The sequence below is a fragment of the Watersipora subatra genome, chromosome 3 (assembly GCF_963576615.1).
Source record: "Watersipora subatra chromosome 3, tzWatSuba1.1, whole genome shotgun sequence".
Classification (NCBI taxonomy): domain Eukaryota; kingdom Metazoa; phylum Bryozoa; class Gymnolaemata; order Cheilostomatida; family Watersiporidae; genus Watersipora; species Watersipora subatra.
Window position 1 is genome coordinate 62,893,618 of NC_088710.1, and position 285,659 is coordinate 63,179,276.

Sequence of the window (285,659 nt, forward strand, 5' to 3'; positions counted from 1 at the left end):
TGACATGCTGTTAGTCTATTCCAACCTACACTTGACGCTAAAAATTTCATTTGATGTTTCATTCATTTTTAGCCCAATTATCTTTTCATTTATATTTCACTCAATTAATTCTGCTATGTTTTTACCATCATAATTGAGTACCACTAAAGCTATACTTATGCATCGCCACATAATTATGTTTAGTCATTCCATTAAGTCATTCCATGTTTAGTCATTCCATTCCATTATGTTTCAATAAAATATTCTTTATTGTTAATTGTAGTGGTTTCTAATGACAAGTGTTCAAATTGAACGTCTGTGTAAGATGTTTGTTTTGTAGATGTCATAAATCTGATCCTGAAATGTTATGAAACCCTTGTGGCTTTTTATAGGCAGCTATTTGAAAGCATCACTTGAACAAAAAAATAATAAAAGCAAGCTTTGAGCGTAATATCTCTATTATGACGGTATAGTCGCTTTATGGGACCTAATATTGACATATAATGTAGCTTATGAGATACAACAAAACATGCCACCATACACATTAGCCAATCGTTTACTGTTTATTTTCTAGGTGCGATAGAGGCTAGTTAATGTTGTTCAGTGAAATTTATAGAAACTAAATGCATTTCCTTGAATTTCATTTCATCACACTTTCAAGTTGTTCTGGCTGCACAGTCATCAAAGCTGTCTTGTTGGGGGCGCTTGTAAAAACAATTTCAGCCGACAAATAACACCACCTTTTCTCATCGAATGTTTTATGAAATACTGTAATGTGTGCTTCTATTTATAGAATCTTGATATTTTAGCCTCTTGTTTTAGAAGCGTTGTTGATCAACATTGCTTTGCATTTTTCCAGGTCGCGGTTTCGCTGCAGAAGAGATGCAAGGATTGTTATTTTTTCAGAAAAGGTGGAAGATTATACATGGACTGCCGGACGCATGGCAGACACAAAACAATGCAAAAGATTGGTAAAAAGAAATATCAATTATATTTTAGCGATAAACCTTTTTGGTCCTGAATGATGATGCTGTACCACATGTATGCATAAGTGATCGTATAAAAATAATAGATTACATAAATTTATGGTGGGCACAAAAATGTGATGTCACTGGTCAGCTTTAAGTTTCTTGTTTTTTGGGTTGGGAGTTTGATGAGATTTCCGCTTTTTCTGTTTTTCAGAAGGCTCACAGTTGGTAACGCCATCTGCAACTACTTTGTGTATATCCATACTGCCAGCTATACTTTTCCTTAGCTCTGCAATATAATGTATTGGACAGCAATTATGGCGTTAAAGCAGGACAATAGGGCAGTGAAATATGATTCAAGTTATACTAAATTCATCGTCTTTAGTCTCTTCCTCACGACAACATCAAAAGATTATTAGCTGGATACTAGTAAGGTCTTGTTGCTCACAGTAGCATTTCAATGAGACAGAGGACAAACTTGATGTAGTGGAAATTAATATGAAACCTTGTGCCTACATTCTTTTTCACGACGAGAAGCGGAATACTAAAGTAATACATTTTGACCTTGAATATTTAATATTTAGGCTGGTTTGTACAGAACCTAGAAATATACCTCAGCATTTGGAGTTGATCCGTTTCGACATTTGCTTCATATGCTGAAACTTACGTGATGCAGCAAATATTTCAATAAGAATACATAGTATATTTATTAATTGATTGCTTAAAAAGCACTAAGAATTAGATCTAAAAACTAAATCATACATAGAAATCAAATCAATTGAGAAACAGTCAGGAAAAGCTGTTTTTATGGTTACTTAACCTTATAGAAATGTGAACAGAGGTGTAGGAATAGCAATGCCTAAGGTAGATGCGTAGGTAGATGCATAGGTGATAAAAATACAGTACATGGCATCGGATACTCTAACTTACAATAGATGAAGTCTATCTTGACTTACTTTATATACTCTTTATTATTGTAATTTCTACCAGCTTTTATTTTTACTTACAAAACTGTAACTGTTTAAGAAATTTCATACGTTGTATGTTGAAAATACTCCTATTGAGACAAATTTTTGATCAAATTTTACTGATGTAGAGGTGATCGTACGTCATGTTCAAGTTTAAAAACACCAAAAAGTTACATTCAGTATGCAAATATATGACCAATTTCAAATGTACTGCTAGCCTAAAGCTAAGAAAGTTATCTAGCAATCATACACTATGTTTCCATGATGCGCAGTGCTTTGGAGTTGCGCCATCTCCGAATCATGGAAACGGCGTCTTCGCACTGAAATCACTGCGCACTGATCAGTGTGAAGCCAGTGCTAATTCGCAGCAAGGAAACAGCGACTGCGCAGTGGCTGCGCATAGCTCTCATGCCGTGGAGACGGATTCTTCGAGGGCCATAAACTAGTACAAAGGTTGTCCTGCTAATCTTGTTTTCTATTCCGATCTTCTTTCACCTAAATTTAATTATGGTCTGCATTCACGAGGATGATGAGGTGATTACTTTCCTGGACTTTGTTATCGATGCCAACACTTTTTGAAAAATAGGTGGCAAGTCCTAAATTAATGTTTAAATAATATATTACTTAAAAATACTTATTAAAAATATATTACTTTGTAAAAAGTGTGTTAAGGTTTGTAAAACCTTGTGAATGTGTTTTGTAAATAAAAGTATAATGACGACAGAATCATAAAAAGACCGTTTATGATGTTCGGTATCCGCGATCGATTCTATTTCTCCATCAGGCGATTCGATTTATACAATTTCTCTTCTCTGGCTAATTTGCTGAAAACCACTGCGCAGCATAGAAACATACAATCCCCTCGACTTCGGAGGGGGCTGCTTCGCAGTACTGCGCACCATGGAAACATAGTGATAGAGTGATCTTTCATCACGCATTGGGATGGGTTAACTATCGATTTAGGAACATTTCAGCAGATTGTTGCACGATTTTACGCTTTGTGACCATGGTGACTTGAAATTCAAATAAAAAAATCTTACGTTATACTTAGAGAATATAATGGAGAGATGACACTTTGCTTAGGATGAAAATTATTGTTTATAATTCGCTGTTAATGAATTTCCATGGCACTTGATCCATTAATATGACGAGCTGAGATCTTTCATTGTGCCAGTTTTTCTTTTTTTATTTGAAATATGCAGCGATCAGGTGCTACTATGGTAAATTTTATATTAAAAATTTAAAATGTCGAACAAACAAATGTTATTTGCAAAAAATTATATTGCATTCCTACCAACAACAGCCATATCAACTACTTTGTGGCACCTATTATGAAAGAACCCGAGAACATCTCAAAGTGAAGACAAACTTAATACATTTTGAACAAATCATTTTTTAGGTTTGTACAAAAAATCTGTGTAAGCTGGAACAAATCTAGTTAATAGAATGCAAGGTGAGTTGCGATAAAAGACAAACTCTTAAAACTCACCAGAATGCTTAAGAGCATCGAGGCAGTTCTTGCTCACAGTTAGCTTTGCCATCCCTATAGGTAGTCCAAAGAGCACAGCTCTGTATGGTGGCCATTAAGGAGTGTACACGCAGTGTTTACATAAAACGAGCAGTTCTTTACCTCAAATATTGACCAAAGGATACAACCATCAGGCCGATTACATGCTGTATTGGAGGCACAATTCTACATCACAAGTATTTGCTTGCAGTTAAATCAGGTCAAAGGATACAAGTTGGCAACATCATATGGTCCTCTATTGAATTGCACCTGCAACCATACAATAATTCAGAGGCCTTTGCAATCCTGCCATGTGTGCATAAAGTACATGTGCGCAACATAAACATGAAGACAAGCATTGGACTTGGCACTACAATATGTTATACTAAAATTATCCAGCGTGCAAAGGATAAAGGCGTAATGACATTTTACTGAAGCTGTTGAGGTATGCTAGACGCCATTCAAATTACGTTGCTGACTATTTATCTCTTCGGGAATTTATGTTCACATACCAGCATGCAGGGCTTTCCCTTCTGCTTAGTCTTAGCACGCATCTTTAATGTATTGTAAAACCTCTATTTGACCGCCGTCGTGCTCTGTTTTTAACCCTTCCCCTGTAGAGATGTTTTATTAGAGGTGACGCTCAAATAGAGGTTAGCGTTGTATTTTCTAGACAATTCGTCAGATTTGTGGGAAGGTAAATTTAACCCTATTACGGGCGAAGCGAATGTCGCCTATATTTTGCCCTCTTTTTCGGGTGGAGCGATATTCACCTTTATGGATGCAAGAAATCTGATAACCCAACTCTAATTTCTCATGGATCTCTAAATAATTATGCTTTGGGACGCTGAGAAATATCTCTATCGGTTGATATCTATTGCTTGCAATTAACCTACGATAATCATATCACCTGTGGTGCAATTTGTTGGAGCTTCCATTTTTTTTATTTCATTATTTTAAACTTGAGGTGAAATTTATTTTATAACTATATTTAACAGTGTTGCATAAAAGCTCACTGCACTCATTGGTAATTTTGCTACAGTTTGCAGCCAAAACTGGCTTTTTATATGCAATAGAACAGATATTATGAGTGTCGATCCATTATAAGCCGAGTGATGCCACAATGATGCTAAAAAATAATATGTGATAAATCTGCAAATTTATAAGTTATATAATCGTAATCTATCAAAGCTACAAATGTATACATATTTGAAAAAGTGACATAAACAAACCATATTTATAATACATGCAAAAACAAAAAGTAACATTTTTGAAAAAATATATTTGCATCATTTGATCAGCCAGTTGCAGTCTGATTGTTGCTTTCGTTTGGAACCATTCCATCTTTTTCTGGCTGTTCAAAACCTTCCAGTGTCTTACAACTTACATAAAACTCTTCTGCACTGCTGAACTAGTCAATATTACTGTCCAAACAATTTTTTAGCAGAGCATGACTTTTATGCATTGCTATTTGGAAAACTTCTCGTGAAAATAATGACAAACTTTTAGTCGCATGAGCGCTAAGCACAACTTTTAGTCTGGAAGTAGAAATACAGGTTCCATGGTAAGTGTAAACCGCTTCTCACATACGCCGAAGTATCAAGACCGCGTTAAACAAGGAACTATTGTTAGCATGATACAGTTATTAATTATAGTTAGGGTTGAACAAGGAACTATTGTTAGCATGATACAGTTATTAATTATAGTTAGGGTTGAATGCTTCCCAAGTTTCCTAAATTAAAAAATAACAAAACAAGCTTTGGAGTTAGAAAACTGACTTTGATGCGAACAGCAATAACAAAAAAATAAATGGTTAATGATGTAACCGAGTCATTATTAGCACCATTTTGTGGACACTTCTACTGATCACTTTTTATTATGGAAGACCAATGAATGTCAAAGTGGCGGTCAAATAGAGGTGATGTTCAAATAAAAGTGCCATTTAAATATAGGTTTTACGGTATCTCCCAATATGTACATGTATTAAAAAAGATAAGACAGAATGAGTTCTTAATGTGTATAAGAGAAGGTAAAATAGCATGAGTTCCTAATGTGTATAAGAGAAGATACGATAGCATGAGTTCCTAATGTGTATAAGAGAAGATAAGATAGCATGAGTTCCTAATGTGTATAAGAGAAGATAAGACAGAATGAGTTCTTAATGTGTATAAGAGAAGGTAGGATAGCATGAGTTCCCAATGTGTATAAGAGAAGATAAGATAGCATGAGTTCCTAATGTGTATAAGAGAAGATAAGACAGAATGAGTTCTTAATGTGTATAAGAGAAGGTAAGATAGCATGAGTTCCTAATGTGTATAAGAGAAGGTAAGATAGCAGGAGTTCCTAATGTGTATTAGGGAAGGAAGGATAATGCGAGAACTTACGGAGTTGTGGCCGCTGGAGAGAATCACATTCTGCAACAAAAGGTACATGATAAGTAGGATAGGAAACCAGAAAATGATACAAGCAGCGAATGAATAGTTGTACAGTGTACAGTACTTCACAGCAAACGATACAAGCAACGAATAAATAGTTGTACAGTGTACGGTACTTCACAGCAAATGATACAAGCAACGAATGAATAGTTGTACAGTGTACGGTACTTCACAGCCAATGATACAAGCAACAAATGAATAGTTGTACAGTGTACGGTACTTCACAGCAAATTATACAAGCAACGAATGAATAGTTGTACAGTACTTCACAGCAAACGATACAAGCAACGAATAAATAGTTGTACAGTTTACGGTACTTCACAGCAAACGATACAAGCAACGAATAAATAGTTGTACAGTGTACGGTACTTCACAGCTAACGATACAAGCAACAAATGAATAGTTGTACAGTGTACGATACTTCACAGCCAATGATACAAGCAACAAATGAATAGTTGTACAGTGTACAGTACTTCACAGCAAACGATACAAGCAACGAATAAATAGTTGTACAGTGTTCGGTACTTCACAGCAAATGATACAAGCAACAAATGAATAGTTGTACAGTGTTCGGTACTTCACAGCAAATGATACAAGCAACAAATGAATAGTTGTACAGTGTACGATACTTCACAGCCAATGATACAAGCAACAAATGAATAGTTGTACAGTGTACGGTACTTCACAGCCAATGATACAAGCAACAAATGAATAGTTGTACAGTGTACGATACTTCATAGCCAATGATACAAGCAACAAATGAATAGTTGTACAATGTACGGTACTTCACAGCAAATGATACAAGCAACAAATGAATAGTTGTACAGTGTAGGGTACTTCACAGGTAAAACCTATTAAAGACTGAAGGCTCACCTTCCCTTTAGAAAAGATGAGCAATTCCTGTGCAAGTTCAATAGTATGCTGCCTAGCAGTGGAGTCAGCAACACAGGGGCCATAGTTCAACTCAAACACAATCCCTCTTCGTATTGCCTGAAGTGAATAGACATCCATATGTAGTTGATTTCATTATTCGCCAAAAGAAGTACAAAATATCACAAAAATCAACAAACACTTACCATTTTCACAAGCTCCTTTTTGAAATAATAGCTTTTTCTATAGTCAGCATCTAATGTGATGATATCAACATCTTCCTCAACCAATCGCTGTAATAGAGATGGCCCGGTACACATACAATTATGAACTAACCAGTCGCTTTGCCTGGTGCAATGGACTGATAACCATTAATATATTGAACGTTACAACTAAAACTAATCTTTGTAGTCAAGTAACGAGAGCTGTGTTCGTACGTGCGTTCGAAGCCAAGGTTAGAGGTTGGGATAAAAAGTGTTTTGTACTGGACTTGTACTCTTGATATACATCTTAGTGGACCACCGTGATAACACCTGCCCTAATCGATCACCTATCAGCATTCCAGACTAATTGCGCAGATATTCTCTGTGCTTTATATATCTCTATCTATATACCGCATCTTATATCTATATATTTCTCAAAGTTGGTCGTCGTATGTGGTATGTGTATTCGTAGGTTTGATTGTCCGGCTATAGATCTTATAATCTTGAAATAAAGATTCCGTACCGAAGAAGATTAGATCTGATCTCGGACCCTGCCGTTCACCAGTCTGATGCCCTACCCACTAGACTACCGAAATTGAATTGCTAGATTGCCAATATAAGTCATTATATGAGCAAATACCTAACTGTTTGCGTACGACGCGAGTCAAAGCATAACATCACGAGAAGCTGTTCGCTCACATTAAACGTACTGGTTAATAGCCGCAGGCTAATAGTTAATAGGCTAATAACTCTCACTACTTCTCATTGTTTATAAGACAAAACACTTTTCTCATGATATGTAGTTTGATAGTTAGAATGGCAAATGTTGTTATATGTTAAATACAAATCGATTTTCTGTCCAAAGACATTTCTATTACCCGGGCAATGCCGGGTGGCACAGCTAGTATAATATAATAGATGAAGTTGGAACAAAACATTTCTTCATAACTTTTTACGGCACACCTGACAATCTCTAAATGACACACTAAACTGCTTGAGTCCTAGTCATTATAATGGCATGCTGATATGCTACAATACTTCACAGTGAGCTAAATTGCATGTTTACAAATTGTTACTATATCTGGATTGCCTTTTAATTAAGAAAATGAATTATAAATTGAAAATCAACAAACTGAAAGTTTGACATGTATATGATTCTTGACTCTAAAAAAAGCCCAACATACCGTAATTGTCTAAGTTAACAGATAATATCCTTCGAATAATATCAACTACGGATACCTCCTACGGATAATATCAACTACAGATACCTTCTACAGATAATATCGACTACAGATATCTTCTACAGATAATATCAACTACGGATACCTCCTACGAATAATATCAACTACGGATACATCCTATAGATAATATCAACTACAACACCCCCTTATAGTCTGAAGCCAGTTTGCTGTATCAACCAGTCCCTATATCTGCTTATATGCTGAACGTATCTATCTGCTTATATGCTGTATATGCTGCCTCAGTAGGTTCCGGTTGATACAGCAAACTGGTTTCAGACTATAAGGGAGTGTTGTAGTTGATATCTGTATGAGGCATGTTTCACCTAGCTAAACATGTATTATATATATATATATATATTTATATGAGCTAGGTGAAACACACTAGTTTTTAACTATAACAGACAAAGGGCATAGAGGTTAGATTGTGTACCTACCTCCAATGCTAGGCCATCTAATGGTTTTCCTGCTATCAAGTCAAACTGTTCCAGCTGAGGCTTCATCTACATAGCAAGCCACAAGACTATATATTTAAAAAGGACATTGTTCAGACTATGCATAGACAAAAGAGGTGTTAGAGTATGTAACATCATTATATAATTATGCATATTAACATTGTCATGCAGCATTTGATAGTCAAAGATGTATGTATGGATGCACAGGTAAATCAATATATATTCATCTTACTACATTTACATGCGTATGTAAACATGTAAACGCTGGTGCAAAGAATTTACAGTAGATAAAAGATGTTACGATGGTCAACTAGCATGAATATAAGTTCTTGTAACTTACTGTTCTAGAGATGTTACTTTTGCCAGTACATTCCACAGTGATACGAGAGAGAATCTTGATTTTATCACCATCATTTACCTGACATCACAATGAAATGAATTTTATGACAAAAGAGTAGACAACTCCCAAAACAATCAAGCCGCCGATTTAAGGATCTAATAAGACAGACTTGAGGATGAGTCGAAGCAAATACCCATGGGTGATCTGATAGACAGACACAATGGCAAACTAAAAGACAGGTTCAGGAGTCACTCAAAGGCTGTACAACCAATACAACCTGTAGGTTATCCTGACAACCATTCTCGGTGCTCAGAAAAAAAGAGTTAAAGTTGGAGGCAACTATGGGAAATTCAGAGAGCGGCAAAAACTGCTCCTGCTTGATAATCTACTCCACTAATAGCAAGACACTTTATAGAGAAGTGGAGAGTGAACGCAGCTATGATAGGATGACTGACATTTCAATGCTAGGGGAGAAATGGTACCAGATATTGATGCTATCCTCTAAATAGCTTCTCAGGCAACCGAGCAGTTGACAAATGCAGCATTTTCAATTGTATTATAACTAACAGTGTAAGCTGCATGAAAAATCATTAATTATATAAGGAACAATTTGAAAGAGAACTCAACTATTCGTAGCTAACTAATATCATTGACAGTTGCGTAAAGTGTGAGTCCTACTACGGCAGTGGGTGTCTTAACAACTAGTGGCTATAAAGTAAATAAGAGAGAAAGAATTTAAACTAAACATGAACAAACTTCCATAATTTCATAGGACTACGACACGGGTGCATGAGATACAGACCTGTTGACAACTTGCGAGTCGTGTCAAAAAAGTCGACCACTTTGTATCAACTTATATCGTTATATTTAGTCTTAATTCTTTAAAAATTTTGCGCAAATTTTTTACACTTTCTATCTGTTCTAGCGTGCCATTGATTATTTCCAGAACATCACCTTAGTATAGTTCAATCTCCTTTCCGTGTTGCTGATGTGTGGTGTTCAATATGGATAGGCCTACCAGTTCGTACTTACATAATTTTCTCTGATGAGTATGCTTGTCTTTTCAGGTGTCCAAAACTAACAGTAATAAATTGATTCTAATAGTAATATTAAGTAATGTAAGTTTATTTTATAATTTTATTCAAGTCAGAAGTTTGAAGTAAGGCATTATACTTACATACACATATAATTACCTACGAGATAATTAAGTATGTAATGCTAATAAAGAGTTTACATACATACATATATATATATATACATAATAAATATTAAATAATTCAAAAAGAGTGGACTCTAAGTTGATTGAACAAGTAGATCACTGACTCAATTGCACTCATGTGTTGGCGATAAAAACAGTCACATAGCAATCATTAAACACCAATATGTCCACCAGGGCATATCTACTACCAAAACGAATTTCTATTAACCAAAATGTTCATAATGTAGTGTTTTGAACAGGAACATGTGATGGCTTGTTACATTTAATGCTTCAGAGACTGACAGAGAGGTTAGCCTTGCTATAGCGAGACACGAACAGTGGCTGTGCGAGAAGCTAGTTGAAAAACATTTCACCCTATCTTACATCTTAAAGTTGTATCTTCTTTGTATTACAATAGAATATAATTAATCGGGAGAGGAAACATGAAAAGCTCTAGAAAAAAAAACACAAAACACTAAATGATAGTTTTAATTGTTTTAACATACATGTATATATCAGGAGTATAGAGAATTCCTACGCAAAATCTATCAGCAACCAGTGAAACAAAACAAGTATATTCTCCTATACGTACACAAAAAAGACCATAAAAAACGGTAGTTGTCTTATAGGCTATTTAGCAGAGATAAATTGTGGTTTGAACAATCAATGCTATTAAAACTACTTGAGAACACGATTGATGTTAAAATAATGCCAACCTTCTGTAACTTGCTCTGAAATGATTCCGGGCATGTGACCTTTTTGATAGAATATTTGACTTTTTGCTTGGTATCAGGCTCATTGATTACGCTCTGGTCCACCGCGAAGGTTCTGTATCCGACTGAGAAAAAAAGTGGTATTCACTCTTATAGTATTATCTAACAAGAAAAAGTCTCAATAATGATAGTAAAACTGCACAATAATATTCGCAATAGTTTAACACCTACGCTGTACAGCCTGCAAAATGTATTTTTCTGGGAAGTTTTGCAACGAATCGGTGGCAATGTGTAGATCACAGGGCGCGGACATCTTGATTAATAGCTATCTGCAGCAAGTTTTCTGGGATAGGCATGCTACTCAAATCGATCGTAACACGTGGACAAGAGTTATCGGTCTGTGGCGCGTAACATTGACACGAGAAGACAACCTTTTTTTTATCGAGTATTGATTTACGTTTACATACAAATGGTCTTGTTGCTAACCATCGGGCTAACCGTGCCATGTTGTAAAAGTTGTCTGTAAAGTAGCAGTGAAATAAGCTCAATTATAGCATTGCATTCAGAACTCAATGTTCAACCATGGATGCTCTTTGATGCTAATGCATTACAACCATGTGTTTATTAGGCCGAAATTTATTGCAGTTACTAAACTGGTAGGGGCTTTGTAGTAGGTTATAGGCTATCAGCGCATCAATCCTAAAAGTATACATATTAATCATTGTCTACTCAGTCATATGAGTGCTAAGGCAGGTATATCTTTTTTGTACAAAGTACTCACTATTATTATTCACTATTCCATTACTATTATGCAAGTATTATTAGCACTGCCTACCATTACGATATGATCGAGACTAAGTAGTCATATTTGCACTACTCTGTAGAACAGACACCAAGACAGTAAAATAATGATTTGTTTGTCACTATGCGACACTCCTTGATAGGGTCTTGGTCCCAAATAATTCCATGCTAAATAACTAGAATAAAAATATCTTTATTTCTCCCTCTCAGTCTAGGAACTGAAATACTCTAACTTGCAAGTCCTTGCATACATAAAAACATGGCAACAGCTAATGGAGGCTGTGAACTACTGAATCATCAGCATCTCTGGTCAATCACCACCGATAATAATTTTTGCTGAGCTCTGAGCTACGCGAATATTTCAAATACACCTGCAATCGAATTCAAACTTGTGAGAGCATAACATTTATATGATCAGTAGAAAGCATATCTACGCATCAAAAAATAAAAACCCAAATTCTGACTAAAATACAATATTAGGGCTAGGCAACAGAAGACCTCACGTTTAGTTTAACTTGGCCAGGTATTGGCTTGTTTAACTCCACGAAGTTAATCATAATGATAAACAAACAGGAGTTTCTGATATCAAGTCCAAAATATTAAAGGCACAACTAATTGTAATGACGCGTTCAATTGTAAACTCAATCGTTTGGAACAGGAAAAACAATCGTAGCCATAGCACAAGCACAAATATGAAACAGTTGAATTATTTTACATAGAAACTCGACAACATTGAGACGCCAGCATTCCTATCACACTTAACTGAATGAATGAATATGAAAATAGTAAACAAGATGCTCAAACGGAAAAGTGCAGGTTGTCATTTATTCTTATAACGTCATTGGAACAGGATTGGATGTATGCATAAAGCATATGGCAACAGATTTTACCAAACTCATAGTAGAAGAATTGCTATGCGGTGTTCTTTCTTGCTGTTAGAAATCACTTTCTCCAAATTATATAAAAATATGGAAATGACATATATTCATCATATAATCAATGTGATAACATGATATATAAAATATCAACTTGATCATGTTTCAGTCTCTACCGAATGTTTTAATGGAGGCCACATACTGGAGACAGTGCTGTGCTCTGAACTGGGCAGCCATTGCATTACTTCTTCTAGTAAAACTAAAATAAACAAATCACCTTGACAGAGCAAGAGAGGAGGAACATGAGACAGACCGGCAATACATCTATGACACAACTTTTTTGAACACATTAGGCAAGCTATTCTGCAAAACTATTGGTAACTAGCTTTTCCTGAGGTGAATGATATAGTTAAGAATATTTGTAGTCTCCGAACTTGGCGAGGAATAATATAACATAAGCAGATGGAAAATATTCATCGTTGATTTGTACGATTAAAAACAAACAACAACCTCAACCCTCAGGTATATAAACTATGTTGTTTTAAAAGGATAAACTAAACTAAAAGGCTCACAAACTATAAATACGACACCTTGAAATCTGTTTAGGAAAACATTAGTGACTACTGGTAGATGATAGCAAGTATGCTACACGATGCAGTTCCAAAAGACAACTCCAGTCGTAGTCAATAAGGAGTGTTGAACACTGAAGTTATTTTAAATGGTCATCATTGATACTCACAAGATGGGTCTGCAGCCCACTGAGCTTTCAAGGAATCACGAGTGCAAATCTTTTTTCCATACAATGCCTGTAGGATAGCCTCTGTTCTGGGTTGAAGCCTGTCAATCATGAAGTTCACAGGCTTCACATGCTGTAAACTATAATCCTAGTATGACCTTCACTGATGAGTCATATTAATATCATCTTCATTATTTCAAATATGGTTGGTCAATACAGTTTATTAAAAACTTTCAACATCATTTAGAAAATATTCAATGCAATTTTATTAGTCAAGCATTGGACTTTTTAGCAGCTTTGAAAACTTGATCTCTCGAAGAAAACCATTTATTCCTTCAATAATACCTCCTTTAAAAGAGGTTTTGATGAATGAAAAAGGTAATATTAAAAGGATTAGATGGCTATAAGCGATATCACATAATGTAACTTATATCACCGCCATCCATATTATTTGGTATAATAAAAATGGTAAATATTAAAAATAAAATTAATTATCATAAGAATTTTAGACATAAATAGCTTTAAGGACGAGTAGCTAACAATGTAAATCAATAGTTACAAACAACCAGAACAGATTAGCAATAAATTATCAACAGATTAGCAACAGATTAGCAGTAGATTAACAACCATAATTGCACTCAGTTGTTCGTGAATCACTTTATTGGAATAATTTTCTAGAGCTTTATGAAATTTGGTTACATATAATTTTGTTTGACTGCAAGGAAACCCATTTGTAATTATATCTTTGAACAAACAATGACTGCTGTATAGCATATAATCAAAACACGAGAACTCAGCAACAGCCACACACATAAACAGTGTATAGGATGCAAGTGACAGACAAGACTCTGCAGGTACTTGTACAAACCTTGCCCAAGACTTGAGCATTATAGAAGGAGATGCAAGATACTTGGCAACGAGTGGCTTCATTTTTTTCATAACGAGACCTTCTAGAATGGCCTTGGCAAACCACCGATACTTCTCTATCTTATTTGGGTATGGCATCTCAACCTTGGGCAGCATCCATGAGTGCGGGCCTGAGCAGTGAGCACACAACTTTATATAACGTGGCGTATAATGTTAGAGGTAAATAGCAAATCAGTTAGACGAATCAGATCATAAAGGACGAAAAACTTACCAAATGTCGAGGAAAGATGGCAGACTACTATCCCAGACGAGCCATCAAACCGAGGCTCTGGAGATTCAAGAGGCTCAGAGAATGTACATCTCGAGTCGGCGTACTTTGGTATCCACTCAGGTTCAATCGCAGTCACACCTGTTGAGTGGTAAGAAGATGGATAATAGGAAATAAAATGGATAATAGGAAATAAAATGTATCATAGACAAATCTATTAGACCCTATAATTGTAGAGGGTGAGAGGCTGTGTGATTATAGGAATAATCATGTAAGAAGGTTTAGAATGCTCAAGTATGAAATGATCTGAAAAAAGGAAAGAGGGTAGAGGCAAGAGTGGACACGCCATAATATTGTCCACACGTACTGATTGAGTTAATCATAAGTTAGGCATGCTGCCAATATGGAACAATAGAGTTAACCATGAAATTATTGTTCAAATATTATTATATCATAGTTTAGATAATGTTGGATTATGTTTTAGAGTTGTCTGCTCGTCTTTATTATTATTCAACTTATATTTTACCCACAATTCTATTTCTTCTTCCCTTGCTTGATTGTATCCTGATAATGGTGGCTGTATAATAAAAAGGACTTAACTATAAATCCCTTATAATCACGTATAAAACATTAGGTTATGGGCCCAGGAAGACTCTAATATCAAGCAAGCACCATGGATGATAAACTGTCTGTGGATAAACTTACTACGTCCAACTATTCTACCTGGAGATTCAAACTAAAACATTTGCTCATTGCAAAGGAACTTTATGAACATTGTGATGGTAGTATTGCAGAGCCAACGGAAGGTGCAGATGCTAAGAAAGCTTATATAAAACAATCACAGAGAGCTCTTAGTCATATTGTATTGGCGATCAGTGATGAATTCATATATTTGATCACCGAGTGTGAGACACCGAAAGCAGCGTGGGAGAAGCTACAGTCTCACTTCGAAAGAAACACACTAGCAAATCGGATATATCTAAAGAAACAATATTTCAGAGCTATCATGCGTGATGGTACACCTATAGAAAATCATCTAAAATATATGAAGGATATTGTAAACAAGCTCACGGCTATCAAAGCTCCGGTGAGTGAGAAAGATCAGGTAGTAACACTGTTGGGCAGTATGCCGAGTAGCTATGCAACTGTCGTCACAGCCTTAAAAGCGCAAAAGCCTGAAACCCTAACATTAGAATTTGTTCAAAACGCGTTACTCAATGAAGAGCAGAAACATGGCGTAAAAGCTGTCGAAATGATTTCTGGGGAAAGCGGCAAGTATGGAAAAACGACTTCAAATTCTGACACTGCCTTATATACCGTCGGAGATAACACGTATGAGAGAAAATGCTATAACTGCAATTCACCATATCACATGGTCAGAGATTGCACAGCGCAACAGAATAGTCGAGGTAACTACAATCGTGCTAATTACAATCGTGGAAACTATAGTCGCGGAAATTACAGTCGTAGTCAGGGCCGTAGTCGTGGTCAGGGCCGTGGTCAGGCGAATCAGCATGGAGCTAAATTTGTGACTGAATCCCAAGCAACTGAAATTCAAAGTGAGGAGAGTGCTTTTCTAGTAGGAGAAAATATAGCGGCAGCGAAAAAATGGCTCATTGACAGCGGGGCAACTCGTCACATGACTCCTGAAAACGGTGGTTTCAGTACATACACAAAGTTTGACCAGCCTGAGAAAGTTGCTATAGCGGACGGCAGAGTATTGGATGCCATAGGCTCAGGTAACATTATGATATCAGTGTCCGTTAGCCGGAAAGTGAAAAGAAAAGCCACTCTCCACGATGTACTTCATGTACCAGATTTAAAACAAAATCTATTCTCTGTACAGTCGGCCGCTAGTAAGGGTATGATAGTACAATTTGGCCACAGTAGATGTTGGGTTAAGAACAAACTCCACCAAATACATGCTATGGGAACGCTCGTTGGGAAACTTTACTATTTAGATCTGGAGTCGTCTGATCATAAAGCTAATCTAGCGTCGTCGTGTAACGATATATGGCATAAGAGACTCGCTCATATCAATCCTACCAGCATCGGACTTATGAACCGTAAACAGCTTGTTACAGGTGCCGATCTGTCTAACGTAAGTGTAGGTACCATATGTGACCCTTGTGTGAAAGGCAAAATGGCTCGAAAACCGTTTATAGCTAGAGATGGTATTAAATCTACTAGAGTGCTAGAACTAGTTCATAGCGATGTATGTGGTCCAATGCAGAATAAATCAATTGGTGGCAGTAGATATTTTGTGAGTTTTATTGATGATTTTAGTAGATTTTCGTATGTGTATTTTATCAATGAGAAATTGGATGTATTTTCAGTATTTAAAGAGTTTGAAGCCTTAGTGACCAACCAAACCGGCCAGCCAATCAGAACCCTTCGAACTGACGGTGGAGGGGAATACGTATCAAGCGAATTTGAAGAATACCTGCGCTCTCAAGGTATTCAGCATCAACTAGCCGTTAGATATTCACAACAGCAAAACGGTGTAGCAGAACGGTATAATCGCACTGTATGTGAATTAGCCCGCGCGTTAGTAATCAACGCCGCATTACCGAAACATTTCTGGGCTGAGGCCATTTCAACAGCTGTTTATGTTAGGAATCGTGCCCCCACTACTGCTCACCATGAGCCCACAACTCCATACCAGCAATGGTACAACTGTAAACCAGATATTAGTAATCTAAGGGTGTTTGGTTCTTTAGCCTATGCTCATGTACCAAGTGAGCTCCGTCAGAAACTGGATGATAAAGCAGAGACAATGATGTTTGTTGGCTATAGCCTTAGATCGAAAGGCTATCGTTTATATAATCCTTCTACTAAGAAAGTCGTAGTACGCCGAGATGTCGTGATAGATGAAAATAGGTTAGGGTTACCAGAGTCCGAGACTAACCAATGTGAGGATGAAGACAACTCCGAAAAGCTGACAGTTGAATTACCAGAACCTGAAAATCACTCAGCAGTTACACGAAAATCACAGCGAAACCCCAATCCTATTGTAAGATTCGGGGTTGATGAGTATGTCAATCATGTAGCTTGCCTCACCAGCAATATAACCGAACCGCTAACAAAGTCAGAGGCTATGTCTAGTCCCCAATCGAAGCAACGGATGAACGCTGCCTCCGAAGAATACACCGCATTAATCGATAATCAAACCTGGACATTAGTAAATCTACCGGCTGGTCGTAAAGCCATTGGTAGTAAGTGGGTGTTCAAAACCAAGTGCAAACCCGATGGAAGCGTGGACAGATTCAAAGCTAGATTAGTAGCCAAAGGGTATAGTCAAAAACAAGGAATAGATTACGATGAAACATTTGCACCAGTAGTGCATCGGTCATCACTTCGAGCGCTTCTATCATATGGCACGGATAGAGGCATGTTGATACATCAAATGGACGTAGTAACAGCTTTTCTCAATGGTAAAGTTTCCGAGGAATTATTTATGACACAACCTGATGGATTTGTATCGCCTGGAAATGAAGAGTTGGTATGCAAATTGAATCGCTCTCTATATGGCCTAAAGCAATCATCACGATGTTGGAATCTAGTCCTCGATGAGTATCTGCGGCAGCTTGGCTTCTCTCCTTCGAGCGTTGAACAATGTGTCTATGTACGTAACGACCATGGCGATCAAACGATATTAGCGGTCTATGTAGATGATATCGTAATCGTAAGTGACACTGATCAATCAATGAAAATAATCAAAGAATCGTTAGGTTCAAAGTTTCAGATGAAAGACCTAGGGCAACTGCAATTTTGTCTAGGTATAAACGCGGAATTCACAGACACCTCAGTGAAGCTGCACCAGAAACATTATATTCAGCAGATTCTTGAGAAGTATGATATGTCCGACTGCAAAAGTGTAGCAACCCCGTTCGCTACAGATATACAACTAGTGAAGGATGACGGCAGTAAATCTGTAGATCACACTCTATATCAATCGATTGTAGGCAGCCTTCTCTACGCATCTACAGCTACACGACCAGACATCGCACATTCTGTGGGAGTGTTGTCGAAATTCAATTCCATGCCGACCCAAACGCACCTCACTGCCGCAAAGCGCGTTCTCAGATAGTTAAAAGGCACCATGGACTATGGGATTACATTCAACAAAACTGACACACAACCCGTTGGTTATTCAGATGCTAACTGGGCTGAGAACGACGAATCTAGACACTCGATATCCGGAAATGTTTTTATGTCTAGCAGTGGGCCAATCAGCTGGTTCAGTAAACGCCAATCGACAATCTCTCTGTCTTCAACAGAAGCCGAGTATATCGCAGCTTTCGAAGCTGCAAAAGAGGCAGCCTGGCTACGGCAATTATTCGTTGACATTACTCGAGAGACATTACCACCAATAGTACTCTGCATAGACAACCAATCGGCCATCAGCATAGCAAACAACACTAACGTTAGTAAGCGCAGCAAGCATATGGATATAAAATATCATTATATTCGACAAGAAGTCCAAAACCACAATATAGTCACAGAATATTGTCCAACTGATGATATGATAGCTGATATCTTCACCAAACCCCTACCTAAAATTCGTTTCGAGAAACTTCGTGTTATGTTAAATGTGGGATAGACGCCTGGCTGGCCGGTAACTAGGAACATTATTATTACAGGGTGTACGCTTCGTATTTGCATACATTATTTTGTTGTGAAATTATCAAAACTATGTGGGAGTGTTCAAATATTATTATATCATAGTAGTTTAGATAATGGTGGATTATGTTTTAGAGTTGTCTGCTCGTCTTTATTATTATTCAACTTATATTTTACCCACAATTCTATTTCTTCTTCCCTTGCTTGATTGTATCCTGATAATGGTGGCTGTATAATAAAAAGGACTTAACTATAAATCCCTTATAATCACGTATAAAACATTAATTATCCCAAGCAATGAATTGGTACTGTTACATTGCAGTGCAGTAACACCATATTGGTTGGTAATTATTTCAGCTTCACTAGCAGTTAGCAGTCATTTGAGCACTTTATCAAAAAGTAATAAAATGATATAATCAGAATTGAAAAAGACTAGATATTATTGAATACATTAATAACTCGTAATACAAGTCAATAATTTCTACTATATCTATTATTGAATTTTTATATCTATTAAATGTGTATTAGTCTTATTAAAATGATTGACTCCTAATGAATATCTTATTACGAATTCCACTGACCTCTAAGATAGATTTTGTTGTTAGCATCCACTATGTCCTGGTAGATGATGTATTCACAGTGTTTCTTATTTAGTACAGAGTTTGGATGGATGTAGCAGTAGTCATCAATAAGAGTGCACTGCAACACACAGAATGTCCTCAACGACTGCTAGCACTGCTCGGCTCTTGTCACAGAACATCAAACCGAAGCCTCCAAGTGCGCATATCTCAACATAAGCAACCTAAGTTTCCATTGAGTAGCCACACGACTACTAACTGAACTACATTCTCAACATATCAACAATATGGGTGTGACACATGAGTAAAAGTTGCAACTACTAATCTGCCCTGTGCTGACATAACCCTATATCTCCGGAATGTTAAATTGTTCTGCAGAGACGATTTAAGAGCGCTTGTTGTCTAGCCTTACCATATGAATATGATAAAAAAAAATTTCTTTCACAATGTTTGTATGGTTATCTCAAATATAATTATCAATTGAAATTTTGATTCGAGTTAAACAATGAGATGAACAATGGGATAATTGGTTTAGTGAGCTAATATTGTCATTTGTTGACTAAAATTATGCAGACAAAACCCTTTACCTAGAGATATAGGGCTTGGTCTGCATTTTATCACCTGCAATAATCCACATATTAGCATGTACGTTTGAACAAATATGTATTGAATTATTGATATATGGTTTGGAATAGAGAAACATTGCATAACACATATGGAGATCAGTCAAATATAATCATTATACCACACCAATTATAAAACCTCGGTAACGCTATATAATAATTGAAGGATCACTTGCTTAACATATAGTTATATGGGTCTACTCAAAGTCTGTGACCAAGACTACAGCATTGCTGACTACCAAATTATTCCAAAATCGGTGACGGCTCGGTGGCATATGTTTCTCAACCAGGTTCTTGACCAGTCCCTGTTTCTTCTGCTTGCTTACTCCCCAATGTGCTGACTGCATCAGTCCTCGGTCAGCCGAAGGTTTATACCGTGACTTTAGAAAGTCGAACTCCAGCCATGGAGTGTCATTTTCATGATTAAGTTTGTAAGAGAAGTTTCTGCTTCCTCTTACAAACTTTATCACATTAACTTCACTGAGCATTGGACGGCCAGCTGTTTGCAGCTTAGTTTGCGATTGGTGGCTCTTGTAGTTAACAAACTGAGTAACCTCAGGCACTGTAACCTTAACTGAGACTGCTGCCACACACTTTGTGAAGTCATCAAAGTCGTAAACATTTACAGCCTTCTTCAATATCATGCTGCCTCTTTGCCTCATCTGTCCTCCTACACTTTGGTGAGGTGCTAATATCATTTTGGTTTCCTAAAACGTAAACCATAAATTAATTATTGTCACTGGAATATACTAAAATATGACAAGATAAATATGCTATATCATATTAATATAGGAACAAGTTTATTGCACAAAATTTACTCCTGGTGGATGGATCGCAATGATGAAATAGGCATACCTGCTGCTGCTGGAGCTCCGATATCAAGTGGTCCGGCTTCTCCATCCATTTGGATATGAGGAAATATAAATTAAAAGTAGTACTTAGCTGTAAAGTTGAATATATCTGTGAGTTGTAAAGTTGAATATATCTGTGAACTCTTGCTGTTGAATGACTAGCGCTCATTGGTGAAATTAGTCTGCCAGCAAAACTTATATCACGCAACTTCAGACAGTGTGATAGGATTCCATGAACTCAGAATATATTACCATTCTGCAAATCCTATATATGAAGCCTCACAGTCTAGTCATTAACAACAAGGCAAACTTTTAGCGACAAAAATTGCAAAAAATTGATGGCATAATGTTGTTGATTGTCTTTGTCTGCAGGTTGGACATCAATTGAATAGCATATTATGCAGACAAAACCCTGTATTAGCTGATATAGGGTTATGTCCGCAGTTTATATTTTATTAGTGGGAGATATAGGGTTTATGAAGTGTAAAAAATGGCTTTCCCGTGGAAATTTTTGAGAAATTTTTTTTCCAGCTTACATTGAGCAAGGAAAATGAGTTTGAGACTAAAAAATCAATTTTGAAAAATTGAAGAGATATAGGGTTATGTCAACATAGGGCAGTAATAGTAAATTATATAATCAGCCTCACTGAAAACTGACTCTATTTGTGAAGAGTAACAATGTTCCTAGTATTTCTACTAAACTTCCTTTGAGCAAATAAATAATATGATTTTTAACTGCAATGAAAACAACTAATATGACAATTTTATTCGCTAAAATTACATGGTCAAATCAACTTTGAATTTTATCGATGTCAGTCAGGACCGTGTAGAACACGACCCCACCCGCTTGATTTTTAAACCTTACAGCTCTGAAAGCATTGATCTATTGTTGGGAAGGATAAATAAACACTAGAGCTTTTTATGACTCAACTAGAAGCGTAGACCTACCTGGTAAGAGTTTCTCATACGTTTCTTAACATCTGGCTCTGCATCATTCGCTACTACATTTAATCTGTAAATATACGTATTAAAGGATACTATATGAAAAGACAATCATCTATATAATATACACCTGCTAGACTGATTAGATGTAGCCCTGAATACTCAGGGCTACAGTCACTTCTATCTGATCGATCAGTTTAGAACAAAACAATATATATTTGGTATTTCCTAAGCGTGGTGAGTGTCTCATTTTGGTTTTGTATACAGCCAACAGATTGCTTCAACTTTCAAATTTTCAACATAAAACGTGAAATTTGAGCAAATTTTTGTCTCAGTGTAAAAAGTAATTTCCAGCATACAACGACCACAGTTGTAGACCAATACACACATGTACGTATGCAGTTCTCAGTTAGAAAGTTTGGCTCTACGGTGCTCGAATAATATTAAACCGTGCTTCACACCTTTAGTAGTTTAATGTTTCACATTGACAGATCCCAACAACGCTAGCGCAAGTGATAATAGTGGTGAAAAAAGGAAGAAGTAGTGAGAAAACAAGCTTGCCTTAAAATTACAACAAGAAACTGTGTTAGAAGTATGTTTTAAAAACTTTACTAAGCCATCTGATAGTGAAAATGTGAAGGAGAATGAAAATGACACAAATATAACAAAGCCTGAAATGAGTAACAGTGTAGAAACTGAATGTAACAATTACAACAAGGAAATATGCAAAATATTATTAAAGAGCCTCTAGCTAAGTTCATAACATCTGAGTTTAACTAACTACGCATATCTACTGCCAATTCCATTTCCTGAATCATAAAGTTCCACCTTAATTGAACTGTCTCTAATGTCAGATACCGAGTTGTTTCACTTTGCAGAGACTCTAAGAAAGGTCTCTGCAAACAACCGATACTTTGCTAGCTTGTTAAAACAAAAACATTCTTTGACAACAACAAAATTTTGTTATTGTTTATAGTACATTATTTATTTAGCTTCTTATATAAAATATTTCTTCTACATAGTCCTATATAATACATTTATGTTAATGCTACCCATATTTACCTGACGCATTAACAGTTAATTTTTTTGGGGGCTATGGAACAAAAAGAATGATAAAGAATATATTCTTATAACAATGGGCACTCCGCAGATAGCGTAACAAATTCAACTCATATATGACACGTCTTCACCAGTACATCTTGCAACAAAAGGGTATGTTAAATGTTATTGTATATAAAGCTCTCTGATATCAAGTAAAGACTCTATCATGGTTCTTTCTCATTACTCAACTAATCTAAAGTGCAAGCGTGTTTACATAGGAGAAGTTATCACCCCTCTCCGCAGGATACAGTTGTCTTTTAATAAATTGAGATGAAGTTGAATGACTCACCTAGCGATATGGTCACTGAGACCCACCAGCATCATCTGCCTGATAAGTTTCACCTGCTTCTCAGTTGGTGGTTTCATTTTGGGATCTACCGAGACTCTAGCGCTAGGTATGACCGAATTCACTAAAACCGTACACAACTCTCCTTTATCTAGATCACGGAAGAATGACAAGGATTTTTGCAGCAGGGGAGAAGCGAACAGCAGTCAAATAAACATACCTATATTTGTTAGCTGCACTCTCAATTTTCGAATTTCTAAGATAGCTTTGTATCTAATGCCGAGCTGGTCACAGTAGGAAGGGCTGCAGCCTGCATACTCAACCGTACCAACAGCCTTCAGCAAAACCATTAGGTCCCCTAGTAACAGCGACTCTCCCTAGCAACACGAAAACAATACTGGTCAGATTGGATGGCAACCTTGGATGCGAATAGGAACAAATTTCAAGGAGAAGCGTGTAAGCTAGGAGCGGTCATGCCTCCCCTCGCCTCACGCGCAATATCATCATATAGTTAGCTACTCACTTTTCCTGCCCATTGCAGCTTCTGTTTTTGAAGTTGCTGAGCGAAACCAGGAGTGTTTTCACTCTACAATCAGAGACAGAGAGTAAAACTTTGACAATATATCAACATACTGTGTCAAACTCCATCACTGGCAGCATTCATCAAATTGATGAAGATAATAAACATGATTGACAGTCTACTAGGCGTCACAGAGAAAGAAACCAGAAAGCAAAATAAAATTTGTCCAGCAAGGGGTCACGTGATTGACAGGTTAATAACAAGTGCCAAACAAGAAACCATCAGCAGGTGGCACCCATGTTAGTCACAACCCACCAAGTCCGCTACGATTAATAATTAGTTCGCCCATCTTGCAACTATTTTTTATATGCAGAGTTGCACAGTTTCCAGATAATCTATTAGCCGTTACCCTAACAATATAGGAGAAAGGTACTGCAGACATGATGCCTCTAAAAGCTGTTAATACACTTGACCTGTACATATGCAGGTGTGTTGTTAATACATTTCACCTGTACATATGCAGGTTTGTTATTAATACACTTCACCTGTACATATGCAGGCGTGTTGTTGATACATTTCACATTTACATATGCAGGTGTGTTATTAATGTACTTCACCTATACATATGCAGGTATGCTGTTAATACACTTCACCTGTACATATGCAGGCATGCAGTTAATACACTTCAAATGTACCTATGCAGACATGCAGTTAATACACTTCACCTGTATATATGCAGACGTGCAGTTAATACACTTCACCTGTACATATACAGACGTGCAGTTAATACACTTCACATGTATATATACAGATTTTATTGGTAATCTACTGTGTAAAAAGTGAAACTTGCCTCGCTTAGACTGCCTTCCATGAAAAGTTCTTGAACTGAGCAAGCAGCCACTAAAGCTATGACATACTTTAGTAAGCCCTTTTGGTGAGCCATTGAAAGAATTCTGGCATATCTCGGGGCTACAGGAAATAAGGACATAACCTTTCCAAGTGAGGTGATACGAGTAGCTGGATGTTGACCTGTCAACAATAAATATGTAAGCATGAGAGTTGTCTCTTCTTCCTAAGTTATATCTACATGTATAAAGAGCTCTCATGAGAACACAACAACTGACAGCGAATATTTGTACTAACCTTTTATTTTCTTAGTAGTCTCTACAGCACCGAGCTTAATGAGGAGATTATGTGCAGACTGTAAAAGACAACAGGTAATCACTGGTTAGAGCTCATGCCTGAAAATATCAGCTGAATGTGACACAAAGTCAGCAATGACACCTAGAGTCAGCAATGACAACAAGAGTAATACATATTGTTTAATAAAATGGTTGATCACCAGTAAGCTCTCGTGAGATGGGGGTGTAGGAAATGGAAAGTTGACAACCCTTTCTATACCCATGGCATTCATCAAGAGCACGAGGTCATCAACTGGCCTGCTCACTATCTCTGGCTCTGAGAACTTGTCAAACTCGTTGTTGAACACGCTGGACGAGTAGAGCCTGTCAGCAATAAAGGGGAAACAACTGCCAGTAACGTCAACAAGATAACCTTAAAGGTTTACTCGCAACAAAATTCACATTAGTTATTTGATATCAAAAGCTTCACCATGTCTTACTCTGCTGTGTAGTAGGTGCATAATATGTGGAAGTGTGATTACAAGCTCTTAAAAGCTCAAAAACGAACAGTTAATCGCAGCCATCACGAAAATGCCGTAATTTGGAATCTCTTTATTTCGATGACGTTCTCAAATATTTTGGTAATTGTTTTGACGCGCGATGTTATCACATGAATTAAAAGGCAAATAAAAGGCTCAATATAAAACGTCTCGTAGCACTAGTTTATGAGAAACACTTCGGGTTTTACCGAAAAGCCTGTATCAAATATACGTGTAGATGCTCACTACTTTACAGTTTCATTTCGGCTTGGTCTAATCGTCTAGTTGTAATCTGATCATGTGACCCACACTTCCTGCCATACAGTGCTGATAATTTCTGCAGCAATTTTCGACTATCACAGGTGATCAACAGGCTCATCATGTTTATCAGAGGATGATATGCACTCCTCTGAGCTAAGGTTAAAAAATTAAACAAATTTTTACGGTAGGTTTTGAGATATCAGTGCTCAAAGTGACAGCATTACGATGATGATGAAATAGACACGTAACGATAATAGACATGGTTTTATTGAATGCGTGAAGTATATTTGTAAAAACATTTCGACAAATGAGGTTGCATGAAAGGGTAAACAGAAGCCATCGTGTTCATCTACGTCCCATTTGAGCCATTTTGAAAAGGTATCTACGGCGTTTTCGTGATGGCTGCGGTGAACTGTTCCTTTTTGAGCTTTTAAGAGCTTGTAATCACATTTTCACATATTTTACACCTACAACACAGCAGGGTAAGACACGGTGAATCTTTTGGTACTAAATAACTGTTATGTGAATTTTGTTGCAAGTAAACCTTTAAAGCCACTGGAGTATTCTCTATTTTTTTTCACATTATCATCCAATAAATATTTAATTATGCTAAAACTCTTTTGAAATAGATAATATATCTACAGTATATATAAATCTCAGTTTTTATTTATCTTTTGTTTTCATCCCTGTGTCCAGTTGTATCGATTAAAATTTAGCAATGAAAAACGCATATCGCGCTAGATTTAACCTCACAACAATTACAATTGTAAGTTTGCAAGCATGAGCACCTAACCACAAGGCTAAGCCGTTCTTATTAGTCTTAACTATTTTATCTACGGTATCCTTAGCGCGATTGCAGGTTACAAGCTATAGGGGCCCTTTTTATATATATGCCCTTTTTATTGTTAATTAACATTACCTTTCGCATTTGTATTTCTTTTTATTTCCAAATTCGCTACCTATTTGTGCAATTTCCAAATGTGATGTTTCAATTTTAAATGTCGCATTACCAGCTTCATGTTCTGGTTCTCCCTTATGGCTATCGCTATAAAAAATAAAATTTAAACCCTTGCACGAAAGTTGTATTGTCTCAAGTAGGAATTGCATCTAAATTCTCTATTCGTTCGGTCAGACAAAGTATCAGACAAAAAACAGTCCGATATCTCATTTTTGAGATACCCAGTATCGAGGGGTACCAGTATCGGCATATTCAATGTTTTGATGGATAGATTCTGTTACAACGATAACCTGTTTATACACACACTTCTATGTGCATTACATTAATTCAACATCTTCATGATTTTTAATTTATTTTCTCAGTTCATAATAACTATACTAATATCAAATCATTTTTCATTGTAAACATTGTATTAAAACAGACTATCTTATCATTACTCATTATTTATTTCACGTTTAAACACTTTTACAGTTGTTTTGCTTTTCTCTTCATTTTTTTGAACTGCACAAAACCTTTTCTCATGATATAAAGTTTAAAAGTTAGAATGGCAAATGTTGTATTTGTTAAATAAAAATCAATTTTCTGTCCAAAGGTTTTTTTATTACCCGATCATTCTTCTAGTATATATATACTAGCTGTGCTCCCGGCGTTGCCAGGGTATTAAAAATCAGCTTATACACAATGAGAGGTAATGAGAGTTGCCTGCCATTTGCTATTAACCTGGCACATTTCCGATGGATAATTTGAGTAAGCTTACTAATAAGAGCTACCAGGTTCTCGTGATGTTATGCCATCACCCTGCATAGTAATGGAAAGCCGTTGCGTACTTGCTCCTAAGAAGTTATACCACCTAAGAAGTTATCAAGCTTGTGTGGCCAAATTAGTAAGGCGGTGGACTGGTGAACGGGATGGTCCGAGATCAAATCTTCAGCAAAGCAGATTCTTTATTCCAAGATTTTGATAGCTATACCTGAACACGCATACGTGCATACACACAAACTTTTAAAAATATAAATACAGTCAAACATGGATAACTCGAACTTCAGGGACCGAGCAAAACTGTTCGAGTTATCAGAGTGTTCAAGTTATCAGAGCACTGTCACAAGTCCATGTATTTATTTATTTATTAGTAGATACATGTACATATACAAACTATAATATAAATCAAAAGCATAAATGGCTTGTTTCAAATTAAATGCTTTTAATGTAAAGTTTAAAACTCTTTTATCAAAAAGTATAGAGACTTTTCTATCACTTGAGATTGGTTTGTTGTTTGAGGTGATGTTATTGCCAGGACGTTTTTTAGATTAAAATTGGCAAAACTCGATCGTTGCTGAAATGCTCAGAAAAAAATACATCTTTTTCTTTTGAGCGTTTTAACCAAGATCAATTTTGCCGATTTTTCTTGAAGTTTATGCGAAGTTACCTCACTTTTCCTCGCTTTCGAAGGGTCATCGCTAAGCGGATGTTTGGTCAAATCAAATTTCACCAAACCTTTAGAAAAGTCGTTGACAAAAATATTTTGCCGATGGTAGTAATAACGACGCCTATGAATCATGAAAAGTTGAGGTTTTCCTCTATGGCTTGGGATAAAGTGATTTTCTAAAGCGATAACAACCGTCTCGGTAGCCGTTGGGCAAAAAACTGTTCGAGTTAACAGAGTTGAGGTCGAGTTATTTAAAGCAATTTATCATTGCGTGGGAACGGACCGGAAAAACCGTTCGAGTTAACCATGTGTTCGAGCTATCCGAGGACGAGTTATCCATGTTTGACTGTATATTGAAACAATACTGCTGAAGTTCAGCCAATGACTCTAAGTAATGTTGCAAGAGTTAGATAAATCTCAGACAAACCTGTAACAATGACCAGGGCCGGTACGGCCAGCCCTTCCAGCTCTCTGATTGGCTGAAGCTTGTGATGTAAAGGTTACCCTAAATGTTGATACGCCTGTCACTTTATCATAGAACTTGTTCTTTGTCTATAAAACAGAACAACTGAGCTATGCAGAGCAATCTATTTGCGACTAAATTTGTAAAGATAGAGAACATGAAAGACACACTTTGGAAATAAAGGCAGCCGGAACAGAACCATATTCGTGGCAAAGTATACGAGTGCCAGACTTACCCTGCCACAGTCAATGACATATTTAATGTTGGGAATGGTGAGAGATGTCTCAGCTACATTTGTTGATATCACACAAAGTCTACAACCTTCAGGCGGCGCTTCAAATACCTGAGCCTGCTTTTTAGGATTGAGTAGAGAATAGAGAGGAAGTACGTGAAGGGGCAGTAGAGAGTCCGCTCTCTTTTGCTCATAGTCAAAGACCTACAACCAAGAGGAAACAACTCACCGATATACATAATGTTTTAACACTTTCAAGTCTAATCTTGTATACACAAGCAGGTACCCTGATTCTAGACAGTATTGACAACTTTCAATCTACTGTGAATGTACTTAGAATAGCACATGTTGACTGAATTTCATATTGAAGCTCCAAGCTTGTAAAACTCAACAGAAAGAAACAGAAATAGAATATAGCAAATGACTTTTTTATACTCTTTTCAGAGATGTGAGGCTTTAGAAGTAACTGAAGAAACAGAATAGTTGACGTAAAGCAAGCCTAATAGAGTGTGTATATTTTTATGATTAGAAAAAAGAACTAGTCTTAGCGTAAAGATCTTGTTACTGAAGAGAAAAAGGTTTTTAGTTTGCTTTCAGCTAGTTTGCCTATTTTTCATCGTCATTACTAAGAATTTCGACCGGTATATCCTTAAAAACTAATGTTCTGTCAGTAGCCATTTATCATTTCTTTTCGGTTAGAAGTGCCTGCGGTATTTTTCCAATTTCTCCACAACTAATCGGCCAAACAATTTAAAACTTCTGAATTATGCTGACAGTAGATGACCCATAAAGCGATAAATGTTTGGTAATGTTATGTAAACTGGAAGTACAAAAAAAAAACTAATGTTCCAACGGCAGCCATTTTTCCTTTCTCGGTCTGATGAAAGTGTTCGCCTTATTTTGGCAATATCTCAAGAAATAGTAATTCAATCGACTTGAAACTTTAGAATTACCCTGAAAACAAACAGCACAAAGTTATTAAAGTTTGGTAATTTTACGTAAGCCAAAAGTCTCGAATCAGAACTTGTGTTCCGTCGCCAGCCATTTTTAATTTATCGCTCAGATAAAGATGTTGTCAGCCTTTTTGCTATATCTGACAAACTAATAAACTTGAAACTTGGAAATTATACTAAAATTTATACCACACAAAACTCTCAAAATCTCATAATTTTTGGTAAACCGAAAGTATGTTAAAACAAAGTGAAACTACGAATCCGAGTTTATTGGGTCTAGGATCAAACAAAAACATATTCCCGAGTTATCTCGGGCCTAGACTTGTAAGTCTTAAAACAAAAAGCAACCTTGAAAAGCACCCTTTAACCTCCTTTTAGACAGGAACAAAATGTCCATCCTTAAATTATATGCCTATAACAAAACTTCACATAAAACAGCCTACAGTAGGCCTTGCAGGAGCTATCCAATCTTCATATTAATAAAATTCCTGTGGCCACGACTAAACCAAAACACATGCCTACATACATAATCACATGCCTACATACATACACACATATTCACATGCCTACATACATAATAAAATGCCTACATACACAATCCTATGCTTACGCACATAATCACATGCCTACATACATACATAATCATATACCCACATACATAATCATATGCCTACATACATAATCATATGCCTACATACATAATCACATGCCTACATACAAACCCCTGCAAGATCATGATACGGCTAGCTTGCTGCTATATAAAAAGGAACTGGAAAAATTCATCTGATCATCTGGTAACAATAACTAGTGTGAGAAGTCTTATACTATTCTTGACACTTTATATATATTTAAAACATTATATTATTGAACGTGAATATTTAAAACATTACATTATTGAACGTGAATATTTAAAACATTATGTTATTGAGCACGAATATAAGTTACATAAATTTTCACAAAGACCAGGATAAGAAAAGCAAAAGTACCACAAACAGCTATAGAGTCAACATGTGGAAAGAGTAATGTGAGTCTCGAAGGAATATCTACATGTACATGTAGCTGATCCTGAACCAGTAAGAACAGCATTACTTGACTACCTTATCTGCGGGGAGAGTCTCCTCTTCCTCCTCCTCATCTTCAGATCCTGAGTCCATATCTGAATCCTCAGGTTCAAGCTCTGCTTGTTCATCCATGGGAAGCGCTGAATAACTGTAGTATTATATATAACACTAGTATATCTGTGCAACAGTATACAGTCTGTAATACAGAGCTGAATAGCTGTAGTATTATATAACACTAGTATATCTGTACAACAGTATACAGTCTGTAAGACAGCGCTGAATAGCTGTAGTATTATATATAATACTAGTATATCTGTACAACAGTATACAGTCCGAATGTCTATTACAATATTACTAACAGCACGATGCATGGGATAGACATGTATGTACAAAATATATGTTAACCACATCCCAAACTGCTAATACTAAACTATAAACAAAATTCAACCTAGATTTGATCTTTCACCTATGACCTTTGAACCTTGTTTATGTGTTGATTAAAAATTAATGCTTAGTTAGATGGCTCATTTTCACAGAAAAAATGTTTTTATAAACCTAATAATTATTTCAAGCGATACCTTATATCACTTGAATCTTACATCACTTGATATTTTAAATGCTAAATACTGTACCTATCACAAGCCTCATTTGCATTCTTTTTATCCTAAAATTATTATGTTCTCTCAATTCCATGGATATTACCATACAATAGCAGTATGCGAGTCTGAGAAGTGTTGTATATGCAGGCCTGTCTTGTGCGCCTGACTATGTTACAGGAACTTGGGCTAAGAAAGACAGATAGGCTTTGGTAGGCAGAGCCTCTCACACAGGCTTGCAGGATTATGTACGTGTAGCTTTCTCAGCTTATTGATAAAGCTAAGGAATAGCTAAATAGAAATGGAGACGGGTGTATAAGGGAGTATTCTTCTTCATGCTATGAGAGAGTAGAGTAGTGGTGAGTGAATATCCAACAAGAGTCTCCTCATCAGACAACCCTTTTACAAATGCCAAACAGACAAAGGCTATGTAAGCTTTATGATAGATATTGTTGCCCTTGTCCTAAAGCACCAAGGCTATGCTATTCCTGTAATTAATAACCCTTGTCTACATTGCTAATACCTGTCCAACTTTATATTTGGGAGTTGTTCATCCAATGCTGCCAAGTTGAGAGGCTGATCAGTGACCTGCTCCTCCTTTTTCTCAGCAGCAGTAGTTGCTTCTTTTGTCTCGGAGTGAGTAGAAGGCACACTTTCAGCAGCCATTTCAGGCTTTTCTTCAGAAACACCTGCAGATTGTCCTTCCCTAACAGAGGTCGTACAACCTAAAATAACACAGCATTGCATCAATAAAGCTATCAAAAAATATAATATCAATAAAAATATTAACCTATTATTTAAGATAAAACTCAATAAGCAGAAAAGACGCAAAAATGACTAAAATTACTTACTGGATGGTTTTGATCGAGAAGGGAAGGTTCTCTGCAACCTTCTGCAGAGGGTGTGAATCTCTTGTTTCCCTGTTACAAATACTAAAATTCCACCCGGAGGTAGTTGTCGGTGGATTTTACAGATTTTCCTAAAGGTCTCCGTTAGATAATCGTCCTCAGTTCGTTTGTTGAAGTGTATAGTAACAGGGTACTGCCTCGAATCAACCTGCAGCCCATGTGAAAAGACACTCTTTAGAGTCTGACTGGATAATATATGTATTAAACACTGTAGAATATAAACAAGAAAAAAGAAAGTCAGGAAGTAACAGGCACATTACCTTCAGTACAGGAGGAGGAACAGGGAACAATGCTTTGTTCTCTCTGAAGTCCTCCACTCGCAATGTGGCAGACATGATAATCATCTTCAAAGGCTTGCCTCTCTGAAGTCATAGCAACAACAATTTCAAACTTGTGTAAAAAATATACTGTCATTGTGTGATACTGCGGAGCAAAGTAGACAGGCCACAAAGTAATTACTTACCTTGTGACGAAGTGAAACGATGCGCGTGAGTAGGCCGATTAGAACATCGGTGTAAACACTTCGCTCATGAGCCTCATCTATAATGATGGCCCTGTACTTGTCTAACATGAAATTCTAAAAAACAAAGCGGATATGAAACAACAGCAAAATGCAATCGGGGCAGTTCTACCAAAAAATCGTTGAAGAGGACAACTCTTAAATACTTATAACTCATAAAATAAGCTTCATTTTAAAAGCATGCAACAAATATATTGCAGAGTCATTAACTGGCCTCCAAAAGGAATCTCATTAAATAAGCCAGCCGTGTTAAAGTTAGTAGATAGTACAGATCGCGTTCCATTGGCTAATCACTGACAAATGGTACGAGTAATTCCAGTTTTGCAAAGATTAAATGTACCAGGAAATACAGCTACGATATATTTTGGGGGATTGCATAAGACACGTCTACACACATCTAAAAATACGAGTGACATGCTCAGTATGTCTTACATTCTGTATCTCCTTCAACAACACTCCATCAGTCATAAACTTGATGCAGGTGTCTGGAGTCACATTGCCTTCATAGCGGATTTGATATGACACTTGGCCTTCTGTCAAGTTCAACTCCCTTGCAACTCTTTTAGACATAGATATGGCAGCAACCCTCCGTGGCTCAGTGATACCAATCATATATCCATCTCTAAATTATCCCAAATAAGAAGGAGATGAGTCTTAAACCTTACATGTAAATGCCTAAGGTTTAAAATTATGAAGACATGTGCGAAAATATTTTTAAATTTTTATTATTTATGATTAACAATTGTATTATTGATCAACAATCGTATTGCCAAATTTTTAAATATTGCATCAACAGAAATGAAATATTGCCTATTTGCTGAAAGAAAATCAAAACTCAATGTCAGGTATAATAACAGATTTAGTGTGAGGAAGCTAATCCATCAGTGTTCAACAAGAGATCACGTCAATATACAATTGCTAGTAAATATTTACGCAGTTTCTGTTTAACACTGCTATCATTAACTGGCTGTGCTAGTAAATATTTACGCAGTTTCTGTTTAACACTACTATCATTAACTGGCTGTACTAGTAAATATTTACGCAAAAGTTTCTGTTTAACACTACTATCATTAAATGGCTGTGCTAGTAAATATTCACGCAGTACTTTCTGTTTAACACTACTATCATTAAATGGCTGTGCTAGTAAATATTCACGCAGTACTTTCTGTTTAACACTACTATCATTAAATGGCTGTGCTAGTAAATATTCACGCAGTACTTTCTGTTTAACACTACTATGATTAAATGGCTGTGCTAGTAAATATTCACGCAGTAGTTTCTGTTTAACACTACTATGATTAAATGGCTGTGCTAGTAAATATTCACGCAGTAGTTTCTGTTTAACACTACTATGATTAAATGGCTGTGCTAGTAAATATTCACGCAGTAGTTTCTGTTTAACACTACTATGATTAAATGGCTGTGCTAGTAAATATTCACGCAGTAGTTTCTGTTTAACACTACTATGATTAAATGGCTGTGCTAGTAAATATTCACGCAGTAGTTTCTGTTTAACACTACTATGATTAAATGGCTGTGCTAGTAAATATTCACGCAGTAGTTTCTGTTTAACACTACTATGATTAACTGGCTGTGCTAGTAAATATTCACGCAGTAGTTTCTGTTTAACACTACTATGATTAAATGGCTGTGCTAGTAAATATTCACGCAGTAGTTTCTGTTTAACACTACTATGATTAAATGGCTGTGCTAGTAAATATTCACGCAGTAGTTTCTGTTTAACACTACTATGATTAAATGGCTGTGCTAGTAAATATTCACGCAGTAGTTTCTGTTTAACACTACTATGATTAACTGGCTGTGCTAGTAAATATTCACGCAGTAGTTTCTGTTTAACACTACTATGATTAAATGGCTGTGCTAGTAAATATTCACGCAGTAGTTTCTGTTTAACACTACTATGATTAAATGGCTGTGCTAGTAAATACTTATGCAGTTTCTGTTTAACACTACTATCAGTAGCTGTGCTGTTTCTGTCATTTCTCTGTTGACTCAGCTTGCACTTCAAGTTAGACACTGAGAGTCAGATTTCCAACCAATAGAACATCGATACCTCACCGTCTACACACAGAGGAGGGCTCCTTCAAAGGGCCCCCTAACAAGTTGATTGAACCACACTAAGTGTTTATGCGAGCCTCAAGCTCTGGTTAAATATGAACAAGTTGTCTAAGAGGTTAGCAAAATATTGAAAAGGGACAACAGATGAATCTTGTAACAAGCACGAGCCTCCGCGGAGTGAAAGAGTGGCAAGATACAGATGATACAAACACATCTCTTCATATAATGTTGCTAGAACTTTGATTTGGAGAACACAAGATAAAACAGTAGCTTCAAATCAAAGAAGTCAGTCAAAAAAAGGACTAAACATCCCAATGACTAACATAGTGCTACATGCAGCAGAACTTTGTTTTGCAGTGAGAGTTTGGTTTTAATTTACAATTTGAAAGCAGTGATTATGTTTAAAGAAATGGAGTTAAGCGATTGGTTGTTGAAGTGTAGCAAATGTGCTAAGATACGACGTTGTATAGAGTCAGCTGTAACCTTTTGCCTCCAATAAGGCGCGCTAAGGGGAATTATTTACCCTATAGTGACAATTAGTATGCTGATGATCCATGATGCTCTTTGTCATCTGTCTAAACTACCAAGGGGTAAACTTATTGATAATACTCAAGAATAAACAGAGACCATGTAGACCTCTAGACACCATTTGACCTCTAAAAAACATGTGACGTCCAGAAACCACGTGACTTCTAAAAATCATGTTAACTCTTAAAAACACGTGACCTCTAGAAACCACGTGACCTCTAGAAACCATGTGACCTCTAGTAGAAATCATATCAACATAGAGTGTAATGTAATCACAAACACTAATATTTTGCAATTGGTAAAAATGATTTAACAGCTGGTCAGTTGATTGCAAGGTAAAGTCTTGCTCAAGAGATATACCAAAGTACTAAAGTTGACCAACAGACTTTATGGGCCTGTCAGCGATTTTATAGCAGAAGTTATGACGTTGTGGCCAAATCTGATCAATCTGAGTGCTGTGTGTTATATAAAGGGACACACAACAGACTATAAACCAGGCTTTTTGTCAAATCTGCTCTTCATAAAACGCTGCTTTTCCATCTGATGCTCCCAGCTGTTGCCTCAGGGCAGTTACTTATAATCAGCTAAGGTTCATCAGGTTATTCAAGTTAAATCAGACTCTACTAGTGAATAACTAAACGCATCATAAAACAGTCCACGATGTTTAAGGTTCGGGGCACCTACCCGGTGTACCCTGCCTCATATAAAAACTGAGGCACTTGTGTTGTCTTGCCGGAACCAGTCTCCCCGCAGATGATAGTCACCTGATTTTCAGAGATTGTTTCTATTATCTGCTGCTCTTCACCAAGGATCGGCAACTTCATTCGAGAGATCTAAAGGAATGGTTAACTACGAGTGAGGTAAATTAACCAATCGTGTCATGACACATAAACTAGAAACTAGTTGCAGCATTTGGTAATATTCTTTATCTCTTTAGAAAGGAGCCTTGTTTTCCAAGTAAAACCCAAATTCATCGTTATGAAGTACAGTAGTGTTTTATACAACGCACTAAAGTGATGAACATAAACGAAATTGCTAAGCTACGATATAAGGTGTTGCCTAGAAACTGATGAATGACTAACAAACAATACAAAGTGTAAGGTGAACATGCATGAATGCAGATTCAAGGTAAAGCCTGTGTACCTGAATATCTTGATCTCGTTGCACTGCTACACCACCCTTGAGCTGAGAAAGTAGAGATGGATGTGTTGAATGTCCAAGATCAGCTGCAACAGATGAGTGATCTGTGCAGAAAATTTGTAAGTGAGGGAGACGACTTTACTCAGTAAGAAATTATCAAGTCTCTCCCTATTCAATGCGCATTTATTATGTTCTAAAAGAGTGAGACAAGCTAGAGGAACCATCTTTTTATAAAAGAAAGAAATTACATAGTGGCAAAACCAGTTTTAAAATTGAAAGTGTGACATTTTCTAGTTTCTGGTGTATTCAATGTCCCACGATTCACATCAGCAATTTGGTATAACGCTTAACTCACTTCAACCTTTCAGTTATACTTCCAGTAGTAAGATACCAGCTTTTCAGTTATACTTCTAGTAGTAAGATACCACACACAACTTAACTCCCTTAATCCTTTCACTTATACTTCTAGTAGCAAAATACCAGCCTTTTAGTTATACTTCTAGTAGTAAGATACCACACACAACAGCTTTGCGAAATCACTGTGATAAGTTAACGACAGCATTAGGATAAAATTACCAGCAAGTCAAAATTATCAGTTGGTTCATTGTGATGCCACAGTACAGAAGTTTCATAAAAGACATGATAGGGGAATTCAATATGTGATCCTATGTTTATACTACGGTGCACCACTAAATTAGGACTTGTCTCCCTTGGATCGCAGGTTTAACTGCTGATGACACTAATACAGCCACTAAAGCCATTCATTCAATGTCAAAAACTGCAATGTGAAAAACTGTGATTAAAGAATCTTTTCAGATTTATAACGTAAGGATTTTTCATTTGTATGGCATTTAAATATATTACATAAAGAAATATGAAGATCTGTTAACCTCTAAGGTGAGAATTGGTATCCGTCTGTGGACTATTGTCAGTTAATGTAAACAGTGCAAAAACTGTCCGGCTGTTAGTGTGCATGTCTTCAAATTAACAAAAAAAATCTACTGGTAGATTACACTGAAGTGGAGCAAAGTTTCCCGAATGGGATGGGTTTTAAAAAAAATGATATGGCTTCTTCGTTTCAGCAAGTCAAATGTAAATAAACTCAACTCATATTGAGTTAGTGTTTGTAAATCAAATCAACTCATATTGAGTTAGTGTTTGTGTATAAACTACCAAACATACACTTTGATTCTTTAGAGACAACACTGTCACTGCACTCTATGCTCTTGTTTGCACATTCTGGTGGAGCAGAGCTGTCACTCGTCACAACACATTCTTGATCATTACAAGTCGCCTCTGAAATGTCTTCTTGCTCTGCTACTTGCTCTCCATCCTCCTCTTCCGCCTCTTCCTCTTCTGATGTGATGTCACAATCGCTGCTTTCGCTATCCTGTTCTACAACCTGTGCAGATACAAGGTAGTACAGCATGCCAAGACCATAAAAAGGTGAGTTTTCAGACCTAGCATGTATATTCATGGTAGTTTGTCATCTTTAAAAAATGTGTCTTTAACCAAAGATCAAGAGACTTACACACATTCATCAGCAGATAAAATTAACGAGTAATATAGGAAGAGATGGTTTCTGCCTCAAAGAAAATCACTAAATAATGCAATAGTGCTTCAGCCTGGATCTGACTGCCTCAAATTAATAGCACAATAGACGCTCATCACGTAAACTACATTTCACGTAAATTCCACTTAATGTAAAGAACTCATGTAAGGGTTTTGCATCATATAGCGTAAGAAAATCCCCATAGCATAAAGCGTGGAGTCGCTGAAAGTTTTCAAATTCGATTTAAAGAACAAGTCCCATAGTTAGCCTTAACCCTTTGGCTGGGAAAACGACAAAAATTTCGTTTATCGGTTGCGTGGGAAAACGACTTTTATGTCGCTTGCAGTAGACGTTTATAAAGCTGTCGCCTAGTAACGTTAAACAAAGGATATGAACACTAGTGAAATTTAAATATCATCAAGATATTAGTCGATAAATTACAATTTGAAACGATTATCTGAGAGGCGTTGCCATGTGCTAAAAGCTAAATCAATCTCGCCTCCTTGGAAAAAATAGAAGTTGGAAAAACCAGTCAACATTGGCTCGACATTCAAAACGGTAAAATTAAAATTTATTTGATCCTGCTATCTTTGGTGATTTTTTGTCTGATCACTATAAAAATAATTCAGATGCTAGAAGTGATATAAACTTTCAGAACTTTTGAATCTCCAGAGAAAAGTTCGATTATGGTAGCTCGCACGGCTACGATGTAGCGTTGGACTCTACCGAAAGGAATGCTTTCAGGCATTTCATACAGGGACAACTGTACATAGTTGAAGCATTTTTGTAGTAGTTTATATGTAAATGACTGTTTATGTAAAAATATTTTTTTAATAAAAATAAATTTCAGTTTGAACTATGCATGTTCATAAAATACCGATTTTATTGAATTTTCCCAGCCAAAGGGTTAAAAAGATGGTTTTTTTCTCTCTTGCCGCGTTTAGGAGAAAAACCGACATTTTGATATACACTAGTAAACTGACAGTCTAGCGTGCATGAGAGATTGTCATGTGTGCCGATAAAACACAGAGAATAAGTAGCTGCCCAATTATTCCCAATCCCAATACTCGCCCAATACCTAAAGGCAGTAAATCGGTAGAGGTGTTAGAGGGTCTACAAAGCTGAATATCGAGAATTGGAGTCTCATGGAAAGCCACCTTTCATCCTAACCTCTGACCCTGACAACGGACAGACAGACACTGCACATATTATAGTAAAGCTTTATTTTTGCTTGACTTTGATTTAGACATATAAAATATATTTTATTATTTTTTCTTTGCAGCATGGACCTTGTTGTTTAAAGAAAAAGTAAAAAATCGATTAAATTAATATTAAACGTGTGCGCTTCCCTAACTTGACGTAAAATTACCGTAATCATGGACCCAAACCAAGTAAAAAAAGAAGTTGCAGATACAGTCATTCAATTAGTAAATTCAGTTCTTTCCTCTTTGAAGAACCAAAGGGGTGAGTTTGAGATGATCTTAGAACGGATATGGCAATTCACATGTATTATACTGTTCGCATACCATAAAATCGCTATAACGTACACATTCCCGTAACAGTTTATTCATGTTGTAAGAGTGCCTACTGTAGGTAAACCGGTCAGAAAGACTACCTCCTATTAAGTAGGTACCTGGAATCCTCTGGATATTCTGTTTGATCCCTTGATAGAATTTGGAACAGCTTCGTATATTGGAGTATCCGAAGCAACTTTGGCCTTCTTAGCCTGTGATCTATACAAGGGATAGAAAAAGAGTCACTGACATAACACTGTAATATCTATACAATAATAGCTGGTTGATTCAAATGATATAGATATCTGTAGCTTAATAACTATGAGTCTATTATAGAGCAGTCACCAACTTCTTAGACTTTCTGTGATGCATGTCCTGGGTGCTTGACATAAACTTCAGCTCCGACGCTGGAATCTGTACCTTTTTCAGTGCTTCTAATAGTTCAGACCTCTGAAGCATATGAATAAACATGTAGAATAGTTTCTTACAAAGCAGCATATAAGTCAATATACCCTAAAAGGAAAGCGTGTCAGAGTTGGGATGACTTGAAGTCTTCAGCCGTTCACACAAATCTGAGTCAAAGCAAAGTTTTAGTAAAAAGGACAAGTTTAGATTGAGCGTTGTTTTGGTTACCTTTTCCTTTTTCTTCTTTCTGTCAACTATGGATTCCAGCTTTCGCCTCTCCTTCTTTGAAAGTACTTTCCTTACTGGACCAGGCTCCTTTAATTTGGTAGTTTTTCTCTTTTTTGAGGGAAGAATTAGGGGGGTATCATCACTACAGACATTCTCCTGTATTATGCTCTCATCTACCTTTAACTAAAGTGATCAGATACAATCACATTTGGTTAGCAAAATAGCAAAGATCAAAATATAAAAGTGAACATTCAGCAACCAGATATTTTGCTCGTTATAAAAACATACCTGAGATAATGAACTGTTGTCTATGGTAACTTGGCTGTTCACTCTCGCAGCTGAATTAAATCCACGTTTTCGCTTCCCCATCATAAAATCTCCGAAGTGGACCAATCAAGAATATCAAATGATGATCGCAAAACCATAGAGCTATCTCTATAAAATTCCAACTATAAATTTTGGTGTTTGGACTTAAAAAGACAACAAACCACTAAAAAAAACTATTCAAGTGCTGGGTAAACAACGCTATGGATGTACTAGTGCTGTAGTTGGTTTGCTAATTTAAATCTTCCATCTGTGATTTTATATTAAAAATTATAATCTTACTTGTGTGTCTTGGCAATGAAAAATGTATATGTAAATAAATTTGATTACATGTCAGATTTGAGTAGCATGGCCATTTTATAATCTACATTCAATTGTTGAGTGTACTTGTGATGTACTGTTCCAGAAAGCCTTTGGCACACATAACACGCTTATGGAATCTGCTAATATGCTTAAATTTCAAGCTACGGGTTTCAACTAATTGCATTGTTTATTGATAGAAATTTCATGCAGTAGCCTTCCATCCATACAGACGCCGATAATTACCATGTACAGTTGTAAGTTTAAGTCGCAATTCATGTTCATAAACCATAATTAGTATCTAACTCGTTGATTGGCCACAATGAGTCGCCGGTTAGTCTACTTCAAATGTGTCCGAGTAAATGTTTTATGCAAGTCTAGACAACTCTCTGTCACTAGTCACAATTATGAACACGGTAAAGATTTAGTTAACAGACTTGTGTATTGATGAGGTAGTTTCGGGTCTGCATGTCTCATTGATTCAATATATTTTATCGGGGAGTCAAAACGTGTCAAGGAAAAATGAACCCATTCTGATATTCCCATCATATTAAAGCGGTCAGATATTGGAGCAAATATTTAAAAAAATATTAAAGTTTATTTAATAACTTAACGCAAGTATATAGATGTATAATGGTAAAACAAATATATTATATAAGATTATGTAAACACTAAAGGGTAAAATTCAAATTACATTTATATGTAAAAACTAAATTTGTAAGGTAATAATCAGCAAAAGGAAGTTTTCATTGTTACTTTACTTAGGAGATATGTGAATGATAGTGCAGGCATAACAATGTCGGTTTGGTGGTAGAGTAAGAAATAAATATTTGCAGTGCAACTTACTCTAATCTACAACAGATATAGTTTAAATTAACTCAACTTATGGGTTTTGAAGTCATTTAAAAAGTGGAAATGCAAAATTTTGTAACATATGCTGCAAGTCCTACAAAAAGAGCAGTAGTGATTCTGATGAAATATTATGACTAAAACTCATAAACAATGTAAATCATAGTCCTGATGAAGGGCAACAACAAAATTATTTACTTGCATTCCTGCACCTACAGCTTCGAGTTGTAGCATTGCTAGAGGTTGTAAATGTAGTTCACGTATGAGAGATAAAATATATAAGAAAATCTAGTCATGCCAAACCAAGTTGAGTGGCTATTTCCCATCTGCCTGTCTACACTTCCCATCTGCCTGTCCCATTACTAACCAGCTTTCTCAAATCAGTTAGATACATCTACAGTCTCACCTTCTTGTAGGATGCATCTCTGAAGCCGTAATATAATTGGCTCGCTGTAACTCCGGCTTGACCGAAAGTGAAGAAAAGCGCGAGACCATTAGAGATCTTATGTTCGCTCTCTTAGGGCTTGAAGCTCGGTAAGTAAAGACGTGTTTGTTTTGTCTCCTGCTAAGTAACGACTTGTTAAAGGACCAACTGAACTGAAGGCTCTTTAGTTCACATGGTAGCACGAGTGTTTACTTACAGGAGAAGTGTAATACGTTTGTGTAGAGCTAACTTTGTACGATAGTGTAGTGTTAAAAGAGGTGAGTATAGTGAATTGCGTTGGACAATTGTGGGGTGTGCAGAGACACTTGGCGAGGTGCATTGCGGTGTAGTGACTACCAATAGATACACGAACGGATTTCAATTGACCAATGCGTTAATATTTCTGTGCAGTGAATTCTATAATTTTTTCGAATTAATATAGAATAATGGCAAGAAGAGGAAGAATACTTACATTTTTGCTAGCTTACCTGTGCTAAATATTTTAGCTACTGATGCATTTGGTAGTTGGAAAAGGTTTAGTGAAAAGTTTTTACTCTGTATAGAGATGAAAGAGCTCGAGATTGGTCAGCAGGAGGTGACAGTGGACGATGAGCCCGTCATGATCCGCACTTCCACACCTAGGGCTCAATTGCTAGCACTCTTAAAATCCATAGGCAAGGAGGGTAAGGAAACCCTAAGATCATTGGGATTTGAGTTTAATAACCCAGACTCAACTTTCAACCAGGCTTGGAACCTGCTGAGAGGGCATTACGAAAGAGAGGAAAACATCTACATCAAACCAAAAAGTTTGTTTCCGCGAACAACTTGCGGGAGAGGACGATAGTGATTTCCTCCTTAGAGTAAAGCGGCTTAGTAGGCAGCTTGATTTTGGCACAAATGATGATTCGCAGAAGAGGTTTGCTCTGGTCATTGCCTTGAATGAACTACTTGACACGAAATTGAGTAGAGATTTAATGGCCCAAGATGATCTGGATTGGGAGAGGTTAACAAACTTTCTCCTAACCAGAAATGTAGTGCAAGAGGCCTCAAATATGCTCGCGACGGAGCCTAGTTTTACTCGACCATGCTACTGCTTAACATAGTGCGACACCAAAAGCTGCGATGCCGACCCCAGAGGCTAGTACCTTTTCAGAGGTTACAAGCGGGGGGCTACTGCACAGCAGCGTTTAAAACAGGAGGTTGGCGAAGTACAAAGGGCCGAAACTGTTCGCGAAAAATAAGGGATAGTTGTAGTGACAGCTACAAGGCTCGAGGAAATCATGGGCAATACGATGGCTACGGACGCGGTTACAGCAGCCGTGAGGGTAGTCAGGAACGCGATGGGCGTTATAGTGGCTACAAAGGCGGTTCTAGCAGCCGTGAAGGTAGTCACGAAGGACGTTATCGCTATCACCATTAGTATGAACAGCAGTTCAGACGGTTCCGAGGACCGTACAGGCAGGAATAGTTATCGGCGGAGGCGTCGTGACTCTCTGTACCAGAGAAGTGATGACAGCTGCTATGAGTGTGGCGCAATGGACCACTTTGTGAAAAATTGCCCCCAAGTTAGATGCAATAATTGCAAAAATTTTGGGCACATGGCAGGTGCATGCGACAGGTCAAGCCGATGCCGTACATATGATGGCAAATATCACGCCGAGAGCAAGTATCCCTTTAAATCAGGGATAGACCGCAGTAGTGGTAGGAAGGTTCGGATAGTGTCCAACTGAGATTCTAGTTGACTAGCTGATGATTCCAGACTCACTCTCTCGGTCCATGGCCAAGATGTTCCTTTCTGTCTAGACACTGGGGCAGATGTCACTGTGTTGACGGAAGGAACTCAAGTATTTGGACTTACCACTTTCTCCTAGTTCCACAATTTTTGTTGGTGCAGGTGGAAAGAGGTTGAGTGTAGCAGGAGTTGCTGATGTCAAGATCAAAAGCAAGCGAAAGTTCACTAACTGCAAAGCACATGTGGTGCTAGGTGCTAATAGAAATCTATTGGGAGCACAAGAAATTATAGACTTAGGTCTTTTAGCGATTGTCAATGCTATAAACCTGGATGCATTTGATCCGGTAAAGGAGTTTCCTAGACTCTTTCAAGGGCTAGGAACGATGCCAGGCCTTTTTAGCCTTGAACTAAAGGAAAACACTGAACTTTATCATCTTTTCTTTCCGAGGTCTATAGCTGCCGGTCTTTATGACAAGGCAAAAGCTGAAATAGAGATGTTAGTGCTGGGAGTTATTGAGTCAGTAGAACAACCAACTGATTGGTGTTCAGGACTGACCAAAGCTCCAAAGTTCAATGACGCCATAAGGATGTGTGTAGACCTTACCCACTTCAATAAAGGGATAAAAAGAGAGACATATCCACTCCCAAGGGTCAGTGACATGTTGTCAAGACTGGCTGAGGGTCATATCTTTTCCAAGGTCAATGCAAATTCAGGATTTTGGCAAGTTAGGCTCGATCCTAAGAGTAAGTTACTGACGACCTTCATCTCTCCATGGGAGAGGTATTGCTTTAAACGAATGTCTTTCAGCATCTCGTCGGCTCCTGAGTATTATCAGAGAGGCATGAAAAAGATATTGGGCCAGATATATGGAGTTATCTGTCTAATGGATGATGTCTTAATCTTCGGTAAGGATGAGACCACTTACTGAAAACGGTTGAGGATGGTCCTATCTAAGATCGAAGCTGCTGGAGTGACACTTCGTGGAGACAAGTGTGAGTTTGGCTGTACTTTGGTCAAATTCCTTGGATATCTTGTCAGCGCTGAAAGTGTAAGGCCAGACCCAAACAAAGTAAAAGCAATTTGTCAGTTAAATCCCCAAAAAGATAAGAAACCTGCTAGGCGCTTCATTGGCATGGTTAACTATCTCAGCAAGTTTTCCAGGAATTAATCTGACTTATCTATGCCCATTAATGCCGTGATGGTAGTGCGCAGTAGGTTGCCGTGGGGCAGTAGTCAACAGTTGGCTTTTGAACAGATCAAACAAGAACTGTGAAAGGCCCCTGCGCTATGTGCATTTGACTTGAATAAGCTGCATCGCATGTCAGCCGATTCAAGCCAGTATGCTCTCGGTGCTGTGCTATTACAGCAGACCGAGCCAAATACTTGGCAACCAGTTAAATATGCTTCGCGCAAACTGCGGTCAAAAATATAATCGGCTCACTGTAACTCCGGCTTGACCGGAAGTGAATAAATGTGCGAGACCGTTGGAGGACGTCTTATGTTCACTCTTTTACGACTTGAAGCTCGGCAAGTGAAGACACGTTTGTTTTGTCTCCTGCTAAGTAACGACTTGTTAGAGGATCCACTGAAGTGCAGGCTCTTTAGTTCACAGGAAGCAGGATAACATTTGACACCAAATGCCTGGAGCATCGTGGTCTTCAGTTTCGCGTAATCATTCTTAATCTCATTTCCCAGCTGCTTATAAACAGCAAATACTGGCCCTTTCAGAAACAAAGGCCAGAAACAATGTTGCTAGATTGTCGATTTTCAGTATCTTTGCTACCAGCTATATTTTCTCTAGCCAGTCAGCAAAATCTCCACTTGTTTGTGAATCCTCATATCTTGAAATTAACATTCGATAACTTGAGTGTCGCCATTATCATTGCCGAAATAGCTTGTGATTAAATTATCGTCACTTTAGTATGCATAAACGATCAGCTTATATATCGTCATTCCTTTATTACACTCACTCAGAAATCCAACTAACTAAATACTAGCCAGAAACGTGTACAATACAAAACGACCCCGATAGAACATGACCAATTTTTCTCTCTTTTTTTCTCTTCTTCTATCGGACACACTAGAGCAGGAACAAGTGGTGCGCCTCATAAATTAAAGTCATTAGCCAGCATTTATCAGTAGTGTCTTACTATGTCACGACTATATGTTATAGCAGCATATTAAAAGCATCGGTATGTTACGAGAGCAGTTAGCAAGCAATCTTTGATTTCAGTCCTCTGACAGTTTGTGGTAAGAAGCTGTTATGGTACACTGATTTGTTGGCAAATATTGTAGGAGGTTCTCCGCTTGCCGCAGCCCTAGTTGTCGCCATTTCAGTAGGGTGGTCTTGTTTAAGTTCATCATATGAGCTTGACAAAGCATTATGGTTTTTTTCATTAGACAAAATGTGGTATAAGAGAGTAGGCCTATGTCTTATTTTCATACGCCTATCTGCAAGTGTGTCAATCTCGAGCTTTTCTCGAGCAGCAGTAATTCCTTCTCTTCCCTTGATGTTGGCAATATATCATATGGCTTTGTTCTGCGCCATCTCAATATCTTCCACTAACTTGTTGATGGACGTGTCCCAAACAGAGCTGGCATATTCAACATGGGGTCTACAAAGGCTTGTATACGCTAGAAGTCTGGCTTTCTCTGGAGCATGGTGGAGCGCACGTTTGATCATGCCAAGTTGACTATTTGCTTTGGATATTTTATCCTGTATATGCGGGTTAAATTTCAAGTCTGATTGTAGTACCACGCCAAGATATTTAGTTTCAGCAACAATCTCAAGAGGATTGTTGTCCAGGTGGTAGTCTGCCGGAGGAGATGCCGCAGTAGGGTTAAATGCCATTATCGAGCATTTGCTTACATTAAATGACATACACCATTTGGATGACCAGGCTTGTAAGGCGTCTATGTTGCGTTGGAACTTTGTTTTATCGCTGGCAGTATTGACTGACTGGTATATTAGAGTATCGTTAGCAAACAGACTGGTATTACAGTTGACCACATCTGGTAGGTCGTTTATTTATATGAGAAACAAAACTAGGCCAAGCACAGACCCTTGGGGTACTCCTAATGTGACAGGTAGTTCATCAGATTGTTGCCCAATGCGCATGTATGAACATATCAAGGTTAGCAGCACAGTATCGTGACAACCTTACGCACAGTTATAAAACGACAGCTTTCACCACGGACTAAATGCAAGACGAGGAGCTGCTCAATTAACAACTGAACATAATTAGCAGCACTTGTGAACTCCAGACTAAATATATTATGCCACACCGGTGCAATACTTTCACTACACCAACGATGACAAAGAGTGTTTTACATCATTCGAGGTTTACCTGACACCCAATAACACAAATTCATGTATTCATGTAATTCATGTCAAGCACTAAGTGCTTCACAGATTTTAGCAAATTTTTCTTGAACTTTTATGAGTATTTACCTCTTTTATTACTCTCTTCTCCTTTCTGATTTATATTTTATACTAACATAACACATTAATATTGTTTTGAGATCAGAGGGAGGGTAGTTTGGCCGCCTCAGGCACTACCAGGTATATGACGCTGAGTGGGATCTTTTTAATTTTTGAGTCCCTACTTTTTAATTTTTAATTACTAGACTCAGTGGTCATCATGGCAGGTGGGAAACAAAAAGCAAAGAAAAAAGCAATGTCAACATCAGGTGCTGGCAGAGCAGAGCCATGTGAAAAATGTAAGAAGGACATAGATGAAAGTATGGAATCCTCTATTGAGTGTGAGGTTTGTCATCTTTGGTTTCACAACTCCTGTGTTGATGTTCCTGAGAGTCTTTTAGATCTCTTGGGTACTAAAGGGTTGCACTGGTTCTGTTCAAAGTGTGATGGTCAGGCTTCTGGGCTACAGCAAAATGTAATGTGTGAAAAACTCTCTGAACTTACGTTAGAATTGCAAAAAACTGTTGACAAAGCAAAAGCTCAATTTAGTGAAGTGTGTAGAAACCAAGATGTTTTTAAGACGACTCTTGCTGAGGTTACTGAGACATTAGAAACAAACAGAAATAAATTCAATGAGATGAATAACCAACATCAGACTCTTGAAAAGTCGTATGCAGATGTTGCAAAAGCTTTGGAGCAAAATAGTCTTAAGGTTCAAGAGAGTTTTGCAAGGCAGGCTGGTTCCTTGGTAGCCCAGTTGGAGGATAAAGAAAAGCAAGACAGAGACTCTGAATTTAGAGCCAAGAACCTGATCCTTTTTGGAATAGAAGAGAGTGACAATAGAGAGGAATGGGCACAGCAAGTAGACAAAATCATTAAAGATTGCCATATTGACATGAAAGTAGAAAAGAATAACAGCTATAGGTTAGGTAGGTACGATGCTTCAAAGCACAAAGAGCGACCTCGCCCTCTTAGAATATCCACCAGGTCTGAAAATCAAATGTTTGAGTTGTTGAGCAGGATTAATGGCATGAAGCTGTCAGGTATTTTTGCTAGAAAAGATCTTTCTAAGAAAGAACAAGAAGAGGATTTTCGGCTTCGAAAGGAGTTGAGAGAAACGAGGGAGGCAGACCCAGATTCTGCGTACAAAATCAAAAAAGGGAAAATAATAAAAGTGAACAAGTAATAACATCGATTAAAATCTTGCTGCTCAATGCTAGATCTGTTAGAGGCAAACTGAATGACATCCAAGTTCTGTCTTCGGAATATGATATATTGTGCATAACCGAAACCCATCTTGATCCATCATTTAATAATGAAATGATTCTGAGCTCTTCTCAAAAAATTATATACAGACATGATCGAGATTGTCATGGTGGCGGTGTTTTGTTAGCTTTGACAGCCAGTTTGCCTCAAGAACAAGTCTTTTTCAAAAGATCTTTCTTACCCGTTGAGGCTGTTTGTGTGAAAGTTGGATGTCCTAGAGATGAAAATGAATTTTTTGTTCTTTGTTGTTATGTTCCGCCTGGGCTGGCGAGAGAGGCAGTTGCACCACTTGAGGAATTGCTGGATTTTATGACCTCTGAATTTCCAGGGTCTAATGTGCTAGTTGTGGGGGATTTCAATTTTCCAGATATAGATTGGTGCAACCTACAAATTCGATCAAACTCAAACCAAAAACAATTGCATAGATCTTTTTTGAACTGCATCTTGTCTCATGATATGCGTCAGATTATAATGGAACAAACACATCAGCTAGGAAACACTTTAGATCTAGTTATGACAAATAAGTCTAGTTTTGTTTATGACTACAGGATAATCAACCCCGGTATCAGCGATCATTTTTTAGTTGAACTCTGTGTAGCAGCAAACTTTAAGACATCTCATGAACAGCCTTCTTTTATCAAATTATACCACAAGGCTGATTCTACTGCTATTAAGGAGCTATTGACTGATTCTCTGACAGATATAGTACAGGCAATTGAAAGTAAAACGAGTATCAACTCCGTCTGGCAGATTTTTGAGACGTCCATGAATCTAGCTGTCAATAGATTTGTTCCTAAATGTATCCCTAAGAAAAATGATAACAGGGAGCCAATATGGTTTAATAACTCAGCCAGGCGTGCAGTGAAACAACAGCGAAAACTTTATGACAGAAGTAAGCACACTGGGTTAGAAGTAGATTTCTCCAAGTATAAACAAACTAGGCGTACCAACAGAAAGAGTTTTCGTAAGATGGAGCAGGAATATTACCACCGAGTGCTGTTTGAACCCTTGGAAAGGGGTGATAGCAAACCATTTTACTCTTTTTATAGGCGGAAAACTGGAAAAAACTCACAAGGCACTGCGGTTTTCAAAAATAAATCAGCCTTAGAATCATCTGAGATTTTTAACGAATTTTTTCAGGGTGTTTTTTCAAATAGTGACTGTTTTTCCACAACTCAAACTGAACTTTCTGCAGATAAATGCCCTATACAAGTAACAAGTGATGGAGTTCTCAAACTTCTAAATACTCTTAAGCGCGGGAAAGCCCCGGGCCCAGATAAGTTTAGAAAAGAAGATCTTTGCCTAGCCCCTGAAATTGTTAGTAAGATATTGGCGAGCATATTCCAGTACTCGTTGAACATTGGAAAACTTCCAGATATCTGGAAAGTGGCCAATGTAGTTCCGGTACATAAAAAAGGCAGTCGGGAAGATCCGGGAAATTTTAGGCCCATATCTCTGACATGCATTGCTTGCAAATTGTTAGAACATATTGTGCTTAGTAACATCAATAAAGATCTGGTAAATGTCATATATTCTAACCAACACGGTTTCAGAAAAGGCCTATCTTGCTCCACCCAGCTAGTCTCTACTGTGAATGAAATAATGAAATTAGTAGATAACAATAATATAGTACATGCAGCGGTACTGGATTTTTCTAAGGCATTTGACAAGGTGTCTCACGGCTTGTTGATCGACAAATTGATAAAATCAAACATAAACCCGTACATGGTAAATTGGATTAGGGACTTTCTGTCAAACAGACTCCAAAGAGTAGTGATAGAGGGTGCTGCATCTTCTGACCTGCTGGTTTCATCGGGCGTTCCACAGGGGTCTGTCCTCGGGCCCACCCTATTTTTGGTGTACATAAATGATATCTCCGATAATCTAAATTTTTCTACTATCAAGCTTTTTGCAGACGACGCTTTACTTTTTTCTCAGGTAAACACCCTTCAGGATTCAGTGAATTTCCAGGAGGATTTAAACATATTAGACCAGTGGGCCTATAACTGGAAAATGAATTTTAACACTGATAAATGCCAAATCGTTCGTTTTGCAAGGCAGAGTGGCGGAAACCCAGATGTGGTGTATTACCTGAGTGGCAGACCTTTATCTGTAGTAGACAGTTTTAAATACCTCGGAGTTTTTATATCAAATGATTTTAATTGGGATTTACATATAGACTCAATCATATCTAAGGCAAGTCAGCGATTGGGAATGATGAAGCATGTTTTGTTTGATGCGCCGATGAGGGTTAGAAGGGTTGCATATCTCACTCTGTGTAGACCAATATTGGAATACGCGAGTGAAGTATGGGACCCTCACTTGATGCGACAGGTAGCATCATTGGAGGCAGTTCAAAGAAGGGCGGTTAGGTTTATATCTGGTTTGAAAGGTAGGCAGAGTGTTACAGAGGCAAGAAATTTTATAGATCTAGAACTTTTAGAACTAAGACGCAAACATGCAAGAATGTCTCTCATGCTAAAGATTTTATCTGACGACTGCCATGAATCTCTTATCGAAAGTTTTAACCAAATACAAAATGTTCTTCACAGTCATGAAACAAGACTGGTTACGGGGGGTGCTCCTTCAGCTGTATGTGCAAACACCGGGTTTTATATGAATAGTTTTTTACCTAGAACATCGCGCAACTTGCGCGGCTTACCATGATTTTATGTTTTATTGACTATTTTTAAATAAAGTTCTCAACGGCCTTCTTTTGCCCGATTTCGGGATTTACGGGTTCTTAAAACACCTAGACCTAGATGTATACAAAAATGTTCTTGCTATTACCTTCATGGCTCACAACAGTTAAATTTGAGTTGAACCCGTTTTAATTCTTAAAGTGTCTACTTACCATTTGATGAGGTTCAAGTGTCAATTTTAAGCGGTCATTTTAGGATTGCAGTATATTCACTAAGCGGCATGACTGAAGAAAAATAAAAGCAGGAATCGCTTTGGACGAGTAGCAAAGATACCGACCGGATTAGATTGATTGGTTGTAGCGCATATATAGATGTGTGTTATTGGCTTTGACGTTGAACAAATAGTCATTGTTGCTCACATTTATGGGTGCCATAAACTTATACAACTGGTATCTATTTCTATGGATTATGTACTAGATTGAACAGGAAAAACGGGCTCTGAAAGATTAGCCATATATCTCAATTATTACCTACCCGTACTAGAAATAGTCACGTGTATGTACTACGTTTGCGTGAGTCTCTGCAAAAGTAATTATATTTGCGTCATTCGTCGGCGTGACCCGAACCTGTTCACTGATGATAATTTGTTGGTCATTGGCGGTGAGTGGACATGTCTTTCTAGCGCTCCTTTAGTAATAATGTTCTTTACTCAACTAATTTGGTAGTAGTCTCGACCTAGATATTAATAAACCAAAGTGCAGATTTTGTTTTGATTAAAATTTCATGTGGTAAGTCAACCCCGTGTGTGTATATATATATATATGCTATATCAATTCTATGGGGGAATAAAGTCTATTATCTATTATTAGTTCTATAAACACGATAAACATTGGTTATTCTGCTGAAGTATAAAAAATAGAGCTCTAAAATGAGTAAAATCACTGTTAAATACTTTGATATTTTATTTTGACGTCGTTTGACTCTTTTTCTTTCGGACACACTAAAGCATGAACAAGTGGTGCGCCTCATAAAATAAAGTCATTAGTCAGCGTTTAACAGTATGTGTCTCATAGCGATTAGGCTTTGTAGCAGTGTGTTAGAAGTGTTGAGTTAGAAGTTGTGTTAGAAATGTTGTTTTAGAAAAAGTTGTGGTAGAAGTGTTATGCAGTTAGTGCGCAATCTTTGACTTGAGTTATCTGACAGTTTGTGGAAGGAAGCTGTTATGGTACACTGCTTTTGTTGGCGTATATTGTTGAATGTTCTCCTCTTGTTATGGCTCGAGCAGAGACCGTATCTATAGGCCGGGTTTGTATAAGTGCATTGTAAGAACTGGACAGTGTAGTGTGGTTCTCTTCATGAGATAGAATGCGATGTAAGAGTGCATGTCTTATTATTGTGCGTTTATTAGCAAGTGTGTCAATCTCAAGTTTTTCATGCGCAGCAGTAATACTGTTTCCTCCTTTTACGTTGGATATAGGCCTATATATCTTATAGCTCTATTTTGTACCAGCTCAATGTCTTGAACCAGTTTTTGATCGGTGTGTCCCATACTGAGCCTGCATATTCAACATGCCACCTGCACAGACTTGTATATGCTAAAAGTTGATCCTTCTCTGGAGCGTGATTGAGTGCTCGTTTGACCATGCCAAGTTGGCGATTGGCTTTTGATATTTTATGTTGTATATGCAAGTGGAACTTCGAGTCTGATTGCAATATCGCACCAAGGTATTTGGTCTCTACGACTATGCTCAGGGGAAAGTTGCCTAGACCATAGTCTGGCAACGGAGACAATGTATTACCATTGAACACCATAATCGCATTTGCTTACATTAAATGACATACACCACTTAGATGACCAGGCCTGCAAGGCATCTATGTAACGTTGGAAGTCAATTTTTTCTTGAATTGTATTGACTGCTTGATTTATTAATGTATCGTCAGCAAATAGGCTAGTATTGCACCTGACAGCATCCGGAAGATCATTTATATATACAATGTATATGCTAGGAACAAGATCGGCCCGAACACAAAACCTCGGGGCACTCCCGAGGTGTCTGAAAGTTTATTGGATTGCTTTCCTTTTATCATGACTTTTACGGCTCATCAGAAAGTCATGGATCCACATAATTGTTTGCTCACTAATGTCAGATATCTTTGCTAGTTTGTGCATCAACAGTTCATGTGGTACTTTACCAAAAGCTTTAGCACAATCTAAAACTAGTGCATGGACAGTACTTCCTTCGTCTACTATCTTAGCTATCTCATGGAAAGATCTGCACAGTTGTGTTTTACAGGACAGTCCCTTCCGGAAACCGTGTTGCTGATTGTGTAGTACTTTATCTAGAACAATGTTTAAGTGATGAAGTACAATGTGTACGAGGAGTAGTTTACAGGGTATACTAGTGAAAGAAATAGGCCTGTAATTATTGGATTGATCCGATGGTCCACGTTTGTGTAGAGGAGTGACATGAGCTAGTTTCTCGTCAGATGGAAGCTTAGAAGTTGATAGTGATTTTTTAAGTGTGACGGTTTGGAACTTAGCAGTCATGCTCGGGTCGTTACCAAGGTCTTCTTTACGGATATCATCGGGCCAGGACTTTTCCCATTTTTATTGACTGGAGAAGTTTGATAACCCCTTCAGTGCATATCTCTATTTGACTTGCTGAGCAAGCGGTATAATTTTTGTTTTCTTGTCAAGTATGTTGCTTGCAAAATTAATTACTGAAGAAGTTATTGAGAATATTGGCACATTCACCGGGGTCTTTATTGTGAGAGTTATGTGCAGTGAGCAATGTGATAGACAGCTTTGTCACTCTTTGGGATCTTTTCAGATGGCGATATAAAGGTTTACTGTTACCAGTTTCCAGTGGCTTGCATACTTTATCACCTACATAATCTCGCTCAATGGTTTAAAGTTCAGTTTCATGATGTCGTCTTTCCTGTTTATACTTGATAAGATAGAAGAGATCAGTGGTGCGTTTATATTTGTTCTACGTTTTTCGAGGTTTTACAACCAATTTGATGGCATGTTTATTAAACCAGTACGGTTGGTTGGGAAGTGTCCGTTTTGAGGTGAGCATTGTGACAGCCCTTTCATCTGCTTTCCTCAGTTTGGTTGAGAAGAGATTCCACATTTCATTGACACCGGTCGTCTCATGCAGTTTGATTTGAGTAGACCATAGTGTGTCTTGGAACAGGTCAATATCAACTTTACGGTACATTTTTTGAGGATATGACGGGAAGTTTTATTTTTAATGACAATATCTAATGCCACGGAGATTTTGTATATAATCAAGGGAGCCAAAGGGGCTTTTCAATGTATTTTTGTATTCTTTTCGCATCAAGTAAAACTATATTAATAGCTTTAAAAGCAAAAATGAGCAGTTGTCATAGCTAAGAATTACGTCTCTAATTCAAAGCTGATCTAATCAGATTAGGCTAATCATTTTTGTTTTTGTATATAATGTATACAATATCCATGACGCATTTAGGTTACGTAGTTACTTATTGAGGTAAGGAAATATCCTTAATAATCGTATATTGGGCCACATATTGTCATATTCACTATTTGAGGTTCATGAAGATTCACAAAAAATTTGGTTAAATCTGGCTTTTATTTTTCTTTTATTTTTGGGTAAGTAATCATAATCCAATCATACCCACGAGCAGTTTGAATTTATGACATTTATGACCAAATTTCTAAAATAGAGGTTAAATGGGATAGAATATACATACAATTTCATACTTGTAGATTAGTAGTCAGATTGATGTGAATGCTAACTATTATGTTGTGGTTGACTCCCATATTTCGATACCAATATTGACAGTTTTCTGTCCAGTCCAACAGAACCAGTTGGAGCATAAGCTACTCCGGTCAATGGAGGTTTTGTCAAAAAGACGATGGTTGAAACCGTTGTTGCCAACAAGCTATTGGTCAAATTCATAGACTATTAGTCGAAATCATTGAAAATACTTTTCTTGTAACACTATCATTTTGCTATAAATCTTAAACAGTACTCGTCTTGCCATAACATCACAAAATTTTATGCCATCTCAAAAGGTTTCACTATATGCAGCCCATGAAACTAACAAACATGCGTGTCGGGGAAGTTGTGGTAGCTTTTAACTAACCAAATTTTGCATAGCAACTTGGACCTTGAATCAACAGAGCAAACCATATGCTATGCATGTATATATTATTAAACCCATATGCTGCAGAACTTTATATAAAAAATAAGTTGCATGCGTCTCAAAATTGTGCGTGAAGTATTTTTATGGTAGGCCTACAGCAATTATATCATAGCATATGTTTAGCTGTTAGAGCTAGTGCAAATTGCAAAACTAAACGAACACTAATGTGAATATAAATATAGGTAGCAGGTAAAAACTTACTATTAATATTATAATGAGTAATATCTTGTCCAATGTTATTATTTTCAACTAAATTACGTAAGTTGTAGACTAATATCCTAAATTTTTGACAAAGATTCCACGCTTTGGCGACAGGCTTTAATTTCGACAAATGGCCTTTTGACATATGTGTTTTCGGCCAATAGAATTTTGGCAAAATCACCGTAAACATCCGTTCTCCTTTATTTAAATAAAACTATGACATTGAACTTATGACATAACTGGCATTGTATATTATATATATATATATATATATATATATATATATGTAGTGAAGTACTCAGTTTTACATGTTCATAGTACTACTAAATTTTGCTTTTGGATACCCTAGTTTCAAAAAACAAATTTGTCGTTAGCAAATCTAGAGCCACTCACATCTAGTATGCATTTGTTTTATATTTGAATGATGCACACTGTTTTTATCTTGCATTACTTGGGCAATATACCACCCCAATTGATGGAAGTAGTAATAGTGATGTAGTTATGCTAAACGTCTTCCAGCGCTGGCTGTATTCTCATTAAGCTGCTTACTGTTTCAGACTAAAGTCAGTTCAGAGTGAATTATCTGTTTGGAAACAAGATGGACAAACCACCAACTGATCCCGCAGGTAGGTATTGTTGTGGCAAGTTCAGTCTGCATATGTTCTTATTCTTTAGAAGAGTCAAGCGCATTGTCCGGCTTTGCATAGTATTAAAAATCAGCTTATAAACAGTGACAGGTAATGTAGTTGCCTGCCACTTGCCATTAGCCTGACACATTACCAATGTCTAATTTGAGTAAGCTAGTTATCTACAGCATTTATCAGTAAGAGCTGTTAGAGCAAGCATAAAATTATGTTGCGCCGTAAGAGAGAGCGATAGCATATTTTCACCCACATTTTCACCCATATATCGCCTAATGAATCCATCAAAAAAGCGCACCTTAATTGGTAAGATATTTGTCTGGCGAATGGGAGGTTCCGAGATCAAATCCAGCATGAAACGGATATTTCATTCCTAAATGTTAATAGCTATAGTTGGACAAACTGAAACACACACACAAACTTTGAGATTCATATATATATATATATATTATATACATGTATATATAGATGTAGTAGTCATTAGCCATGCCTATTTATCCTTCTATTATTTCACCTCATCTGCTTTCACGGGTGCATTTCTAGTCGTTCAGCTTTAATATGATTTCCCTTTAATAAAAGTTTCAGCACTTTTCAGCACTGATAGAAACAATTAGCAAAAGAATAACAATTCCTATCTTGAGCGATGTCTACAGTTGCATGGAATACTTACAACTGCTGGCTTTCACAAGTCTAGCAACTATTTTCCGTTGATATCTACTGGGGAAACTATGCTGTCTCCAATAGATAAACACAAATCAATATTTTACACGTTTCTTGTATTGCCAGTAGTTTATGAGACTACAAAGATTCTCAACAAGTTAGCTAACAAGGCTACTTGCCAGTAACGGGTTGCTATATGAAAAGCTTTTTTAGATTATTTTGTGAGGGGGATCAAAAGTATAGTTTTGCGTGTTTAAGCGTAGTATTCCTGAGCTATCGGTGAGCATTACATACTATTTGCAGCTCCACCCGCATATAATGCGACTGTAGCTGGTCCAACTGGTCATCCATACCCGGCACAGGGACAGCAGCAGCCTTATCCACCTCAAGCGCAGCCGCAGCCTTATCCACCAGCAGGACACGCGTACCCACAGCAAGCGTACCCCGGCCAGCCAGGTAAGTTTGCCCCAGCTTGTTCTCTGAGCTGTCCTCTGTTAGAAACTACAGCCTCAAGTACCTCCTAACTCTGCATTGCAGTGATTGTTACTCAAGCTCCGGCCGCTGGCACAGTGTATGTTCAACAAGCCGTACAGACACTTGGAGAGCACCCAACTACTATGGTCTGCCCGCATTGCCAGGCACAAATGGTGACAAGGCTTGACTATGAAGTCGGACTACTTACTTGGTTGATAGTGGGAGTCCTGTTCATTGTTCTGTGAGTTCCAATAATTGCTAACGCTAGATTTACACATACAGTGGTGTGCATAAACTTGGAATCACCAATTAAATCTTCAAATATGTATGTTTATATGCTGTTGTCTAAGAAATTATTTGGAGTTAAGTGCCTCAACCCCATCAATATATATATCATTTGAAAGGGAAAATTTTGAAGAACAAGATGATGCCAAATATTCGAAAATATTCTCAGATTTTTATCGCTGGGGTGGATCTACCGAAAGGCAGACTTATTGCAGGCTATGAATGTTGTTAGTGAAAATTGATAAAATAGGATACAAACAAACTCTTTTATACAAATTGGTGGCCCTGAAAAGGGCCGTTGGGTTATTGTTGGTCTTCAGAAGGACTGGTAAGGTGTCTTGAGCTGAGCATTAGTATTTTATTGGCCAGCCCTTGTTCTTGATCACCATCTGACACCGTCGAGGCATGCTGTTTACCAACTTTCTGAGCTCTTCAGGAGTGATGATGTTGATGATCATTTCACTCAGAAATGATTGTGTTAAATCAATCAATGCATTGTTTGAAAGCACATCTTCTGCTGATCAGATTGATATATAATATCTGGCATGGCATCATAATTGGCGGGGAAAATAGAAAGCAAATGGAAGATCCATTCGATATAGAGTGCACAAAACAATGTGATTCCAAGTTTATGCACACCACTGTAGCTGTGGTCATTAATTGATATGAGCTCAGTACGGGCATGCTTGTCATGGCCCGACTAGGGACTACATAAGCATACAATGAGTCATCCTGTAGGCTTACGGTTTGAGTTTTATTTAAGCGTTCTTGAGTTTGGCTTGTAACAAATAGTTAGAGATAGTTAGAGATACAAAAATGGTAATGCTGTCGGTCTTTAAAAGGTGTTCTCCATAGAATGTAATCACCCAGTTAGGTTCTACGAGATTAGTTTATTGTGAATACTTTGCAGCCTGTGGCCATGTTGTCTCATACCATTCTGCGTGCCTGCCTGCAAGGATGTCATTCACTACTGCTCCAACTGCAACCGTCAGGTTGGCCGGAGGAATCGCCTCACCTAAGTACAGAACTGTGCTGATCACTGAATGAGAGAAGCGTATTAACTTTACTAGCTGACTGTGATTGCTCGCATGATTCATGTATTTCTTTGACACTTTTATACTTTGTATCCACTCAACTCATATTTCTAGTGTAATATTCCTTTTATAAAATACCTACTTTTCTTATCATGACTGCACTAACTACAAAACTCTCTGCTAATCATATATGTTGTGACCAAAATTCTTATAGTTGTTTCTAAAACAGGGTGCCAGATTATTTTTGTTATAAAATGTAGTGGGAAGGTACTCTCAAGCTTACAACTCTCAAACTCAACAAACCCCCTTCCCTAAGGGATTGAAGTTTTATTGTCACTAGTCTCGTCTGCAGCGCTACCTAAAGCTTTATGTTCACTGTCAGCATTACCTTGAAGCTGTCTGCTGGCAGTGCAGTGAATGGCTGAGTTAGTACTTTGTAGTAAACTCATTTGATGAAAACAACAGATACTTCACCATATTTTGTACCTCATGCTCAGGTTCTCCGGTGTTCCTGATATCAGTGTCTGTTCATTGATTTCACTTCAAGATGTATTTGCTTTATGACCTGAAGTAGATAGACTGATATGCCCGATTACTGCCTGTCATATGGAAAATCATAAGAGTTTTATGGCATATCATAGATTTGATGATTCTTTAGCATTGAACTCTCGACTATGGCCCAAATCATATGATGTTCATTTCGGAAGGGGGCGATAGTGCTTGTTGTGTTTCCTTATTGCGGGTGAGCTGAGGTCATTAATTGTGCCTTGAGGTGTCAGCCAACTCCTATGCTCATATTACATGGTGCTAAGCAGCTTGACCGCTTCTTCATAGCGTGTTTGCTGAGTTCACAGGCTGAGAGCTGATTACTTCTCGTATCTAATTACAGCAATGCTCAGCCGTAGGGTTGTAGGACTGTAACAATGGCTTCCATTGCTTCAACAGCTTCCATGCTCATTGATTTGCACAAGTATGATATTATATGACAAGCTACAGAGGTAACATTTAGAGCCCTCAGCGGTATTCGATCAGCTGTACTTGTTGCAGTTAGCTATCTCTCACAATCATGCTCATCCTTTGGTACTGCCATAAACTAGATTAGCCCAAACTAGTTGCTCCTTTCATATATGATCAAGAGTGAATCAGGCTAGTCGGCAATATGCATTAACAAATCAAGATTATTGATTGCGGCATGCCTTCGTAATCAATGACATTTCCTTGAGATCATTGCGCAATGAGACGTAAACAAGTCTTCAATAGGGAAGCAATAAATTTTTTATTTTAGTTGATTTGTGGTTTTGCTAAAGATGTAAATTACCTTCTGTGTAACGAGCTGGGTGACGAACATCACATTCGGTATGAATATTACTCTACAGAGTGCAGATTAACTAGTAAAAGTTTATAGCGCAGAACACTGCTTATCTAATGATAATGCACAAATATACATCTACAAAGTAGTCAGATGGCTGTCTAGTAGGTAACTGCAACAGTTTCGACAGGTGTCTGTGTAATAGATAGTATACAATGTAACTAAGCGATTATGATTATAAAGTGGTAACAACATATGCCTTTGTATAGTGTGATAGCGAAAAGGTAGATTCCAATTTACACTATCATACTAATTTATAATATTGCATTCGCGGCCCAGAAGACCTTTGAAATAGTTTATTGTAGCTGTAAACCGAGTAAAACAGTATCTATGTATGAATAGTTTCACTTCGATTGTTGGTGTTCAATAACTCGATAAGTTGACGCTAAGGACCGTGTTGTAAAAAACTTAAATGGAGTATTTGTGGTATTTAAGCTTTGGTCACACATTGAGACCTCGAGTATTGTACAGTTTATAAGTTCTACACAGTGCTGATCACCTGTCTGCTGTTGCATTCTATCAAGTATAGCCATACATTTAATGGCTTCGTCTTTTTACAAATTCATCAATGGCCCAACTTGTCTTGAAATCATGCATTGAAATTCAAGCATTTTACAAACAGACAGTGGTAGCTTGTTACCCATGCTAGCTAAAAGGTTTTCTCAGGAATTTGCTTTAGGAATTTGATGTGTGGTAACAGGATTTACATTTATTGTAGTGCTGGCTAAGAATAAAGACCTCTGCAAGAGCAGGTTGCTATAGAAAGTAAACAAGTGGTAGAGGTAGACAATATCATTGTTAACAAAGCTCTTCTTAATGAGTAGTGTTTAATGAGTAGCAGTTTCTGCAAAGATTAAACAAGCAGAGCTGAGATTCGGCTTTTTGCTATCGGTTCCATTCTGGAGAATGGAACCGATAGCACAAAAGGCAAAAAATTCAGATAATTCTGAAAGCAAAAACAGCTTACATATTGAAGAAATAAACAGGAATGAAGTAGGCTAAAGATCGCGAGGGCTTAACTCGTGATAGATCAATAGAAGGGAATTCTTAATCATAATAAGAATGAATCTCCATTTAGAATCTATCAACAACAATTTACGTCAACTAAATGCTACGCGCTCTCTAGAATCAACCTTCAAGTGTACTAGTTGAGTAATCATTGAGTATATGATTCAAACAGAGGAGACTCTTTTAAAATGCAACGCTCCTGATTGTCTGGCTTTTTTCCCAATAAGGATATCTTGCTCCTGGGGTAGATTAGTGGGAGATGAAGGAGTAAAAAGATGTAGTCCCTAGCACTCAATATGATTGAATAATGTTGGCAAACAATGATGTGATCTTGACAGAACCCATGCCCGCTAGCAAAAACTGTCAATTTGGTAAGGTGATTAAAGTATGGGCCCACTCGGTAAGACCACAAGAGTTCTTGAACAATACCAGGCTGTCAGACGAAATAGGACCATGAAGCATGAAAAACATTTCCCTCATAAAGGTAAATAAACTATAGAGTAGATAGACTAGACCATAGATAGACTATTATAGAGTAGCAGTCTATCTACACTATAACAGTATATCTACACTATAACAGTATATCTACACTATAACAGTCTATCTACACTATAACAGTATATCTACACTATAACAGTATATCTACACTATAACAGTATATCTACACTATAGCAGTATATCTACACTATAACAGTATATCTACACTATAACAGTATATCTACACTATAACAGTATATCTACACTATAACAGTATATCTACACTATAACAGTATATCTACACTATAACAGTCTATCTACACTATAACAGTATATCTACACTATAATAGTATATCTACACTATAACAGTATATCTACTCACTATAACAGTATATCTACACTATAACAGTTTATCTACACTATAACAGTCTATTTACACTATAACAGTATATCTACACTATAACAGTATATCTACACTATAACAGTCTATCTACACTATAACAGTATATCTACACTATAATAGTATATCTACACTATAACAGTATATCTACTCACTATAACAGTATATCTACACTATAACAGTTTATCTACACTATAACAGTCTATCTACACTATAACAGTATATCTACACTATAACAGTATATCTACACTATAACAGTATACCTACACTATAACAGTATACCTACACTATAACAGTCTATCTACACTATATCAGTATATCTACACTATATCAGTATATCTACACTATAACAGTATATCTACACTATATCAGCATATCTACACTATAACAGTATATCTACTCACTATAACAGTATATCTACACGGCTGTTAGCAGTTGAGCTGTGCACAAGTGTTTTTGAGAGCTCCTGAGGATTAAGCATTTGCCAGCAAAGAGCTTATATTTCTATATGCGCAACACATAATACACATACTCAACCGCTGATATATACACTAACAAGGCGTGTATAGAATACAGTATTTACCAACTACAGAACACAAAAGAAAGAATTCAAGCACAGGACTGCAATAGGGGGGCGTAATTGGTGTTAACCGTGAAACCCCCCTGAAATTGGTAAGGCTTCTGTTGCATTTCTGATCAATATGGGACCAAAACGTAAAGAATATGCTTCAGACTCTGGAGACCATATTACTCTTGTTTCTATTGATCTAAAACTAACTCAGCTGATATCTGATGTATATGGCGCCTTACAGTGCCTCGCGTTGCGTGTTCGCAACTCGAGTTGTACAACTCGAGTTGCTATTCAAAGAACTCGGCGTGGGTTTTTGATGAACTCGAGTTGTGTTACGCAAAACTAACACTGGTTTGTAAAAAAGCAAATTGAGTTTTTGGGATGTCTCATTTACAGAACTGCATTTGCGCATATTATATAAAATTTAATAATTAATTAATAATATAATATTTTAAATATATATTTAAATTATATGTATTGGCGATACTTGCGCATATTTATTTATATAAATATAAACAGACAAAAACAATTGTAGAATGTAAAAAGCAAACTAAAACAATCTATGTGGGAGCCGGGCCACTTCTTTTTCAAATGAAAAAAGAACCTTTCTAGAACCTGACAAGAAACTGAATTAACACTGATAATGATCAAACATAGAAATTATGTCAACGACATTTAATTATGGACCAAAAAAGTACTTCACGTTCCATGTTCTCAAGCCGAGTTGTTGTTGAAAGAACTCGGTTTGGGTTTTGAAGAACTCGAGTTGTGCAACTCGAGTTGTACAACTCGAGTTACACAACTCGAGTTATACAACTCGAGTTGTGTAAATATAACTCGAGTTGTACAACTCGAGTTGCAAACTCGGAACACTATAATTCGCCATTAGCTCTAGTTCTACAGTACATACATACGTAGTTTAATTTCTATTAGCTAACGGGTGCCTATTGATGTACCATTGTTAATATAACCAGATCTACGGTTATGCTACCATAATACCAATATATTGCACCTTACTTTTACAAACTCGCGTTGCGTGTTCACAACTTGAGTTCATCAAAACCTAAGCCGAGTTCTTTGAACAGCAACTCGAGTTGTATAACTCGAGTTGCGAACACGCAACGCAAGGCACTGTACGGCGCCATAGATGTCGCCAAAATAAACAGGCGTTTAGACTTGATTGAGAACAAGCAAGCTGATTATGAATTGTCACCAAAAAATTTTCAAGAAGAGATCAACGATGTCAAATCTAAAGTTAGTAAGCTTGAATCAGCTAAAACAGTAACGCAACAATCAACTACACATAATAATTTGTTAATGCGTGTTGAAGCTAATGAACATCTCAACAGAGCTATAGAGCTGAACGGAATTTCATTTAAAAGTGGCGAGAACTCGATGGAAGGTTTTTCAAAACTTTTGGAAGTAACAAAACTTAATGACATCAACCCTACTCGAGATATTGACAATATTTATAGGATTAGACAGACTCCCAGAATTCTTGGTAAATTCATACAGACAACTAAACGAGACAATTTTTTCAATCATACAGAAAAAACATTGTTGATACTGCACTCTTAGGATTTTAAGAGAGAAACAGAATCTACATCAACGAATTTTTAAGTAGAAAACAAAACAAACTATTCTGGAAAGCTCGAAAACTAAAAACAGACAAAAACTTCCACTTTATTTGAACTTTCAATCAAAGAATTTACCTACGTAAAACTCCTGATTCAGATGTTGTTCAGATAAGAACTCAAAGTGACTTGGATCATTTGGAAGCTTAGCAGTAATTATGATTTGTTTCGCTTACTGGTGCTTATATGTATTTATGGCAGAGTTTTGTGTAGACTATGTACCACAATCTGTATTTTCTTTCAACCAGCTTCGATTACCAACTAATAGTTTTCATGGCTTGAACTTTAATTGCCAGAGTTTAAGGAATAAATTTACAGATTTTGTGTATTTTCTTTCAACAATTGACACTAGTTGTGATGTGATATGTGTTACTGAAACTTGGTTCTACAAAAATGAAGCTTCAAATTTTACATTGCAAAATTACTTTTTCTCAGGTACACAGCGACACTCCAGAGGCGGTGGTGCTGGGGCTTATGTGCGGTGTGGCATGGCTGTTGAGACGGTGGATATCACAGTGAGAGGGGCAGACATACACACTTTCAGACTAGTTGGTGGCGCTTCAGTTCATTCCCTCACGGTAATTATAATTTATCGTAGGCATAGTTCCGACCTTGATTTATTTCTAAATGACATTGACCAGTTTCTCGCAACTACCTCAGATTCTAAGAACCTCATTTTAGGTGATATCAATATTGATTATCTAGATAACAAAGCAAGTGAAAACTATAAAAACATAATTTCCTTATATAATTTTGAAAACAATATGACAATTCCAACAAGACTATCAAAACAAAAGCATTCCTGTTTAGATCATATTTTAATAAACACAATGGAAAACAACATATTTTCAGGAACTATTAAATGTGATTTAAGTGATCATCTACTTACTTTTTACATATGTCCAAAAAACTCTAATTTTAACAATCAAATCAGTAACTTTTCAACCACAAATAAACAATATATTCATTACAATAGATTAGCACAATATATAACAAATACAAATTGGGATAATATCTTCATTTCTGAATGTCTCAACACATATTACGCTCTTTTTATTAAAACACTTCAAAATCTGATAGCAAAATGCACCCTTGAGAGGTCTGGGTCCTTCGGAAACAAGAGATTCAAATATACCAAACCTTGGCTGACCAATGCTTTGCTGAATAAAATTAACAGAAATACAATCTTTACCGCCAGTTATCTAAATCTCCTCTTAACACAAAATTAAAATTTAAATACATCAAATTCAAGAATCAATTGTCAACTGAATTGAAGCATGCAAAATTTTCTTATTTCAAGGACAGTTTTAACAATTGCTCCAATGCTTCAGAAACTTGGAAAGTAATTAACACACAAGTATTGAACAAATCAACAACAAAAATTTGCAGAGTGCCAACCCAACTTGAAACTATTTCCATCACTTCCAATTTAATATGTTCAGATATAGAAATAGCTAATGAATTAAATACATATTTTACTAATGTTGGACCCTCGCTAGCAAAAAAGCTTCCAACTGAAATTTTGAGCTACAGACTATCCGGTTACAATCCAAGCTTTGAATTACATCCAGTTACCAGCCAAGAGATTATAGACACAATAAATTCTTTAAGCGAAAAGAAAGCCGCTGGCTTAGATGGTATTACAAGCAAAGTTATTAAACGCAATGCTACTTCTTTAAGCTGTATACTCACCCGCATCATAAACCAAAGCATAACTACACAAATGATTCCAGATGATATGAAAATTGCAAGAATTAGCCCTCTGTATAAAAAAGGAAACATAAATAAATGTGAAAATTATAGGCCTATCTCAATTCTTCCGATATTTAGCAAAATATCGGAAGAATTGAGATCCAAATCAAAATTTCCAAATCAGTGACTATCTTGAACGTAATAACATTCTAGTGTCTAATCAATTTAGTTTTAGAAAAGGTATCGGAACAAGAAATGCAATTATTTCCTTTACAAACAAAACATTCCATGCTTTTAACAAGGGAAATTGTGTTCTTGGTATATTTATAGACTTCAGCAAAGCGTTTGATACCATTGATCATGATATATTGTTATTAAAATCAAAGTCTATTGGTGTCAAATCAACATCTATTAAATGGATAGAAAACTATTTAAAAGATCGAAGTCAAAGAACAAAAATAAATACTACCCTGTCAGCACCACAAACTATAAAATGTGGTGTTCCTCAAGGATCTGTATTGGGTTCAACTTTGTTTTTAATATATATTAATGACTTAGCATGTCAATTAGAAGTACTTTCACCAATATTATATGCAGACAATACTAATCGTTTTTTTAATCCAAAGACCTTCACAAGCAAATACATTTGATAAATAAAGTTATAAAGACCTAAAGATCCTTCAGAGTTGGTGCAACCAAAATAAACTAACAATTAATTTCAACAAAACTTGCTACATTTTATTAAAAACCCACAGAGCTCGTACCACTTTAATGAACAATCACTACTATTTAATGGTCATCCAAGAAATAAAACTGACAATATAAGATTTTTAGGAGTACTTATTGACTCCCAGTTGAATTGAAGCAATCATATATCCAAACTTTTAAAAGACTTTAGACCTTATGCTGGGTTGTTTTTTCGATTGTCCCAGTACCTTTCTCAGGATGTTTTGCTAATTCTGTACATTTCCTTCATCAATTCCAAACTCTCGTATTGTGTTGAGGCATGGGGAAATGCTCCAGACTGCTACTTAAACAAAATTAAAGTTTTTTAAAACCATTTACTCAGAATAATTAACAAGAAAGCTTATGATTTTTTTGCTAATCCGCTATTCAACCTAAATAGAATTTTAACTATTAAAAAGTTATACAAATACAAAGTATTGATAAAAGCACACAACACATTTTATGAAACAAACCAAAACAGGACAATAACACATTTAACTACTCGTCAAACACACATAAACCTAAAAATACCATCGTTTAAGTCAAAAGCTGGTCAATAGTGTTTGGATTATCAGGAGTCATTGCTATGGAATCTACTATCGGTTACACTGCGTGAAATTGTAAATGCCAATTCTTTCAAAAATGAACTGAAGCGCTACCTCAGACAACCAGACTAGACTAAACTAACTAGACACACTTCTGCTGACTCTACTTTCAGGTTTCGCGCCTTGATTAGCCTTGCTTTTGCGCACAGGGACCTCATCAACTTTCCTGGAGTGACATTTTTTTTCTATTTTTTCTGTTCTTGTATACTGTAAGAAACACTCTTCATATTACTTTTTGTAGTTATATTATAGATGAAAATAAACAAACAAACACTATAAAAGTTTGTCTACACGATAACAGTTCATCTATACTATAACTGTCTATCTACACTATAACAGCATATCTACACTATAACAGTCTATCTACACTATAACTGTCTATCTACACTATAACAGTATATTTACACGATAACAGTCCATCTATACTATAACTGTCTATCTAGATATACATGTAGCTCATGGGAGTGCCTCATGTTGTAGCGAACCACAAACTAATGTATATAAAAGAAATCTCTTGTGAAAGCTTCCTGAGCAAGCTGATGGCTAGGTCACCTTCACGCAGAGTGCCCCAAGGACCCAAAGGAAAAGTGTGGCATCCTGCTGCAGTTTTATTTTTATTAAAGTACAGCACATAAGGTACAATGTATATAATCGATTCATTCATACCACAGCCATCAAATATATATGTGCTAGTCATAACTTGACTATGTTCAGTGTTAAGTATTGGTACATCAATGTAAATGCTGCTTGCGCAGAAAAGTCTTTCAAATCTTCCAACACTTGCACGGACAACACAACACACCCTGACTTTCTATCGTCTCTTCTATGCTAATCAAAGATCAACGAAGAGTTCGTCCAGGCAGCCTTAATAATGGAAAACACCACCGTAAAAGCATCTTTATTATTATTTGTCTTCTGTATTGGTGTACAAATAACATAAAAGAAACAACAAATGGTCAAATCAAACCCCACAAAGTTTTTCAAATTGAAGATTGTCAAAAAAAGATGTTGTATTTTTCAAATGTTCTTAATTGAGTAGTTGATTGTTGATGAGCAGATTAACGTCTACAGAAGTGTATGCGCAATGATTTTGTACCGATTTATTCCAAATTAAATTTGAGGGTACAACTGTCAAAATGCTAGACCATCAAATTGTTTAATGTTTAGTTTAAACTTGCAAAAAATTCTTATTTCTGGAAGACCCGTGTTCAACAAAACGTTTCAACAGTCTGGACAGTCAGTGCATCAGTTTAGTTGAGCTGCAGATTCAAAGAGAAAATTGTAAAGATAGCACTTCAAGAACGCTCAATCAGGTGAGAGAAAGAAGTGTTAGAAGTGTGAGAAATGGACGCACTAGGGAAAATAATGTTCAACGAAAATAACGAATTGCTCATGTAATATCTATCTAATGATGGAAAATTCCAGATTTAAGTTTAATCGACAACAGATCCATTTTTTAATTTTTTATCCAAGCGCAGATGATAAACAATTCTCCAACCAGAGGTCAATAATCTTAGTCATGTGGCAATAACAAGAGGATAACTCCAACATATAAGTATATCCATGTACATAAACTTGATTAAGGTCACCTATTTTGCTAAACAACATTTTCTCTCTCTTAAAGACTTTCACTGTGTAACATAATCTGAACGATAAGCAGATAGTTAACAATCCCTGCGATTTTGATGATTAGAGGAGGATCTATAGACTTGTAAAAACCTTAACACTGATTTATTTCCGATCCAGTCCTTCATGGACGGTGTCTTGAATGTTTGTTTTAATGTCCTGTTAAACCACTCTACCTCACTATTAGCACAAGGGTAATAAGGAGTACTTCTTACATGTTGTTTGATTCCGCACGAAGCTACGTAGATAATCATCAAACACTCTTGACGGCGAAGTCATGTCATTATTACTAACAAGTTCTTCTGGATAGACTTCTCTAGCAAATATTCTATCAAGAAACTGTATTATACTCTTTGATGTGACACACTACCCATGTAAACTATTTTAGTCACTTACTGTGATAATCTGCCAGTGTTACAGCAAATTTATCATCACGACCACCAATTACAAATGGGCCTATACAGTCTATACTGACTTTCTGCCAAACCTGCTGTGATTATTTCACAGGAGTTAGAGAAGCATCACTAATCATACATGATCTATCTTTTTGTTTATATGTTGTACAACCATGAGCTGCGCTCTCACATCTAAATTACCCATAAATTTGAACCAGTAAAATAATCGAATGTAGCTCTTATATTTTAGGATACCCTGATGCCCATCCTGCCCTACACTACTAACTTGATTTTGGCGTAAATTCAGGGACTACAATAAGCTTATCTCTTTTTGCTATGCAAAGAGAAATAATTTTTCAGTTTGTAATAAAAAGAATTTAGTATATCTAGCTGAATCCTCCAATTAAATCTGATAACTCGAATCAGCTCTGATTGACAAGCTGTCCTGAACTAATCGACATCCAAAGCAGCATTTACCATAGCCACTACTTCTAGCCCTATTCTTTACCGCCAGTTTAGACATAGCGCTTGCTATTACATCATCAACACCTTTGGCATGTTTTATTTCAAAGCTATACACTTTGAGTCAAGAGCGCCACCTGGCTACTCGGTGTCTAGCACGTTTAGACGGTTTGGCACCATATAGAGAAGTAAGTGGGTTGTGATCAGTCCTAAATAATAATTGTCTCTTCCAGAGGTACTACTTGTACTATTACCTCTGGAGTATTACGAGTAGCACCTTGTACTACTCCAGAGGTAAATAGGTCTCTAAAGTTTGCTTCCTCCAATGGCAAGTATATAAGATCCCATTTGGTTGGCTAGGATTGTTCAACAGCCCAAACACATGAAAAGGCTTTTGACTCGAGAGTACTCTAGCTTGACCTGGCATCTGAAAGAGATTTCAATCCTGACCAATCCTGAGAATCCAATGCCACTACTAGCTCTATTTTTTGTACTTGCCTCGAATACGCACCTAATCCTACACCACTAGCATCAGTAGTTACGATTGTCTCAAGACGGCCATCAAATGCTGCAAGCAGCTCTACACAAAACATTAGCAGTATCAAACTCAGTTAAAGTTTTATCATTCCATGAAAGCAACTCACTATCCAGGTACATGATGTAATCATTTTTCTTAGATCACCTGTCATTGATGACAACCTGGAACAAACCTAGCGTAATACTGAATTATTCTCACAAAATAGTAAAACTAGTAGAGATTTTTTAAAGTCTCTACTAGTTTTACACTCCATTGACATCATCCCAGCTATTTTGTCATGTAGGGACATAATACTTCACTACTGGTATGACATCTAAGAACTTCAATGCTAGATTGTCTGAGTCTACACTAATCTTACAGTAGTTTAGGAAGAGACTGACCCTGTCTAACCATTCAATGACAGACTTGAGATTAGTGTCATGAGATTTTTTGTCACTTCTTGTGACTTCTTACTCACTACCGCCAAAGGCGAGACCTACTTTGTTGAGTCAATGGGCTCAATAATACACTTAGACTGCAGTAGATCCAACTCAAATTGTACCTTATCACGAACAGAATAGGGAGGTACTCGATACTTCTGCTTCAAGCGGTTAGAATCAGGCTTCAACTTTATCCCAAGAGCATAATAAGTAACCTTAAAATTTTAGACTCAGTTTTGTCAATAACCTTAAATGCAGATTCACACAGTTTAAATCTAAGGGGTGCATAACATCTGTACCTGTAAGTGGCACAACCCCTCTTGGAGATATAGAAGCATGCCTAAAGTGGTGCTTCAACCATCTTGACAAAGAAATCTTTAGAGACATACATATCATATGGCAGTTGGATATACTTGAACCACCGTCTACTTGAAACATGACATGAAAAAATCTGTTGAGTTGTCTTTTACTCATTATTTTACAATGAGTCATTATTTGATTGCCCGTTCTGCTGCCTACAGATAACGCATTGATAAACTGTACACCATCAGACGCCTCGAGTGTTTTAGGCTTCGATTTACTCCTGCAGATTCACTTCCAATGAAGTGACCGACGGTTTTACATGCGTTACGGCTTTTGTACTGGTTTTTGTCTTGGTCTACCAGTGTACCTAATGGCGACCCGATAGGTCGGCTTACATTAGCTTGCCGTGCCTATAACTGTATGTGATTATAGAAGACCACGTCAACCCTAAGGTCCGTCGTCTGATCAGCTTAGGTCGACCTCTCTGCTCTAATTAGGTCGACCCAGTCAGGGCACCTTTAGCTGCTGACCCCGTAGTCAACTAGCTGATCGATGATGCCTATACTGGTCGTCTATCCGGCATTAATTCTTCTGCTGACCTCTCAAGAAAGAAATGAGGAGAGAGTGTAGGTGTGTATAATTGTATTGACTATATTACAAACAACTGCCCCCACTGCAGGCTGTGCATGCCTTTATATAGGTTGTGATGTCAAGCGTGCAGCTCGCCCATGTAAGGGCATAATGACTATATATGGTAATAATGACCATATAAGGATTAATGACGCGTGGGTTGACTAAGAATATGAGTAAGCATGCACTGTAACCGAACTGTATAATATGGGTAGTAACAAATCTGCCACATACGCCGCCCCTATAGACGGCTATCCGTCTATATAGACATATATAAAAATAATACTAAAAATAAAAAAAGAATAGTAATGAGGTGATAAAATAGAGAAGGAAATGAGTCTAAACCGCTTGTTACTGTCACAGTTACGGGCTGGCCTCTTGCTGGTCGGCCAGCTTTTCTAAGTATGCGGCCGTCCTACGCAATTGCTGAGCCTCTAACCTCAACCGGTCAGCGGCTGACATTGACTCCCTTGGGATCGAGATTTCCAACCTCTCTGGACGTACACTCACAGTCCGAACGGAAATCTGAGGCTGGTGTTGACTGAATGATTGGGGCATGGCAGCACATTTTAAACTAGCCGCTGCCGATGACGTAATCGCTCCCGAATTGTTTAATTGGATACTGTTCAACTCATACTCCCGCAGGTGCGGAGGCAGATTCCTACTCCTCTGAGGCCTGCTAACATTGTCTGGCTGTCGGTGGACAGCTGACTCTCCTGCCTCCGCACTTGCTGGAGTGCAGTTTTCTGTATCTCGGCTTTGCTCATTGGACGGCTGGCCCTCTGGGTTATCAAAAGCTTCCTTAGGAGTTTTCCCATCGTCACCTTCGGAGTTGTCTTTCCTACTTGCCTTTTCTGCATTTTCAGCTTCTAAGACGGGCTCTGCCTGAGTTTTTCTGTTGTTTTTCTTTACTCCACGCATGTTAGGCCTTCTACTAGGTTCAAGCAAAACTGGGGCTTTTCCATGATAATTACTGCAGGGTTTGTAAGCTCTCAACCGGTGTTCAGACTGTACAGAACGCTGTCCCCGGCGTTCGATTGTGTACGTATGATTTGGAAAGCTTTGGATTACCCGGTAAGGCCCAACTCTCTTGGCCGACAACTTGGAGTTCTCCCCCTTCCGTCGACGTCTGCGGGTCATTCAGACCAGGTCGCCAGCCTTGAACAGTGGTGGTTCAGTGGTGTCTTCAGCCACGATTTCTAACTGCCTGTGCCTGAGAATCTCATGGGCTTGTAAGAGCCGATCTTGGATTGCAATAGCGTACTCATTCGTACTCTGAAAAGATTCCACCGAACTCCCATGTTGGAGTTGGTCAGGGAGGCGCAACTCCCAACCGAGCATCATGTAATTTGGAGTTTCTTTGGTGGCTGAATGGGGAATCCCCCTCAGTGTTCTCATTAAATGTGGTAACACGAGATCCCACTCCTCCTGTCCTCTTCCAGTAAGGAGGGCTCGCAGGGAGTCTCTGAGTATTCTGTTATTCCGTTCAACTATACCGTTACCTTCAGGCCGGTATGGAGTCGTCCTTGACTTCTCGACTCCCCAAAGTCGACACAGCTCCTGGAATAGGTCGGATTCGAACTGGGCCCCCTGATCAGTATGGATTATTTCTGGCAATCCGAAATAACTGAAAACCCTTTCCTCCAGCGTACTGGCCACGGTAGGCGCGGTGGCATCTGGGATTGCGATAGCGTCCGACCACCTAGTGAAGTGGTCGGTCATCACAAGAGCCCACATGTTTCCTCGGGTGGTTAAGGGTAGAGGGCCGACCAGGTCTACAGCCAATCTCTGCCACGGTCGACCAGCGTAGAGCCTCTGTCTATTGGAGGTTGTTGCACCAGTGCCATGTTTGGCCTGTTGGCACACTTCACAGGACATTACCGTCCGACGTACGTCACTGGTCATTCCTGGCCAATACCAGTCCAACTGAATCCTTTTTAGTGTCCGATCTATGCCACTGTGGGCCTGTCTATGTGTCTCCCAGATTAGGTCTTGCCGCACAGGTAAAGGGCAGACGGTGACTGCTTTGCTTCTACCATTTCCTGGGATTGTCGCTGTCAAGACCCCGTCGGGATCAATCCGTAGCTGCAAAAACATGTTGGCTAGCCTCTTCAACTCTGGGTCACCAAGTTGTAAAACTTGGGCATCTATGGGTCTACCAGTCAACACTGCCTGGTAAATTTTCCCGATTGCCGTCTCTGCTCTCTTTTGTAGTGCAACAATTTCGCCAGCTTTCGTCTGTGCGGAGGGCCGTTTTTCTATAATAGGGGGGTGCTGACCTAAGCCTTGGTCGACCTTCTTATTTACACTAGGGTCGCCCTCCTGGATTGGCCTGGAGCCGGCCTCCTTGTCTTTCCGAGGTCCGCTGTTGGGTCCGACATGGTCGATTTCCACATCTGCCGGGACGCCCACTGCTTGGTTCCTCCATCTCTGGGGTTGTTGGGGCAGAAGTGGCCACTCAATCTCATCCAGATTTCCCGTGGGTACTCGACTTGATGGAATCGTCCCCTTCTGTAATTCTTTACAGATCTCCGAGCGGGGAGGCCCACCATCTCGTCTATCTATTGAGGCACATTGCTTGCAGTCTTCACACTGTTGCCTACTCAAGCCATCAGCATTTCCATGCTTCTCTCCCTTTCGGTGCACAATCTTGTATCTGTGTTCCGACAAGCTTTCCAACCACCGGGCTATCTGACAAGAAGGTTCCTTCCTCCGGTGCAGCCAGACTAAAGAAGCATGGTCGGTCCTGATGACAAACTCTCGACCGTACAAATAGGGCCGGAAATGTTTCACGGCTAACACCACCGCCAGGAGTTCTCGCCTCGTGACACAGTAGTTCCTCTCCGCAGGGGAGAGCGTCTTGCTGTGATAGGCGATAACTCGCTCCTGTCCTTGTTGGACCTGGGACAATACGGCCCCAGTTCCAACGTTGCTGGCATCTGTGTCAAGTATGTACTCTAAGGTCGGATCTGGGTAGCCTAGTATGGGGGCATGCGTCAAGAGCCACTTGAGGTGACTGAAAGCTTCTTGCTCAGGTTGACCCCACTTCCAGGTGGACCCTTCTGCCATGAGTAGTGTCAAGGGCTTGGCAACCGAAGCGTAGTTGGGCACGTATCGGTGGTAGTAACCGGTAGTGCCGAGAAAAGCCCTCAGCTGAGTTACATCGGTTGGCTCCGACCACCTGTGGATCGCTTCCACTTTTTCCGGATCCGTGGCTACACCAGTTGAACTCACTACATGTCCGAGGTACTTCACTTTTGTCTGCATGGGGGTACATTTAGATGGTTTTAGTTTCAAGCCGGCTTGTCGAAGCCTGTCTAGTACTTCTGACAGCCTAGACAGGTGACTCTGGAGGTCGGCTGACATGACTATGATGTCGTCCAGATACAGCAAGAGCGTCTTCCAGTGGAGCCCTTGCAGCACTCGCTCCATAAGCCTCTGAAACGTGGCAGGGGCCGACGTCAGCCCGAAAGGCAGCACTTTCCATCTCCAAAGCCCACTTCTCGTGATGAAGGCTGATTTCTCCTGCGCTCCCGGTGACAGGGGTACCTGCCAATAGCCGCTCATCAAATCGAGAGTGCTGAACAACTTGCTGCCTGACAGAGCATCCAGACTGTCATCGATCCGAGGAAGTGGATATGCGTCCTGTTTAGTGACCGCATTCAACCTCCGATAATCAATGCACAGTCTCCAGGTTCCATCCTTTTTCCTGACCAGGACCACAGGAGAGCTCCAAGCTCCATATGCCTGCTCTATCATTCCTTGTTTGGCCAGCTCAGAGACCTGCCGATCTATTTCCGCTTCCTTCTCAGGGCCAACCCTGTATGGGGTCTGCCGAATGGGTTGAGCATCCGTTATCGTGGGTATCTCATGTTGGACCAAGGTAGTCCGACCCACATCTCCATCCCCTTTACTGAAGACATTGGCATACTGATCAAGGAGCCTAACTACTTGTTGTCTGTCGTAGTCACCCCTACAGTGCACTATAGCTTGGCTATACAGCTCTTTCACGTGAGGAGCCACCTTTGGGTCAGGCCGGGTATCCTGGCTTGGTCTCGCTCCCTTTGGCCCCCCTCTGTCCAGGGCTGGCCGATTTCAGTTTCATCAACTCCTGTGTAGCTGCCAATCACAGTTCCTGACGCTACCTGTACAGGGGAATCTGTCGGCTCAAACAACGCAGGGCGACTCTTCCCTTCTCATCAGGTAGGTGGAGGCTGGCAGCCACCATGTACCGATCTCCTGATTCCTCTACCATTCCTAAGGGTTGGTATGTGTGGGTCGTGAGGCGGCATGTAACCACCATCTCCGACCGAGGTTGAAGTGTCATGGTACGAACAACCTGCACCTTGCTCACCAAGGGTCGTCCGTCCCGATCTGTGCAGATCAGCTTCTGACCATTCACTACCAATGTGGACTCTTGGAAATTCATCTCACAGCATTGGTCTGTCAAGAATGGCATCCCGATGATGGCATCTTCTTTTAGGGAGCATACAAGAAGTGATACAGTCACTTGTACACTTCTGACTTGGATGGGTACGGTCAACATGCCATGAAAGTTTAGGCGAGACCCGTCAGCCATCGTGCCATAGTCTGTTCTCTCTACCAACTGAGCCTTCAACCCCGCGGGAAGCCGGTCAAAGACATGACGGCTGAGTAGGTTGGAGGTGCATCCACTGTCTATCAGGAAATGAGCAGGTCGGCCCATAATCTTCCCAGGTAAGAAATAGCTACTACTGTACGGTTTCCAAAGGGTGTCCGCAGCCACTCTCTCAGGACCGACCTGCTGAGTCGTCCGACCGGTGTGCTGCCACCTCTTACGCCGTCTCCTTGTCTGGAGCTTTTCTGTAACCCCTGGGTTTGGGATTTGGATTTCCTCTGTTTGCTGCTCAGTTAGTGAGTCAAAGGAGTTTTGTAGTAGGACTGAGGTCGACTCATGGGGGGTCTGAGGTCGACCTGTCCGACGTGGGGTTTGCCAAGGTGGCTTTCTCTGGTTTGAGGGTCCACAGTCAGTATGTCCCCCTACTGCTGTGGACGATGCCCGTTTCCCTGCTGCTGGTTTCTTGCTGGCTGGGTAGCTGCCATCCGAGGACACTGTCGTCTGACATGTCCGACTATTCCACATTCCCAACAGCTGGTCGCCCTTCTGATCTGCTGCGGCTCTGGAGTAGTCTGACCTTGGCTTCTGGGTCAGCTACCATTGACCGCCAGTCCTGTCGTCAATGTGGTCAGCTCCTTTAGGGCTACAAGGACATCTTCCAACGTAGCCGATTTTGTAGCTTGTGGGAGGTCGACCTGGGCTGCCTTGGGGTCATCCTCTTCCTCCCCTTCCATAGCCATGATGGTCGACCTTTGGGTCAACCGAGGATTAAATGGCTGAATTTGCAGAAAGTCATTTCCAGCCTGCACTGCCTCTACCAAAGTCCGTGCTCCCACTGCTAACAGATGCCTCTGTAGATAGGTGTTGCCCAATGTCAAGGAGAAAGCATCTAATGCCATATTTGCACGATGGTGCTCAGGCAGATCAGCATAAGCTATATTGGCTAGTCTTTCTATTTCCGCAGCATGATCTTGCAAGCTAACCTTGACTTCCTTCTTGAGGTTTAATCGACTCCTGGCCTCTCTAACTGTCAGACCAAATTTAGTTCTCAAGGCCGCAAAGATGGCATCCGTAGTTTCTCACCTGCCACAGCTTTTAGCACTGTCCTTCAACACCTCTCTGAGGTGTAGACGTGCTGACCCTGTAAACCATTGATTAGCTTCAGCTACTTCCTGAAACTGACTGATGAACAGTTCAACATCATCACTGCCATCAAGCTTAGGGGGCTTGAAGTCCCTCTCTGGTCGAGATTGCCATAAAGCCTCAGTTATGGCGTCAGCCATCCGCCCATACTGATCAGCTTGATGGAGGTCAGCCTCAGCTGCCTCTCTCCTAGTTGACCGCCTTCCAGGCATGGTCAGACGATCCCACCGCTGCCACCAGTGTACTGGTTTTTGTCTTGGTCTACCAGTGTACCTAATGGCGACCCGATAGGTCGGCTTACATTAGCTTGCCGTGCCTATAACTGTATGTGATTATAGAAGACCACGTCAACCCTAAGGTCCGTCGTCTGATCAGCTTAGGTCGACTTCTCTGCTCTAATTAGGTCGACCCAGTCAGGGCACCTTTAGCTGCTGACCCCGTAGTCAACTAGCTGATCGATGATGCCTATACTGGTCGTCTATCCGGCATTAATTCTTCTGCTGACCTCTCAAGCAAGAAATGAGGAGAGAGTGTAGGTGTGTATAATTGTATTGACTATATTACAAACAACTGCCCCCACTGCAGGCTGTGCATGCCTTTATATAGGTTGTGATGTCAAGCGTGCAGCTCGCCCATGTAAGGGCATAATGACTATATATGGTAATAATGACCATATAAGGATTAATGACGCGTGGGTTGACTAAGAATATGAGTAAGCATGCACTGTAACCGAACTGTATAATATGGGTAGTAACAAATCTGCCACACTTTGACTCAGCTCGACATGCTTGATCACTCACCAAATGGACGACTTGAAAACAAGCATAACATTTTGCTACTTTCTTGGGAGGTTAAATAAGATTGGACCAGTTTTGTGCAGAATTTACTTTGTTTACTCCAATTGTACTGAAGTTATTTTCTTGCTGCAACAATCTTGCCTAGAGTTTTACTGATTCAGTGGGCGCGGCCTGTTTGTTTGTAACCTAGCTCGAAACTTCATATACCTCAAGCTTCTGTTGGTCGCGCAACTTTCTCATACACGGCACTGAGGGAGAGGCGCCCATAAAACTTGCGAAAACGTCTGTCGTTGAAAATGTCGCGTACCCATATTGTTGCTTTGTGCATAATTTCCCCACTGCCTACAGTTTGATTTTATCAGTTATTAGTTATAAAACTGTGCATGTTAACAAAACAATTATATGAAGTCACAAACAGTGGTACTAATGTGAAATTTGCACGTAAAACAACATTAATACAAATAGCTTAAACGATACGAACAATTTGGACTGGAGAGCAGTAACGAAGAACTGCCGCGATCAACTTGGTATGTAAACATCGATCCGCGATGGACCGATTTATGACTACTATTCATTTTTAATTGAGCATAACATGCAAATATGAATGGGTAATGTGAAAAGTAAAAACATTATATACATTTGCAATATAAACTAGTAAGTTGATTGTACATGACATACCCGTAAATAATAATCGCCTCTGTATCGAAAAGTTACTTGTAAGCCTAATATTTGGAATAGGGTAGATGAAATATAAAAAAAATTGATGAGGAATATTTATTGACGCTATACACTACGCAATCAATTAGCATAGTTAGCAACCAATATATGAGCCAACATAGTTGGCTCAAAATCTTTGTCGAATGGCATTTGTTAAAAAAACTGGCAGTCTGAGCAACATACACGTATATTAAATCGGTAAAATTGACAAATAAGATAAGAAAAGTTGCTTCCGCACGTAAGTTATTTATACAGTATAAGAAGGTTAGGAGCCCAGAACTTTCCAAGATCTGGTATAAATAAATCAATTGTTATGCTGAATAGTTATGAGCTGATAACCTTCTAGGACGTTGTAAAATACTCTGTACCTGGTGACAGTTAATTTAAAAATGTACTAAGACAAAATAATTTTTAGCTAAACTGTCGGTGTTTCTTGGCTTTTGCTAAGTATCTGTCATGTGCTCCTAAGTTTTAGCCTCATTGTAAGCATCGATTCTTTAGATACCATGTTTTGCTTTTATAATGTATAGCTAATATTTTAGCAAGTAGATAGTGTAGCAGGAACAAAATAATAGCTGCATTCTTAAATTTATAACAAAAAAACTTTGAACCACTTATTAGAGTTTCTCACACAGCTTTGCCAACCACTGCTGCTCACTTAGTTTTGCTAACTAACAAGTACAATTCATATGATACTTCAAGATAGAGACTGACAAAATTACATGTGTACAATTTCAACGCAGTCAGCCTAGTGTTTATGCATTCATTTTTGCATTTTATTAGAACACAGCTCTCATCCCGGCTAACATCTCGATCGTAACATAGTGTTGAAGTAAATTCTACTCGACAAGGATAGACAACTCCCAACTCAAGAGCGAGTTCACACAAACTTGATGAGTCGATAAACAGACTTGCGGGTGAGCCGATAAACAGACTCGAGAGTGAGCCGATAAGCAGACTCGAGAGTGAGCCGATAAACAGACTCGAGAGTGAGCCGATAAACAGACTCAAGAGTGAGCCGATAAACAGACTCGATGGTGAGCCGATAAGCAGACTCGAGAGTGAGCCGATAAACAAACTCGTGGGTGAGCCGATAAACAGACTCGCGGGTGAGCCGATAAACAGACTCGCGGGTGAGCCGATAAACAGACTCGAGAGGGAGCCGATAAACAGACTCGATGGTGAGCCGATAAACAGACTCGATGGTGAGCTGATAAACAGACTCGATGGTGAGCCGATAAACAGACTCGATGGTGAGCCGATAAACAGACACGCGGGTGAGCCGATAAACAGACTCGAGAGGGAGCCGATAAACAGACTCGATGGTGAGCCGATAAACAGACTCGATGGTGAGCCGATAAACAGACTCGATGGTGAGCCGATAAACAGACTCGATGGTGAGCCGATAAACAGACTCGATGGTGAGCCGATAAACAGACTCGATGGTGAGCCGATAAACAGACTCGAGAGTGAGCCGATAAACAGACTCGTGGGTGAGCCGATAAGCAGACTCGTGGGTGAGCTGATGAACAGACTCGATGGTGTCTTTTCTCAACTATTAGGCCTACACCCTAGCAAGCCAAGCGCAATAATTCTTGATGTTCGGTCAATAGCACTTATAGTGAATGCAGCTATGATACGCTGGCTAATATCACAATGCTAAAGTCAGAAACAGTGACAAGAATGTTATACCTATTTGCTTTTCAAACTCAAGCAGAGCTTATTTGTAAAGAATGCAGTATCTTTATTGGTGTTATATCTCTCAGTACCAAGCAGTAACACACCAACAATGATCAAACCGGCAGGTTATATAGCAATCCCAAGAAAAATCCACAATTGATTGGCTGCACAGTAATCAGGTCAACCAATTCCACAATAACATATTTCGAATACAAAAATGATAACATTTGTCACTAACTAATCACGCAATACGAGTATTAATAATTTTTTTAGTGTTTGTATAGTAACATGCAAATCTTAGAACAATATGGTAATAAATGGTTAACATAAAAAAATTGCTAGTATCACACATACATATACTCTACATTGGACAAGTGTTAAGCGTGCGCCTTATAAATGACTATTCAAATTTGTCTGAATTGCGATGAACGTAATATAGATCCGTTGAGTTAGCAATTTGAAGCTGCCGGATTATAGGCTTAGAAAAGACGTCATCAACTCTTACGCATTCTGACGTCTACAAATACGGGTACACACTGATTGACAGCTCATTCGCTTTTACAAGCATGAAGTGGGGTCCAAGACCATTCGCCCATCGGTAGATCCTATCGGGGACGACAGTGACCCTCTCGGGCTACTGGACTCACCAGTCAAAATCGATTTTTGAGTGCCAGTAGTCTCACCAACCACCTCAGCCCTTTTCAGGGCTATTATTTTCGTTTTAAGGGTTTTGTTCTGCGACGACAATGGTGGAAACTTGGTGTCGTACTTGTCGTCCACTTTTTTTATTACACTGTTCACTTTACACAAAAGCGAAGAATATCTCTTTTTGTAGACCTATGCTTGCTCATTCTATTATCACAACAGTTAATTATAACTAAATAATTAAATTAATATAGGGAACGAAATCTATATTACACTCAATACGTTTTTCTTACTACATGTACATAAGTTATTTTCCCTACGAAAAGTTCTAATTTTTTTTGCTTAGCTGGCAATACTATTTGAAATTCTCATCAATATTACAAAAAATTCTTGCTAATGTTAGTTTGTGATAACACTCATAAGTTATTGATACAAATCGTGTGCAACACCTTTGATTTGGTTAGCAGAAATGGGATGTACAGTCAAACCTTGGTTTTTGGCTATGATCCGTTCAGGAATGCTGTTCGCAAAACGATTCATTTAAAATCCAAAATTATTTTATTGTAATTAATGTAAATAGTTTTAATTTATTTCAAGTCCAGGAAACTAATTTTATAGCGTTTTTTGCTATTTCATACCATAAGCTGTATATTTATGTAATAAGACAGCAGCTAATATGTCAACTACCGTGTTTGTCTCATAAAAAGTCTATTACTAGACAAGGTTGGGGAATGTACTTCTGTATTTGTAGCGACTCGTACTCAAGCCTCGTTTACTCATTTACAGTCTTGTGTACTGTATGTATATCATAAATAAGTGTAAAAATAGACTGTTTTCTTCTAACAAAAGATCTAAGATCATGAAAACAAAGATTTCATAAGTTTTATTTCTACTAAATTTAACATAAACATTAAAGTGGCAAAGACTAGCCTCTGCTAGAATTGTGACATGAAAAATTCTAATGAAAGGGTACAGTAATGTATCTTAGGAAAGATCGTGTGAAATAAAAAAAAACACAGCAGAAAACTTTCTTGTCTTGTATTTTTACCAGTTGTAACATAGGAGCAATTAAAGTGCAAGCGATTTGGTTGAACGTCAAAATTTACAACGAAGTCTGAGGTGTAAAAATCTTCAATTTTATGGTTGAAATCTGATTTGGTCGAGATCAGAAACGTTTGAAAACCGAGTTATGACTACTTTCAATCCTTGCAGTAACTCAATAGAATTTTCGATTACTTCCAAATTTCATAGTTGAAAATAATGAAAATGTAATAATTACTAATAAGCATAATAATTTGTTTGCAAAAGAGGAGTTTTGTTGAGTGATGTGGTGAATCAGTGTTTTACACAAAGAGTTTTGAGTTTATTTTTTGATCTGGGTTATAACAAAAAGTAGAAATTGAAGAAAACAAAAGTTTTTAATAAATTGTGAATCTTACTATGAGATGCATTCTCTAAGTTTTATTGGGAACCTTTGTTCTCAAGATCTTTATACTGTCTGAATGACACCTAACTAACAAACTTTTTTATTACTTTAATAAATTAGGTTCTAGTGTGATATGAATTAATACCTATGTGTTGATTGGTCATGTGCTGCTCAGCTATGGAATGATCAACCGCGCACTGATCAATTATATACTGGTCAACGATGTACTTGTCCAGTATGTATTTACTGATAGATTATCTTCAGCTTGAGTATGTACTGACCAACTATTTACCAGCTAACCATTTATTGATCACTTATGTACTGTTTGCTTATGTTTGCTGATAAACCAAATTCTGAGGAGCAAGTGTCAATGAAATGTTTTGCATGTATTCAAAGTATTTGATGGATAACACTAAACATCTGATCACTGAACAGTCTGAAATAATACTGTGCATTTGGGAAGGTTCTTTGTGGGCGTCAGTGCAACGTATTATTATTTACGATTGTATGAAGAAAGTCGAAAATAATGTTGAGTATGTCATTTTGAATTCTGGTTACTTTATAGGTAGCCATGGATCTTGGAAGAGGAAGCTACCGTGCTCATATATCTGAGATTTTACAACAGTTTAATCGCGGTAGGAAAACATATTTAAACCTGCCACTAGTTGCACATAGTTAGCCTATCAAACCTGCTATGCTTATATTATAGTCAAATATTTGTGTTAGTTTAAATACATAATTATTCATTTTAACATAAAGACTAGATGAATGCCTGGCGTTGCACAAGCAATAAAACAGCTTATAAACATTGGCAGGTAATGTAGTTGCCATTGGCTAATTTGTTTAACCCAACGAATTTGAGAACTTAAGCTAGCTAGAATTAACTTAAAAGCTAGTAAATTAGCCTACTTACGGTGAAATAACAAAAATGTCGATAGTCTGATAGCCAAAAGCTGTGATTATCATGATATGCATCATGATCTCTCTGTCATGATCTCTCATGCAATCAGTCATGATCTTCAAGTGTGCTAGTAGTAATCAATAGTATTTTTGCAACCTCTTCAAGCGTGCATATTTCAACTAGTGTAATGAGTATGAGCACAACTGTTCTATTGTATAGCAATATAGTCGTTTGGCTTAGTGGTTAGCATGCCTGTCTGCTGACCTGAAGGTTTTGAGTTCAAATCTGCGAAGCAGATTTTTTGCTCCTATAACTTTATTGCTGTAAATGGAGACACAAACGACAGACAAACAACTACCAACAGTGAGATTTTTAACATAAAAATGTATACTATTTCAGAAATAGATGAGAATATTTTGGAGTTCTTGAAGATTGCCTTGATTGATCGAGAAGGCCTGCAGTGTGTCACACTCATGGATGTTTACAACGTAATTCTCAAGCATAACAAGAATGATTTCAAAGACCTTATTCTCAAATTGACTGATTTCGTTTTGGATCACATCAAGGATATTGCAGAGGATGTATGTATGAGTGTGGATTGAGCTCACAACTAGTTATGGCAAATAGAGTGGCAAAAGATGTGCAACGAAGAGATGCAAATAGCCCTCGTAATTCTCATACACTGATCGTTACCACCGACACCATAAACCTATTCTGTGTCTTTTTATCCTGCTTATGACAACAGGACTCAAACCATGAATAATTATGTTGAGTTTTGTTTGCTAGTTTCGGCTTCAGATCACCAACTTCAGGCGAAGGTTGACACATGACGCCGCTATGTGGATGATTGAAGAAGAATCGAGGCTTCATGGTCGAGATAGTCAGCTAGACTCTGTCTATAATCTCATTCTAAATGAGAGTTCAGTTAATTTCCGATGTAAGTTATTTTTAATAAATCCAAGTTTAAGACTTGGCTTCTAACCAATCTTGTGCATAGACTGGTGGCACTCCAAAAGGCATTTTCTTAGAAAAGTGATTATATGAGGTGTTTGTTCTATGGCGTAGCCGTTTGACAATGTGGAATTTAGTTGATTGTCCTGTCAGTTGAAGAGGCCCCTGAATTTGTACTTCTACGGGATACACGATAAGCAAACAACAGCATTCAAGAGACTCATTGCTAAAATCAATTACCGCTACAGGCAATTCATAATCTATTGCAAGGCCTCCTAACAACCAATCGATCTTTTTTGTAGTGATAAATGTATGGGGTAAATCGGGAACCGGCAAAAGCTTTTTCATCAAGCACCTTGCTGCAAAATTTCTTCAAGTTGGAGAAGTGAATGTAATACATGTGGACCTGAGGTAGGCAGTTGTTACATATATTATAATGCCTGCTTTTCTTACTAACCTAAAGCGGAGGAATTAGAGTTCGTTGGACTAAAAATAACTCCTAGTTTGTAGGTCATTGAATCACTATGAGAGCTTTAGAATGTAACGAATTGGACATTCAACACTTGATATCAGTAGTTTGTCAGCTGGTCAAAGTTGTAGACTGTTTGGTCTATTACGAAATGTGAAGCTCTCGAGTGACTGTTTAAATGTCATGACGATTCATTATATTCTCCTGTTTTAGAAATGCTTATACAATCGTTGATTTGCTGACTAAGATTCTCATTCGAATGAACCTCAAAGATGTGCACCCACTTGCCACTGCATCAGAACTGGCTGGACAGCTGTTTGCTAGCCTGAGGTCCCTTATGGACTCCTTTTTAGGAGGTATGTGGTTGAATTGCTTAAAGATACTATCAAGTATCTACATATATAAAGATCTGCTCGTATGTTAAAGCAAATATAATTTAATTTGCTCTATAGCCACACACCTTATGATAACTTCATATAAATCCTCTGGGTAATAACGCATAACATTAAAACAAATGTTGATGTGAAAACGTAAAAAAACTAAACTTAAAAACTGGAACTAAATATAAAAGTCAAGTTGATCTATATACAGTGTATAAATATCAAAGTCAAGTTGATCTATATATACAGTATATAAATATAAAAGTCAAGTTGATCTATATACAGTATATAAATATCAAAGACAAGTTGATCTATATACAGTATATAAATATAAAAGCCAAGTTGATCTATATACAGTATATAAATATAAAAGTCAAGTTGATCTATATACAGTGTATAAATATCAAAGTCAAGTTGATCTATATATACAGTATATAAATATAAAAGTCAAGTTGATCTATATACAGTATATAAATATCAAAGACAAGTTGATCTATATACAGTGTATAAATATCAAAGTCAAGTTGATCTATATATACAGTATATAAATATAAAAGTCAAGTTGATCTATATACAGTATATAAATATAAAAGTCAAGTTGATCTATATACAGTGTATAAATATCAAAGTCAAGTTGATCTATATATACAGTATATAAATATAAAAGTCAAGTTGATCTATATACAGTATATAAATATCAAAGACAAGTTGATCTATATACAGTATATAAATATAAAAGTCAAGTTGATCTATATACAGTATATAAATATAAAAGTCAAGTTGATCTATATACAGTGTATAAATATCAAAGTCAAGTTGATCTATATATACAGTATATAAATATAAAAGTCAAGTTGATCTATATATACAGTATATAAATATCAAAGACAAGTTGATCTATATACAATATATAAATATAAAAGTCAAGTTGATCTATATACAGTATATAAATTTTAAATGTCAAGTTGATCTATATACAGTGTATAAATATAAAAGTCAAGTTGATCTATATACAGTGTATAAATATAAAAGTCAAGTTGATCTATATACAGTGTATAAATATCAAAGTCAAGTTGATCTATATATACAGTATATAAATATAAAAGTCAAGTTGATCTATATATACAGTATATAAATATAAAAGTCAAGTTGATCTATATACAGTATATAAATATCAAAGTCAAGTTGATCTATATACAGTATATAAATATAAAAGCCAAGTTGATCTATATACAGTATATAAATATAAAAGTCAAGTTGATCTATATACAGTATATAAATATAGAAGTCAAGTTGATCTATATACAGTATATAAATATCAAAGTTTGTCGTTCGTCTGTCCAGCGATTAAAATCTTGGAATGAACAATTCGCTTCGGGCTGCATTTGAACCAATCAAGAAGATTGCAACCGTCAGGTTGTAAACACACGCACCTAACCACAAGGCTAAACCGTTCTTACCATTCCTACCATTCCCGTCACTCTTACCATATATGATATAAACTTTTCGCGATTACACTCGCTCAATTATTAATTAATACAGTGTGCCCTCGGGTCACGATGCTCTTCTTATAAGATTTTTTTCGCTTTACTATACGGAAAACAATACTTTTTCTGCCTTCCCCATACACGAACAAATTTTTTTTGCCATACGATATCAAAAAAGTTCTCAAAAAATTAAAATTTAGCAGCTGGTATACTGATTACGGCGAAATAACAAAAATGTCGATATTCTGATCGCCAAAATCCCTCCCCACAACGCCTAAAAGAGATATACAGTAGACAAAGTTTTTGCTTTGTACTGCGTAAAAAATTCCATATAACGTAAAGCATCAAGTTGGGCAAGTTTTCAAATGTAATTTGAATGTTAATCTATCTCGCCGCATTTATGAGAAAAGAATATATATAAGCGTTATATTTATTATACCGGTATATACAACTTCCATGACATTCTAGTCTATATATGAAATCAAGTGTTTGTTTGCTGTCATTCGTATGTCTAGTTAATAGCGATTGGTTAAAATACACATAATTGAGTCTAGTGCGCCGTGGAGAAATCCTGATGTGAGGTTTAGTGGTAGTGCATTTGGCTGAATATCCGTGCATCCGAATGGATGGGTTCGATTCCTGTGAGATGCAATCTTTTTCCTTGCATCCGAATGGATCCTATCGCTCTTAGCTGGCTTTGGACAGACGCAGCTCTTATTATAGTTAATATTAAAATATTAGCTCAAGTTACTAGCTTAAGTTACTCAAATTTATTGGGTAAAGAGACTTAACCAATGACAACTACATTACCTGCCACTGCTTATAAGCTATTTTAAATCTTGAGCGAATATGTAGATGAAAAGTAAGAAATGTTTTTCAACAATCTATTTTAGCTATGCTTCGAGCTTTCAAATATTGGAATGATGCATTGGCCGGACACATTCAGAAATAAACAAATACGTTCATTTAAAAGTTATAGCGGTAAATGTATAAAAAAAATTTTTATGCAAAAACTTTTTTATTACCCCATGCAATGCCAGCATCCAGCTACAGTAACAAGAAAGAGAGATTTTCATTATTACTTTAACTTGGAGAAACGCGAATGAAAGTTCATGCCAATATGTAGGTAATGTGATGTAGGTTGATGTAACATGTAGGTTTGAAGTTATGTAAATATGGAGTGACGGTTACTGTAACTAAGACTAGTAGATATGGAGTGAGACTCACTTTTCTGGAACTGGTAGATATGGAGTAAAACTTACTTTTACTGAGACTAGGTAAAGTTCAGACTAACTTAGACTGTCTCTTTTTTCTCACTTGTAAATTCTATTTTTAATGTTCAGTTTCACTCACAAAATTAGACTGTTTAAATTTTTTGCTTTGCTCTCTGGATGCTACATCAAGTTTAGAGTCAAATATTTGCTCAAATTCACATTGTACTTCTCGTAAGATTTATATATTGAGGTGATCATAAGTAGATGTTTGAATGTTAGCAATTTTTGACGATAATATGTACCAAGTGCCGAGTTAGAGCATTTGCTACTAATCCTTGTAGTGACTGTCATTTGACTAGCCATAACTTCGGTAACTTCGGTCGAGCCAATTCATCTTAAATGATTTCTCACTCAAAATATGAGTAAGTTCCCAAGGGAAACTTGGGAACTTAAATTTTCAATTAAGTTTTCACATCTGAAATCTATTGATAGACTGTACAGTACTGATTCTGGATAATGTATCAGCTTTGGTGATGACATCAGGGACCGCAGAATTTCTCTCGTTGCTGCACAAAGTTCTCATGCAGAGAGAAAGCGATTCCAAGGTAGGAGAATATTCTGTTGGTTAGATAAAGTACACTGCACCACTTTTTACTCTTGCTAAAATTGTCATGTGTAAGTTTATGTTGTAAGCCATGAGACCTAACTTCCATCTCTCATCATAGGTCTAGTCAGAGTTCCTAAATATATTTCAAACTGATAGAACTTGTCAACTGCTGCTTTCATTTTCATCACACAGACGCCATTTTTTGCCACTTTATCTTAAAGAAGATCTCATTCGCTCTCTTTTTACTGTTGTTTTGTTGGATAAAATAGCAAGTACAGTGTGGCAGTTGTGAGGTCTTCCAACAAGAAGTTTGATTAGAAATATGTGACATAATTTGTTATGCAATCAGCATTCTATGGTTTTTCTTGTGATTCGTGAAACATGTTTTCATTAAAACATATTCATATTGTTTTTCCTCATTTGATATTTTCACTTCGTACTTTAAAGTGTAAGCCGATCTGTTCAATCTAGGTCTATATTAAAAGATGTTTAGTTTAATAACTACTTCCATTGTAAGATACTTCTTATTGTGAGAAAAATATTCTGATTGAACAATGTATGTAGTTTTGCGCATATGAGTGGAATTTGTTATTAGCTAATTTACAACCCTGTATCCATTTAGCTGAAGATTGTGGTTACAAGCCGCGAGCCAGTTTTAGCATCTCATCAAGCCATAGAATTTGAAGAGCAGATGCGCTGTGAGGAGATGATGAAATACACTCACGACATTGAATTGAAGCCATTAGACCACGAAGCTTTTGAGCTATTCTCTATAGTAAGTTTACCTCTTTCTCAATTGATGGCACTGGGAGGTTTATTGGTAGAGGGTGTGACATGTTTTTAGTAACTGTCCACCCTCCAGATAAAACTCTTATCTGTTCTTTTTTTTCTCAATTTTTTACCCTTTTTACAATTGATAATTTTAATATATTCAATAATTATCTTAGCTGCATAAAGGAATATGGTTTGATGCGAGTCACTCGATAATGCAACGGAAGATGAGGGACCATCAGGCTAGTTGTGTAACCAGATTAACCAGCTATGATTGGATTTAAGTACAGTTGTTCCTGCATTGTGAATATTGGGTCAGCATGTTATTAGCTACAACTATTACATTTGATCTACAAAGGAGAGTCATGCTTTGTTATCTCCCGATTAAAAGAGTATATGAACTGTTCATCGTGTTTTCCCAAATACTGTAGTAGCAAAGAACTGCGTGGTTGTTTCCATTCCACGTGATACAAGGTTTAAAAGAAGACAGTGTTGAACGCTTGAGATTTGTTAAAGTTCATTTTAACAATTTTATTCCCTTCTGCTTATAGCGATATACGGCATGCAATGGAAGCGGCGTCGAAGGCATTGACTATCCGAGCATGAAATTGATTATCTTATTAGAATATATTGCTTAAAAAACCTATATACAAGCATTGCTTTTAAGATAGTCAGGTGGAGCAGAAATACACACCGACAAAGACAGATTGTTGTTAGAGCAGTTTTTATGGGGACAGCATCTCTACTATTGTAATGGAGTTGGCTGCCAGTTGTAAGTTGTAAGTTTAATTGGAAAAAGATTTGGCACCAAGAATGTGGCTATACATTGCATTTGATTTATTGCCAGAATAATACAGTAACAGCAGATTTGTTTTTGGCAATCAGTGGGCCATTGTAAGGTCAATTACAGTTCATAGCAGTACACGAGTTATATATGTAGATATTGTGAGGCTGTCTTTTCAAGGCACCCAAGCTTTAACATAGCTTAGCACTATAGAAACTGAGTAGATAGAAAAAGATTATTTTGAGACAAAGATTTGCTACATGTTATTCTAGGGTGCAAGACCATAAGGACAACTCACTCTCATTTACAATGTTTCGAAATATAATAGGCAAACAATCAAAACCTATGTGAATGAGGGAGTGGAAAAGACTTCATGATAACATCTAGATTATTAAACTTCAACACCTATAATCGTAAAATTTACGTCATAAAAACATGTAGGATGCTATTTACCGAGTTCTTAGCATTGAAAGCTTTGCTTGGTCGTGGTATATGTCCTTGGCAACGAGTCTGCAGTGTAGCCCTGCCAACAGTCCCAATTTCCCAACACTGAGTCTCAAGACCCATTTTGTTGCGTTTAAAGCTATCTTTATATATGCATGATAAACATTATAAATTGTGTTAGCAGCTGCTAGTAACATGAACCTTCTAGTAACAACAACTGCTAGTAACATGAACCTTCTAGTAACATCAACTGCTAGTAACATGAACCTTCTAGAAGTAACAACTGCTAGTAACATGAACCTTCTAGTAACAACAACTGCTAGTAACATGAACCTTCTAGTAACAACAACTGCTAGTAACATGAACCTTCTAGTAACATCAACTGCTAGTAACATGAACCTTCTAGTAACAACAACTGCTAGTAACACAAACCTTCTAGAAGCAACAACTGCTAGTAACATGAACCTTCTAGAAGCAACAACTGCTAGTAACATGAACCTTCTAGAAGCAACAACTGCTAGTAACACAAACCTTCTAGAAGCAACAACTGCTAGTAACATGAACCTTCTAGAAGCAACAACTGCTAGTAACATGAACCTTCTAGTAACAACAACTGCTAGTAACATGAACCTTCTAGTAACAACAACTGCTAGTAACACAAACCTTCTAAAAGCAACAACTGCTAGTAACATGAACCTTCTAGTAACAACAACTGCTAGTAACATGAACCTTCTAGTAACAACAACTGCTAGTAACACAAACCTTCTAAAAGCAACAACTGCTAGTAACATGAACCTTCTAGTAACAACAACTGCTAGTAACATGAACCTTCTAGTAACAACAACTGCTAGTAACATGAACCTTCTAGTAACATCAACTGCTAGTAACATGAACCTTCTAGTAACAACAACTGCTAGTAACACAAACCTTCTAGAAGCAACAACTGCTAGTAACATGAACCTTCTAGAAGCAACAACTGCTAGTAACATGAACCTTCTAGTAACAACAACTGCTAGTAACACAAACCTTCTAGAAGCAACAACTGCTAGTAACATGAACCTTCTAGAAGCAACAACTGCTAGTAACATGAACCTTTTAGAAGCAACAACTGCTAGTAACATGAACCTTCTAGTAACAACAACTGCTAGTAACATGAACCTTCTAGTAACAACAACTGCTAGTAACATGAACCTTCTAAAAGCAACAACTGCTAGTAACATGAACCTTCTAGAAGCAACAACTGCTAGTAACATGAACCTGCTAGAAGCAACAACTGCTAGTAACATGAACCTTCTAGTAACAACAACTGCTAGTAACATGAACCTTGTAGAAACAACAACTGCTAGTAACATGAACCTTGTAGAAGCAACAACTGCTAGTAACATGAACCTTGTAGAAGCAACAACTGCTAGTAACACAAACCTTCTAGAAGCAACAACTGCTAGTAACACAAACCTTGTAGAAGCAACAACTGCTAGTAACATGAACCTTGTAGAAGCAACAACTGCTAGTAACATGAACCTTCTAGTAACAACAACTGCTAGTAACATGAACCTTCTAGTAACAACAACTGCTAGTAACACAAACCTTCTAGAAGCAACAACTGCTAGTAACATGAACCTTGTAGAAGCAACAACTGCTAGTAACATGAACCTTCTAGAAGCAACAACTGCTAGTAACATGAACCTTCTAGTAACAACAACTGCTAGTAACATGAACCTTCTAGTAACAACAACTGCTAGTAACACAAACCTTCTAGAAGCAACAACTGCTAGTAACATGAACCTTCTAGAAGCAACAACTGCTAGTAACATGAACCTTCTAGTAACAACAACTGCTAGTAACATGAACCTTCTAGTAACAACAACTGCTAGTAACATGAACCTTCTAGTAACAACAACTGCTAGTAACATGAACCTTGTAGAAGCAACAACTGCTAGTAACATGAACCTTCTAGAAGCAACAACTGCTAGTAACATGAACCTTCTAGTAACAACATCTGCTAATAACACGAACCTTCTAGAAGCAACAACTGCTAGTAACACAAACCTTGTAGAAGCAACAACTGCTAGGAATGAACCTTTTAGAAGTAACAACTGCTAGTAACATGAACCTTCCAGTAACACTAGTTTCTAATAATCCAACTGTAGTGTGGTTGGTGGAATGACAGGTCTGAGAGTCATAAATTGAACTCCTAGCAATAGATGATAGCACTCTGGCCAGTCAATATGTTAGGTCCTCATGATATGAACCAGCAGTAACAAAACATGTGCAAATCAAAGGATCACTTTAGTTCACTGGTACAATTAGTTCAACGGTACAGTTAGTTCAACGGTGCAGTTAGTTCAACGGTACAGTTAGTTCAACGGTGCAGTTAGTTCAATGGTGCAGTCAGTTCAACAGTACAGTTAGTTCAGCGGTACAGTTAGTTCAGCTGTACATTTAGTTCAACGGTACAGTTAGTTCAACAGTACAGTTAGTTAAGCTGTACAGTTAGTTCAACGGTGCAGTTAGTTCAGCAGTACAGTTAGTTCAACGGTACAGTTAGTTCAGCTGTACAGTTAGTTCAACGGTGCAGTTAGTTCAGCAGTACAGTTAGTTAAATGGTGCAGTTAGTTCAGCAGTACAGTTAGTTCAACAGTACAGTTAGTTCAACGGTACAGTTAGTTCAACGGTACAGTTAGTTCAACGGTACATTTAGTTCAACGGTACAGTTAGTTCAACAGTACAGTTAGTTCACCGGTACAGTTAGTTCAGCTGTACATTTAGTTCAACGGTACAGTTAGTTCAACGGTACAGTCAGTTCAATGGTACAGTTAGTGCAATGGTACAGTTAGTTCAGCTGTACAGTTAGTTAAACGGTGCAGTTAGTTCAGCGGTACAGTTAGTTCAACGGTGCAGTTAGTTCAGCTGTACAGTTAGTTCAACTGTACAGTTAGTTAAACGGTGCAGTTAGTTCAGCGGTACAGTTAGTTCAACGGTACAGTTAGTTCAACGGTACAGTTAGTTCAACAGTACAGTTAGTTCAGCGGTACAGTTAGTTCAGCTGTACAGTTAGTTCAGCTGTACATTTAGTTCAACGGTACAGTTAGTTCAACAGTACAGTTAGTTTAACTGTGCAGTTAGTTCAACGGTACAGTTAGTTCAACGGTACAGTTAGTTCAATAGTACAGTTAGTTCAGCGGTACAGTTAGTTCAACAGTACAGTTAGTTCAACGGTACAGTTAGTTCAACGGTACAGTTAGTTCAACGGTACAGTTGGTTCAACAGTACAGTTAGTTCAACGGTACAGTTAGTTCGATGGTACAGTTAGTTCAACGGTACAGTTAGTTAAACGGTACAGTCAGTTCAACGGTACAGTTAGTTCAACTGTACAGTTAGTTCAACGGTACAGTTAGTTCAACGGTACAGTTAGTTCAACGGTACAGTTAGTTCAACGGTACAGTTAGCTCAACGGTACAGTTAGTTCAACGGTACAGTTAGTTCAACGGTACATTTAGTGCAACAGTACAGTTAGTTCAACGGTGCAGTTAGTTCAACGGTACAGTTAGTTCAATGGTACAGTTAGTTCAACGGTACAGTTAGTTCAATGGTACAGTTAGTTCAATGGTACAGTCAGTTCAATGGTACAGTTAGTTCAATGGTATAGTTAGTTCAATGGTACAGTTAGTGCAATGGTGCAGTTAGTTCAACAGTACAGTTAGTTCAACGGTACAGTTAGTTCAACGGTACAGTTGGTTTAACGGTACAGTTAGTTCTGTGGTATAGATGCATGGTGAATGTAGGCAAGTATGACAAGGTACAGTCACACGGAATATCTATCAGCATTGTTCTTCTGACTGACAAATGTTTTTGTGCTTTCATTCTTGTTAGAATTGATGACACTGTAGGAGCTATTCATATATGTGCTTACCATCTAGTTATCTAGTATATAACATAATAGTATTAATTCCAAGGTTTCTCACAACTTTCCACGTTTCACATATCTCTGGTACACAGGTTCAATTGACTCATATCTCTGGTACACAGGTTCAATTGACTCATATCTCTGGTACACAGGTTCAATTGACTCATATCTCTGGTACACAGGTTCAATTGACTCATATCTCTGGTACACAGGTTCAATTGACTCATATCTCTGGTACACAGGTTCAATTGACTCATATCTCTGGTACACAGGTTCAATTGACTCATATCTCTGGTACACAGGTTCAATTGACTCATATCTCTGGTACACAGGTTCAATTGACTCATATCTCTGGTACACAAGTTCAATTGACACCACGGAAAAAGCCACACCTACTATGTCTTGCTGGTGGATGTCCATACAAACTGAACCTCCTGACCCTCCTTGCCAGAGACAGTCAAGATTTTCTTCTACAGGAAATAGCTGATTTCACTGGAGGTACTTCTGATGCCTTCATTCACGGCATCCTACGAAGAAGCTTTCACTGTCTGTGTCCCCACCAGCAAAAAATCCTCCTCACATTGGCTCTATTCCCAGATTGGGCTGTTATGTCTACAGTTTGTCAAGTTAGTAAGAGCCTTTCCTGGTTGACTTAACCCAATATCAATACTGGGCGCCCTCTGCTACTGATCCTGTCGCTACGGCTATAAAAGAATAATTTGTTCGGTGCATTTTCGTAAATACCTCAAGGTCTTTTTTACAAGGTGTAGATTATGTGTGTGAGATATGCAAATCAAGACCAACACTGACCCACATTGAATTAATGCACTCGTTATGTGGAAGCATTCTCTTGTGTGCACGTGCAACAGCATACAACAGTGCAGAGGGGGCGGAAAATTCCTTTTTCCATTTTATTGTTCAGTGTTTTACTACTGCATACGGGAGGCAACTGCTGAACAAAAGTATTTTCAGCTGCATTGTATTCGCTCCTCAACGTTGATAGGTTTGATACAGGGACAGTGCTGTGATAAGTGTTATGTAAGCTTTCTTACCATGTTCAAAATATAATAGGGAAGATATCATGACTTCATGTACTTAGTTTACTTGTAAATGTGTCATGCATTCAACTCTTTTATACATGCGTATTCATCTATTCTGTGTTATGTATTGTTCTGTTTATGTATTGTATTATATATATTGTTTTTATTGAGTTGTTTTATGTATTTTATTTTATGTACTGTTTTTATGTATTATATTTAATGTATAGTATTTATACATTGTATTTCATGTATTGTGTTGCATTTATTGTATTGTATTTAATGTATTGTGTTTAATGTATTGTATTTTATGTATTGTATTTCATATATTGTATTTCATATATTATATTTAATGTATTTATTATACTAAACAATTGGACATTTCAAGGCCATGCTGTACCTTATATAGTATATACCATATATAGGTATGTTACTTTCATATCCTCATCAGTGAGGGCCTGTTAGCATGTTTAGAATATACATGTATGTATATGTTTTTCTTGTCTGTCATTGTAATAATTAGTGTTGTATGCTGCTTTAGGTAGTTGAGAAAATAAGATTGAAATTTCTCTCTCAGAAAGCCTATTCCTTGAATACCCATAGATGTTTACTCACATAGAAGTCATATCTGTGTTTTTCGTTCTATTTCCATGGTGACTTTGCCATTCTAGTTGGCTCAGACAGATTTCATTTTTTCTCGACAGATGGCAGATGTTACCATATTTTCTAAGGAGTTCAATCGCAATTTCTGGTTAAGTTTTCAGAAATCTGAAACTTTAGTGCAGAGTGCTGACAAAACCAAAGTACGTCTCTGTCACGCTACAATCACAGAGTTTCTCAAAGAAATGCTCAATCAATATGAATCCACGAATGAGCAGTGTGCGCAGCAGGTAAGGATAACTCCATTGGATGACAGAGCTTACAGATTGTCAATTTCTTAGATGAAGTCTTGATGATTATTATTATCACGAGTGGCACATCTTGGATGCATTTTATTTTGTGCACAAGGTGACTGTGTTATTCGTTTACTGACATTGCCTACTAAATGCATATGCTCGAGGCTGAGCTGTGATATGGTGCTAAGGCTGTAGAATAATATGGCTATTTTGCTTTTAAAGGAGGTGTAATGCTAAGATTGTAAAGTTTTCATATTTGGATTTATGTCAAAACAACTAAGTACAGAGATTTGCCTTCCTTTGGCTGACCTTTGCAAGAGGGTCCGTTCAAATCCTACCAACCCTGCGTTTATGTTGCCATATACATATCTGCTGCCAACTCCACATTTCACTGCTGCCAAGGCCATTCTTCATATATGCGTATACAGAACAAAAATGAAAAGTTTATTATATTAGTAATAGTTCCATGTTTCTTTTTATAATATTTAAGCAAGTAAGAAAATTGAATAGTGGAAAACTTATCTAACTTTTGAAATAATGCAATAGTGATGCTATATGAATCCTAATGATGACCAGTGGCATGTTATAGACCTTTTGTAAATTTCTTAATAATGCATACATGTAAAAAATAAGTTGGATGACACAGAAATCATTAGCCAATAGTACCGAAGATGTTACTAGTATGCAAACATAAATGCGAAGCCACTGTAGTCTAGAAATATTAGCAAGCCTGGTTTAGCAAGCCTATCAATTTCCCACTATATAGTTTCCAGTAAACTAGGTGGTTTTAGTTGGAAAAATACATAGACGGCAGCCCTTGGTTGTACCATAGCACAAGTAGTAGACTAAAAAGGTTAAATCCAAGTTCAGTTTTGTAAATAGGAGCAGAGAAGTCGTCACATTAAAAATTGCAAACCTTGTTTGAAATATATTTTCTTGGTCATGACTGAGTCAAACCTACCATCATTCAGCCAGCTTTTGTGCACATATGAAAATTTCAGACATCAATCCAGTTACTGCCAGCTGTTTTCAATATTTACTGTATGTATGTAGATATCATAGAAAGTTTTGTTTGTAGATAAGAATGGCCTACATCGAATACTACATGACACTGCTGGTAGAGCTCGGCAGGGACTACGAGCGCAACCACACACAGACATGTGATACCATAGTCGAGGAGAGAATAAATATACGCCAAGCTATGGTCTTATTAACCAAAGAGTCAAATCCGCAGCTAATATTTAAAGTGAGGGTGTACAATAGCGCGTCGACCGAATACAGATCTGAATCAGATATAGCATGTCTATTTCTCTGTATCTCCGTTTACCAGGAGAGCTTTGGTCCGACTCTTTATGACATGCTTGAGAGGCTTCGTGGGCCGTCACCAAATAACCTCTGCTCAGCATTGATCTGGTCGCTCCGTTTACTGGTACTTACCTTGCCATTATTGACAATGAGGAAAGAATTGGAGTCAACCCTAAGCAGCTATCAAAAGAGAGATTATACGTTTGCTAATTACCGTAACCTACGTCGCCTCTGCAACGGCATATATTCGTTGGCTGAGGGTGCCTTAACCAAAAAAATTGAGAGTTTTGAAAAAGCGTCGGATGAGTTTAAAAAGCTGAAAAAAACGTTCAATATTACAAGTCTATATCTTTCTATACATACAGATCTGTATAGGGCTCGACATTCCTCGTGCCCGGATCCGCAACAACTGTACAAAAATGCGTCATCCTCGGCATCAACGGTGAAGTCATCAATACCTTTGTAAGTTGTAATTGTAGTCTTACAATGTACAAGTATGAATATATAAAATGTTTATTGATTCAGTAAACCTGCAAACACATTCAGAGGTTTATTAGCGAAGGGTATTGTATCTAGGTGTTCAGTAACCCGGGATATCCCATTTATTATTAAATGATCAAAGTAATTACTAATGATTATTTAATATAGTTAAATAATTATTAAAGTGATTAAAGTAATCAGCAAACATAAGCGTCTCACCTATATATTCAGAAATTCAGGGTATTTCTAAACTATTTACTAAAACTGGGCATCATGCAGTAACCATGTATCTAGATACTCAATAGTAAGGAGCATCTCATCAATGTACACGGTATAACTGGGCACTTTACATAAATATCCTAAACTTAGGGTAGCTCAAGTAGATTTTTACTAACCCTGGTAACCCTAGGGTCTCATATAGATGTGCAGTAACTATGGGAATTGTGCCTACACGTTTTTCTGTCATATCAGGATATTATAGCCTTTTGAAAAACTTTGATGGTGTCAATGAATAGTAAAAAGGCTATGCCATGGTGCCAAAATTGCTCAGTCATGTTTTTTCTTGCTTCTGGTTTTCAATCTTGTTGTTGGCGAATCTGTGTTTAGTAATCAGGGTATGGACAACCAGGTGCCATTATTGCCATATATTATACCTAACTTTCTTCACCTATTCCTTTGCAGCTGATAAACAATAGGTTTTATTTCGTTTGCTACAAATTCCAACAACTTGTTGTTATGAGCATTTTTTCGCACAACCTATCACTAGGTTGATAATACATCTTGCTTTTAAAATATTATATTGAAATACATCAAACATCAATATATCAAATTAACTCTTTCAGAAATTCCTATTGGAAAAACTGCTTTTTATCAATAAATGCTAACAAATTAAAAGCAAAAGCATGTCATCAAAATGCTGTATTTGTAGCATTGTCGCTTTTTCAATGGTAGCTGCTGAATTCAATGGTAGCCCTGTTCTGTCCCATGCATTTGGGATTATGGAAATATTGTACATAGTTAATATACATTATTCCTCACTGATGAGGATATAAAAGTAACATACCTATATATGTTGTATAAGGTATGTAAAGTATATGCTATGTATGTATGCATGGCCTAGGGCCAAATATCCAATTGTTTAATATAATAAATACATTAAATATAATATATGAAATACAATACATAAAATACATTACATGCATACATACATCAGCTTTTTCGATCGCCATTGTCGAAAGGTTGTTTTCATGTTCGTATCTCACCACCAATTTCTAGAGTTTCAATGTTGAAAGCTGCTCATTACGCTGACACCGGGTGCACAGAGCGAGCCTTAAAGCATTATGAGGAAGCTTGTAAACGCTACGAAGAGCTCGGACAATCTCATTTGAACAGATCGGCTCAATGTCTTTATGATTTGTCTGCGCTGCATAGCAAGCAGGATACAGAACAGTGAGTCGTTACTCTCTATGCTTGCTCCTTTTTTGTTATAAGTATTTTCTTTCAATAGAGTTTAGTTTCATTTGCTTACCGGTCCTAACATAACGCAATACAGATGAGACGGATTGGCATCTCGAGTTCATGTTAATCACTTGCATGCGATGCTGCTAGACAGCTGGTGTGTTTGTGACATCACTAAATGGAGAGCCTTGAATGTATGCTAGATGTTCCTGCATTGTGAATATTGGGTCAGCATGCTATTAGCTACAACTATTACATTTGATCTACAAAGGAGAGTCATGCTTTGTTATCTCCCGATTAAAAGAGTATATGAACTGTTCATCGTGTTTTCCCAAATACTGTAGTAGCAAAGAACTGCGTGGTTGTTTCCATTCCACGTGATACAAGGTTTAAAAGAAGACAGTGTTGAACGCTTGAGATTTGTTAAAGTTCATTTTAACAATTTTATTCCCTTCTGCTTATAGCGATATACGGCATGCAATGGAAGCGGCGTCGAAGGCATTGACTATCCGAGCAGACAACTCGATCATGTCTCATACCAAGGAAGACTTACTGAAATCATACGAGCAGATGGCTTCCTGCTTGCACAAACTCTCCGAGCTCCACCAGCATTTGCATGGTAATATGTTGCTACTTCTCAGATATTTCATGCTCGAAATACCGGTCTTACTTATCATACTGCAGTTAGCAAAGAAATGTAAGTGAATATGAACCACTCGTAGCTTGCAAGTGATGTCTGAAATAAATATACAGACTGACCTAAGATTGCAACCACAGTCTGTCCCAAAAGCCTGTTGGAAAAGCAAATTAATCAAATCTGAAATAATTTTTTGTCTTTACAAATAATACAACTAGTTTTAATCCTTCACGAGATTAGAAAATTACCATTTATTATTTTAGATGTATTTTTACATGATAAACTGTACACTAAGCAAGGAGGTAATGTAGGAAGTTCACCGAACTTCTTAAAAATATTCTAGTTATACAGATTACTGCGCTGGGAAATTATTGCCTTGTCTGTTGCAGCACATACCCCAGATTCCTGTGTAAAATGAAAAAGTCTAAAAATAGCTTTTATTTAATTAAAGATAATAAAATAATACACTGCGAAACACACAAAATCCAGTCAGTAATTTTTAAACCACAACCCTGCAAACAATGGTTGAATACTGAAGATAACGAAAGAGGGAGTGTCGGTTGGCAATGTAACCTTCAGGTTTCCTCGCCTTATCTCGAGGCTGTAGATATTTGATCAACATCCAGATTTTATGTTTCAACTGTGATTTGTTCCAGATCAAAGATGCTCAAAAATTATGGTTAGACTGTTTACTGATTTGTTATACATGTATGTTTACAATATTACATTAGTCCCTTTTTCTTTTTTGGTGGTCGCCTTACGGTAATTGTCCTGTGAATTCCATCTCTGTTTTATGCTGCCATATCTCGATTCATCACATTGTTATCTCCTCATGTTTCACCTTTTTTATCGGCTCCCTCTTCAAACTCCTTTCTCATGTTCAATTTCTCTCATCCTGTTTAATTTTTTTAGACTGTGGTTTTAAATCTTTTAGAAAACGATCAGTCTTATGAAAATAGATATAAGCGAGAAGCTCTTGAATACTACAGAAAGGCATATGATCTGATAGACAGTAGTGGGGAGAGCTGCAATCTTTCAGCCAATCCTGACCTTACAAACAACCTTCTTGCCATCTCACCACACCTGCGCTGTATTGCATCGGAGCAACTCATTAAATCTGTTATGACTAAGCTCAGAGTGAGTCATCTATAAAGCTACATAGATTACTATCTAGACTAGAGAGTATAGCTTTATGAAACGACTATTTCGCTCTTTTAAGCAGTGAAAGCTGTACCTAGCAACTTCCTCCTCAACCATTGCTTCATTGGATTTGCAAGACACTCTAGAGTCTAGAGTAAAGTACACGGTAGACAAAATAAGCTTTGCGAAATGCTCGTACTAACATCGACTTGGCTTTAAACAGTCAGCAAAACATGCAAGCGTAATTTTTTGCCCTTAATATTCATAAAATTTATTGATATTATGAATTTTGTGAATTTCAGATTTTCAGTATTCTTCTTTAGCAGTTCTATTTTTAAAATAATTTTTCCTCATGCCATTAGATTATTTTAGAGTGATTTAATTGATAGAATGTTGTTATAAGTGGAACATCACTCATTGGTAAGTTTTAGGTTTCATTATAAAACATTCTCGCTGAAGATCAGCTAGTCAATGACATGACATCAAGGGTAAATATCAAGTTTTCCCATATAAATGCACTATCATCAGCGGCAGCTTTACTGGCCAGACGGCAGTATTATTAGTCTTTGTTAAATGTTCTTCAGTTCTAGTAAAACACGTGCAACAAACCTACATGTATAGACTACTCTGCTTGTTTATGACGTTTCCATTATCATGGCGCCCACAATTTTAAGTTTTCCTGTAGTTACTAGTTGAGAGTGTTTGCGAGTTGGTAAATTTTTACTTTTAACTTCCCAATTTTAGCTGGTGATAAGGATTTACTATTTTGTCTGGGTCTTTGTCTTTTTTTATAAGGTAGTATATTACAGCTATGCATACACTAGCTGATGATTTAATAACTAAAATCTATGCTATTAGATTTTATCCGATTGCCACATAAAATAGTATATGCAATTGATAAGTTTAGTAGCGAGTTATATATTCTATGTGTATCTCTTGTATTATTCTTATTTATTTTAAGCAATAATTTTTATGTAGTAGTAATTTTAAAAAGATTTGTTTGGATGTTATTTGGAGGCATGATACTTTGGGATAGGGTAGTCATATAAAATTGAAGCACACTTATCTATTTCTGGCAATGTGTTCCTTGCTAATAATTTATGTGTCATTATTTATTGCTGATATTACACAGCTGGTGGTTTTGGGATGTTCATATCGAGATTATGAATCATTTTCAAGTCTTCACTTTAAATTTAGCTAGTCGTCTTATAAGTGTATTGGCTTTAACCCCCTACCACTCTCCTTGATAGCTGATTTTTTATACTTGAATTAATTTTCTTTTTTATGGATGAATTACACTCAGGTGTTTAATTAATTAGTTAATGTTATTGTAATAACATATCATTATATGCCATGGCTCTGTTCTAATGCATCAAAGGAAAAAATTCATGAATTAGCTCTTGCAGTTTCAGACCCTTGTGAAACAATTCGATAAAATATAGCTACTATATTTGCTAAGTAATATACAATAATATTGAAACGGCATAACATCAAAACCTATACAGTATATACAAATTTGTGTTGTGAATTGTTAGCATAAAAACATATAGAACAAACTATTTCACCACAATGGCTTCTCCGACTCTGATCTACCCAATCGGATTGCTGAATGTCTGAGCTTTGCTGAGTCATTGCTGAGTCTGATGTTAACGGTCGTTCCTTTGCCACCATGTTGTAATTGTTTCACCTTTCTTTATGAGACGTTTAAATGCAGCTATACTAAGCTAAATGGCTGTTGTAAAATTGAACTGTTGCAATCATGTTTGCTAAAAGACTTCCATTTTTGAAGGTAGCTTGTTTGAAAGTAAACAAGCTCGGTTTGCATTTAAGCTCCGTTTGAAAATATGCAATCTTTTTCTGTGAAAAAGATTGCATATTTTCACACCGAAGGATTCATTCAATATAACTTCCATTGTTGAAAAAGCACTTATTTAGTTTCACAAACAACATGATCATAACCTTCTAAAACAGTACATTCAATAATTTAACCATATATTCGAACATGTGATATAACGCGTGCATGTCTTCCTGTTGCAGAATACGCGTGATGGAAGCATCCAGCTGCCAGACTCGAGTCACTGGGATCATGCGGAGCAATCGTCAACCACACCAGATCAACCACCAAACATCCGCGATAATGTTAAATGTAACAAAAGATTACGAGCTCTATAGCATTTATCACCCTAAAAATATTTTGACTGCAATTTGTAAACTTTTCTCTACAAACGTCACACCTTGCATTTACCTTATGCAAACCTTTTACACTGAAGTTACGAATATTGCATTCTTCAGTTTTTCTTTTACAAGTTTTGCCTATGTGACTCACTGTAAGTAATCTATCAAACAAATATAAAAATAAAGTATCTAATGCGGTAAGTCTTTAGACTAAATTATCCAGCACCTTTGCCACTTCTTGCGCTTGGTCCTTGAACCTCTGTTTCCGCCTTTCATTCATCATTGTCTACAAATAAAGAACTGATCAAGATAAAAGCTTGTACATCTACAGACAGACATCTACAGACAGACATCTACAGACAGACATCTACAGACAGACATCTACAGACATACAACTACAGACAGACACCTATGGACATACATCTAATCTACAGACATACCGTTGTTCAAGGTGGAATATAGGTGACAATAAACCATAATAAAGAGTTATGTCAAGCAATGGTAATCTTCCCATTGGTAGACTTGTCTTTGGAGTAATGCATCTCAGTTCTACCACAGAGTGTGCTAAGTTTAAAGATCACTTCATATTCTTGCAACCAACTTTATTTATTTAACAAATCATCCAAAGGAAATCACTAAACACTAGCTAATAAAAGGAGTCACCTGGTAGTAATCTCTGTATATAAATCTCAAGGGTGTGTGTATTTTCTGTGACTCTATACTTACATGTGTGTCCAGCTATAGCTATTAAAATGTTGGAATGAAATATCCGCTCCATGCTGGATTTGATCTTACGGTCTGTACTTATATTACTGTGAAAGCCGGTATATCGGCTTATGGAAGCAAAAGAATTAATATTTGCCCTTATTAGTTATTTTTGGCTTCTGCTCCTTACACCTTCTCAATCCATGCTCTAACGACCTTGACATTATTGTGAAAGGCAGTGCACTAGTATCAACTGCGTCTTCCATTCTTAATAGAGGTTAGTGCTTGCTAAGCATGGATTGGTTGAGAAAAACTTTGTAGTACTTTTCATAGAATCTGGGTGATAAATATTGCTAACAAGTGGTTTAAAGGAATATTGATCATTTTTGTTGATTAAGCAAAACCAGACACACTGGGTGTTGGAATGTTCAGTTTGTCTATCGTATCAGAATAACTATAAAAAAACTAAATACGGAACTTCAACCAATTGTCTAGTCTCTGATTAGTCAACGATAAAATTTTTTTCTAAATAATTGGCTAATTCAATTTGTGAGTGAAGTCTGCCTAGCTATTGGTTAGTCTACACACAGCTTTGTCTTCGATATACAAATCCTGCATTTCTCTTAAAATAAAATCAAGAAGACTTGCGTAAATGGGATGGATGTAGAATCTGACTAAGAACATAAAATAGGTATCTGCAGTTACCCATAGTGCAATGCGTAAATAGCCTGACTAGAGCAAACGTATCAAACAGACTCAGACAAAATCAATTACCACGATATTCTTCTGACGTTGAATTTCCAGCTCGATGAACGTTTTTGTTTCGATCTTTGTTTCGTAGCTTGTAGCGAAGTTCAAAAACTTGCATTTGCCTCGGGAATGAGATACGTGTTCCTCCCTACAGTAACAAAAACATTCCCTCCATAACCAATAGTTCAGCACAGTTTAAAGCGCTTCGACTTTCTGCTCAGCTTGTCTTACAACCTTTCTTCACCTACAGAGCATCAGTTAAAAAATCTGCTTCGCTAACAACAGAACATACATAAAAATAACGATCACGTGATACAGGAAATGAATACCATGGATCATCATCAGCTTCCCAGCCATCTAGTTCCTTGCAACAAAAAAAGCACCTCGCTCCATCTGTCGAGCCTTCGGAAGGAGTGTGTACAAATCCAGCTTGAGCCATCTACAGTAGCAGAAGCTTACCAAGTAGCAAAGCATACAGATGCGACATAAATGTATATAATCTAACTAGTACTAGTAATGATTAATAAGAACCAGTAAATAGGCAGCACAAGTGAGTTGAAGCAATACAGAAACCAAACTGCTAAAGATGATAAAAATATGATAATTATCTTCAAATAAATGTATGATTTGATTTCACCAACTTTACAAATTGAGACTTTTACAAACATGGTTTTTCCTGAACTATTTGAAAAAAAAAACATACTATAAGCTGAATAAAATATACAGATGGGGGAGTAATGGAACACTTTAAGAGCATGAGCAAAACCTACACTCTCAGTGTTAGTGTCATTGCAAAGGGTAATGAAAGCGTAGGTTATCTCAGGTCACTAATACGAGCACATGCTGCCAAATAGGGAGCAAGATCTGAGAGAATATTGTTAGCCGAATACTTGCTATGCTGAAGAGTATATGACGTTAACATGATGTATAAACTTTGACTCGGTTAACACAGCAGCATTGGTATGCTGTTCAGGTAGAACATACCATATGGGAACACTAATGGAGGTTGGAAAACTTAATGTTCTTTTAGACAATGAATGACCAGCCCTTTATTAATTAGCATTTGAATTATGCAATTAACTTCGGTTTTGCTTAACATATATATATTTATATATAATTATATACATGTATATATATATATATATAAATATATATATATATAGAATCTCAGATCTATATACTGTAAAACCTGTGATTGAATGCCACCTCTATTTGAACGCCACCTCCATTTGACCACCACTTTGACAATCTTTGATCTTTATGAAACCATATCAAGTGATCAGTAAAAAAGTGTCCACAAAGTCGTATTAATAATGAATCGTTTACATCAATAACAATCAATTCTCTCGTTGTCCAACTCCAAAACTTGTCGCTTTTTTGTTTTTTTGTTAAAACTTTGAAAGCAACACCATAGACATAATTCACAACATCTCAGGCTAATAGTAGTTCTTTGATTAACGCGGTCTTGATACTTCGAAGTACATGTAAATAAAAAATGGTTTACATTTATGATGGTAGATGAATGACTAGTTTTAGACCAAAGGTTATGTTTAGCAAGCAAAACTTTAACACGGTGCATTTGTGCTAAAGGTAACTCTTAAAAGTTTTGTTCTGCCAAAAAATTGTTTGGACGCTAATAACGATTTAGCGACTTGCAGCACAGATTTATATATATTATGAAAGCGTATATCTATATAGATATATATATAATATATATATATAAAATATATATAATATATATCTAGATGGATATATACTATATACAGTCATACATGGTTAACTCGCCCTCGGATAGCTCGAACACATGGTTAACTCGAACGGTTTTTTGGTCCGTTCCCATGTAATGATAAATTGCTTTAAATAACTCGACCTCAGCTTTGTTAACTCGAACAGTTTTTTGCCCAACGGCTACCGAAACGGTTGTGATCGCTTTAGAAAATAACTTTATTCCAAGCAATAGAGGTAAACCTCAACTTTTCGTAGTTCATAGGCGTCGTTATTACCATCATCGACAAAATATTTTTTTGCAACAACTTTTTTAAAGGTTTGGTGAAATTTGATTTTTACCAAACATCCGCTTAGCGATGGCCCTTCGGAAGCAAGGAAAAGTGAGGTAGCTGTCGCATAAACCAAGAAAAATCAGCAAAATTGATCTTGGTTAAAACGCTCAAAAGAAAAAAATGTCTTTTTTATGAGCATTTCAACAGCGATCAATTTTTGCCAATTTTAATCTAAAAACGTCCTGGTAATAACATCATCTTAAACAACACCAATCTCAAGTTATAGAAAAATCTCTATACTTTTTGATAAAAATTTTTTAAACTTTACAGCAGAAGCATTGAATTTGAAACAAGCCATTTATGCTTTTGATTTATATTATAGTTTGTATATGTACATGTATCTACTAATAAATAAATAAATGGACTTGTGACAGTGCTCTGATAACTTGAACGCTCTGATAACTCAAACACTTTCGCTCGGTCCCGTCAAGTTTGAATTATCCATGTTTGACTGTATCTATATAGATACGTATTACACATATATCTATATATAAATATCAGTGTTTGTCTTTTTGTTAAACCATGTGTACAGCTATATCAATTGAAATCTAGCAGTGAACATTTTTCACGGCAATGGATTTGTTCTCCGGACTTCCAGATCTGGAGGCAGAAAATGTAACCATTATGCCACACGGACTACAACGTATTGATTGGGCAAATAGTCATTACATTGGTTAAGATACTCACGCTTGACGCGCTTGCTCGGGGTTAATAACTAGCACTGATAACCCTTACGCGTAACGATTGTTAAACTGACCCAAAAATGCGGATGTTGTTTTAATAAAGATTTTAATAAAGATCTAGCTTTCCAGGTAAGTTATTCAAATTCATTAGGTAATTATTCTATTACCTGTAAAACGCCAGGCATTCGTCTAGTGTATATATATAAACATGTGTTTGTCGTTTTTATGTCTAGTTACAGCGATAAAATTTTATGAATGAAAAATCTACTTCACACTTGAATTGAATTCGGAACCTAACATTTTGCAGACAGACGTACTACCCATCATACTATACTTCTAACTGGCCAACTAATGAATAATTGTGCACATAATTATTACATAGGTTAAATTATGCAAGCTTAAAATGCTTGCGAAAATACTATTAGTTTTTACTAGCATGCTTGAGGATCATGATTACATCATGAGAGTTCATGATTGCGTGAGAGATCATGATTGCATGGGAGATCATGAGGTCATGATTACAAGATGACTTCTCTTAGTATAGTAAAAATTAGCCAATTTGCTATTGGCTAATTTAGATTTACATCAAGATGAAAGTTACCCATTGGCTGGTCAATGATTTAATTACGCAACTTTAGCAGAAAGGAGTGCTAAACAGCTTTCTTAATAGTCTAAAATAGAAACAAACTTTTAAAACAAAATGAAGACGCAGAAGGAAGATTCTCAAAGGAGGAGAATCTTGCATAAATGTGGAGATTTTGTAAATATGAATATGTTTAAGTTCAATGACCTTAAAATTGAGCTGTGCACACTTATCTGGTCTTATCTGGTCTGCAGATATTGGAAGATAATTAACTTTATGAAACTGGAAGGTCAACTCTTCACAGTCCATTTCATGGACTGGACATTTCAGTGGTGTCATTTCCCTATTATGTAGGCTAATAGCAGTCAATAATCACAGATATTCTTTTCAACTTTATCTGTTGCAGTATTAAACATATTTTTAACCCTCAATAAATTGGAAAAATAGGATTTGTCTATATAAACACTATTTAAGCAGGTAACGACTTATATATAGCTTTAAATACTTCCCTCTAACTACACATTGAAATAATTTCAGAAAGTGTAGGGAAGAATTCTGGGTATTACTGCCCTATTAAGATACCTAGATGTACAATGTATCAAAAACTTTAGATAGTGGTTTCACATGTGGATCATTTAAAATACTCTTCTTGACAGTTTTTCCGTTGCTGCCATTTCACTAGCTTGAACTTGCAGAAAGTCTATCTAAAATTTTCCAGATTTAGTTACAATGTCTATATAATGCTCTTCTTTCAGCTTAGACTTGACCTTAAGCAACAAATCCCAGCCATTTTAAGCTAAATTTGCAGAGTATGTAAGTTGTGCCACAGCACTAGTTCCCTTTTTCATAAACCGCATTTGGTCATAAGCCTTGTTGTGATACGACAGCTGTTAGCTTGTGTGGTACCATTCAGACCTCCTATGCCTGACTCTATCCTAATTCTAATACTTGTTAGAATATTTGTCTACATTAACCATGACATTGGAACTATTAACTAGATGTTGCTGCCACACTTGTCAACAGAACCAAAGAATGTTACCACCATACTTGACTTAAAAAGGATGAAGAAACTAGAGAGTAGCTAAACTGTTTCAGGGTTGTAGCTGGGCAACCATAATTGGTGAATCAACATAAACAGAATCATTACTATATATTTCTACTATTTATTGCAGAGTGTGAGAGTGCTGACCTATTATCTTTTCGATCATAATTCTCCACAACAAGGTGGGAGCTGAACCAACCGAAAGGCAGCTATGCTTAGACAATTTTCTGCATGTTAATCGCATGTGTCTACAAATATTGAAATAAGATAAAGCTTTCCTTCATTTTAGCTGGTTGCAATTCTTCCTAATTCGACACATCCTCAAAACTGGTTAAGCTCCCTTGAAACTTAATTTTCCGATCATAGACATTACTTTTTGCCAAGAACGAGCTCACCAAATACATACTCAAAGCATACAATAGTTTTGTGACGAGTTAAAAAGCGTAAATAAATTTGAAAATAACAAAAAAGAAACATGGCAACAACGAATTGTTTAAATAATGGCATCCATGACGTCGCATTTTGCGTAGTGCTTCATAGTTTAACGAGAAAGTTACGCTTGCAGAGTTCAGTCTTACCTCATTAGAAATGAGTTAAATAGTGCATGTTACTGATCATGACGGAAGCTACTTTCAACGTATAAAACCTGCCTTCAAATAATAACCATGATCAAACATTTCCTGCTAAACAGATGTCTAAAATCACAAACTACAGTAAAATTGGACTCACGGCTTCTGCAGTACATTTAGCAGGGTCCTCAAAGGGCCAATTTACAAATGTTTTCAGTCGATTCTTTTCGATACATAAAGAACAATCTTTCAACTTGTTTAGTTCATCTTTGGTATCAGTGATCTCAGTTAGCGTGTCATCAGCAGACATTCTCAATCGGCTGAAATATTTGTAACGTCAATTTAAAAAACTCCAAGTATTGGTTTCATTTGGCGGCTCTGGAATTGCCTTTAAAGCAAGAAGTTTTGAGGTAGGTAACCACTGCGCTCCTTCGTGCAATTGCAATCTGTTACTACATTATAGCGTTTCCTTTATCATTTTTTTCTCTTAAATTTTCTCATTAATCAGATGTCGGATTGAAGAGCTGACAACTCCATGCTTATCCAAAAATGCTTGATTTGTGTAATATCTTTGCTGCAAGTATTTTTACAAGCAGGACACAGAGCTGCATGAAACAACATTTTTTATTTAAAGTAATATCAGTCAACACTTGCTCTATTAAGATGTCGCTATCTGTGTATGTAAAATAATATCTATTTAATTGAATCAACAAACTGTTGTGCACAATTTTAATTCTAAATCACCATGTTTTGAAAATATATGCATTTGCCAAACTATAAACAACTACGATTTGCATCTACTCTGCAAATTGATATACTCTGTGTGTTATAATTTGCATCCCCTCTACTTTGCTATATTCTGTATCATCAGTTTCTTTTACTTGTTCATCTGAACAATAATATTACAAACAATTCATGGATTATTATTACATGACGAGGATCCATGCATATACCTTAAACTACTGGAATTAAATTATTTAGCTGTAAATTTAAATTAACTAAAAAATTCATTATGGTAGGAAACAAAATTTAAATTCAGGAAATAACTTGATGCACACTTAACTTTCTTATGATCGCTACCTGCCATTTTGTAATGGAGAGTTTCAGTAATGTATCACAATATTTGACACTACACTCTGCCTAATCATTTTATGACTCATGTATTATTTAAACTGCTATTGATGGTTGATGTTGCTCAGAACAATAAGGATAAGCAGCTGGGCATTTATTTCCTTTTTATAGTGATAGTTATCCCCTAAAACTTGTTCCTCAATTAATTTGTTTGTCAAATCTAAATATTGAATCCATTAATTTGTTGTAAATCAAATAAAATACAAAACAACTCAGATAGTCACAAATAGGATTGTTTTTAGATACGGGAGGACTAAAACAATCTAATCACTGTTGATTTTGGAATAGCTCAAGTAAGATATAGGTTAAAATAGTTATAGGTTGCAGGCATGCAGTAAGTCAACCATAATCAAACATATCAATAGAGGCCACCTCGTACAGTTACTGTAGTATAATTGAGTTGGTACCATTTTTGTTAACAAGATACCCTTATTATATTTTGCAAGATGAGGAGCTTAGCACAAAAATCAGTTTGGAAAATAAAAATTAAGAGTTGAAGTGAGTATTTCAGGTACAAAAATCTTAATTTAAGTCAAGCGGAAACCAAGAAACTTGGGCATAAAATATATTATGCTAGTGTATTTTTTGGCATATAAATTTCAAATACTTCATCAGCATAGCAATTAAAATCTAATTATGTAGGGTGCGCAAGCGTTGAAAGCAGCAACGCTAAAATATGTAAATAGTGTAATAATCGAAGCACATCAATTAACTGTTAAAATATAATCTATATCTGCCACAAAGCGCTATTTTTAAAATTTGTAGTTTTTATTGTTGCTGGATGCTCATCTAATTGTTCTTTTTAACAGCAAGAAAATGCACAAGACCTGTGATGTCATCGCTGATGTGAGCGATAATATGAAGGGTGTGCCCTTCCTTAATGTAACACCTCACATCTCTTGCCTCCACATCTGATGGCAAGTCAAATAGTTTCGTAAATTCATTATGGGTTTTTCGACCCCCAATTCTGCTTTCAACATGTTTGCCATAGACCTTGACCTTGCGGCCTTCTATTGATACAGTTATCTCTTCGGGAGAGTAACCAGTGACAGGCACCGAGTAGTCCATCGGCTTGTGTTCTGCCTCAGCGGTGGTGTTCTGTCGGCAGTTGTAGCCCGGGCTCGGTTGACTGCTATAGAAGGATGCCGATGAAGGGCTGGCAGTGTAGTCTTGTCTGGATTTCTGTCTGTTGTACGAAGTTGTTGTCTCCCCATGGTCGGTGTAGGGTGCGTCAAAAGCTTGCATTGAGGATGCTTCCAGTCGAGGCGAAGAGTGTAATGATGTAATTGGTATGGGGGACTGCAACAAGCCAAAGACATAATAAACTAACTTTTAACTTTTACAATAAAGCTGCATTCGACTTTCACGTCAATATCAAACTCGTCATGAATAATAATAACGATATACACCTAATATTAACTAGTAATGAATAAGCCTACACCATAAGACAATTATTATCGAAATGATCGACCGCAAAAGAGAAGCGTAATGAATACTGAATAACTTCTAGATGCAAGTTTAACATTTTGTGAGTAGAGAATTTAAACAGAGTTTTTCACGTTTAAAAAATGGCTTGCACAGCTGTACATATCAACTCAGAGGAAAGGTGCAAGCAGAGCTAGCCGAGAGCAACAACTGAAAGTTTCGTGAAACATCAACACATAGTAACAGGGCTTGTCGTTCTTGTAATTTGCCAGAATAGTACAGAAATAGCCAAGCGAGACTAACATGTAAGCAGCCAGCTAAACCTTGAAGATTTCATCTCACCGATTAGTGGCGAATCTGAAACTAAACGCAAGACGTAAAGGTGTGATTACGCAAGCAGAATGTCTACATTAGATGGTGCAGTCAAGGCATAGTCACAGCAAAAGTATATCAAATATAGCATCCATGTTAATTCTAGTCGAATAAACAGCACTTATCCATACCGATCATGCTAGCTAATAGTTTGGAATCCTTTCGAAATGCAATCACAAAGCAAATTATTTCTATTAACATTTGTTAAGTCGACGATGGCGCAAGCACCAACATATTACCATAATGAGAATAACTTAGTAGATTATGCCTTACAGGCGCTATGGAAATGGATGCTGTAACCAGGAATGGGAGAATGGGATAGTGATTAGCGGAGAGGTGAGATAAGTGAGTCATCAGGGAAGACGATAATCAAAGTGATAGTAAGATACAGAATAAGCTGCCAATGTTTCCTAGGTCTTCGCATTCACCTTGCCAAAAATGGAAGTGCTGCTAAGAGTTCAGTTTGACCTGTGGTAAACAAGCCATCACGCTGTGTCATTCCTTTTTCACGATATTTCACATTTAAATAACACGGCTTCAATTTAGTTAACACGGCTAAAAATTATCATGTTGAGCATTGACAGTTTGACACCGAGTAATATCTGTGGCGTTTTTATATGAGACTGGATCATTATAGAGAGTGCTGCGTAAGTTATAAATGAATGCTATCTGAGCTATTCAGAGCTCGCCAGAACAACATTTGGTATTCCATACAAAATGTTACTGATTTAAACTGCATATATTTTACAAGTAAAGATAGATAAATATTAACTTTATTTACACAAGTCAATGTTGTTTTGAGCAAATTAGACCATGAGACAAAAACAAAAAATAGTAATGTAAATTAAGTGTATTAATAGATAAAGCTCTTTTTGTATAAAGCTATTCTATCATGTAAACTGGCAAGATGTTAGTGTCTGGTATGAGGTGTAGTAGATTTTCCGGAAAAGAAGGAAGGTAATGGATGGTCAGGTAGATTGAACATATGATTTGAATATTTTAAACAGCAAATATCTAAAAACACATCTCTTCAGCATTAAGGGCATTTGAACTCTAGATTTAGGTAGGATTATCAGTTATCAGTTAAAAACCAGAACTGTTCAATGCATTTACTTAGTTTGTTGCAGAGGTAACAACAACTGCTCTCCAGCCATCACCGGAGTGCAGTCTGATGATATTAATGAATAGATAAACTAGCTTGACTACAAACAGCGTCAACTATTGAGAAGTAGTGTGGCTGAAAAAGAGGAGAGAGCTCTGACATTTCATACCAGGTTTTTTCCAGAAATAGAATTATAGGTCAACCTCCACTTATGGTGGTCCTAACATATGAATCCCAAAGACGCGCCATAAAAGTTTAGCAACTATTCGACTCCACACCTGATTGAATGCGCACCATAAAACGTTTAAGCTGTTCGAAGCATTGCAGTTTCATGAATGGAAAAGCAGAGGAAAATAAAAAAGAACAAATATCGAAATAACAAAAAATATACGGTATAAGGTGTAATAGTTTAAATTTCACCTAGTTTAAGTGGTGGTAAGTCACACCACATCACTACCTTTACTTCTGTACAGTAAGTTACACCACACATCTCCATCACTACCTTTACCTCTGCGCTTACACCTCTGTTCAATGTCTCTAACGTGAGGTAACACTATATATTTCTTATTAGTTATTGCCTTGTTAATTAATTTTTACATCTAGCCCAGTTTTTATGTTTAGGATTTTACATAATTCATTTGTTTTACTGCCATGTCTAATTAGCAGTTAGTAAGGAATGCTGTAGAATTCCTTTGGGCTATAGAATGAAGCAAACACATTACAGTGTATCTTTATGGGAATATTTCCTCCAACAAGCGAAGCTTTAAACAGACAAGGCATATCTCACATGCAATGGTTTCACTGTATTGGGCATGACTAGCAAATCATCGCTATTAATAACGGTTACAACTTATTTTAGAGTATCATAATAGTCAAACATCATGAACACGAGCAGAGCCAAGAACATGCTGTGAATAAGCGGAAACCTCTAGAATAGTCTAACTGCTGGTAGCAAATAAATAGAGGGACGGGCTTGTTGATACCCCACCTCTAGTTATAGACTAGAAGCACTCACCGAGTCATAGAGCGGTGGTTTGATGGGCGCTGTGATGCTGAGAATTCCATCTCTCGAAAATACTGATTTCATCATGTTAATCTGTATATCCGCCGGAAGGTCAACACTTCTCGTGAACTCCCTGCGAGAAGTTGACTTGCCAATTTTGTCTTCATGGGTTGCTAAACCAGAAGATAAATTGCTATATTACGCTGAAATACCCAAAATGGCTTTTTAAAACAAAAGATTTTGGTAAATCAATTTACAATTCCTCTCAACCTATTTGGTTCACTTACCGTTTATAATTAGTTTTCCATTTCTTGTGCTCAGACTTATGTCATCGGCTTTGAATTCTCTCATGTCAAACTGGATAGAAAACTCCGGATTGCCAAGAGGATTCTACAATAACCAAGCTAGTCTAATAATGAAATGCATCAGCTCTTGAGATTAGCATGCGCAAGCTGGTGGAAGCGGCGGAGAGGAAAATGGAAAATTATTCATTCATTATTCATGTTGTTCATTTTGTTTTGCGCTTTGACAATGTTTTAATAATTTACAGCCATTCCAAACAGCAACAGGTGCAGCTACTCTAACACTTGGGTTAAACTATCCATCATTCACATATCAGAGAGATACAATTAGTTATTCATTTAGGAATCAAGTGGAGGAGGAGGCGGCATGCGGGTGCGACTCACTCTGGCTGACACGCAGTCAACATAGTATGTACGAGTAGTTCTCATAGACTGTGATCGACGAAGTGGGCGTTTTTTCTAAATTGAACAGAGAAACGTTAGTTCTAGGAGTTAAGTTCTACAAAAAAGGTGTCTAGCTAAACTGTGCTACACGAAGAGCTGCCTAGCTAAACTGTGCTACACGAAGAGCTGCCTAGCTAAACTTCGCTGCACGAAGAGCTGCGTAGCTGAACTTTGCTGCAACTGTATCAAAAATTAGTTCAAAAACATTAGTTTTCACAAGGTACTAGTTGCACATCATCATTTCTTCGCACTTCCATTTTGCAAATTTACAAAAAAGATGTTGTAAAGAAGACAACTCTCTACTAAGAGAAGATGGCATGCGTAACAAAGGCGTTGCATACCTTTGAGACTGTCTTACTACTCTCTATACTTGTGTTCCCAAAGTCAGCTTGAGGTGAGAACTTGAACATATCTGATTTTACTCCTCGAAGTTGATTTTGCCAGTCCATTCTCTGCTTGTCAAGATCGCTTGAGCCAAAATGGTCTTCGTGATCGAACCAACGGTTCATATGAAAATCATCAAATGTGTTGTCGTATGTCCTCACCGGTATGAACACTTCACTACTATCTGGCTCTGCAATAAAACAACTTCAGATAAATTACCGGCCATTGACGAGCCATAGTTCTCTTTCGTCACCACTCATCCTCCAGTGTCACAAGTTGAAATTTCTGACACAACTTATAACTGAGACTTACTAATGGGTGTTTTCATACTGACCTACAAACACATAATAAGATGTTGAGAATCTGTCATCTTGAAAATATGACATATTCAGTACAGTTGAGAAGATGGTAACAGAATAGCGAGGAAACCTATTAGAGAAAAATAAATATTCAGGCAAGGTTAGAGGGAATGGATGGACTTTTACTAATAGCTTTATGAGATAGAGGCTAACAAAATACTCAGACAGACGATGAATGTTAGTGGGAAAACCTAGCAGTTACACTTACGAGTTCTTTTATCTCCGCTAGATTTGTATGTTCGAGTCGTTGTCGTGGTTTCTCGTGCGTTGCCACTGCCAAGTGAAGGTTGGCTGTGCAGCGATCTAGGAGAGCTTTCGCTTAGGTCCTCTCTATAAGCGCTGCCGGTAGATATTTCCCTTTTAATTTTTTCAAAGTCATCCTGGTAGTTATCGGGTGTTTTTCCGAGCCGCTGAAAGTCACGCTCGAGTGAATCAAGCTCTCTGATAGCATGCGGATTTGATTTTGTTGTTGTTGTCGTTACAACTTTTTTAACCGTCGTTCCATTGTTGGTGTCTTGCTGAAATGGAATAGATGTAGGTGACAATCCACTTGATGAAATTCTTGTGCTATGGGAGCTGGAACCAGTCGGGGAACGTAAGGGGTTATCCATTTCTCTTTCCATTCTTCTTATCTCTGCGTCCATAGAAGGATCCACCATCCTGGGAATTGTTGGTACTGAAGAGCCGCTACTAGAACTGTAACTGTACGATCTTGTGGTGCCACCAGTTCCTCCGATGGGTGCTCCCATCATCGCCTGCATTTTGGCTGCTTGAAACTCGGCATCATTCGGAAGACTGGAGCGAGGTAAACCAGATCGTGATGAGGAAGAATAATGGCTGTACGACATTTCGACTTTGTTCGTCAGCTGTTTGAAGACGCGCAAGAAATGTAAACTAGTCTCTTTATGAATTACACTGACGAAAAGAAGTGCATATCCTCACATTATATATGCTGATACCAATGGCTATGAATCACACCTCACAAATTCGCAGCCATAGTAACGGGAACACTTCCATCACGATGGTTTACAGCCTTGCATTTAGCAGAGTGTAAATGGCAATTAGCAAGCGTAATGGGAGCTAACCTTATTTGAGTTGAGAACTGCAAGCAATAAGCCGTTGTTATGGGTACAGAACGAGCTAAAGTGCAACCATGGCAAATGCCTAAAACGCTTGAAAGAATGCAGGATAAGTCGCTATAACAACACCATGTAACGGTGACATATGCTATAGAAATGAACTAAGAGCAGGCAGATGCCAGGATGTTGAAAGGTGAAAAGGAAAAAATACTGACCTGATAGGCGAGCTGACTGCTGCTCTACAACTGACTAGCCTATCCTTCCATATACCTTGTTATACATATTCTATCAGCTGATGCCATAGGCTAGAATGTAGTATCAGCATATATGATCAGGACATAGTAATCTCTCTAACACATCAGACAGGACGTGACTAACAGAGACTTCGGCATCCTCTAACCTTTTCATCTATCAGATCTTATGATTTTGCATTATATACATCAGCATGGCATGCTAAGAGAAAAGCCGTGCACGATCTCTTGCAAATGACTTTGATGTATGAAGTTTCATTGCATCGTAAAATTAGCTTCAAATCAATCTGGGGCACCAATATCACACACATTTAAATGGTAGATACATGTATTATTTATTTAATAAACTTTAATTAAAAACTTAGCTCACAGCAATGGGAAAATATTGTTTATCTACAATAACAATCGAAGAAAAATTGAATACAAATAAATGCATCTTATGCAAACAATGTATATTCATAGTCATTAGTCATAAATAAACACAGTAACAATAGCAATAGGCAATAATATAAATAACTATCAACAAAATACAATGAATGACAGCTTTGCTAATGGATGTTCCACAAAACAATCTTAGCAAAATTTCTGTATGAATAAATATAGTATAATAAAGTACTACCAAAATTATTGTAAATATGAAGTTTCCCAAAAATTTTCAATATTCTATATATTTGGCAGGCTGTTAGAACACCACCGGTAAAACAACACACATGTTCATCGTGACAATAACTGTGAATATAATCAAAAACCTTTAACTTTTCAAACTTTTCATTAACCTGTCTTGTCCTTTACAAATGGTACATAGCTATTACCATAGCAAATACCAAGACCTTGATTATGCTGTCCAATAGGAAGAACCCTCGGACCTGGATCGAGCTGACAGTTAGTAAGAGTCGCGTGCCCCTGTTAAAAGAGAGCATTCTTAGTGAGTTAAGAGATGTGTTTGGTATAGTTGAGATAAACTGGAGACCTTGACCCATTTCCCAAATTTTTATTCCTAGCCGCTGAATAGCCAAGCTTAATCTAACTTTGCGACTCCACTGAAGGATTATCAGAATAAATACTTAATATCAGCAAAGCTGCATAAAAGTTTAGAGTTAATGTTAGCCTTATCTTTTGAAAGTACTGTTGAAAGTATATTCAATGCCGTAGTACCTTTACTCCTACACATTCAAAAAGTTAATTTTACGAGATTTTCAGAAGTTTCAAACCTGATTTTAAAATTGGATTCAACCATTCCATCCATCTATTACACGGTTATATCCCATTAAATTAGTCTTACTTCTTCTAGAAACCTATCGCAATGTGTTACCAACTGGCTTCTTCTAGACACCTATCACAATGTGTCACCAACTACGTATAAACGAATGAATAAGAACAATAAAAGAAAATTCACAAGCTAATAACAATGATAAGTAGCATTTGTTTAAACACAAATAAGGCTATGCTAGTTAACCTGCGACAACGGTGACTCTTTTTATAACCTATTACTTGTATATATAGGCCTACTAGAAATTCCCGTCATACAGCCCACGACCAGAGTGATAATGGAAAAAAGACAGGGTACTGCTGGTTGTTGAAAAAGTAATTTCATTTAATTAAATTAATTAAATAATAATTAATTAATTAAATTAATTAAATAAATAAGTAATTAATTAAATTAATTAGAACAATTAATTAAATTTAATTAAAATTAGGTAACGAATCAAGTAATTAACTTGAATATTAAACTGCGACCAAAGTGATATTGGAAAAAAGAAAGGGTACTGATAGTTGAGAAATGCAATATTAGCAGTCAAATGGCACTGCAGTGCAATAGGATAACTGCAATGGTAGCTGTAACGGACTGGGGGTTATTATGTACAACAAACAGCAATAATGAAAGGAAAAGATTATATGTTTATATCTCTCCCCTTGCAATAAGAGAAATGCAATATTAGAAGTAAAATGCACTGATATTATTAGAATAACCAATATTATTAATATAGTAATACAGTAATAATAGAAAACAAATGCACAATTTTGTTTACACTTCAAAACGTCATAGCAACCAATATCAAGAAGTTGTGATATTTATCTAGATTTTTAGAAAATCTATTTAACAAAATTATGTAAAAAAATAATAACAGTAACATATTGCCCAACATCGGTCACTATATACGTCGATCTTGTAAATTCGAATGACTATTTTTATAATTGAATCTTATAAAATTGAATAATTATTCTTATAATTAAACATCGTAATTATCTTATAAGAGTCGTTAGAAAAATATCATTGTCATTTCCTTAACTTTTACTGCTTTGGACATCAGTTGGAATAGCAAACTACTCACTATAAGTGTCTAAAATGTCAGTTACTTTGAAATCGGCAAAAAAGAAACGATTACTTTTCAGTACTTCTACGTTAGTTACAGAAACCTTCGGCAATTCGACAATGCTATAGACTGGTGAAATGTGCATGTTTTTCTCGTGAAAAGCGCACGACTTAATGGTTCTACTCTCTGTCTCATGGCTTTCTCGGCGTTTCGTTGGCCGGTCTTAATTTTGATTAAATACGGCCTGTCAAAGTTTTAATAGAGATTTTAGGCCAAATTAATCTGTCTATTTACGTATAATCCTATCAGATGGGTACGGTTTAGGATATTGTCTACAAACTTCAAAGACTTGGTAACATATTTAAATAGGTTTATATGTGTTTTGTATCATTATTATACTTAAACGACTCCATTGAAGAATGGTTAAATTTGTTGATGAGATTTCAGTACAAGTTTGCGACAGCCATTGATGAATAATTTTCGTGAGTTGTGTGCACATATGCATTTATCATAAAGCTCTCAAACAATCGCTTCGCTCGTGTTTGGTCGTGGGATTATTTCCAAAAATGTTTTTAGATACCACTATGCGCTAATCTAATCAGCTCTGTAATGGGAAAAATAGAATTGAAAGATTGTTTTTCATAGCAGTCCATGGTGAGTGACGTGAAATGGAGCTATAAGAATAAAATATATCTGTTAAAATACTCTTATTCTACATAGCAAATAGAGCAATATTATTTCAGAACTTTTTATTTTAGCTGTTAGAAACTATATCAAAGTGAGGCAGATGTTATTAGTCACTTTTAATTGGATCATTCAGTTTGAACTTCTAGGGACTCTCATTGAGTTTATACACCACCTAACAACATCCCCAGCTGCAAACTATTCTTATTGTTTCAGGATAAAGGTAATTTTCAATGCAGCTTCTGAGCAAAGAGCCATCATCAGTAACTTCATGCAAACAAGAATTCGAGAAGCAATTTACTGTTGATTTATTAAAACTCGGAGCTTTTCAAACAGGCTACACGATAGGTAATCCATTTATTTTTCTTTACCTCCCCACTACACTAGAGCAGAGGAAGTTGCGCAATGAGGCGTATTGCATGGAACTTTGAGTTTCTTTTTATGCAATGGATTGTCTCAGATTAAATCTATTATTCTAGTTAACCACAGATAGTATCAGTTCGTCGACAGCACTCAGATCATTTTTGTTGATCAATTGAACAGCAGTTGATCTGCAGTAAACAAAGTGCGTCTTCACCAGCCCACTCTTGAGAGTTCCTACCTGCATGACACCCGCATGTATGTACCCTTCATGTAATATACTGACAAGGATGTCTTCGTGATTATTTATAAAAATAGCGAGACTAACTTATTTATTACATCTATATAAATACAGTCAAACATGGATAACTCGAACTTCACGGGACCGAGTGAAAGTGTTCGAATTATCAGAGCGTCCAAGTTATCAGAGCACTGTCACAAGTCCATGTATTTACTTATTTATTAGTAGATACATGTACATACACAAACTATAATATAAATCAAAAGCACAAATGGCTTGTTTCAAATTAAATGCTTCTAATGTAAAGTTTAAAACATTTTTATCAAAAAGTATAGATATTTTTCTATCACTTGAGATTGGTTCGTTGTTTGAGGTGATGTTATTGCCAGGACGTTTTTTAGATTGACATTGGCAAAACTTGATCATTGTTGAAATGCTCAAAAGAAAAGACATCTTTTTCTTTTGAGCGTTTTACCCACGATAAATTTTGCCGATTTTTCTTGAAGTTTATGCAAAGATTACCTCACTTTACCTCGCTTCCGAAGGGCGATCGCTAAGCGGATGTTTGGTATAAGTCAAATTTCACCAAACCTTTAGAAAAGTCGTTGACAAAAATATTTTGCCGATGGTGGTAATAATGACGCTTATGAATTACGAAAAGTTGAGGTTTACCTCTATGGCTTGGAATAAAGTGATTTTCTAAAGCGATAACAACCGTTTCAGTAGCCGTTGGACAAAAAACAGTTCGAGTTAACAGTGTTGAGTTCGAGTTATCTATATCAATTTATCATTACGTGGGAACGGACCAAAGAAACCGTTCGAATTAACCATGTGTTTGAGCTATTCGTGGGCGAGTTATCCATGTTTGACTGTATGTGAAATACGTTTGCTAGATACGCAGTAGATCCAAGTCCTGATGTGTAACGGCGCAGGTGGGTTAAAAATGAGCTAACCATCTGCTTGCAGTCCTCAGCATTTAGGGTTCTTAACTAATATTCTGGTTTAACTATTTGAAATCGCTGCCTCACTAATTGCAGTGCCATTATTGAGCACAAATATAAGTGATATCACACGTTGAGCTCATCCAGCAATACATGTCATGCTATAAAGCAGATAAAATATAGACTGATTCCTTAGACAGAAAGAACTAAAGCAAATGTTAACACTTGCAATCCCAGACAATTTTAGTTAAAATTTCATTTGGTGCTCTCAGTCAGACAACTGACCGTAAAACCTCTATTTGAACGTCCCCTCTACTGGAATGCTACTATTATAGGGGAAGGGGAGAAAAATAAAGCGCCACCCTCTACTTGAACTCCACTACTAATAGAAGGAGGGGGGTTGAAATATACAGCGCTATGGCATCCAAATAGAGGCGGTATGGTATGTAAACATACATGTAGCTGATCGTACCTTGTAATCATAATATTGCAAGAATTCTAATAAACACAACCATGTTAGACCAAGATAGACTTGGAGGCCTTTCATTTGAGCATATTTATATATATATTTATATAGTAAAATATAGAACATAAAAAGCACTTACCTGTTAGTCAATCAATACAAATTTGTTTTAAGTGCTACCAGTCCAGTGCTACCATTCATGGTAGCACTGGACTGACCCAGGTAGCACTGGGCTGACCCTGGGAACACTGGGCTGACCCCGGGAGCACTTGGCTGACACCGGGAGCACTAGGCTGACCCCGGGAGCACTGGGCTGACCCCAGTAGCACTGGGCTGACCCTGAGAGCACTAGGCTGACCACGGTAGCACTGGGCAAACCACAGTTAAGGCTCACCTGGACTGGTCAAGCCCTTTGCTCAGACATGAGATACCAGACCACTTGAGGACACATAGGAATAACTGTGAGTATGCAACTCACCAATCTTCTTCCTTTATTGTCACTGGGAGGCGCAGGCGTTCTCTGATCTGAAAGGGCCTGTAACAATCGGCTCTCCCTTTTCTCTGCGCCTGGAGTCTTTCTAAAAGCCCTCTTAGCAACTGGTCCATTGTCAGGGGTCGAAGTGAGAATGGCCCTGCCAAAACACGATGTTATTAAAACCATTTGAAATACTACAAAACCTTCTATAAGCTTTCCAAACAGACGCTTAGGCAGACTAATACAAATGCTCCCATTTTTCACTAATTTTCTCTTATAGCAGACTCGCAACTGGCTGATATTTACCATCATGGGAGCAACATGGTTGACAAGTCTCATTCACATAACTTATGGTTAACTTGCTTGTGATGCGACCAACTTTAATTATTGTGATTACGAGATCAAATCCTTTATGATGCAATATTTTTTTTCACCTCAAAAAGAGTTTGGAACTCAGCTACGTTTACTAACCCTGCCTAGCGACTAGTTTTTAATTTTAGGTAGTAGTTAGTCTTCCTTGTGTTAAAAATTAAACTACCTAATCGGTAATTATTCGCGGATTTTAATAATTCGCGGAATTGATTATTAAATCCATTGAATAATTTCATCCTGTAGGGTATAACATCTCATAAAGCAAGACAGATTATACCATCTAAAAACTGTACAGCGATAAATTTGCTTGCTAACTAAAGAAAAAGTGATGTTTCACAGAAAATGTTTCCTAAACTATCTTAAGGTGAACAGGGCAATGAAAAAAATGCAAATAATAACACATGAAGTGCTAGTAAACATACTTTTGGGGCCTCCTATGTTAGTTATCTCTCTTATAGCTAGTGTTTCATCAAAGCAGGATACAGCTATTTCACAATTGATTACACGCTCCCATAGAGCCATTCTTAATGACAATACTTATCGAAGAGTGAACTACCCCAACGATATTAAATATGCAAACAGAGTTAAAGTTCTTTAACTGCCAGAGCTGTAAAACTATTTTTGTTCCAGAGCTAACATTAACTGGCTAACAAACAAGACGATGGACAACTGACAATACTAGAACATTACAAGCCTAATCAATAAGTATGTCATCAGAAGACATCTTTATCCATTCTAGGGATGCGCTGTACTGAAGTTGATTCCCTCCGTAGGACGAACAAAATACTTCATGTTCCATACAGCTTTATGGAAGCTTTTTGGTTTGATTGCGATGTTTTAAATAACACTATAAAACAGTGACGATTTAGGAAACAACAAGCAAATATCTTGCCTTCAATACTGTAACACGGTATTTATATGCAACTATTTTCTTAATAAAAACAAAACACGTTCTAGTTTTGAACTGCACTTACTGACCTACATGTAATTCCTTTGATGTGAAAATAATTAGGACTGTGTACTTTAAATATTAAAACATTTTGGGTAATGCAGAAATCTTATTGTTACCGATAAAACAATTTAGACTGACAAAACATTCAAAAATACTCAGAAATATGACTTTTATAAGTGAACAAATAGATGGGTGGCTTTTTGAAGTTCTTATAAAAGCAGCTAGACTATATGAAATTACAATATATGTATAGCTAAGCTCAGGAACCCAGAAGCTAATGTTCACAGGATCTAGCGTGTTGACTCTCTAGCATTCTCACACTAAATACTGCTAATCACTCATAAGTATAAACTTTTGGTTTTCACAGACATGCGTAATTAAAAAGCTTGCTATAGGATAAGATTGAATAAGGGTTCAGACATGCTCATTAGAGATACAGTGTATGTACAAAACCTACCAGCATCACTAGTCCACTCTTACTATCGGTTCATAAACAGGAAATCGGTTACTAAGGTGATAACTTCAAACACCAAACATTTCTCTGAGAGTCAACGTAAACAACACCTGAATTAACTGTGGCCTATTAACATGATAGAGAACATGTGTTGTCTATACGAGTACAAAATTGACTCTAAGGCTTTGCGTTGGCAGATGGCTAACATCTGGACTGGCAGTCCAGATGTTACGAACATCACGCAATCATCAAGAGTAACTAGCGGTAAGACGAGTGTACTTTAGTAAGCATATATAGATACTATAAAACCTATATTCGAACGCCATGGTGCTCTAATTTTCAACCCTTCCCCTAGAATGGCCCTTTATTAGAGGTGACGTTCAAATAGAGGATGGCATTATATTTTTCAAATGGCTCGTTAGAATTTTTGGAAGATAAATTTAGCCCTTTTACAGGCAAAGCGAATGTCGACTATATTTTGCATTCTCCTTTAGGCGAGTGGCATAAATCTTTTTGGATGCAACAAATCTGCTGTAACTTACCTCCAACTTGCCGTAGATATCTAAATGGATATGCATTAGGAAACTCAGTAATATCTCTACCAGTTGATATCTATTGTTTGCATATAACTTATGACGATCATGTAACTTGAGTTGCAGTTTGTTGCAGCTTTGAATTTTTTTATTTTATTCAAAATTTGAAGGCATCTTGTTATTTTATAACTACATGTATACTTAACAATGCTGCATTAAAGCTCATTGCATTCATTGATATGTTTGGGATTTTTAGGTGCAAAAGATGAGTTACGAGCATTGTGGATCCATCGTAAGTTTAAATTAGATAATCACAATGATGTTATCAAATAATATGCATGCTACAAATATGCCAATTTCTGATATATAATAATAATCAATCAAATGCTTCAAATATGTATTCAAGGATAAGTGACATACACAAACCATATTAATAATACAGTCGACCCCCCATACGACATGTGCAGTGCACCCTCGAGATACGATTACCCTGATATACGATTTTTCCACCTTACGAAGTTGAACATTGTGAGATCTTCACCTCGCCATATGAATTTTATTTCACTATACGAATTTGAGAAAAGTTTCGCCCGAGTTAAAATTTGGCGGTCAGTGTGCTCATAATGCACATCGAAATAACAAAGACGCCGAAATACAGTTCGCCGAAATACAGTTCGCCGAAAACATTTTCAGAACGATTATAAGAGACACGATCGATGACCGACTTCTCTCAAGTCAGCATTCTGCGTGGGAAATTTTGTGTAAAATACACAAACGAGAGCAAATATTCATTTTTAGCGTTATACTCTCTTTTACTATAACCTTTCAGTCAGTGTACAGATATAACTACAAGTATCTACCGGTATATTTAATTCCTTAGCTATGGAATCTGAGACCGATACAAACGTTACAAAACGAAGGAAAAATGATTTCCATGTCAACAAAGTTGGAGGTCACAACTAAATAAGAAGGCGCCTGTATTGTTAATATTGTCAAGAAATATGGTCGCAACCAATCAACATTTGCAATTATTATTAAAACAAACTCCATTAAAGCAAGCACAAGAAGAAGCTTACGACTGACGATTTGAAGGAGTTGGAAGGCCATGCACGCGATCAGCATTCAAGAGGAGCAACCATTTAGTGGGGCGAGGAAGTAGAAGATACAGAAAAACCTACATCGGCAGAAAATTTTCAAGTGTTTAATTCACTGATGTAGACTGGTACATAAAAACAATGCATGTATAATGTATATCATTATTTATCTTCTTTATGTGGCATGTTTTTCATGTTTTATTCATTTCATGTTTTATTTATTTATTTTGATTTTATGTTTCATTTTCTTGTTTAACCATGTTTTTGCAGGCGGGCCTATTCTCTACTACGTAAATACAATTTATCGTGTGTATGTAACTCATATATAACTAGCTACTCATGATAGTTGACGCATCTACATAACTTTCTGGAACTTGCTAAAGCCCTGCCCTCTAGGCTATAAATACGTACAAACTTTGTATGTATGGTTACATTGATTCTTGTGCACATTTCATACAAGACAAACTACTGTACCACATTCTCCGGACCATTTTACAAGCGTTAGCTAGCTAGCTAGCAATTTTCTACATTGCACCAGCATTTTTTCTTTTAAATCAGTAGAAAAATTAGACAGAAGTAGACAACTTCTTTTGGCCTACTAAAAAATCCCATTTCATTACGTATTAAATTTATTTTCAAGTGTACGGCAACATAATTAGCATTGATATGTTTTTGGCCTCCTCTCTGCTTTACTCGCTACATGTACCAGCTAAAGTCACGTTATTCCAAAGGTATGTACGTCCTGCATAGTAGGGTAAATCAAATTTCATTTTTCTTTTCAGTAGCCATTAAATGGTCAAGTGTGCGAGAGGCTGCTTCCGATAACTGCATCCCTTGGCCTTTCTTATGGGATTAAGTTGAAAAAGGTTTCAACCAGACGCGCTAACTTTTACAGTGAAAGTGAAGACAGCAACTGATGAGCGATAAAATTTCGCGATAAAAAGTTTAAATTCAGTAAAATAGTTCAAAATACGTACTAAAACTTAGTTTTAAGTGTGAGTTTAGCAAGCTAAAATTATTTGAAGTGAATTCAAAGTTTATGTTATCCGTACCTTTTGAAGGTAAGAACTCCTTACCATACGTACTGCATTTGGTACACATTATAATTTTGTATTTTATTGTAGATCATAACCCTTAAAATACGCTAAATACAATACAGTTACTGTGGGTAACTATAATTGCTAAAGTTAACATACTATTTTGTTGCGAATTTTCAATATGTACACATTGTTATAAAATTATGACGATTTTTATCAGGGGATGTTTGCATTGTATAATTACAACGGTTTCGATACCCCTACATACGAATTTTTCAACATACAATGCCAACCCTGGAACGGATCAACATCGTATCTCGAGGGTGCACTGTATTTGTTTCGGTGTTGGAATCGTAAGGCGAAAATATCGTATAGAGTGGTATAGAAACGATAGTAACTATCTAATGCAAACATCCCCTGGTAAGAATAATCAAAATTTTATATTTGCACTGTACACATTAATAGTTAGTAATGTAATGGTATATTAACCTTAGTAACAATAGTTACCTACAGTAACTTTAGTGTATTTAGTGGTTATGATCTACTTATGATTATTACTTCTTTCTTTAACGCCGTTATCACTCTTGAGAACCAGGCCTTATGAATTAAAGTTATATAGGTAGCTAAACATGTATAATGAATTAAAGTTTATTGTAAATATATATACTATATTAAACCCTAAAATGCACCATAAATTTTCACTTTCGTTTACTTTTCACTAATTTTCGTTTCACTCATGCAATATCAAGCATTTAAGGCATTCTGGTACGAAACACGGAACGACTGAATTGAGTGAGTGTGAACATCATATCTCATTCATGCGTTGTGGGAGAGATTTCGGCGAATAGGATATCAGCATCTTCGTTATTCCAATGTATTCAGCAGACCGATCGCCAAATTTGAATTTCGAGAGATATTTTTGTTAATATCGTATGGAAAAAAGCCATAACGAGGGGGCGAAAAAGCATCGTGTTCCACTTCGTGAGACAAAAAAACCATAAAACAGGGACATCATCAATCGGCGGTGCACTGTATGTGCAGAAAGAAAAATTAACATTTTTGAAACAAAAATATTTGCATTTTTGCATCTTTGCCAGTTGCGTTCTGATTGTTAATTTTGTTTAGACCCATTTCGTCTTTTTCTTGCTGTTCAAAACCTTCCAGTGTCTTCCAACTTACATAAAACTCTTCTGCACTGATAAATTAATCAATATTACTGTCCAAACAATTTTTTAGCAAAGCAAGACTTTCACGTGTTGCTATTTAAAATACACTTTTCCGTGCAAATAAACAGAAACCCAAAAAAAAATCTTCCTGAGTTCAAATCCAGCACGAAGCGAGCTTTTCATTCCAAGATTTTAATAGCTATAACTGGACAGACAGGTAATGACAGACGGCGACAAACTTTGAGATAGAGATATGTATGTATTATCTATATATATATATAAATAATACATAACAGCTACTTACGCCCGACGGTGATTCTCCTTGTCCTCTCTGCAACTAGAGGTCTTTAAACATCCAGAAGCGTGAGAACTTGATTTATACTCGAACCCATCCCATGTGCTCCAACCATGGGGTACAAGTTCTGAATCAACATTGCTTCGGCCACTGTTCCTTCTTTTCCTACTGTGACCAGGGCTCTTTGCCCTCCTGTTACGAGCTATACCCAGGGCTGAATCTTCGTGAGCATGTCCGTACATTTGCTCTTTCAGTTCATTGTTTCCAACCAAGTCAGTTTGGTCACTAAAGTTACTAGTAGCTGAATGGGCAAGGCAACAGCCGGTGCTAGGCATGGCTTCCGCATGCATTTGTAGACCAAAAAGGGCCACATTACGTGCAGTTTGAAATCTAGCTCTGGTTAGTGGCCCCTGATATGAGACATCTCCATTGGAATAACTGTCCTGGTTAAACGTACTGCCAGGTGGCCGGGAAGGCAGAGTGGGCAACTCCGACTAAAAAAAACCACAAAAAAATTAGAAAACAAAGGAACTGCTAGGCATGACATATGACAGATGGATCAGGTGCTCTAGTTCAGCATGCTTGGGTTACTTCAAGATTCAAATATCTACGGAATACCGCCAACGATATGAATGCACTCCTGTCAGTGATACCTGTGCATAGAGAAGAATTTACAAAGAGGTAGAGGCTTGGCTGCGTTAGCAACAGCCACATCAGCTTTCACTAGTGCTTTACCAATGCATAGGACATTATACAGTCTCTAAAATCTCACATATCTGGATGCAATATGTTATATTAATATGGTATGAAATGGACGGCCACTAGTTTCCAAGAGTTCATAGTTAGGCTTGTCTTGTTAGGTATAAAACATGAAGCATTAATGGATTGCTATGTGAGATTTACAAGAAGATTGTGCAACACCCATAAGACCTAACTTACCAAAACCAGTAAAGCAAGACAAAAAGATTTAATAGCATAGAGCCCTGCCAGGAAACTAAAAATACATGGTTGCAATAACATAATACGAACCAGAAAGGAAGTGGTGGCTTGTGTCCCAATACTTGGCTGTAGGGCCTTGGCTAACTCCATAATAGTCTCCGTACTGAGCGGATGGACTTCAAGCTTGGGAGCCAGTCGGGAGACAAGGCTCTCAACTGCACGAGCCACTGCAACCAATGATCTTGTTATATTTTATTTGTCTGACAAACTCTAGTACAAGCTCTAGGACAGCACAAGCCATGGACTTACATTGCGGCTGATGATTGAAAAGGCTATGAATGTTGCATCTTGTCTGCTCTAAACCTGAATTAGGACCTGGACCCTGCATTTCAGGCCCTCTCTACAACAACATGCAGAAGAGAATGAACAATGTTGCTAATAATATTAACGAATTGTTCCCCTATTCAACGCTTCTGAATAGCATGAATAGAATAAATATGGAGGTATTTTCAGTAATCTGCACACAGACCAATTGCCACTGCCATAATAATTCTTAATGAACACTAAAGTCAGTTTTAAACCGGTCATGAAATTGAAAGGAGCAAAAAGTTTACCAACTAAGGAGAAAGAACCAAATATTTGTCAAATAACATGTCTGTTGTTAGACAGATATTAATTTTATTTACACCGGTCAAAGCCATTTAAAGCAAATTAGACCATGAGAGAAAAACAAAAAATAAAGTAAATTACAGGTATTGAACGAAAAAGTTTTTTTATATAACGGTGTTCTATGATATAAATTGGCAATGTGTTGGTGTCTGGTATAAGGTGTAGTAGTTTTTGTGGAGAAGTAGGAATGTAATAGGGTAGATGGTCAGGCAGATTGGAAATACAATTTGAGCATTTTAAACATTAAATATTTATAAATCCATTTAGCTCCTCAACATTAAGGGCGTTTAGATGCTGGTCACAACTACCCGATCAGGCAGCATAACCCTAAAGCATAATTTTTGAAAGTCACTTCTTATCTCAACTAGCACTCCTAACACCCTACAATAAAGATATGGATTGTTACCTTACAATATGAATAGAGGTTATTCGTTAACGTAATGCTTCAAAAATCAGGTGTTGTGTGAAACAACACCTTATTCTTACCATTCCTACCTCATTCTTATATTTAGTCTTACCAGAATTAAAGGCATCTTGTGTACGCACGCAATACATTTCCAGCAACAAAATCAATAACTTTCATATAAACTGATGTTCACTCTTGTTAAGTCAGCCGGGCAGCCGAGAACCAAGGAATAGATTAAACTCACCCAGGAGTTCTGTATGAGGGTTGCGAGTTCCTCCGCAGACACTGCAGGCATGGCGTATCGCAGCAGCGGCTCACCTGTGCTCTCAGATACCATGCAAGACTGGTACCAAAGCTTCTCAGCAGTCATTGTGTCTCGACACTCCAATACATACAGCTTACAGCCATTAGGCTAGTAACAAGAAAAATAGATATGTTCAGCGACTGAGGAAACGATGAGACTGAAACACATTTTCACTGTAATAGCGCTTGCTCACCATTTGAAAGCTCCTGATTGAGAAGGAAGAGTCTGAAGGGTTGGGGAATGCTGGTGGGTTGCCATGGCTGCACAGGCAAAATAAACTGGTGGAGAAAGTGTCCTCAAATACTCTGATAGTGTCAGACACGAGTCCGCAGTACAAAATTTGACCGTTCAGTACACTTCCATTTAGCCTCTGTTCCACTTTTTCAAGTGTGGCTCGGTTATGGGCGAACTCCACAAAGCCATAGCCTTTCGAAAGCCCTAATAGTAACAATAAATCACCTACAGCTCATTAATCCTTTTACCACTTCTACACAGTTACCCACTTCTACAGCATCTGAGATTTGTAAATAACAATAATTGAAAAGGAGGTTGAGGAAAAAATTATTCATGTATTTTAGGAAAAGGCATTGAAACATAAAGATTTGCGATTTTTGTCTTGACTGTAAAAAAAAGACTCGCTACCCTGAATTTTCATACTTGGACATGCAGTTGTGATGAGTTGAGACTATTCACTTGTGTGAGAGTCTAAAGAAGGCATCATTTCAGTCTAAATATCCTACCAGTAACTAAACTATTTACCTTGGCTGGTGACGGAAAGGAATGCAGTCTCCACCTCTCCATACAATGCAAGGAACTTCCTGAAGTCCCTGTCAGTATAGTGAAGGGGTACACCGCAGATGTAAAGCATCATACGCCTCGGATAGAGCTCCAGCTAGCAACATAATTATACTAGCAGAATAAACTGACTGTGTCAGTAAAAACAAAAAAGGACTATAGTAAATGGTGACAGACATTGCAGTATACTGTCGAAGGATCTGGCGATTCTCTGCCAGCGTCTAATTGTAAGTGAGCCATGTGGCAACCTCAATCTTCTTAGATATTTTATAAAACAAACGAAGAAATAATATAAAAGTTAACTTAAAAACCATAATGACAAATTTAGATAATAGTTTAGAAATTTTAAACTGTGTAATATATTATTTTTGGTAAGCTTCATCGCTTAAAGCTAACTCAGGTATCAATATGAGAGACACGAAAGCTTACTGCAAATCTTAGTGAGCTCTGCAGACTCTAGGTGAATTAACGATCACATAGTACCGTCGTACTAACAAAGTCGTACTAACAAATTCGTATTAATAAAGCCGTATTATCTCTTCCAACAAACCAACAAAAACTTATCGAGTTAAACTCACCTGAACTGGGTGACCTCCTAGTCGTCTATTCTTCAATGCAATGATAGCCTTGTCTACATCATCACTGCACTTTAGAGTAATTATTACTGCAAAGCACAAAAGGAATGACAACTCCGAGAGTTGAGCAGACAAATATTATCGTATCTCATATAAAGAGGCTTACCATGTTGGAGGCGCTTGCTGATCACTATGTCTGCAGGCACAAAGCCAGCCATATATTCCTTGACATCCTGCAGTATACAACACAGCACATAAACATACCAAGATTGCACATAAACATACCAACATTACAAAGAAATATACCAACATTGTGTATAAACATACCAAAATTATATATAAACATACCAACATTGTACATAAACATACCAACATTATACATAGACATACCAACATTATACATAAACATACCAACATTGTACATAAACATACCAACATTGTACATAAACATACCAACATTATACATAAACATACCAACAATGCACTTAAATATACTAACACCACATATAAACATATCAACTTTACCCATAAACAAACCAAATCAAAATTGTGCATAAACATACCAACACTACATAAATCAGAACACTACATAAATCAAACAATATTGCAGATAAACATACCAAAATTGCTCATAAATATACTTCACAGAGGCACAGCTAATGGCTTTATAGCCAGTGCAGCTAATAGACAACATGTCTGCAAATAACACTCTGCTTGAGCAGTAGTGCTCATTGAGCTAATATATCAAAATATCTTAGTTCCTAAAAAACTGACATTTCTCATTGGTTAATAGCTGTTACAAAGAGACTAAAACTAATAAGGTTCTTGTGCTTATAATAAGATAGCATGCATAATATTTATCAGTGAAATGGTTTCAAGAATATGCAGGCCTGAACACTGTTTACTGTGAATCCATTGCTAAAACTACATGATATTTATTTTATCACAACAAAAATGGTAATGCACAAGCAAGTCTTCACTCACAAATCGGTATAAAGTATAAAGGCAATAAAGCAGAGAGTGAACGGTAACGTATATCACCTGGTGGGTTATAGGAGGCACTTGCTGAATAAACAGTTTTCTTTGTCTATTGAACTCCCTTCTTGAAAACTCTATTAGCGTCTGAGCTGAACCTTTATTCCTTGTCATTGGCTATTGGGCAAATATGGATGCCAATGTCATACCCACAGATGGACGCATGCATCGTGGATACGTTTCAAATACCCAGAAAATGTATTGAAAAAAATAATTTTACAAGAAACAACACGCCGTAAAACCTCAATTTGAACGCCATGGGGCTCTACTTTTCAACTCTCCCCCTATAGTGACGTTTTATTAGAAGTGGCGTTCAAATACAGGGTGGTGCTGTATTTTTTGACTAACTCGTCAGAATTTTGGAACGACAAATTTAACCCCTATAAACGAGCGAAGCCGCCTATATTTTGCACTCTTGCAAGTGGATCAACATTAATGCCATCTGCCTCAGCATTTTTGCTAAACCATTTTTATATACATGTACGCAAAAGTATCAGACTGAGTTAAACAAGGACCTACTTAGATTATAAAATATTAGCGAAATATAGTTATTTTGATGGTGTCATTTTTACGGATTTAAGCACATAAATTACATAATTTTTTAATCATATATTTTAATACATCAGAGTCTTGGCTTTCGAATGAGCCTATATTCAATACACAAAGAATAATAGAACTATGAAAAACAGGGAGTCAAAAGTACGTCTTGCAATAAAAAAAACACTTAGTTGCGGTTCTCAACATGTGATGTCATAAATATTATTTAGCCTTAGGGCGTCGATCCCTTTCGCTGCCATTGAGGCTGCACTTTTCTGTGACAATCGGTGCTGTTAAACCCAGAGAGCGCTAATAATAAGCTAGGATTCTAGATAGTCAACAATGCCCGGGGATCGTGCTAACGCCCGACCAATACAAACACATGTTCTGGGTTAATTAATTATGCTTCAATAAATATACTGTTGTTGATAAAGGTAATGAAATCACATCGATTAAATTGTGACCTGCAGTGGCGAGGCCATAGGACTATATGTCAATTGCACTTTCGCGAGATCACGCAATGCTTGAAATTAATTAGTCTCAGTCGTGCCCCTCAACATCACGGCAAAAAGAGAGGGCTAGTGCATAACATCATTGGGAAAACATAGTATGGTGCTTGGAATCTGAGTTATTTATCATAGAAATAATCTGTACATGGAGAGCTAATGACACTGATTCCTTTGTCATCTTCATTGGTTCTCTGGAGTTGTCCTACCTTGGCCTGCCACTACCGTCATTATCATAGTTGATAAATATAAGCGGTAAGCAATAAAATAAGCAGTAAGAGCACACAACACCGCATATGAAAATTGTGACGTCACAATTTTCGATCCTATACCATTGAAGATTTCTGCGGTAGAGCTCTGGGGAAATCCTATAAACACTAACCAATGTCTGTCTCACCATGTCAAACAATGGCCCATTTGAAAGCCAAGATATTGAAGAACCTGAATAAGCGGAAACAGTACTTATGTAATTGATGTGCTTTAAAGAAAAACTGTAAAGCTTTGAAGTTATAAAACGGACATACACTTTTAATACTTAAAAGTTAGAATACACCTTAGCATAGGCTGCTATTATGTCATATGGTGTCTCTAAAGAATATTCTCATCGTTCATCGAAACGGTTTAAAGTCTTCAGGTAAGATTGTGAACTACGATATGGACGAATATAAAAATGATGGATCTAATTTAAACCTTAGCGACTTCAAATCAGAGTGTAGTTCTGACAATCAATCTTCTCAGGTACATTGTCACTAAAATCATGGCAACTACTACAGCAACAACGAAAGAATCAATTGTTATTGATAAAACCGAGTCACTATTAGTACAATTTTGTAGACACTTTTCTACTGATCACTTTCTATTATGGGTTCGTAAACATCAAAGAATGTCAGAGTGGCGGACAAATAGAGGCGGTGTGCAATTAAAGGTTGTCGGTGTATTTGTCAACCCGTCTTCTATAGTGGCAGTCTATTAGAGGTGGTGTTCAAACAAAGGTGGCATTCAAATAGAGGTTGTAACTATAACCTAGGTTTTAAATAGGTTTATCTAACTATTTAGCTTACATATATCAATTTTCTACAAATGATAGTCCAGTAAATCAACAATACTTTTTATATCGATTACGAGAATATAAAGTTTTGCTTTTTCCAAAAGTTGAGTTGAAAACAAATTAAATAGAAGCTAAAATACATACGTGAGAGTAAGATTCTGGCATTAGCATGTCTGGTTTGAGTTACCGCGTGTTTGAATAAAACTGATAGGCGAGCTTCATAACCGAGTACCATATAAACACTCGTTCTGCAACATAAAAACCGGCTTTCATAAACATTGAATTAATTGTGATTATTTGAACTTTAAAATTTACAAATCAAGATAGCAACCAACTACATAACTTGTCGAGATATAATTTTGTTTTGCAAATACTAACAACAAGAGACTGCTAAAGGTTTCAGCGACTATGATAGTAAGCTGAATACTAAAACTTGCAAAAAATCTTAATGCAAAGACAGTGTCAGTCTTTAAAGATGATGTTTCATTTAGAAGAACTACGAAAGGACGGTTTGACAAAATCTGCAGACGCTAGTACAGTAGTTCGACGGTCGCTTACTAAAGTAATGGCACTATGCAACATTGCGCAAAAATCTAGGTGAATGATAAATTACAAAGTCAGTGAATACAATGTAACATAGCATAGCATCACTCGTGTCATTTACTTTTTCGTACGATATATAGACATTTCGAATTGGAAAAAAAGTACGAATAAAAACAAAACAGTTTGCATTTCAAATTTGGTACGAACGCATGCGCTCAGTTTACATACAAACAATCCATCTTATTGGCTAGCATAACTTTCCGCACCGAGTGCCCGAGTGCGCCTTCATGACTTATGGGTCAGTAGAAGCATTGGCGCTTAGGGAAAGTTACGCCACCAACAGAGCCTATACAAACGCCTCGAAAGTTCCAAACAAACATCGGCCGCGCCTACTTGTATATAGAATTACAATGGACCGCTCTTACCTGTCTTTGTTTACAAACCAATAAAATTACTTTGAGTAGTCTTAGAGCAGTATCAAGTATACCACAAGAAAGCTCAGGCTTTGCTCTAACTCAAGCTGCAGTTAAAAGGTGACAACTCTATATCTACAAGTTTTGTGCTATTTCATAGTAAATAACTCCTGTTATATGTGCTAGAATGTTTTAGCTAAATTGTGTTTACTTGCAATTTCACAACTTTAGGTCTTCTAAACAAACAATTTAATGTATTCGCAATGATAATTATATTTATAATACCATCACTTGCCAATATTTTTGTTCTTAGTAATTATAATAATTATAAACAGGCCTATTTTATGCAAATTAATGGAGAACCGCAAATTTATTACGGACAATCATTGTAACTGAAAATGTAAAAAGTATGTAGTACAACATAAACATTGAACAACTTTCCATAATAAAAACTGAATACTAAAAGAGGAAAAGAGCATATTATACTACATAGAAAATCCTTCATAGTAAAGTTACAATAAAAATTATTAACTTTGAATAAACAAGTCAAAGAAGCTAAGCTGTACTAGTACTATAGCAAGCTATGCCAGAGTAGTATTTTGTGTGCAATGGCTGACCTACACATGTTTATAACATATATACATATTATACTAGCCAACAAGCATGAGCGAAGTAAGAATACAGAAAGCATCGAAATTCAACAGCACTTAATGAATATTCCTAGCTAGTGTTCGCATGGCCATGCTTTTGCTACCTAGCTGGACTGACTGTGAGGTGGAGGTATGTTTTTTACATAAAATATGAAGTCTACCATTCACAAACTTTCTCACTGGTTTCTGTAATATAGGATGACAAGTGGGCAGTTCACGTGGCATATCACTATTCTTCATACATTTAGAAGCTATCAAAGTACCTACATGTATGTGGTTTTTCGTAAGATGAGGTTCAAAGCTTCTCACGACTGACTCTCACTTTTTGAACAGGTCAAATGTGTCACCAGAAACTTCACACAAAGCACCCTCTTTAAAGTTTTTTAATTGCAGAAGACCTGACCAACAGTGTGGAATACCAGACGTGTTAGATGGGCTGGTGCAGCAACCTTCACATACTTGCTTCAACTTTAGCAAACTCTGTAGACAATAGCCAGCTAGATAATATAGTGACTCTTCTTCAGCTGCGCTGATTTTCTCACACGGAGCCAGAGCTATATCTATGACCTGAGGCTCTGCAGTTGGTACTTCTAATGGTAGATAGCAATAATACTCTCGTTCAGCTTTTACATAGTTAGAGGTTTTGGTCGGTTTGAGATACTGTGCCACAGTGATCAGTTTTAGAGCATATTTAAATTCTCTAGTTGTTGGCGCAGGACTTTTAGCCTGGTGTAAACTTAACTAACCACAGATAAGATGCTAGTGCTAAACATGAAAAAAGTCATAAAGTTTTGATAATCATTTTGGTATATGAAATGGCTGAAAAAATAGTGATTTCATCTATGTATAAGTCGTATTTCTGATTCAATACCTCAATTTACAACAGAACTTTATATGACCGCGTAATCTTCTTTGGAATTCTTGAAAATATGTGAGCTTTTGGTGGCATAACTCTCCCTAAACGACATCGAGTAGAAGCCGGGAAAAAATAAGATTACGCCTCAAATGTTATTGCGAATTAAAAACTTACATACATGTATGATCAACCGGTTAAAAATCAATGTTACATGGCAGTTGTAATACTACACAATCGGCATATGCGCGGCAACAAGCAGACGAGAAGAGGCGCGGGAATGATGACGACGACGACTACGACTACTGAACGTTCTAGTAGACTTTATAATTAGTTCACTTCTGGCCCACTTCTGGCCAGCCCTTTTAAATAAACTTCTCGGATGCTTTCAAACTACAACAACATCTGGTGATTACGAAAATATAACAAATTCAGTTTATGTAAATTGTCGAAATATGATCACGAATAACATAAATGCACTAACAGCATAAATTTGCAAGCTTGCAAAATCTAAAAGTAAAACTACATTGTAAGACAGTCAAATTGCCTACTTTCTGACAGTGCCTTCATTATTGACTATTTTATTATTTGAAAGTTTCGGTTATGTATTTTGAAAAGTAGTAGGTCATTCAATCTCAAAAATTGGAAGAAAATAGTACTGGCATACATTGTACTCAATTAAACTATTTTTACTAGCACTTTAGTAAACTTTACAGTAACAAGTTTTAACATTATCAACTAATCAGGCAAAAATAAGTTTTCAGACAACTCAAAAAGAAGCAGTTTTCAGAATTCTTTCATCTAACTTTACAGGAATGACATGTCAAATTTAAAGAAATTTAAATTGCATTAAGTACAGAAGATACAAGTACTTCAATAACGAAGGGTAATTATTCTAAATCAAAAACTCTGAACTAGAATAAGGACTGGCTCTTCCTTTACCCACCCGTACGGGGTTTATCAACTATTTTGAGAGTTGTCATTTCTTACATCCATGAAACAGGCAACTACATGCTTGCCATGATTTGCACATAGTAAGATCATTATTTATTTTATGTGAATCAAAAATATTTTCTAAATATGCAGCAGAACAAGAAAAAAAGTAAACATTAAGCATAAAAATAGTTGTGATAAGGTTCATGTTAGCAAGTTAATAGTAAATAGAAGAACAGGTGAGACACTGGTATCAAGTTATGTCAAATATTTTTTATCATTGCTTGTCTCTTATTGGTTCATAGTAGCTTTTGTTGTGTTTTTAGCCTGTAGTAGTATGGCATGCATCTGTCATAATTGACAATGCTTGCCTACATCCTTGAAACAAACCATCAAGAATAATTAAGCTGCTGTGGGTGGTCTTAGCACTCACCAACAGCTTCTCTTGCCTCAAACACTCCCAGGTCTGAGGAAAAGCACAGCCAATAGATCTGAAAAGAATTCCAGGTGCAGGAGCTACCAAGCCATCCTGCCATGCATGAGCACAACTTTGCATCATTTTGAGGCGCAAGATCAATTTGAGATTGTTCTGCTGTAATATAACAAGCATCATTCGTGCCATTCACTTTTTCATATAATATATAGAAATTTGGTTTTAAAAAAGATCCTACAAATGGAAACAAACCAGAACCAAGCGCTCAGTTTACATAAAAAAAACTATGTCATTAGCTAGCACAAATTAGCTCACGAATTTTCGGAGTAAATAGTAGAAAGTGGGGACAATTAGTGTTTAACACAAAGGTTCATGTCACAAATACCTTTTGTAAATTATTACACATACATATGTAAACTGCCCTAACAAGATCATACTAACATCATACACTGAAAAACAGCACACAAAAACTTTAATTTGCAAGCTTCAAAAACTGACATCTAAAATTTAAAAATAAAAAAATGTTTTGTAAAGCTGTCAGATTGCTTGATTTTTGACAGAATGTGTTCATTATTGACTGCTTTATATGAAAGTCTCAATAATGGCTTTTAAAAAAGAGTAGCTCATTAAATCTCAAACATCGAAAAAAATAGTACTAGAATAGAATTTACTCTAGTGGGCTATTTTTACTAGCACTTTAGTAATCATTACAAAAAGCAAAGTTTTGAAACTATCAACTAGTCAGGCAAAAATAGTCTTAGACAAGTCCAAAAAGAAACAGCTGTCAGACATTTTTATATAACTTTACAGCAATGATCAAGTGATTTTAAAAATGAGTTTAAATGCAATAAAGTGTGATAGATACATCAGCAGCACATGCAAGTAGTGTTATTCTGAAGCAAAAATTTAAAAGTACTATAGAATCTGGCTCTTTCCTATCGTTTGCATATTTAGCAACTATTTGAGAGTTGTCTCCACTTACATACTCATGTATGTAAGTAGGAGGCAACTACGTACTTGCACATAAATTTGCATACAATGGGATCTCTAAGTATTTTATGTGAAACAAAGAATGCTTAAATAAGCAGAAAACGAGAAAACATTATTAAGCATAGAAGTTGATGTGATACAGTTTGGGAGTAGAACAGGTGAAACACTTGTATCACGTTATGTCAAATATTTTCTATCAATTGTATCTGATTGATTCGTAAATGTTTTTTTATTTGTGTTTTAGCACAATGTTTCAAATTCAAATAACTTTTGTCGTTGCTGTTGCAGAATTGTATTGCTGAATTTGATGTAACGTGTATAACATTTGCTTACGAAAAATGTATAAAAGGTACATATACATCACAACTCTATTGTACTGTATGTCCTTAGCCGGTAGTAATTGGCATTTATTGGATCATTATAATTCCTTGAAACAAACTGGTAGAAATAATTAAGTTGCTTTGGAGATCCTAGCACTCAGCAAGGAATCCTGTCACTTTGAATTATCCAGAGTCTGAAGAAAGGTACAGCCAATACATCTGAAGGGAATCCGAGGTACAGAAGCTGCCAAAGCAATACCAACCCTATGATATATTGAGACACAGGAACAGTGTAAGATTAAAAGTGATGCTTAAACCACTGACCTGCCTGGGTGCTTGGCAGTCCACCCAGTATACCACAGCTGTCACAGTTTTTTAAGGAATATCATCAGTACTTTAGCTCAAACCTCTGAACTGGATAACTAACTTTACTTTCCAAAATATAACCAATACTAGCAAACACCTGCGAAGAGCTTCTGGTGTCAGAAAGAACTCATCAGACAACAGAAGTAATAAACTGACTGGTAGTTAATAATAGCATCATTCCTTCTGTGCTTTTCACGATTTGCGGTCGCCGATGAAAATGATGCATGTAGGAATATTTTAGCAAACTTTTTGAACTGCATCTCTTTCCATATGTTGGTATCTATCTAAAGCTACCGATAATCTTGTCATTAGCTTTCTTGTGCTGCCAATTTGCTTTGTAAATAACATCACTTGTTCTACATTGCCAATTAATATTACACACACCAATACGATCATCATTCTTATTGTTTACTATCACGTTGTTATTCAGCGTGAAAAAATGAAACTCGCCATCGATCTGCTTTGATTGGTTGTAACACCTGATCATTTGTTTGCAAATTAAAAATTTCAAACTGCAGTTTGGCAAAGTTTTTGGAACTTTGTTAGTCGAGTTAAGACGATCAAAATTTTGGCAAAGCCTGCCTGATTGTCAGCCGGTGTACACACAATTTGACTGTTATTGCAAACGACTCACCATGAGATGGGGTGCATTGTGACAATAGATTTACTACGCACAAATGTGATGAAATGTAAAAGATCTATCTGACCAGAGGCATGCATTTCTTTGTTCTCATTTCAATATAAAAATAAACATTTGCAGCAGAAAAAAGCTTTTTGCTTTGTAAGAGAAAATTCCTTAGAATGTTTGTGAAGCGCGCTTCAAACAAAATATTGGGTTGTGTTTTCAATATTTTGATTTTTCACCCCTTATAATTACTCACGTGAGTGTGTTTGTACATGTGTATTTGTTGTGCGCTTGCTCTTTGGCCTTTGGTCAAACTAACCAAATTTTTCATCTACCCTCAGTAGAGGCTAGGCAATCCTATGAATATGGCTGACTGACAAATACTGTATGGCGTCATAAAGCTGAGTTCTGATGGTAGTACATGATATTAGTAAATATCTAGTCAAATATCTTACATTGAGACAAAACCGAGAACTTCCATCGCTTGCAACGGCTTGCTATAATTGGTTGCAATCACTGCTGTGATGAGGTCCTTTGCAGAGTTGGTTACTTCTTTGAAGGCACGATGCAGGTGTTCTGCATAGTCAAAGAAGACTGTACGTAACAGTATTTGTTTATCGCATCTCTTAGCGGAGCAGGTTGAGTAATTAATAAATTGGTGAAGACAATTTACATGTTTTCTGACCCGCTTTAGGTTATTTACTGTTTATAACTTCAGCTTCTCTGTCTTTAATCGCTCTGAAATTACATTTAACAATTTAGGAGTAATCAGTAACTCGAACCATTTTCAATGAACAATGAACTTACACAAAACTAGCAGATTTCACCAAAAAGTGTCAGTATTTTTCTAACATTGGCGATTGTCTTTGATGTTTGAGATCATCTGACTACCAGGATGTTTCAAGATTAAATTTGACAAAATTTTGTCGCGGTTAAAGTGCCCAGAAAGAAAATGCATGCCAAAATGATGTCACTCGCTGGTCGGCTGCCTGACTCTCTCCTTATTGGCATTGGCTATTGCATTCAAGTTGCAGCATTATGAGTCTCTATTCTGTCGATCTATTTGCAACTATAGATGTCATAATCACAATTTCGCTTGATCTGAACGCTTTAACCACGATCAAGTTTTGTCGATTTTAATCTAGAAACATCCTGGCAGTCAATTTACTTCAGCCATCAAAAACAATCGCAAATGATGGAAAACTACTGATAAAATTTTGATAAAATCTACTAAAGTTTTGTGCAAAATTTCATCTTTCTTTAAATGTGTTATAACAGATTGAGACGAATAATGTTGGTCTCGAATATAAACTCGATATTGTTCGCAGCATTTCAAGTCATTGAAAATTGCCCAATGTCACTTGTCGATGGATCCTTCAATTCCTCAAAGCAGATACCTCATAAAAAGAGACTCCTTCGGAGAGTCAAGCTTTGGTAGCTTTGTGTACTTTTGCTTGTCAAATAATATTTTGAAAGAGCATCTTCAAAGTGTGCAAGTTTTAGAGTCTATGCATTCAACTGACGATTATGTCAACCTAAAGCAGATGTTTTTATGAACCTGCGTAAATAACCTCTTGTAGTAAAATTCATGGTTTCTGGTAAGCAGTCAGATTACCTTGTATCTGACCTTGTATTGGTATTTCGCTAGTAAATCTCCGGTTGATTGGCATGTAGGCAATGAATTGACTTTTGCCTTCAAGTAACTATCTTTGTTTGTCCAATATAAATTATCTAATTTAAAAACCGCTCTCATAACCTCCAAGTAATTTAGTTTTTGGTTAGTCTTTTCTCAATCATGCTTTAAGACCATTGGGTCTTGCATTGTCTAGTAAGTTAAAAAGCGGAATTTTTGTTACAAGGCAGAGAGAGAAATTGGTTCTTCCCCGAGTAAACCGTCTTCCATACGTCTTCACCATAATTGTGATTAAATGCGGATTGCACAATGCCAAGATCAAGGTTTGTGCCAAGGGCATACAAAGCAGTAAGGCCAGTCATTGGTGGTTGTTTGCCCACCGCTATTGTATATCTTGTTCAAAGGATGACCCATTGTCTTCAGACCAATGAGTGGCGTGCTTACAAGTCTTCTGTCAAGCGTGAATTGTCTGGAGCTGTTTATTATAAAGAGCATAATAATGCCGATGATAATGAGACAAGATTATAGCCAATAGGAATTAAACGATAGCCAGTGGATTAGGGGTTCATAGGTCGCGCTCTGGTTCACCTGAGGTCACTCCTAACCAGTGTGGTTGCCAGAAAGCATGTGATAACTGCAGTGGTGTGGATAGCTCCAAGTGGTAAACCATGTACCCGAGCCCGAGACTAAGATATCAACCAAGGACTTACCCAGATCAACGCACTCAGTTCGAAAATGGTGACCTCTTTAGGAAGCTGACGAGAGAATCCGAAGTAAGTATGACATGCATATCACCAGCATTTCCTTGCTTTTTAAGAGGTCTGCTCTCCGCTGTTACTGTTGGATAGACAAAGGCCTTCATCATTTCGTTCTCAGCGGTTTTAATGCTACTACATGAGAACCCTTAGCTCTTTCAACCAGTTCTCTGCACATGTCTCTAGCAGTGTTGCTGCAGCGTACTGAATTATGTAGGTTTTCCTCAACTGTCCTCATTGCAAGACCTCTATTTAACTTGTGCACTTGATAGGTAGTGCATGACTATTTGTTATCATTGCGATGAAATGGAGCCATGCCAAGAGATCCGTTATCAACAACTAAATGATAGTGAAATGGAACATGTTGACAGTGTTTTCAGTGTGCACGATAAAGGCTATACAGAGTAGTGTGTATTAGTAGTGCAACATATTCCTCATCTTACACTGATTCATACCAAGTAGGTTTCTATACCAACTTGATAGAATAGTTATGAAATATCACATCATAGGTTTTAAACTAGTGCCTGAAAAACTAATGTGTTAAAAAATTGGATGCGGTTGAATACAATCCTTAATACATAACCTTAATTAAGATGGTGCATGACCAGACAGACTGTATAGTTACACATCTGCATAGACAGTTTGTACCATGAACAATCTGTGGCGCATACTGTAGACGCATACTGTAGACGCATACTGTAGACGCATACTGTAGACGCATACTGTAGACGCATACCGTAGACGGTACATCCCAAACTTATTTAATCCGCTGGCTACTATCTGTATATGTCTTAATGTGTCTTACCATTCTCTCATTATTTATGCGTAACATTGTCCTAAGCCGTTGTTATTACGTGCCAAAGTTCCGGAAGACCTAACCATATGTTCATCACATTTGCTAATCCTTCCTGACACCAACGTATGACAGGCGCGAGTTACTTGCGAAGGACACGCAGTACGTGCCGTGACTTGAGCTACTGTAGCTGTGGTGCAGTAATGCCACAGATTTTACAATATAAAAACAATTGGCATCATGAATTAAACCCGTAAATAACTCTGCTGGTACTTGTGAATGTGACAAGTGTCCCATTGTCTCCAGTGGCTGTTATCATTTTTAGTGAGTTAGTCTTTTGCTGGTGCCTCTTTTTGAGTTTCAATTACTATCCAGTCTGGTTGGCTGCGTAGTCTTTTTCTTACCTTTGTCTTATAGCCTGCTTATGCATGTTCTAAATGTTTTCATGGCTCTCAGTAGCTTTGTGTCGATATATAACAATTGACATTAATTACACAAGTAAAACTTCTCAAAAAGTAGCAAATAGCTGTTTTATCAATTCCACTTGTTTACCACTCTGTAATGACATTGACAGCAACCATTGGCATCTCCAGTAACAGCTGGAATCCAACCTTTAACATCGGTAAAAAAATTGTATGGGTATCTTTTGAACATGTCTTAAGTATTTTCAATTTTATCAACCCAATTTGAAGAATAAATCCTAAACTAGGATCAAAACAGGAAAATATGACTTTTAACGTACTTTGATTTAAGTACATTAAACTAGGCTCATGTTTCTGAGTCTATGCTATTTATGTGACGCGAGGTGCTGCTTCCAAAAGTTTAGCTATTGTGTTGAAAACAGGTTTTACAAAGGACTATGATATAATATTTTTCTGTTATCTGAATATAGAATATATTGCATCAAAGCAAAAAATGCATGATAGGCTATTTCAGATGTAATCAGAGAGTTTACTTACTGAGTAGTTAGTAGTGACTCCAGTGACTGAATAGTAGATGCTAGTATTCAGAAGTATTCTCCTGTCATCTCGGAGTCATTTATTAGACTTCCAGAAAAAACAGCTTGGCCTGCTAGGAGCTAGTATTCTTCCCTGACATTTCCACACCACGCGGATGACTTGTATCATGTTATAAGTTTTTACCATAGCAGAGTAACAACACTGGCCTACTTGGTATTTTATAAAATAGAATAACACAGCGGTCTCTGTATTCTCTCAGGTCAGATACACCGGTTACAGAGACTGTCCGCTATCAGAACGACAAGTAAGGTTCCAGCAAGAATGCCGTGAAGGACACGCAGATATTGTAAGTAGCCGAGACTCACTTGTGTAAACATCTTCAACAGACATTACAAATAATTGAGATAAATAATATGTACGACTTTAGTGATTTGATAAGACAGTGGAAGTTGAACACTTGACTGTATACTGATGAGCTTACAGACTAGCAACTTGTATGTCTGATTAATTTATTGCGAGATGAGTCAGAGATGAAGCCGGTGCATTGTTTTCTACCCACAAATAACAATTTCACTGCATGTGTCACTGCTGGAAAATCATACATTATCTTTCATCTGCCTACTTGCCAGCCGCTACTGTGCCAGAGGGTAATACACTCCTGCAATGAAAGGAGCCCGATCAATTGAGGTGGTGCTTGTCACCAACTAACCACGGTGTTATGTAATATTGGTGGCTGAACAGAGAATTTGAAACGATAAGTTGCTGACACTTAGAAAGTGTCTGGCGTAACTTAAATATCCCTGATTAACTCTTTGGGGACGAATCACGTGAAAGCCCGTCAAACGGGCAATGTCTCAGAGGCCGAATCACGTGAAAGCCCGTTAGAAATCAGTCTACGATAGACCTTTTTTAAAATATTTTATTTTTTAAGAAAATAGCGTTTAAAAATAAAATTAATTATTTCATCAATTTTAGTAGGTTTTGTAGTAATGTTTTGAGACTGAAAAGTAATCCCTAATACGCATGTGCAAGAAGAACACGTTGCAAAAAATTGCTCTTCCTTTTTGGAAAGCTAGTCAAAATGGACGGACGTGATTGCTCCAGCTCAGCCAAAAAAGTACGTTTAGATGAAGACATCAACTGGTTCGACAGTGAGGAAGAGGATATCAGGTCAGAAGAAAGTGGGGAAGACGATGCATGTGAAATAGAAAATCAACAGAGTGAATCTGATAGCGAAAATGAGAGTGAAACGGACGGCGATGAAACAGGGAGTATTTACGGCTTTCAAAGAGGAGCCGACTTAAAACCCAAAGATTTGCATTTTGATGAAAGCTTGGCAGGAGTAAAATGTCGAATTCCTGGACAGATAAGTATTCTTGATTATTTAAAACTTTTTATCACATCGGCCATCATGAATGTAATAGTGAACGAAACAAATAGATATGGCCTTCAAAAACATCGCGATGCCTGGGAGCCTGTCGATGACAAAGATATTTCGCGAGTTTTTGGTTTAGTTGTGCTCATGGGTATTGTCAAAAAGCCTACTCTAAAATCTTACTGGTCTACCCGTCCCCATTTATCTACGTCAATATTTGGGAAAATAATTTCAAGAGACAGGTTTTTAACGATTTTAAACTGTTTACATTTCACTGACAACTCGGAAAACCCTGCTGGCAATAAATTGTTCAAGCTAGGCAATGTGTTATCCATGATATGTGAGCGGTTATCTTCTGTTTTACTGCCAGGTAAATTTATATCTTTAGATGAAAGCTTGCTGGCTTGGAAAGGACGGCTTAGCTTCAAACAGTATATTCCATCTAAAAGATCCAGATTTGGAATTAAGATATTTGCTCTCTGCGATGCTGTCTCTGGCTACGTGCACAAGCTGTCTGTGTACATAGGTAATGAGCGAGAGCAAGCTGAAGGTACCGGCAGAGGAGTCACCCACAATATAGTAATGAAATTAATGAATGGTTTGCTGAATACAGGTCGTTGCTTATATATGGACAATTATTATAATTCGCCAGAGTTAGCTGCTGAACTTATAAAAAATAACACTCATGTTTGCGGAACTTTGCGTCCAAACAGAAAAGGTGTTCCTAAAGATTTAAAATTATGTAATGGAAAAACTATTAAAAAAGGTGAAACAACGAGTTTTTCTAATGGTGATTGTATGGTTGGCTGTTGGAGAGATAAAAAATGTATTTGTCTAATTTCAACTATGCATAAAAACATGGAAGTCGTAGATACAGGCAAAGTAAATTATAAAGGGGGTAAAATTTGCAAACCAGCTGCTATTTTGGATTACAACAAATACATGGGGGGAGTTGACAAATCAGATCAAAACTTGCATTATTATAACGCTGCGCGTAAAACCATGAAATGGTACAAAAAATTATTTTTTCACTTATTAGATATTTGTGTGTATAATGCAGTCATAGTTTATAGAGTACATAGCGGCTGTAAAATAACTGACCTAGAGTTTCGAAATAAATTAATTGAACAGATATTTGAATACACTGGATCTTGCCGCAAATACACTAGTTCCTGCGCTTCAACTTCTTCCCCTCATCGACTAGTGCTAAATAGTCCAGGAAAAAATAGAAAACCAAAATATAGAGTTTGTAAGTGCTGCTCAAGGCGAAATGATGACGGCACCCGTAAACGAAGCGAAACTAAATTTAGATGCCTAGCATGTGGAGTATCTTTGTGCGAGTCATGTTTTATTCCTTACCATGCTAGATAAATTTCTTTACAAATTGTAATTTATTTAGTTTTGGCAACTGTTTCATTGCTTTGTATTTTTAACTTTTGTACATACATTTGCTGAAATGTCATCTAGTCTATTGTATTTGTTCTGCATTGCATTGATATGTTGTATTTGTTCTGCATTGCATTGATATGTTGTATTTGTTGTCCATTGCCCTTTTCAGGGCAGCCAACTAATCAAAAGAGTTCAGTTCACATATTCTGCAATGTGGCAGATTGATTTCTCCATGATTTGCTGTGTCTGTTCATAATAAATGTTGCTTCTTGTCTGTTGCTGCTTCACCAAATGTGTGAATACATGCCAACCACTCCATTCTTCTTGTACACAAACAGTTAATCTTTGCTGCAGCGCATATGAGTCTGTGCAATGAGTTGATATGCAAAATTGATACATATATAGCTTCAAGAAATACATAATAATAATTTGAATGCAAAAAATCATAACTGCAAACATATAGATCTCAAGATGCTAAGTTTTCACAAGCTGTCTGGAGGAAACAATCTCAGTCTGTAGAAAAATATCTCAGCTTTCAGATGCATATTCATTTGCAGCTTTATGCCAAATTGCACAAGAGTTATAGCAAGGTTTGAGCTGCCTTGTCGGGCGACTGTTGCAGGGTTATCGACATGGCGTCATGAGCATTTTGAAGGTCTTCACCCGCAATGCACCGAAGCTCCTAATTCTACTTTTAATGCACTTAAACAATTTTTTTTTTGCAAACTCTTGCAAGCATATGACACTGTGCAGATGCTTATTATAAATAATTTTCACAGAGTTATTGCTTTTAAAAATGTATTTGTTATCGATATTTTATGGAAAAAGAAGTGAAAACTTGGACAAATTAATAATTTTTCAAAAATAATCACAGACTATTTCCAGGAAATTATTGGCAGCATGTTGAGAAATTTCTAAGCTGTCCAATGCATATTAATTTATAGCTCCATGTCAATTTTCATGCAAGTTATTGCGATTTTTAGGGGGCCATGTCAGGCCTTCAATTTTTGCTTGTCTTATAGGTCGCGCACTGAGAATTTCGAGGGGCGCTCCCGTAATGTATCGGAGCTCATAACTTTACTTTCAAAGCCCTTAGACGACCAATTTTTTTTGCAAACTGTTGTGAACCTATGAATCCTTGCAAGTAGTATTTGTACAACATTCTCGATTATTCGTATCAATTTGGAAAATGCAATGGAAGTTGGCACATGAAAATAAAAAAATCATCTCTTCAACAAATTGACACGTTTGCTGGAAAGCATTTGCAAGCTAATTGCATGCAAAAACAATGAGCTTGTAGAACAATTTCTCAGCTTTCTCATGCATGTTGATTTATGCCACTACCGCAGTTGTGATGTAAGTTACTGCAGTTTTTATGCAGTCATGTCGAAGGGTCAAATCGCCCTAGTAATTGCCCCCGTCCGCTGGTACTTTCCAAGCCGTAAGCCGACCGTCGCTAAAGGGTTAAGTAATTGGCTCCAACAGTTCACATTTGAAGCCAATCATGCATTAGCTTCGTGAAGGAATAAAGTGACAACTATTGCTAGTGCTAATAATTGAGAATTCTCCAGAAATTTTATATCATATCACACTTTTATAGTGCTTCATGGCACCAAACAACCATGAAATTATCAGTATATACTACTGGTCCAGTGTTTTGAGATGGTTAGATGCAAACTTCCTAGACCTATTCTAGTTGGTATAACGAACTGTTTGTCATGTGAGGAGGGTGTGAAGTACAAGGAGTGAAACATCTCACTGAACTCACTCTCAAAACATGTTGTCTCGAAAAATAAGAAGTCAATGGGTTGTTATACAGGCTTATTTTTGCTCTAGCATCTGCTAACTCGAACTTCTTTTGCATCATTTGCATTTAATTGATGAGATTCTGTTAGCATTAAGCCCACTTTTTTGTTTTTTAAAGTTTTCAGAAACGACTAGAGTGCCTTTGTGACAGTTTGCTTCACTACTCATAAACAAAAATTTTGTCAGCACTAGCCTTGAATTTGTAATCTTTTTCGGCAAGAAATCACCAACTCGAATTGGAAAATAGCAGTTTTGTGTAAACCATTATATAAAAGAGTTGGCGCGCATGATCATTCTGCGTGGCTACAAATGCCTTGACCGTGGGTGCTCAACAACATGAATTATAGTCTTCACTGGACGGAGAGCCATGAAGATTTAACAGCTTGATGAGTTGCAGTACAAGTGATGAGTATGGAAATTGTGCAAAACAACTAGGGTTGTTCCTATCCTGGAGGTGTGTCAAGTAGCACTAACAGATTACCAGTGTTGTATATTTGTCTGAGACTTGATAAAAAAAAGATTTGATGAAACAGAGGCGTGGCTCAGTCTCGAGTCGGTACTATATCCTTGAGCAGGCTGGTAATAGCTAAACTGCCTAGAGACAATCTTATCTGGTGGATTTGCGTCAAGACAATAGCAACAATTTTCTGATGAAGCATACAAAAGTGTGGCACTCCTTTCTAACTTGTTAGCAGCGGGTGCTCTAGTATTTTTTCAGTATTTTGTTTAATTTTTCAATTTGTCAACTTCCTGAAGTAGTACAAAATTTTCTACTAGTGTTACACAATAGGTGACGCGTACCACTTCAGCGCTTTCTAAGAATTCCATATACTTTGATATATACCAATAGTAATTGTGGTATTTTTATCCAGAAAATTTTTTTTTTGTGCAATGAGGATTGGTTTCTGTTTAGTCTACACATGGTAATTTGCCGTTTTGGAGTGTCTGACCCACATAGGTTGCCTACTAACTCCTACAACATTCCACAAATGACCGAATATCAGTGTGGTATGCAGTAGTAGGTGCTGGCTTAATTTTTTGATGTTCACAAGTAGGCTATACTTGAATAAATGAGTCAATAAATGTTGGCTTGTTCAACATGACTCTGACCGACAAACATACTTATTTGTGTCGACTCCTTGGGATTACTGGTTGGGTATCATGGGATCACTTGTATCGTGATTGCTAAAAAGCACTTCCTAATTTATTCAACAAGCAAATTATTTGCTGCAAGTTTTCATACAAAGTTGTTAACATATACAATAAGTTATCACAAGTTTCATTATTTCAAAATAATTGCAATGAAAGTCTGACCTAGGTAAGAAAGATAGTGTTAGGTAAATGTCACAAAACATTGTAATATGCAAGCTATATATAGCTTGCATATACATGTATATGCAATATATATAATTTCATTCAAGTGTAAAACCACGCTGCTCAGCATTTGCATTTTACTTGAGCAAGTGATTGGAACCAGGAATTTGTAGGTGGCTGTTCGTGAGTAATGTTGTTAGTATTTTCTAGTTTTTATTTTCATTGGTATTCGTACAAAAGCACAATGATTTTTTATACAATGAACAAATTTATCCAGATATACTCATTGTACAGTAATTTATAACAAATTGTTTTTAATTTTTCATTTAACTCAACTTTTTAAATGAAAAATAATATCACATTTTGATTCATAAAATTTATAATATACAACAGTTAAACCTGAAAATAATTATTCTATAATTATAAAATTTTGTTTGAGTTTACAGTAATTATAAAAACAGCATTGCATAGGGTCACCGCATAGTGATTTTCACTAAACCTCTAGATCCTGCTAGATCTCATCATAGACATTTTTTAACCAGATGACGCATTTGTTTTTATGCAAATAGAAAAATTTGTGGATGTCATGTTTATTCAGATAATAGATAGCAGAATAGTTATTCATGAGAGTCACCTAACCTGAATAATCTTTAATGAAGGTAAGTTTTCAACACTGTTTTACAAAAAAAGATTACAAAGCTCAGACTATAGTTGGTTACTGTCTAATGAGATAAAGAAAAACAGTTGTGTTGGTAGGCTAAGGGAGAACCCTACCATCTGTTGTTATTAAAATGTATTTCTTTTAGTAATATTTCCTCTTATGAAATGTAAACAGAGTGTAAAGTGAAATGAAATATACTTCAATATTGTAAGATAGTATTGAATGTTGTGGTTAGTGAAACATTTTGAAAACGATATAAAAATTATTACTCTTTGAATTGCAAGGCAAATGACAGTTTAATAAACTGGTGCATTAAGTAAACGTTGGCCTATTATTAGACGTTCAATATGTTATCAAAGCCAGATGTCTAGAATAGTACTCAGTTTGATTCTGAGAAGGTTTCTGAAAGAAAAAAAATTAGTTTTTAAACATTTTTCTTCTGGCAGAATGTCTCCTTTGTCTTTCCTTTGTCTTCAACTACAAAACTTTTTTTTGTGTTGCAAGATTGATGTATTGCAGCATAGAAAAAATTTGGTAAGCCTTGAGTTTCAATAACCCTCAACCCAGCCACGAAAATACCACAAGGGTTCTTGCTGCACAACATTCTTTCATAGCGAGCACAAAATGACATTTTGTTCGTACTTGGGAACTACCATAACTCTCATTAGAGCGATGAAGGGTTAGCTACTACAAAAAATGAAACATTAACATAACTTTAATTAGTGTGTACACAGGCAATAGATAGACTTAGCTAGTGTGTACGCAGGTAATAGCTGCTTTAGGCGAATAAAGAAATTTTACTGACTAAATGTGTGGAAACTTGCAGCTCCGTATTTCATTACTAGCAACTATTACTAACTAGCAACTATTACTAACTAGCAACTTCTAGAGCGCTGCTGAGTCAGCCTTCACAGCTTTAACCTTATGTTTCGGCAAATGCAGTTAGGAAACATCAAAAATGGGCCATGATTTAGGTTATATTTTTTGAGTTATGCGAGTGTTAAGTGATTAATGAACTGGAATATTTATGAGGTAAATATTTCTTGAAAACATTTGAACATTTGCCACCTTGATATTACCATTGATTACCACTGTGTACCCTTTGCTTGACCGCCAGTTTTGTCAAAGGTTGATATGTTGTTATTACTGCACACCTGTTGCGACACGCATCTAGGAATTCTATTAAGATATTCCTATGATATTCCTAAGATATGAAATGCTTTACCAATGGCAATAATATTTAATCTTATTTTGAAGCTGGTATTTTCATCCCAATTGTACAACAAGCACCAAAATATGAACGAAAAACTTCTAATTAGTTAAATTATTTCTTAAACAATATATCTATCCATATACCATATTCATGTAAAAAAATATTTTTATTGTAAATTTTACTAAAAATCAGAAGCAAAAATTTTATTTGAACCTTTATTGCTGTATTTGAACCTATTTGATGCTGCATTTAATTTGTCTGTTCTGCAAAGGATGTGTTGTTTGCTAGCCATTAGTGTTTACACTTTAGTAAATTTGTATCTTTCAAGTTATAAACACGACAAATTATGGAGACCATTGAACATAATAATAATAAACCCTGAACATAATGGCGCATAATGCTTGATGATAAAAACATCACAGTGGACCCCAATCCCCACCCGCCATATTACAGTATTTCGTTCTAGTGTTGGGACCGTAAGTTGAAAATGTCATGTCGAGGGACATAGGAACCTAAAGTGATTATTTAATGCAAACCCCCTTTGTAACACATAATTTTTTTTATATACGTACTGTATATTTTAAATATTAATACCACCATACTGTAGTCTAGTAACCTTACCAACTAAAGTTACCTATTTAGTGGTTATGATCTGCAATAAAATATAAAAGTACTAAGTACAGTGCTTTATAGAGTTCTTATCCTTGAGACAGTTGTAGGTAGTGGTTAACAGACAGTGTGGGAGAGACTTGACAGCAACCAGTTCGGTACACTAGACTTTTGTGACTCTACGTAACAGAAACATTAAATAAAATTTAATATTTCTTAGATGAATTTTAATATTTTACTATTTAGTTACTATTTACTTTTTATATTTTACTATTTAGTATTCAATTTAGTCGTGGTCTTAAACATTTTTATTACCTGTTTGTTTCCAGCTAGGCGCTTTTTGTATCGCTTTCACTATAACTTTTAGCCGATGTTATTAAAAAATTTCAAACTAATTCGACAAGAGAGGCCGAGCGATACTGTTCTCGCACACGCAGCCTCTCGCCTACTTGACCATTTAATGGCCAATTGTTGAAGCCATGTAGCAAGGAAAATGGCAGCACTAAAAGTCACACTGACTTGCTTGTCATGTCTTAATGAAAGGACATGTAATTTGTTGCCGGTTATACATTTCATTGGATTTATTATTTGAGCCCGGTTAATGCTCAATTCATTCAGTGTACCAGTCAAACATACAGTATATCTTGAATGCGAAAAAATCACATTTTAATTTTTATTAAAAAGTTGGTGAAAGCTCAGCAATGCCAAGAACCACCACAATATATTAAATATGAGTACATCAAGGAATACCATATACTAGAAATTATGTTTCAACTGTCATTAGTGATGATAGCGTGACTTGTGCCCTTCGCTGTAGTCGGTTGTAAATTTTACACAACTCTGGCTTGCTAATCAATATTCACAATGCAGCATTTGGTATCTAACCTAGGTCATGAAACTTGGTGTCAAAAGTGACACTGAAATATATTGCAATAATGCTATTGGTAGGCGCTTGGTTCCTACGACTGGAAGGTCTTTCAAGAAATCAAACTTCCACATTTACGCGGATAGGCTGGATAGGCTGGATAGGCTAAGTTGAAGCAAAGCAATGAGAAATATATTAGTTCATAACATATGAAGTAATAGATTTCTAGTAATAAAAGCAATGAAAGATTTTTGTGATGATTTTCAGTGGCAAGTTTTATGGCTAATTATAGGCATTTGTGAGCACGGGAACAAATCTAGCACTAAGCTTTGCAGCTGACCCATGGAGTGACAATCCCGATGACAAGCTCCCTATAAAAGAAACTGTAGATTTTGATAAAGAACAAGGAAAGGTAATGAGTATATAATTTCTTCTTCGCACTCCCTTCCTCTGGTCCTTGCATAAATTACTGTCAAGTCTGAGACAATCAGCGCTACCTAATTAAATGCCAAAGGACTGAGGAACAGTCAAATATTAATAAGCATTTTTTTTATGGAAGATATGTGTATATATTCGAGTATAATTATGATAGATAGGTCTCTAAAAACATCTGCAAATTTGCGTACTAGAAATATATGTATTGTACTAATTATGTTTTCAAAGTAGAATGCTAGTGCACCTGATATTCGTAAAAGATTAGGGATTATTTGAAATATATTAACTCTTTTGTCAGGGTAAGATATTACAACACACATCTGTCTTACAGCATAGGAAAATTTTAATACATTATATAATGTTAAATGAGCTGTCTTCATTGCAAAGTTGCTGATTAGAATTATATTTATTAGTATGCTGGCAGCCCAGTGTGCTGTGAGAGTTCATCAGGTGTAATCAGTATGTGTATAATTATTCCATGATGCTGCAAGGTGGTCCTGTGGTGCAGTTTGTAGTGTTCGCTGCTGCAAAGCCAGCAGCCGGGTAGCGAAATTTTTTTTCCCAAACAGGTTTACATACGGCAGTAAAATTTTGGCTCCTGATTGGTTTTAGTAAATGAGTTTTAGTAATCAAAACCTTCATCATTACATTAGAAATCGATAGTTATAATTAGAAAGGAACACAAAATTCTAAATAACGTAGCAAAAATTATGTTATCATTTAAAAAGTGCTGTTAAAACGTAAGAGGTGCTCACTTAAAACTCATTAATTTGAACCATTTTGAATGAAATTTTGGAATTTTGTGTTCCTCTCCAATTATAACTATTGACTTTTAATGTAATGATGTAGGTTTTGATAACTAAAACTCAAATACTAAAACCAATCAGGAGCCAAAATTTTACTGCCGTATGTAAACCTGTTTGGGAAAAAAAATTTCACAGCCGGGTATCCGAGGTTGATTCTTGTTAAAAGTAATATTTTTCCTTACCTCTTAGCATAGTTACAGATGGACATGGATCTTATTATAGTAAAGATTGTACTAATTGTGTTTTCAAAGTAGAATACTAGTGCACCTGACTTTGGTGAAAAATTAAGGATTAGTTGAAATATATTAACTCTTTTGTCAGGGTAAGATATTACAACACACATCTGTCTTACAGAGTGGTAAAGTTTTAATACATTATATAATTTTAAATGAGCCTTTGCTTCAGCTTGTTAAAAAAAGCTCTATCAAGATTGTCAGGGTCACTTGGTGTAATGAGGTGGTTGATGTTGGAAGTGCAATAAAAGGCATGAGATGTTCTTTGTGTGGTTTAATATAAATGGAACGGAGTACCTTGGTGCACCATCGGTTGCTGGAAGACATAGGATATCCTCAGCTGCGGAGGAAGCGCGGCCTGCTCTGACTTGTTATGGTGGATAGTGGTTTGCCTTGCGTGAGCTGTTAAAGAGAAGGGAACTAACTGTGGCTAAGGTGGTTTACCCTACAAAAAGATTCTTGCACCAGCTGACCTCCATGAACACTTATCTTCCACCAATATGTGGTCATGGCTCTGCCCATACCTCTTCTTTGACTTTTTCACACAAAAAGTTTGAAGATCGTTCAGTTTAGGTGTTGCACACTTGAGGTGGTTTTCGCATGGCTGTCATTATCATGGAGAATTTTCTAGAACAAAACGATGAGTTTTTAATTTTGTTGCCAAAAGTCTTTCAAGTGTTTGTATCATACGACGAGAGCACTCTGTGTCATACGTGGAAACTATATTTAGATTTCTGAAAAATCAATCTTGAATTTTTTGTTTATCTGCTATCGTTAAAATCTATGCTGTGAAAACACCTGAAGTGTTCAGATATGTAGTAAAACTTCCATTTTCAAATGTCTTAGAGTGTGAACAAATCCGTTTTAAAGAAAATTGAGACTTTTTGCTTCAGATCCCAAACAAAAATTGGGAACTCAACACCCTTGAGCTAAGCTGAGAAAACCTCAATCCTTAGTGATCAATCATTGTATCCAGTGTTAATTGTGGTTTAGGAAATATTGGCCATGTTTTGTTTATAGTACTGTTTCCTAATCATGCCTCCAAAAAAGGAACGACCGAAGTAGCGAAGCTGATGATGTAAAGAGGGAAGTAGTGTGAAAAGCCATCGAGTTTGAAATAGAATTGAAGCTAATTTTGGGTAGTCGATCTTCTCCCTAGTCGATCTTCTCCCTAGTCGAACAAATCAACTTGAAACCGAATGTTTTGAGTTTTGAATGCCTCTTAATTTGACCAGAGTTTTACTTGATAAACCAGGCTGGTAGTGACAAGCTTGGCTGCATAGCAACAAGAACAAACTGACGTGGTCTCACCTCCTCCGGTCCTTGGCTTTTTTGACAACTGTTCTTGCATCATTTTGATGGAGTAAGACGCGCAATACACCCTCTTCCCCCCTCTTCTTTGCTCTACATCCGTTACTGTATACCATCTTGCTGCTCTTCCAAGAACAGCTAATACAGTACTCTATATTCTGTTTATAATACAGTCTATATGTTTATCTTGAATGTGTATCTATAAATCTCAAAGTTTGTCGTTAGTCTGTCCAGTTATAGTGATCAAGTTTTAAAAACAGAAAAAAAGTACTTTGTACTGGATATGAACTCACGAAGATTGCAACCACAAGTTTATAAACACACCACCCAACCACAAGGCTAAGCTGTTCTTATCATTCTTTCTTGGCTAATTGATCTACTGGTATCTTTATCTATCTGTATCGCTAAATGGGGGTGCACTTGTTACTATTGATTAATATTACCTTTGGTGTTTGTTTTGCTTTTTAGAAAACTTTAAAAGCCATTTCAAAATTTATTATTTTTTTAATTTTTATTTTTCAAATGGTATGTTTCGATTTCAAATGTCCCATTACCAGCTCCAATTTCCAGTTCTTCCTCGTCGCTAACAACTATTAAATTTAAACTGTTGTATTATCTCGAGGAGGAACTGCATCTGCATTCTCTCATTGTTCGGTCAGACAAAGCATCTGACAAAAACAGTCCCACAAAAACAGTCCATTATCTCATTTTTACGTTTGTACCTGTATCGAGAGGTGCCAGCATCAAGAGGTACCAGTATCGTCGTATTCAAAGTTTCGGCGGATAGCTTCTGTGGCAACACGAACCTTTCTATAGACACACTTCGATGCACTAACTGATTTAATTAATTCAAGATATTCATGATTTTTATTGTTTTCACAGCTCATATTAATTGTATCATTACCAAATCAGTTTTCATTGTAATCATAGCAAAACACTCTATTTAGCCATTACTTGTTAATTATTTTACATTTGAACACCTTTATAGTTGTTTTATTTTTCTCTTAATTTATTTGATCTGCACAAACACTTTTCTCATGATATGAAATTTATAAGTTAGAATGATAAATGTTGTAATGTTAAATTAAAATAAATTATCTGTCCAAAGATGGTTTTATTACCTGGGCAACGCTAGGTATTCAGTAGTCCTTAATATTACATATTCAGTTTGTTAGAGTCATTTAGATACGCATTATAGGTTACTCTTAATATGTCCGCCCATGCTCATGAGCGGCTTTAGTCGAATTTACGTAAAACCGTGTAAATTAATTAATTAGCGACTTTATTTGTTTTAAGCTTTCTCTTTGTTGAATGATGAGTCTAAGTAATGTGAAATTTTGTTGTTGTTCAAAGTTGATACATTCAACTCCGATCAACGGAACAATCGTATTCTAAATGTTTTACCACACTCGGTCTGACGTTAAACTTAGTACAGTAACATTTTTAATGAAACAACCTCAGAACTCCAGCAAACAAGTGAAGCGTGGGAGGCATATTCTTTGTCATAAACTAAGATTTTGAAGCTACTAAATCGTTTTAGTGGCCTTTAACAATGCGGACGAACGATGTCGATAACAATGAAGACAAATAGTGCCGATAACGATGAAGACGAACGATGCTGATAATGAACACAAATGATGCTGAGATTCGTATATCAATCATTCTGTTTAAGCTAAAATCTTTTCTCATAGCCAAGAAATTGTTGAAATATAACATATTTGTACAAGATAATTGTTTGAACGTTTTTTTGTAAGTTCATCAGTTGATAAAGTGGTAACAAACATGAGTTGTCATTTACCAGAAGCTTTTATTATAGTTTCGGCTCTTTCTAAACATCGAATTTGGTCATAGCCGCTGCGGTCAGAATGCAGGTTCAAACAATTGTGAGAAGGTTTATAATGAATTTTATTTGCATCTTAGAGGATCATAAAATACATAATGGACCAGAAAATTATGTTCTTCAATTAGATCGTTGGGTTGCTAACTAACGTCAAAGATGATAAAGTAAATTTTTATAGAATTTATAAATATAAAAGGAAACTTCACTGAAACTTTAAATATTTTGAAATAGCAAATAATTGTTTAATACATATTAAAACAAACTATACCAAAAGACTGAGTGTTAAATTGGCAGAGCAGAAGTCGTGACCGACTAATTGGCAGTAAAGGGTTAACATTCTGGATCGAACTAATATTACCACTGTTTGTTCTCATGAAAAAAGGTTTTTGGTTGAAGAGTCCAACACCAACCTCCAATGAATTAATATTAGCTACCAAGCCACCATTGTAGTTGATAAAGTATCAGAGATTTAACCAATCTACTTATGTCATTAGTTGGCCAAAGGACAATGGTCTATATACAAGCTTTCTCTGAATCTTCAATTCTCAGTAAAGCTTGCACTAAACTCAACAGTGCCATCTCGAGGCTTCTTGTGCTCGTTTAAGTGCCCTACCACTACCTCCACATTCATGGTCACTGGACAGGTGTCCTGTCAGTGACTACTACTAGCACTAAATATCTGCCTCTTATGGTTTTTAGCCAGTTTGACTTTTGTAGGTTCATTTAAAGTCTCGGTTTATAATGAATGGTGTATGTGTGGTATGGAAGGGCTGGATAGACTGTAACAGACTTGATGGAACTGGCTGCCTAGAGTTTGATGAGGAGAAATCTTTAGTAAGTACAATGTCTTCAACTGTCTTTCCCTTATTGTGAACTAGTTTGATGAGCAACTTTATTTCCACAACTCAAGTGATGGTAGTAGGTCCCTACTAGCCAACCTTAAATCTTGTCTCACCTGCCAGTAGCAAACAAACATAAGCTGATGTTTTGTACCAATGAGAGCAAAGAGACGCAAACAGGTTTTTGGAATGTTCCTCAGATGGCATTGGTCTCAAGATCGGCGTGCTGGTGTTTATTTCTGAGTTCTGTCTGATTGATTAATTCTTTTTATATCAAAACATGCTGTTATTATTTTCTAAACATTAGTAGAGATGGGGTTGCTGTAGCTATAATGTATTTTATCTTGGAGAAGGGGGGAGTGAAAGTTAAAACAAAATAAGAACAAATAAGCTTGTTAGACAATATTCATTATGTTGGTATAAATGAAAAAACAACTCATTATACTGTGTATGTACTAATCAGTTGTAATAATTTGATCGATCGAGCCAAAACAGCTGTATCTCTGTTTTATGTTAAATACATATATATGGCTCTTGGTAAAGTTGAAATAATCTAATGAAGGCACGCATCAAAATTTTTATGTAGTTTTTCACTCTGTTTTTGCTCACATTCATTTCCTTGCTTTATTTTTAATTAACAAAAATATATCTCAAATGTGCTTACTAGCTTTCTAGAAAAAATCACACTTATTCAAAAGATTATTTTAAGAGGCATGAAGTTTATTAAAAGTCAAATGAGTGGCAGAAATGGATTTTTGGTATCATTGGCGTACATCACTACAATGTTGCGCCGTTGCAAAACTATAGTTGTCAAATAATGCAACTTTTTCTAGGTTCTGTTGTTGGCCTTGAACATTCTCATGCTGCAAGTTTTCTAATCACTGTCGAGCGATTAAGATGCCTTACGCATCCTGGTTATGTGTACATTGTATACACTATATACACTGTATACACCATTGTATACATTGTATACTATTGTGTACATTGTCCTGAAATATTCTGAAAATTAGCTTTTACCTTAAATTGCTTAATTGCCTTGCCTTAAATTGCCCCAGCATACTTTTAAAATCAAGGCATGAGACTTGTTCAATATTAGCTGTTCGCAGGCTCCAGTGTGTAGCGCTTGTCATATAGCAAGTGCATTAGGTGAATGCCAACAGTTGAGGTATTGAACTTGTTTCAGTAATGGATAGAGTAGTCAATTTGTTGAGTAGTGCGAAGTAAAGGTGTATTCATAGGAATCTGTAGAAAACAATGATTGCTTATTCCATACCTCTTTCAATGATACATTACAGAGGGCTATGCATGGGGAATAAAAAAATAATAGGTATAGCCATGCATCGACCACCTTATCTGATGTTTGCAAGTTATGGCTGCCTTAGTTCAAAGGCAAGGGCATTTCCAGCGAGTCAGGTAATAGTCTCACTGACCACCATTTAAAGCTTTCAGCAATTTGTGGCAATTTCTAGAAAATTACATTCATTTTTCCCTTTTTTTGTCAGATTATAATCTTTGGTGAATAAACAGCATTGATAAACACACAGTGAAAACAAAGTGATGATTCTATTAAAATTTCAGCTCGTGCGTCTGTCACCTCTTACTGAGACAAATTGATGCTGACTGAAGCTGATTGGTCTGGAGCTTGTGGCTTCGGCTGCTCCTTTCAACCAAAGCCTCAGACATTTAGTGCTTTGGTTCGGTCGTTGTGTTTGTGTCCCTCAATCACAAAGGAGATGTTTTATTTTGTGCAGAAGTTTTGGTCAGAATTAGACAAGCCTGAGCAAAATACATAGAATGCAGTGCATTCCGACGCAATAACATTTGCCTTGACAAATACATTTGCCTCGACGTAAGTCATTTTTCCATACGTACAAAAATCTGCAACCAATTAGCTTCATATGGCTTTTTTTATTACTTTAGTGGCAATAATTTTTTTTGAACATAAATGTTTTCCAAATTCATAAAAGGACATCAGTTAGTCAATCGACTAAATGGTTGACATATTGTGTTTAAAATATTTTCTGTCAAGAGAACAGATATCAAGTGGAACATTGTCAAAAAAGGTTGCGATGTTTTCAAAATAATTGTTAGAGGCTGTGTACATTATGCTCATATCACCTAAGATGAAATTAATTGGAAACCTTTATTCATCACGTAAAAAACAGAACGCATACCCTGAATGATCCCGGAACCTAAAATTGGCTTGAAATAAAAATTTAGTATATGCAGGGATTTCACTCGGCATTTAAGTCAATTTTTAGTAAGTAGAGCCAATGATAGCAGTTAGATATACATAACATAAAGCCATCAGGCCATGTCTGATTGCAGTCAACACCATCACAAAAATAGTATCTGTGATCATATTGAACATTTCTTTGAGCATATTGCCTTATCCCAAACATGCTCATTTTTGCATTCGTTTGACAGGTTTCAAAATACTGCTATGCCCAGAATATTTGTATTTATCCTTTCACATACATGACATACATTGTTTTTTATTCCATGACACCAACATACTACATCCACCATTGTATGCTTTAGTTTATGAAGTTTTTATTACTACAACCTATAATTCACCATCCTGACCACAATCTTATTGAATTACCAACTTTTAAAACACGTTTGTTCAACTCACTCGATAACTCTGATTTCTCCGGATTTCTGTCTTCTCTTTTTTGGACATGTAACGAAAAACATAATTTTTGTTGATAATTTACAAATACTATTAAAAGTCATACATGCATACATCTGTCTAAATATGAAAAAATAAAGACTGCAAAACAGCATAGAAGTTAAAACGGACATCTTGGCAGAACCATCCCATTATTGCACAATGAATGTAAGGTTGTTTACGAGCTGGTCCACCGTAAACCATATGGCACACATTCGGCATTCGTATCGGCTGTAGATAGAAGAGAGCTTGGAGAGGGAGAGGGAGGAAAAGTTTGCTATGCAATTAAGGGAGTTTGACCAACAGCAGAGATTGTATAGCGAACAGGAACGACAGGCTGGTGAATCTGAGGTAGGGCTCATCGAGCAGTTTGTCAATGACATATAAATATTGTATCTATTTTGTTTACCGACCATGCAACTTTACCACTTAGTATTTATTGTGTGTAAAAATCTTTCTGTGATTAGATGATATCAGCTAGTAAACATTTGTTTAACCGTGCCGTATGTTTGTTTTGATAATGATCTCATCCGCCTCAACTATAAAAATACAAATACTCTTAGTGAATGGTCTTACCTCTAGCCTCGTTTACAGAGATTCCATATAGCAACAGTGTAGCGAGACCTGGGGACACCTGGGGTGGAGTGCTCCACTGGACCGGTAAGCGGATCATGTCGCCATAGGGCGATCTAGTTGAGCGATGGTTGTGAGATGCCTTATATCAAGGCTGTATCTTTAGGTCAAGGATGAAACAGATAGATTAAAGCATTTCAACTACAATTTTTGCTCATGGAGCAATCCGAGAGTAAGACTTAGGCGCGCACATGTACGACGCCATTGGTCGCCGAAGCCGGTTGTATGACACAAAGATGGCGCATCGTACGGGCATTTTGCTTCTAAACAGCGACACTGTATCACAACAGAATGAGAACAACAGCTGTTTCCGTTATGGCATTGCAGCGCCACACGGGATGTGTCACAACACCATCGATGTATGGAAACTTAGTAATTCACTCAACAGCCAGAGTCACAGCAGCGCAATTTTAACCTCTAGCAAATGTAATGTTAGGCGCGGTGTGATTTCATGATGTTCACCCGCTCTTGCTTTTAAGATCATATCTAAATATGTATTGGTGTGTCTAAGGAGGGTTTCAGGAATGTGAGTGAGAATTATATTAGCGATGAATGAATGATATACGACATGGCTGACATCTTATGCGAGAGTAGTAAACAAGAACGTCGCTGATAGTCGGGTGTTCAGAGTAGATGATACTGTGGTCTCCTTTTGACCACAGGCCTTTGCTTTGCCATGTAGTTTAATGCTTGTCTAACACCAAGGCAAATAAATGGCTGCAGCTACGCCGTAAACAGGAAGGTAACTCTCATGAATGCTAGCGAATGAGACTGTTGTCTGCAGGATAATCCAGTCTGTCCGCTTGATTTTTTACCTTCAGTCGTTTCGTATCTCACAGACTCGAACAGCGCGCTTCAAAGGATAACAGGAAGTCAATCTTGACTAGCAACAAATATCAAAGCTTCTACTTAATACAATCGCTAAATACAATGTTTTTAAATTAACTCTTTCAAAAATATAGACCATGTTGCTATGATTAAAAAACTTGTAACAAAAGTAATAACAGAAAAGTAAATAAGATAGGCTACAGTTTGTGCAGATGTAGACAGCTCTAAGAATTCCTATCTAATACCCGATTTCAATATTTCAGCACATCTTTACATATTGCAGGTTTGACATCAGCAGTTATACAAATAGGCGCTTACGTAGCAACCGTTATACCATACTACATCTTGAACTTTTGTTGTTCTTCTCTTAAAAAATAAATAAAGTTAGTCTGAAAAAGCCCAAAAATTAAAATGTATTCGTTTTATTCTAATGCATGCTTCATGCTTCTTACAATAGAACAGATTTTATGCTTTCTTCATGGTTTAAGTTCAATCAGCTGTCCAATAGATGTTTCTCCATGAAATCGCGTTCTTTTATTATTAAATATCAGAAATAAGGAAGAACAATAAATTATTCTTGGTAGCTGAAGAGCTGCTCATTTTTATCAATATTAAAATAAAGTATGAATAGTTATCCCACTCAATGTGACCACTATTTTTAGGATACTACTTGAGATAGCTGTTGTTCTTACACTCGATACAAGTGCTAACAAGTAAACAAAGGTTCAATCTGCTTGTTATTCATGAATGAATCCCTCATACACACTTGACCAGCTAGTCGCTAGTAATTACTAATTAGCACAAACAACTGGCAATGAACCGTAATTAGAACAAAAAGTTGACTAGTTTCAAGAGCCAGCGGGGATGTTCACCCTCTATCATACGAAATGGTTGGTCAAAATTTAGGTAAACCTTAATGGTACATTGATGGACTTGAAACATTTAGCTTATGGCAGCAGAAAAGTTCAACATTTACAATACTTTCATAATGAAGGTAATGCGGAAGTTTTGAGAAGATGGAAAAGATCCAAAAGATGGCACAAACTTGCGAGTCCAGCGAGTTTTATTACGCTCAAACTTTTACCAAATAATTCATGCTTGCGAGTGATGGGCAAGAAAACACCAGCTATTTCATTTTATAAACAGTTTTCATAGTTCAGTCGTTCCTATTTCGAAAGTGTGCTGCTGCTAAGTGAGACAGGAGTGGGCAGTTATGACTGGATTTCTTAATCCTTTTTAAACCATAACTGTCACTAACAACTTTTATTGTATTTACTAGGTAAATCAGACACGCTGATCCCGATTTCGTACTCCAAATAAAGATTAGTCCACTAACTTTCAGAGTAATGAAGGCTTTTTACAGCGTTTTAGTATCGGTCTCGAAAACAACACGATCGGCATAACAAGCTCAGCCCATAAGAATACGTGGCGTAACCTAGCTTTTTAGAAACAGAAGTTACGCAGGGATGTTTAGACCGATTTAGAATAATAGAGATGGGTGTTTTAAAATCCATCAATATCTAAATTCAGCCTTAAAAATAATACCAGTCTTTTCTGAAAGGTAGATAAGCTATTTAGCATCGCATATTTAAAAAAGCGCGATAACTACGCTAGCTTGTGATAAAACCGCGCTTTTTGAGCTCATTTTTCTTAGCGTTCAGCCCATTTAAACGTCATGTAACAAGCTACAAGCAATTTTAAATAGTTTATATACCTTTCATAAAAAACTGAAATTATTTTACAGGCTGGATTTAGATAATAATGGGTTTTAAGACACCCATCTCTATTATTCTAAATCGGACTAAACTTTCCTAACTTCCGTTCCTGAAAAAGCTAGGTTTAGTCACATATTTATGGGCGGAGCTTGTAATGCCGATTGTGTTGTTTTCGAAACGGATATTGAAACGCTTTAAAAAAGCCTAAATGACTTTGAAAGTTAGTGGACTAATCTTTATTTTGAGTACAAAATCGAAATCAGCGTGTCTGATTTACCTAGTAAATACGATAAAAGTTGTTCGTGACAGTTGTGGTTTACTGCATTAATCCGCCACATGAGAATTGAAATACTTATCACGCAATTCCAAATCTATATCATCTCTACAATGGGAATATAGTGACTGCTCTGGTATTTGCATTCGATGAATGCAGAATGTAAACAAGTCTTTCAGCGAGTAAAATGTGTTCCTGGTAATTCAATATATAAAGTCTTTTAACTGAATGTCAACATTCTGTCTGGTGTCAGCATCAGTGGTACCAGATTACAAAGCCATTTGACAGTAGCTGAGGCAATAGATTAGATCGCCACAGACTTTTCCATTACCATTCTATATGCGCTCTTGTCAAGCCTCCAAGTGACGGTGCAGTTTGTGGCAAACATATTTTGTCCTGTGGTAATCCAAATCCTGTTTAGCAAACTATGACATCATCTGACAACTACATATAACTACTAATTTTGCAATGATGCCATTATTCAGCCCGTGGTAACTGAAACTTGCTTGGGAAAAATAGTTTTGTTATTGATTTTCGCTATGAGATCATACATACAGACATACATACATACATACATACAAGAAGTAGGATTTGATGTTTATACTGTGTGTAATTCGCGAGAAAAAAGCTGCTCAGTTAGGCCCAACACCCCCTTCAAGTCTCCAAATAAACCAACTCCAACACAATTTATGTTCACAATATGGTCTGTCAAATGTCTAGGAAAAGCTGGTTTAACCTGCTATTCTTAGAAAGGCACTATCTTGACAGACTGAAAAGATATAAATAGACATGAAAGAGGACATCGAAATTTTCAGTTGACACCCCTTACACACTACTTTCATAATCAGTGAGTTAACGATTAGTTGTCAGTCAAACAATGAGTGAATGAGTAGTTGTCAGTCACACAGTGGATGAATTATTAGATATCATATGGTGAGTAAAAGTGTCGGTCGAAAAATGTTCGTATGGCAATCCTGACTTACCTGAACATATCGCATGACATCCTTGGTACATTCAGAAGCTGCTTACATAAAGTATAGTGTCAAAATGAAAGAATGTTCGAGTTGTCTCAGCATATCATGATTTTCAATTTGTAGACTAATAGTTTTCTAACAACAATTTCAGCGGTCACCATGGACGTTCATCGATTCCAAAACTCTCTTTCACATCGCAATTACAGCTTTTGATGATTATTAACTAACCCAAAATGGTGGATATTCAATTTTATTTTATTTGTGGTTACAGGTAGAAGTTTTTATCATGTTAATACTTCTATGTAAATGTACTTCTATGTATTTCTATGTAAATACTGTAATACATGGATATGAGAGTGTTGTGTTATTTAGTCTCTGTTAGATTATAATACTTACGCAAAACTTCCATTAAACAACAATTTCTAAAAATATCTCATCATTTCACGATGAAATGCATAGGCAACTGTCATGTTATAGGCCCCGCAGCAGACGTGTCTGCTGGCACACCAGCTGGATAAATTGAAAGTTACACCTCAGTAGGCTGAAAGGTTCTTTGACCTTGTACAGGAGACATGTTTGGAAAATTGGCACAGCTTCACTCAACATAGCATAAAGTGCATTTAATGTTTCACACAAAACACTGCTCCAATGACATCATACTGACTGCTATCCTGCCTCAATCTATGTATAGCAACTTTTCCTTATTCTTGTTAAATTCATCATAGACCACTGTTTTGTCATACGAAGGAGGATGATATCACAAAGTTTGGAAGGCCAACATAGCAAAGAAATTGATTGTTTCCCCACAGAAGCGTTCATGCTTTTGGTTTGGCAAACTATTTTGCTCTGTGTCAGCATGTCAACATAAAATTGCTGCTGTCATCGTGCTAATATCTGAAAATAGCCTCACTTTAGCTCAGCATTAAACACCAAAGAGCGAATCACTTGTAATAGCGCAGAGTGGCAGCTCTTTATAAATCTGGTACTTGGTTACCGAACTCTTTTTGCTGTATCATGTTTGAAATGTCTGCCACGATTTCAGTTGACTGGTAAACTGAACAGCGGTGTTCTATTTACAGAACTTGAGAAGAATGAGGAGAAGTACTGGAATAAAACTTGAACAGCCGTTGTGATATTAGACGAAAATCTACATTGACCAAATCTCACCGTCTACTCAGTGTCTCCTCGCAATATTCCCAACAAGATCTCTTCAGCACTATCACTAAAAACAGACTTAGACCCTAGCCATTCGGCAAGTATCACTGCAGATATCATGTACAGTACAGTTCTTACCGAGATATTGTATATACATGTACTCGCTCATTTCTACTACCAAAGAGGCTTACTTGTATAGTTTTTGCGTCGTTCAAAAAAGCATAATAAGTTTTTCCTCTATCTAAAAAGAAGCTGCTAGTCTATGTGAGGTGACACGCAATACAACCTACAACCGGTGCCACTAGCTCCTGCACCTGGTGTAGCCAGTCACCAAATGGTTAGGCAATTAGATGGTGAATAATCTGGTATTTATCTTTTGATATATAAAATACCGAGTGCATCACCTTATTGGTAGAGATGTGGTTTGGAAGATATTTTGCAATATGGTTCTACCTTATCATAAGTTGTTATCTGATCATTACGCAGTACCAATGAATTCTCACAGGTTTACCCAATTGTTATGACTGTTTCATCTACAGCTTGAGGTTTCACTCATGTTGAGCAAGCGTTTTTCTCTAATTAATTTTTAATTACATACGCAGAACTTTTTTGTTTTGTATAAAAACTGTGAATGAACTATTTTCATTTTCTAGATTTACCAGTATATATTTTTATGTCGGACCAAACACAAATACTGATACCAATAAAGTTTGATATTTACCTTTGAACAGAGTGTATTTTAAGTATTCATAGAAACAATAAAACAATTATAGAGACATGATAAAGAATTGCAAAAAGGAAGGCAAGCTGTATGAAGAACGTGAAAAGTTTCAGCACGATGTCCGACTACAATGCAACAAAGGAATTTTCTCTCAATAGACTATAATGCATTATGATACAATTCTTCTACAAAATAAAGGCTGATTTGGTGGCATTTTGGAAACAAAAAATAATAAATGCAAAAGTAACAATTAAAAACGGACAAAGCGACCAGCAAGTTTGGATAGTCATGAAACAAGTGTAAGAGTGTGGTAACAGAGGGGTAGTTAAGGGTGCAAAGGATCTAGCCTTTGATAAAATCAAGCCTGAATGAAATGCCCTTTAATAATGAGAAAATGCTATCATCAAGCTCACTAAAATAGAAAATGCAAATGGTTAGACAAAATGTTCAGTTAGCATGCTCTGTCATGCTAGATCTCTCCACAAGGATTTAGTAACGGTAAATACTAGAACAGTATTACTACCGACCAAATGTTTTCACTGCTTGAGGGGAGGTCGAGCGGTTGCTGCCACCGAACTACTGAGTATCGCAGAAACTGTCGATGCCACCCTTGAGGTCTGCATCAATCTTGTCAAAAACATCTTACAGTCAGATCTGTGAGACATACAAACATTATTTACTAACTTTTGTCTAATCTAAGTAATATATGTAAGTATGAGTATGTAAGTATAAGTAATATACTTGAAATTTTATTTTGACAAAAGTGTGTTATCCAGAGCGAACGGGATGAGCTAGTTAATCTTGTATTACAAAATGAAATTCTGAAATTTTTTTGAAAGAAACATCTTTTATTGATTGCAAGCTATCAAATTATTTTGATTTTATAGAAATGATTTTTTAACTATAAAGCTTTTCAAGCGAAGCATAGATTCCGCAAAAAACTTGATTACTAGTGTAGGCAAAGGATGTAAATTATTCCTTGTTTTATCTTTGGAGATCTTTTTCTCTTACTTTTACTAATATCTCACTATTCTTCTCTCAATATTTATTATTGGCAATTCCTAATAGCAACTTGTATACCTATGCATATCTTTTTACAAAATTTTGTCGTAACTCATGTAGTTTTGGTAGCACGAATGAATCTGAAAAGCAGTATTTATCCTAATTGAAAATTGTGAAGATACCTGTTTTATGTGGCATATGCATTTCTTTCTCATGAATGGTTTATTTATCCTTAAAAGATTTATTATAAAATTATTGTCATTGCATTGAATCAATAATACTTTGATTATAATTGCAAGCGGTTTTAACACTATTCCATAAATATTAAGTCAAACAAAACAGTACCATTTTAAATAATAATAGCATGGCATCTGGCTGCCATGTATTATAGTAAGATGATTATTTCAATGAAACTGGGCCAAGATCTAGCGTAATAAATCAAAACATTTTCCTTGTATTGTACTTATATTTTAATCTGCTTTGAAATTATTATAAGCTGTTAATGTTACATAACAGAAAGACTACATTCGCAAGCTTACTACAGAGTCAATTTCAGCATTAGACAAAAATTTCTTGTTTCTAACAGTTCAGATCATGAGTGAATTTCACTACTTGTTAAACAAATAGTGTTGTCTATATAAACAATAAACATTGAGCATGAATTGTAAAAACCTTTTCTGCACCTCGACTACATTAAACCATATGCAATACTAGTACATTTATTTTCAAATCGTTTTTAGAGAATATATGACAGATTTTGTCGGTGTCGTCGAGAATATGAAATTTTAATTTAGTGAATGGAAATTTTTTTTCGCTAGAAGAGATTTTTTTATGCTAATTGTTAGGTGATTGCCACATGAAGTAACTTGTGACAGCAGTAATGTATGTTAGTGATTGGAAAGATGGATCCTTCATTCTTTGAACATCCTTCATATTACTTATTAGAGATGGCCCAAGCATTATTGAACTGGAAAGCTTATTCCAAAAGTCAGGTATGAGATTCTCTTTTATCTCAGTGCTGGTTGCTCAAGTGATTTATGTACTTAAAGCTGATTGGCCAGCCTCCAATTCATAGCTCTATACCGCTGGTACAATGTCACACCTTATAAAAACAATATAGAGCTCACAGAAGGTAAAATGCAAGCAATTGATTCAACCAGTGATTCACCTAGACCAAGCTTCATGTTATGAATAGGAGTAGGACACGACTCACCAACAACAAACAAGTAGGTGTGAATGACCTCAAAAAAGCATCACATGAGAATTTCAAAAATTTCATCTTGTCATACTTTTACAACTAAGTTTGGATTTGTCCCCCTGTTCTGTTTTAGAAACGATTTGTGAAATGATGGTAAATGCTGTCTTAAAGTTGCCTAGGAAATACTTTACATGAAAGTACATAAGTTGGACTGTTTCTGCAGTTCTAAATCGGTTAAAATAGGCAACTTCATTGTTTTGAGTTTTTACAATATTTAAGTTATATTAAATAAAAATAAAAATTGAGTAGTAATGAGATTTGCCGACTTTTGCAATAGTCTCAGCCAATGCAGACCTTGAAGGAAGTATGATATGATAACTTTATATGCATTATACAATAATAGCTTTTCTATATTTTGATTTTTAAACTAAATTTGTTTCCCTCATTCTAATTTTGTGTGGCTACCCATATTCATTGCTTCCTATGTAATACTTTATATTAAGAGGATATAGAGTAAAATTAAAAAGATCGAGTAGTTTATACTTGTGCCAATAAAATTGGAAGATTTTGCTTGTTTTTGCAATATTACTTTTCCTATTTTTCCAGCTCATGCAATAGTAATACGAAAATGTTTTTGTGTCAATCGGGAACAGTATGTTATCCGCTTGAATTCCTTAGCAACACGTAACTGAAATATCAGGCTCAACAACAATATACAAATTATTATATGGCTGAAAAAATTGTTTTGTGGCAAATATTTGGCATCTTAAACAAAATTCTCGAGAGAAAATTAATGGTGCCCTATCTACAGCATTAAATATGAACTTGCAAAAATTTTTAGTAGATTTTATCTGAAACTATCAGTATTTTTCTATCATTTGCGATCGTTTTTGATATTTGAGGTGATCTGACTGCCAGGATGTTTCAAGATTAAAATCGACAAAACTTGATCGCTGTTAAACCACTGTTAAACATTAAAAGTTTTAATGGATTCGTTTGTGGGTCATCGACAGCGTTATTTCAGTGTCAGTTACATATTATAATTAATCAGGTACTGCGCTTGTTTATATTCATATTGAAGACAACATTGCTTGACTTCTTTACAACTGTGCACTCACGCAAGTTCATTTATCGATGATATAAAATAGTACCCAAACCATGAAGTAGAACCGTATAATCGTATATGTATCTGATCTTGCATCTCTGACTATTGATCTTGTTCTCCTCTAAGGTTGAGGTTTCTTTATATACGATAAAGTCGGCCGATGCCAACAGATGCCGGCCAATGCCATCAGCAGATGCGATTGGCAGACGCCAGCCGATACAGCCGATTCCGATGATATTAAGTTTTCAACAATATGAGCCATAGCATTCACTGAATATTAATTAACTAATGGGAAGGATAATTGTAACACTAAAATATATGACAAACTAAAATCCTGTAGTTATAAAAATTTGCCAAACAAAAATGAGTGTCAAGTACAGAAATATGTAAAAACACAGTTGAGCACTATAATATTGCTAAAAGATGCATGTAAGAGATAACTTCGCATTTATGGAGATGCATAAGCTCTAAGATTCTCAGTAGATAGTTTTTTGACACAGATGTAATGATAGTCCAAATAACTGGAGAGCAGTATTATAAAAACAGCCAGAATCCCGTTTATAAATTATATAGTGTTGCCTGCTTATCTTTCTCGGAATTGCTATAATATTTGCTGTACAGAACACCCAGCGCTGTCAGATTTAGCTTTGCTGCCAATGGGTAGCTATGCCAAAACTTATCCATCACAATAGCGTCTGTTTGTTTTTCACCCAGATAGCTAGATAGCACAGCCATGTTATCCTAATAAACTTTAGATATCTTATTCTTTGCTTGTTGCTGGAACAAAATGTTGTGGATAACAACCGCAGCTTTCCTGCATGAAAATAATTGACCGAGTGCAGTGGCTCCGAAAGGTGTTCTTAAACCTATTCCAAGGGAGCATTTTACACACAAGTAAGTCATTACGACAGCATAACTTCTTAGCCGCCTGTCAGTATTACCGTGATCATGCTATTCCTGCGCAGTTAGACTGGCAGCTCTTTTTCTCAAGGCATGCTGCTAAGGTATTTATCAAACTGCTATTTGGCCCTCACAGGTCACGTAGACTGGAATGAAGTTGTAATGAACTTAGAAATATAAATCACTCTGTATAGTGCCTTGAAAACAACGAAATTCAAATAATTTTGCCGCAAAAATCATTGCTAACGCATTAGTGGAGTCTCGTGTGGCATGCCAACAGGGGTTGCCTTGCATAACAATTAATCCGCTTTTATCCTCATCCGGTGCCAACTGTACAAAAAACAAAAGCTTGCCGGTACGGAGAGACTGTACGCTACATTTGTATCACAGCTTCATTAACATTCCGCTGTATCACAAACATGATACTAGAAGTGAATTTATGTTATATCTTATGCGGCTCACACTGACCGCGTTGGTTTGTTCAGAGGCCTTCCAAAGTAAACCGAAGGCGTTTTTATGAAATTGTGAGAATAGAAAACTAGTCCATATAACGTTAATAAGTGCAACACTCTTGGTATCTGGAGATTTTAATAAAAGTTTCATTCAGTGAATTCAAGAGATTATCATTAGCATGAGTGATTATGATTTCATATTGCTCATCAATACATTCCTCAGGCTATAATGCTTCTGACAAGTACAAGCAGGTGATTGAAATCTAAATTCAACTAGAGTGTTTGTTACCACAGCTTTACTTTGGTCTGTTATTTGTGAAATTTCCTGAAGTGACCAAAATGTGTTCAAAGAAATAGTTTACTACAGATGCTGTAACCAAACATTTTGTTGGGAATGCTATAAAATGCTATTTGATGGTTTCTATTATATAACAGCAAAGCCAAAATGGAGCTTTGTGGCCAATAATTCAGTGCTATTTGAGCAGGTTTGTGGCAGTCGTACAACATTTTATAACTGACTTTTGCGCTATTCCTTGCGGTTTGAAACTAGTTTGATTCTCTAATGTCAAGTCTCATCAACTAGTCTTTATGCATATTCACATATATGTTTTGACCGCTCTAACTTTTGTTCATGCAAACAAACGATTTCTACAAGAATAACTTCATGTTTGTTTTAGGATGTAAAAAATCGACTGTCTAGGCTACTTGCTATAAACAACATTGTTAAATTTGCCTTGGCTTGTTTTTAGATACAAGAATAGGGTCAGCCAATCGGATAGCTGACTCATAGACCTACTTATTAATGTAAGTGTGAGACTGTATGTTGAGTGAATTACATAATAAACTTTACTGCATTAGTGAATGTTTGATTTAAAAAAAATCAATTTGATGGCTTTCATTCAAATTCCAAAATAATTTGAATACAAGAATGTTCATGGCAACATCACAATATGACATTTTATCAAATGGTACAAGTCATATTACAAAACAGTTTATTTGCCATTTTTTTTAAAGTGTAATGCCTCTTGAAAGTCTGGCCTTTGAAACTACAATTTCTTTTATATTTCATGCGCCTGTATCAGCTCTATAGTCAGCGCTGTCGATATCAATATCTGTTAGAAATATTTCCCACTCAAGTATAACAGAAACAATTATACTTAGGCGCATGTATAAAGCACTGGTATTATCCGAATACTAAAGATTCCTTCATTTATAAAAAGGCCGTGCACAGCTACAGGAATGCAGAGTTGGATGTGAACATAAACCATCTAATCATAATTTTAAATTCATGTTATTTAACCCAAAAGACTATGTTGTATATAAATTTATTATAGAATTGAGATTATCTGAATACTTTGTTCGCGGGTTACCAAAAGAGATCAAATGAGTGATGATTGTGTAGGTCACCTCTATCGGGAGAAGATAACTGCGAGTTGATCAATACTTGTAAGCCCAAACGAATGCCTATCGCATACTCTATTTTACAGTGAAGATGCCGTTTTGTCATATTTAGCCTCTTAAAGTGTGCATAGAGAGTCCGGAAAGTTCTTATTGTCAATAACCCACTGGTAATAATTTACCTGCATGTCAATAACCCACTGGTAATAATTTACCTGCATGTCAATAACCCACTGGTAATAATTTACCTGCATGTCAATAGCACACTGGTAATAATTTACCTGCAGATATGCTCACTCGCCTCTTCTGCAGATTGTTCTAGCAGGTTGGTGACAAGACATAAAGAGAAGTTAAGGCAGTCTTTATCTGAAAGCTTTGCTATCTCTTTCACCACCAGTGGGATGTACTCCATCTACATTGTAAACAACATACAGGAAGTGCTCTCCTTATCATAAACTCAGTAAAACTAAACTGGAGAAAAATAATGCAAGCACTTACTAAAGGCTACAAGCAGATTTGTATTGCTGCCATTTAAATAGGGGTTGGCTAACGTGATTATGTATTATTGTTGCTCATGTACAGCTCGCGTTCAACTGGTGTCTTAAATATGAACCTGCACAAAATTTTAGTGGATTTTAGTAGAAAGTAATCGGTATTTTTCTATCATTTGCGATTGTTTTTGATGTTTGAGGTGATCTGACTGCCGGGATGTTTTAGATTTAAAATCGATAAAACCTGATTGCAGTTAAAATGTTCAGATCAAGCGAATGTGTGATTGTGAGGTTTATAGTTTCGAAAATACTGACAGAATAGAGACACGTAACTTGCGACTTGAACATAATAGCCGATATCAACTAGCGACACGTTATCAATTAGTGATGTCATTTTGTATGTATTTCTCTTCTGAGCATATTAGCCGTGATCAAGTTTTGTCAATTTTAATCTTGAAACATCCTGGCAGTCAGATCACCTCAAACATCAAAAACAATCGCAAATGATAGGAAAATACTGATACTTTTTGATAAAATCTATTAAAATTTTGTGCAAGTTTATCTTTACAGGAAATAAAATACAAACGGTATGAGGAAAATTTAGTATAATGATAAATGTATTTTTATATTTCAAACTTTATTCAGAAACAGCTATTTTCCATGGCAGTATTGGTGAGCGATACAAAGTTAAACTTGATCAGTCCTTGCGCTGTATGAAATCAGCCACATTCTTTTGCAGTCCTTTGATCTCTTCACAGCCATGCTTACTTGATCTCTTCACAGCCATGCTTACTTAAAAGTCCAGATGATTGTCTAATTAGCCAAAAATATAAAAAACTGTTTCAAGTGAGATCACAGATTTCAGAGTTGGATCAGAATTTCGATGGTCTTTTGCCCACATTTTTTTTGTGCCAAGTCGGTAATATAATTAATCCATCATTTATTACGTGAGTCTGGTGCGAGGCTGAGAGAGCCAGTCTGGACAGAGATTGGAGAGAGAAAACTCGTAAACAAGATGAGGCCATCAATCAAACTAGTACTAACCTCTGAGAGTGACACACATATATACGGAGAGTGCTGTAAAGTGTGTTTGTTATTATTGTTGAGCGACGTGGCTTTTTCTGATGGTAGAATGTGAATAAAATGAATCGAAAAAGACTAGAAATGAGGATAAAAATAAGTAAAATGAATAAATATAAAAGGAGCTGATATAAACAATGCATGAGAAGTGGTGAAGTGACTGACTATAGAAACTTAAATAGACAAACAGTTTAAAGACAAACAGAAAAAAAATACTTTCACAAGCCTATGACACTAAGCTCTCTATCACCATGTGGAGGATGCGAATTTGGAGTTGTGTCCCCGTCGAGTTACGTGCGATAAATGTTTTAACGGACATTTGCGTGTTGCAGATTACACTCAGGCTTTGTTGAAAAGATAAGGAACTTTAAGTGAGAAGTCATGGCGGCGCACCCCTACCGCTCTTAGCAACGCGTTTTTGAAACAGGAACGATTGAAGTGTGGAAATGTTTAAAATGAAATAGCTTGTGTGGCATTTCCTTGAGAATCATTTACAAGCGCCGTTTTCATCGTTCACAAACATGAAACAATCGACAAAAGTTTGGGTAGCAAAACTTGCTTTACTCTGCCGTTTCCATCTCGACGATGACACAAATTTGCGGATTCACCGTGTAATGGCACCGTAATCCCTATGTTTCCATGGTGCCCAGTACTGCGATGCAGCCCCCTCCGAAGTAGAGGGGATTGTACGTTTACATGCTGCACAGTGGTTTTCAGCAAATTAGCCAGAGAAGAGAAATTGTATAAATCGAATCGCCTGATGGAGAAATTGAATCCATCATGGATACCGAACGTCAGAAACGGTCTTTATATGCTTCTCTCATCATTATACTTTTATTTACAATACACATTCACAAGGTTTTACAAACCTTAACACAATTTTTACAAAGTAATATATTTTTAATAAGTATTTTTTAATTAATATACTATTTAAACGTTAATTTAGGATGTACCACCTATTTTTTGAAAAGTGTTGGCATCGATAACAAAGTCTAGGAAAGTAATTACCTCATCATCCTCGTGGGTGCCGACCATAATTAAATATAGGAGAAAGAAGATCAGAATAATAGAAAAAAAAACAAGATTAGCGGGATAACATTTGTACTAGTTTATGGCCTTCGAAGAATCCGTCTCCGCGGCATGAGAGCTATGCCCAGCCACTGCGCAGTTGCTGTTTCCTTGCTGCGAATTTGCACTGGCTTCGCACTGATCAGTGTGCAGTGATTTCAGTGCGAAGACGCCGTTTCCATGATTCGGAGGGGGCGCAACTCCGAAGCACTGTGCATCATGGAAACATAGTGAATGTCTTTAGTAGCACATTATAGGCGGTTTGAATAAAAAAATGACAATTGCCACCAGAACTAAGAGACTCTTAGGTCATAATCAGAGTAAGCCATCTTGTTACTAACTATTCTATTCCTTTTAGCCATATTCTACCTCATTTGCACAGCAACTTCTACAATAAAATGCTATCCTAACAAACAACACTCTACCACACGCGATAGCTCTTTACATCCGAGTAATCTAACTCCTCACCAAACTGTATGAGTTTTGGGGAAACCTAGAGAAGTTGGCAAGCGCTCTGACAACATGTACATAATAAGGTTTAGACGGATCCTCAACATGACTCTTCAGCTTACAGAGAGTGCCAGATAGGTATGTCTGCAAGAAATAATAAATATTGACATTGCTGCCAGTTGCTGCCCAATCTGACAAGTTCAATGCTGAGTGAAATCTGTTTGCGATATAATATCCTGTTGCTCTCACCTCAGCCTCCTTCTGATTTCTGTTAGATGGAATGATCTATTGTACAGCAAATAAAAACAATAACAATATTTTAGACAAAACAGTCTCTTGTCCTCTTTATTTATAGACGGTTTTGTGAGCTTTTACTAACCCGACTCTGTGAAGAGCAACATTCCTTTCAACACAGTAATGCCAATAAACAAACACGAAAAAATTGTAAACAGTTTTATTTTAATTTATTATCGGTTATCGTGCAAACAGTATCCGTCTTTTGTCTTAGATGTCTAGTTTTACCCAAAAACCAGTTTTGACTTTTTAGTCAGTTTTCTAAGCGGCTGCCAAATATAGTTTTCAGTGAAATGCTGCTGTTATACTAATCAAAGAAAGTGGCAGAGACAGTTCCCTGAGCAACATACAATCATCAACATACACTTGCCATAGACTAGCATAGACCATAGATGATCATAGGATACAGATGGTCGTGAAGAAGAGCCGATCATAGGAAAAAATCTATTATCAACCAAACAGTATCATAGACCATAGACAATCATAGCAAATAAACTAACATAGACTACCACTACTAGAACTATCATAGACTATGAACTATCATAGACTATGAACTATCATAGACTATGCACTATCATAGATACTGCAGACCATAAACCAGTAAAGACTATCAGCTAACAAAAGACTGCAGGTTATCAAAGACCAGTTAATATCTTAGTCTATAGAGCTCATAGAAGATCATAGACTAACATACGTAGACCATAGACCACACCTACGCATAGATATATACGGTCATACATTCTATGGTCAGTAGAGAATAACCACGAGTACTGAGTGCACAAGTTCCACATTACTAGAATGTTCTGCATATCCCAGAATGCTTTAGGCAATAAAAACTGTACTTATATCTTGTTTTTGTTTTAGCTTTCATTACGAGTTCAATTGAAGTATGTGGCTATGATGATGTGAGAGGCATGACACATGAAGCGCTGACCGAATGGCAAGAGTACAGTATGAATACGGAGGGGAGCCAAAATTCCAAGAGCTAAGTATAGCAGAATCGTGTCAGCCAATCAAATGCTAATGTAAACAAAAATAAATGTTTGCCAAGAAGCAAAAAAGGAAGTAAACAAAAACAAGCGCATTATATCCCAATTGACTGCGAAGTCTCATCACCAACTCTTGAAGAGTCTTCTTTGTTTTAAACACATAAAATTAGAGAGAAATTAATTGCTAGCCAAAAAGCCACAGAAATTGCTAAATAAAGCACAAGCTTGGAGTGAAGTTCATGCCTTACTGAGCATGTTGAGCAGTTTGTTTGTTTGCTAGAGAGGTGCTTCTGTCTTATTGTTTCTTGATGCCGCTGCAACTAGTTCACTTTGCTGACTCATTTCCGAGCTACTCTTTCTTTGACACAAAGTTGGTTTATAATAAAAGATAGATACAAGTATAGCCATGAACCAGCATCACACCGCAAAGATCGATAGCAATCACACTGATTTTATTGCTGCAGTAGAGTTTGAAATATTTATTTTGTCAACAAAGCATTCCACCAAAAAGTAGTGTTGCTAAGCAACAGATATGGTGGATGATCTCGTCAACATGCAAGAAGATATTTTTAATAATAAAATGTTTAAATACTTGACAAAACTAATAAATGAAAAATGAAAGAAAATCATACAAATTTGTAAGCATTCAATTTATCCTACCAATATTGACACAGGTCGGGGACAGCTGCTACAACTATTACTTCAATGTTTATCAGCGCACAGAATTAGATTAAATTAAAAGAAGACCGACAAACATAGCGATTTTATATTTTATACAGATCAACCTTTCAGAATAGCGATCAAACTTTGGTCATGGACATGCGCTGCCTATCCATCGTTTTTTACATCATCAATGAACAATAACAATAACCGCCATATTTGTAAAAAACGATCGTTATTCTTTTATTTAATAGTGCTTTTTGGTGTTGTTTTGATACTATAATAAAAATATTGCAAACAAAAGCATCGTTTTCAAAAATTCATTGCAAAAGCTTTGTGTTTTTAATGATAAACTTGTCTATAAAGATGGCCGACAACGATAAAATGACGTCACGAAAAACCGAAGAATATAGCTTCTTCGTGTCAAGCTAGATGAATTAACATGCTATACAGGCATATATACATATATTTACATACAGTTCATTCATCTACACCATCTACACGCATACACATATTTATGTCTATACATCTACGCAATGTACCATCTATACACATACTTGAGTTTACAAGTCTATACGTTTATACAACAAACCGTCTACATGCAAATCCGCATTAATGTTTGTAAGTCCGTATAAATTTACACAGCAAACCATCTACACATATACACGGATTTGTTTTTACGTGTCTATACATAAACACAACATACCTACATACATAAAAAAGCATGCATACATACACAACATACATGCACATACTTGCATACACAGATGCGAGTATACCTGCAATGCATAGCTTGTAGCCGCAGATGGCAGTACACTTGTTTTTTGTAAAAGTTGGTCAATCTAACAGAAGCTCTAAAAACTAAAAAAACATCTTAAAGCTGCTCACCCAAGCTCATTGAGTAGAAAAGCTATTCACCTTGACCTTTTCTAAACCTTCTTGCCATATCCTATTACTCGCTACAAGACTATCAATTTCATGTTAGCTATTTCATAGCTATAAAACTTCCATAGAAAATTGTACTGGTAGCTCATAAAGTGCTACAAAGCACGACATTTGGTCCAGCAATATACTGATAATTATAGACATCTACCTTGCTATCTCCATCTATTGCTCATTTCCTATGAGGTCATGCTTATAAATTGAAACGACTTTACTGGTTCAATTATACTATAAGTTTGGTACACAGGCTATGTTTATCTAAAGCTTTTGTCTCTTCTCATTTTCTTGCATATTAAAAAAATTTCACTCTCTTAGCCACTGTTTACAGTTTCTCATTTGCATTTAGGATTGCTTCAGGCTAACTTGTAGCCTGTCTTGACAAGCTGTTGTTTTTGCGTAGTTGTCCCCCCGTCGAGCGGTGAGCAACAACAGCTTGTCACAAGACGTACTGCACCTGATGCATCAGCTGCATTTATAAGGAGTTGTTCTCTTCTGTCTACGCAGCTCGGCTGCGATGTCATTCCGGTCGCTCCATTGGTAATCATAACGGATTTCACGCAAAAATTTATGTAGAAAAATTAAGATAAGAACGTTTAACTGGCGACCCCTCTCTGCAGTAAACTTTATTAGAATTTGAGAACTTAGGCAACAACAGCGACTAAACATGTCGTTATTTGTGTGCTCACTCAGTTTTATTTCTATTTTTGTATCAGTCAGTTTTATTTGTTCTTATGGATTTTATTTTGAGTTTATTTTATTCTTAAGTTCTACTAAAGTTTATCACAGAAACTGGTCTTTGGTTATACGTTGTAATCTTGTTTTTTTTCTACATAAATTTGTGCGTGAAATCCGTGATTACATGATGCTCCATGATTACCAATGGAGCGACCGAAATGACATCGCAGCCGAGCCGCGTAGACGGAAGAGAACAACTCCTTATAAGTGCCGCTGATGCATCAGGTGCAGTACGTCTTGTGACAAGCTGTTGTTGCTCGCCGCTCGACGGGGGGGACAACTACGCAAAAACAACAGCTTGTCAAGACAGGCTAGCTAACTTGAAACTAGCATCTTTTGAGACTAGCGTTTTCTAGCGTTGACCAGCTAGTGGTCAACTTGCACTAGTTGGTCATCTTCGCTGAATAACCAATTAAAGTAATTTACAGCAATTATGGAGGAAGGGAGCTCTCTAGACACGTAGCAAACAAGCTTCCCAGACAAGTAGCTTGTTGAATTTAAATTAAATTTGTTGAATGCTTTAAGTGATGTGACTACATTTGGAGTTGTGTGCTTAATGTATTTAGATAACTCCTAACCAGTAGGTGTAGAGGACCAAAGTTATGCAGTCACCAGCATGAAATGTGATGTAGGACTGTTAAAGCAAGCTAAAACCAAACTGATACAATTCTGCTAGCGCTGTGGTGCTGATGATACAAGACTTGTAGACATATAGAGATATGAACACACAAAATTACGATATATTACCGTCACATAAAATTTATAACACAACAGCTGAGACTTGATGAAGCCATCATGAATTTTATTGAGACAAAGCAATTATAATATTTGAATTTGAATATGATTTGATTTATGGGAGTTGAATAGGATTTGAATATGAGAGATTCATTGATAATAGTTACATGTAGTTTCATTGGTCTTTACAATGTTTGGTTTGTTTTTAAATGTGAACAATAAATTACTAAAATAATATATATTGTGTTATATTTAATATTAAACAAACCAAGGTCTTTTGTAATACCCATAGAAACTACAGCCTTGAGATTCTCTGATACGACCAGCTGTTAACAGAGTATAGTTGAAGAGTATAAGAAAATGATTAGTCTTGGGACAGTTGGAACTAGTAATAGTATATGTAACTTTAACGATGATAACACTAATAAAATAATAATAATAATAACCTTAATCCATGATAATAAATAACAATAAGTTTCATTTCTGGTTAAATTGGAAAGATAGTATGGTTTTAGAAGTTACAAAATTTTTTAATATTACATAATTTCAAATTGACCTCTTCATCATACTAGTCTGTTTTTGAGACATCTCATGCTTACCACCAGCGGGTTCAAGTATTTACATGGTGAATAATATTTAACTATATTCTCTTTGACAGGTTATGGTACCTGCACACTTGAGGAGAGTTTCATTTAATTATTCCTGCAAATATGGGCTGAAGTGACTCTGTATAACCTATCTGATGTTTATTTTCCCCGGAGCTTATAAAAAGCGATAGTGTATAAGTTAGCATAAGAATGAACAGTATTGTCTAAAGATATTCATATTTACTTTGTAGTTCACAGTGACTTTCACTGCCAATGTCTCATCAGACTGTTATTAGATCTTCTACTCATTCATTCATTCATTCATTCATTCATTCATTCATTCATTCATTCATTCATTCAGTGGAGACAGGTAAAGCATGCTATGACAGGTTGATCATTTTATGATTAGAATGTGTGCTCGACACTTCAACTGTCCAACTTTTAAACAATTCAGAAAAGCTTCAGAGCAATAAATCACATCTACATTAACCATGGTCTGGGTACCAGTAGAATCTTTCGCTCATTTACTTGTTTACTAACCGCATTAGCATTTGATTAATGGATTAAGAAGTACCGAATGACTTGATTTTAATGTCAAATGTTACACTGTCATCATTTGGTCTAGTTATTAATAAGATAGCTAATTGGGGTCATAGATTGACGTCAAAGAAGGAAGGGTGAAGTATAAGGAGAAATATGGACTTACTGGGTGGCGGTAAAGTCTAGGGGAAAATACCAGACTAAATCTAGCAAATTGTTAAGCGTGATTCATGCTTTTTCATAGCATTAATCTTTTTGATGGGTTTAAATCTATGTCCATTTTTAGTAATTTCATTTTGTTTTTGAATCTGTATTAAACCATGAACTTGTCAGACTCTGACAGGTGTAAAAACTCTACCTGAGTTGAAATTCTAAACTTTTGTGGCAGCAAGTCAGCAAATAAAACAAGTTTATTATTATTATAGTACTAGATTGGCAATAGGTTCATTTCAAAAATAGAACTGTTTTTCAAATTAGGCCATAAGTTTACCATCATATCATCATACTTTATGCTTATGTTCACCGAGTCATCCACTTTTGAAAACCACGCTAGTATGTACATTGAAATTAAACGAAAAAGTAAATGCTCATAAGAACACCACGAGCAAACTAAGGCTGGATCATACATTATTCATACGACTACAATTGTTCTAGAAATAGTACTCTTTGAAGTAAAAGGTGTCATATACTGTTAGTAGCACAACTTAAACTTTACTAGAACTTTTATTTAAAGAATTTACAAAACAATTTCATATAAACTTAAAAAAAAAGTTTAAATAATTTACCGCCAATTAATGACTTTCGAAATGTTAAAACTAAAGTTCAGTGTTTCAATATGTTTTGTTCATTTGGTTTAGTTTTATTGGTTTAGTTCAAGCTATTGCATGACAAGATCGCTCTAATGCAAAGAATGAAAATTATTTTACCATTGGTTTATCAAGTTTCATCAGAATCAAAAAGTAAGAATTATGCTCTACTGGAATGTTAAATAGGCAACTCCAACTTATGAATTACACTTATTAGATGCCTGTATTCTGTTTCCGTTTTTCAAGAATAAAGCTTGATATTGTATCAATATTTTCCATTCTTACATAAGCTTGCGTACAAATTTCTTTTAAAAGGACTTGTCAACTGCTACACCTATTATTGTCATATATAGTTCTATAGGGATATTGGATGCAGGTACAAAGTGAGCGCACCTACCTGAGTCTCAGAAACTGAGGCTAAATTTGCCAATAGGCAGGAAATGATAGATAAGAGTTCGCTGCTCTTGACTCTCACTAAGGATTGACTTATATATGTAGTATTGGACTCTGCCTGTAAATTGGAGTGAAAGTTTTGGACATCTTTCCATGTGAGCTTTGACTTGTTGTTATATCAAGTCTAGCCTTAGTTTTAACAACAATTCGTTTCGGAAGACTATTGAAAAGTGAGTTGTTTGAAATCTAAACGTAACCATGAAATTTGGTTATCGTCTTGTCACGTATGTTCTCACGTGAATTGAAAGGCCAATACAAAGCTCAATATAAAACTTATCATAGTAATAGTTTATGACAAACACTTCGGGTTTTACCGAAGACCACGTATCAAATATAGATGCTCGCTACTTTACAGTTTTGTTTCGGCATTATTCAATCGTCAAGTCGTTCTCTGATCATGTGACCAATACTTCGCAAATAATTTTTGCAGCACTTTTCGATTATCACAGGTGACCAACAGGCTGATCAAGATTATCAGACAATGATATGTACTCCTTCGAGCTAAGGTTAAAAAGTTTAACGATTTTTCATGGTAAGTTATAAGATATCAGTGCTAAAAGTGACAGCATTACAATGATGATAAAATAGACGCGTAAGAACAATAGACATAGTTTTATTGAATGCGTGAAGTATATTTGTGAAAATATTTCGACGAATAAGGTTGCATGAAAGTGTAAACAGAAACCATCTCTCACAACTACATCACATTTGAGCCGTTTTGGAAAGGGAATTTTTGGGAGCGGTCTCGTGTGGCTGCGATTTTCTGTTCGTTTTTGAGCTTTTAAGAGCTTGTAATCACCTTTCTACATATTTTGCACCTACAACACAACAGAGTAAAACATGGTGAATCTTTTCATATCAAATAACGGTAATGTGAATTTTGTTGCAAGTCAACCTTTAAGTAAAAATTTCTTTTCAAGTTTAATAGTTAAACTGTGAAATGGCTGATAGAGTTTTTATTAAAGGCAAACTAATTGATAAGACATTTAGAGTTGCAACTGATAATAAATAAAAAGTGATAGTAAATACAAAATACAGTCTCTATGCTCCAGATATCAGTATGACAAATTAAAGATATGATAGCCTAACTGTCATAAGTTTTTGTGTTTTAATCTCTAAATTATACTTACCGTAACATCAACCATATTTGCTTAGTAATAAGGTTGCCATGGACCTGAATGAAAGGTTTGGCCAAAATAGTTTCTTATATAAATCAAGCCAGACAATATTTTTAAGAGTTGCTAAAACAGGTGTGATTTGAAAGCAATATTAGATTGCAGGTGTGCATATGTTTAGCCTTGTTAAGGTAAAATGGTGACATAACATTTGTGTCCGTGTATATTAATTTATTATTTTGTTTATATATTTTGCCAAAATATCGCTGTCAGCCTATTGCAATAATTTCTAACTTCTAAAATATTAATATCTAGTTTTGTACCAGACAGCTTTACATACTGTTTACAGGATGTGTAAGACTTGACTATTAGTCGCCGACTAGATTAGTTCTGTAAAGTCACATACCTGGGCAAGTATTACTTTGTGTGAAAGTCGCTCCCCAGCAGATATTTCTCCTAGAATTGTAAACACTAAAGTAGATATCTACAAAGAAAAGCGATTTACTGATGATGCTTGAAGTGCTTGAAGGTCAGTATCGGCCACCCCCTCATAGGTCACCTCTCGGTTCATAAGTCACCTCTCAGGTCATCGGTCACCTCTCAGGTCATAGGTCATTTCTCAGGTCATAGGTCATTTCTCAGGTCACAAGTGTCATCTTTGTAAAGACTGAGTCGAATGCAGCACTGTGAAAGGTTGACTTGCAACAAAGTTCACATTCCAGTTATTTGGTATCAAAAGGTTCACCATGTCTTACTCTGTTGTGTTGTAGGTTCAAAATATGTGAAAATGTGATTACAGGCTCTAAAAAACCGACAAAAACAAACAGTTTTTGAGCTTTTAAGAGCTTGTATTCACATTTCCTAAACAAAATTGACAATCTATCTCCACCATTTTATATGTTTTCTTTGAGATAGTACCAAAATACTAAAAAACCGAAAAGTTTTTAAATTGTCAATTTGTATTTTTTTATTTTATTGCAATTTTTAAATCATTGTTACTTTGTCCAACAGGCAATTTTCTCTAATATACAAAGATTATTTTTACAGACTATATCACCGTTAGGTTTCTGAAGGAGAATGCTCAGAAAGGGAACGGTTTTTACAAGTAGTTGAGAATTTATAAATAACCAGCAAAGAATTTGTACACAGGAATAGAAAAACAATACACATGCTAATAAATGCTCCTCATCCGTCTAACAAAACTTGAAACTAAAACGTTTGCTATTTTATTAGGGGAAGACAACTTTCAACAGCGGCTCCATCAATCTATCATGTACTTGGGCAGTCAATACCGCATCTGAGTATCTGTTATCCTTATGGTAAGTTTCAAACCTGCTTACTGTCTGGTTTGAATTTATAATAAAATGTTGAAAGGTGAGTTTAATATAAAACTAATACCCCACAGCCCAGTGCGGCGTGAGATATTGTCTTTGGCAATTATTTCAAATTGTTGGAGTGTCGGTCCACGGTGCCAAAAGTTGAGAGTTTGAATCTCATATGATGCACATTTTTTTCTAACCTTTAAGCTCGATGAATAAACATACACGGCTCTTTAATACTAAAGAATATTTTGAATGTCGGTTCAGCAGTAAATAAAGCCTATGCCAGCTATTGACTAATAAAAATAACATAACCGTGTGGAGAGATACTACTGCGTACACCTACCTTCTACACCTGTGAGTCAAACAGATCTTGAGGTTCATACCTGGAGGTCTTGTGAGCTGGCAGCCAATGAGCTGAAGTAGGTGACTGTGCTGTAATTATCCATGATAGCGGAGTGACACTCATCAATGATGCACATCCGTGATACAACCTGCAGTGATAGCAGCCTCGTGAGCTCATCGACCTTGCTTATGCTGCCAAGTATCGAGGTGAGTCCACCATTCATCACCGCTGTCAATGCATAGTATTAATTGATTGAACCGTAAATTGATTATATTAAACAAAAAATTCGTCATATTATAGTATAAACACAGAGGTTGGCTGCAAATAGTTAAAGCTCAAAGTAATAAGCGTGCAAATAGATAAGACAGGTTTTGTTTAAAAAAAACTGTTTTGAGCTGATTTATGGAGAAAAATCTGGAAATAATTTGTATTCAAGTTTTTAGAATATTTTGTGCTGACTCTCGCCTGACATAAAATATGGAAAAAAAAGAAAAAGACGTACCCATGCGCACTGCCTGTTCGGTGCTGTTCAGTATGAGAAGAGTACTTATGCAGTCTGTGAATATCTGTTCAGATGAGTTCACATTCTTCATTACACTGTGAGAGAGAAACTGCTTAAATAATTCAACAAAACAATTTCACAATTAGTCTCAACAGGGGCTAATATACATGTATTGTTGGCTGAACAGCATAGCCTGCTGCCAGATGGCTTGAAAGAACACTGATAGGGCTAGCAGAAGTGAGAGCAGCTCTTCCGCTTCAACAGCTCCAAAAGCTAAGCAAAGATGTGGAACAAAGACTAAGGGCCTATGTTGTATTGATGTAAGCAACTGTAAATATCCGTGTTACAGAATTAAATCAACAAAGCTGTATATGAGTAGTTTACTTGTACGCATGCAGTATATTGAACACAACCACTACAAGTGCATGAGCAAATAGTATATCACAGGCTAACCAATCGCTACAGCTCTTTCTATTCAAAAGCCTTTCTAACTAACGAATAAGATGTAATTTATGTATATTTGATAATTTTGATTCATTGAACTTGTGATTTCATTGGACAGATTATAATTTCCATTGTAACTCCTATCTGAAATTAGCTTCATTTGAGATTTTTTCAAGAAGTCTCATAGATTCGTCGTTGATAAAAGATGACTTTTAAATCAATGCTAAATTGTCAGAAGTGGTAAGTGCGGCATGGATGTCACAACCTTTTATTTTTGTGTAACAGTAGTAGTTGTTTAAAATGTGAGAACTTTCGTGCAGTCACAAAATTCTGGAAGTGTAAGTAACGAGACGCCTAATTTGCTGGTCAATATGAGGCTCAAACTTGTGACACTCAGCTGTTTAGCTGTAACCAACTACTACTGTAACAGCTTCTCAACCACACTAGCCTCGATAAGCCTTTCAAAGCCTCACAATCGTTGGGCCAATCTTTATTTTCTGTGCTTCGTAACAGAGAAAGCTAACTAACAGACGAACGAATGAATGGATGGATGAACAGATGGACAGTCAATGGCCAATAATACTTCAAATGGTTGAGTTTGCTTGATGTCAGCCTAGCTTGTTTTACCACCATGAATGATATGTACAAATGCATTTTATATATAGCAAAAGTTGAGAAATTCCAGAGAGCTGGACAACCCGGATGAAAATATATTAGAAAGCAGCTAATGGATGTTGGTGAATGTTCAACAACTGTCAAAGCTAACTATGACTCAGTGGCTGATAGCACAAAGTTATTACTTGACTCATAGCATAACATAAATAACACATAATTTTTTAACGCAGTAGAAACATAAGCCAACTTGATTCGGAGTTATCATCTCATGCCTTTATTGCATGGGTAAACAACTTCTGTTATCATTTCAGAGAAACCATTTGCCTACCTTGATAGTGCTTGCACAATTCCTGCATTGAGGAGATATTTCTGTAGACTAGCCTGTGTGGCAAGGGTATGTAATGCGGAAACTACTGGCTTGTAAATTCGTGGTGAGGAAACTCCGCATAACCATATTAGAGTGTGAAGTCCACCAGATTCCAGCAGCTGTAATATTAAGGACCTGTTGTGAGTAACAACAATATGAACACTATTTATAGTAACAACAATATGAATGATATTTATAGTAACAACAATATGAATGCTATTTATAGTAACAACAATATGAACGCTATTTGTAGTAACCTAACATAGTACATAAAAGGTTAAGCTAGAACAAACCAACAGTTTACAAATGTTCGGCTAATCAAAGTATTTGATGCAGCAAGGTCCTATTGGGCCATGTTTAGGTGAAAGAATCTGTTAAAATCGTGTTAACACTGTTAATACCACATTGTTAAACAGAGTCTTTTTTGCTGAATCACCAAAATTCAGGCCATTTGAAGCATCAGTTATCTTGTAGCTGGCTAAAATGCACATGTGTATTTGACCACAGCTTCAAACACAACCAGTCTATACTTGATGATGTAAAAAGAATTGCGTGTTATTTTTCATGAATTCCTAAATGCCGGAACCAATCATGATCCATTTCTGGAGTAAAGGTCTTTTGCTAACATTTCAGTGGTACATCCACACATGAGCTAATAAGATTATCATAAGATTTGCACTTTAAAGACAAACTCCGCTCACACATCGCTAGAACAGTACAAACTCCGCCCACACATTGCTGGAACAGTACAAACTCCGCCCACACATTGCTGGAACAGTACAAACTCTGCCCACACATCGCTAGAACAGTACAAACTCCGCCCACATATTGCCAGAACAGTACAAACTCCGCCCACACATCGCTAGAACAGTACAAACTCCGCCCACACATTGCCAGAACAGTAAAAACTCCGCCCACACATCGCTGGAACAGTACAAACTCTGCCCACACATCGCCAGAACAGTACAAACTCTGCCCACACATCGCTGGAACAGTACAAACTCTGCCCACACATCGCCAGAACAGTACAAACTTCGCCCACACATTGCTAGAACAGTACAAACTCCGCCCACATATTGCCAGAACAGTACAAACTCCGCCCACACATCGCTAGAACAGTACAAACTCCGCCCACACATTGCCAAAACAGTAAAAACTCCGCCCACACATCGCTGGAACAGTACAAACTCTGCCCACACATCGCTAGAACAGTACAAACTCTGCCCACACATCGCCAGAACAGTACAAACTCTGCCCACACATCGCTGGAACAGTACAAACTCTGCCCACACATCGCCAGAACAGTACAAACTTCACCTACACATTGCTAGAACAGTACAAACTCCGCCCACATATTGCCAGAACAGTACAAACTCCGCCCACACATCGCTAGAACAGTACAAACTCCGCCCACACATTGCTGGAACAGTACAAACTCCGCCCACACATCGCTAGAACAGTATAAACTCTGCACACACATCGCCAGAACAGTACAAACTCCGCCCACACATCGCTAGAACAGTATATATTTTAAAGGTCTAAAAACTCATTGAAATAGTGATATTATTGGAAAGGATCAAAAGAGATACACACGAAGGTAGTCTTTTATCTGCCTTGGTAATGACTTAGCTCTATTCAGTAGGGTAACTGAGACATTCAGCTATCAGTTTTTGCATGATTGTCCTGCATGTAATGTTTAAACGTCAATAACTCATTGGTCAGCTGCCCTTAACAATGAGACACAAGTTTTTGCAAGCCACCAATTGATTGATAGGAATTATTGTAATTTTTGAGTCATGGTCAAATATGCATGTAAATTTTAGTCACATGACAACTGATGCTTTTGAGGACTTAAAATTTGGTGCTTCTACATAAAAGTCTGCTTAACAACCCGGTGTTAACAGATTGTTTTAACTGAACATGGTCTAACAGGATTTTCAAACGGGGCTTGTTTTTTGGTATTGAACCCAATCTTGATGCTTCCTCAAACTCAATCTAACAAAGCAAAGGGTACTTTTGATCATGTCAGTATTATATACAAGTATAGAATATGTACAATATACACATCTCTTACATGTATAATCTAAAGCCTTCTTTAATGTGCAATATACACACCTCTTAAATATTTAACTTTTCATGTTCAACATACGTGCATATTACATGTTCAACGTACATACATGTACCTCTTGCATGTTCAATGTACTTACCTCTTCCATGTTCAACGTACATACATGTATCTCTTGCATGTCATGTTCAATGTACTAACCTTTTACATGTTCAACGTAATTACCTCTTGCATGTTCAACGTACCTACTTCTTACATGTTCAACGAACATACTTCTTACATGTTCAACGTACTTACCTCTTGCATGTTCAACGTACTTACCTCTTGCATGTGATTCACATGCTGAATAAGGTCCTGAAACCCAGCTGCTGCTTCTTCTTTTAACTTCTAAAGCATTCAAGTGAAATCTAAGAGCTACCAGATATTCTTCGTAACAGACACTGAGAGAAAACTTGGCAAGTAAGGATACTTTTAGGATCATCAATAAAAAGGTGACTGCAAATTAAGAGGCAGAATATAACACCCACAGAAGTTTAAAGTAATTAACATACTACTTATAACAGGTTATGTAGTAATTATTATTATTATTATTATTATATAGTTTCGCGAGCTGATAATCTGACGAATAGAAAAGTAATAACAATAACAAGATAAGAATAAGCAATAAGAACATAACAAAGGTGCTGTCTAAATCTAAGAACATATAAAAGTGTAAATATTACCACTTCCCAAGAAATCTATGTTACATTATCACAACAATGATAATAATAGTTTTACTAATAATAACAAATTTGATGCAAAAACTAAAAAAACTGAGATCTGTGTAAAAGGAGCCCCAATAGTAGGAGCACCTCAAACTGCACGGAGAGGTAAAAATGAACTGAAGAAATTGGGTATTCAAAGAAAGAGAGATCTGACCTATCCACTTGAAGGATCAGTGCGAAAACCAAGAAAACTGCTGGAACTCCATAGTCAGCTGTTTTAACCACATCTTAGCACTAACAACCAGTTAAACCATAAGCTGTGTGTAGACGCAAGAACGCACAATTGTTGAAGGTATGAACAAAGAACATCGACAGAAGAGTGTAGGTAGCAAAAGGGTGAGATCAAAGAAACGGCATGAGAAAGGTGACTTAAAACAACATTGCATTGACAATACTTAATTAAAACTGATGGAAAAGTATGAAAGATGTTATTGTTGCAAATGGATAAAAATCGGTTTAGGAAGAAACTGACGAATTGATAATAGCAGCAGATAACCAAGCATTCTATAAGATGGCAGAAGTTTTATACAAACAAACAAGAAATAACACCAAAATGTAGAAGTTACAGTGAAAGAAATAAAGCTATATTTTACATACTGAGTTTGAAAAACTTACCCAGCGTGCGTATAAGAGAAATTATAAAATTACACCTATGTAGGAAGTAGAACTGAACTGATCAAGTGACTGAGAGAGTGGTAAAGAATATCATAGTAAAAGTACTGTGAAACTTCACCATACTAATAGAATATACAATACGTGTAGGCAAGGAGACCAGATATATTGGTGCTAGATAAAGAACTGGATCCTGTACGAGTGATACATGTAGACATTGCAGCGCTTGGTGAGAAGAAAGTGCAGAAGAGAAGAGAGCAACGTCAGTGCCTGGCTAAAAAGAAAAAAACCTGTGAAAGACATCAATTATAGATGCTATATAGATCTGTTGTGAGTGAAGCCTGGGAAAAATAGAAAAACCAAGGGAGGAGACTTAGGGAAGTTGGAAATTGTGAAGGTGATCGAATATTTTTGGCTCTGCTGGAGTCAGCAACTTTTCTTGAAAGTACTGGATATCTGACATGTGAGTACCTACTAGATAGTATTATACTACCACATGACAGATACTAGTATACTACCACATGACTGATATTAGTATACTACCACATGACTGATGCTAGTATACTATTACATGACAGATACTAGTATACTACCACATGACAGATACTAGTACACTACCACATGACTGATACTAGTATACTACCACATGACTGATATTAGTATACAATCACATGACAGATACTAAAACACTACCACATGACTGATACTAGTACACTACCACATGACTGATGCTAGTATACTACCACATGACTGATATTAGTATACTATCACATGACTGATACTAGTATACTATCACATGACAGATATTAGTATACTACCACGTGACAGATACTAGTATACAATCACATGACAGATACTAAAACACTACCACATGACAGATACTAGTATACTATCACATGACAGATACTAGTATACTAACACATGACAGACACTAGCATACTATCACATGACAGACACTAGTATACTATCACATGACTGATACTAGTATACCACCACATGACTGATACTAGTATACTAACACATGACAGATACTAGTATACTACCACATGACAGATACTAAAACACTACCACATGACAGATACTAGTATACTATCACATGACAGATACTGGTATACTATCACTTGACAGATGCTAGTATACTACCACATGACAGATACTAAAACACTACCACATGACAGATACTAGTATACTATCACATGACAGATACTGGTATACTATCACATGACAGACACTAGTATACTATCACATGACTGATACTAGTATACTACCACATGACTGATACTAGTATACTACCACATGACTGATACTAGTATACTACCACATGACTGATACTAGTATACTATCACATGACAGATACTAGTATACTACCACATGACAGATACTAGTATACTATCACATGACAGACACTAGTATACTATCACATGACTGATACTAGTATACTAACACATGACAGACACTAGTATACTAACACATGACAGATACTAGTATACTATCACATGACTGATACTAGTATACTAACACATGACAGATACTAGTATACTACCACATGACAGATACTAGTATACTACCACATGACTGATACTAGTACACTACCATGATAAGCTAAGAAAAACCAACTTTAGAAATAATAATAATAGTACATGCAATTATAAGGAGAATGATAGAAGCACAGAGACTTTATATAGCTGGTACTAGCAAAAATAACGCTGAAACAAGAGTAATAGGCATGGTTGTAGCAAGGACTCCAGAATGAAAAACTAACTGGAAAAACAGCAGAGCACCAGGATCTAGTGACAGAAGTTAATCGAGTGTGAAAAAAACAACAGTGGTGATATGTATAGCGGTGGAGAGTCAGGGCTATTCCATGTAGATGACTGGGAGGGAGTCTCCACACCGACCAGCAACAACTATGTAACTTCCTGTGATCTTTTCTACTGAAACTGTTGATCAATTATAAGGAAGATGAGAAATCCTAATGCTGAAAATCATACTAATAATAATAATTTATAAAGCCCTTCAAGATGTAGTGTACAACAAACATTTATATATTTTAAAGGATATTCAAAGAGCATCTCACGTACCATATCTTGGGAGAAAGCTTTGGTCATGAGTATGAGTATGGGCTTACATATGATGCAAGTCCTCTCAAAGTCATTTATGCCAAGATGAGTTAGCACTGTCTGCAAGATATGAGTTACATCTATATGAACAGTTTGGTGTCAGCGAATTCAACTACAGTTCAGCGTAATAGAGCCAGTTAGCAAGAAGATAAAAATTGAGGAGATTCAGCTTCGTTGTCCATACCTTGTCGTTGCAGCATTTGCTGCAGAAGAGTCTTCCACAAGCTCGACAGTGATGCTTCCTACGCAGCTGAGTAAACTTGCTCTGACAGTAAAGACATTGCTTAGCATCAGCATCATCTGTCCACCTAATCAGCATGAGAATAACATGAGATTAACATGAGAATATCATGTATAGCATGAAAGTTGTACAAATAACATGAGAACAGCATGGTAATTGTATGGATAACATGAGAACAGCATGAGTGTTATATGGATAACACGAGAACAGCATGAGAGTTGTATGGATAACATAGGAACAGCATTAGAGTTGTATAGATAACATGAAAATGACATGAGAGTTGTATGGATAACATGAAAATGACATGAGAGTTGTATGGATAACATGAAAACAACATGAGAGTTGTATGGATAACATGAAAACAACATGAGAGTTGTTTGGATAACATGAGAACAGCATGAGAGTTGTATGGATAAAATGAGAACAACATTACAGTAGTATGGGTAACATGAGAACAGCACGAGTGTTGTATGGATAACATGGGAACAGCATGAGAGTTGTATGGATAACATGAGAACAACATTACAGTAGTATGGGTAACATGAGAACAGCACGAGTGTCGTATGGATAACATGGGAACATCATGAGAGTTGTATGGATTACATGAGAACCACATGAGAGTTGTATGGGTAACATAAAAACAACATGAGAGTTGTATGAATAACATGAGAACAGCATGAGAGTTGTATGGATAACATGAGAACAACATTACAGTAGTATAGGTAACATGAGAACAGCATGGGTGTTGTATGGTTAACATGGGAACAGCATGAGAGTTGTATGGATATCATGAGAACAGCATAAGAGTTGTATAGATAACATGGAAACAGCATGAGAGTTGTATGGATAACATGAAAACAGCATGATTGTTGTATGGATAATATGGAAAAAGCATGAGTGTTGTATGGATAACATGGAAAAAGCATGTACAGCGTGAAAAAAGTAGTAAAAAAACAAGTGGCAGAATCACAGATTTGTAGAATTCATCGGTTCTGACTCTAATAACGCTAGACAGCCTTCTACGGTCATGTGAAGATACCTCAAGCCCGGTTTTGCAAACATAAGATATACATATAACAACAGATAGAATAAAGATCTCTGCTTTTAACCTGATTGGATAAAGCAGAAGTCGGTGGCTTATAATAGTTGCCGCCAGCAACCCACAAACAAGAAACTATGAGTACTTTAGCAGAGAACTAGAATTCAATCAAGTGTTTTATAAAGCACATATGAAATCAATCAATTTCATAAACTAGAGAGAGGAAATAACTTATTCAACTGTATATCTTTTATCTTGATATATTGGTTTCTACTTACTTGGGTCTGATGAATTCTAGCCTAGGTTTGTTGAACACACACGGCTCTCCTTGAGGAACCGCTACAATGACCCTCTCACCAGACTCTAGCAGGATTGATTCATCCATAGAAGTTAAAGATTGACCGCTACTAGCTTCAGTCTAACTAAATGCTCCCATAATGAGCTAAACACGGTCTTGGCAAACCACTTTGAAAGAATTATGATTACTTTGACACACCCCTTTGTCAAGGCCATCTTGAATTGACACAGGTCAGTGCATTCAGCCTTTCTCTGATGCGTAAACAGAATGGAGTAGCTTCCCAAATGCTATGAGATAGATCTCAGGCTAATCAGTGATACGTTGTCAATAGATTAGAGTAGGTGAAGAGTTGCAGTGGGGGTGTAGCTTCAGACACTCCACATCAGATAAGCATATGCTTTTAATTACATTTACTAGGGAATATTCTATTGGACAATCTGTGGTCTGATTACCCACAGATATTCAAGCATAACAAGATGATAAGCCTTTGACTGAAGATATTTTACTAGAGTATGCTAGGTTATTGGAATTTAATTATGAGAGGTATGAGAGGACATTTTATGCTCATAGTTACAGAGCACCTGAGCTTTTCTAGTTACTTAGGTTTATTCAGCTGTAGTGGCTAAACTCTGATAGTAAAGTGCACTCTATAGGTCAAGGTTACAGACAATGATATGAGTCTGGAAAATGATCAGGCAATTATGCGTTTGCAAATAAATGTCTATTGTTGATGAACAACAAGCGATATACAGTATTCTATGGTCACCATTACATGGTAAACAGTGCAATAATATAGTTATATAAATACGATATGAATATTAGGGTGAAGGTTAAATAAGAAGAGTGAATAAGCATCGCTTTAAGTAGTGGTAACCTGCAGCACAGAATTCTCTCTCCTTACCTGCCAATGATGTAGCAACTGCAGAATACAATATACATGTACGTATACAGATTTGTGAGATTTATTACAAACTTCATTCTCTTCTAAACGCTCGACATTTAGGTACATAAGAAGTGTCAAATATGTCAAATATGCCTTTATTGCATGGGTAAACAACTTCTGTTATTCTTTCAGAGAAACCATTTGCTTACCTTGATAGTGCTTGCACAATTCCTGCATTGAGGAGATATTTCTGTAGACTAGCCTGTGTGGCAAGGGTATGTAATGCGGAAACTACTGGCTTGTAAATAAGAAGTGTCAAATATTCACTTAGGATGCATCAGTCTACATCGTAAGCATGGACCTCAACTTAGCTTTAAATCGGCAAATCCCTTTCTACCAAAAAAGATTTTTTTTTACATATATTTTATTTAAGGACTTGCGGATAGTATTTTTAAACTTTGTTTCTTTTTTGTATATATATAGATATATATGTAGGCTATATATATAAATATATCACTGCATATATGTATACATACATATATATCTATATATATACATGTATATGTAAATATATTCATTCATGTAGATATATGTATAGATATTCTTACATATCTATAGATATGATAAATAGATATACACACTGCATATGTTTGTTTATATATACATATACGTATATATATGTATATACGAAACAGCATCTGTGGATGCAAGCAGCTAGCAGGAAAAGCATACACTGAGTGGCTTAATCATGTCACTGGTACAGTGTAAAAAATTTATGTGATAAGTGTTAGACAAGGAGAGCAAGAGGGCTGCTATAATATATATATATATATATATAGCAGTATATATATAGTATATATAGCTGCTATATATATATATAGCAGTAGCAATATATATATATATATACTGCTATATATATATATATACTGCTATATATATATATATATATATATATATATATATATATATATATATATATATATATATATATATATATATATATATATATATATATATATATATATATATATATATATATATATATATATATATATATATATATATATATATATATATATATATATATATATATATATATATATATATATATATATATATATATAGCAGTACCCAATGACTACAACGGAGCCAGTAGTAAAAATAAGTGGAGAGATATTTCCTACTCAAAGAGAAGATTGAACTTCGCTGGCATGTAAGAGGAACTGTAATTTTAGTAGTCGTTGAAGCATTGGGTGCGATAACACCTACATATCAAATGCTGCTTGCCCAAATACTGGCAACAATCAATACAGGTGAGCTGAATGAAAATTTGCAATTGTGAGGCAAGTGCTCAGACTACCAGGTATCTTGTAGGAGACCTAAACTTGAGTAGATATTACCATCCCTTGGGCTTACAGGGGGAACCACATCATTTATATACATGTATATATAATTACATACATATATAAACACATCTATATATTTCTCAAAGTCTGTCCGTGTGTTAGTGTGTTCGTCGGAAATCCGGCTATAGATCTTAACATCTTTGAATAAATATTCAGGACTGAAGAGGATTCGATCTCGGACCAAGTTGTTCACCAGTCTTACGCCTAGCCCACTAGACTACGAAAGTCAAATTGCTAGCCTGCCAATATAAGTCATTATATCACAGCAATACCTAACTGCTGTACGTATGGCGCGAGTCATAGCATAACGTTTAGAGAAGCTGTTCGCTCACATTATTAAACTGGCTAATAGCAAAACTCTCACTACTTCTCATTGTTTATAAGACAAAAAACCGGGTGGTACAAGCCTGTAGCTACAGGCTTTTACCACCCAGATTTTAATTTTAGTTTTTTAATGATGCAGTTTTGAATGTGAGCCCTAACATCAGCAATAGGGTAGTCATTTTAGAATGAGTTATTGTCTGATGATTGTACTCTGTACATGAAACTATTAGTAATAAAAACTCATTTTTAGCCATCTCCTACTTCTTTTATATGTATTTATATACATATGTATTTGTATACGTATGTATTTATATATAAATACATACATATACATGTATAAATACCGTAGGTCCTCATGCTCAAGCCGCGCGGCTTGTGCTAAAAAACAGATGTCTCAGGAAAGAAAAAATATTCCTCCAACGAGCCGCGTATGCCCACAGACCGCGGCTAATGACTGAGGTTTTGACCCCTTTCGGGGGCGAGAGTGTTAAGACGGGTTTCGCTATACCCCCGTCCTCTTGAATAAGAAACCAGGCTACATCAGTACGCGTGAAAAGAATTTTTTTTTACTTCCAAGTTCGAATTAAAATTCCTAAACACTTGCATCAATAATTTATTTGCCATGTCTCAGCTAGATTTTTATTGCACTGTTAGAGGGCTTCACGTTCATGGAAAGATGCCGGTCAAGAATGAAAAGGTGTTAATTACCTATGACTGTGGTGAGTTAAACATGAGCGATAAATATTTTTTTTACTAAAGTATTCCATAAACATGACCTTGAAAATAAACGAGTAGGTCGCTAAAACCCCGTACATAAAAGAGTATCATGACTGCGATTCTATGGTTATAGCGCGGAACTGAGCAGAGACCGCATTTATCGAGAAGCCGCCCTGAGCCCCACGTTAGTTTTAAAAACTTGGCTTTAGCCGCAGCTTATGATCTTGAGCCAGAAGCCGCGCCCAACGACAGGCCGCGCGGCTTGAGCATGAGGACTTACGGTACATACATATATAAATACATAAATATTTAAATACATGCATATTTAAATATATATATAAATATATACATATATAAATACATACATAAATACATACATATATAAATACATACATATATACATGTAAATACATATGTATATAATACATACGTATACAAACAAATACGTATACAAATACATACGTATACAAATACATACGTATATAAATACATACGTGTTTGAGAAACTTGATCAGGTTTCAGGGCGTGTATCCGGCAGACTGCCATGGTTTATTTCCGCATTAACACCTTACAATAATTATGCAAACAGGAAACATCTTCCCCTTTTGAAAACCATAACCTATATAGATATTGTAAACATAACTGTAAACTGAGTAAACTATATGATATAAAGGAACAAGGTTCCTAAGACTGATTGTCCATATTAGGAAAAAAAGGCACATGGCAAAATACAAACTAAAAGCATAAAAATAACAACTAAAAACAACAAGGATCAGTGCCAAATTTTGGAAAACCTTCCAATAAAAGCTGCTTTACATTTTCTCTATCAACCTAGTGGGTGCTATGACCTTGTGGCCATAACGGGTGACTAATGGGGGTTTCGGGCCAACTACAGGCGCTGCCATACTAGGTGAATCTAACACCTGACTGCCTGTATCATTATCAATCCCTGGTGTCAAATCATCAGTATCTGCCTTTGGTATCCACTGCAAATGCTTTCTATTGCGCCTATACTTTTGGCTCTCTTGGGGCTCTACAATGTATGAACGAGGGCCATTAGCCTCTCCTGTCACTATCAAAGGCTTTGACCAGGTTTTTTCAATGTCATCTCTCATCATAACTTGATCACCTGGGTTTAGCGAAAACAACGGACGAGAGCCTTTATTGTATCTATTGGCTGTCCTTTCTTATAAAAGACATCTTGTTCACGCACATCCTCCTTTGTCATATTGGTTGGCATCATGTTCTGTAGTAGGGACGGCATTTTAGTTCTGATAGGACGCCCGATCATGAGCTCAGCTGGCGAGACACCTGTAGCCTCAATAGGAGTGGCTCTATATACCATGAGAGCTAGTAAAGGATCCTCCTGATCTAATATGCGTTTGACAGTCCTTACACTACGCTCTGCTAGTCCATTTGATTGAGAGTATTTTGGTGACGAATAAAGTGCATGAAACCATACTTGTTAGCAAATTTGCGGAAGGCTTTGCTGCTATACTGTGGACCATTGTCACTGACTATCTTTTCAGGCACACCCCACCGATAAAATACTCCTTTAAGCCTGTTAATTAGGTTTCTACTTGTGGTCTCTGTCAGGTGCACCAGTTCTATGTATCTCGAGAAGTAAACTGTTACGACGACATATGTCATTTCATTGTGTACCAGCAGGTCAGTTCCAACAACTCTCCATGGTCCCTCAGGCAATGGGGTTTGCCTGATAGGCTCTTTTACCTGAGCCGGTCGAGTTTTCTGACACAATCCACATCTGGCTATCTTGCCTTCAATATCCTTGTTAATATGTGGCCACCACACAGCTACGCCAGCTCTGAGCTTACATTTGTTTACGCCCATGTGGCCCTGGTGAATCACATTCAATACCTCTTCTCTCAGATCAGTGGGAATTACAATGCATGCATTATGCAGTAAGAGTACGTCTGCCACAGGTAGGTGAGCTTTATTCCTGTGAAAGTCAATGAGCGCTTCAGATTCATCCTTTAAATACCTGGGCCATCCTTCAGTAGAAAATTTCATAGCCCGTACAATGGTGTCTTCAGTTGCCGATGCCGTTCTGATTCTATCAATAAGCAATGCTGACACAGGTAAAGATTCTAACAGTTCATCCACATAGTGGTCTACTTCCCTATCATTCTTATCCTCACAGCTTTACACTGGGTGTCATGATAAACAGTCAGCTATTAACAGACGCTTTCCAGAAACATGCTGTGCCTGTGGATTGTATCTCATTAGCCTCATTAACAGTCTCTGGCATCTAATAGAGACATCATTGAGATCACAACCATTGAAGAGAGACACCAGTGGCTTGAAGTCTGTTACCAAATTAAAACTATCCAAGCCCCGCAGGTACCAATCGAACTTCTCACATGCCCATACACTTGCCAAGCATTCCTTCTCTATCTGCGAGTATCTGCACTCTGCTAGTGTAAGGACTCTAGATGCAAATGCAATAGGTTTGTCATTACCTTCATCGTCTCTCTGTAAAATGACGGCACCAAGTCCATAGCTGCTAGCATCAGCGGCTGCTGTAGTCTCTTTATCTGGGCTGTAAAATGCCAAAATAGGAGCTGTCAGGAGTTGCTCTCGTACCTCTTTCAGGGCACTTTACTGTTCCAGACCCCACTGCCATATCACATCCTCTTTCAATAAGTCTGACATTGGTCTCATGGTTTTGGCAAGGTTAGGGATGAATCTGCCCAAGTAATTTATCATACCAATAATCGATGTCAACCCCGTAACATCTTCTGGTGGCTTCATGTTCATGATAGCCTAAAATTTGCTGCTATCCACGCTCATGCCCTCTGAGCTGAACACATGTCCCAGAAATTTCAACTTTTCCACTCCAAACATGCATTTCTCCTTATTTAGCTCCACCCCATTGTCTCTCAACCGTCGAAGGACAATATTCAAACGCCGATTGTGTTTTTTCCTGTCACATTCTGTGACAATAATGTCATCCTGATAGGCAACCACTCCATCTATGCCCTCTAAGAATTTATTGAATTTGGGCCTGGAATATTTTGCTGGCTGAGCTTATTCCAAAAGGGAATCATTTGAAACGGTATCTTCCTTTTGGTCCAATAAATGTAGTCTCTGACTTTCAGCATCCAGTCTCATCTGATAGTAGCCTGAGGCTGCATCCTGATATGGGTATCCTGTGAGCAGTTGTCACTTTAAACGGTTCCACTCCTGGTTTTAGCCGGATTTTCACAGCCGACCCTTTCATGCACCCTAGCTTGTTCAGCTGATCTCCTTGCCTGCGCACCTCATAAATGTTCAACTTTACTAACTGCATCATCTCAGACAAGGTTCTAGATAATAAATTGTTTGCACATTTTGCTACATAAACCTTAAACTTATACAGTTTGTCCTTGACTAGGGTTTTTGCCATGGACGTCCCTCTACACTCAAAGGTGCCAGACACACTGTTGAGAACAGCTTTGGTAGGTGTCAGTTCAGGCACTGGCTGCAGCTTTTGGTATGTATCATCAGTCATGAGCGTCACATCTGCTCCGGAGTCGATTTTGAATTTAATATCACTGCTGTTAATTTTCAGTTTTACATGCCACGGGCTAGATTTAGATTCATCTTTGACAGAAACAAAGAAGAGTTCATCAGCCTCAAACTCAGGTTCTTCCACTTCCTGAACTGCCTCAGACCTGCAGCACCTTTGGAAGTGTTCAACTTTACCACATTTGTGACAGAAACTTTCTTTTGCTGGACATGTTTTACCTTGTGAATGCTTTGCATATCCACATTTCTGACATTTGTCACCTTGTCGATTAGGTTTGAACCGTTGGGATTGACCAGGTTTAATGGGGTGAGCTGCAGTAGCCTCTGCTATGGATGTATTTCTTTTTGAATGGTTAGTACTGGCATGACTCTCAGCAGTTGTTTTGAAGTCATCACTGCTTGTTTGCTTTATTTCTGGTTTCTGTCAACACAACAGGGTGTGGTGATCATCTTTTTGATATGTGGTGCATTTGTTTGCAACCTGGCAGTTTTCTCTTTTCTGTGTACCTGCGCAGCGAAAGCAAGCCTTATACTTGATTAAAAAACTTACCTGATCATTCATTCTCATATTTTTGAACTGTCGGCACTCCATTGCGCTGTATATAACTGTTGGATAGGTATGTATTAGGCATGAAAATGATTTTCCAACTGCTGCACTTCTAGCAGAGGAAGCGTGTGTCTTAACTGTGGCACCGAATTTGCTGTTATTTTCTGCATGCTTGGTTGGTTTTGCTGCATCTTATGCTAACTCTCTTATACAGAGGCTGCGCTTGCATTCTAAAAAGCTCATAAGCCTTGTGAAGGGTTGGATTTTGTCATTGATAGAGAGTGTTGAGTAAACTCTCATTCATTCTCTCCTAATTATCGGGAACAACTTTGATTTCAGTACATCAACTTGGGTTGGTGTAACAGCTGAAAGCTACTTAACCTCACCTAACTGACTGTAACATAGTTCAACAGTGTTCACAAAGCTTACCAGACCTTTAATGTCTCCTTCTGTAAAGTGTTTTAGTCTTTCGAGCTCTAGAAATGTACTTTTAGCAGCTACACTAGCATCTGAGTAAAGGCCTTAAAGGCGTTTCTACATTCTCTCATGTGCGATGGGTTGATTTGCTAAAACAGCTCTCACATGGGATAGAGCTCCCTCTTTAAACACTGTTTGTGCCCCAGCCTTCTCTTCCTCAGAACCTAATTCATGGCAAGCATATGACAGCCAAAAAGCCCTAAATTCAGCTCACTCGTGTCTATTTTTACTGAAAACCGGGAGTGGTGCCTTTTTGAAGCGACTGTTGTCTCTTCTCGCCAATGAGGAGTTGCTAGGAACACTTGTATCTATAAACTGAGCATTCTCATCATACGCAGCAGTGATACTCAGATTCAAAAGTTTTACCTGTGATTCAATGTTGAATGGTGTGCTGGCGTGATAGCTAAGATTAGTTAGCCTAAACCCTGCTGCACCTGAAACCTCTGGTATTGTGGCTAATCCACTACTCACCAATGGACTTTGTGCCCTCATAGATATCCTTATTTGCCCTGCATCAACACTGTTTTGTTTTACCCAGGTTATGAGTGGTGCACCTGCACAATACTGTATTGGCACACCTGTGCCACCCGACACGACTGACATATCTGCACCAATCACTGCAGCTGGCACACCTGTGTCACCTGACGCGACAAAAGATCTTTACCAGCCGCCATTGTAGGCACACCTGTGCTGTTTGACATGACTGGTATACCTGTACCAGTAGTCAAAGTTTGGGTCGAAGTAAAGAGTGGTTCAGTAAGAATGTTTGATGATGCAGAAATAAAAAAGATGGAGTTGTCTCTGTTCGATTATTACAGTTAGATAATAAACACAGTTTTTCTGAACCCTCCACATTTAATAAGTGTATTTCATAAGGCACATACAAATAAGCATGAGTCACTAGAAACTTCCAGAACAGTGGATGTGATTAACAGCAACATAAACATGGGGTTAGACAACTCTTAATAATACAACATGCCCCTTCAAGTTCTCAACAAGATTATAATGATTGTACTTGCAACAAAAGTAAAATATAATAAAACTGAATGAGAAATATGTAAGAACTATTATTTTGCCAGGGAATACAAACAAATTAAATACCATCAATGATTGTCTTTGCTATTCATGACTAGTTGCCTCAAACTTTATTGGGGACTATCGATTCTCTGGGATCTGCGTAGAGGTGCATTTGGCTCCATACTGACAACATCTGATCTGTTTCTGAGCAATCTACTTGGACTTCAGATGCATGAAAACTATTTTTGATGAGAAGTCTTGTGCACCTAAGAGCTAATTCTGGATAGTGAGAGTAATAATCAAAGACTAACAAGTAAGTCTGACCCTCGAAGTGTAGGAGATTGGTGCCAAGCATTTTTCAAGGTCCATCTGGAGTAGTGGTTGGCCTGAGAGGTTTCCATTGTTTGTTAGAATTTACTCTACAGTCATTACAGTCTTTTACCATCTGTTCAATGTCTTTAGGCATTCCTGGCCACCACAGGCTGTTTTTAGCTTTTGATTGACATTTGGTAACTCCAAAATCTCTCCTATGAAGATCCTTCAACACTTGTTCTCTTTGGCTTACAGGGATGACTAATCAGGTACCAAGCATCAGAAACCCTTTAATCATTGACAAGAAAGATTTTCTGTCAAAGTAAGGCTTTAGAAGGGTTTCTTCTGAAAACAAGTGGACAGGCCACTCCCCTTCAAAAAATCTGATCACTTGGAAAATAGTTGTGTCGTCTCTCTGATCAATTTTCAGTTGCTCTCATCTGGAATCTGAGTCATTAGGAGATACAACTGAACCAAAAAAATGCTCAATTTCATCCACCCGAGCTTCATCAAAACTATCTGGTTTTGCAGAGGTATATCGAGAGAGTGCATCTGCCGTAATATTCATAGCTCCCTTGATATGTTTCACCATGTACTGAAATCTCCGTAGGCAAAGCTTGAATCCCTAGAGTCTAGGTGGCGATCTATCAAGGAACATATCTCCAAACAGTGATACTAAAGGTTGATGATCAGTCTATATTGTAACATTTTCCATACCTAGGACATAGAGTGCAAACTTTTCAATAGCCCAGCAGACTCCCAAGCCTTCTTTTTCTATAGTTGCATACCTCTGTTCTGTCTCTGTCCGAGAACGACTTGCAGTAGCAACCAGCCTCCAACTTCCATCCTTTTGAACTTATGTGAGTGTAGCACCAAGACTCACTGTGCTTGTATCTGAGGTTATTACAGTCTCTTTCTTTACATCCTATATAGCGAGAACAGGTGCATTAGCAAAAACATTTTTCAGCTTCTGACTTGCTGACTCCTGAGGCTCCAACTACTGCCATGGCCCCTTGAGTAGCACTCTCAACGGTTTTGTAATGTTGGCAAGCTCAGATGAAAATTTAGCACATTGGTTTACCATACCCAGAAAGCTTCTAATACTATGAACATCAACAGGCCGAGGTAAATCCAATACTCCTTGCAGCCTTGATCCTGCATGAATGTCCTGCTTATCAATCAGATGTTCAAGAAACTCAACAGATGGCGCACTAAATTGGCATTTTGTCTTGTTTAATGTCATACCTGCATCAGCAATCTTGTCCAGAACCGCTTGTAGTCGTTCATCATGTTGCTTGTTGATCTTTCCCAAATACAAGCAAATCATCCATGTGTATGACAACACCTTCACAATCTTCAAGGATTCTGTTAATCTCAGCAGAGAATATTTCTGGGCTACTGGATAAGCCTTGTGAAAGTCGAAGATATTTAAATCGTCTTTTATGAGTGAGGAAAGTCGTCAGGTAGGAGTCTAAGCTAATTGGAATCTGCCAAAAACCACTATTGGCATCTATTTTAAAGAACACTGTTCCTCCACCTAACATAGCTAAACTCGCAACACTGATGCCATGGGATAAATTTCTCATTGGATGAACTTGTTAAGCTCTGTTAAGTCAGATACAATTCTTACTTCTCCTTATCAGCTTTCAGAACCACCACCATTGAAGCACATCAAGATGTAGGTTCATTAGGTCCAACCTTCTTGATGACTTCCTCTGCTACCATCTTATCAAGCACTCTATCTGCTTTGCCTCTCAGTGAAAATGATATCAGTCTGGACACATGTATAGCATAAGGCACTGCTTTCTCTTTCAACTTGATAGAATATTCTCCGCCAACTTTTCCGAGTCCTAAAACCCACTTAGCATTGATATTGACACTTCTAATGTGGCATTGATTTGCATCAACTTTGATTAGCTTCAACTCATCACAAGCTTTTCTACTAAATAATGGCATTTTCTGGTTAGGAACTAGGTAGATATATTCCTTCGTAACCTTACTCTTGGCAGTGATCTTACTCTTTATTCTCCTAATACAGTTTAGTGGGGGTGTCCGGGTCCATATAAATTTTTGCCAGAAGGCAAAACATCACCAGTTAACTGATTTGATTCACATACACTCAAAGCAGCTCCTGTATCCAGTTTAAATCTGACTTGCTGGCCTTTCACGGCGTTTGTGTGTTCTCGTAAATCTGCATACCAGGAGTTAGTCATAGACGAGTTATTGGTATTTATTGTGTTTATTTCACCCTGATAAACCTTTTCTGTAACATCACGATCTTCTGTTCAATTTATATGAGTATCTTGACTGCACATAACTGCCCAGTGATTAGACTTCTAGCAACGTTTACACTGCGTACCATATGCAGGACATCTCTGACCCTAATTGTGATTCTTACTACAATTCTCACATTTATGCTTGAAAAATTCATGTTTTTGCTGACTTGACAGGTTTCTCTCTTCTAAACTAAGATACTGCATTGACATCTTCAGATTTTTTCTCAGCTTTTTGGTGCTTCAGTTATCCTTACCTTTCAGCAAATCTCAATGAGATGATCACATAGTCGAGAAACAAATTTTTATCTGATATTTTCATAAGCTTGTCTTTCTCTTTTGTATCATCCAAGCCAAAAAGCATTTTATCTCAAATCAAGGAATCTCTCTGATCACCAAAGTGACAACTCTCAGCCAACCGTCTCAGTTTTATCAAAAATACGTCTACAGTGTCACCATCTTGACTGCTATTGTGAAACTTAAATCTACTCACCACAACCCCTAACCTGAGATTGCAATACTCATGGAATATTTTGATAACATCATCCAGCATCCTCCCAGCAGCTCTCTCCTCTAGCTCTTCAGTATTGCCATCATCATCAGGTTGCTATTTAAACTCTATCTGAAAATAGATTTCTCTTACACCCTCACCCCCTGCATGCTTGAAAAAGGCCAGCTTTCTCTTCTCAGCTGCCTTAGTAATTCTAGTCAGGTCAATTTCCAAAAAGTAGTCACTGAAAGCCCTCTGCCAACGATGCCATTCACCAAACAATTCCTCACACCATAAATCCAGCTGCTGAGGAGGCGAAATTCCCTCCATAATGATTAATATGTCACTGTTATACTGACAGTTCTAAATATAATCTTGCTATCCACACATTTGCCGCTGCCACCATGTTAGATTATTACAGTTAGATGAACAATACAGATTGTCTGAATGCTCCGCATTTAATAAGTGTCTTTCATAAGTCACACACAAATGAGCATGAGTGACCAGAAACTTCCAGAACAGTGGGAGTGGTTAACTGCAACATAAACATGGAAGTAGACAGCTCTTAATAATACAACAGCCTCAACTGAGAGTGGTGGTAGTGTTGGAAATGGTGGTAGGCAATGCTATTGTTAGTGAGACTAGTGTGTCAGTATGATCTGCAAAAATCTCAGATTGTGGCTGACTAGCCTGAGGCATTGGTACCTGCCTTGAACTTGCTCTAAGTTCATAATACACCTATCTACATCAGAAAATAAATCGCTATTATTTTCAGCACTATTATAAGCGTTTAGGCTATGCACACTATTTTGCAATTTACTAATAAAGCTATCTATCTCTACGAAAACAGAAGCAGCCCGTGGTTAGCCGACATTCTTATTGGCAATACTATCTAGCTGTTCAAGCATAAAGTCATTACGCTCTGACAATAAATAAATATCATGCTTCAGGTTTACCGCTGACTGAAAATTGATAGCCCTTTCATACTCTACTATAAAGTTTACAGCACTGTCATATTCTGTCTGAAGATATTATATATATTATAGATATTATATATCTGTCATATTCTGTCTCATATTCTTTGCATGAATTCAGATATAAATTTCCCCACAGTCAATTTGTACGAAGAAAAATCATCTCCTACATCATTACTCAGCAGTGTATTATAAAGAGTATTTGCGGCTGATAATTCTGCAAGCACTTCTATCAGATTGTCCAGTAGGCTATCTTTAAAGTAAACTGAGTTAAAACAGAGTTCACCCGAGTGAGAGATTTGATGCGATGTTCTCGGAGTTTCTGCAGCTGCTTGTCCATGATGCGCTGATAGCCTCCCTCTGGCATGGTAACTTTTCATTGTATTGAAAGCTCTGTAAGTATCAAGTAAAACTCAAGAGTTGGTCAGATTAATGTACTGGTCTTTTATTAATCTTAACAAAAAGGAAAAAATTACTGGTTCTTTTAGAAATGGCTTGTTCAAATTCGATTTAATTTAGGAAAACTCACATACAGCTGCTTACTAAGGTTTGATTATTTTAAACTGAACAATGTGCGTCTGTTGTGGTTTTCTTCATGCTTTAGCATCGTGTTGCTGCGATACAGACTTCATATTCAAACTTTTGAGGCGCGGCACATGATGAAGTCCTCAGCCAATGAGAATGTTCGCTAGCCTCCTACTCAGTCGTGTTGTTAGGTAATGAGAATTCCCTCAATTGTAGATATTACTAGTGATAGATGTAGTGACAATCGTATGCTTTGTAATAGGTTTTGATTGGGATGGCTAAATGTTTGGTAATGTAAAAAAACAGCAGTGAACAAGCTAAATAAAGTAGTCAAAGCCCATGTTTGGCCTAATACAAATTTCCTCTCAATACACTCACCACGACTACAGCTCTTGTCTCTAAAAGGGTTAGGGCATCACGCTACCTCGTCAAGTGATCTCAGAGTATCAAGATCCATTAATTCTCTCTTGGAGTCTTTGGCATTTATCTTACCAGTTTTACAACTGCCGCCGACTGTTTTGGTGCGAGCGTGTTTTGCCGTTTGATGGACCTCACAGCTTTAATCAGCCTTGCTACTGTGGCTGTCACCCCAGGCCGGTGTCATGTCAATATCAGTTGACAGATCGTTTTGTCCATTTCAGAGTGAACAAGGGTGTAAGTCTGCCAGCCGGTCAGGTCTCTAACGACCAGTGGGCAGACCGAGCACCAACATAGCGGGATGAGAAGTCCAGGCCTATTGTATTCCGTTAGATTGTAGCCTGAAGAACAGACAAATTTTTTTGTAGCTGACAGAGTTTTTGAGCTTCAAGCTCCAGCTGCTCCCGAGTTCCTCAGTCTGCTCAACAATGTGGTATATGGTGGCTACCGATTCCTGGCCAGTAGCTTGAAACTGAGCCAGCTCTATTTTTGGGTTTTCTCGAGTCTTCACTCGTGCATGCTGCAGAGTTCTAAGGTAACATCAGTCAGACCTGGGCCGGCTCTGGGCTGGCTGGGCTGCCGTAGCAGCCAACAGGCCCATTTGACCGATCCAACCGACTCATGCAATTCAGATGACTTGGCAACCTCCCGGCACGGTGAATGGGTTTTCCTCGAATCCTTCCGAGGGGTACTGGCTTTCTAGAGCAAATTTTCTGTGAGTTGGTCAATTCAGCTTGATGAGCTCACATTGCCAGCAGCTATCCCAGATCTGTTGACTGAATCTGTTGGCTGAGTTTATCAACTTTTCTACAACAAAGACTAGCTCAATTGTTCAGTGTAAACTGGCACTCGGCCAAGATCTCTGACTATCTGGCTACTTGGCTAAAAGGTTTTTTGTTGACAAAGCCACTGCAAAGAGGCGTTGAGAGCCACTGCATACTTAAGAACTCACCAGTGCAGGGCACTGATGAGTGCTTAAGGATGTCTAGAAGTGTTTCACGGCCTTCGCCACAGCAAACAACTCTCTCCGGTTCTCGCAGTAGTTTTTCTTTGCAGAGGTCAGTGTCTTGCTGAAAAAGGCAATCACCTTTTCAGCTCTTTTTTATTTTTAATCAAGTACCACACCCATTCTTCTGCCACTGGCATCTATATCCATAATAAACGACCTGCTCAGATCCGAGCATCTCAGCACAGGAGCTGAGGAGAGATCCTCCTTTAGCTTGTCGAAGGCATCCTGTTCTTTCATATCCCACATCCACTCCTCCTTGCTTGGGAGTCAGTTTAAAGACCGGACTATGGTGGCAAAATTAAGAATGTATTGTCTGTAATGTCCTACTGTTCCAAATAAATCTTGTAGCTATCAGATTTGTCTGGGGATCAGCGCTTGACGAACTGCTTAGTTCTTTTTTCTGGTCGTTAACTACTTCATTTGCACTCACCACATGGCCTAGATACCAGACTTGCAATTGAAAAAGTTTGCAGTTGGAAGACTAGTTTCAGACCAACTCCTATCAGCCAATGCAGCACCTCTACCAATCACTGCGAGTGAGTGTCAAAGTTTGGGAGCAATGACTATGATGTCATCCAAATAGAGCATCAGCATCTTCTGATGCAAGCTGTGCAATACTCACTCTATCGACCTCCTCTGATAAGTGGCTGTCGCCGACGTGAGATCAAGGTGCAAAACTTTTCATTTCTCCAAACTCGAGAAATTAGCAAATGTCGACTTCTTTGGCGCATCAGTATTCAAAGGTACTTGCCAATAGCCACTGACTAGGTCCAGTGTGCTAAATTACTTGCTATCCGACAACGCATGAATGCTTTCATGTATTTGAGCAAGGGAATATGCTTCCTGTTCGACGACAGAATTCAGCTGTTGATAGTTCATGCAGAAACGCCACTTGCCATTTTCTGTTGGTCGAGTACCATCTGTGAGCTCCATGCAACAACGGCCTGCGCGATGAGCTTTTTTTTCAACAGCTCTCAGACTTGCTGCTCGGCCTCCGCTTCTTTCTCTGAGCCCAATTGATGCGATCGCTGGCAGATAGATGGGTTTCTTTCTTGAGCGGAATAGAATGTTCCGCCTTGAAAATATAGCCCATATCACCTTCTCTAGTACTGCATGTGCTTTGGTAGCGCAACAGCAACCATATCAGTCGCTCAGTTTGTCACGGCTTCATGCAGGTATGTTAGGCCGTCACATAGAAATCTGCCATGTGGGCTGGCACTCTTCCTGCATCTTCCTCACTCATATCTGCATTTGGAAGCATGGCTTTTGAGCTTGAGGAATGGTTTGTCATCTGCCTGATGATTCTCTAGCACTATGTACGTGCCAACCATTCTGCCAACTAGGAGACATGGGGTTTGTTTGTGAAATTGGGGCACTGACTATGCTTCTTTTTGGCCCAAACAGGTTAAGGCTTGTAGAGAATTGGGGTCCCTTTAGAGAGCCCTTTATCTTTCTCAACCGGCAGTAATTTCTGATAGTCACTTGGCAGGAAACAGTCATCTTAGTTTTGGTTGGCACCACCATGTTGCCTAACAACTAAACTTTACTGGCCAACAGCCGGCCATGTATATCGCTATAGGCCAAAAGGCAATCGTTCACAGAAACTATGGTTCGCTAGAATTTTATGGTTAAGTGGTGGGTTACTAGGAACAGCATCTCTAAGACTCTACTGTTGCCGATGTAGCTCACTACACAGACCTCCTTGGCCTTTACGTTCTAGAGCCATACAAACAGTTGTGCGACCCTATAGAAAGGCAGCCAGACATGAGGTGTGGCTGTCGCTTTCCTCCAACAAGTCCCTGATAGCCTGAGAGCTTGTCCAACACCTGCTTGCTCAGCCAGTTCATTGGGCATTCGGTGTTGATTAGTAACTTAATGGGTCACCCTTCTAACTTCTAGGAGAGGTAGTAGCTGGAAGAATTGAGCCAGCTCAACGTTTGTACCCTGACTGGTTTGGCACTACTCCGACTGGGTAATGCAGGTCTCTCGTGTCTGGGCACTCCTGAGGCTGCCGAAGCCAGATTCTGGTGTGTCTGTGGAATCTGGCTAGTTGATGCACAATGGCTCGGTCCTACTGCTTTCGAGGCAAATAGTCTCTCTCCTGTTTAGACGCGAGCTGGCGAGTATCCAAACCTGTAGAGCAAGCTTCTGAAGTGCATGATTAAGCCGGAAGGGTAGCATGAGTCAAATCGAGCTGATAATTAAAATGGGCTTTTTGACGTTGCACTGGCTGGGGGTTTTCCAGCCAATCTCTAAGCGCCCTACTGCCAATGCAGGCTAGTGTAGCTCAGCTTGGTTCTGAGAAGCATGCTGTCATGCCGAGTCTATCCTTTAGGTTGTTAGGCTCCAAATCCTTTCAGGCCTAGTGATAGTTTTGATGAGTCACAGTCGGAATCTCCTCCACTGCCATATTGGACAGTGTAGCAGAAGCAGACCACCTTCGTCTCAGCTCTTCATTATGTCGCCAGCTCTTTCGGGCTAAAGATCCTACTTGCAAGACGTCATCAGTCAGTTTCTGATCAATCCAGCTATTACAACAAGCTGCTCACACAGCGCCGGCTAATTTCCTTTTGCTAAGGAAACACAGTTTAGAGGCCTTAGAGCAAATGAGAGTTGGCGCTAATGTTGCGGCACTATGCCGTTTCCTCGGTGTGGTGTCTTTTTGGGGCAGTGCCCTCAAACACTCCTGCTCACTCTACAGCCAAAACACTGCTGGGGGCTCTTTTCTTGCTCTTCTTGAAGTAGGCTCCTTTTTTGTTGCAGCTGTTGCACTTGTTGTATCAACTGCTGTATAAGCAGGACCATAAGGCAAACAATGTGTTTTTAGACCATGGCGATTCGTTCCCCAGGAGCTTTTGCTATGGCCCAAACTTCTATGGCCTGGATGTTCCGATGTTTTTTTCTGCAAAAGAAATAGTAAAAATAAGTGATGTACATAATTTGTGTTGCAAATTATTGCAACATACCAAAGATAAATTGAATATCTTCAACAAGACAGCTGGCTGTTCAAACAAAAATTTTGATCCTTATACTGACTTTGCTAAGGTCTCATTCAAGATGGCTGCTAATGATTCTCTGCAGTACTTTTCTGCTGTTGAGTCTGTAAAATTAGAGCTTACACTGAGAATGAGGATAATCTACTAGAAATGGTGTTTGGTGACTTTCGGACAATATGTTAGAGAGCTCAAGGTTCCCATGACTTAGTCATCAAGGATCTTGCAGGTAACAGTAAGTTTTGCATAGGTGGTGCAGAAATAAAAAATCATCCTATTTCTTTATATTTTACGGAAGGTAAAGCATTGTGCATTTTTTGTACATTGCTGCAACATGCCAAAGATAAATTGAATATCTTCAAAAAAGCAGCTGGCTGTTCAAACAAGTGGTTTGACCTTTACATTGACAGGTACAGCTTTAGTCAATATGGCTGCTAACAATTTTCTTCAGTACCTTTCTGCAGTTGAATCTATGGACATCAGAGCTTATACTGCAAATGATGATATGCTACTACAAATGGTGGGTGGTGACTTCAGAACAATATGTTGGAAGGATCAAGATTCGCATGATTTAGTCATCAAGGATCTTGGAGGAAACAGTAAGTTTTGCATAGGTGGTGCCGAAATAAAAAATCATCCTATTTCTGTATATTATTCAGAGAATAATGTTATTGGAGAGATAAAAGATGGTAAACTTAGACACTCTGCATCATCTGGTGTGGTAACAATAAGTGTGAGAGCAAATAAGGTTGTTGTGGCTGGTAATACTATCAAAACATTTCCTACCCACACTGCAATCACTTTCAATTCTGAAGCTACTGTTGAAATGAAAGCTATGGTCATTGCTTTGGCTACACAAGAGGCTTTAGCTTATGACTTCTTACAGAAAAACCTTACAATAGGTTTAGAAAAAAAAATTGATGACTCAATTTTCAATTCTTCAATCACTCCGAAGCAAAACAAACCAATGGTCACAAAGATTTTTACTGATGAAGGAAACAATCAGACGTATCAATTAAAAATGGGAGGTCGACAAAGAAAAAGTACCATATTCACGCTGTTTTTGATGGATAACTCAGCAAGACACAATATATTATTGACTATTACCACATTAAAAAGTGGTATAATGTGTGCATCAAATATGGTCGGAGAGACACAGTACACAACAGTTAGAGATGATGGCAATTATGTTGTATCTTCGGATTCAACTACAATTGGTGAAATAAACTCTCGCCCAAATACAAGGCATGCTAGTTTAACAACTTATAGCGGACCATCGAACAGCATAATGCATGTCAAAGGAGACTCTGGAAAAGGTCAAATAGTAGATTCTGCCGGAAAAGAGATGGTAAGTTACAAAAGATCAGGACCAATATCCTTCGAGATTACATTAAAAGAGCTGACAAAAAATCAAAAGAAACTTGTTTCGGCTTATTTTTCTATAATTGTCCATAGAGTATTGACAGTTGCAAAAAGATCAGCTGCCATGATGGTAACAATGTTAAGTTGTAACTGCTCAACTTGCCAGCAACCTCAACAAGCTGATAGGAGGCATCACTTAATGAAGTGCATTGATGATATTAACACAATTGATTTGTTAGCATTGTCTATCGCAGGCCACAGTAGTGAAAAGAACCTCGTTTATTTCAACTTACATTCAATTTCCGACGAGTCTTGTTTAACTGAGCTAACCCTAGAGTGTACTCCTATTAACGGATTTCAAGGTTTGGCTCAGATCTATGCAAAAGACGAGTATGAAAGAACAATATTCAAAGCTGTCGTTTTACCCGATGAAGACATTTTGGCAGTTTATACACATAAAGACAAATTGCTTGGATATTTGTTCAATGGAAATGTGATAGATGACAGGGACAATACTATTTTTGAAACAGAAAAAATCGACAGAAATTTCAGACGAGGCATAATCACACAATATAATATGGTTAACTTACAAACAGGAAATAGACTTGCAACTATTAATGGCCAGCACTTTTACATTAGCATATATAAAAAGGAGAGTTTTACAACATTGAAGTTTTTTAAACTAGCCATGATCATATCATATGCTGCCAAGCAATTTTTTCATACATTCAACTTTGACCTCCATCCAAGTCCTGAAATATCATATCGCTACAGGGGTTCAATAAAAGATGTCAAACGAATAGCATTGGTATGAGAAGATAAGTATTAAACGCATTTAAGAAATTCTATCGTATTATTTTTTGGTATGCTACAGTTCCACTTTGATCATTGGATAAGACTCTTTATGTAAAATTTTATAATACATGATGAATAAACTTACAACAACATTCAAAATACAAAAAAACTGTTAATACAAACATGTAAAAAGCAACTCACTTCATAGTTGAAAGTACTTTTTATCACATGATTTATAATACTGCCTGTGTAACTCTTACTGTTACTGAAATCAGGTTAACGTTGTCTAAGCTAATAACTAAAAATACTATATATATGTATATGAATACATATCAGTGTACAATACAATTCTGTATATATTAATTTTGTTATACCTTTGTATATATATACATATATATATATACATATATATATAAAATTGTTTCCTCACCCCGGATACCCCGCATGGGTGGTAAATTCTGCTCTAACTCGGGTCTCCTACCAGAGACCTGGGAGTTTAAGCACTCGCCTCAAGATCTTAGCTGTTCCCAATAGCGCAATTTTTTTGCAACTCACCTGAGTTGATTGTTGTTGGTATTTGGGCAAGCCACATTTTATGCGCCGGTGTTATTGCGCCCAGTGCCCCAGTGACTACTGGGATTACAGTTGTTCTTACATTCCAGCATTTTTCAATCTCTTCTCCAAGAGGGAGATATTTCTCTACCTTTTCTTTTTCTTTGCTGGCTATATTGTAGTCATTGGGTACTGCTATATCTATTATAGTAGCCCTCTCGTTCTCCTTGTCTACTACCGCTATATCTGGTTGGTTTGCTAGGACATGCTTGTCAGTTCGGATATAGAAGTCCCAGAGGATCTTAGCGTGGTCATTTTCATTGACCTTACCAGAAGCTTCCCACCAGTGTTGTGGTTTATTAAGGCCATACTCATCACATAGATTCTATACACAACACTTGCGACATGATTATGCGGCTCAGTGTATGCGTTTCCTGCTAGCTGCTTGCATCCACTAATGATGTGTTGGATGGTCTCAGGTGCATCTTTGCACAGTCTGCATCTAGGATCGTCTCTAGTGTGATAGATTTTCGTTTGGAGTTGCCTTGTTGGGAGCACTTGCTCCTGGGCTGCCATGATTAGCGACTCTGTATTAGCCGTTAATTTTCCTTTGTTCAGCCACATATATGTCTGGCGAAGATCGCCAACCTTAGATATTTGTTGGTGGTAAGCACCATGAATAGGTTTCGTGTGCCAGTCAATTTCTTCATATATATATATATATATATATATATATATATATATATATATATATATATATATATATATATATATATATATATATATATATATATATATATATATATATATATATATATATATATATATATATATATATATATATATATATATATATATATATGAACAATCTCTATTGTTCTGAAGTCACCACCCACCATTTGTAGTAGCATATCATCATTTGCAGTATAAGCTCTGATGTCCATAGATTCATATTGTACGACATCAAGTGGAGAGTATTGAAGAAAGTGAGTAGTTACAATAAGACCAGCAAACGCTGTAATTTGTGCATTTGGGAGGAGTATTTCATTCTATACAAACCTGAGCTTGCAAGTTTAAACTCACGAAACGAGCTTTTGTCAAAGTGCAGGCATTCCAATAAGCACTTCATTTGCAATGCTGTGACATTAACAAAGTAACTTGTTGTATTATATATAGCTGGCTTTAATCTTCAAGCTACTTGATGTGTTTTTGCATACAGTCACATGAGCTTCAGATAATTTTAGTTTTACCTGATGAATGGCAACAACCATGAAACTTTAAGTAGTAAACAGTTTTAAAAGTTTTCAGTTTTTAATATATTTTATATATACAACACATCGCCAGTGGATGCATCCAACTCATCATCCGTGGATGCAAGCAGCTAGCAGGAAACGCATACACTGAGCGGCATAATCATGTCGCAGGTGTTGTGTATAGAAGTCTATGTGGTAAGTATGGCCTTAATAACCCACAACACTGGTGGGAAGCTACTGGTAAGGTCAATGAAATTGACCGCGCTAAGATCCTCTGGGACTTCTACATCCGGACTGACAAGCATGTCCTAGCAAACCAACCAGATATAGTGGTGGTAGACAAGGAGAACAAGAGGGCTACTGTAATAGATATAGCAGTACCCAATGACTACAATATAGCCAGCAAAGAAAAAGAAAAGGTAGAGAAATATCTCCCTCTTGGAGAAGAGATTGAAAAATGCTGGAATGTAAGAACAACTGTAATCCCAGTAGTCACTGGGGCACTGGGCGCAATAACACCGGCGCATAAAATGTGGCTTGCCCAAATACCGACAGCAATCAACTCAGGTGAGTTGCAGAAAATTGCACTATTGGGAACAGCTAAGATCTTGAGGCGAGTGCGCAAACTCCCAGGTCTCTGGTAGGAGACCCGTTTTGGATCAGAAATTACTACCCATTCGGGTTAACCGGGGTGAGGAAACAATTTATATATATATGTATATATATATAAAGCCATAGCGATTAGATACGTTTTCATATAAAATATACAGCGTGCGCGTGCTAATTACTTTAGCCTTAGGTTGTTCAACAAAGATTTTGAGATTTGTTTGCCTCGGAGCTTGAACATAAATTCGGTTCTCGACTAAACTGGAGCATGTGCATTGCAATTAGCAAAGCTCCGGAAACGCTTGGAAATGGATAAGCATTCCACTCTTCATAAATTTTTTACAAGAAGGATGAAACCATGCCGGGCGTCGCCTCCTCTATCGAAAAAATTTGCTAGGGAATTAACCCTTCTGGTCGAGTTACCCTAAATTGTGTCTCCTGTAAAGTAAACAGGCCATTGCTATTTATATTTTCTTTTTCCTACGATTTTTGATGCAACTATCTTTTGTATTTCCTAAAACTGCCTTCTTTGATACACAGATCTACATGAAGGGATATGAGTTGTCTATATGAATGTAGTATCCTTTGAAAGAGGAGACTTAGGTGGTTCTTGTGAAACTTGAATCAGTAAATTATCTCTTCGGTCTCTTGTAGTAGTAATTTGAATCATGGCAACTTTCTGAAAAATGAGCGGCATTTGGGCCGAATTGCCTTTTTGGGGCTAATCACACGCACTCTTGCACGCCCGCCCGCACACACACACACATTCACCCCAAGCATGCACACGCGCACACACACAGGCACACACACAGACACACACATACACACACAATGTGTGCACATACACAGGCACAAACACACACGCACGCACACACGCATACACACGCACGCATACACACACACACAACACACACACACACACACATGAATGCATAGATGCACGAATGCATAGATGCGTGGACACATAGAAGCGCAGACGCGTAGACGCAGAGACGGGCGGACGCAGATACTCGTGGACGCATAGACGTAGATGCATAGATGTATACGCATAGACGTAGATGGATGTTTAGGGTAGGCGCATGTTCATGCAGTAGTTCATTGTTGTAAGCACTGATGATATTGCTCACATTCTTCATGCAGCTGTAACTAATTTTAACTGAGTTTCTATTGAAAATTTTAAATAGAATATCCGATATGTTTTATCAAAAAATCTCATATTCTACATGAAATTTTCAACAAAAACTCGATTAAAATTAGCTGCAGCTGCATGAACAATGTGAGCAGTTTTGATCATCACAAGAGCACCTGCCTGAGGTCTCTGCATCAGCTAGACAGCGACCTGAACAAGTAGGGTCCACTCTAGGACAACTTCTGATTTCACCTAATGACACTTTTTAACCCATGCATGAGAGACACTCTGGTGTTTCTCATAGTTCAACGTGCTACCACATGCCAGAGCCTCACAGTAGAGTTGCTGGGTATGTTGTTTGACTCAACTTGTTGTGACTATAGTGGCAAAACAGAATAGAGACGCTTTAACTCTGCAACTTGAACACAATAGCCGATATGATCTATAGTAACGATATGATCTATAGTAACGATAGGATCTATAGTAACGATATGATCTATACTCTATAGTAATGATATGATCTATAGTAATGATATGATCTATAGTAACGATATGATCTATAGTAGCAATAGCAACTAGTGATGTCATTTTGGCACATATTTTTCTTTTAAGCGTTTTAGCCGTGTCAAGTTTTCTCGACTTTAATTTTGATACATTTTAACACTCAAATAACCGCAAACATCAACAACAGTTGAAAATGATAGATAAATTTTGATACTTTTTGATAAAATTTACTAAAACTTTTAGTAAATTAAGTCAAGTTAGTAAAACAACCTGTTATTTTGACAAAATAATTGACCAATGAGAATATGTATTAAACATCATTGACCAATGAGGTTTCTGAGTCAAGTTGTCATGAATGTAGGTTTCTGCCACCGTTTTTAACATTATCATGTATAAACTGTGTTCTGTTCTAGCGTGTTGATTCAATAAAGATGTTTATCTAGAAGTTTTGTAATGTAGAACTCTAGACATGCATGGTAAGACACGTGGTAGGGCAGGGGACAAGTATGACAAGGGACATGTATGGTAGGGGACATGTAAGGTGGTTGACATGTAAAGCTGGGGACACATACGGCAGGGGACAGGTATGGCAGAGAAAATTTATGGCATGGCACATGTATGGCATGGGACATGTATGGCAAGGGACATGTGAGGCAGGGTGCATCTATGGCAGGGCACATGTATGGCATGGGACATGTATGGCAAGGGACATGTAAGGCAGGGTGCATCTATGGCAGGGCACACGCATACCAGGGCACATGTATGGCAGGAGACACGAAAGGCAGGGCACATGTATGGCAAGAAACATGTATGAAAGGGAGCATGTATGGCAGGGAACATGAATGGCAGGAAACCTGTATGGCAGGGGACATGAATGGCAGGAGACCTGTATGGCTGGAAAAGTGTATGGCAGGGGACATGAATGGCAGGAGACCTGTATGGCTGGAAAAGTGTATGGCAGGGGACATGTAAGGCAGGAGACATGTATGGCAGGAGGCGTGTATGGCAGAGCACATGAATGCCAGGGGACATGTATAGCATGGGACAAGTATGGCAGGGAACATGTATAGTAGGGGACACGCATAGCAGGGGACATGAATGGCAGGAAACATGTGTGACAGGGAGCATGTATGGCAAGAGACATGTAAGACAGGGGACATGTATGACCGGGCACATGTATTACAGCAAACATGTATGACAGAGAACCTGTATGACAGGAGATATGCATGGCAGAGGACAAGTAAGGCAAGGGACATGTATGGCAAAGGACACGCAAGGCAGGGCACATGTATGGCAGGGGACATGTATGGCAGGGCACATGTATGGCAGGGGACATGTTGGGAGGGAACATGCATGGCAGGGGCATGTATGGTCGGGCACGTGTATGACAGAAATCATGTATGATAGAGAACATGCATGGCAGAGAACATGTAAGGCAGGGAACATGTATGGCAGAAGACATGTATTGCAGGGCACATGTAAGGCAGAGGACATGTATAGCAGGGCACATGTATGACAGGAAACATGTATGACAGGGAGAATGTATGGCACGAGACATGCAAGGCAGGGGGACATGTATGGCCGGGCACATGTATGACAGGAAACACGTATGGCAGGCTGCCATACGTGTTTCCTGTCATACATGTGCCCTGTCATACATTTTCCATGCCTTACCTGTCTTCTGCCATTGACAGGGAACATGTATGACAAGAGAATTATAAGGCAAGGCGCATGTAATAATAGTCGGGCACATGTATGGCAGGAGACATGTATGGCAGGGGACATGCATGGCAGAAAACATGTAAGGCAGACGGCATGTAAGGCAGGGAACAAGTAAGACAGGGGAACCTGCAACAAGGCTTGTGTGTAATCTCAGGGGCATGCCTGGCCTTGCAAAATTTGTTACACAACAGAAAATCCAATGCTGCCAATTTACTTACATAATGAGCTCTATGTGACCTCTCAGAGCCAATTTCAGAGCATCCGCTTTCGTGAGAAGTTTGTCTTGCTGACATATTAAAAATGTTTGAGGCGATCTAACTCCTAGAATGTTTGAAGATTAAAATCGGCAAAACTTTATCACAGTTGAAATGCTAAGCAGAAAAGTACAGACCGAAATAACGTCACTAGCGGCGGGGTTGTCTGTCTGTCTGTCTTTTTATTGATATCGGCTATTGCGTTCAAGTTGCAGAGTTTCGTGTTTCTATTCTTTCACTCTCACTGCTGAAACGCAGCTATAGATGTCATAATCACACTTGGGCTTGAATATGAGCTTTGAACCTATTCGACTAGTTTCTTGGGTGGTCCACTACTTTGCAGAGATTCTACTTAGGTGGTCTTGTTCTCTGGAGTTTTACAAGAAACCCTAACTAAACTTGACCTATTTTCAGCAATATAAATGTTGAGTATCGACAGTATCAACCATATCCTACCTATCCCTAGAAGCTCAGCAAGGCAGTCAATTTCATGGATAATTGATGATAATTTCTTTATGTTCAGCATTTTAAAGTTAGCTATTACATCTTAAGAATCGCAGTTGATGATTGAAATAACTTTTTCCTGCAAGTTGTAACATTGAACTACGCTTTTACACGCTAGTAAGAAAAAAGCCTAAAAACTTATGGTGCCAGCAGAATATAAACACTTACACACTTTCAAATAATGGGATAGTCAGAAAAAGACATGAGAAATCTTCACAATTAAAACCATTTATTAAAAACACCAAATAGAACTTAAGTTAAAATTGTGTGAATTTATTGAGGTTTAGGACCAGATTGATACACCTTTATGACTTGTTGTGAAACAGCAAACTTTCTTCAATTTCGCATTAATATTTAGATAGTGAGCCTATTAGATGTATATAACAATACTATATTTTTCATAACACGTAGTATCCATAGCAACAGTAACAATAAGCATATAATTGTATTTGCAGAGGGACTTTTATAACTAGTAAGTCATTGTTAATGCATGACCAGAGCAAAAATAAAATATCTATGGATCGAATTTTCCCAGAACAAAGTATTTCACGTAAGTATGAATAGCTCACTCATTTTCTAATGGAGCTAGGCCCAGGTCCACAGGCTTAGAAAAAAAGCGTTTGAAATGTGGATAGAGACTGTTATCATTCGATGATGTGCACTTTATACAATCCAGTACCTAAAATAACAACAGAATACATATGCTACAAATATAGAGTGTTGAGGTATCGAGAAGCGCTCAATACAATCTATAGAAAAACTGCTACTGTATACAATCTATAGAAACAACTGCTACTGAATACAATCTAAAGAAACAACTGCTACCGAATACAATCTAAAGAAACAACTGCTACTGTATACAATCTAAAGAAACAACTGCTACTGTATACAATCTTTAGAAACAACTGCTACTGTATACAGTCTATAGAAACAACTGCTTCTGTATACAATCTATAGAAACAACTGCTACTGTATACAATCTATAGAAACAACTGCTACTGAAAACAATCTATAGAAACAGCTGCTACTGAAAACAATCTATAGAGACAACTGCTACTGAATACAATCTATAGAAACAACTGCTACTGAATACAATCTATAGAAACAACAGCTACGGTATACAATCTATAGAAACATTTGCTACTGCCAGGAATATACCAGAAGCAGGTTTCATTCTATTTGAAAATAATGTGTAGCTGAATTCATACCAGTTGTACAGTATAAAAGCCTATTTGGTACAATAACCGTCACCATTGCTGTACTTCTCAGTTCATTCATTCACTCACATACTTCTCTCACTTAAAAACTTAAAGAATAGAAAAAGCATAATATTATTATGCTTTATTATTTATCTTGAGGTGTTGACTGATGTTCTAAAAAAAGAATCAACGAGATTGACCAACCAGAAGCTGAGATATAGCCAGCCAAACACAGGTCTACCAAAAAACATAAGTGTTTTGGTAATCATCAATATATGACGTATGAAATCGACTTGTGTGTCATTGGTCAATTAAACCAACAAATGCGCTCTCCTATAACAATCACGGCGTTTTAATTGGTTTAAACCCTGGAAGTATAGAACAATCAAATTGGGCCTAACAATCATTGCTCTGAGAATTCCGAACCAGTCCCTCTGACGTGCAGATTAGTTTTAGCATAAAATAATTACACGCATCTATTATTTTGCAACATTCCGCTATCTTGCTAGTTCAGCTCAGTTTTGTTGTTCTCCTACTTAGCTTCCCTATTCAGACTCATCTTTAGCGTTGTTCAAATTTTTTTAACTAATAGCAATGAACTAACCCAATAATTTTTTTAACTAACTTTTAGCTAATAAATGGAATCAATTACATCAATCTCGGTTATCATTTGGAATTTTCTACAAATTATATTAGTTACATCGTTTATTTTATACGCAGTTATATTATTATTTTGTATAATTGCATTATGATTATTATACTAATCATAAAAATAATCATAGAAAAGATAATAGATCAATAGAAAAATCAAAAGTTATCGTTTTCTTTTCTTACAGCAAGAGCAGCACGGTCAAGTTATTCTTTTTAAAATTATGGCTGTAGTGAACTTAAAGTCTGTTAATAGTGACGATAATCATGAAAATCAACTGAATGCTGCAGTAGATACACAGTAGAAAAATGTGAATGAACAAAAATTCACATTCTCATTTCTTATTCTAAACGAACTGCAATCGCGGATGTTGCATATAAACTATACAAGCGCCGTTCGTTGAACAGAGGAGCTTCGGAGCATATTCGTAGAGCTCGAGCTAAAATTTGAAGCGCAATAGTAAAAATCTGCTCTTCTGTTTTGAAAAATCATGGCGAGGGGTTGTGGGCAAATGCCATTACCACACAATGTTTGCTTGATTTTTCTGAGAAACGAGAGCTAGTCTGTAAATTATTTACTATCGCGAGAAGCGTTTCACATCTCGTAGCCAAAACAATCATTATACGTAACGGTGGTAAGGGTGCGCAACTCCGGCACATGAACATTAAGTCGATTTCACACGTCACAGTTTTCGAGATTTTCGAAGGGTTTTCCTCTGATTCTTTATTAGGTAGACCTGTGTTTGGCTAGCTATATCTCAGCTTCTAGTGGGTCAATCTCCTTGATTCTTTTTTTAGAACATCAGGCAACACCTCAAGATAATTAATAAAGCATAATAATATTATGCTTTCTCTATTCTTTAACTATTTATTCAATGCTATGGTTCATTAATTCAATCTAACCATATTACTTCTCTAATCAGCTCTCCAATTAGAATTTTTTTATCAATATCGTAAAAATGTTTGACACGTTTTTAAAAGCGTTCAGTGACAGTCTCCAAACACGTAAGACCTAGATCATTACTACCTGGAGGGCTGATTTGATTTCTTTCCTCTTGGTTAGAATATCAAAATCTATTTCCTCCAGTAGAACTAACATCGTCGGCTTGTTAAGAGCCAAGGACAAACTGAGAGACACTTCTGACCAGTCATGGGCTCCTTGCTCCTCCCGAAACATGTCATTAGATAGGAATGCCACAACCTTTCGTGAAGATTTGATATTGGAACCTATGGACTCGGCAGTCACTGTGTCAAACATACAAAACTAGTTATTAAGTACAATGTTATAAAATCCCCTTCTTTAAATTAGTTGGTAATGCTATGATTACTTAAGCCTAGCTCTCTTCGTTGTATTGGATTTTTCTGAACTATAATATTCCATACAGCGCCAATAGGTGCTGCTCAACAAGAAAGTGTTTTAACATTTAGTTTGACTTGGACAATAAAACAAAGATGGATAAAACTGGCTGTAAACTTTAATATAAGTTCATGCACCCATTAATCAGCATTATCATCTGCTACAAATTGATAGTGTTAGTACTTCATACCTAAACCAGAAAGTTACATTATAGACTGTGTACCTTGTAAAGTCACTTTTATTAACTGCATTAGCGTTGCACCAGATCTGATAAAGAACAGCGCAAGATTAAAAATGGTGAGCTGTGTAAACCCTAAGAGTTGACAGTGGATTAGTTTTTGGAAAATTCTAATAGGAGTTGTCTCCTTATGGAGAAACAATTATAGTGTCTAAGATACTGAAGTGGCTGGTGTCTATCTGTTTGCTTGTGAGCTTGATGAATTTTGAAAAAAACTCTTGCAAAAGCATGCTAGATTTTCCAGTATTTTCCAAGCATAATAAGCCAGATTACTTTAGCAACTATCAACAGGTGATTCAAGCATGGTCAGTCAGGTTACTATATATGTCTAACACTAAATGTTTAAGCTTGCTAATGCAAAAATTTACTTTTTTAAACACATTTTTAATAAAGAAAAGCCATATTTTTAGCGAAGGATGATGCAGAACTGAAGCACCCGTGGAAATAATTAGATGAAAAAAGACTAAATCACAAACTATCTATTATCTAGAGTTTGCTTGTTGCAACAGTAAGATAGTGGAACGTTCTTTGTGCTTTAATCAGATGTTTAGCTTTACCAGCGACTCTATTTTGACCCTTTTTTAGTTGTTAAAACTAAACCTTCCTTCTCTTGAATTAAGCAAAGAGTTGACAGTGAGTTGTTGGTATAGGCCTAGCCACTGATTAGAAGGTAATAAATACTACCAAAGTCAAAAGGTGGTGAGACAGGCAAACATAAAATCAAATGAGGCTACAAGCTATGTGAATCCTTTACCTATTGTCTAGTTATTTTAAAAAGTATAGCTCTAATCATTCATTTCCATCCCAATCAGAAAAAATTAATGCAAAGAACCCATTCCTTCAAGAAAGACGCAGAATAGGTCTGGTTTCTACTCACTTGCGCCAACAATAAAATCACGGTCAGCAATGCAGACGTTTAGTTGAAATAGTTCTTCTAGAAGTTCAATAGATTTAAGGGTCCTGGGATGACTTAGGTCTTTGCTTATAACATAGACATCGTACTGATAATAGCCTGTAATACACATGAACAAACAGCGTGTTACTCGCTTTGTCAAATTTATAGCTTGACTGGTATAAATGTATAGAACCATTCACGAAACCACTTTATTTTTTATAGTCTGTGTTCTGACTATCAGAGTTGTAAGCGTAGATATATAAACCTTTTATATAACCCGTTTATATATCTACGGTTGTAAGCCTGAAGTGTATAGACAGTCACTGGCTCTTATGTACATATATAAAGTTAGTGAGTTGACTTGTAGAGGGAACTGAACTCACATAATTTGTGTTAGAGATTATCATGGCTGACTTAAGCTGGTCTCTTGATTAACAAACAATAACCCCCTATGCCTAAACATACATCAATGTATTTCAATACTGGTGCTAACAATGGGTTCTGAAAATTTGGTAGTCTAAAATCAGATGAAAAATCTACAATTTGGAATCTCTTTAAAAGAACTTTTTTCTATTCTAAACATAAGACTTACACATTTATAATATACATGTATTTTGCCAGTTGTGTGCGTAAATCCTCAAATGACTTGTAATCGCATTAAATATATTTGAAAAGCAAACAAATTAAAATTATAAATACATGTATAAAAAATCATTTTAATTTTTGTGTATTTAACATTTTAGCTAAATGATGCGGTTGAAAACCATTTGGTGCTGAAGGTGACGAGGAAATAGTGATAATGTGAAAATACATGTAAATATAATTAAATATGTAGAAATAGTTACAATAATAAGTCCTAGGTTTTAATTTTGATATTTAGAATCTCAAAAGATGTGGATGAATTGCTCACAATTTAATGATTCATTTATCCTTTTTTACAGGCGCCATCATATATAATACTAGAGGTCAGCATATAAGAGGCATCAAAATAATTGAGAAGGAGCTTGAGACAAGGGTGAAAATGAACTCTATTTACTGTCTGTATGCATTGAGTTACCATTCCTACATAAACTAATGTTTATAGCTGCAAAAAAGAAATTACCGTTTCGTTGAAACTTCTGCAGTATACGGACTCTAAACCAGAGTGAAGCATAGTCGTTGAATCTTACAAGAAGTATGGTTGCTATGACGACCATAAAAACGATCACTGACAAAATTATTGCTATCTTTGAGGATGCATCCGATGGCTTCTTAACTTCTGTGGTTACAGGAATCTCTGAAAAGCAAATTACTTGCTCCAAGTGTTTGGCGTCATACTATAAACTTGCTGTACAAGTAACCCACACAGACCAATCTAACAATACCTTTCTACCGTAACAACTAGCATTTGTTCTATGCGCTACAATGGAGGTATTGATAGGTTATACATTACATACATCTATCTATATATATATATATATATATATATATATATATATATATATATATATATATATATATATATATATATATATATATATATATATATATATATATATATATATATATATATATATATATATATATATATATATATATATATTTCTCAAAGTTGGTCATATGTGTATTCGTTGTTTTGATTGTCCAGCTATAGCTATTATTTTAGCATTGTGCCCACACTTTACGAAGCTCTGATTAGGAAATTTTGATTTAAGGCGTTATCATATTTGATATACCGTAATCGCTAATTATTTTAGCAAAGCGCCCACACGTTACGATGCCCCTGTTAAGAAACTTTGTTCCGTATGGTTCATTCACTATATATGGGGTCAAGGCCAATTCTTCTCACGAGGACATTTATAGGAAGAGCTTCAACATTTTCTCTCTATTCTGTTAGACAAAAAGACAGTACGATATCTCATTTTTACATTTGCACCAGTATCGATTGTGTAATGTTTTATGTAGTTGAAATAAATTAAGAGAAAAAATAAAAACAACTGTGAAGGTTGTCAAACTTTGTCAAACAACTGTAACTTTCAAACTTCATATCATGAGAAAAATGTTTTGTGCATGTCAAATTAATTAAAAAAATAAAACAGCTACAAAAGGGTTTAGATGTAAATGTGAAATAATTAGCAAGTAATAGCTAAATTGAGTCTGTTTTGCTACGATTACAATAAAAGATCATTCGATAATTCGGTAATAATACAATTAATATGAACTGAAAAAACAAAATAAAAATCCTGAATATGTTGAATTAATAATAACACATATTACATAGAAGTGTGTGAGTGTATAAAAAAGGTTACTGTTCCATCAGAAGCTATCCATCAAAACTTTTCTCATGATATGCAGTTTGAAAGTTAGAATGGCAAATGTTGTTATATGTTAAATACAAAATCAATTTTTTGACCAAAGACTTTTTTATTACTCTGGCAATGCTGGGTAGCACAGCTAGTCTGTTAATATATTTCTCAAAGTATGTCGTATGTCATACTTCTGTCTGCACACCGGCTATACCTATTAAAATCTTGATATTAAAATTCTGCATTATGATGGATTTGAACTCACAACGAATTCATTGACAAGTTTCTTATCCGAACAATCTACCAATGAGCTAGAACAGCATATCGATCAAAGAAGTTTGCAAATACCTCATACCCCATACTCATGCTAATTATTTTAGTCTTGCACTCACGTGTTACGACGCCTCTGCTAAGAAATATTTTGGGACCTAAGTTTATGCGACACAATGCTTCTTCGTTTTATTTTTCCATAAGACTAATTTACTCTGTCCCACAATGTCAACAATGATTTATCTCGAACTTCAAATTTGGCAATTTGTGTGCTGATTATATACGTTATTAAAAGATGTACGTCGCTGAACTCGCCATGGTGAGTTATCCGTATCCGTTGCGTGGTATATCCAGTATCCGTTATAATAAAAACGTTTCGCAATGATAAAATTTCTGTTAAAAGTTTTAAGTTCACTAAAATACATACTAAAACTTCCTTCAAATATGTGTTTAGTAAACTAAATTCATTTAAGTTAAATTCAGCGTTTATGTTACACGCTTGTCTCAAAGGTAAGAACTCTGCATGTAGTACACTGTCATGTTACATTTTCTTGCAGATCATAACCACAAAATGCACTAAAATTATTGTAGGTAACTATAGTTACTAAGATTTACGTAGTATTTTGGTACTATTTTTAATGATGACAATTTTTACCAGGAGGTGATTGCATTAGATAATGACTATGGGTTTCTATACCATTCTATGTACGTCTATTAATAGCCTACGATATTAGCCTACATGCCAACTTTTGCATGTCAACACTGAAACGAACTGAAATCATATAATTGTATACCAGATAATTTTTTATTGTAATCGTAAGAAAATAGACTATATTTAGCCATTACTTGCTAATGATTTTACATTTAAACACCTGTAAACTTTTATTTTTCCTTCTAATTTATTTCAACAAAACACTTCTTTCAAGTTATGCAATTTTAAATTTACAGTTGTTTGAAAACCTTTACAGTTGTTTTATTTATTTTTAATTTAGTTGTCCTGCACAAAACCTTTTCCTCATGATATGTAGTTTGAAAGTTAGAATGGCAAATGTTATATGTTGAAGTTAAATCAATTTTCTGTCTAAAGACTTTTTTATTACTCGAGCAACGCCGGGTAGTACAGCTAGTGTATACAAAAAGTGCACATTAAAAAATGAGCAATTTCACATTCTTACCTTCTCTACATCTCTCAACAGAGAACTTAGCTTGTGCACCATATGCTCTACAGGTGTAGTTCTTGTCTAGGAACTCTGATGTTACATTGAGTATTGTGATGTAGTAGCTGATGGAGCTGGCACTGTAAACGTGAGATGAAGGTAAATAAGTGCTACACCCTTACTTTTTACTGTCACTCAAACCTGAGGTTTAAATTCTTCCAAATTTGTTTCAATCCTCTACCCGTGGTTGCAACATCTACATATCATATTGGTAAGAGCTTGTTATTCTCAAGCTTCAAGTGGCTGCTATTGTTGAAAATTAAATGTATAGTCAGACCTCAGTTCCTGTATGTCTCAGATTCTTAGCTACTTGAAACTGAAACATGAATTCTGAGAACTTTCTACTTTGGGTGCCGAACATTAATTCAAAACTCAAACACACTCCTCTCCCCCTTTTATTTTTTATTACCTTTGAATATAAGTCAAGGAATGCCAGCCAATGCTCTCTTATGATACTTTAGTATCAAACCGTGGTACGCAGTCGTGTTGTACGCAATCGTGCTGTACGCAGTTGTGTTGTACGCAGTCATGTTGTATGCAGTAGTGTTGTATGCAGTCGGGTTGTATGCAGTTCTGTTGTATGCAGTCGTGTTGTACGCAGTCGTGATATACGCAGTCGTGTTGTATGCAGTTCTGTTGTACGCAGTCATGTTGTATGCAGCCGTGTTGTACACAGTCATGATACACGCAGTCATGTTGTATGCAGTTGTGTTGCACGTAGTTGTGATATACGCAGTCATGTCGTATGCAGTTCTGTTGCATGTAGTCGTGTTGTACGCAGTCGTGTTGTACGCAGTCATGTTGTATGCAGTTCTGTTGTACGCAGTCATGTTGTACGCAGCCGTGTTGTACGCAGTCATGATACATGCAGTCATGTTGTACGTAGTCGTGTTGTACGCAGTCGTGTTGTATGCAGTTCTGTTGTACGCAGTCGTGTTGTACGCAGCTCTGTTGTATGCAGTCATGTTGTATGCAGTTGTGATATACGCAGTCGTGTTGTATGCAGTTCTGTTGTATGCAGTCATGTTGTATGCAGTCGTGTTGTATGCAGTCGGGTTGTATGCAGTTCTGTTGTATGCAGTCATGTTGTACGCAGTCGTGTTGTACGCAGTCATGTTGTATGCAGTTCTGTTGTGTGCAGTCGTGTTGATTGGGCTTTACAAAATACTTATTGTATCTTTTATTATCTGTATTTACCATATTTATATTTTGCCAGAATAAAACACAAACTATTTTTACCCTTTGTTATCTGACACAAAATTGTGGAAAAATGAGGCTGGGATGTAGGCTGCTACAGTTATGGCAGTATATGTATATTCCTCAGCCCACTCCATTGATTAAAGGTTGACTTGCAATAAAATTCACATTACAGTTATTTGGTATCAAAAGATTCACCATGTCTTACTCTGTTGTGTTGTAGGTGCCACATATGTGGAAATGTGATTACACGCTCTTAAAAGCTCAAAAATGAAAAGCCGCCGTAGATTGGAATCTCTTTATTTCGATGACGTAGCCATGAAATTTGGTTATTGTCTTGTCACGTGATGTTCTCACGTGATATGAAAGGCCAATAAAAAGCTCAATATAAAACTTATCATAGCACTAGTTTATGACAAACACTTCAGGTTTTACTGAAGACCCCGTATCAAATACCTATAGATGTTCACTACTTTACAGTTTGGTTTCGGTTTGGTCTAATCGGCAAGTCGTAATCTGATCATGTGACCCAATACTTCGCAAATAATTTCTGCAGCACTTTTCGATTATCACAAGTGACCAACAGGCTCGTCATGATTATCAGACAATGATATGTACTCCTTCAAGCTAAGGCTAAAAAGTTAAACAAATTTTTACGGTAAGTTATAGGATATCACTGCTATAAGTGACAGCATTATGATGACGATAAAACAGACGCGTAAGAACAATTATAGACATGGTTTTATTGAATGCGTGAAGTATATTTGTGAAAATATTTCGGCGAATAAGGTTGCATGAAAGTGTAAACAGAAACCATCTCTCACAGCTACGTCACATTTGAGCCGTTTTGGAAAGAGAATCCAAACTACGGCGATCTCGTGTGGCTGCAATTTTCTGTTCTTTTTTAAACTTTTAAGAGCTTGTAATCACCTTTCCACATATTTTGCACTTATAACACAACAGAGTAAGACATGGCGAATCTTTTCATATCAAATAACTGTAATGTGAATTTTGTTGCAAGTCAACCTTTAAGTATTTATGAGAAATTCACTGTACAGCAGCAACTCTAATTTTGAAAGACTCTACATACAAAATCTCAAAATAGTTAAGAAATGTTAAAAAACGACTATTCGTAGAAATATAGCTCCTATTACAAAAGATATATCTGGATTCGAAATGCCTTTTATATTTTCACCCGTTTGTTTCCTGTGGGCACGTTAAATGCATCACACTCAGATCACACTCAGTTTCATTCACTAGCCAAAGTCTCTCCGCAGTCTTCACCCAGTATAGACAGCCAACCCAAAGGTAAACAAACAAACTGTTCATAGTTTTTATTAGTTATTTTTCAGTTCTTTCTTCTTTCCATGCATACTTTTTCTATTTATTATGTAGAAACATATTTCTAACATGTATCTGTTACAAGTTTTAATCGTTATTTATAATTTATACGAATATTATGTAATATTATATTCAAGTTATTATATTATTACGAATATTATGTCCAAGTTTTGTGAAGGTTTGGAAAATATTAGGGCATTTATATGGTAAAATATGTTGCGGCTTCTGAAAATGGCTTGCAAAATAAATAAATTTCGTAAGTACATTTTCCGCTGCAGTCTGTCTATATGTTATCTATTTCCCTGATGTACAGTTTATAGTAATGTGATTAGTTCTCTAGTTTTAGAATAACCAGCATTGTTTGTAAGCGGACACATTGTGTTGGAATATAAACAAATCCCTTTTTGAACAGCCTTCGGATTGGATTGAGGTCAAAAATTGAAGTCGAACTGTATGACAGGTGTTTACGTAACTCCATGGAATTCTGTGAATTATTCAGCCTTCGAATTCATTTCATCAATAAATAACATACAGTGACTGACAACTCCTACGTCTCGCCACTAGAAGCTCACTTACTATCTGTTTGTGTAGCGCGGGTGTATCCTCCTTGTGTTGTTTGGAATTGACCAATCGATAAGATCATAAATAGCCGTACCATTTTCTAAGATTATTTGTATAGTTCGTTCACATGGAGTTGAGTTAGCAAACTGTAGCTGACAGTATAGGAGTAAATCTTCTCCCTCTGAAAGACATTTCTCTGCAGTCGCGTTGACAAACTCCGGTATTGTAGCATGACAAGGCCTAGCTTCTAGAAACAGCAAGTTAAACGGTCTAGCGCTTAGATGTAAACAAGATGTGATGATAGACATTCTGGTTACCGGTTACATGACAACATCACAGAACCGAAATACTAAAAATTAACCTGACATGTTGGGGCATAGTTCTGTCAGACCAACAATTTCCTAACCAGAAACTGAAAGATGGCTGAATGTCTCTCTCAACCACCGCTTACCTAATGGTTATGAGCTTCGTTGCAAGAAAACTAAAGTGCAAATTCTATTGAACCTTACAATATATACATACATGTAGATAGCATCAATACAAGGGCAATCTTTGCTCAAGTGCAGTTGTAGGATGGATAGGAGATAGGATAGATAGGGGATGAGATGGATAGGGAATGGAATTGATGGGGGATGGAATGGATAAGGTATGGAATGGATTGGGCATGGAATTGATAGGGCCTAAGATGGATAGGGGATGGGGTAGATAGGGCATGAGATAGATAGGGGATGGGATGGATAAAGCTAGTCTAGTGAGGAGTATATATGAAAGATTTGATAAAGTACAAAGTGACTCCTAATACCAGACTCACCATTAATGTAGACGTCAACTGTAATAGTCTCAGATATTTTCTTTTGCTCATTGATGGAGTATGCTTCGCAGGTAAAAATGCATGCATAGAACAAACTATTGGGTATAAGCTTACAGTCTTCACGGCCTAGCGACCGCCAAGCAATTGCCTCTCTTGTCGTTTCATTATTGTATTCATAATCTGCAGAGTTGGTTGGCTCCAGTTTTACTCCATCTTTATACCTGTCATCAATGCTCAGTGATATGAGGATATCTTTCTCAGAGGTTGTAAAATATGTATTTACAAGGAAACGGGTGTTGCAAACAGGTGATTAATGGTTTAATCCTTTGGCAAGTAGCCATATTTCTCAATTGCTCTGGATACTCATCTAGATAAGGAAGCAATTATCTGATTAGCTCTTAGCAGGTGTTATAAAAATAAATCAAGGAATAATTTTTATTTAAGTTTGTTCTATTTTTGACAGCTATCTGACAGCTTTTTGACAACTATTTGACAGCTACTGCACATCTGACTGATTACGAAACACGAATAATTGCCTTGATAGGAATCTTAACCCTGGAGATAACAAGGAAAACTCTTGCTGGCCTCCAAAACAACTGGAAATCTGTTCTGTAGCTCGATCTTATGAGCCTTGTTATTTAAAGTTTTTCTTATCGCATTTAGAGGGCTATTGATGAACCACCCGATGATGTACTGCAGTTTATCTTGTAATTGACTTTGAACAAGTTTTCACAATAGGTTGTGGACTGAGTAAATACAGTCAAATGTTAAAGAAACCTGCGACACCGCTTTTAACTCATGACACCGCCCCTAACTTATGGCACCACCCCTAACTTGACGGTATATTTGATATGTATTTGATAGTTATTTGAGTAGTATTGATATAAATTCAACATGTATAGATACGTGTTGATACTTATGTATTGATATTTGTTGCTGTATATTTTATATGAATAATTTTATTTAACCACACCTAGCAGCATGACTAACATGATATACTTACATAGACTAGTACATATTTTACAATCTGGGGATTATGATGTCCATTATTTTCTGTTATGTATGGGAAGACAACTCTTAACTGATTGTAATTGGTAAAGATATAATTAGTGTAAAAGCTCTATACATTTGCGATGTCTGGAGCGCTTGTTTTAAGATCAAAGTATGTAGCAGCAATCTGTTAGAATTCTTCCTCAGTCGGCACTTCTCTATATAGTTGTTTATATCCTATTCCACAGCATATACAAAGCTTCCTCAGTCGGCACTTCTCTATATAGTTGTTTATATCCTATTCCACAGCATATACAAAGCTTCCTCAGTCGGCACTTCTCTATATAGTTGTTTATATCCTATTCCACAGCATATACAAAGCTTCCTCAGTCGGCACTTCTCTATATAGTTGTTTATATCCTATTCCACAGCATATACAAAGCTTCCTCAGTCGGCACTTCTCTATATAGTTGTTTATATCCTATTCCACAGCATATACAAAGCTTCCTCAGTCGGCACTTCTCTATATAGTTGTTTATATCCTATTCCACAGCATATACAAAGCTTCCTCAGTCGGCACTTCTCTATATAGTTGTTTATATCCTATTCCACAGCATATACAAAGCTTCCTCAGTCGGCACTTCTCTATATAGTTGTTTATATCCTATTCCACAGCATATACAAAGCTTCCTCAGTCGGCACTTCTCTATATAGTTGTTTATATCCTATTCCACAGCATATACAAAGCTTCCTCAGTCGGCACTTCTCTATATAGTTGTTTATATCCTATTCCACAGCATATACAAAGCTTCATAAAAAAATAAAACTAACAACTGAAGCAGATTTCTATGACAATATTTATAGTTCATAAGCAGGAATGCTTTAGTACATTAGGTACATTAAGTACATCAGTTTACATTAATATATATATATACTAGCTGTGCTACTCGGCGTTGCCCGGGTAATAGAAAAGTCTTTGGACAGAAAATTGATTTGTATTTAACATATAACAACATTTGCCATTCTAACTTTCAAACTAAACATCATAAGAAAAGTGTTTTGTCTTATAAACAATGAAAAGTAGTGAGAGCTGCTCGCTATTAGCCTGCGCGCTATTAGCCAGTACGTTTAATAATGTGAGCTAACAGCTTCTCGTGATGTTATGCTATGACCTGCGTCGTACGCAAAGCCGTTAGGTATTTGCTCTCATATAATGACTTATATTGGTAGGCTAACAATTTGATTTCTGTAGTCTAGTGTAGTCTGCACTTCTGTCAGAATAGCCAGTGGCAGGGTCTGAGATTGAATCTTCTTCGGTACGGAATCTTTATTCTAAGATTTTAAGATCTATAGCCGGAATGCGTACCAATATATCCGCAGACATACTTTAGGAAATATATACATGTATATATATAGATATATTTCTCAAAGTATTTCTCAATGATTTATATTTATATATAGATAGATATATATAAATCTCAAAGTTTGTCTTTTGTATATCTGTCGTTTGTGTGTCCAGTTATAGCGATAAAATTTTAGGAACAGAAAATGCACTTTGCACTGGATTCAAACTCTAGTACCCTCAGTTCTGGAAGCAGCAAACTCATCCATTAGACTACGTGTCGAATCGAGCATACCACTTGATAATAGTGAAGATATTTATTACATCAGTTAAAATATGCCTAATGACATTGCGTCCCACGTAACGCATACCAGCTGGCCTCATGGCTGAATGCCCAGCATTGCACGGGTAATAAAAACAGCATATAAGCAGTTGCAGATAATGTAGTGCAAAGATAAAGTAGTAGGTAAGGTAATGTAGGTAAGCTGTTGTTTTATTACCTATGCAAGGCATTCAGCTAGTATTTACTATAATAAGAACTGGGTCCCTCCGTTGAAAGCCAAATCAAGAGCGTTAGAAAGAATATTACAGTGTGCTGGAATTGAACCCAGGTGTTCAGTGTTCAGCCTTCCAGCTAAGCACCTACCACTGTACCAACCAACTGCCTTGCTGTATTTGGGAACAATTGTGCAGATACTTATTACATACGGTGATCTCTGATGACGTACGAGACTGTCAGAGTGCTAGTGATTAATAACTATAGTTTAGACCGGTACAATATACTTCATAGGTTTGCAATCTAATGAACAGGGGTGTATTCATCAGCCAAGTTAGCGCAACTTTTAACAGATTAACGACTAACCATGTAACATGTGAGTAGCCGGTAGCACAGCACTGCATGAGAAAACGTTGTTCTAAGTAGGTAGCCACGATACTCTGTCGAATGTCGCTGTCTGTTGGCGGCACAAATTTTAGATCTGTAAACAAAACATTACTTTATTTTTAGTGTTGAGTAGAGGACTAATATAGCCTGCTCAGCCTTATTATTCTCCTGATAACATTTACTAATAATTACTGTATTACTTTTATTACCAGTTTTATAAGTGTCTCCCTCATCTCTTCCTTCACTTCCACTTTCCCTGCTCTCTCTCCCCTTCCTCATAATCTCTCTCTCCCTCTCTCTCTCCCTCTCTTTCCCTCTCTCTCCCTCTCTCTCCCTCTCTCTCCCTCTCTCTCCCTCTCCCTCCCTCTCCCTCCCTCCCTTTCCCTCCCTCTCCCTCCCTCTCTCTTCCTCCCTCTCTCTCCCTCCCTCTCCCACCCTCTCTCTTCCTCTCTCTCTCCCTCTCTCTCTCCCTCTCTCCCTCTCTCTCTCCCTCTCTCTCTCCCTCTCTCTCTCTCCCTCTCTCTCTCCCTCTCTCTCCCTCTCTCTCTCCCTCTCTCTCCCTCTCCCTCCCTTTCCCTCCCTCTCCCTCCCTTTCTCTTCCTCCCTCCTTCTCTCTCCCTCCCCCTCCCTCTCTCTCTCCCTCCCTCTCTCTCCCTCTCTCTCCCTCTCTCTCCCTCTCTCTCTCCCTCTCTCTCTCCCTATATCGCTGTATAAATATGCCGCTGTATAAATATATCGCTGTATAAATATATTACTGTATAAATATACCACTACATAAATATAAATAAGTGAAAATGGGCCATCTATCTCCATTATCCTGCCATAGTTTATATCATATCTGACCCTACTACGGACTCAAGTGAACAACTTCTTGTACTTTAATTTATACATCACTACAACTAATAAATTTGAACTCAAATCACTCAGATCAGTGATTATTGACAACATTCACTTTTGGCTTTTTCATAATAAAAAAAATAATTTTAGTTGCTTTTAGACAAACATGGCAGCTTTAAGTTACTTTATCAATCTCTGTCCCCTGAAACTAGCTGCTCTACATTCGCCGTTAAGACATTAATGCATTTCAGCACTATTACTAGCTGTGTAGAGAGCTCTACCAACATTGCCTGTTCCTTAGTTATAACCTGGCTACTCAAATATCTTTATTATAACATCTAATCTAACTATATGTATAAATCTCAGTGTTAAAACCTGTGTGTCCAGTTTTAGAAATTAAAATCTAGTCATGAAAAATCCGCATGGCACTGGATTTGATCTCAGAACTTCTGCATCTAGAGGTGGCGAACTTAACTATTAAGCTACACAGAATACAATGAAGTCAATGGGCAAATAGTCATTACATTAGTTAAGATACTGATGCTTGAAGAGCTTGCTTGGGGTTAATAACTAGCACTGTTAACCGTTACATGAAACAATTGTTAAGTTGGGCCAAAATATGTGTATTGTTTTAATAAAGATTTTAGTAAAAATTTTGGTAAAGATCTTTCCAGGTAAGTTACTCAAATTCATTGAGTAATTATCTTTCTACCCGTACAACACCGGCCATTCAGCTAGTCTTTATTATAATAGTTTATAATATAATATATAATATAATATAATTCTTATAATATAATGTTCACTTGCCATCTGTCCAAAGCTGTGCTAAAAGCATTAGGAAAAAAAATTCCACCGCACCAGAATCCAACCCAAATGCTCAAATTTCCAGCCAAGCGCACTACTATCTGCACCACTCTACCACATTGTAGCAGCAGGAAATAATTGTACACATAGCTATTACATTGATGATCTTTCACGGCGAAGAAAGCTGTCAGCGCGCTACCAACAAGTAATTATCATAATGGTATATAATCATATATGGTTTACCTGCTGACTGATTATTTGCTGGACAGCTGATTTCGTCTCTCCAGTTGTACGCATCTGCACATAACAGCAGCAGATACAAAATTGGTAGAGGAAGCAAAGAACTCATGTTCATCTAAGGTAACTTCTATGTCTGTTATTGATGAAGGGAGGCTGGTGACTGATAGATGGTTAGCTTATATATTGCACTAATGAAAACTTTGTCTTGTTGATGAACTGGTTGTATAGGATGAGTTATGGCTATCACCAATCAGCTATGTTTATCAGCTATTTTATAGTTTACTGGTCTGTAGCAGGAGTTTATGCTCTATAAATAACTTCATCAATGATATTAATCAATTCCTTGACGTTGTTTACCTCTTTCAGAGCCATTAAGGTTACAAGAAAAAACATGGTTGCATATGAGCTAACTCACAATCTAGGTTTCTTGCTTTAGTGTGGGTTTTTGTTATCTGTGGCACCCGGTAGCTTATATTAGCATTAGAAATCTTGTATTCGAAACTCAATGTTACGATTTCAGTTGGATGTATTTAGCAATTGTTTCCAAAAAAGAGACAGCTTCCAGCTCAAAACTACAGTAGCTGATTATGTTCATGAAGGTGATTTAACAGACACTTTGTATAAAGCACATAGCCAATTATAAAAACATTCAAATACTGCTTGTGTAACTATTTGGCACTTTTGTAGGAGTTATCTACTCTCACACAACAAGGCAACAACTTTGGCTGTACAGTTGACCTCCTTACCAGATGCTTTGCAAGCTTTACGAGGTACTAGTTGATGTCAGAAATAGACGATCGACTGGTTAGTAGATGCTCAGTAAGAACTTGCTTCCATCATTCTTTAATTCCCCACCTCCGACAGATTTCTTTTCAAGATAGCTACGCCAGCCAGACTAATATGTCTGGTGAATTTAGCAGATAAAACAAGTTATTGTATAACGATCTTCTGGCTTGCATCAGGGAATTTCTGATAACTAGACTCGTTATCAGAAAATTAACTTGTAAATAAAAAATATCGCTAAGAACTTGTTGTTCATGGTACAAACTTTATAAAATGCTCAGCCAATACAGCTAGCCTAAACATACTACAATTAGACAATCAGTACTTTCTGATAAACTCAGCAGAATTGTGACATACATAAGACTTTCTAACTTTACCTGAGCTTCATGAGTGGCAAATCTGCACTGGTAGTCATCCTATAAGTATTTTTTACATTAATATGTTAACAAAAAGAAGGCCCTCAGATGTTCACACAGCATTTAAAGGAAACTAATATGACAAATTTTGAATTATCCTTATTTGAGGCATTGGAGACATTAAAATAATATATCTGTAGCTAGATTTAACGTTTTATTCCAGCAGTTATGAGCAAATACAAAATAAAATATATGCCAATAGAGCCACGATGGACTAGACTTTTATCGCTATAGCCGATGTGAGTATGATAGATAGAGACAGGCTATCTCACTATATACATCATCTTGGGCAAGTCTGGACACATCTTTTTCTGAGCCTTTTTACAGCGATAAATTTTTGTCGATTTTAATCTTCAAATATCTTGACAGTGAGATCACCTAAAACAACATACAACATCTCAAATGTTAGAAAAACATTGATAATTTTTATTAAAATCAACTAAAATTTGACGCAATCACATCTTTCAGAGGGCCAATTAAAACAATCTTGATTTAAAGGAAGTGTCACATGACAGTTTTAAATTTTACTAATTGCCTGCGTTGGTCTGCACTTGATGCAACTATCCTTTTAAATGCTGCCAACTACACAGTTTTACTGCAGCCTACACAATACTTTATACAAGTGTTTGTAAAAGTGAGCTGATACCATATTTATTGAGCTGCTAAAGTTTAAAATATTTTATTTGCTGCTTTTATTATATTTTATCAATTTTGAGAAAAACAAAAGTCAACTTAATCATAAACTTTGTCGGTTTTTTGCAATAGTGGTACAATACGACTAGTATGAACTGACAGATGCACGTAATTGGTTCAAAGCCCGTAGCAATACCTATTCAGAGCTTTTAGGGTGGTTCAAAGCCCGTAGCAATACCTATTCAGAGCTTTTAGGGTGGTTCAAAGCCCGTAGCAATACCTATTCAGAGCTTTTAGGGTGGTTCAAAGCCCTTAGCAATACCTATTCAGAGCATTTAGGGTGGTTCAAAGCCCGTAGCAATACCTATTCAGAGCTTTTAGGGTGGTTCAAAGCCCGTAGCAATACCTATTCAGAGCATTTAGGGTGGTTCAAAGCCCGTAGCAATACCTATTCAGAGTTTTTAGGGTGGTTCAAAGCCCGTAGCAATACCTATTCAGAGCTTTTAGGGCTTCTTTTTCTTGCATAAATTTGGCTATTTTTAGCAAAGTTTCACATAAACTTCATGAAATCTAATAACGTGATAACATCGCAATTAAAAACCTTAGTTTGTTATGTTAGTCTATGAACATAGCCAACACTACTTCATAAATAATTTATGAAATATAGTGTGACATGTTTATTTAAATTTATATTATTATTATAAATATTTAATTTATCTAAATTTATGAAATAGCGACACATCATCAACGAAACCTATGGAGCAAACAACTTTAATTTCAAGTAATTCTCTTGTGAACTAATTATTACATCACAAGAGAATTACCTAAAACTAACTAAAGTTGTCTGCCCCATAGGTTTCGCTGATGATGTGTCTTTAAGATTAAATCTGTTTCCACTTACATTAATCTTAATTTTAGTACTCAAGTTTGCAGTTTAGTTAATAGTTGACCTTTAGTTGCTAATTTATAGTTGTAACAGTTTTGTACCATTTGCTGACTAATAACCGTAGTGTGAGCTGTGGGTTAGACTGCAGTAGGTCACAAGTTCACTTGTCACCTACCTCTCTGAGATCCCTCTAGTTAAAATAGAGTGTCTGCTTGCATATCAGGGTGTAGTTAGATGACTCTGTAGCCCTATCATGGATTTGCACAGGCAATTGCATCGTTGACATCGGAGGTAATCATTAACCTGGGTGTCTGATGAATGGAGCGGTTCTTTTGGCTTGGAGCCCATCTCTGTATGTAGCGCATTCTTTCTATTCAAAGATTCAAACCCCGTTATGACTCACTTTACCATCTGGTACTTCTGGTGGCATCTAGTCACTTAGTAATTTTTTTCTAGTGTTTGTCGAGAAGATGAATTTCGTCATTAGTCAACCATGGTAGTACATAGGTCAAGAGGTTAAGGAGGTCGGACACAAGAGTTGCTAAAACCCTGAGAAGTAATGTTTTTTCCCGATTCTGAGTTGAGTCAAAACTTAGGATTTATTTTCCCTTGGTCTGGTACTGCTGACTACAGATGTTCTCTACTACCTACAGTTCAGATACATGTTTGTTCTGAGCATTAACGTTGCTCATGTTTCTAATGCAGTCTTAAAAAAAGATTTTATTAGTTTTATGTAAATAAACTCTGATATTTATAACAAACATCACATAATAGCCTTATATTTTCTATCAATGAGTAATCAAAAATTCGGGCGTGTTAGCATGTGACCCACAATTATATCTGTTTGTATCATATGTTAACGGTTTGTATCAAGTTTTCAGATTGGCAAATGAGTGACTTTTAGCTGCTAAGTTATAGTTGTACCAGTTAGCAAATAGCAAATATTTAGCCATTGTGTATAAAGCTTGTCTAAGCCATTGAACACGACATGGCCTGGTAATAATGCACTTCCTGTTGCAAAAGGTTCTTCAGCTAGCTCTGTATTTGTAATTAATATATCTCACTACTCAAGTGCCAACTTACCAAATTATTAAAATATACTATATAAGATTAAAAAAGGCTTTCTTCATAATCATTTTTACCAAACTCATGAACTTTGCCAATGTCAAATCACTTTGAAAGGCTTATCGACGATCATGTCTCATTGGACAGCCATGAGCTGCTGATTTGCCACAGATCATTAAAGAACACCAGGAACACAAGGAAACATAATTCTTCGATAATCTTAAATTAATCATTGATTATAATGTACATCATGTTATCTTTAAGAATGAACGTTGATCTACAAATATATACGTAGGTTATCCCAACCTTCTTGTAGACGACTACCTTGTCTTCATCTTTTTCATCAAGACTGTCGATCGGTGGCTTAATTCTAACAAGAGGTATCCGATGTGTCGTGTTGATATTGAGGCGCATATACCAGAGGGAGCTGGGATTTCTACTTGTCAAATTTGATGTGTTGAGTTGATATTGAGGCGGCAACAACAGAGGGAGCAAGGGTCGCGGGTTAATAACCCTGGCACTGTTCATGACAGTCTTTCAATAACAAAACTTGATGACTAATCTCGGTTTTTATATATATCGGTACAAGATTATATCGGAAGAAATCAAGTTTTACCTTTTGATTTTAAGGCAATATTAATAAAATAATCATGACCTAACTTTCCTCAGATTGTGTTTTTATATCGAATTTGTTCGTTGAAAAGTTATGTTAATTTTTTAACCATGTTTATATATTGTAAACAATACGCTGTAATATAATATATAATCCTCTTTAGATAGTTAGCTTCAGCTGGTTTTCCATCGCATCACCAAATTTCAATTCATTTTTCTAGATTATACAACACGATATTACAAAGGTTGTTACATACAGAAAAAATTTAGGATGAAATATATAAAGATTTGTTAGCAATCAGCCCATATACAGTACGCAGTGATGATTTTTGTTCAACTTGAAAGTGACCATGAAAAGCAGCATTCATTTTAGTTGAGGACCGTTCTAACTTTGTTACCACTATTGGCAACCACTAAAGGTTTGCTAGTACATTTCTCACATTTGGTTGGTTGATGTAGCGCATTAACAATACTTGTTTGTCTTTGTTTGTTTACTTGAAAAGCTGCCACAGGTGCTCATCATACATATTATATCATGTTTCGTGTTGTTTATTCTTCTTTCCAACTTTTAGCAAGTTCCACTTCTGCTCTGAATCATCTTGCTCCGCATCCTTAACTTTCAGATTTACATCTCTTATTTTAGTTTGTCTCTTATTACCTGACTCTTTAGCACACCTGTGGTCATCTTTCATACTGGTTCAGTACCTGTTCTTCTGTGTCTTGATGTGTGTTTTATCATTAGTCCAGGTGTTAACATGGTTAGCGTATTAATATGTTAACTTTCACATGTTAATGTTTTTACCATGCCAGTTAAGAGAAACATTTATTGTTTGAACCATGCTAGTTAGTATGAACACTCATTGTTTGGCCAAACTATAAAGAAAAATATTTGATACTGCACATAATTTATTGATCATAATCATATATTAATCGAGTGAGAGTTTTATGAAGTCAAGGAGACAAAAAAATGAGATATGAACTTTAAAAAAAACCATGCGTATAATATAAATGTTAAAAAGCTGAAGAGAGGTCCCACCTACCATAACTGGGATCAATAATTTACACTGTTGTATATATATCAACATCATGAAACAGTGTTGTGAGCCTTGCAAGTATTTTCATGCAAAGAGTGTATGTTCGTGTTTATATAACTCGGTGTGCTTATGTATGTAATTATATATAACTTTTTACTGGCATTAATAATCATCAACTAAATGATGTTTTAATTACAAAACAAAAAGTCAGCAGAAACGAAAAGACAGAAGTGAAGAGTTATTAAGTGAGTTCAACTAACTCACTTTGAAAGTTGATAATCCAATATAGTTTATCCAATACTAATACGGAAGCATCGGATCAGCGACGGGAAGGTTGTAGGAACATCAAATTGATAAGCTGAGACATATGTTGGATGTAGAATGTTAGTGTCACAAAACAGGAAACGATGTGGGTCATATGTGGAAGAATAAATGTAAGTATTCTGGGCATAGTTTACGCAGAATTTTAAAATCTGTAATACAAATGCAGAAATGAGAAAATTTGGTATAGGATAATAATTATGTTTAAAGATTTTGCAATGTGATGGGTGGGAGTATGGTAAGTATATGTGATCGGTAGTACATAAATTTTAGTAAAAGTTTTGTAAGAGGATTATTCTTTTCTGCTGTCAATATGGTGAGAAGAGAAACATATATCAACACCAATGATAAGATCCGTTGATCAATAATAAAATAAAGCAACAGTACTGTTTTTATGTTTATAAAATATCTGCAGTGCGTTAAAAGAAACGTATGTGATCAAAGCTATATGCAAACATGATCAATGTGTATGGACCGCGTAAGATCATCACTTAAGATCAGTTCAGTTGATCAGTAGTAGTTCAGTTGATCTCTTTCGTTACTGAATGTTATCCTTCCACATGTAAATTGAAAAATACAGTACAGTATCCATACTTGTGAAATGACAGATCAACAAGTTGTAACTTCTGCATATTGATTTTCATATGATCGGTAGTTCACCACTAAAGAATTTTATTTATATCAGAATCAACCTCTCGTTTAAGCGAGGTAATGCTGTTGTTTCTTCAGATGAAAACAGTGTCATCAGCTTAAGCATACTAAAAACTAGACGAGGGCATTGTAAGTAAGTCATTTATGTACATTAGAAAGAATGTAGGGATGAGACTACACATTACTTGTACCAGGTAGTTCCACCTGACCTGACATGGCTGAGGCACAGAAACAATTGGGGCTGAATGCAGTTCGTAACACCATCAATAATTCTTGTGTGATTCGAATCACTGACCTAAGGATCATAAGACAGTGTCCTAAACACTTATCACACTTTCAGGTAGGAGTAACGGTAAGAATATTATTATTTTATAATCGACCTAAGCATTTTTAAAAAAAAGATGATATTTTTTCATAAAAAGCATGTTATTGATGCATTGCTTGGCTTGCTTTTTGAGACACGTGTGCTCAGTCAGGTGGGATGCAGAGACACCAGATGAGAATTTGAGAAAAATATCAAGAAACACGCATTTCTAGAATGACAATTCTGTGGGCAGAATTTGAAATATTTACAGCATTTCAGCTAAAATTAAGATAACAGTGTAAACACCCAAAATACTTTTACAAGTCACATGTGCTTCTGCGTTCTCAACTCAATTATCTCATTTTAAATACCATAAGTGTGACCTTCTCTGAATTGATTAGGATTAAAAATAGCTAAAGTTTTGTCCTTCTGTTGTTTGCAAGTAATTTTCTCTCCTATTGTCTATTGGCACCTATTGTCGATAGTCTTTGTCTATTGTCTAGACATTGGTAGTTATACGATGTAAATAGGGAGATTGTCCATGACATGAGTTTATGAGACTAAATTTGTGCTCAGCTCTTAATTCTGACTACAATGTGAGTGCAGTTGAGTTTTTCTAAGAACAAAATTACCCTGCTGATGTCAGATTGTGTATTAGTATAGTTATGATCTCATATTAGATACAACGCATTGTTCTAAAATGCCCCTGTTGCATTTTGGTTGTAACACTTAACTCTGGGGTGCAGAAGGAGACAGAAGTCTTCTCAATTGTCGAAATAGATTTGATTGGTACGCCTGCTGGTGTTGCTGAGCTTGTTGATTTGACTGCATCAGACGAATAGGTAGCCACACGCTTTGGCGACATGGAGGTGAGTCTGTGTCAGCAGATATTTAGGTTGTATGTGCTGACCTTTGCATCTCGGTCTGCTGTTTCTGATGGTTTTTGTCATGATGTACAGAGATTAGGAGTGTAAAGTTAATTACACATGTTAGCTCTAACCAATTTCAACTATCAATATTTTCTTAAGAGCTGGAGGAGCTAAGCTACCTCACTGCTTTTATTTTATTAAGAAATTGAAGAGCTATAGCTACTTCACTGCAAATAAATCTAGAATCTCATCTAATAGGCATTTTGTGCTGTATTCTAGCGAATCTCGTTGTATTTTCAGCCATCACAAGAGCACCGGCCTGAGGTCCCTGCATCAGCTAGACAGCGACCTGAACAAGCAGAGCCCACTGTAGGACAACTGCTGACTTCACCTAATGACACTTTATCACCCATGCATGAGAGACACTCTGGTGTTTCTCATAGTTCAACGTAGTACCACATGCCAGAGCCTGACATTAGAGTTGCTGGGTATGTTGTTTGACTCAACTTGTGACTTGTTGTGACTATAGTAGCAAAACAGAATAGAGACGCTTAACTCTGCAACTGAAACACAATAGCCGATATGTTCTATAGTAACGATATGATTTATAGTAACGATAGCAACTGGTGATGGTATTTTGGCACATATTTTTCTTCTAAGCGTTTTAGCGGGTCAGGTTTTCTCGACTTTAATCTTGTTAAATTTTAACACTCAAATCACCGCAAACATGCACAACAGTTCAAAATGATAAATAAATTTTGATACTTTTTGATAAAATTTACTAAAACATTGAGTAAATTAAGTCAAGTTAGTTAAACAACCTGTTTCTTCGACAAAATAATTGACCAATGAGAATATGAGTCAGCCACTATTGACCAATGAAGTTGCTGAGTCAACTTGTCATGAATGTAAAATTTCTGCCGCCAATTTTTAATATTAACATGTATAAAGTGTGTTCTGCTCTAATTTGTTGATTCATTAGAGATGTCAGCCTAAAAGTTTCTGTTGCCACTTCGCAGACCAAGTGAGAGTTTGCTCAATCTGACAAGCTGAAACGTGTGTCATTTTAGGCAGCAACAAAACGATACACAGGGACAAACCTACCACGATTTAGCCAGTGTTCAGGACCCTTTTCAACCAGCGCAGTTCTTTAGTCCCAATCATGATCCAGTCTTGTCTGCAGCTTCTCATCCTGAAAGTTACTCAAGTCTAATGCTTCCTGAGTACATGTATTTTAGTTTCCATCCTCCTTACTACAGCCTTTTTAGACGAATCACTAGGAATGATCCTTTTCTGCACCATGATTACTATGGTAACACTGAAGGTAAGTCAGTGTAGTGACCGTGTATATACACTATGAGGTATATGACTGTATGAAATACCAGCATTGACTATCATGCTGTTGAGTTAGAAGACATTTTTACTTGCATTTTTAGCATTAGACTTAACAAGGATGTCAAACGCAATTGTACAAGGGGTCAAAATTCAAAACACACTTTAGGTTGCAGGCCGAACAGGATAAACATTTATTTAACACACTAAAACTGAATTTTTTTTAATCTAAATATGGATAAAAACAAACAGGAATATTATTCTGAAACAAACTTAAACCATAAAGGTTTACTTGCAACAAAATTTACATTGCAGTTATTTGGCATCTTAAGGTTCGTCATGTCTTACTCTGCTGTGTTGTATGTGCAAAATATGTGGAAGTGTGATAATCAACTTTTAACTCATTCGAAACCGATTAATTTTCATGCGATCTGCCTCAAATACCAGTCATTTCTTTAAAAAATGCAATCATTTAACTTACTACTACAAGAAGCTGGATTGAAATAGGTTACCCATTCAGTTTTTAAAATAACCAGCCAAGTCTCCTTTTTCAAATAATACAAAATTCAGATAGATACTTCATAATGAATCTGCATATTTACTTATGGAGTTGAAAAATATTGATCACGAGCGATAAAATTTAATGTCGCCGCGATGATTTTCGGCTTACGTGAACGTCGACATCGGTTTAGTATTTTGGCTATAACTATTGCAAGAGATATCATTGAGGCATATTTGTAAGTTTTTCTGATTGGCCAAGAAATTCTCGTTCGAACTAATTAAAAATTTTCTTTTATAACTTAGAAATAACTGTTCATGAAATGGGTAAATTTCCAAGGAGAGATAACTCGTGTTGGTAGCCTAACTACGATACGTATATATTTCGTGAGTTAACTCGCGGATGATTGCGAATGAGTTAAAAGCTCAAAGAAAAACTGTTAAAAAAGTAGTCGTAGGTTGGAATCCCATATTTTGATGACGTATTCAACTTGACGAGGTGATTGTTTTGACATACGATGTTATCGCGTGAAATCAAATGCCAATGAAAGGCTCCATATAAAATGTCTCGTAGCCCTAGTTTATGACAAACACTTAGGGTTCTACTGGAAAGCCCCTTATCAAATATAGATGATCGCTACTTTACAGTTTCGTTTCAGGTCGATCTAATCATCTAGCCATCAAATCATGTGACCCATATTTCCCACTATATATGATGTGAACAATTTCTGCAGCATTTGTTAACTATCACGGGTGACCAGCAGGCTCCCCCATGTTTATATGAGAATGATATGCACTCCCTCGAGCTAAGTTTATAAAATTAAACTGATTTTTGGGCTAGGTTTAGAGATATCAGTGCTCAAAGTGACAGCATTACAATGCTGATGAAATAGATGTGTAAAAACAATAGACATGGTTTCTTTGAATGCGTGAAGTATATTTGTGAAAATATCTCGATGGATGAGGTTGCATTAAAGTGTAAACAGAAGCACATTGTGTTCAACTCCGTCACATTTTAGCCGTTTTGAGAGGGATTCTAACCTATGGACTTTTTCATGATGGCTGCGATCAGCTGTTCGTTTATGAGCTTTTAAGAGCTTGTAATCACATTTCCACATATTTGGGACCTACAACACAGCAGACTAAGACATGGTGAACCTTTTGATACTAAACAACTGTAATGTAAATTTTGTTGCAAGTCAACCTTTAAACTACTCCTATTTAATTTTTTGCTTTTCATAAAAATATCTTGTTAAAAATAAAATTCAAATTTCTTTGCTCCTATGTCAATGTATATAAAAAATAAACTTGATTATCCCAAAAAGATTTTGCTCTTCTTAAAAATATATTCTATCAAAATTATTCAAATTAGAAATATGAACTTGCTGAAAAAACCTGGAAATATACATAAAATGTGTGCTGTTCAGCAATAACAATTTACAGTGAATGATTCAGTTTTATTTGCTCTTATGACCTTGATCTGATTATATGATTTGACCGAAGCAACAACTTCATTTACGTTAAGTGTAATGTCCTGTGTTGTGGAGATTCTCAGGATGGACAGCTGGTGCTCAACAGGCTAACGGCAACCTTCGTAATATCTTGTAATAGCTAAACTTAATTGATGCTAGAAGTAAGTGACAAGGCAGGTGAAGCATTGCATTACAGTTGGATATGCAGTTCTGTGCAGTATTATGTCATCAGCGCTTCATATCAATTAGCCATGAATGTAAAATGATTTTGAAGGCCAGATAAGATTGCAAGGCGGCTGGATGTGGCCCGCAGGCCATGAGTTTGACACATGTGCATTGGAAGGTACTTTTAACCAACATGGCTTCCATGAATGCCTGGATGCTGAAATATATGTGTATCTCGATGCACCGTACGTTAGTATGTCTATTGCAGAACCACATTATGAAAGTGGAGAACAAAATCAACGACGCAGTCCTGGTACACAAAGACGGCTTGCTGAACAATTTCTCATGTCTCATTCTTCCACATGGGTAAGTTTTGTAAATGTCTCCTTGTCATCATTTTCGTCTTTGCTTTTAACTGGTTAAGTGACATAGAAAATGGCTCTAATGGTAGCAGCAACATGCTGCCAGGAGGCCTACTGAAACTCACACCGTGGATGACTAGAGTCACCGTATAACTACTCCCCACTCCTCTTCTCATGCTGCCCTACCTAGTGTATATAAGCCTACTTCCATCTGTTATACTGTTGTCTGTGTTTCTACTTGTTAATGCGCTGTATTTACTAGTGAGCTTTCACAACTCTAAGAGTTCCTGTCACTGTAGTTGACTGCTCTTCACAGTTTCATACTTGTTGAAATGGAGTAATATGTACTTTTAGGAACCATTACCTGCACCGAGAGAGTGCATCAGACCATGCCACCCTGTGCAGCACGAGGGTACATATGAACCTGATGAGAGTCCAAGAAACAGTAGCGACAGATCATGGCATAGCTTTGATACAAGGAGGCAGAGGCATGAAAATCCGGATCATCCTCATAATCGATCTCCACGTGAAACTGAGCATTCTTACACCCGGGCAGATGTACCTACAAGGTGAGGGCCAGGCTAATCTAAAAATGTTTAGACAATGTGATTCATGGATGTGAGTTGAAGACTAACTATTCGAGTTTATTTTTGAATAACTTGAATAAAATAATTTTATCTTTTCACACAGACTATCTAATTTAGAGTTTAACAGCCAAGTAGTTATATTTCATGCAGTTGACAGTGCTAGGTTAGAATAGTAAAACTAGATACATGGTACTGTAATGGCTGACTGTTTCCATATTGAGTTTTTTTATCTGAAAATTTAGATATTTTTTCTATCAGCTAAGATTTGTTTGTAGTTTTAGGGGATGTGACTGGCTGTCAGATTTTTTAAGATTAAAATAGGCAAAAATGATCTCTGTTAAAACCCTCAAAAGAAAAAGATGGATCTATTTTTCTGAGTGTTTTAACGGCAATCCAGTTTTGCCAAGTTTAATCTGAAAACCTCATGGCAGTACATCACCTAAAACAACAAACAAATCTCAAGTGATAGAAAAAATATCTATACTTTCTGATAAATACTTTTGAAACTTTACAAGAGAGGCCCTATAACTTGCAACAAGCAATCTATATGAGTTTGCTTTATACATAATTTGTATATGTACATGTATCTTCTGTTAAATATATGCCCTTGTGACAGTGCTCTGATAACTTGGACACTCTGATAACTCAAACGCTTTTGCTCGGTCCTGTGAAGTTTGAGTTATCCAAGTTTGACTGTATTTATTATGTTACCAGCTGCGTTTGCCTTACTTCTGCAACAATTTTTATGTGTGATATACAGAGGAGATACTCCGCAGACCTCACCACATCAGCATAGATACGTGGAAAGCTTACCTGCAGAGTCTTTGAATTATAGCCAAAACCATGTTGATCATTCAGAGCCTTGGTATGTACTGAGTTCAATAATTTAATCTTATTTGGTACATGGCCTTTCAACTTTACCCTTTCATTGTCGCAATTTCATGATTAACAGTATCTCGAACAGGACCTCAGTTCCAAGGCCATCCTTCACCCCGAGGCAGACAGTAATCGATAATCCAAACCACAATTCCACAGCTGAAAGCACTCCTCCTATTGGCTACTACAATGTTGGACAGCCGCATATGATTATCAACCATGCTGTAAGCGGTACAACTCTCTCTCTTTTGTTAGTTACTTAGCTAGACCATATTACTCTGTGTCAATTGTATGTTTACTCATGAATTTTTTTCACTGGTCGCCATTTATATATTACTTTATTGGCAATAATTTCATTTCAAACAGAACTTATTTTCAAATTATGTCGTACAAGAAACATAAAATATAAAAAGGAAAAAGGCCAACAGTTGGCCATTTAAATCATGTAAATGATTTGATATTTACAATAGCAGTTCAAATCCCTTTCTCTGCTTAAAAAATGGTTATTACGTAGATGACTGTTAAAGCCGCTAGCAATGGTATTTTTTTTCATATCACGTAAAATGAGATGAGTTGAAAAGCTGTAACTGTCATGTAAAACACGAAAACACAAACTACCATCATCTTTTATATCGCTTTTTTATCAATTTAGCCTCAGGTCTACCAGCCAGTTCAGCAAGGTCAGACTCACAATCATCTGATGGGCTTTCTGTACGTTTACCAACTTCAACACCAGCAGCCCTTTCACCATGCTCCAACCCATCCTCACCAGACGACCGATAACAGCATTATAGGTGCCTCACAGGAGACGATCGATCGTACGACGTTCGCTCATCGATACAATCAGAGGGTCGCTAGTGACATGGATGATGGCAGCTCAGACGACAAGTGTACTATCTGTATCAGTGAATACAAGACAGGTGAACATGTTCGGTAAGTTACTTTCCGCGCTCGACAGACTTCTGCTACTACATTAGTTTACAGATTTGTGGTCACTATTTAACACCTTGAAGTCTAGTCTAATATATACAAACAGGAAACTAGATCATATTAACAAGTTACATTGACTGTGTAACCTGTATGTTTTTAAAAACTAATCTCCTGCCAGCAGACATTTTTAATTTCTACACCTGTATGAAATGCCCTCAGTATTTCACAAATTAGTAATTCCCTCAATTTAAAACTTTGGAATTACACTAATCAAAGATCAATCACAAAAGATTAAAATTTTGTAGTTTTATGTAACCCAGGAGTGCATAAGTTTTCTCGAGCATAAGATGAAATGGAAAGACAACTCCTTGGCTAATTTTATGCCACAACTTCAAAGGGTTAAAACTTGCATGTTAAATTTAATTACCATTATATATGATTCAAATTACATAATCTCCAAATTTGGCAGCTGAAATGCAGTTGTTTTTATTTTCCATGCTTAGTATCGAGTACTTATTTATGTCTAGTATTTATGTTTAGTTTCAATATTGAGTCATTATATATAAAGTTTTGCTAAGGCTTTGAACTACATGTAGAACATGGCCTGGTCATATTTCGCTGTCATTTGCATAAAGTCCCTCAGCTAGCTCTGCATTTGTAACTGATATATCTCACTACTCAAGTGTCAACTTACCAAATTATTAAAATATATAACACAGAATTACAGAAAAGGCTTTTTTGTTAAGGACTTTCCCCAAATTTATTAATTTTTAATGGTCAAAATTCATTAAAAGGCCTATTGATGATTGTGTCGTATTGGACAGCCATGAGTTGCTGATTAGTGACCGCTCATTAAAAAACACCCGTGTACAAGGAAACATAGATTTTTGATAATCTTTAATTAATCATTGATTATAATGTACATCGTCTCTCTTTAAGAATGAACGTTGATCTACAAATACATAGGTTATCCCAACGTTCTTGTAGACGACTACCTTGTCTTCATCTTTTCCATCGAGACTGTATTGATCGGTGGCTTAATTCTAACAAGAGGTGTCCGATGTGTCGTGCTAATATTGAGGCGACTATACCAGAGGCAGCTGGAATTTCTACTTAGTACACCTGTCGACTCTGATGTGTTGAGTTGATACTGAGGCGACTACAACAGAGGGAGCAAGGGTCTTGGATTAATACCCCTGACACTGTTCATGACGCTTTTTAAATAACATAAACTTGATATGTCTTATCTCAGTTTTTATACATATTGGTATAATATTATTTAATTGAATTACATTTTTTATAGTGAACTGTGTGAACTGTTTTATTGTGGTTGGTTGTTTTTCAGCCAGTACTAGGTGCTATAATAATTGGATTTCTACAGGTTCCATCCATTTTGTTCTCTCATTTTCCATTTTAGAAAATTGTAGTTTGAATTTTTGTAATAAGTATTATCACAGCTATAGTGTTAGAAAAACAGCATTGCAGTAATATCCTGTAACTTTATTTTATAATGTTTGCATACATAGTGTACATTTTTAGTATTTTGTGTTGTAAAATATAGATAGCGCTTGTACAATCAAATGAAGGTTGAGTATGGAATAGCTGGAATTCCTAGAAATCTAAAGAGCACATTCAGATCTGAACACAATCCTTTGATAATTAATGTAGCGGTTGAGAATGCTTAAAATTATGAAGTATTTTTCAAAAAGTCCACATCTTGCAATTTCAAGATGAAAAAGTTCTACACCGGTATGATTAGCAGCCTTCCTTGCATTGTCGTTGCCTGCTTCTTTCAGACAAATAAGTTAGTCATTGAGCACGGTTGCAGTTTAGTTCCTAAAACTAGTCAATGGGAACATTGTATATCCACCCTCAGACGCTTAAAAGCAAAAGGTTTTACAACGATTGAAACAGCTATTCACAGAAACACACAAAGTTTGTTGTATGTTTTGTTTACTAAAGAAGACGTTTTGACAAATTGTGTTTAAAGTTATATGTTTAAAGGTTTTCTCTTTTAACTAACATACATGCCACTAACATATTATCACTTATTGATCTGAAACACCTCTATAAATTCTTGATTGGTTTGAATTAAAAACTGAAATCTTATATCAAAACAGGAAAGGTGAGAATAAAACGCCTAATAAACTTTCAGTACCAAGAAAATATAAAATATAAGAAGTTTTCAGCCAGTCAGGATTTTTACGGTAGGTTTTGAGATATCAGTGCTCAAAGTGACAGCATTACACTGAGGATGAAAAAGATGTGTGTTATGTTTCTGCACAGAAGCAATCAAATAGAGTATTAAATTAGAGGAATGTGGTTTATTGCACTCTCCAGAGACAACTGATTTGATAACAGAAAACCCAAGTATTTATATGTTTGGTCATAGAAAAGCTTTGTAAAAAGCTACAAGCATTATTAATAGCTATAATGAAACAGTACTATAATATATTAGCTTGTATAAAGCTTTAGCTAATAAGCATAATGTTTGTTGGCAAAGTACCAATAATACTTGGCACTTGCATGACACCTCCTCACTAAGCTAAAGGTTCTTTCTGGTTCTCTTAGACCTTCGGGGTTTGTTTCTGCTATACTCATCTCCATCAGGTAGACGAGGGTTGCGTGGTCTTCTTCTAGACGGAGGTTGCTCTGTTACAGTTGTAGGGGCTGGTAGTTGCAGTTTTGTCTCCTCTGTTATATCAGGTTTATCTCCAGGGTCTTGATCTTCTTCTGTTGAGTATCTTGGTCTGAGTTGTTCAACATGTCTTCTCCAAGTAGGTCCCTTTGGTACCACTTTGACATTGAGACTACGAGTTCCATATATCTTAGTAACAATGGCTGGAACCCATCTAGGTTGTCTGTTGCGTCTAGGTCCATGATACAAGGCATAGCATGGTGCTCCAAGATTGTAGCTGTGTATCTTGCTAACTGTCTTTTCTGCAGATCGGTTGACTTCTCTGGATTGATGAAACTGTGCTATGTGTGCGGGTGATGGCAATAGGGTGTCAATCTTGCATCTCATCTGTCTTCCATTCAGCAGCTGACTGGGAGAGTATCCTGTAGGAAGTGGTGTCCTTCTATAGTGCATCAGGAACTGTTGTAGTGCAGATTTAGGTGGGAGTGACGATTTCTTCATGGCTTGTTTGAAGGATTGTACTAGTCTTTCAGCTGCGCCATTTGTAGCTGGATAGTAGGGTGCTCCAGTGAGGTGAACAATGCTTCTCTCTTGACACCACTGCTGAAACTCTCCTGAGGTGAAGCTGGTAGCATTGTCAGTGACTATGGCGTGAGGGTATCCAAAGTGTGCGAATATCTCCTCTAAGATGTCTGTGGTAGCTCTGGTAGAAGTAGATGAAGTCCTGTGTATGCATGGATACTTTGAGTAGGCATCTATCATCACTAGCCATTGGCTGCCCATGAAGTTTACTGCATGATCTAAGTGAAGACGACTCCATGGCTTCTCAGGTAGCATCCAGGGAGGTATAGGATACTTCTGTGGAAGCTTCTGGTGTTCCGCACAGGCAGTGCACTGTCGGCTTGTCTCCTCTATATCAGAGTCAATGCGAGGCCAATAGACAGCAGTTCGAGCTAGCTTCTTCATTCTTTCCATTCCAAAGTGTCCAAGGTGAAGGATCTTTAATACTTCCTGTTGTAACTTGACCGGAATGACTACTCTGTTGCCATATAGAAGACAACCTTCAGTGATAGAAAGTGAATCTGAGATCTTGTGGAAGAGTGACAGCTGAGTCTCCTTCATCTCTTTGTTACCAGGCCATCCTTCTGCTGTGTAGCGCATTACTGTGGCTAGTGTTGGATCTTTCTTTGTCTCCTTTGCTAGAACATTGTAGTCTGTAGAGTTGAGCTGTTGTCCAATAGTGTGAATAGTGCATACTGTATCAACATCATCCTCATCTTCTCTTGCATCAAACTCTTTATCAGGTCCAACTGGCAGTCTTGAGAGGACATCTGCATTTTGATGATGCTGGGTAGATCTGTATTCTATGGTGTAGTCATACTGATTTAGTACCAGTGCCCATCTTGCTAGTCTGTTGGCTGCTAGAGCTGGAACTCTTTTGGTAGGTCCTAGAAGTGTGAGAAGAGGTCTGTGGTCAGTTACCAAGATAAACCGTCGACCATACAGGTACTGGTGATACTTCTTTAGAGCAAATATGATTGAGAGAGCTTCTTTTTGTATTTGTCCATATTTCCTCTGTGTGCTGGTCAGTGTTTTTGAAACATTGGCTATTGGTCTCTCACTTCCATCAGGATAACGATGAAATAGTACAGCTCCCAGTCCAGTTTCTGAAGCATCACATGAGATTCCAATGTCAAGATCTGCGTTGAAGTGTGCTAAGACACTATCAGTTGATAGCATATCTTTCAGCTTGTTGAAGCTCTTTTCTTGTTCAGTGCCCCACTTCCAGGTCTCTCCTTTGCGTGTCAGTTTATGCAATGGTCCTGTGAGTTGTGACAGATTGGGTATGAACTTGCTGTAGAATTGTGTAGCTCCTAAGAAAGATCTTAGCTGAGTTAAGTCTGTTGGGACTGGCATCTGTTGTACTGCATCTGCCTTCTTTCCTTTAGTGATTCCCTTTGAAGTGAGTTTGTGTCCCAGATACTCTACTGTCGGTTGAGCAAAACAGCACTTGTCTTTTCTACATCTGAGCCCTCTTTCTTCTAATCTTTGAAGAAGTCGACGTAAGTTTTGTAGATGGCTCTCTGCATTGGCTCCACTCACTAGTATATCATCTAGGTATACTGCTACTCCTGGGAGGTCTTGTGTCAGTTGCTCCATGATTTCTTGAAAATACCCTGGTGCTGAGCTTATGCCAAAGGGCAACCTCTTCTGTAGTAGTACTCCTCGGTGTGTTGATAGCGCTAGTCGTCGTTGACTTTCTGGTGCCAACAATATTTGATTGTAGGCATCTGCTAAATCAATCTTTGTGTAGCAATAGCCTCCACCTAGTTTTCTGATTAGATCTTCTGGTAGTGGGATAGGTTTCCTATGTGTTTCTAGCTGATTATTGATAGTCTTGGAGTAGTCTCCACATACTCTGATCTTCCCTGCAGCTTGACCTGTTGTAGATTTGCGTACAGGTACAACTGGTGTTCCATACTGGTTGAATTGAGTTGGTTCCCATATGCCTTTAGCTACACCTGCTTCGTATGCTTGGTTGAGCTCTTCTGTCAAGGCAATAGGAACTGGTCTGGGTCGGCAGAAGACTGGCTTTGTTGAAGGTTTGAAGTTTATCTCTAGTTCAAAGTTCTTGAGACATCCTAGCTCGTCTTTGAATATTTCTGGAAATTCTTTGCACATCTCCTTACACTTGATTTGTAACCTCCCATCTGGCTGGTTCTCTGTGATTGTTGATACAAGGTTCTGTTGTAGCTTGTCATCAATAGATATGCCTAGTTGCTGTATAGCAGTTCTTCCTAGTAGGTTGAGATCTTGTACAGCACTAATCACAAATGGTAGTCTGACTTCTTTCTGTGTATCCAATTGGGCAGTTAGCTCACATCTGCCAAGCGTCTCTATGAGATGTCCTGAGGCTGATTTGTAGTTAACTGTAGTAGGTTTTAGGTTTGGCTTTCCTAGCTTCTCCCATATTGATTTACAGATGAAGTTGTCACAAGCTCCAGTGTCCAGTTCAAGTGTGAAGTTGTCTCCCTCCAGTTTGATGTTTTCAGCAAGTTTCACCATCTTGGTTGATGTGCATTCTATCATCTTTACTGGTTTTCCTGCTGCAGATGATTTCTTTTTCTTGCATGCTCTTTCTATGTGACCTTGTTTAGAACAAAAGTTGCAGGTGGCTGCTTTGAATCTGCAGTCATCCGCTGTATGGTTAGTTCGGTCACATCTGTAGCATAGCTTTCCTTCCTTCTGCTTGTCAGGTGTAGAGTTGTTTTTCTGGAGTGGTTTGTATCTTGATTTCTGTTGAGCAACCTTGTTGACTTTAGACGAGTTTCCATAAACTGTCTCTTTGGCAACTTTAGCTGCTTCTTCTGTTTCCTGTGCTACCTGTATAGCTTTGTTGAAGTTGAGTTCATTGTCCTTGACCTTGAAGAGAGATTTGAGAACTGCTTCATTGTTTACAGAGCAGATAAATCTTGTTCTGAGAGCCTCATCTAATGGATCTGTAATGTCTATGAAGGCACATGTAGTTGCATCTTGACGAATTCTGGCAGCTAACTCTTGAATAGCTTCTCCAGGTTTCCTCTGCATGTCACTCCAATACTTGTAACGCTCTCTAACAATGAAGCGCTTAGGGTCATACTGGTCTTTGAGAAATTCCAGTATTTCATCCATGTTGAGGTCGTTGATCTGCTTGGGTGTTGAAAGCTGAGCTGCCATATTACTAAGCTGCTTGTAGAGTGTAGGCTGTTGGTTGGTGAGAAAAGTGCCAGCAATCTTGTCTTGATGAATAGAATTTGCTGTAATGAAGGTGTTGAATCTGTCTATGTAATCTGTTAGTAGCTCTGCTGTTGGGTCAAAACCTGGGAAGGCTGGAACAGCGGTTGCAGCTGTTTCTTGTTTCCGTTGTAGGTTTTGTAGTAGTAGCTCCATCAGTTTCTTATTCTCCTCCATTCTTTCATCTTGCTGACGTCTGTATTCCTCTTGTTGCTGCTTGAACTCCTCATGCTGCTGTTGTCTATGCTCTTCTTGCTGACGTCTGTATTCCTCTTGCTGCTGTCTCTGGTCCTCCTGCTGCTTCTGCATTAGCTTGATCAGGTCTGCTACTTCTGCCATTGTAGTGGTGCAATTTTGAACAGTTACTCTTGTAATAAACTAGAGCTTTTTGTATCGATTTTATCAATGATAAAATCTGAACAAAACTCTTTGTAACTGTTCAAAAGAGAAATCCTTGTCGCCAATTAGCTTCTGTTATGTTTCTGCACAGAAGCAATCAAATAGAGTATTAAATTAGAGGAATGTGGTTTATTGCACTCTCCAGAGACAACTGATTTGATAACAGAAAACCCAAGTATTTATATGTTTGGTCATAGAAAAGCTTTGTAAAAAGCTACAAGCATTATTAATAGCTATAATGAGACAGTACTATAATATATTAGCTTGTATAAAGCTTTAGCTAATAAGCATAATGTTTGTTGGCAAAGTACCAATAATACTTGGCACTTGCATGACAATGTGTAAGGTCAATAAACATAGTTTTATTTAATGCGCGAAGTGTACTTGTGAAAATATTTCAAAGACATGGTTGCATGAAAGTGTAAACAGAAGCACATCGTGTTCAACTACATCCCAATTGAGCCACTTTGGAAAGGGATTCCAATCTACGGAGTTTTCGTGATGGCTGCGCTTAACTGTTCATTTTTGAGCTTTTCGAAGCTTGTTATCACATTTTCACATATTTTGCACCTACAACGCATCAGAGTAAGACATGGTGAACCTTTTGATACCAAATAACTGTAATGTGAATCTTTTTGCAAGTCAACCTTTAAAGTACTTGACATACCAGCAGTACATCTACTAATTATGTACATGTATGTATAACTTTCTATTGATATTAATAATCAACAAAATGATGTTTTTCGTTATACGCAAAAAATGTTAAGATAGCTAAGAGAAAACATTCTGTAAGATACTTTTACCACAAGAATTCTTGTAGCTTATTTCTCAAGGACTAACTTGAGACACAAACTTTAGGGATCCTTCAACAACTAGAAGGCTCTTTTATTATAACTAGTAAGGAATATTCACTGAAATAACCTAGTTTATTACATGGAACTGGGTTATCTGGTCAAAGTAGTCTATTTTCCGATATAATGAAACAATTCGTTAAAATATTATTGATAACTTACCAAAGCTGCTGTCATCTGTATACAACTTATATAAATTTGATCAAACTTACTGACCTTTGTATATTGAAAGACATCAGAAGTGTGTAATTTGCTGTTTTATGTGACTTGTTATTAGGGATTATCTTATCATGTTTAGCAGACAACTTGTGATATCACTTTTTTAATAATAATAATAATAATAAATCGTCAACAAACGATGACTTTTTTTGCATTTTAGTCATAATTACTGCAACCAATAGTAAGCAGGGTCTTACCGTTTGTCGAAATCATTATTCAGAAAAAAGTTTTATTCCCGTAGCCATCTAGACCAGTGGTTCCCAACTACCTTGGAGCCATGGACCCCCTCAGCTCTTTATATAAACGTCATGGACCCCTTTATAAACATCATATCATATGGTGTTCATAACAATGCATTGTAAATTGGCGTACGTTATAAATTAGATTAATATAGGAGTCAATAGATTTGACATGTTTCTATTTATTTACTTGTATAAAGCAATGCTATACTAAATTGCTTTGACTGTTAATTTTTAGTAGTCAGTTTGTTAGTGGGATGAATTGTACTTCTTGTTTTTCACCAAATTCTCAATCTTTAGGGAAATGGTTGACAAAGCGCATCGCATGTCGTCTTCAAGTCCCAGTCGGTTTCGTTGTTTCGATTTGAGAACAACCTTTGGAGGAGAAAGCGGACTTGCGTAAGTATGTAGACACAAATGGGAGCAGAGTTCGAAGGGCGTGTTTGGCTGTCTGTGGATATGGATGAATAATGGAAGGCCAAAATTCTTCAATGGTTTTATCTTCATAAACATCTTTGGTTATTTTACCGATCTGCTGGTTTAATTTTGTTGTTAAATAAATATAGTTGTCAAATATTGTAACAATTATGATCAGTCAGCTGCCATTAACAAGCATTTATGGTATTAATAGTCGCCATTGTGAAATGAACCAAATTTGGTTTTACATTTGGATTTTGAGCTTGAAAACTAAACTGCACAGCTTTGCCACTGTCCCGTCTTATTGGCCAGGTCAAACAATGTGACAACGACAAAAGATTTTGCCATTTTATAATATAGTTGGAAAAATATTAATTAAAACTAGGAAAAAAGGCCGTTGTTCGGGTGATTTCGGGAAAATTGTATTTAAATTTAAGCATATACTAAGACCCTACCAATCTGAAAATTGGTAAAAATAAGTAAGTTGAAATGTATTATTTTCCATGGATCTTAGTATATCGCTGAAATTGAAAAGGGAAAGAGAGAATTACGTGTTTGCTGGTTACAGGTTTTGTTGTTTTGTACTACTAACCGGAAATCAGGTACTATCCAGTGATTGACGCGCATAGGATCTAAAAGTCTAAACCCAAAAACCTAACAAGACAACGCGACCGCCCCGCAAGAATTGCATTAGCCCTGAAATCCAGGCTAGCACAATCCCATATGATAGTCGTCATCTATCCTTTTAGAGTTTTATATCATTGATCCAACCACTGACAGAAATAGCTGTAAATATCTAACTAGAAAAACCAATACTGGCACCAGCCTGCGGACCCCCTCGAAAGCTCCTGTGGACCCCTAGGGGTCCATGGACCACCAGTTGGGAACCACTGATCTAGACAATATCATTATGAAAATTTCACAACCGTCCATGCTGCCTTTTTCATCAGCTATATGTTTTAGTACTCTAAACTGTCATCATGCCACTAAAGTATTGTATCCATGCTTGAGTTTGTTCTCTGAAGGCAGTGTTATTATGTGGTAGTATTTGACTGTTCCAGATTCCTATGAGGATTTTTCATTCAATATTAGTGGGTAAGAAACTAAGTAAAGACGACTTCTACTACAGCGTTTAAAAAGCCGGTATAATTTTTAAAAGTTCTAGTAATCAAAATGAAAATTAGCCATTTTTTATGAGGATGGTTTTAAAAGTTTTTAGGATTAAAATGCTGCCATGCAATATCCCAAAAATATAAATTATATATGTATTTTATTATTATATATATACCGGTAGAAATATTTATAAGTATGAACCAACAGCAAAAAATGATGACAGACGGAAGAAATGAAGTTTTACCTTCCGATTTTTATTTAATCTGAAAAAAATTATCATGAGCTAAATTTCCTCAGATGCTGGTTTTTATGTCGAATTTGTTCAATGTTGAAAAGTTATGTTAATTTTTTAACCATGTTTGTATATTGTAAACAATGAACATAAAATCATTTCCTAAGCTGGTTTTCCATTGCATCACCAAATTTCAATTCATTTTTATAAATTACACAACACGATATTGCAAAGGTTGTTACATACAGAAAAAATTCAGGATGAAATATATAAAGGCTTATTAGCAATCAGCCAATATACAGTACGCAGTGATGATTTTTGTTCAACTTGGAAGTGACCATAACAAGCAGCACTTTTTTAGTTGAGGATAGTGCTAACTTTTTACCGCTATATTGGCAATCACTAAATATTGGTTCTTCATCTCTCCAGTACATGTACTTATGAGGTCTGCTAGTACATGTCTTACACTTGGTTGGTTGGTGTAGCACATTAACAATACTTGTTTCTCTTTGTTTGTTTACTTGAAAAGCTGTCACAGGTGCTCATCATACACATTATATCATGTTTCGTGTTTGCTATTCCGCTTTCCAACTTTCAACATTTTCCACTTCTGCTCTGAATCATCTTGCTCTGCATCCATAACTTTCAGATTTACATCTCTTATTTTAGTTTTTCTCTTATTACCTGACTCTTTAGCGCACCTGTGGTCACCTTTTATGCTGGTTCAGTACCTGTTCTTCTGTGTCTTGATGTGTGTTTTATCATTAGTTCAGATGTTAACATGGTTAGCGTATTAATATGTTAACTTTCACATGTTAATGTTTTTACCATGCCGGTTAGGAGAAACATTTATTGTTTGAACAAACTAGATGGAAAAATATTTGATACTGTACGTAATTTACTGATCATAATCATAGATTGATTGAGAGTTTTATGAAGTTGAGGAGACATAAAAACGAGATATGAACTCTCAGAGACTTACGTGTAAATAATATAAATGTTAAAAAGCTGAAGAAAGGTCCCACCTACCATAACAGTGATGAATAATTTTACACTGCTGTATATCAATATCATGAATCAGTGTAGCGAACCTCGCAAATATGTTTACGCAAAGTGTGTATGTTCGTGTTTATATAACTCGGTGTGCTCATGTATGTAATTATGTATAACTTTTTATTAGCATTGAAAATCATCAACTAAATGATGTTTTAATTACAATACAAAAATTCAACAAAAATGAAAAGACAGAAGTGAGGAGTTATTAAGTGCGTTGAACTAACGCATTTTGAAAGTTGATAATCCAATACTGTTACAGAGGCATCAGAATAACAAAGTGAAGATTGTAGGAACAGAAAATTCATAAACTGAAACATATGTTGGATGTACATGTAGAAAGTTGGTGTCACAAAACAGGAAATGATGTGGGTCATATGTGTGGAAGGATGAATACAGGTATTCTGAACATAATTTACACAGAATTCTGAAATCTGTAATAAAAAGGCAAAACTGAGCAAGTTTGGTAGAAGACAGAGTGTTTAAAGATTTTGCAATGTTATGGGTGGGAGTGTAGTAAGTATATGTGATCAGTCGTACACAAACTTAGTAAAAGTTTTGTAAGAGGATTATCCTTTTCTGCTGTCAATATGGTGAGAAAGAGAAACACATATCAACACCAATGATAAGATCCGTTGATCAATAATAAAATAAAACAACAGTACTGTTTTTCTGTTTATAAAAATATCTGCAGTGCGTTAAAAGAAACGTATGTGATCAAAGCTATATGCAAACATGATGAATGTGTTTGGACCATGTAAAATCATCACTTATGATGAAGCCGAGTAGTTCAGTTGATCTCTTTCGTTACTGAATGTTTTCCCTCCACATGTAAATTGAAAAGTACAGTACAGTATCCATACTTGTGAAATGACAGATCAACAAGTTGTAACTTCTGCATATTGATTTTCATGTGATCGGTAGTACACCACTAAAGAATTTTATTGATATCAGAAACAACTTCTCATTTAAGCGAGGTGATGCTGTTGTTTCTTTAGATGAAAACAGTGTCATAAGCTTATGCATACTAAGAACTGGACGAGGGCATTGTAAGTAAGTCATTTTGTACACGTACATTAGAAAGAGTGTAGGGATGAGACTACACGTTACTTGTACCAGGTAGTTCTACCTGGCCTGACATGGCTGGGGCACAGAAGCAATAGGGGTTGAATGCAATTCGTAACACCATCAATGGTTCTGGTGTGATTCGAATCACTGACCTAAGGATCATAAGACAGTGTCTTAACCACTTATCACACTTTCAAGTAGCAGTCACGGTTAGAATATTATTATTTTATCATCGACCTAAGCATTTTTAAGAAGAAAGATGATATTTTTTCATAAAAATCATGTTATTAATGCACTGCTTGGCTTACTTTTTAAGATACGTGTGCTCAGTCAGGTGGTATGAGGAGACACCAGATGAGAATTTGAGAAAAATATCAGGAAACCCACATTTCTAGAATGACAATTCTGTGGGCAGAATTTGAAATATTTACAGCATTTCAGCTAAAATTAAGATAACAGTGTAAACACCCAAAATACTTTTACAAGTCTCATGCGCTTCTGGGCTCTCAACTCAATTATCTCATTTTAAATACCATAAGTGTGGCTCCTTCTCTGAATTGATTAGGATTAAAAATAGCTAAAGTTTTGTCCTTCTGTTGTTTGCAAGTAATTTTCTCTCCTATTGTCTATTGGCACCTATTGTCGATAGTCTTTGTCTATTGTCTAGACATTGGTAGTTATACCATGTAAATAGAGAGATTGTCCATGACATGAGTTTATGAGACTAAATTTGTGCTCAGCTCTTAATTCTGACTACAATGTGACTGCAGTCGAGTTTTGCTAAGTACAAAATTATCCTCCTGATGTCAGATTGTGTATTGGTATGGTTATGATCTCATATTAGATACAATGCATTGTTCTAAATTGCCCCTGTTGCATTTTGGCTGTAACACTTAACTCTGGGTGCAGGAGGAGACGGAGGTCTTTTTCAGTTGTCGAAATAGATTTGATCGAAACGCCTGCTGGTGTTGCTTAGTTTGTTGATTTGACTGCATCAGACGAATAGGTAGCCACACGCTTTGGCGACATGGAGGTGAGTCTGTGTCTGCAGATATTTAGGTTGTATGTGCTGACCTTTGTATCTTTATCTGCTGCTCCTGATGATTTTTGTCATGATGTACAGAGATTAGGAGTGTAAAGTTAATTACACACGTTAGCTCTAACCAATTTCAACTATCAATATTTTCTTAAGAGCTGGAGGAGCTAAGCTACCTCACTGCTTTTATTTTATTAAGAAATTGAAGAGCTATAGCTACTTCACTGTATATAACTCGAGAATCTCATCTAGTAGACATATTGTGCTGCATTCTAGCAAATCTCATTGTATTTTCAGCCATCACAAGAGCACCTGCCTGAGGTTTCTACATCAGATAGACAGCAACCTGAACAAGCAGAGTCCACTGTAGGACAACTGCTGACTTCACCTAATGACACTTTATCACCCATGCATGAGAGAAACTCTGGTGTTTCTCATAGTTCAACGTGGGACCACATGACGGAGCCTCACAGTAGAGTTGCTGGGTATGTTGTTTGATTCAACTTGTTGTGACTATAATAGTTACAAAACAAAATAGAGACCCTTACAGGGGCGGATCTATTGTGGTGCATGTGGTGCAAAGGCGCCACCATAAATATGGCAAAAAATTTAAAAAAAGAAGATTTAAAATCCATCAAGAATTGAGTAAATTACAATTTATTTCACTGAGAACTTGCTTTGGGAGGAAATGAACAAAAACGGCCTAGTCGAGCTCGTTATAACGAATCAGTTGTAATAACATTGACCTGAATTTGTTTAGCTTATAAACAAATGAGAGTGGTCCCAATAAACATCTCCAATTGAGCCACAACTTTTTCGAAAGAAGTACTACAAGCAATTTTAAAAGCAAAATGTCTCAAAAGAAAGGTCAAGAACGAACTTTGGATCATTTTTTTCGACGACAAAACAACAATTCAAAAAAGTATGCCCTAATATGTCTGTTTTATAATAGCATTGTTATGTAGCTAATACTACGAAACATTTTTATGGTAGTTTGCAGAACTGATGGCTAATTTCTGCACAGCCAAACCAAATGGCTGTTGAGGTTTTGTGATTGATTTTGTCTTGATTTTATTTTATTGCATAAACGTTTTTTAACTTTCTGTTTACATGTAATCTTGATATACATAGTATAAGGAACATTATAAAACACCAATTTAATTAATCATATCTAATGTCAATTTTTACCTCTAAACTTGTTGTTTGCAGCAAATAAATGATTACACTTTTTTGGGCTCAAACACACCTCTCCCTCATTCTAAGATGCCTAAATTTCAAAAAGTTCCGCTAGCGCCGGGCCAGGTAAGGGGGTTGCCCCACGCACCCCCTCCCTCTCTAGATATATTACACAAATTTTGTACCACACACATTTTTTCCTAGATCCGCCCCTAGCTTAACTCTGCAACTTGAACACAATAGCCGATATGATCTATAGTAACGATAGCAACTAGTGATGTCATGTTGGCACATATTTTTCTTCTAAACGTTTTAGCCGGGTCAGGTTTTCTCGAATTTATCTTGTTACATTTTAACACTCAAATCACCGCAAACATCAACAACAGCTGAAATTCATAGATAAATTTCGATACTTTTTGATAAAATTTATTAAAACTTTGAGTAAATTAAGTCAAGTCAGTTAAACAACCTGTTCCTTGGATAAGATAATTGACCAATGAGAATATGATCTAGTTAGAAACTTTTTAGGGGAAAAGATAGGTACTCTTAGGTCTGATGGTGGGCGAGTATATGTCAAATGAGTTTAATAGCTATTTAAAGACAATAGGAATTCGTCACGAAGTAACTTCAGCCTACTCTTCAGAACAAAATGGTGTGGCAGAATGGCTCAATCGTACACTTGGTGAATCTGACTGGTGTTTGGGTGCGTAGCCTATGCCCATATCTCAGATCAAAAGAGACAAAAGTAAGATATCAAAGCGAAGAAATTACGCTTTATTGGATACAGTATCACGTCGAAAGCTTATAAATTGCTCAACGAGCAAACTAGAAAGGTTATCGTTAGACGATGTTGTATTTAATGAGTCAGACTTCGGGAGTCAAGATAATGATATCATCAAGTAATGTACCAGTAGCCAGTGTAGACGTTGTTGTGCCTGCACCTCAAGAAGCTAACAAAGATACTATACATGAAATCGTTGAGGAGCCGAGGTAAGTTGAAGAGCGTCTGCTGAACCAACCAAGATGATGGTTGACAATCAAGCCGCCATAAAAAAATTGCACAAAATTGTAATGTACATGGCTGCATAAAACATATAGACATCAAATACTTCACAAGAGAAGCTGTAGTAAACAAACAGATTAGTTTAGAGTGTTGTCCTACTGATAGTATGATAGCTGAATTCCTGACTAAACCGATACCAAGTGAGAGATTCACAAAATTACTAAATCTTATGGGACTTACTTGATATTACAAAACCAGTAACCTAGTGGGAGTGTTGAAATATTATTGTCTTTATTGTCAAGCTTTTCATAGCTTGTTTCTAGTGTAATGTAATTATAGCTTACTGGTTTGTGTGGTTTTTCATTGCTTTTCTAGCTTGGGTTGCCAGCTGTTGATAATACTGGTTATGCTGTGATTAAAAGGTTGGTCACTCTTGTTGTAGCTGTCATATTGAACTGATATGAGAAATATACTGTCTCAACGTTCGCTATAGTAATTTATGTTTCAGCTATAAAACATAAACAAACAACATATGAGTCAGCCACTATTGACCAATGAGGTTGCTGAATCAACTTGTCATGAATGTAGGATTTCTGCCACCATTTTTAACATTAACATGTATAAAGTGTGTTCTGTTCTAATTTGTTGATTCATTAGAGATGTCGGCTTAAAAGTTTCTGTTGGCACCTCGCAGACCAAGTGAGAATTTGCTCAATCTGACAAGCTGAAACGTGTGTAATTGTAGGCAGCAACAGGACTCTACACAGGGACAAACCCATCACGATTTAGCCAGTGGTCAGGACCCTTTACAACCAGCGCAGTTTTTCAGTCACAATCATGATCCAGTCTTGTCTGCAGCTTCTCATCCTGGAAGTTACTCAAGTCTAATGCTTCCTGAGTACATGTATTTTAGTTTCCATCCTCCCTACTACAGCCTTTTTAGACGAGTCACTAGGAATGATCCTTTTCTGCACCACGGTTACTATGGTAACACTGAAGGTAAGTCAGTGTAGTGACCGTGTATATACACTATGAGGTATATGACTGTATGAAATACCAGCATTGACTATCATGCTGTTGAGTTAGAGGGCATTTTTACTTGCGTTTTAGCATTAGATTTAACAGAGATGTCAAACACAATTGTACAAGGGGCCAAAATTCAAAACACACTTGAGGCTGCAGGCCGAATAGGATAAAAATTTATTTAACACACTAAAACTGAATGTTTTTTGAATATAAAGATGGATAAAAACAGACAGGAATATTATTCTGAAACAAACTTAAACCGTAAAGGTTTACTTGCAACAAAATTTACATTACAGTTATTTGGCATCTTACGGTTCGTCATGTCTTACTCTGCTGTGTTGTATGTGCAAAATATTTGGAAAAGTGATAATGAGCTTTTAACTCATTCGCAACCGATTAATTTTCATGCGATCTGCCTCAAATACCAGTCATTTATCTAAAAAATGCAATAATTTAACTTACTACTACAAGAAGCTGGATTGAAATAAGTTACCCATTCAATTTTTAAAATCACCAGCCAAGTCTCCTTCTTCAAATAATACAAAATTCAGATAGATACTTCATAATGAATCTGCATATTCACTTATGGAGTTGAAAAATATTGATCACGAGCGATAAAATTTAATGTCGCCGCGATGATTTTCGGTTTACGTGAACGTCGACATCGGTTTAGTATTTTGGCTATAACTTTTGCAAGAGATATCATTGAGGCATATTTGTAAGTTTTTCTGATTGGCCAAAAGATTCTCGTTCGAACTAATTAAAAATTTTCTTTTATAACTTAGAAATAACTGTACATGAAATGGGTAAATTTCCAAGGCGAGATAACTCGTGTTGGTAGCCTAACTACGATACGTATATATTTCGTGAGTTAACTCGCGGATGATTGCGAATGAGTTAAAGGCTCAAAGACACACAGTTAAAAAAGTAGTCGTAGGTTGGAATCCCATATTTTGTTGATGTGTTCAACTTGACGAGGTGATTGTTTTGACATACGGTGTTATCACGTGAAATCAAATGCCAATAAAAGGCTCCATATAAAATGTCCCGTAGCCCTAGTTTATGACAAACACTTAGGGTTCTACTGGAAAGCCCCTTATCAAATATAGATGCTCGCTACTTTACAGTTTCGTTTCAGCTCGGTCTAATCATCTAGCCATCAAATCATGTGACCCATATTTCCCACTATATATGATGTGAACAATTTCTGCAGCATTTGTTAACTATCACGGGTGACCAGCAGGCTCCCCATATTTATATGAGAATGATATGCACTCCCTCGAGCTAAGTTTATAAAATTAAACTGACTTTTGCGCTAGGTTTAGAGATGTCAGTGCTCAAAGTGGCAGCATTACAATGTTGATGAAATAGATGTGTAAAAACAATAGACATGGTTTCTTTGAATGCGTGAAGTATATTTGTGAAAATATCTCGATGGATGAGGTTGCATTAAAGTGTAAACAGAAGCACATTGTGTTCAACTCCGTCACATTTTAGCCGTTTTGAGAGGGATTCTAACCTATGGACTTTTTCATGATGGCTGCGATCAGCTGTTTGTTTTTGAGCTTTTAAGAGCTTGTAATCACATTTTCACATATTTTGCACCAACAACACAACAGAGTAAGACATGGTGAATCTTTTCATATCAAATAACTGTATTGTAAATTTTGTTGCAAGTCAACCTTTAAACTACTATTTAAGTTTTTGCTTTTCATAAAAATATCTTGTTAAAAATAAAATTCAAATTTCTTTGCTCCTATGTCAATGTATATAAAAAATAAACTTGATTATCCCAAAAAGATTTTGCTCTTCTTAAAAATATATTCTATCAAAATTATACAAATTAGAAATATGAACTTGCTGAAAAAACCTGGAAATATACATAAAATGTGTGCTGTTCAGCAATAACAATTTACACTGAATATTCAGTTCAGTTCAGTTTTATTTGCTCTTATGACCTTGATCTGATTATATGATTTGACCGAAGCAACTATTTCATTTACGTTTAGTGTAATGTCCTGTGTTGTGGAGATTCTCACGATGGACAGCAGTTGCTCAACAGGCTAACGGCTCTCTTCGTAATATCTTGTAATAGCTAGACTTAATTGATGCTAGAAGTAAGTGACAAGGCAGGTGAAGCATTGCATTACAGTTGGATATGCAGCTCTGTGCAGTATTATGTCATCAGCGCTTCATATCAATGGGCCATGAATGTAAAATGATTTTGCGGGCCAGATAAGATTGCAAGGCGGCTGGATGTGGCCCGCAGGCCATGAGTTTGACACATGTGCATTAGAAAGTACTTTTAACCAACATAGCTTCCATGAAAGCCTGGATGCTGAAGTATATGTGTATCTCGATGCACCGTGCGTTAATGTGTCTTTTGCAGAACCACATTATGAAAGGGGAGAGCAAAATCAACGACGCAGTCCTGGTACACAAAGACGGCTTGCTGAACAATTTCTCATGTCTCATTCTTCCACTTGGGTAAGTTTTTTAAATGTCTCCTTGTCATCATTTTCGTCTTTGCTTTCAACTGGTCAAGTGACATAGAAAATGGCTCTAATTGTAGCAGCAACATGCTGCCAGGAGACCTACTGAAACTCACACCGTGGATGACCAGAGTCACCGTATAACTACTCCCCACTCCTCTTCTCATGCTGCCCTACCTAGAGTATGTAGGCCTACTTCCATCTGCTATACTGTTGTCTGTGTTTCTACTTGTCAATGCGCTGTATTCACTAGTGAGCTTTCACAACTCCAAGAGTTCCTGTCACTGTAGTTGACTGCTCTTCAAAGTTTCGTACTTGTTGAAATGGAGTAATATGTACTTTAAGGAACCATTACCCGCGCCGAGAGAGTGCATCAGGCCATGCCACCCTGTGCAGTACGAGGGTACATATGAACCTGATGAGAGTCTAAGAAACAGTAGCGAGAGATCATGGCTTAGCCTTGATACAAGGAGGCAGAGGCATGAAAATCCTGATCATCCTCATAATCGATCTCCACGTGAAACTGAGCATTCCTACACCCAGGCAGATGTACTTACAAGGTGAGAGCCAGGCTAATCTAAAAATGCTTAGACAATGTGATTCATGGATGTGAGTTGAAGACTAACTATTCGAGTTTATTTTTGAATAACTTGAATAAAATAATTTTATCTTTTCACACAGACTATCTAATTTAGAGTTTAACAGCCAAGTAGTTATTTTTCATGCAGTTGACAGTGCTAAGTTAGAATAGTAAAACTAGATACATGGTACTGTAATGGCTGACTGTTTCCACATTGAATTTTTTATCTGAAAATTTAGATATTTTTTCTATCAGCTAAGATTTGTTTGTAGTTTTAGGGATGTGACTGACTGTCAGATGTTTTAAAATTAAATTAGGCAAAATTGATCTCTGTTAAAACGCTCAAAAAGAAAGATGGATCTATTTTTCTGAGTGTTTCAATGGCAATCCAGTTTTGCCAAGTTTAATCTGAAAACTTCATGGCAGTACATCACCTGAAACAACAAACAAATCTCAAGTGATAGAAAAAATATCTATACTTTCTGATAAATACTTTTGAAACTTTACATGAGAGGCCCTATAACTTGCAACAAGCAATCTATATGAGTTTGATTTATACATAGTTTGTATATGTACATGTATCTTCTGTTAAATATATGCACTTGTGACAGTGCTCTGATAACTTAGACATTCTGATAACTCGAACACTTTTGCTCGGTCCTGCGAAGTTTGAGTTATCCAAGTTTGACTGTATTTATTATGTTACCAGCTGTGTTTGCCTTACTTCTGCAACAATTTTTATGTGTGATATGCAGACGAGAGACTTCGCAGACCTCGCCACATCAGCATAGATACGTGGAAAGCTTACCTGCAGAGTCTTTGAATTATAGCCAAAACCATGTTGATCATTCAGAGCCCTGGTATGTAGCGAGTTCAATAATTTAATCTTAATTGGTATACGGCCTTTCAACTTTACCCTTTCATTGTCATAGTTTCATGATTAACAGTATCTCAAACAGGACCTCAGTTCCAAGGCCATCCTTCACCCCGAGGCAGACAGTATTCGACGATCCAAACAACAATTCCACAGCTGAAAGCTCTCCTCCTATTGGCCACTACAATGTTGGACAGCCACATATTATTATCAACCATGCTGTAAGCGGTACACCCCTCTCTCTTTTGTTAGTTACCTAGCTAGACCATATTACTCTGTCAATTATATGTTTACTCATGGATTTAATTTTATTCACTGGTCACCATTTATATATTACTTTATTGGCAATAGTTTTATTGAAAAGAAAAGTTATTTTCAAATTATGTCGTACAAGAATCATAAAATATAATAAGAAAAAAGGCCAACAGTTGGCCATTTAAATCATGTAAATGGTTTGATATATACAATAGCAGTTCAAATCCCTTTTTCTACTAAAAGAACGGTTATTACGTAGATGACTGTTAAAGCCGCTAGCAATCGTATTTTCAAACTTATTTTTAAAAGTATTATACAATCTGTTCGTATCACGTAAATGAGATGAGTTGAAAACCTGTAACTGTCTTGTAAAACACAAAAACACAAACCACAATCACCTTTTATATCACTTTTTTATCAATTTCGCCTCAGGTCTACCAGCCAGTTCAGCAAGGTCAGACTCACAATCATCTGATGGGCTTTCTGTACGTTTACCAACTTCAACACCAGCAGCCCTTTCACCATGCTCCAACCCACCCTCACCAGACGACCAATGACAGCAATATAGGTGCCTCACAGGAGACGATCGATCGTACGACGTTCGCTCATCGATACAGCCAGAGGGTCGCTAGTGACAGTGATGATGGCAGCTCAGACGACAAGTGTACTATCTGTATCAGTGAATACAAGACAGGTGAACATGTTCGGTAAGTTACTTTCCGCGCTCGACAGACTTCTGCTACTACATTAGTTTACAGATTTGTGGTCACTATTTAACACCTTGAAGTCTAGTCTAATATATACAAACAGGAAACTAGATCATATTAGCAAGTTACATTGACTGTGTAACCTGTATGTTATTAGAAACTTATCTCCTGCCAGCAGACATTTTAAATTTGTACACCTGTATGAAATGCCCTCAGTATTTCACAAATTAGTAATTCACTCAATTTAAAACTTTCGAATTACACTAATAAAAGATTAAACACAAAAGATTAAAATTTTAATTATCATTGTATATGATTCAAATTACATAATCTCCAAATTTTGCAGCTGACATACAGTTGTTTTTATTTTCTATGCTTCGTATCGAGTACTTATTTATGTCTAGTATTTATGTTTAGTTTCAATATTGAGTCATAATATATAAAGTTTTGCTAAGGCTTTGAACTACATGTAGAACACCGCCTGGTCATATTTCGCTGTCATTTGCATAAAGTCCCTCAGCTAGCTCTGCATTTGTAACTGATATATCTCACTACTCAAGTGTCAACTTACCAAATTATTAGATTATATTACAGAGGATTACAAAAAAAGGCTTTTTTGTTAATAATTTTCCCCAAATTTATTAATTTTTAATGGTCAAATTTCATTAAAAGGCCTATTGATGATTGTGTCGTATTGGACAGCCATGAGTTCCTGATTAGTGACTGCTCATTAAAAAACACCCGTGTACAAGGAAACATAGATTTTTGATAATCTTCAATTAATCATTGATTATAATGTACATTGTGCTGTCTTTAAGAATGAACGTTGATCTACAAATATATAGGCTATCCCAACGTTCTTGTAGACGACTACCTTGTCTTCATCTTTTCCATCGAGACTGTATCGATCGGTGGCTTAATTCTAACAAGAGGTGTCCGATGTGTCGTGCTGATATTGAGGCGACAATACCAGAGGCAGCTGGGATTTCCACTTAGTACCTCTGATGTGTTGAGTTGATACTGAGGCGACTACAACAGAGGGAGCAAGGGTCTCTGGTTAATACCCCTGACACTGTTCATGACGCTTTTTAAATAACATAAACTTGATATGTCTTATCTCAGTTTTTATACATATTGGTATAATATTATTTAATTGATTTACATTTTTTTGTAGTGAACTGTGTGAACTGTTTTATTGTGGTTGGTTGTTTTTCAGCCAGTATTAGGTGCTATAATAATTGGATTTCCATGGGTTCAATCCATTTTGTTGTCTCATTTTCCATTTTAGAAAATTGTAGAGTTTGAATGTTTGTAATAAGTATTATCACAGCTATAGTGTTAAAAAAACAACATTGCAGTAATATCCTGTGCCTTTATTTTATAATGTTTGCATACATAGTGTACATTTTTAGTATTTTGTGTTGTAAAATATAGATAGCGCTTGTACAATCAAATGAAGGTTGAGTATGGAATAGCTAGAATATCTAAAAATCTAAAAAGCACATTCAGATCTGAACACAATCCTTTGATAATGAATGCAGGAGTTGAGGATATTTAAAATTATGAAGTAATCTTTAAAAAATCTACATGTTGCGATTTTAAGGTGGAAAAGTTCTACACCGGTATGATTAGCAGCCTTCCTTGCATTGTCGTCGCTCGCTTCTTTCAGACAAATAAGGTAGTCATTGAGCACGGTTGCAGTTTATTTCCTAAAACTAGTTAATGGGAACATTGTATATCCACCCTCACACATTTAAAAGCAAAAGGTTTTACAGTGATTGAAACATCCATTCACGGGAACACACAAAGTTGGTTGTAAATTCTGTTGACAAAAAGAAATGTTTTAATAAATTATGTTTAAAATGATACATTTAAAGGTTTGCTCTTGTCTAACAATCATGCCACCAAAATATTGTCACTTATTGATCTGAAGCACCTCTATAAATTCTTGATTGGTATAAATTAAAAACTAAAATCTTATATCGAAACAGGAAAGGTGAGAATAACTTCTTAATAAACTTTCATTACCAAGAAAATATAAGAAGTTCTCAGTCAGTCAGAATTTTTACAGTAGGTTTTGAGATATCATTGCTCAAAGTGACAGCATTACAATAAGGATGAAATAGATGCCTAAGGACAATAGACATGGTTTTATTGAATGCGTGAAGTATATTTGTGAAGACATTTCCACGAATGAGGTTGTATGAAAGTGTAAACAGAAGCACATCGTGTTCAACTACATCCCATTTGAGCCGTTTTGGAAAGGAATTCCAATCTTCGGCGTTTTCGTGATGTCTGTAATTAACTGTTCGCTTTTGAGCTTTTTAGAGCTTTTTATCACATTTCTACATATTTTGCACCTACAACACATCAGAGTAAGACATGGTGGATATTTTGATACCAAATACTGTAATGTGCAGGAGGAGACGGAGGTCTTCTTCAATTGTCGAAATAGTTTTGACCGGAACGCCTGCTGGTGATGCTTAGCTTGTTGATTTGACTACATCAAATGAATAGGTGGCCACACATTTTGACGACATGGAGGTGAGTCTGTGTCAGCAGATATTTAGGTTGTATGTGCTGACCTTTGTATCTTTATCTGCTGTTTCTGATGATTTTTGTCATGATGTAGAAATATTAAGAGTGTAAAGTTAATTACACGTGATAGTTCTAACCAATTTCAACTATCAATATTTTTTAGGAGCTGTATAGAAGCTAAGGCTGCCACACTGTTTGTATCTTCTTAGGAGATTGAAGAGCTAAGGCTACCTCACTGTATATAGCTCTAGAGTTTTATCTAGTAGACATTATGTGCTGTATTCTAGCAAATTTCATTGTATTTTCAGTCATCACAAGAGCACCTGCCTGAGGTCTCTGCATCAGCTAGACAACGACCTGAACAAGCAGGGCCTATTCTAGGACAACTTCTGACTTCAAGTAATGAAACTTTGTCATCCACACATGAGAGACACTCTGGTGTTTCATAAATAGTTCAACATGGTACCACATGCCAGAGCCTCACAGTAGAGTTGCTGGGTATGTTGTCTGACTCAACTTGTTGTGACTATTATAGTAGACAAAACAGAATAGAGACGCTTAACTGTGCAACTTGAAAAAAAACAGCTGATATGATCTATAGTAACGATAGCAGCTGGTGATGTTTTTTGGCACATATTTTCCTTTAAAGCGTTTTAGCCTGATCAGGTTTTGTTGATTTTAATCTTGTTACATCTTACCAATCGAATCCCCGAAAACATCAACAATAGTGGCAAATGATAGATAAATTTCGATACTTTTTGATAAAATTTACTAAAACTTTTAGTAAATTAAGTCAAGTTAGTTAAAAAACCTGTTTCTCTGACAAAACAATAGACCAATGAGAATATGAGTCAGCCACTATTGACCAATGAGGTTCATGAATCAACTTGTCATGAATGTAAGATTTCTACCACCATTTTTAACATTAACATGTACATAGAATGTTCTTTTCTAATGTGTTGATTTATTAGAGATGCCAGCCTAAAGGTTTCTGTTGGCACCTCGCAGACCAAGTGGGAAATTGCTCAATCTGACAAGCTGAAACATGTGTCATTGTAGGCAGCAACAGAACGATACACAGAGACAAACTCACCACCATTTATCCAGTGGTCAGGGCCCTTTTCAACTGGATGAACATTGACCTACAAATATATAGGTTATCCCAACGTTCTTGTAGACGACTACCTTGTCTTCCTCTTTTTTATCGAGACTGCATCGATCGGTGGCTTATTTCTAACAAGAGGTGTCCGATGTGTCGTGCTGATATTGAGGCGATTATACCAGAGGGAGCTGGGATATCTACTTAGTACACCTGTCAGTTCTGATGTGTTGAGTTGATATTGAGGCGACTATACCAGAGGCAGCTGGGATATCTACTAAGTACACCTGTCGACTCTGATGTGTTGAGTTGATACTGAGGCGACTACAACCGAGGGAGCAAGGGTCTTGGATTAATACCCCTGACACTGTTCATGACGGTTTTTAAATAACATAAACTTGATATGTCTTATCTCAGTTTTTATACATATTGGTATAATATTATTTAATTGAATTACATTGTTTACAGAGTTTTATTGTGGTTGGTTGTTTCTCAGCCAGTACTAGGTGCTCACTTAACTTTAAAGTGCAATAATATTTGGATTTCTACAGGTTTCCATTTTGTTGTCTCATTTTCCATTTTAGAAAATTGTAGAGTTTGAATGTTTGTAATAAGTATTATCACAGCTATAGTGTTAAAAAAACAACATTGCGGTAATATCCTGTGCCTTTATTTTATAATTTTTGCATACATAGTGGACATTTTTAGTATTTTGTTTTGTAAAATATAGATAGCGCTTGTACAATCAAATGAAGGTTGAGTATGGAATAACTAGAAGTCCTAGAAATATAAAAAGCACATTCAGATCTGAACACAATCCTTTGATAATTAATGCAGGGGTTGAAAGTATTTAAAGTTATGAAGTAATCTTCAAAAAGTCTACATTTTGCGATTTTAAGATAGAAAAGTTCTACACCGGTATGATTAGCAGCTTTCCTTGCATTTTTGCCACCCGCTTCTTTTACACACATAAGTTAGCTTGTGAGCATGGTTTTAGATCAGTTCCTAAAGTTCTTAAGTTCCTGCTAGTCGATGGGGGCATTGTATATCCACCCTCAGACACTTAAAAGCAAAAGGTTTTACAACGATTAAAACAGCCATTCACAGAGACACACAAAGTTTGTTGTATGTTTTGTTTACTAAAGAAAACGTTTTGACAAATTATGTTTAAAATGATACGTTTAAAGGTTTGCTCTTATCAAACAATCATGCCACTAACATATTATCACTTATTGATCTGAAGCGCCTCTATAAATTCTTGATTGGTTTAAATTAGAAACTAAAGTTTTATATCAAAACAAGAAAAAAGGTGGGAATAAAACGCCTAATAAACTTTTAGTACCAAGAAAATATAAGAACTCTTCAATCAGTACTTTTTCAAGAAAGGAACCCGTTCATTTAGTCAATACATGTTAAAGGTTGACTTGCACCAACATTTGCATTGCGGTAATTTAGTATCAAAAGGTTCACCATGTTTTACTCTGCTGTGTTGTAAGTGCAAAATATGTGGAAATGTTATTACAAGCTCTTAAAAGCTCAAAAATGAACAGTGAATTGCAGCCATCACGAAAACGCCGTAGTTTTGAATCTCTTCATTTCGATGACATACTCAAACACTATGGTTATTGTTTTGACATGTGAAAATTTTCACGTGATGTTATCACATGAAATTAAAGGCCAATAAAAGGCTCAATATAAAACTTCTCGTAGCACTAGTTTATGACAAACACTTCAGGTTTTGCCGGAAAGCCCATCTCAATTATAAATGCTTGCTACCTACAGTTTTGTTTCAGCCTGGTGTAATCATTTAGTCGTAATCTGATCATGTGACATATACTTCCTGTCAAATGGCACGAAAATTTTCTGCAGCATTTTTTGACCATCACAGGTGACCAACCGGCTCGTCATGTTTATCAAAGAATGGTATGCACTCTTTCGAGCTAAGGTTACAAAATTAAACAAATTTTCACGGTAGGTTTTGAGATAGCAGTGCTCTAAGTGACAACATTAAAATGAGGATGAATAAAATGCGTAAGGACAACATACATGATTTTATTGAATGAGTGAAGTGTATTTGTGAAAATATTTTGAAGAATGAGGTTGCATGAAATTGTAAACAGAAGCCATCGTGTTCAAGTACGTCCCATTTGAGCCGTTTTGGAAAAGGATTCCAATCTACGGCGATTTCGTGATGACTGTAATTAACTGTTCGTTTTTGAGCTTTTTAGAGATTGTAATCACATTTCCACATATTTTGCACCTACAACACAACAGAGTAAGACATGGTGAACCTTTTGATACCAAATAACTGTAATATGAATTTGGTTGCAAGTCAACCGTATAACTATGAGATATGTGTATGTATGTATGTATGTATGTATGTATGTATGTATGTATGTATGTATGTATGTATGTATGTATGTATGTATGTATGTATGTATGTATGTATGTATGTATGTATGTATGTATGTATGTATGTATGTATGTATGTATGTATGTATGTATGTATGTATGTATGTATGTATGTATGTATGTATGTATGTATGTATGTATGTATGTATGTATGTATGTATGTATGTATGTATGTATGTATGTATGTATGTATGTATGTATGTATGTATGTATGTATGTATGTATGTATGTATGTATGTATGTATGTATGTATGTATGTATGTATGTATGTATGTATGTATGTATGTATGTATGTATGTATGTATGTATGTATGTATGTATGTATGTATGTATGTATGTATGTATGTATGTATGTATGTATGTATGTATGTATGTATGTATGTATGTATGTATGTATGTATGTATGTATGTATGTATGTATGTATGTATGTATGTATGTATGTATGTATGTATGTATGTATGTATGTATGTATGTATGTATGTATGTATGTATGTATGTATGTATGTATGTATGTATGTATGTATGTATGTATGTATGTATGTATGTATGTATGTATGTATGTATGTATGTATGTATGTATGTATGTATGTATGTATGTATGTATGTATGTATGTATGTATGTATGTATGTATGTATGTATGTATGTATGTATGTATGTATGTATGTATGTATGTATGTATGTATGTATGTATGTATGTATGTATGTATGTATGTATGTATGTATGTATGTATGTATGTATGTATGTATGTATGTATGTATGTATGTATGTATGTATGTATGTATGTATGTATGTATGTATGTATGTATGTATGTATGTATGTATGTATGTATGTATGTATGTATGTATGTATGTATGTATGTATGTATGTATGTATGTATGTATGTATGTATGTATGTATGTATGTATGTATGTATGTATGTATGTATGTATGTATGTATGTATGTATGTATGTATGTATGTATGTATGTATGTATGTATGTATGTATGTATGTATGTATGTATGTATGTATGTATGTATGTATGTATGTATGTATGTATGTATGTATGTATGTATGTATGTATGTATGTATGTATGTATGTATGTATGTATGTATGTATGTATGTATGTATGTATGTATGTATGTATGTATGTATGTATGTATGTATGTATGTATGTATGTATGTATGTATGTATGTATGTATGTATGTATGTATGTATGTATGTATGTATGTATGTATGTATGTATGTATGTATGTATGTATGTATGTATGTATGTATGTATGTATGTATGTATGTATGTATGTATGTATGTATGTATGTATGTATGTATGTATGTATGTATGTATGTATGTATGTATGTATGTATGTATGTATGTATGTATGTATGTATGTATGTATGTATGTATGTATGTATGTATGTATGTATGTATGTATGTATGTATGTATGTATGTATGTATGTATGTATGTATGTATGTATGTATGTATGTATGTATGTATGTATGTATGTATGTATGTATGTATGTATGTATGTATGTATGTATGTATGTATGTATGTATGTATGTATGTATGTATGTATGTATGTTGTATGTATGTATGTATGTATGTATGTATGTATGTATGTATGTATGTATGTATGTATGTATGTATGTATGTATGTATGTATGTATGTATGTATGTATGTATGTATGTATGTATGTATGTATGTATGTATGTATGTATGTATGTATGTATGTATGTATGTATGTATGTATGTATGTATGTATGTATGTATGTATGTATGTATGTATGTATGTATGTATGTATGTATGTATGTATGTATGTATGTATGTATGTATGTATGTATGTATGTATGTATGTATGTATGTATGTATGTATGTATGTATGTATGTATGTATGTATGTATGTATGTATGTATGTATGTATGTATGTATGTAGTATGTATGTATGTATGTATGTATGTATGTATGTATGTATGTATGTATGTATGTATGTATGTATGTATGTATGTATGTATGTATGTATGTATGTATGTATGTATGTATGTATGTATGTATGTATGTATGTATGTATGTATGTATGTATGTATGTATGTATGTATGTATGTATGTATGTATGTATGTATGTATGTATGTATGTATGTATGTATGTATGTATGTATGTATGTATGTATGTATGTATGTATGTATGTATGTATGTATGTATGTATGTATGTATGTATGTATGTATGTATGTATGTATGTATGTATGTATGTATGTATGTATGTATGTATGTATGTATGTATGTATGTATGTATGTATGTATGTATGTATGTATGTATGTATGTATGTATGTATGTATGTATGTATGTATGTATGTATGTATGTATGTATGTATGTATGTATGTATGTATGTATGTATGTATGTATGTATGTATGTATGTATGTATGTATGTATGTATGTATGTATGTATGTATGTATGTAGTATGTATGTATGTATGTATGTATGTATGTATGTATGTATGTATGTATGTATGTATGTATGTATGTATGTATGTATGTATGTATGTATGTATGTATGTATGTATGTATGTATGTATGTATGTATGTATGTATGTATGTATGTATGTATGTATGTATGTATGTATGTATGTATGTATGTATGTATGTATGTATGTATGTATGTATGTATGTATGTATGTATGTATGTATGTATGTATGTATGTATGTATGTATGTATGTATGTATGTATGTATGTATGTATGTATGTATGTATGTATGTATGTATGTATGTATGTATGTATGTATGTATGTATGTATGTATGTATGTATGTATGTATGTATGTATGTATGTATGTATGTATGTATGTATGTATGTATGTATGTATGTATGTATGTATGTATGTATGTATGTATGTATGTATGTATGTATGTATGTATGTATGTATGTATGTATGTATGTATGTATGTACGTATGTATGTACGTATGTATGTACGTATGTATGTACGTATGTATGTACGTATGTATGTACGTATGTATGTACGTATGTATGTACGTATGTATGTACGTATGTATGTACGTATGTATGTACGTATGTATGTACGTATGTACGTACGTATGTACGTACGT

General features: G+C 36.7%; 12 protein-coding genes across 14 annotated transcripts; 5 read left to right on the forward strand and 7 right to left on the reverse strand.

Annotated features, from left to right (window-relative positions):
- Positions 1-944: 944 nt before the first annotated feature.
- Positions 945-11,191, reverse strand: LOC137391290 (ribonuclease P protein subunit p30-like). Its single transcript, XM_068077717.1, has 10 exons — positions 11,106-11,191; positions 10,878-10,999; positions 8,964-9,041; positions 8,606-8,671; positions 6,934-7,020; positions 6,731-6,847; positions 5,807-5,836; positions 3,655-3,692; positions 3,405-3,484; positions 945-1,236 (listed from the first exon to the last, which is right to left on the reverse strand). Exons 1-10 carry the CDS (start codon positions 11,185-11,187, stop codon positions 1,088-1,090), a joined length of 849 nt encoding a protein of 282 aa, XP_067933818.1. The 5' UTR covers positions 11,188-11,191; the 3' UTR covers positions 945-1,087.
- A 1,295-nt stretch (positions 11,192-12,486) lies between these two features.
- LOC137390849 (probable ATP-dependent RNA helicase DHX37) lies at positions 12,487-51,665 on the reverse strand. The gene is made up of 28 exons (XM_068077167.1): positions 51,601-51,665; positions 40,718-40,864; positions 40,430-40,612; positions 40,146-40,246; positions 39,916-40,015; positions 37,913-38,132; positions 36,734-36,816; positions 36,275-36,423; positions 33,416-33,605; positions 32,927-33,040; positions 32,724-32,825; positions 32,407-32,611; positions 32,079-32,280; positions 30,996-31,107; positions 28,949-29,149; positions 28,678-28,802; positions 25,288-25,450; positions 25,089-25,146; positions 24,796-24,974; positions 23,949-24,011; positions 23,646-23,802; positions 23,429-23,549; positions 22,045-22,108; positions 19,626-19,743; positions 14,425-14,562; positions 14,155-14,323; positions 13,290-13,387; positions 12,487-12,809 (listed from the first exon to the last, which is right to left on the reverse strand). Exons 2-28 carry the CDS (start codon positions 40,799-40,801, stop codon positions 12,709-12,711), a joined length of 3,600 nt encoding a protein of 1,199 aa, XP_067933268.1. The 5' UTR covers positions 40,802-40,864; positions 51,601-51,665; the 3' UTR covers positions 12,487-12,708.
- A 294-nt stretch (positions 51,666-51,959) lies between these two features.
- On the forward strand, positions 51,960-59,144 carry LOC137389507 (lipopolysaccharide-induced tumor necrosis factor-alpha factor homolog). Its single transcript, XM_068075522.1, has 5 exons — positions 51,960-52,048; positions 56,338-56,406; positions 57,385-57,537; positions 57,619-57,796; positions 58,751-59,144. The coding sequence occupies exons 2-5, from the start codon at positions 56,379-56,381 to the stop codon at positions 58,857-58,859; spliced, it is 468 nt and encodes a 155-aa protein (XP_067931623.1). The 5' UTR covers positions 51,960-52,048; positions 56,338-56,378; the 3' UTR covers positions 58,860-59,144.
- A 19,535-nt stretch (positions 59,145-78,679) lies between these two features.
- Positions 78,680-103,788, forward strand: LOC137390850 (uncharacterized). The gene is made up of 15 exons (XM_068077168.1): positions 78,680-78,793; positions 83,300-83,369; positions 84,035-84,216; positions 84,422-84,572; positions 84,889-84,997; positions 85,269-85,411; positions 88,629-88,741; positions 89,366-89,518; positions 94,982-95,275; positions 96,391-96,576; positions 97,661-98,349; positions 99,643-99,816; positions 100,290-100,444; positions 101,397-101,599; positions 103,640-103,788. The coding sequence occupies exons 2-15, from the start codon at positions 83,306-83,308 to the stop codon at positions 103,772-103,774; spliced, it is 2,751 nt and encodes a 916-aa protein (XP_067933269.1). The 5' UTR covers positions 78,680-78,793; positions 83,300-83,305; the 3' UTR covers positions 103,775-103,788.
- Positions 103,789-103,922: 134 nt separating this feature from the next.
- LOC137391075 (baculoviral IAP repeat-containing protein 5-like) lies at positions 103,923-110,500 on the reverse strand. Its single transcript, XM_068077423.1, has 4 exons — positions 110,330-110,500; positions 105,562-105,671; positions 105,257-105,380; positions 103,923-104,063 (listed from the first exon to the last, which is right to left on the reverse strand). The coding sequence occupies exons 1-4, from the start codon at positions 110,477-110,479 to the stop codon at positions 103,983-103,985; spliced, it is 465 nt and encodes a 154-aa protein (XP_067933524.1). The 5' UTR covers positions 110,480-110,500; the 3' UTR covers positions 103,923-103,982.
- A 1,135-nt stretch (positions 110,501-111,635) lies between these two features.
- On the reverse strand, positions 111,636-117,754 carry LOC137392096 (uncharacterized). Of its 2 annotated transcripts, XM_068078720.1 has the most exons (6): positions 116,900-117,754; positions 116,290-116,522; positions 115,889-115,963; positions 115,490-115,592; positions 115,215-115,375; positions 111,636-112,599 (listed from the first exon to the last, which is right to left on the reverse strand). In XM_068078720.1, the coding sequence occupies exons 1-6, from the start codon at positions 117,537-117,539 to the stop codon at positions 112,090-112,092; spliced, it is 1,722 nt and encodes a 573-aa protein (XP_067934821.1). In that variant the 5' UTR covers positions 117,540-117,754; the 3' UTR covers positions 111,636-112,089. The 2 variants fall into 2 exon arrangements, with proteins under 2 accessions (XP_067934821.1, XP_067934822.1); XM_068078721.1 differs by lacking the exon at positions 115,889-115,963.
- A 583-nt stretch (positions 117,755-118,337) lies between these two features.
- On the reverse strand, positions 118,338-138,106 carry LOC137391284 (ribonucleoprotein PTB-binding 2-like). 2 transcript variants are annotated; one of them, XM_068077708.1, is made up of 13 exons: positions 138,091-138,106; positions 136,362-136,465; positions 134,133-134,243; positions 133,258-133,324; positions 133,095-133,180; positions 132,481-132,613; positions 131,915-132,159; positions 131,662-131,829; positions 130,652-130,742; positions 130,433-130,569; positions 129,413-129,897; positions 123,504-123,657; positions 118,338-118,924 (listed from the first exon to the last, which is right to left on the reverse strand). In XM_068077708.1, the coding sequence occupies exons 2-13, from the start codon at positions 136,386-136,388 to the stop codon at positions 118,793-118,795; spliced, it is 1,836 nt and encodes a 611-aa protein (XP_067933809.1). In that variant the 5' UTR covers positions 136,389-136,465; positions 138,091-138,106; the 3' UTR covers positions 118,338-118,792. The 2 variants fall into 2 exon arrangements, with proteins under 2 accessions (XP_067933809.1, XP_067933808.1); XM_068077707.1 differs by lacking the exon at positions 138,091-138,106 and having other exon boundaries at positions 136,362-136,483.
- A 6,455-nt stretch (positions 138,107-144,561) lies between these two features.
- Positions 144,562-170,157, forward strand: LOC137389664 (core-binding factor subunit beta-like). The gene is made up of 6 exons (XM_068075735.1): positions 144,562-144,749; positions 146,743-146,829; positions 156,008-156,127; positions 161,058-161,174; positions 164,088-164,201; positions 169,354-170,157. Exons 1-6 carry the CDS (start codon positions 144,645-144,647, stop codon positions 169,405-169,407), a joined length of 597 nt encoding a protein of 198 aa, XP_067931836.1. The 5' UTR covers positions 144,562-144,644; the 3' UTR covers positions 169,408-170,157.
- A 136-nt stretch (positions 170,158-170,293) lies between these two features.
- On the reverse strand, positions 170,294-198,019 carry LOC137389663 (uncharacterized). Its single transcript, XM_068075734.1, has 12 exons — positions 197,863-198,019; positions 196,489-196,612; positions 196,266-196,364; positions 193,130-193,195; positions 190,705-190,862; positions 189,318-189,412; positions 188,856-189,043; positions 187,557-187,634; positions 185,980-186,093; positions 179,313-179,438; positions 176,487-176,617; positions 170,294-170,804 (listed from the first exon to the last, which is right to left on the reverse strand). The coding sequence occupies exons 1-12, from the start codon at positions 197,967-197,969 to the stop codon at positions 170,687-170,689; spliced, it is 1,404 nt and encodes a 467-aa protein (XP_067931835.1). The 5' UTR covers positions 197,970-198,019; the 3' UTR covers positions 170,294-170,686.
- A 26,903-nt stretch (positions 198,020-224,922) lies between these two features.
- On the reverse strand, positions 224,923-241,741 carry LOC137391091 (interleukin-1 receptor accessory protein-like). The gene is made up of 9 exons (XM_068077448.1): positions 241,574-241,741; positions 239,669-239,783; positions 236,475-236,695; positions 235,679-235,910; positions 232,523-232,644; positions 229,895-230,068; positions 228,775-228,909; positions 227,330-227,547; positions 224,923-225,134 (listed from the first exon to the last, which is right to left on the reverse strand). The coding sequence occupies exons 1-9, from the start codon at positions 241,683-241,685 to the stop codon at positions 225,021-225,023; spliced, it is 1,443 nt and encodes a 480-aa protein (XP_067933549.1). The 5' UTR covers positions 241,686-241,741; the 3' UTR covers positions 224,923-225,020.
- Positions 241,742-249,138: 7,397 nt separating this feature from the next.
- On the forward strand, positions 249,139-256,483 carry LOC137390851 (E3 ubiquitin-protein ligase ARK2C-like). Its single transcript, XM_068077169.1, has 9 exons — positions 249,139-249,144; positions 249,445-249,593; positions 250,215-250,468; positions 252,880-252,977; positions 253,328-253,542; positions 254,321-254,425; positions 254,525-254,660; positions 255,089-255,369; positions 256,354-256,483. The coding sequence occupies exons 1-9, from the start codon at positions 249,139-249,141 to the stop codon at positions 256,481-256,483; spliced, it is 1,374 nt and encodes a 457-aa protein (XP_067933270.1).
- An 11,913-nt stretch (positions 256,484-268,396) lies between these two features.
- Positions 268,397-277,514, forward strand: LOC137390853 (E3 ubiquitin-protein ligase Arkadia-like). The gene is made up of 9 exons (XM_068077170.1): positions 268,397-268,402; positions 268,703-268,890; positions 271,330-271,583; positions 274,000-274,097; positions 274,183-274,284; positions 274,448-274,662; positions 275,642-275,777; positions 276,244-276,518; positions 277,385-277,514. The coding sequence occupies exons 1-9, from the start codon at positions 268,397-268,399 to the stop codon at positions 277,512-277,514; spliced, it is 1,404 nt and encodes a 467-aa protein (XP_067933271.1).
- The last annotated feature ends 8,145 nt before the right edge of the window (positions 277,515-285,659 follow it).

Bases quoted from the DNA above. Each gene is read 5' to 3' on its own strand.
- LOC137390850 (XM_068077168.1), top strand. From the start codon at position 83,306: ATGGATCTTGGAAGAGGAAGCTACCGTGCTCATATATCTGAGATTTTA. The intron at 96,577-97,660 runs GTAAGGATAACT...TTTTGTTTGTAG, and splicing joins ATGAGCAGTGTGCGCAGCAG to ATAAGAATGGCCTACATCGA. The intron at 101,600-103,639 runs GTGAGTCATCTA...TTCCTGTTGCAG, and splicing joins CTGTTATGACTAAGCTCAGA to AATACGCGTGATGGAAGCAT.
- LOC137391284 (XM_068077708.1), bottom strand. From the start codon at position 136,388: ATGCTAATGCCAGAATCTTACTCTCAC. The intron at 133,325-134,132 runs GTGATATACGTT...TGTATACTGCAG, and splicing joins TGCCTCCTATAACCCACCAG to GATGTCAAGGAATATATGGC. The intron at 132,614-133,094 runs GTGAGTTTAACT...TTATGTTGCTAG, and splicing joins TAGGAGGTCACCCAGTTCAG to CTGGAGCTCTATCCGAGGCG.
- LOC137390853 (XM_068077170.1), top strand. The intron at 274,663-275,641 runs GTGAGAGCCAGG...TATCTCAAACAG, and splicing joins CAGGCAGATGTACTTACAAG to GACCTCAGTTCCAAGGCCAT. The intron at 275,778-276,243 runs GTAAGCGGTACA...ATTTCGCCTCAG, and splicing joins ATATTATTATCAACCATGCT to GTCTACCAGCCAGTTCAGCA.
- LOC137391290 (XM_068077717.1), bottom strand. From the start codon at position 11,187: ATGTCCGCGCCCTGTGATCTACACATTGCCACCGATTCGTTGCAAAAC. The intron at 8,672-8,963 runs GTAAGTTACAAG...CTTGCTATGTAG, and splicing joins AAAGTAACATCTCTAGAACA to ATGAAGCCTCAGCTGGAACA. The intron at 3,485-3,654 runs GTATCCTTTGAC...GCCACCATACAG, and splicing joins CCATATGATGTTGCCAACTT to AGCTGTGCTCTTTGGACTAC.
- LOC137392096 (XM_068078720.1), bottom strand. From the start codon at position 117,539: ATGTCGTACAGCCATTATTCTTCCTCATCACGATCTGGTTTACCTCGC. The intron at 115,964-116,289 runs GTATGCAACGCC...TGTTCAATTTAG, and splicing joins GTAGTAAGACAGTCTCAAAG to AAAAAACGCCCACTTCGTCG. The intron at 112,600-115,214 runs GTGAGTGCTTCT...GGCTTGTTGCAG, and splicing joins AACCACCGCTCTATGACTCG to TCCCCCATACCAATTACATC.
- LOC137389664 (XM_068075735.1), top strand. From the start codon at position 144,645: ATGTACCCGAGCCCGAGACTAAGATATCAACCAAGGACTTACCCAGAT. The intron at 146,830-156,007 runs GTAAGTAGCCGA...GGCTAATTATAG, and splicing joins GTGAAGGACACGCAGATATT to GCATTTGTGAGCACGGGAAC. The intron at 161,175-164,087 runs GTAAGTACAATG...TATCGGCTGTAG, and splicing joins TTGATGAGGAGAAATCTTTA to ATAGAAGAGAGCTTGGAGAG.
- LOC137390849 (XM_068077167.1), bottom strand. From the start codon at position 40,801: ATGATGGGGAAGCGAAAACGTGGATTTAATTCAGCTGCGAGAGTGAAC. The intron at 25,451-28,677 runs GTTTGTCTGAGA...TATTGCTGACAG, and splicing joins GGCCCTGGTCATTGTTACAG to GCTCTACTCGTCCAGCGTGT. The intron at 14,324-14,424 runs GTAAGTTTTTCG...CTCACTGCTCAG, and splicing joins CCATCTTTCCTCGACATTTG to GCCCGCACTCATGGATGCTG.
- LOC137389507 (XM_068075522.1), top strand. From the start codon at position 56,379: ATGGACAAACCACCAACTGATCCCGCAG. The intron at 56,407-57,384 runs GTAGGTATTGTT...TACTATTTGCAG, and splicing joins ACCACCAACTGATCCCGCAG to CTCCACCCGCATATAATGCG. The intron at 57,538-57,618 runs GTAAGTTTGCCC...TCTGCATTGCAG, and splicing joins AGCGTACCCCGGCCAGCCAG to TGATTGTTACTCAAGCTCCG.
- LOC137391075 (XM_068077423.1), bottom strand. From the start codon at position 110,479: ATGTCTGCTGATGACACGCTAACTGAGATCACTGATACCAAAGATGAA. The intron at 105,672-110,329 runs GTGAGTCCAATT...CTGCTACTGTAG, and splicing joins CTAAATGTACTGCAGAAGCC to ATGGCTCAAGCTGGATTTGT. The intron at 105,381-105,561 runs GTATTCATTTCC...TTGTTACTGTAG, and splicing joins GAAGCTGATGATGATCCATG to GGAGGAACACGTATCTCATT.
- LOC137390851 (XM_068077169.1), top strand. The intron at 254,426-254,524 runs GTATGTACTGAG...TATCTCGAACAG, and splicing joins GTTGATCATTCAGAGCCTTG to GACCTCAGTTCCAAGGCCAT. The intron at 255,370-256,353 runs GTAAGTTACTTT...ACGTTCTTGTAG, and splicing joins AAGACAGGTGAACATGTTCG to ACGACTACCTTGTCTTCATC.
- LOC137391091 (XM_068077448.1), bottom strand. From the start codon at position 241,685: ATGAACATGAGTTCTTTGCTTCCTCTACCAATTTTGTATCTGCTGCTG. The intron at 239,784-241,573 runs GTAAACCATATA...TTTTGTTTACAG, and splicing joins AGCAAATAATCAGTCAGCAG to ATCTAAAATTTGTGCCGCCA. The intron at 228,910-229,894 runs GTAATTTCTTTT...TGTGTATTACAG, and splicing joins GCAGAAGTTTCAACGAAACG to GCTATTATCAGTACGATGTC.
- LOC137389663 (XM_068075734.1), bottom strand. From the start codon at position 197,969: ATGGATGAATCAATCCTGCTAGAGTCTGGTGAGAGGGTCATTGTAGCG. The intron at 190,863-193,129 runs GTAAGTACGTTG...TTAATATTACAG, and splicing joins ATGTGAATCACATGCAAGAG to CTGCTGGAATCTGGTGGACT. The intron at 187,635-188,855 runs GTATGAACCTCA...TTTTCTTTGTAG, and splicing joins CCAGCTCACAAGACCTCCAG to ATATCTACTTTAGTGTTTAC.